Below are 281,042 nucleotides of genomic sequence, written 5' to 3' on the forward strand. Positions count from 1 at the left end.
GCCACTTTCCATTTAATGATGTGGAGTGTTTGTTTTTAATAGAGTAAAAAATAGGTAGGGAATGAGCAAATCTTCAACACATCCTAAATCCTCTGTAAACTAGTGTAGCATTTAACTATGGGATGCAAAGAAAGCAAACAATTGGAACTGAGCTGACATTCTCTGAAATAGATAACACCATTCTCATTAACCACGAGGTGCAAGGTTGGCTCTGTGTTGTGAAGAGAGTGCCAAACCTATGAGTTTCAGTGGCCAGAGAAGAATTACTGTTTCTTTCACTTAACAACTTCTGTGAATCTTTAGAAGTACAAACTCTCCCCAGTGGCCCCAAAATCTCAATCATTCTGCCAAAGACCTTGCCTTATCTCGAGATTTCATAACAATAACAATTCAAACAATTGATACTTATTAAGTGCCAAACACTATACGGTAAGTGTGTGTGTGTGTGTGTGTGTGTGTGTGTGTGTGTATGAAATAAGGAATAATCTTAGTAAGAGCTCTATTAATTCTATTAATAAATTTTAATTTATTAATAGAATTAATTCTATTTCAAAGCACGGTAATTGAAGAAAGAGATTATTACTTGCACAAGATTGCTTAGTGTTGATGGGTTAATAGTCGATAAGTAGTAGAGCAAAGATTTGAACCCAGGTCTGTGTGTTCTAAAGCCTCAAATCTTAGCCACTGCAGGACATTGAAAATTCGAATGGCCCTGTGAGGGGAAAATAATAGAAAATAGAGCTTCAGCAATCTGTACCTAGAAAGTGTCCTATTAAGCTTTTAGGTCCTTGGCTAAGTCTGATTAAACAATCAGGTGTTGATTTGGAGTCTTTAACATCAGTCCATTTTTTTTTTTTGGAATATATGTTATTCTTAGGTAAAGTTAAGCTAAGCTACACCCAGTCCCTTCCTTTTACACATAATGAGTACCTGAAAAAATACAGTGTATGAACATCGAATGACTTATACAATGTAACAAAATTAAAAAGTTTACAAACTACAAGTACACAGATTTTTAGAAGCAGTCTTTGGTGCTGTTTCCAATATTTCACACACATTCTATACTATATATGTTTTCTTAAAAATTAAACTCGTGGTCAGCCGGCTTAAGTTCACTGAGCTTCCAAATAAGGCTTAGGGTTCATTCTTTTTCAGGGCTTACTTATTTCCATCTTTCTCACAATTGTTTTTTCATATATCTATGCAGCATAAGCATATTCATTTTCTGGTTTACACTTACTTTTATGTATTAATGACAGAATTTGATAAAATAGTCATCAGGTGCTCAAACATTTGCCCAGAGTGGCAAAGCCCCCCAAAAAGAATAATTGGCTGGCAAACACCACCCCCAAGAAATTTGGTGACTTTGAGAAGTTGATGTAGATGGTGCACAGTTATAGACTGTGAATATACAAAAGTTCAGGGGAAAAGTACGGCAGACAGGTTTTTCAAGTAGAATCCAGAGGCAAACAGACCCGAATTTGAATCTTAAGTCTAGGCATGCTTTTTGTATTTTATGGTCTCCTCACCCCTACAAGAGGGGTGATATTAACACTTGTCTTAAGCAGTTTGGACTGCCCTAACAAACAGCTGTGGACTGAAAGGCTTAAAAAACAAACATTTATTTCTCACAGTTTTGGAGGCTGGAAGCTCACATCGAAGGGCCCGTGTGATGAGGTTCTGGTGAGGGCTGCTTTCTCGGTTGCAGACTGATGACTTTTCCTTGTTTCCTCACATGAGGGAGAGGGCAAGCTAGCTTCTTGGCCTTTCCACATAAGGAGACTAATGCCATTCATGAGGTCTCTACCCTCAGGACCTAATTACTTCCCAAGAGCCCCGCCTCCAAATGCCATCACAATAGGTATTATATGTCAAAATATGAATTTGGGGGAACACAAACATCCTGTCTCTTGCAATACCTATCTCATATGTTTATCTTAAGAATCAAATGACATGCCAAGTAAGGGACAATTTCTGATATACAGTAAGGGCTCAATAAATATTAGCTATTATTATTGTTATAATTTTAATAATTATAACTACTGTACTTTAGCATATAGGAATTTGACAGGATCTATAGCACTAAGGTTACTCCATACTTCCCTTTGGCATTCAGATCAAGTTTAAGATCAATTCTTCTACCTAATGGTGCACAGTAATCAGAAGTCGCCTGGTTTAGGGGCGCCTGGGTGACTCTGTTGGTTAAGCATCTGACTCTTGATTTCAGCTCAGGTCACGATCTCATGGATTCATGAGATCAAGCCCTGAGTCAGGATCCATGCTGACAGAGCAGAACCTGCTTGGGATTCTCTCTCTCCCTCTCTCTCTCTGCCCCTCCCCTGCTTGTACTCTCTCTCTCTCTCTCTCTTTCAAAATGTATAAATAAACACTAAAAAAAAAAAAGTTGCCCAGTTTAAGAATGAGAAATCTTTTATGAGTTTCAGTAAAATCTCAGAGACTCAGGTCTGCCTTCCAAACAAAAGATTGTTCCTAAGTTATATACACCTGATTCAAATGAATTGATTTGCCTCAGGTCAAAAATAAATCAACATTTACTTTAGAAAAGAGTTTCAGTCTCCTGAACCATTTATTATTTTCTATTAATTTTATTTATGACGTTAGTCAAAATTTACTATATTGAATATACTTAATGAATCAGACTTCATCACTATACAGAGTCTCACTAATAACCAAAGTAAACATTTTGAATAGAAGAATGCACTATTTTTAGCCACTTGGACATCATTTGGTATGGCCAATATTTACTGAATGGTATCAGGGGAATCTAAGTAAATAAATGTAAAACTATATTAATGTACTTACTACATTACTAAATTTATTCCAAAAAATTTAATAAATATTACCCTAAGGAGAAGAGGGTTATGCTCATTATTAATCACAATTTTCAATTAGAATGAAATAATCCAACAAAGGAGAGACACGATGTGGAGAGCTGAGTTGGATACACTTGCTAAGGAAAGCAACATGGACACTTGACTTAAGATGAGAGGAAACAATAGTTTTGATCAAAACTTTTAAGTTCTCTATGTAATTCCAATACTAAATCAGCTTTAGAAACCACTGGAACCAGAACTGAATAGCTCTAGGTGGTACATTATTGAGAATCAATATGAAAGACCTGTCTTATATCCAAAGACTTATAGAGAGAAGAACAAGGGCATTTTAAATTTTCAAATAAGAACTCTGTTAAAAATAATCAGTCAAAAGTTTAAAATAAATTGCCCCAAGCTTCATATGTCTTTAGCAAATTAGAAGAGAGCTACAATTGGAAAATTCGCTGAAATTTCTTTGGCAATCTTTCAAAGAAATGAAGAAGCATAACGTGAACATTTTGTCAGGCCTCAGGAGTCCTGGTGAATATTCTATAAACAATTCTATTTCAGTATTATCCCCAGTCACCATCATACCAGATGTTACGCTTCCAACCCTTACTCCCTGGCTTACAGAAAAAAGAAAGGGGGAAAAAATACCCTTCTATTTACGACAACAGAAGTAAAAGGTAACTATTTTATCAACTATCAATTCAAAGGTGGTAGGCTAGATAATCTTGACTTGAACAGAATCGTAATTATAACGGCAAATAATGGCAGTGTGGATTTATGATATCCTGTTTTCGCAACACTCAGCTAAACTTGAATTTTGCTCTATTCACAGTATTTCAGAGGAAAACTGAAAGAGACATAACATGAGCAATAGTTAGTGGCAACTTTCTATGAGATTGGAAATGTATTCACTGTGAAAATATTGAGTCACTAAGCCTTCAGACTGCATTCCAAAAGTCTACTAGGGACATTTCAATCAAGTGTGTGAGAATGTGACAGCCAGGTCATTTGGGCTAAAAAGCATTGTACAGAATTATGTTGGTGAATCTAGTGCCCTCCAAATGACCTCATGTGTGGCCGTGGTATTAAGTCATGGAAAAACCTATTCATAAGTTGAATTTTTTTTGTCCAAAAAAGAAGGGAGAAAAAGAAAGTCTTGAGTTCCCAGTAAGAATGCTAAATTACCCCATCTCCCAATGGGATGATTCACTTTCATTTCCAATAGCAGTAAAGCCTATTGACCCCCGTGGTGTTATCCTTCTCACTGCTCATGCAGTACTTTCTTTAATCTCTCGGATCAAAGATTGGTCAATAAAAATCATCTCTGCTTTTGTGGGGAGCAAACAAACTGCACTCAGTCCTATGATAATTGTAAGTTTTCACAAAATTCTAGAGAAAGAAATTCCCATGTGTTGTTATTAAATTGGCAAAGGAAAAAAAAAAACTTGTCTTCTATTTGGTGAGTCCATTTAAAATGCACTAGCTTTTCCAAGTAAGGTACATATTACCTCTCTTGGGGAGTTTTCGTTCTGTTTTTTTCCCATTCTTCCTAAAAATTTTAAATGAATTTTGAATCAGTGAAAGATCTCTTACCAATGACCCTGAACACTGAAGTCCAATTTTTCTGCAGAAAAAAATTACATGGAGGTGTCATTTTGAAAAAGAACATCAATATAAATGACAGCCTCAATATGAACTGCCCTTTGCAATAAAGGAAACATGCCTCAATCCCAAACGAAAAGGACAACTTCTTGGGCAAAAGAGTAGACCAGTTGTTTTCTCCATTAAAGTTTGGTCCACTTTGCTAAGTAGTAGTAAGTTTTAAGAGGAGATGGAAATAATATCTATGGGTTTTTTTAGGTGTGTGATTAGTCAATTGAAACTAGACTCAGTTCATTGACTTACCTCATAATAGATCATCTAATAGTCACTCATGGGAGATTCATGGTTCTACTGAATTATTTCAAAGTTGACAAATTGATAATTTAGTAGGGCACAGTTTGCCATTTCCAACCCCATTAAGCTTTTAAAATTTTATTTCAATTTCCTAATTGCTGGTCATAAGAATACATACTACCTTCTGAACTCTATTCTTCCATCCTTGTTTAAATAAAAAAATGATGGGAAATTAACACCTTGCAGAAGTGAACTCTGTAAGGGATATTCTGATACCTTTGCCATCAAAAGGAAATAATGATCAATTTCAGTGATATGCTGTGAAATACTAATTATGGGAGATGATTATTCTAAATATTACTAGGTATTTTATGTAATGCACCAGCAAAAAAGAAGTAACTGAAATATGAAAATCTATAAGGACTATCAAACACAAAATAGCAGAACTGATTGCCAGGGAGACAGAACAAATTCCACACTGGAGTTTACATTCCCACATATTTTGTTCTGCATTAATATGGATACTACTACTGGTATTTTTCTACATAAACATGTTTTTAATAACTTGTGTTATAAGGAAAAATATTTGCCTACTCCATGTCTAATGGGGCTATTATAAAAACAAATGATCAGAAGAATAAGATTAAATAAATTTAAAAATTATTACTATTCAGCATGAATTTGGGAAAATAATTCAATGAAACTTCGTAGTATTTGAAAACAAGTTTTTGCGATTTCTTTAAAAATAATAATTAGGAGCATTGGCTTTGGAGTTAGAGACTTGAGTTAAAATTCCAGATTCATGATTTATCTTTATAGAGTTCTTATAATTATTGAGCTTTGGTTTTTTTCTTCTATAAAATTAAAAAAATTTTAAATACACCACTGCTTTGGGGTATGAATTAAATATAAATAGTACATACAAAAAATGGTTCATGCTACTCCTGGCTTACTCTAAGTACTCTAGATAGCTAACATTTATTGAACACTTACTATTGCCAGGCCTTTTCTTATATTAACTCATTTCAACTCCAAAATTATCTATAAGGTGCACATTATGACAACCACATTGTTCAGATAAGGAACAAGAACAAAGAAATTCAGTAACTTGCCTAAGATCATAGATCTAGTGAATGGTAGAGGCAGGATTTGAACCCAGGTAGTCTGACTCAGGAACGTGAACTTTTGGACAACACACTGTCCTGCCTCTCTAGTTAACAATAACTACTAATTTATCTACTTTGTTAATGTGTATAGCAGTGTCTTGCATGGAAAATATTTGAGGTTTGCATTCTTTTAACTTGAGATAAAAGCCTGCCTTTAGGCCTCAATGGTGATGTCCACATGATCAGCCCAATTAACGGCTCTAACTCTCTTCTTCATGAGTATTATGAGAAAATGACTCTCATTGCTACAGAGATCACAAAAAATGATGGATATAAATATGTTAAATAAGCATGATATTTTAGTGGACCCTGTTGTGCCCTGGGGGGAAAAAATTCTACTTTACCCCAGTGATCCCAATACTTTGTGATTCCATGGTTTTCGGACTGTGTTTCCCACATCCAGGCCTCTAGGGATCCTCATTAAGAGTCAGACAGGAAACTGAATTCCCTCCCCCCACCCCCCCGACCCAAACAACCAAAACTTGTTTATACTTAATTTTCATGCTCCCATTAAGAATACACTGGGTAAAAAAAAGATTCTAGAGCTAAAATATTTAAAATCTCTGAATCCAGTGGTCAGAACCTTCCAAGTAAAATTAAATTATCCCATCAATGTTACCACTTATATACTAAAGAGATTTGGAAATGCTAATTAATTTAAATGTAAACTCCTTTTGGGAAGCATGGGTGGTTCAGTCAATTAAGCTTCTGACTTTGGCTCAGATCATGAACTCATGGTTTGTGAGTTCCAGCCCCACACTGGGCTCTGTCCTGATGACTCAGAGCTTGGGCCCTGCTTCGGATTCTGTGTCACCCTCTCTCTCTCTCTGTTCCTCCCCTGCTTGTGTTCTGTCTCTTTCTCTCTCTCTCAAAAATAAATAAACATTAATTTTTTTTTAAATAAATGTAAATTGCTTTTTAAGGAACTAGATGCCAAACAGTATGTTTCTAAGTTTGGGGAAAGTTTAGTTAAACCACTCATTTACAAAATGCCATAAAAAGAATATGAAAAGGGAGCTGAATACTGTACTTTCTATCACTAATCTGACTTGACTGTGTGTATACAAATGAACCACTATACTGGGGCACCTGAGTGGCTCGGTTGGTTGAGCGTCCGACTTCAGCTCAGGTCATGATCTCACAGTTCATGGGTTTGAGCTTGGTGTTGAGCTCTGTGCTGCCAACTCAGAGCCTGGAGCTTGCTTCGGATTCTGTCTCTCTCTCTGCCCCTCCCTGCTCACATTCTCTCTCTCTCTCTCTCAAAAATAAACATTAAAAAAAGTTAACCATTTTATGGATGATACTGTCTCAAAATTCATAATCCAAATACCTCACAGTTAACTCTAATTAAGGAGTAAATTCTACACTCATGCATTCATTCATTTAAAATTTACTTATTAGAGGGACACCTAGGTGGCTCAGTCTGTTAAGTGGTCGACTTCTGCTCAGGTCATGATCTGGCAGTCCATGAGTTCGGGCCCTGCGTCAGGCTCTGTGCTGACAGCTCAGAGCCTGGAGCCTGCTCTGGATTCTGTGTCTCCCTCTCTCTCTGCCTCTCCCCTGCTCGCACTCTGTCTCTTACTCTCTCAAAATTAAGTAAACATTAAAAAAAAGATTTAAAATTTACTTATTAGACATTTATTGAAACTCATGTGGCAACCGCTACAGAAAATGTATTACTTTATATAGAGCTAAAAATACAGAAAAGGATAAAAAATATTTTGCTTCCAGACTTTCAGCCATTTTACATAGCTTCATCTTACCCCCTGAACAACCTGCATGAATTGAGTTTTAAGTAGTATCATTTTCTGACTATAAAAATCGTACATACTTAGTATAGCAATATTGGGATATACAAAAAGTTAAAGTGAAGAAAAAGAGCTCATCCAGAATTCTTGTAAAAGTCATTAGCAATTGGTGTGTTTTCTTACTATAATGTCTCCTGTGCATTTTTTAAATAGTTGAAATGATTTTGTACATTCCAATTTTTAAATGTACTTAACACAGCCTTTTGGAGATCTTACCTGGAAAGGAAGTTAAGGTCGGGTGTGAATGATCCCTGCCACTGGATAGTCCCGGTCAAATTAAAGCAAACGTCATGCCCAGGTCATTTACTCTAAGTTTAAATATGCAGAAATTAATTCCTTAAGTACCCTGGAAACATAAAACACTAAAAGGCCATTTTATTGTTCTTTGCAACTCTGCTATGGATAAAGAAAAAAAAAAGACATTTTTCACTCGGTCTCCTAACTTATGCTAAAAAATTGTTAGCATAAGCTGAAACAGAATATCATCAAGTTTAATTAAAATTCTCATTCTTGCCATCTATGTTTACTTCTTTTTAAAAAAATTTTTTTTAATGTTTATTTATTTTTTGAGAGAGAGATTGACAGAGTGTGAGCAAGGGAAGAGCAGAGAGAGAGAGGAAGACACAGAATCTGAAAGAGTCTCCAGGCTCTGCGCTGTCAGCGCAGAGCCTGACGCGGGGCTCAAACCCACGAGCCGTGAGATCATGACCTGAGCCGAAGTCGGACCCTTAACCGACTGAGTCACCCAGGTGCCCCATGTGTTTACTTCTTAATGCTGCATGTTGGGAGAGGGTCTCAAAGTTTTAATCGTTGTTTCCCAAACTTTGATGAGTGCACAGGTCCCCTGCAGATCTTGTTCAAGTGCAGATTGTGACTGAGTAGGTTTGGACAGGACCTGGGATCCCTCATTTCTCACAAGCTCCCAGGGGACAGAGAGGATGCTGGTGTCTCTCCAGTTCCCACAACCCACGGACAGACGCACAGTTGAGATGCCCCCTCGTCTTCGAATGCTGTATGCAGACTCGAGGCTCCTGATGGAGTCAGGGAGCATTTTAAAGAGGAATCTGCCTACCTTCTTTTAGGTCATTGAGACTGGTCTGCTTCTTGTTTTAAAATCATTTACAAGCCACAGATTGATTTTATGTCTTGATTCTCATTATTTCTTGTGTTCGTAAGCACGGTAGTGGGAAATTAGGAGAAAAAGCATCAGAGACAACTAATCGTAAGCATTTAAATCAGAAGTTGGTTTTAGATTACCTTAAAAAAAACATTGTCTTGAAAGGAAAGAAGGAAAGAATGTAATGTCACACGAGTTGCCTCAACAGCCAGCAGTGAAGAAGTTGGCAAGGAGGAGCTGCCCAGCAAGTTGGAAGAATAATGACTCTCCCACAGGACGCAAAACTACCTTTTTATTCCTATTTCTTTCAATGCAAAGTGTTCAAATGATATTAGCAGCCTAAACCTGTGGTGCCGACAGGTGAGTGTAGACATATCCTAGGAGAGTCCATGCCTGGGGCCAGGCACAGATGGCTGTCAGTGATCCTGTTCGGCATTAAAAACCTCCTGCAGCATGAGAACCAGAGCAGAATATAATTTAGACCACATTGCAAACAAAATCAAGTGGGAGAGAATTTCACTTTTAAATGTTCCTTCCCCAAAACCAGAAATAAACAAAAACAATCTATCTGCATAACATCATGTTCCCCTGAGGCAAATGATTGCATCTATGCATCAATTGGTTTCAGAGAGAGCTCTGTGAGCCAAGATAATTAAGTACTGTCCTGCCCAGAAGCAGGGGGATGGGCAAAATGACCTCTTGAAGTCCCAATCCTGTAATTTAGGAAATGCTAACTGATTCCTTCAGTATAGCCACAGAAGTGGTGGTAAAGGGGTTAGCAGGCACCTGTAGCCAACAGGCATCATGCTTTAACCCTCCGTCAACCATGCCAGAATGTTCACAGAGAAAATGTCTTCGCTTTTGATACCTGGAAACTTCCAAATCCTGTGGCCCTCTAATCCTAGTGGAAGTCATCCTGTAATTTCCTATTGACATCAGGACATTCTCCAGGGAGTCTTTATGGGTAGCCGCACTGTTTGGTAAACAAGCACAGATTTGTTTTTAACCTGTAGTTTGATAGGAAAGGTACAGAACCAGAGGTCTTAGAGTGCCCTGAGAGATCATGTTGCCTTAATGATTCCAGACCAATCAGTACTAATTTTGCTTAATCCTCAGTTATTCAGAATGGCGTTGGCTGGGAAAGTTTTATTTTAAAAATACATGTGTTTGATTTGAGAAATTACACTCTATGTGGATGGTCAGCTTCCAAAGAATTAGAATACCTGAGCCTGAACTCTGCTGGTAACCCTACCTGGCTATCCTTGTAATGTGGAGCTTTAGTAGGAAGGAAATTTGGACAAGAGACCTGACGACTTTGCGATGCATTAACTACTAACAGCAAAACCAAACAACAAAAGCCAAATTCACCTACTGATGGGGGGGCAGAAGAATTTTCACTGTTGACGGAGGAGAGACGTCATTATGGGGCACTGCAGGTGCTGTGCTGCGTTCCTCTGTGGTTTGGACCAAGCTGCCAATGTCGAGATTAGAATCTGTGACACAGAAATGCAGCAGCAGCCAGACCTCCCTGGGATGCCCCTTCACAGGCTCCTCAACATCTCCTTCATGGGATCCAACAGTTCATTACGACTTTGTAGACTTTGCCTTTGTGGATCAGTCGATGAATCCTCCTGCCCTTCCCCAGGCTGCAATAACGTGCTGGCAGAGGCTTTTTTTGTTGCTTCCTTCTTGAATCCACGGCTCTTCTGAAGTTAGTGTCTCGCCTGTGGTAGGCCCTCGCAAAATAGTCATAGGACAAATTTTTAATAAATTTTGGATTTTTAAACATAAATTCTCCTGGAGCCAGCAGAGGTTCACTGATCCTTTGATAAAGACGTTTTTCAGGTAGAGTTCCTTTTAGTCATAGGAATAGTGTATTTAAATATTAATACTTTTCATAGGACTATTGGCTTTATCCGTGGGACTGATTTCTCATTGTCCTACTATCTTAAACTAAAGGAGGCAAGTGGTCCCTGTTATGGAGGACGAGAGAGAAGGACAAAGATTCCCGATTAGCAAAATTAATATCCCAGATAAACAGGGAATTAAAAGCCAGATATGTAATCGGGTTCTTAAAATATTCTGTTACCTGTTCAACCACGAAGTGTGACTCCCTCTGTTACTAATAGAGTTCATCCATTAGCTCAACAATTATATTAATGGAAGCTCTATTTAAATCACATGAATGCCTAATGACTTATTTTTAAATTTACATGTATTTAAAAAGTAAATATACAGTATAGAAATGCATCTGCATGCAATTAATAAACAGCACTTAAAATTTTTATTTTCTTTTTTCATGTTAGAACATATAACATTTTTCCTATAAGAAATAAAAGCAACTCATCAGAAAATATCAAGGTTTATTTGTTAAACAAAGCACTCAGATACTAAAAAACTGAATACTTCATAAAGAAAATAGGTTGCTCTCTCCTAAAATTGCCTCTAATGTTAGCTGAATATTAATAAAATCCATAAACCATTAGTACATTATAGCTGCTTTGTTCTGAATTACATAGACCTTTTATGTTTATTCCTCAGTGAAAATGCATAAAAAAATGAAATCCACTCTAATTGTACCCTCTGAAGATAGCCGGTAAAATCATTTCTAGCAGCTATAAATCAATTGTAGTATTAAAATGACCTGCCAGGTGCATCTTCTGGGTATCAGACTAATTAAGGGAATGTATTAATTGCAACTATTCATCAACACCACCAACGTTGTTAGGTAACCCTTACAATGAATCTTTTTTTACCATATTATCTAGCAATAAAACCGCAGTTTTATAAAATGTGGAGAAAAAGAGAGAGGGAGAAAGCTGGGAAAGTGGCTTGTGCTTCTGTTCCTACATTTCAAAAAGGTCTTACAGAGTTGCAAGGGGGCTAGAATAAAGTCTTTTCCTACATAAAATCTTTAACTCACTTTCCTGCTTGGTTTCAACAGTGTTTTGTTCTGTTTTGTTTTGTTTCGTTTTATTATGTTTTATTTTGTAAAACACCTCTAATATGTCCTCATAAGTCAATTCTGAATTTTAAAACCCAGTTATTTTGCTGCCTTTATTTTAGCATATTATGGATATACATGTATACATGTGTGTATGTGTATATGTATCCATTTGCACATACACATGTACGTGTATAAAACAGCATTGCATGGTTATGCGTGCATGTGTGTATGTGTGTATGTTTATTATATACATGTATATATGTATACATATATATGTATGTGTATATAATATATATACATATGTATACATATATATGTATGGGTATGTAATATATATACGTATATATACATATATACACACACACATACATATTTATATCCTTTCCCAGATGGAAGTCAATTAATCTATAATGGTAATTAGTATCAAAAGAATGTTAGAAAAACGTAGACTTTGATCTTAAGTAGTAAACTGAGTAGCCTTTTGAAATTACTTTCAAATGACTGCCATATCAGTATTACATTTTCTATTCCTCAAAGGAGAGAAGAAATGGAAAATCTAGAAGCTTGTTACAAAACAGGAAGTATTTTTTCTTTCTTAACGAGCCAAATCTTAGAAGGTGTTAAATGGCTCACTTGTTCTAAGACATACATTAATTCATTTTGTCATTATGGTAACATTTTTTGAGTTTGGCTTTCTTTAGTACTCTAAATAATACAAGTGACAAAATGACAAATTCCAAATAGAAGAGACTGCTATTTTCTGCTCTTCGGTGTAAATCACTTGGAGACTCTGAATTGACTGTGAATATCCCCGAAGAAACAGTTCTTAGAAGCTTGTTCCAAGTTTCCAAAAATTTGGTTCCTTTCAAATCAGGTCTTGCCAACCTGCTCCTTCTTTGGAGTTTCTCTGCAAGAAACACGTTCCATGTTTCGAGTACTCTGAGTCCACGGGATCCAGAGTGGAAGGAGTCCTAAGGTGACCCTGCATTACACTAGCACGTGTGATCCTGGTCTAGTTCAAACAGAGAGAGACTAAGTCACCAGAAGCAATTCTCTCAACAGCACTAAGAGGAGTGTCACTAATGTCCACTGCTCCAACACAAGTTGCTTATTAGTATTTGGCCATGACCAAGTGGCCTCAGGTAATGTTGGCATCTAAAGCTTGTGCTGAGGAAGAGGGATCCTCCTCCTGCCTGGTTGGAATTGTAAGGTGGGACTAGAAATTTGTTTAACAATCGCCCTAAGTCTAAGAAGCTTCTACTACATCCCCCAAAATGAGCACCCTGGAGATTAAAACAAAAACAAGAACAAAAACTGACAGCCGCTGTTTCCAACTTTTGCTTAGATGAGTAAACTCTTCAATCCATTCGTGGGGAGGAATCGTCACAAGCCTCATATCAGTGATTAGAGTCTAAGTTCACTCTTGCTCTCCGTTTCTCAAGGAGCTGAGATAGAAGAATGGCAGGAAAACAAAACAAAACAAAACTGAAGGCTAAGGGGGCAAAGTGCCCCCACATAAGAGCAACTCAAGCCAGAAGGCCCAACAACCATCAAAAAGCCCCAGGACAGGAAGGCAATCATTTAAGCAGCTCTGCCTTCTAGAAGCAGTACTGGGTATCTGAGTCTTCAGGACCAGCTCATAAAGAGAGAGTCATCTGGAGTCTAGAAGGGAGAGGGCAGAACACCGATGTGCATTTGCCAAAGGAAATGCTCAGACTTCTGTAGTTCTCTAGTGATGTACATGAGGAGAACTGAGGAGCAGTAAATCCCCTGCTCATGAACACCTGAGATGTTTCTTTTGGTTTGAACTCTCAAAGTTAGGTCTGGAGAAAGAAATGCAAAATTTTAATGCTAGTACCATTTTTGATGAATCACTACGTTAGGTGCCATGCTGAGCCCTTTGCAAACATAATCTATTTTACTCTCACTTCACCTCTCACCATCTTAAATGAAGGAGCTGAGAGTCAGTGAAGATGAATCACTGCCCCGAATCCCATAATTAGTTGCCAAACAGAATTTGAATCTAGTTCTGTTTGATGATAAACCCATGTTCTTAATCAGTAAGCTATACTATCCCTACTTATCTTCATGGAATTTGGAAGCATCTCAATGTACAAGTCAAAAACATGAATTTCCCCAGATTCTCTTCTCCACTCTGATTTCTGTTACTCATCTAGGCCCATCAAATACCGTCCATTTGACTTATGTCTTCCAAATTTCCTATATACTCCTGGGAATACACTTTTGATCTGAACTATTTTAAATTTTGATCTCTGTCATTAAGGCAGGACTGGCAAGACTGATGCTCCCTTATGTGAAAGTTAAAATCTATTGTGCATGCCATACTCCTTCACGGAAAAAAATAAATGTAGATTTTCAGATCTTTGTTTACTCACCTGGGTTTTCACTCTATGTTATTTCGGGAAGGTTTTTTTTTCCCCTTCCAAGTAACAGGGGATTAAAAAAAAAAAGATGTATTAATAATTATGATATGTAACACCTAGGAAAACCAGAAAATTTGCACAACACAGAAAAGCAAATGTGACATGCTTCTCTTTATTCAAAAGTCAGAATAGAACATACCAGAGAAGTGCATATCAGACCACAGCTATGAAATCTATACTGTCAGGACTATAATGACAACAACCATGACTGTGGTGACAGACTAAAGAGAAATTATTTTCCATGCAATTTAAACAACTACCCCATTTTCAAATATTCTTACTTAAAACGACAAAAAAGTGTGTTGTTTTGCAGATTTTACCTACAAAAAGAGTCAGTTCACTTTCTGATACTAATCAAGGAGAGTAGAACAGGGCATAATCCCAAAATCACTATGGGCTCTGAAAGAAGTGTATTCGGATTTTTTTTCTTTTTCTGATACAGGGATGCTGTATGAAACTCTTTTTATTTTTATCTCCCTGTTCTTGACAAGCCCAAAAAGGAGATTTATCCATTATATCTTTGTGGTTTGTGAGCACTGTACAAAATGAAATAGATCTAATTCAGAAAATGCTTATATGCTATTCAATTTTCCCAGTCAGTTCCATTGGTTGACGCCTTCTTGAAATTCTCTCCATGCTAGGATAATTAACTCCCACTCAAGCTGACATTTTGTATGGCTCTTCATCTTTCTGTGTATATATCAAAGGCACGATTATCTCTGACAACATTCAAGCCTGTAAATATAATCTCGTATTTGCCATGTCTCTTCTTTTACCTTTGACACAGAGTCCATCATCCATTAATTCTTCCAAATCCATCCATGGCCAGACCCTATCCTTTGCCTGTATAATATAAAACATCATTTTTCAGATATTTCTGCTTCCCCACTCTCTATCCTATAGGTAGAGGAATTTTTTTTCGTTTTTTTTTTTGTTTGTTTGTTTTTTTGGGGGTCAAGGATTTTGATTGTGTCAGTTCACTACTCTGGTCAGCTCCTGAGCTATACATCCTCTGAAATTCAAACTGCAGTTCGAAAAGAAAGTGTAGTTTTAAGCAGTATCCTTCAGAAAAGACTTTTACAGTCTTCTCATGAAAGTTAGCTTCTTCCTGCTCGTTGCTACCACTGTACCTTGTACACATCTCTATTTTATAACACTGTCCATGCTGAAGAAATACTGATTCATTATTTGATGCCCCATTAAACTGTGAGCTTCTTGAATGCAGAAATCATTGTTTATATAACATATAAATCCAGTATCTCGTGTTTTGACTGGCATAGAGCAGCAGTCATTAAATGTTTTCTTGAATAGATAAATAAATACATAATTGCCATCACCACCATTACCCTGCCACACATACACCACTCCCCCTCTCAAGTCTATCCATCCTGCTCACTGGGTGTTGTAGGTAAGTGATGAATCACTAAATTCTACACCGGAAACTAATATGCTGTATGTTAGCAAACTGGAATTTGAATAAAAACTTGAAGATGGGGCGCCTGGGTGACTCAGTTCATTAAGTGACCGACTCTTGATTTTAGCTTAGGTCATGATTTCATGGTTCATGACTCTGAGCCCCTCATCGGGCTCTGTACTGACTGCTCAGAACCTGCTTGGGATTCCCTATCCCATTCTCTCCCTGTTTATGTACACACTTTATCTCTCTCTCTCTCTCTCTCTCTCACTCTCTCGCAAAACAAACAAATAAAAACTGAAGACAAAAAAGGTCCTCCACAACATTAAATTAAAATATTTGCCTCCAAGTTATACCACAAATATTCCCTCTAAATTTGAATGGTTTTTTTTTCCCTTGTCTGTCAAACCTGGCCCTTTCAAAGTGCTAGTCAGTATTAACCTTAACCCTTTAAGAAGGGTAATTATCTCACCTAACTCTACAAGGCACTTTGCAGTTTGGTTGAGGAGGAGGAAGATGATGATGATGATGAAGATGATGTTGAAAAACATTAACTATCTTTAATGCATTAACTAAGAGCCTTTATTAATTTCTGCATATCAATTATCTCTTTTCTTTACAACAGTTCTGAAATGTATGTAGTAAGTGTAACATTATTCCCATTTTACCCATGAAATAACTGAGGCTGAAAGCAGCATATATACCCTGTTGGCACCAACTTTTTGTCACTGAGCAGGACACAGTCCCGTGTTAAATGATGAGCAAAGGCTTTAGAGTCTGGGAGATCTCCCTCCAAATACTACATTAACCATTGATGACCTGCAGGACTACTTAAAGAGTCTGACCTTCACCTTTGCTAATTTATGAGAAGAGGTTAAGGAGTCCAAGAATCAAGTTTCCTTTTTCTTATACCCCAGCCACATTGTATTTTACATGCAGCCGTCAATAAATGGCGTTGATGACAATGATGTTTATAATAGTCTGTGTCTTCTACTCTCTACATGCACAATAAAAGGAAAAGAAGTGAATTTTTTGTTTTCTTCATCACTCAAAAACACCTATCAAGCTCTCTTATACATAAGCACTATTTTGGACAGGCATTGTATTACTTAATATTTTTTAAAGTTGGAGTTCCTAGTTAATCATGCAGCAACTATATATATAACTATATCTGCTACTACTACTAGGGAAAAATAATAAGCTGAGAAAAATGTATCTGTACTATTGCCAGATGAGAGACTTTCTTCATAGAAAAGTGAGAAAAAAATAGTTTAGAAATCATAACATTATTTCCATTTCATTAGAGGAGGCTCCACCAGGGTAACAGCATTTAAAATAGTTTTCTAATGGAACCTTTTAGTATATACCTGGATGATCGTTTCTCATCCTTAAAATCACAAGGCGAGATTTGACAACCTCAATTTCTTAATGTAGCTGTTTGAAACACTCCTTTGTGACACTCCTATCTCTATGCTTAGTTAAAGCCCTCTGCAGCCTTAAAATGGGAACCAAATGTCTCCTGTCAAGAAAGAGCCTTAACACATAGTAATATAACCAAATGTTACAATTTATCTTTTGACTGCCCTGGAATTTTCCTGTCAGGGTGCTATTTCTAACTGGCCCAGTCACATCCCTTGGTTTTGCTTCTGACACAGTCAGAAGGGGCTCCTGGAAAGTATTGATCAGCTGTGGCCCTGCAGTGAGAGTCTGAATGCCATTTAGTCGCATTGCTGCCAAGAAAGCGATAATGCTGCAAGTTGTCGCGAAATTCCCACCATGCTGGTTTCCTTTAGGTTCATTGATGCCTCAAAAGGAAGCCTGAAAAGCAAAGACGTGACTGATGTGGATGGCGAGAGAAGGAAACACAGGTGGGATTTGAGGGTAACATCAAGAAAACATTTGTTAAAAAATATAAAACTCTCTCGGGTGCTTGTAGGCACCCTCTCTAGCACTGCCATTTCGACAACACCCGCTCTCTGCAGTCCTTTATTCTCCGGTCTTCTCAAAGGGCTACTGAGCCCGAAGCAATAACACAACAGGGAGTACTTATGTCAGCCCCCACACGCATTTCTGTGAACTGAAATATGAGGTGTGGCTAAGTAGACCTCACGATCGCCAGGGTCCACATATTTTATCTGCGCATTCACTCCCTAGAATTGCTCTCCTATTACTGCCCTGATTGTGGCTAAAAGCAATAAATGAAAATATGCTGAAAGATGACAGTCTAAAGTCATAATAGAAATTACAGGCCCATAAAGAAGCACTGAGGTGCCTGGATGGCCATTTGACTGGGAGTACAGATGTCCTGCTCATACATAGCAGAGCAGCCCCTCGCTGGGGCCACAGAAAGTACGTTCCAGGCACGCGGAAACCTTGAAACTTTGAGCGTTGGTTTTCCTGGGAGCGACCCCCTGGCACCTCTTTTACTCGAACACGTGGAGTTACTGGGACCCCGTCTGCCACATACAGAAGTCACAACAAACTAATGGCACTGCCCAAGCTCGCACGACATGAATAGCTAACCATTCCTTATGTCAAACCTGTAACGTTAAACCATACTGGGGGCACTGGGAATGTCGAACTGTCTCTGAAGAGGCTACGGGTCAGCCATTTGTGAACATGTTCATGAAGACTCGGTGAAAGAATGACGGTAATTTTCGTAGGAAGAATAGTTCTGTTCCAAAATGTAACGATTGGTACTCTGAAGAAAAGTGATTCTGCGGTCAATCCATTGGGGCGGTTCTTTAGCACATCCTGAAGATAGACAGTAACGAAGTCTTGACATGTGTTTTCCATGACGTGCCATTCCATTTAATATTCCGGGAAACATACTTTGGAAATCGTTTGAGACGAAAGAAATTGTTGGGCCATTCATTTTTATTTGAAGTTTTCTTACCTCATTGTCATTGTCTAACAGAAATGCTAAGTTCAATCAAACTCGGATGTGCCGAGTAATATTAAGAAGCATTGTGTTCAAGGATGGCACTATTGTTTCTATAGGGTGCTCCCTCTGGAGTCCATTATCTGGATACCATATAACTTAAGGGTCCGTTAGAACTTGAAAAACTAAATTCTTTTCCTGGAGAACAAGACAAATCCACCTCAAACTAGATGTTATTTTTATTATGAGACTTCTGTTGGATGGTGAAAAGAGGATATTTTTTAAAATTTTACCTGCATAGAAAAAGGAAACATGTAATTACCACTATAGCAGTATAAGCTACTATGCGAATTTATGCCCCCAAATTCTGCCCAATCTTCACCAGCAATGGTACCCCGCTTGGGCTCTTTGAAGCAAAACAAACACCCATTCAGCAAACTGCTGGTGGTACAGGAGGAGAGTTCTAGCTTATCCACTAATTTACCACATCTCTTTGATTATGTTTACTTTTTAGTGCATTGCTTTCTAGCCACCTGGATTCAAAACTTTCTTGGCGCCTTTGAACATCGATTGGTGAATTTAAAATGCCTCGAGAGTTCAGTTTCTATACTGAAGCTAAATAAGAAATTCTTCACTCTTTTCTTCTCTTATCACACTTTTTTTTAACCTTCCTTTTGTCCTCTATCTCCTACTTATCCCTTTCACCTTTCCTCCACTTGCCTCACTCTCTTGATCCATCAGACACAGCCCAGCCATCTGTTAGCTAGACTTTAAAGTAATTTTGGACAGAAGCAAAAGGCCTTGGAATCCTTAGTAATCCGCTTCAGATCCAGCTACTGAGAGCTGGTTAGGCTCCTGAACAGCCAACAGTCTTTTCAGGCAACTACCTTGGAAATTGAAAACCTGTTAGAGCACCCACAGAATAACGTCAGCCCTGAAACAAAATCATACAAATAGAAAAGAAAATGTCCCTTCGGCGTTAAGTGAAGGCACTCCCAAAACAATTGGAAGGAAGATGGACTCCAGGTGATCTCTACTGATGGGCCTCAAAGCGGCTGGTGCTTAGAAGCAGACTGGTTGTTTTGCCGGTGTTTCAGGTGTCATTAGGCCTCTGCCCAGAAGGCTGAGCCGCTTACTCTACTGCGCAAAGCTTCCTGGCTGAGAAGGAATCACAAACCTGAGATAATGCATATATGGGGGTTAATCGTGGGGTAAGCAAGCCATACATGCACAGAGCATTCTAGCCCACAACGCCTGTGTGTTGGAGGGACAGCTGCGCAAAAGGCCACAGCTGCTTCCAAGTTTACGTTCTGTCCCCAGCCTCCACTCCTCCCTGGGGAAAGACCCCCCACTAAGCTCTCCCCCAGACCCCTCCTCTGACTCCCTGTCCCCTGAATTACTTTCCTGCTGCCTCCTTCTACTCCTTTCCTCTCTTCCCCTGGTCCTGACTAAACTGCAACAAGCCAAAATGTTTCACAGTGATCTACAAATACGCCAAATACATATGTTTGTGGAGTCCAATTTAGAAGAACTCTCTCGAGGCACCTGGGTGGCTCAGTCGGTTTAAGAATCCGACTCTGGCTCCGGTCATGATCTCGCCGTTCGTGAATTTGAGCCCCGGGTCGGACTCTGTCAGGCATTCTGCTGAGGTTCAGAGCCTGGAGCCTGCTTCAGATTCTGTATCTCCCTGTCTCTCAGCCCCTCCCCTGCTCTGTCTCTCTCTCTCTCTCTCTCAGAAACAAATAAACATTAAAACACTTTTTTAAAAAAAGAAGAAGAACTTCTCTCTGCTGAGATCATCTCTGCAATGATTCCTACAATTCAACATATTCATTCCTACCTAACACAAGAGGTATTTTTAAGCAGGTCATTTTATTTTTGTTTGCCAGACTGTCACTATTAAGAGCTTCTAATGTGCCGAGCATAATGCATTTCCAAGAAATTCAAATCGCATCACCCACTGCCTCCTCTTAACATACTCTTCTCTTTCTTATCTCATCCCCTCTCCGTTCCTCACTGCACACCCTCCCAAGCCTCCCTTGTACTGCTTGTATTTTTCAAGCTCCCCTCTGAGCTGTTTTCTTCTAGTCTTCTCCAACTGAAATGGATTTCTCGCCTGGCCATTTCCGGTCATCCTGCTACCATCCCAACAATGCGTGCTGCCTTTCCTTTCCCATTTCCACCCTATTCTTCACCCTGGCTCATCCCCTGGTCCCAGGACAACCAAGTTCCCTGAGATTGGGACAAGGATCAGGGGCAGGAAATTTAACAATGGCAGAGCTGTGACAAGTTAATTCAACTCCTGCTGTTAAATTAACCAGCGTTCCAGCCGAGTTAACGCGTCACCCAGTTTCAAAAGGTTAAGCTCCAAGCTTAATCTTATTCATCATTATGAACTCTTCAAATTGGCTGAAATATTTAAAATTCAGTGAAATGAAAGGACCGCAGGAAACATTTAAGAGCCAACTGCCCGGTCTTCAAAAAATGGAGAAATAATCTACAAAGATTAGGAAAAGAAGGCTTCAGAATGGGTGAATGGAGACACTTGAGAACCAGGTTAGAGTGAATAATAAAAGGACACAGAGGACAAGGGCATCTTATCTTCCCACTATCATAAAGAGATTCAGGCGTTAGGAAGAAATTTAATGGAGCACCCTGAAAATGCTTGTCCTATCTCATCATAAGCAACAGACCAAAACTGAATGCTAATGAAAAGGGCATGTACAATCACACCTCCTGAGCTCTCTGCTTCCCTTTGGACTTTGGACACAGACGGGAGGTGGGCCACAGTGTGCCCCCCACTTATCACTGACTGAGAGAGAGATCACAGCCCCCTGAGTCCTCTCTGCTTGGGCTCCTGTGACAGCACGGAGCCCATATGAATTTTGAGAGAAGGAAATGTGCAGCAGAAAACAACACTAGAGGTGCTGAGCCTAGCACTTCTAACTTAGCAAAAGGTTTAGTATACAGTAGGGCTTAATAAAGGTTAACTCAACCATTATTATTATTACTCTTATTATACACTTTCAATTACAAACCTCTGCAGACTTTTGAACGGCACAACAACTGGGATGGAGGAAAATGATATTCCACATGCATCTCTGTCCCCTCCCCAGTGTCTCACCGCAAGCTAAAGCGCAGGGACTCATTTAAAAGGTTCTTGCACACAGGCACGACCTCCTGCTACCAAGTCTGCACCTCAGACCTCTCTATACAAATAGCCACATTTTGCCCAGGCTGGCTTCAGGGCTCAGTTTCCTCCTAAATATTTCTCAGTTCCTTCCTGCACTTTGCTCTCTACCTTTTGATGACACAGGATGGCCTGAGCAGGCCCTAGTTGGTTATTTCCCTTCTCCCAGGTCAGTTAGGCTCTGATGATGCTCTAGCAGGTTAGTCTCTAGTTAACTAGTTTCCCCTGAGGGCAGGCCTTGCTAAGAAGAGCGTGCTTCCTTGCATTTGACAATGGTTTCTTTTCCTTCCCCCTGCTGGAAGCTTCAGGGGAGGGAGTTTTCTCTGATATTTACTGTGCAAACCAGTTCCAGCTCCTGGAGGTAAATTGCACAACAATGTGCCTCTCCTCCCCTCTGAGGACTGGGTCCTCCTGTAGTGTGTAATCTCAGAATTGTCCACCCAGGGCCTCCAGCAATTCACCAATCACAGGTCAAGTGTTCCTGTGCCTGCCCTGCTTCTACAGATGCTTCCACTCAGCAGTCTGCTCTCCTGAGCGGAAGCCTTGACCCCTTGTGTTCACCTGCCTGTCTCTCCAACCTTGGGGGCAACCGTTTTTTCCTGTGTCCTCCGCTATTTTATAGATCCAAGAAGAGATGATTTTTCTTTTTTTTTTTTTTTTAATTTTTTTAAATGTTTATTTATTTTTGACAGAGAGAGAGAGAGAGACAGAGCATGAGCGGGGGTGGGGCAGAGAGAGAGGGAGACACAGAATCTGAAACAGGCTCCAGGCTCTGAGCTGTCAGCACAGAGCCTGACACGGAGCTCAAACCCACAGACCACGAGATCATGACCTGAGCCAAAGTCAGACGCTCAACCGACTGAGCCACCAAGGCGCCCCAGGAGATGATTTTTCAATCGGTGTAGTTTTTTACTTGTTGTGGGAACAGAGTAGCAACTTTCAAACTCCTAATATGCAAACAGGAAACTGCAAATCCTTTGATTTCATTTTTATTGACCTAATTATTTAATTCCTCTGATCATTGCTTCAATGGTATCCCAGAGAACCTGTTATCATTATTATTATTTTTGGAAGTTTATGCTTTACATTTGACCTAAGAGTTGTTTAATATGGAGTTTTCTAAATTTCTAGATGAGAAGGACCTTTTAAAAATGTTGTCATTAAATGCCTATTTTTACTGCATTTAAACACAGAACGTTGACCACATTGTTTTTCTTTGTGGCAGTTAGTGAATTGTTTTTCTTTCTTTCTTTCTTTTTTGATTGGTATATAATCAGAGTTGGTATATAGCGAAGATTCTTGTGCACTTGAAAAGATGGTGTTTTCTCAATTTTCAGGTTCCCAACTTTAGCGTATATTCATCAAATTAAATAACATTAATTTAAAAAGTTAATTACTATATTAATTTTGTACTTTTAGTCTTCTGTAGGTTTATGTTTCTTTTACACTTAAAGGGACTATGAGTGGCACATATAAAAACTGCTTTGTTAGTGTCTCTCTTTGCATGTTCTGCAATGGCTGTGTTATTTGGTACACATAGGTCTATAATGGTTATGTATGTATCGTGAAAGCTTCTGTTCTCTATATGTATCGTGTAGCTTCTAGTTCTATAAAAATCCGTTCATGCCTTGTTTAATACTTTCAATCTTGAGCTCAAGTTTGTCAGATACAAAGAATGGAATCCCTGTGGTGCTTCGGTTTTCTTTGAATTTGAGTAGTGGCTTAGACCAACACCATAGCCTGAGGCAAACACTCCCAAAGGGCTGGAGCAAGGGAAGAGTGAGGTGAAATAAGGAGAGAGGTAAAGCCAATAAAATCAAAATATATGCGCTTATCAAAGCGGCTGTAGTTACAGATACCTGGTTCTGAACCCTACAGAACTATCTTTGGAGCCTTGTGAAATTCATCCCATTACCATTCATCCAGGTCCAAGGCATGAAAGGCAGAATCGTTTATCCGTAGGTGCCCACTGTCCCTTATTCAAGGGTGGCTCCAAGGTGTTAATTTTTGTCACTTCTGGTTTTGTCCATGACTGCTGAGTAGTTGCCTTAAGTAGCCACTGCCATGGCATCACGTAATCCCTTCTCCCGGAAGTGAGGTAGATGGCATAGGTTCAAGGTGAGGTACTATCAGGTGCAAAGCCTACTTGGAACCAGTAGCCACAGCAGTGTCTGAAGTTAGAAGAGGACTTAATAGGCTTAGGAATGGTGCACCGAAGTGTACAATATACATGGGAAGCTTTACCAATACTATTTATTTTTAGTCTTCTGAGTCACTGTGTTTCATATACATAACTTGCACATAGCAAAGTTAGGTTTTTCTTTGCAAGCCAATTTTTAAAAGGCATCTTTTTTCAATAAGTGACTAATCCCATTTAAATATATTGATATGACTGATATATTTGCTCTCAGCTCTGTCAGATAGACTGATAAACATATGTGTACAATTAATTGCATGATAATAATTGCATTTTTCATTATGTTTTCTGTTTTCCTTGCTCTTTCTTTTTTCCACTGTTGATAGGAAGAGATGTAATTTTTTCTAGTGATTAATTTTAAACTGACAGTTTTATATATTCTCCTTAGCTTTCCTTTTCCTCACTTAAGCTTCTCTGATTTGTTTTCTCAGCTTGAAATAATATTTTTTTAGTCCACAATGATAATTCCATGACATTTCATTGGCTTTCCTATATGCTACTTTCTCCCTTTTCCCATTTTCTATTTAGTTGCATTATTTCTACTTTGCCAAGTACATATAAAAATTACATACTCTTCTTCCATACTTATAGCCATCTAAATGTTTCCACTTCTCATTATCAGCCTATTTGCCAAAAATTCCCCTAGCACCGAGAGGTTAGATAAAATTTGTTCCACAGTAGTTAAGTGGAGAAGAGCTTGAAGGTATGAGAGTTTTTGAGTTTTTACCATTTTAAACTGATTTTGCTTGAACCTAATTTTTAGAAGACAGCTTGACTGGATTTAAAGTCCTTGTCATTCTATCCTTGAGTTTCTTGAAAACATTTCTCCACTATTCATGATTTGTATGTTTGCCATCAAGAATTCCAAGGCCAAGTGAATTTCTTTTCCTTTTTAAGTGACTTGTGTCTTCTTCTTCCTTTTCTTAAATCTTAAAGCCAGAAGAATTTCTTTTTTTTTACTTTATCTTTACAGTCCAGCACTAAGGGGAGCCTGGGTGGCTCAGTAGGTTGATCGTCCAATTCTTGATTTAGATCCAGGTCATGATCTCCTGGTTGGTGAGACTGAGCCTCACCTCAGGCTCTGCATTCACACCGTGCAGAGCCTGCTTAGAATTCTCTCTCTCCCTCTCTCTCTGCCTCACCCTGCTTGCCCTCACCCTCTGTCTCTCTTGAAATGAATAACCATTAAAAAATTTTTTTAAGTCCAGTGTTTTTACTAAAATATATTTCAGAGTAAATTTTTCCAGCACATGGAGGACTTTCTTCAATATGTAAAGTCAAGCCTTCTTTTATTTCAGGGAAGTTTTCTTAGATTGTCATTTTAAAAATTAGTCCTGTTGCATTGTTTTGTTTTGTTTCGTTTTTCTTGGGCTCCAATTATATTAATCTTTTTTCTCTCTGATCTTTTCCCATATTTAGTATTTTTATCCTTGTGGCTTTTTTTCATTCTTATTTTCTGTATCTTTTACTGTTAACAAACATATCTAATTTCCCTTGGGCATCTTGTAATTAATTTACTACTTTACTACTGGTATGCCCGTCTTTTTCTTCAATTATTTTTTTAGTTCAGTCAGCTCTTATATTATTACATGATTCTGATGTTTCTATTTTGAATTTCATGGTTGCCTTTTATATTTGCAATCATTCTAATTTATACTGGAGCATTTCCTTGTTTCCATTAGCTCTTTATCTTCAAATGCTTTTTCTTCTTTTATGACCAAACCTCAAATAGATACTTTTCACATCTTCACTGCTGCCCTTCCTTTTGGACATAGTATCTTCCCAAGATTGCCACCTCCTCTGGTCTCATACACTTTCCAAGTGCCTCCCTTTAATCTCATCTACAATTTACCACACTTCTTTACCGCATTTCCCCATTGGGAGTAGGACTCTCTTTCACCCAGGTTAAAACCCACTTGTGGTGCTCAGAATTTTGTCCCCACAAAGTTCACGTCTCACTCATCTTTCTTTTCTATCTTCTTGATTTTTTCTTGAACGGTTGAGAGCCTGCTCTGCTTATTTTGAACGATTATTCACTCACTCAGTGTGAACTATAGTTTGTAGTTCTCTTTGTCTCCTGGTTAATCCTAGCCAAAGGCTACAGATAATGTTATTTATTCTCTTGTTTGTCTGCATGGTTTTGGAGGCTGTTTGGAAAGATTTCATTTCCAAATGCAGCAATTAACTTACAAGAATTATGACATACTAAGTAATATAATATGAATATTGAACTAAAATAGGTCACTTAAAAATCATTTACTGGCAGAAGAAATTATTGAATATTAATTGACTTACATTAGGACTACAAGGGGGGGGACATCTAATATTTTGAAGTATTTTGAAAAACTGTTGAGCATCAAATTAGCTTAACATGATTACTTTTTTCCATAAGTCACCAGACAAATTCATAAATAAAAAAATCGTGAAACTTGGAAGTAACAATAATGTTTTAATTTCATGAAAGCCAGTAGATTAAAACAGTGCATAGTAATAGTGCATAGCTCTCATTTAATGGATTATCCATCGTTTCTATTGACGAATTTGCTCTGAGCATATGATACTGAAGAGATATTAAAATTTCCCTGTATTCCTATAAAAAAATTCCTTTGACTTATAAATAAACAAAAACCACAGGTTTACTCAAGTCTTGGTTGTATAAACAGCAGATCTACCTAAAAAAGGTCCAGCTACTACATAGAGAATGTGATCTTCAGTAAATGTACCATTAATCCATTGAGTATAAATGATGCTTTAGAGACGGTGTCTAAATATAAAAGACATAGTATCTAAATATAAAATTATATTGAGGACAAGTTACACTATCTTTTATATCTTTTCTAAAACATTTGCCAAACAGTGATGGATTGTTGACATTTCCTAGCTAGTGTTGCTGGAGATTTGACATTCCATTTCCAGCCCATGATCTGTTTCTTTCCCCTTCTCCAACCTTTTAGTACAACATACCTTGACCACACTCTGCTCTCATTTCCCAGCCTTTGCACAAGTAATTCTTCCTTCCTTGGAATGTCATTTCATTATTGTCCCGGTAAGATCTCATTCGCATCATTTTGGTTTAGATTTTTTTCTTTGATGATGTGTTCCATGTCTAGCACCAACATTCCAAGGTTTTGTTTCTCTACAAGACTCTTGAGACTAATTGAAGTACTGTAAAATTTTGTTGAATGTAGCTGTCTACTCTCAATATACATTTTGCTGAGAAGTACCATTTAGGAAAAATGTTATATGTAAACAACATAGATTATAATTGATGTATTTATGCAAAATACATCACACATCAATGCTAAGATCTATTTATAATAACCAATACCCTTTCCTTAAGTAACACTAAGCACAAAAAAAAAAAAGAATAGAGAAAAATTGATGAGTATGTGGGTATCCATGAGACTCTTAAAAATTTCACAAGAATAAAGTATTGTTGATAGGAAGTCACAGAGATATCATCAATGGTTCATTGCAAAGATGTAGTTGAGGGCACTGTGTCCTACAGTGGTCAGCACTAATCATTAATTTATCAATTATTTTAAAATATTATCTGTACAATGGAATACAAGATAATCTTTAATGTTCTGGGACAGATTCGTATCCATTTCTTAGGCTAGGTGTTATTACCTTCTGTACCTCCCCCTCTTTCTCCCTGAGTAATTCATGAAGCAGTGTAAGGGTTGAGAGAGTTGATCCCAATTTAAAATAATCCTTTTTTTGTGTCTCAGATCTAACATGCTTTCAAACCTCCTCATTTAATATGTGTCTCATAGGCTTTTCTCTTTGTATTGTTTTGACCATCTGCTCACACTTGCTCACACTTGGTTTCTTTCTTTTTTTTTTTTTTTTTTTTTTTTTTTTTTTTGCAAAAATTCCTGACCACATCCCAACAAATTTACATCAAGTGTTATATAAATATGCAATAGACATTAATGGGACTAGAATCAATAGAGGCCAATGACAAAAGTTTTCAAAATAGAGATTAGCTACCAATAGGCTTATAGGCATAATCTTGAGTCTATCAATAAACATTTAAAATCCAAATGCTCTAAACCAAGAAGGAAATCAATAATCATGGAACCTGATATCTTAGAATAAGAATGTAGCTCAGAAAAAATTGGGATAGAGAGAGAGAGAGAGAGAGACAGAGAGACAGAGAATGTAGCTCAGGAGAATTTCCTGCTTTCAAACAGATAAATATTAGTTTCCTCATTTTCCAAATATGTCCACTAAACTTCAGACATTTAAATAAAATACCCAAAGTCCCACAGGTAATATTAGCAGTAGAGAAGAAATGGTCTTTTTACTCCTGCGTCCTTTTACAATATTGTGATCACTCTATCCAAATGGTCACCTTAGTTTTATACAGAAATATTTTTTTTTTAATTTTTTTTTTCAACGTTTATTCATTTTTGGGACAGAGAGAGACAGAGCATGAACGGGGGAGGGGCAGAGAGAGAGGGAGACACAGAATCCGAAACAGGCTCCAGGCTCTGAGCCATCAGCCCAGAGCCCGATGCGGGGCTCGAACTCACGGACCGCGAGATCCTGACCTGGCTGAAGTCGGACGCCTAACCGACTGCGCCACCCAGGCGCCCCTATACAGAAATATTTTAATAAATTTATAAAATAGTAGCATTAACTCTGCATTGTAAGTGATGCAATGAGTAAGATTAAAATTGGTCAGATAAAACTCATTTTATCAAAACATACTAAACATATATTAATGGAGAAAATGTCCATAATAATGGAGAGAATTGTAAAACAAAAACTGGTTACATAAAAAGTACAAATATTATGTATGAATATGGACAATGGAGTTCAGTCAGGGGAAAGCAAAAATAGATGGAATTCAACTGTGTGGTCAAGAAAGCAAGACTTTGATCTAAAATATATTGAAGTATATGATAACTAATAACTTTAGTTAAGATTAATGTAATTATTAACTCAATACTTGAAATGTAAAGCACATAACTCATGATGTAAATACCTAAAAAACTAAAAAGTTAGGACTTTCTTATTTTGAGGCATATTAAGAAAGTCTTCAAGGAAAACTAACAAGTTTGGAATGTGGTTAGAAGACTAGGTTAGGGCATAGTCAATCCAAATGCAGTTAAAAAATAATGTTTTTTGTCCTTAATAATTTAAAATGTGCAATAAGCACAAAGCCTTCTAAAATTGGCAATAACTAAAGTATAGTGTATAATTTCAATGAAGGAAGTATTGTTGCTGCAATAACATTTGCTTTATTGTCTCAGAACTAAACGTTAAATGGCATTACATTTAAAGAATAAAATATATTTAATTCAACTCAATAAATACTATTGTTTTGAATCAAGTTCTTAATGTCAAAGATTACCAGCTAGAATTTTTAAAGTGTTATTTTTAAAACTTTTGAAGACTTTGAATTTTAATTTTATCATCTTTGAATAGCTTACATAATAAGAAATGCAGTTATACACAAATTTACCACGGACGTAAAATAATGTGATGACAAGGAAATGCAGAAAGAGAAAGTCTGTTTTATTTCCTATAATGCAACCTCTACAAAACGAAAACAATGAACTCTGTCTTATGACTATTACGATCACTTTTAAATAAGTGATCCTCCTAATGAGAGTTACTGCTAAAGAATTTATCAAAACAAGTGACTCTCTACTGAATATAGCCATGAAACCATGCACTTTGGAGAGGGTCTTTAATTATTGCTTCCTTTTTAAAAAATGCGATGCCATACTTTAAAAAAGAGGAAAAGAGAGTGCTCATAATTCTCATTCTTAACCCAATAGTGGAAACTCACAATTCACAGCATTAAGTCTATTGTTGACACTGTGTACAGGCTGGCACTTCTCCATTTAGATTGATGTCACTTAATCCAGCACCACTGATACTTTTTAGTAATTTGCAAGAAAATATTTGAGATCTATAGCAAGACAAAAGCCTACTGTAGAAATAGAGGAAATGTGCAATAAATTAAATAACATTTCTAAGCAAAATCCAAGGGATGTTCAACTAATATGGCATTGAATTTTAAATGGCAAAGGTGGATCAAACCCTGAGAGGATAGGGTTTACGTTATGATTTTAAAATATTGTCCTGAAGCAGTTTTCTAATATCACCTAGGTATATAGTTTAGACTTCAAAATGATACCATTTCCTGAACTTCGTTAAGACTACCTCACTGGGACTCCTCCATCCATATACACACATTAACTAAGTGCTCTGGTAGACATGTTACCTGCTCTGGACTTGGACCTAACTCCATGCTTCTAACTCACCCTTTCTCTTCAATGTTCTTATTTAGTTTTGTAAGTACACATTTCTCTTTATTGCACATTTGGCCAGTTTAACCACACTTCCCATTATATTTCATTATTTTTAAACATGATGATTGCAACTCTTTTTTTTTTTTTTTTTTTTTGTGATAAGGCTCTTTGCAAATTCAAACCAAGGTTCTATCCTGGACTCATGGGATGAGAATATAAAGAGTCATGGGTTAACTCCCTAAATGACTGATTGAGTCAAAAGTGCTGCTAGAAGCAATCTGACCTTGTTCCTTAGTTCTCCCACAACTGAGTTCTAGCCAGTGTGCTATCTGTTATCTCCAGCTTCCATAAAGAAAAAAATTTCCTGTCTTTGAAGACCAGTTTTATTTTGGAGAAAATTCTATTTCAAACATTGTTCACAGTTGATCTTCCAGGTTTCTATTACCTCCAGATTACCAAGCATTAGCAAGACCAGCAACCCGTAACTAGATCTAGTGTTAGTTAGGCAAGAATTCGTAAGACATAAAGCCAAAGTATTAGACATAATATTGTGAGCTTGAAAGATGAGGATGAATATTGAAATTGTCTAAGACAAACCATTCTAAATTAGTGTATTTTAGAAAGGCTTCAATTTGTATGTGCTAAGCTAAAAGATTTTCATTATAAGTAAAAGGATAACTTTACTTACTAGGTGATCAGTTTCAAAACTATCCTAAGACTTATAATTTAAAACCATTGAGGAGCAACGATAATGAATATCAAACTGTATTAACAAGATGAAACATAGGACATAAAGGACCTGATATTACTTAGTCTGAAAAAGGTCCAACTGAAAGGACATAACAGTAGCTGTAATAGGTGGGGAAGGTTACTGTTCAAAGCTGGGTAGTAATCAGGTCTCTCCAGAATTCCCTGGGAATAGAATAAAAATAAATCTTAAAATATACCATGCCAGTTCTGCAATTAAGAAAAAGTGGCATACTTTTAGTGTTATTAAATACTGGAGGTGATTCAAACATATTTAGAAACAGTTTTATAAGTTTATAGAGGATATAAATTTCCTCTATTTCACATTTTATAATTTTGAATGCTTGGTGGTATACATTCTCTTGTTTGATCATCACAAGAACCTTGCAAAACAGAAAGACAAATAAATGGGTCCTCATTTACCCAAGGTAACCCCAGTTTGAGCTTTTTATCAAGAAGACATGGCCACAATGCTTCATTTTTAGCATTGCCTGAAGTGCCCCCAGTTTAGACAAAATTATATGGATATCATAGATATAACCTCCTCCACCTTATTTTACAATTTGGAAAATTCAAGATGCTCAGCTGGGATTTTAAAACTAATAAATGGTAGAACTGATATTTAATGGGAAGCTTCTAATTCTTCAATGTTGAAGGCATGGTCTAAACAGGACTAGATCATTATTAGGGTGTCGTTTAATTCTTGAAAACAGGGTTTTTTCCTAACAGAATGACTGATAATTGATAACCAAGTTTCAAGACTCCAAGTTTTCCAAACATTCACTACAAGAAAAATTTTCTCATACCTCAAGAGTCTCAGTTATTATAGTTCATTGAAAATAGAAATAGGATATTTAGCACATTCAAGATGACCAAAAAGTCCTTGAGACTATGCCCATAGAGAAGTGACCTATGATCACTGAACTAGAATCTGAGTGAATTCAGAGACTGCTTTGACTAATAGAATATAGTAGAAATATACCTGAGTCAGTTTCAAATCCAGGGCCTTAAAAGACACCATCTTGAACTTGTCTCTTGGAACATTCCCTCTCTTTAAGCCTTGGGCTGCTGCTGTGTAAACAATCCATCTTCCTTGAGACCTCCATGCTAAAGCAGCCAGATATAGGTGATGTGTTCAAAAATCCCAGATGAACTGAGTCATCTAGCCATCCTTGCTTAGGACCAGAAATGTGTGTGAAACCAACCAGACTCTCCAGACCATCCCATCCAGCAGCTGAATACCACCAAGTGGCATCACTGAACATTATATAAAGCAGAAAGAAGCATGAGCCAGCTGAGCCCTGTCCAAATTACCGATTCACAAAATCATGAGATATAATAAAGCATTTCGTTTTAAGCTTCTAAGTTTGGGGTAATTTATTATGAAGTAATAGATAACTGGGACAGACTTTGGTACCTGAAAGTGAGGTGCTATGTTAACAAACAAAACACACAAAATGTGTAGGATTGGCTGAAACTGGGTGGTGGGCAGGAGCTGGAAGGAACTCTTGGTGAAACAACCAAGATTGGCCTTAGGGAAACTATTAGGGCTTCAAGGACAATGAGGGAAATGTTGTTGAAGGCCAGTGAAAAGGGCAGCTGAGTTATATACAGACAGAACAGTTAGCAAACTGTTGCCTGCAGCAATATGGAAAATAGAAAAGCAACCTAATGATCTCAGAAATCTTGCTAAAGAGACTTGCAGGCACAGATTCTTCTATCTATCCACAACAAAATGAAAAATGAGAGACAAACTTAGGAAAATTTTCTTAAGTTTTCTAGCATAATATGGAGGAAATACGAAAGAACTCAGGATAGTCTTTCTAACACACACACTCACACACACACACACACACACACACACACACACACACAAACTGCTAAAAGGATAGCCTCAGGGGAAGGATCCAATTCAGTTTCCTATTTAGTAAAGTAAAGTCAAGGTAACAGAGTAAAACCTTTTTTAAGACCCCAGAGAGACTTAAGATGGCATTTCATAGATGCTTTCAGCTAGACAAAATGACTTCTAAGGACAAAAAGCCTTCTTTGGCAAGACCTATAGACCTTCTCCTTTTAAATATTGGGGTTCTCAGGGATTTGAGGGCCCAGGTAGAGAAGAGCGTATTTTGGAGATATTTATGAGTGTGGTGTTGTCTGTTGGAAAAGATTGTAGACTGATACAAGTGAAAGTCTATAAAACTTAAAAGGATTATACCACTTGAACTGAAAAAGACAATGATATTACAGAATGGAAACAAAACAAAACAAAACAAAAACATCAGGACTCCTAACTACCTACAGGCAGAAAGAAGGCTGAGAAAACTACCTAGCTACAAACATCAGCTATTTATTATAGAAAGGAAAGATAATTCCAATGTCAGACCAAAAGGTGAGAAGACATAGCCAATAGTCATAGGGAATCATTTCTATGGAGCAGCTCCGGGCTCTGATTTTTTAAAATATGGCAACATGTATGTGATTGGCTTTCAGAATTGCTATGGACTGGAGATCTCCATAACTTCTTGCTTTTCCCCTTTTTGAACAGGAGTGTCTATTGCTGTTATCCTATTCCTAGCTCACTGTTGTACCTTGGGTGTGGGAAACACATAACTCATATATTGTACACAGATGAAGATCAAGAGAAACCATACATGAAAAACTGTGCACCAGGAGCCTAATGTACACCTGGATTTGATTTAGAAAAGTGACAACTTGGACTTTGAGATAATAGTGAAATAGGATAAGAGTTTGTGGGATTTAGAGAAAGTGAGTTTATTTTCCGTTGGAAAGAAAAAGAAACAATTTGTGGTTCAGGGTAGATTGTGGTGAATTAAAAATGGCTGCATATTCTTTGAAACTCTTCCCATTGAGAGTTGGCTCATCATTCTTCTCTTTAAATTAAGTGAGCTCTACTATTTTGTTGACTGAGAATTCTGCAGAAGTCACACTCTGCCATTTCAGTTCAGTAAACCTCTTCAACTCAATAGAGACATTTACAAAAAACCTACAACTAGCATCATACTTGGTGGTGAAAGACTAGATATTTTTCTCCTAAGATGAAGAGCAAAGCAAGAATGTCCTTTCTTGCCACTCTTATTCAACGTTATGTTGAAAATTTTAACTAGTACAATAAGACAAGAAAAATAAATGAAAATAAGAAATAAACTGATAACACAATTTCTTTGTAGAAAACCCCGAAAACCTGCAAAAAAAAACAAGCCCTTGGAACTAATCAGTGAGTACAGCAAGTTCATAAGATACAAGGTCAATATATGGGCCAATTACTTTCATTTATACCAACAATGAACAGTTACAATTAGAAGTATAAAACAATATTATTTATAATGGTATGGACAAATAAAATACTTAGGCACAAATAAAAAATGATGTCCAGAGTTGGTATGTGGAAAACTCCAAACACCAATGAAAGAAATGAAATATATTCTAAAAATGATATTCCATGGTCATGTATTAAAAGCTATAAGGCTTTTCTAGATATCCTTTTCTGTTTTATTGAGGTACTGACATTGAACATATTAGTTTCAGGTATATAACATAGCAACTTGACATTTGTATGCATTGTAAAATGATCACTACAATAATTCCAGTCACCTTACAGAGTTAATACAATGTTATTGGCCATGTTCTCCATGCTGTACATCACATCCCCGTGACTTATTTATTTTATGATTGGAAGTTTGTACTTCTTAATCCCTTCACCCATTTCTCTCTCCTCAACACCCCTTCCCAACTCTGTACTTATGAGTCCGAGTTTTGTTTTGTTTGATTTTTTTAGATTCCAAATATAAGTGAAATCACATAGTATTTGTCTCTCTCTGACTTATTTCACATAGCAAAATCCACTTATGTTGTCACAAGTGGCAAAATTTTATTCTTTTTTATGGCTGAGTAGTAGTAGTAGTAATGTGTACCTATATATAATTTTCTTTTGATAGATACCCAGTAGAGAAATTGCTGGATCATGTGGAGGGTCTATCTTTACTTTTTTGAGGAAACTCTATACTGTTTTCCATAGTGGCTGTAACAATTTACATTCCCACAATAGTACCCAAAAGTTCTCTTTTCTCCACTTCCTTGTCAACACTTTATTTCCTATCATTTTGATGATAGACTTTGTGACAAGTGTAAGGTGATGTCTCATCATGGTGTTCATTTGCATTTCCCTGCTGGTTAATGATGAGAATTTTTTCATATGCCTGTTGGTTATCTGTACATTTTCTTTGGAAAAATGTCTACTTAGATCCTCTGCTTATTTTTTGACTGGGTTTCTTTTAGTTATTACGTTGTTGGAGTTCCTTATATATTGTGAATTTTGCATAGACCTTTTAACAATATTAATTCTTCCAATCCATGCACATAGAATATCTTTCCATTTGTTTGTGCCTTTTTCAATTTTTTCCATTAATATCTTATGGTTTGCATTGTATAACCTTTCACCTCTTTGGTTAAATTCATTTCTAGTTATTTTATTCTTTTTGCTGTGATTGTAAGTGGTATTGTTTTCTTGATTTTCTGATAGTTTGTTATTATTGTATAGAAACACAACAGATTTTATATATTAACTTTGTATCCTACAACTTTACTGAATTTACTGATCAGTTCTAATAGCATCTTGGTGGAGGCTTTAGGGATTTTTATATATATTATCGTGTCATCTGCAAATAGTGATAATTTGATTTTTTTTCTTTCCAGTTTGTATGCCTTTTATTTATTTTCACTGCCAAATTGCTGTGGCTAGAAGTTCCAATATTATGTTGAATAAAAAGTGGGGAGAGTGGGCATCTTTCTCTTGGTCTTGATCTTAGAGGAAAAGCTTTCAGCTATACTCACTGTTGAGTGTAGCATTAGTTGTGGGCGTGTCATATACGGCCTTTATTATATTAAGGTATACTTCCTCTATATCTACTTCATTGAGAGTTTTACCTTAAATAGAAGTTTAATTTTGCCAAATGACTTTTCTGCATCTATTCAGATGATCATATGATTTTTATCTTTCATTTTGTTAATTTGATATACCACAATTGATTTCTTAAGGCTGACCAATCCTTGTATCCCTGGAATAAATCATACTTAATTGTGCTGTATGATCATATTAATGTATTGTTGAACTTGATTTGTTAATATTTTGTTAAGGATTTTTGCATCTATGTTCAACAGGGTTACTAGCTATAACGTGTGTGTGGCAGGGAGTGTCCTTGTCTGGTTTTAGTATCAGGGTAATGCTGGCCTCATAAAATGAGATTGAAAGCTTTCCCTTCTCTTCAACTTTTTGGAAGAGTGTGGGGTAGTATGGTCCCTTTGATATTTTTTGTAAAGCCAGTTTAGCAATGATGAATTCCTTTGGTTCTTTAGTTTTTCTTGTCTGGAAAACTCTTTACCTCTGCTTCAAATATGAATGATAACCTTGCCAGGTAGGGTATTCTTAGTTAAAAGGTGGGGTTTTTTTTGTTTGTTTGTTTTTGTTGTTGTTGTTGTTGTTTTAGCAAAAATGAACTATTGGGACTTCATCAAGATAAAAAGCTTCTGCACTGCGAAGGAAACAATCAACAAAACTAAAAGGCAACTGGCGGAATGGGAAAAGATATTTGCAAATGACATATCGGATAAAGGGTTAGTGCCCAAAATCTATAAAGAACTTACCAAACTCAATGCCCCAAAAACAAATAATCCAGTGAGGAAATGGGCAAAAGACATGAATAGACACTTTTATAGAGAATACATCCAGAGGGCCAACAGACACATGAAAAGATGCTCATCACTCATCACCAGAGAAATACAAAATCAAAGCCACACTGAGATACCACTTCACACTGCTCAGAGTAGCTAAAATTAACAACTCAGGAAGCTACAGATGCTGGTGAGGATGTGGAGAAACGGGAACCCTCTTGCACTGTTGGCGGGAATGCAAACTGGTGCAGCTGCTCTGGAAAACAGTGTGAAGTTTCCTCAAAAAATTAAAAATAGAACTATCCTATGACCCAGCAATAGCACTACTAGGAATTTACCCAAGGGATACAGGAGTGCCGATGCATTGGGGCACGTGTACCCCAATGTTTATAGCAGTGCTTTCACAATAGCCAAATTATGAAAAGAGCCTAAATGTCCATCAACTGATGAATGGATAAAGAAGATGTGGTTCATATATAATATACAATAAACTATGTAAAAAAAAAGTGTTTGTTTGTTTTTTGGATTTTTTTTTCTTTTAGCACTTTGTATATATTATGCCACTCCCTTCTGGTTTACAAAGTTTCTGCAAGAAATCTGCTGATAGCCTTAGGGTTTCCCCTTTTACATGATGGCGTTGTTTTTCTCTTGCTGCTTTTAAGATTCTAATTAAGATGTTTTGACATCTTAATTTAATGTGTCTTGGTGTGGCTCTTTTCAGGTTATTTTATTTGGAGCACTCATGACTTGGATGTCTGTTTCCATCCCTAGGTTAGAGAAATTCTCAGCCATTATTGTTTCATAACTTCTTTTACCCTTTGTCTCTCTCTTCTCCTTCTGGGACACCTATGATGTAAAAATTATCCCATTTGATGTTGTTTTAGAGGTCTCTTAAGTTAGCTTCCTTTTTTGTTGTTGTTGTGCTGTTTGGGTGAGTTCCATTGCTTTATCTCCCAGCATGCTGATTCCTTCTTCCACTGCATCTATTCTGCTCTTAGACCCTCCAGTTTATTTTAGAGTTCAGTTATTATAATCTTTAGCTCTGTGACTTCTGATACCTTCTTATGTTTTCTATCTCTTTGTTGAAGTTTTCACTGTGTTCATCCATTCTTCTATTGAGTTCAGTGCATATCTTTACAACCATTACTATGAGTTCTTTATCAGGTAGATTACTTATACTTGATCTTATATCATTAAGATCTATTTTTGAGGTTTTGTCTTATTCTTTTTTTCTTTTAAATATTTCTGTTTCATCATTTTGCTTGACTCTTTGTATTTGTTTCTATATTAGGTGAAATAGTTACCTCTCTCAGGCTTGAAGGAGTAACCTTGTTTGGTGCTTTGTTCAAACTTGTCCTAGCTTTTGGTTGTCTCTCAAACCTTTGTGATTGTCTAAACTGCTTGATTTATTCTTGTTATGGCCCCATTGTTTTAGGGTTTGCTAAGACCTGTCAGTGTTCTAAGGGGAGGAACCTCATTTAGCACCTAGTTCCATGCTGATTGGAAGCCAGATCCTCAGGCAACAGCTTTTAGAGTATGCAAGTATGTTCAGTCCTTTGGGGCCAATAATCCTTGCTGTCCTCTAAACCAGGAGATCTGGAGGGGTTACCTAGTCGATAGTTCCAAAAATTGGGGTTCCAGATGAGTATATAAGCTCCTTTCTGAGAAGTGTCATCAAGCTGCAGCGAGGTGAAGCAAGTATATCTCCCTGCTTCTGTTCCCTGGGAATACTTCCTTAGTGTCTAGATGTGTGGGAAACCTGAAACCTCTTCCTTAGGCTGTACCTTTAGGCTAAGTAAATAAGCCTTTTTCACAGGAAAACTGAGGCTCTCTTTCAGTCTTCTGTTGTGCAGTGCCCTGGGGGTAGTGGTCTGACAAAAAGTCTTTTCAATTGTTCCAGTCCTGAGGAATTCTAGAATGCCAGCCCTCTTGGCCACCAGGGCTGGGCAATCAAGGGGCATATCCTGAGTGGATTGCACATGCCCCCTGGCTTTAGTAAGGTAGCAAGAAAGTGTATTGGTAGGGTATTCTCATCATCAGCTTCAATAAAAGTAGGAATAGGATGTTTTGACTGAAACCAAACAGACTACCTCAATGCAACGGGAGAGTGACTTGCCTGTGCACATTTGCCAGCTTTTGGATGGGAGGTAGAAAATGCCATGACTGCTCTCACCCACCAGCCCCAGTCAGGGGCAGGGAAATGTCATAAGCACCTGCATGTGCAGACTTTAGGTAGGAAATGGGAAAACTCTGCAACCATTGTTCTTACCTATCGCAGCCAGAGAGCGGGGGCTCCCTGCAACTACTTCCCCTCTCTAGCTCAGCAAGTGCTACAGCTGTTGCTCCACCCATCCCAGCAAGAGATAGGAGTGTGCCTCCCCTGAGTTTATGCACCTGTGTTAGAAGACTATGTGGAGAATGGAACAAAGATGTCCACCAGCACCTCCATCTCCAGGAAGTATTTCCACTGTTCCCACCCCTCCAACTGATGACCCTAGATCAGCAAATTCATCTCCCCTATCTATAATTGAGGCATTTTCCAAACTGCTGGCTTTTTGCTAAGTCTCTGAGTGAGCGAGACTGAACACAAACCCTCCAGAAGGGAAATCCCACCTATTATTATAGTATTTGAGACTCCCAGGTATCAGCCCTGCTGATTTTCCAAGCTACAGGTTGGTGGGCTTGTCTTTCCACTGCAGATCTCAGGCACCAGGGTGCCCAATGAGGCACCAAATTCTTGTTCCTGGGGAGAAGTACCTGTCTGGTGATATCCCTCCTTATAACATGTGCTACACTGGGGGCGGGATTTTTTACAAGGCCATTTCTCTGCCTCTCCCACTCATCTTTGGGTGGTCTTTTTATCCTTTGTTGTGGAGAGCAGTTTATCTACCTTTCAGATCTTTTTCATAGGGAAATAACCCATTTGGCTATACATTTGTGTTTCTATTAGAAAAGCTGACTTTCTGTTGCCATCCTAGACCCCTTCCTTATAGATATTTTTTATCAAATTGAAAAAGTTCCCCTTCTACTATAATTTACTGAAAGTTTTAAATTGTGAAAGATGTTGGATTTTTTCAAATGTTTTTTGTGCATCTATTGGCATAATAACGTAATTTTTCTTCTCTAGCCTATGGATTTGATAGATTATATTAACTTTTTTTTTAATGTTGAACCACACTTGCATACTTGGTATAAATTCTCCTTGGCCATAGTGTATAATTCTTTCTATGCATGGTTGGATTTTATTTGCTAACACTTTGTTGAGAATTTTTGCATCTATGTTCATAAGAGATGTTGGTCTATAGTTTTATTTTCTTGTAATATCTTTGTCTGATTTTACTATTAGTGTAATGCTAGCTAATAGGATGAATTAGGAAGTATTCCTTCTGCTCCTATATTCTAAAAGAGATTGAAGATAAATAGTACAACATCTTCTTAAATGTTTTGTAGAACTCACCAGTAATCCCATCTGGGTCTGGTGCTTTTTGTTTGGAAGATTATCAATCATTGATTCAATTTACTTAATTGGTATAGGCCTATCCAGATTATGCATTTCTTCTTGTGTGAGTTCTGGCAGAGTGTGTGCTTTAAGGAATTAATTCATTTCATATAGGCTATTAAATTTGTGGGCATTGAGTTGTTCATAGTATTATTTTATTATTCCTTTAATGTTCATGGCATCTGTAGTTATGTCCCCTCTTTCATTTTTGACGATAGTAATTTTTGTCTTCTCTTGTTTTTTTCTTAGTTACCCTAGCTAAAGGCTTACTGACTTCATTAATCTTTTCAAAGTACCAGCTTTAGTTCTATTGACTTTTCTCTATTGATTTTCTGTTTTCAATTTCATTGATCTGCTCTAATTTTTTTTTATATGTTGTATTCTGCTTATTTTGGCTTTACTTTACTCTTTCTGGTTTTCTAAGGTGGATGATTAGATGATTTATTTTAGATTTTCCTTCTTTTCTAATGAATATATTCATTACTATATATTTTCCTGTAAGCACTACTTTTGTTGCATCCCCCAAATTCTGATAAGTTGTGTTTCCATTTTCATTTATTTCAAAATTTTTTAAACTTCTCTTGAGATTTCTTCTCTAACCCTTGTTTTCAAAGTTCATTTTTGTGCATTTGGATACTTAATTTTTCCATTACCGTTGGTTAAAAAATTATTCTTTCAGGAGGCTCAGCTGGTTAAGCCTCCAACTTCAGCTCAGGTCATGATCTCACAGTTCGTGAATTAGAGCCTCACATCAGGCTCTGTGCTGACAGATCACAGCCTGGAGCCTGCTTTGGATTCTGTGTCTCCTTCTCTCTCTGCTCCTCCCCTGCTCACTCTCTGTCTCTCTCTCAAAAATAAATAAACATTAAAAAAAAAAACATTCTTTCTTCCTTCTCACATTTGTGGAAAATAAATCGGCCATATTAGTATGAGTAGATTTCTGGATACTCTATTTTTTTTTTCATTGCTTTATGTGTCTATCTTAATGCCAATACATACTGTGTTGGTTAATATAGCTTTATAGCCTACATTAAGTTCAATTCACACATTCCAGATTCTCAAATCTTGCTCTTATTTGAAATGAACTTTTATTTAAGGTGGGTTTACATTTACAGAATTATTAAGAAGATAGTATAGAGAGTTCCCATATATTTCATGCTCAGTGTCTTCTTTTATTAACATCTGATATTAGCATGGTATATTTGTTGTAATTAATGAAATAATATTGACACTTTAGAATTAAATAATATTTATGCTTTATTCAAATTTCTCAGTTTTCCATAATACCTTTTTTTTGTATTATAGGAACTAGCCCAGGGCATCACATTGCATTTAGTAGCCATCTCTCCTACAGCTAACATCATACTTAATGGTGACAAAATTTTAAACTTTCCCAGTAAGTTCAGGAACAAGCAAAGATTTTCCCTCTCAACACTGCTTTACAACATTTTACTAGACATCCTAGAAGATGCAATAAGACAAGATAAGGAAATGGAAGGTATATGGATTAGGAATTGGATTTTATCAAAATTCAAATTTTCTACTCTGTGAGAGACCAGATCAAGAGACCTTGAAAAGACAAGTCACAGACTGGGACAAAATGTATGGGAAAGATACATCTGATAAGGGACTGTTGTCCAAAATACACAAAGAACTTTTAAAATTCAACAATAAGAAAACAAATGACCTTAACAGACACCTCACCAAAGATATACAGATAACAAATAAGCATATGAAAAGGTGCTCCACTTCATATGTCATCATCAGGGAAATGCAAACTAAAACAAACATTACTTATCTGTTAGAATGGCCAAAATCCAGAACACTGACATCACCAAATGCTGTTAGGCATTTGAAGCAACAAGAATTCTCATTTATTACTAGTAGGAATGCAAAATCATATAGCCACTTTGGAAGACAATTTGGTAGTTTCCCACAAAACACAAAACTAAACATACTCTCACCATACGATCCAGCAGTCACACTCTTTTAGTATTTACCCAAAGGAATAGAAAACTTCTGTCCACACAAAAATCTGCACATGGATGTTTATAACAGCTTTGTTCATAATTGCCAAATCTTGGAAGCAACCAAGATGTCTTTCAGTAAGTAAATGGATAAATAAATTCTGGTATATTTAGACAATGGAATATTATTCAGTGCTAAAAAGAAATGAGCTATCAAGCTATAAACAGACATGGAGGAAACACAAATGTACATTACTAAGTGAAAGAAGTCAATCTGAAAAGGCCACATCTTCTATGATTCCAAATATATGACAGTATGGAAAAAGCTGAACTATGGAGACAGTAAAAAAAAAAAAAAAAAAAAAAAATAGTGTTTGTCAGGGGTTAGGGAGAGGTAGGGATGAAAGGCAGAGCACAGAGGATTTTTAAGGCAGTGAAACCTCTCTGTATGGTACCATAATGGTTGCTATATGTCATTATAGATTTGTCAAAATCCATAAAATAACAATACCAAGAGTAAACCCTCATGTAAACTATGATCTTTGGGTGATAATGATGTGTCAGTATAGATTTATAAGTTGTAACAGCCGTACCACTCTGGTGAGGAATATTGATAATGGAACAGGCTCTGCATATATGAGAGCATGGTGTATATGGGAAATCTTGTACCTTCCTCTCAATTTTGCGGTGAGCCTAAAAGTGCTATTAAAAAAAAATCTTAGGAAAAAACAAAAAAACTCCACCCTTACTTCGCAACTCCAACAAAGTCAACTTGAAATTGATCCTAGTCCTAAACATACAAGCTTGAACTATTAATATTCTAAGATATAATACAGACAAAATATGTGGTTTTAAGCATTATAGAAATATAGAATGATACTGATCTCTGTAGAGACACATGTAGAGAAAGACAAATAAATTTGGCAAATTGTTAACAACTGAATAATCAAAGTGAAGGGTACGTGAGTGTTCTTTTCACTATTCTTGAAACTTTCCTGTAGGCTTGAAAGTTGGGGGAGAAGATAATAACAGAGTCAACTGAAACTGAAAAATGGAAAACACTACATTATACTCTTGGACTGCTCCACATGCCGTGAAATAATTACATTTGACTCTATTAAACATCCCATCTTTAGCAACAAATGACTTTAAAATAAAACAAAAGAAAGCGGCAATCAGACAAATACACAAGAGACTAGAGTCAGATGAAGACTGAATAACAATTTGTTGAATTTAGCAACATGAAGGACATTGGTGGCTTTGCCAAAAGTAGTTTCAATTGGGTATTAGGAGTGAAAACCTAATTTAATTGGGGGGGGGTGTGTAAATATCTGTTAGAGAAATAAAAGCAGCCTTGTAATAAACCCTTTCGTAATAAACCAAAGATAGATGCAGGGAACTGCTTCTTTTTTTACAGGAGAAAAGTAGGAGGAAATGGGTTCAGAGGTAAACAGAGTTTTAGGTTGTGGTGGGAAAATGATGGATTTTACATCTATTAGTTTCTGTTTTTTCGATGAGAAATAAAGTAAGGTCTCCATCGGAAATTTAGGCTGGGGAAATTGGGAGGCTTAAAGAGTTGGAACATAAACTTCTAGAGCATCATAGTAGGGTTTTTGTGCTACAATGAATGTCCATTTAAGGATGAATTTGTGTTCACACAATATTCATAGCTACATATGAATCATTGTTAATTGGGTAGCAGCACTATTTTCTGTGCATTTATCAAAGAGAAATAAAAACTATGTTCACTCAAAAACAAACAAACAAACAAACAAAAAACGTACACAAATTGTTAGAGCAGCTTTATTCCTAATTACTAAAACTCAGAAACAACTCATATGTCCTTTAGCTGGCCACTGCATGAGATACATCCAAATAACAGAATACTCCGCCACCATAAGAGAGGAACAAAGTAATGATTGGTATATGTGGCAACGTGCATGAATCTCAAATGTATTATGCTAAGTGGAAGAAACCAGATTCAAAGGAATGTGCAATGCCTGATTCCATGTATATGATATTCTGGAAAGGCATAGTTACAGGGTACACAAAACAGACCAGTAGTTGCCTAGGGTCTGGAGTAAAGGAGGAGCAGATGACAAAGGGTATACGGGAATTTCTTGGAGTGATGAAATTGTTCTATATCGTGATTGCATTGGTAGCTACATGACTGTAGGTGGTTGTCAAATCTCATTAAACTGTACACTAAAAGGGAAGAACTTTACTGGATGTAAATTAAACCTCTTTTTTTTTTTTGGATTAGTTGATAGCAGGTGTGGAGGCTTGGACTTCTGACATTGTCTGAGGTAAACAATTAAAAAACAATGATGAAAGTGGTCTTAACAGTCTCCCAGAGTAGAAATTCCCAACTGACGTAGCAAGAATAGGTTTCAGGTATACCAGGGATGCTTGTCTCTTAGCGCTGAGGGCAGGTGAGCAGGTCCTGGGCCCCAAAGCGCCTAAACTAGACATTATAGCTAGAAGCAGCCTCAACTGTTTACCCCATTGGGCTGTATTATTATATTATTATTGTCTGTGCTTTCTATGTTGTGGAGAATTGTGGGAAGCACTGTCATGGAGGAAGATGGCCCTCCTTAGAGGGAGATGGTGTTGTAGTCTGACTACTTCACTCAGTGGTATGATAGCTTCTAAGAGAGTAGCGCCTCAGTGATTAGGGAGCGCTGCCCACTCCACACTCCTTACAGAAATCTGGTGGAGACAGAAGAAATCACCGCTACTGTTAGAGACTACACGCAAAATAACAACATGAGAAAAGCTCCATCACAAAACTTAAAGGATGCAGTCAAAGCTGTGGTTAGAATTAATGACCCTAAAATGTTCTCATTATTTAATAAGGAAGACAAAAACTCAATGAACTTAGCATTTAATTCAATGGCATGGGCTGGGAGGTTGAGGGACAAAATAAATGTAATTTCACAATAAACAAAAGAAGGTCATATAATAAAGCAGAAATGTATCCATTTGAAAAAAGAAAACTTGACATTGAAGATCTCCCACACACAAATGAGCAGGCAAATGAAAGAAAAAATACTCCCCCAAATCAGAAAATAAATTAACTACAGTTAGAGCAATAAATAAAAATATGAAATTTTCTATAAAAACAATTAAGTTCCTAAGAAAATTTTTAAAAACTACTAAAATCTAAGGACACAAACCTAAATAAACCAATAACCTCTAAAGAAATGAGATAAGGTGCCAAAAATTAAACTCAACTTTCTCAAGCTACATGAGCTTTTCAAGAACATAGAAAAATTTTATCAGGACTATCTAGTAATAAGGGGAAATTCACCTCTTCTTTTCCATATTTCCCAAATATGGTCAACATGCATTACTACTGTATTCAAAAACTAAACTCCAAATTTTATTTTTTTAAAGAAATAGTCCAGACTAACTTTCTGTTACTATTACTAATTAATTCCTTTTGGATTTGAATCTGGTAATCCTGACACTTCAATAAATTAAAATGAAAGCCCACATTTTAAAAGTTCATCCTCATTTTTCCAATTTTTTAAAATATCTTTTCAGTGGATACATGCACAATTTGTTAAGGACTATACTTGGTTGGGAGTAGAGAATGAGTTTAAGTACATTTTCAACTAATGGAACTTCCGAAAACTTGAGTGACCACATGTGGAGTTAAAGTGCAGGAATTCTCAAACAGATCCATTCAAAGACCTGCCTCCAAATTCTCCTGCCATCACTTAACCGTTGCATTAAAAAAACGTTGAGATGACTAGAAGTGTTGACTTATAAATTCTTTTGCAATCTAAGTTGTATTTTTGTAGGACTAAAAGAGTTCCCAAGTTTCTGACAACTAGTGGGAAATTTATTTTTTCTTTAAACAAAATAAAAGTATTAGGAAAAGATCCTGCTACATTTGCCCCATATATGCTGACAGACAAGCCTCTCGTTGTCATCAGTGGGGAACACAGAGACATTATATAACAGAGCAAATAATTTTGAGTCTGCATGGTGATTGTGAAGGAAGAATGAGGATGGTAAGAAGCCATTCTTTTAACAGAAGAAAAAGGAAGAAAAACACAATAGCATGAGGAAAGAGAAAAAGTTGGAATCACCTAAAAGCATCCTCGGTTTTATTTCTTTTCTTCTCTATGAGAGACTTCAAAGTTATCTAAGACAACAAATACATTCAAGGAAAAACGGACTCCAAAGATGTCTGCAGGTATTGAAGGGGAGAGATACAAACCACAGTAAAGGGAGTAAGGAAGTTACACACAGAGAATCCTCACATCTTTAGCAAATATGAATGAAGTGAGGGACACACAGGAGGGAATGAAGTTTCAGGAACATGAGAAATTTCAATGTCCAGAAACCGTTTACTGAATAAGTATACATCATATGTTCTTTACATCAATTAAATTCTTTCCTGTGATGGCAAAGTAGTGCCAGAAGAATGTCGGTTCATAGCTGTCCATTTTTCAGATAGGCCTAGAGTTTCTGACTGGAGTCAGAATTAGGGAAATCAGAAAAAAAAAAAAAAAAGTACCTATAACTTTGTTTCTGGAAGTCACAATAAGCAAACCGACATAGACTTATGGATATGGAACTTGATTTTTAGCACACACTATGTTAAAATATTTCATATATATGCTATATATATTGCTTTAAAAATATTAAAAGGAAAATATGTTAGAATCATATGGGGAAAAACAACACAAGCGTGGCCAGATATCACATATAAGAGGAGACCATTTAGAAACTTTTCAAAGTAAGTGCTATATAAGTTGAGATTTAACCATAATCTCTTTCAGGGAGATGGCAAGCAAATGTGATTCTGTAACTACTGTGAGAAATATATACGAAACCGTAAAACACAAAGATGGGTCAAAATATTGGAAACAAGGAGGTTCCTAATTTTTTTTTTTTAATTAATGTTTATTTATTTTTGAGACAGAGAGAGACAGAGCATGAACGGGGGAGGGTCAGAGAGAGAGAGGGAGACACAGAATCTGAAACAGGCTCCAGGTTCTGAGCTGTCAGCACAGAGCCCGATGCGGGGCTTGAACTCACGAACCACGAGATCATGACCTGAGCCAAAGTCGAACGCCTAACCGACTGAGCCACCCAGGTGCCCCGAGGTTCCTAATTTTTTAAGCAGGGGAGTTTATGGGTTTATTCATTCATGAAATATATATTGAGCACATAATACATATTAGTTTTTTGTTTAATTTTTTTACATTTATTTATTTTTTGAGAGACAGAGAGAGACAGAGCACAAGTTGGGGAGGGGCAGAGAGAGGAGGAGACACAGGATTGGAAGTAGGCTCCAGGCTCTGAGCTGTCAGCACAGAGCCGGATGCAGGGCTTGAACTCACACACCATGAGATCATGACCTGAGCCGAAGTCGGACACTTAACCGACTGAGCCACCCAGGCGCCCCACATATTAGTTTTTCTGATAGTGGTGGCAAATAGACAAAGACAGTAGTCTCTTTAGTAGGGGAAAATTAAGACAATCCACTAAGGTTGAAAATAAAATCCTAGACTTTTTCTTCCATATTTTTTTAGCTAGAAATGAGAAAGACACGAAGCTGTACTATGATTTAACATACAGATTGGCAAGGCCATCCTCACTAAGCTCAGTTGTGAGAACATCATATATACTGTATGGTTTATCAAGATATCCTTATGGCAAGTGGAAGTTCAATAAGACAAGTGGCCTTTGCTCATATTTGAACTATTGCAGTTTAATTGCACCAGTTAAGCAGATTTACAGATTACATTGATCAGTTTTAATGAAATTCACCCTCACAAAATGAAGTGAAACTTCACCCTCACAAAATGAACAAGAAATTCAGAAAGACTCTTACAAAGGAGCCATGGATCAAAGGCAATTCTATTAACACAAGTACACCTAAACATTTAGAAAATGGCAGTGCTAAGATCTCTCTTCCCCCTTGGGCAAATTTCTTATCAGCTATTTATGAGTTAAAAGTCAATGACCATCTCATCAGATCTAATACAATCATGCTGCCTGCTATCACTAAACTATTATAATTGACAGTATTAATATTGACTATAATTACTAAAATTAAATGAGAAAAAATTTTCACACCAAAAGAAAAAGGAAATAAATAAAGTAAGCTGCATCCAAATTCATTCTTTTTCAATTCCTATAATTGGTTAAGTTTTGTAATATAGTTATCATATTTGTATATGATTATATTTATATTTTAATATAAGAACATAATTTATGCATAATTAAGCATATATATGGGTACAGATTCATAAAAATATTTTGCTGCAAGGGGTGCACTATCAAAAACATTTGAAAGCCGTCGATCTGGAAGATACAAATTCTACAAATAATAGATCTGTGAGGCTAATATCAATGATCAGGAACATTCTAAAAGAGGTATTCTGAGCGAACATTTGAAAAGAAATGTAAATATAATGAAAAGTGTGTAGTGATCATCAGGAACCACGAATGACTTTTGTAAAAATAACTTGCACCACGGACTTGATTTGTGTTTTTAATAACGTCACTCTGACATTATGGAGTACATACTACCATCTTGATTTGAGCAAAGTACTTAGAAAAAAATCAAGATGTGAAAAAATAATATAATTTAGATGACACATGCTAGGAGGAATAGCTAATATGATAGATAACCAGAATAATCTTTTCAGCTCACTTCTGCTAGTACCACAAGTCCAAAGTCTTTTAGATTGCTCTGAGAATGAGATCTGCAATCCATCAATCCTACCACCTTCCACTGCCCCCACTCTGCCCTGATGCCCTCACTACTCTCCTTAGCCAGTTTAAATTCCATGATTCATTCATTACAACCATTCTCTTGCCTAGACTCTTAGCTCTCTTGCCTCTCCCTGGCTTCCTTGACTGAACTTCTACCCTCTACAGCAAACCCTATGCCTGAATTGAAACATGACTGCAGCTAAAGTAGTTACAGCCAGGCTATCTAATCTCACTTCAAGTTCATGAGCAAGTAGCCCTAATACCAGCCAGAATTATATTTCCCTTGTCCATTCCTACTCTGTCCCTAACAAGTGTTTTACAAAGATTTTTGTTTTCCAACATCAGTGCTGTCTCTTCCATCCTCACTATGACTTTGCTTTTAATTTCATTGAGAAAAGTGAAGCCGTTGCAGTCACCCACCTGTATCTGAGCCCATAACTTCTACCCACCCTTCTGCCAACATGGAGAATGGCCTAGGTTCCTAGCTGTAGCCTATCAAGATTTATGAAGGATGTGAGCTTTTACTCTACCTGCAAGCTTAAAAGTTAGCTTGCCACAGTTTCATGGGTGATACCAAAAGTCATGAGAGTCCTGGGTTGGATACAAAGGATGGTTCATTACTCATAGAAATCACAGTAGTAAAAGTATGGTTATTTGTCTGTAATGGTTCCTGTGATGTGATTTTCTGTGTTAACTTGGCTGGCCCATGGGTGTCCAGATGCTATGGATGAACGTTTGTGATCCCCTAAAATGCGTATGTTGAAACCCTAATTTCCAATATAATGGTATTTAGAGGTGGGGCCTTTGGGAGGTAATCAGGGTTAGATTATATTATTGGGATGGGGTCCTCACAATATAATTAATGCACTTATAAAAAGATGAGGAGACGGGCACCTGGGTGGCTCAGTCAGTTAAGTGATCCGGACTTAAGCCAGGATCATGATCTCCCAGTTTGTGAATTCAAGCCCTACATCAGGCACTCTGCTGTCAGCACAGAGCCCTCTTTGATTCTCTGTCACCCTTTCTCCCTGCCCCTTCCCTACTTGCATGCTCTTTCTCTCTCACACAAATAAATATTTGGGAAAAAAAAAAAAAAAAAAAGAGGAGATACAGGCCTCCAACCTCCACCCCTATCTCTCCAAGTACCCAGCAAGGAAGACCAGGAAGAGAGCCCTCCAAGAATTTGACTATGCTCACACCCTATGTTCACTCCAGAACTGGGTAAGAAATAAATATGTGCTGTTTAAGCCAGAAAATCTACAGCATTCTTTTATAGGAGCCTGAGCTATAACAGATATTTTGTTATGCATGATTTCTGGGTGTGTCTGTGAGGGTGTTACTGAATGAGATTAACACTTAAATCTATAGATTGACTAAAGCAAAATGACCTCTCCAAAATGGGTAGGCTTCATCCAATCACTGAGGACCTGAACAGAATAAAAAGGCTGAGTAAGAAAGAAGTTTCTTTCTCTGCCTAATTTTGAGTGTGGACATTGGGCTTCTCCTACCTGTACACTCAGACTTGGACTGGAACTTATATCATCAGCTCTTCTGGTCCTCAGGCTTTCAGACTCAGACTATAACTATACCTAGTTCTCCTGTGTCTCTAGTTCGCTAGCTGCAGATCTTGAACTTCTCAACCTCCATCAACCACGTGAGCCAATTTCTTAGAGTAAATCTTTATATATGTATATAGAAAATCTCTTCGGTTCTTTTTCTCTGGAAAACCCAAATCAATAATGTTCCCTAAGTCTTAATTCCCACAGGCAATGTTATGATGATCAAGGAACATCTGCCCCTGTAGTCAGTTGCATTACAGAAGAAGAACTCTGAGCTTAGGAAACCCAGATATTTTATAATGGGATGAGACATTATCTTCATTGTACTGGACAGAAGCAAACCCATCTTCTCTCTAAAGGAGATAGATTCTATCTCCAATTACCAAGGCTATTTGCCAAACAAACAGCCTTGAAAAGATAGTGTAGAACAAAAAGGCAATAAGTGCCTTTGCTAACAAGACACAGAAATGCAAGAGACACATGAAGGATTGTCTTTTAACACGGCCACCCCCTCTACTTCCTTGTCTATTGAAGTCTGTCCCTTCTTGCCTACTTAAAAATGTTGCTCTAGCAATTTCCCCATCTCTCTCCTGGGGATCTATTTTTCCTTTTTCTATTAGCTTTTTCCCATCTACATAAGTTTTTTCCAGCCTCAAAAAAAAAAAAAAAAAAACCCACAAAAAACTCATTTTCATTTCATTTACCATCCCCATTTTTCTCCTTTCTCTGTAGCAGATCTCAGGGGGGGAAATAACTGTTTATTTTCACTTCCCCCATGTGATCTTCTTCTATTGTCTCCAAATCTCATTCTAATTAAACTTCCCCTTCACATCACTCCCACCACCACCACCACCCCCGCTTTGTCAAGATCACTAATGACTTTTATGTTGCTCAATCTGTTTGTTGGTTATCAATTCTCATCTTGACCCATGAGAGCATTTGAAAGAATTGTGTTCTCTCTCTTTTTGAACACAGTCCTCACTAGATTTTCGGGAAACTACCCACACCACATCAGCTTTTCCACCGTTCACTGACCACTCCGTATTTTCCTTTACTGGTTTCACATCACCTCTCCAAAGTCTAAATGCTGAAATTCCCTGGCTCAGTCCTTGGATCACTTCTCTATTCTCTCTACACTCATTCTCTTGATAATTACATAGTTCATTGGTTTTACTATAGGCTATTGACTCTCAAAGTTGTATTTCTGGTCCATATCTTTTCCCAGAACTCCAGAGTTATATGTCAAACTGCCTAGTTAGCATTTTTTCTTGAATATTCACTTGGTCTCTAAGATTTTAAAGCTCCTGATATTTTCTCCTTAACTCACTCTTCTTCCCCATTTAAGTAAATGGCAACCATTCTTTTAGTTGTTCAGGCCCAAAATCCTAAAGTCACCCAAGACTTTCTTTCATATTCTGCATCCAATCCTTCAGCTAATCCTGCCTGTTCTACTTTCTTCTTCTTTTTTTAATGTTTATCTATTTATTTTTGAGATTGAGAGAGAGACAAAGAGAGAGGGAGACACTGTCAACGCAGAGCCCAACATGGGGGTTGAACCCAGGAACTGTGAGATCATGACCTGAGTCAAAATCAAGAGTCAGATGCTTAACCGACTGAGCCACCCAGGTGCCCTAGCCTGTTCTACTTTCAAAATTATCTAGAAGGAAGTGATTTTCACCGTTTCCTTTGCTACCATCCTGGTCTAAACCACCAATATCTGCAATAGCAACTTCCCTTCCCTCAAAAGAAAACAAAACAAAATAAAAACAACAACAAAACAAAAACAAAAACAAAAAACTCACCCTGTCTTTTTCCTTTTGCTTATGAGCAGCTTTGGTCTATTCTCCATGAAGCAGCCAAAATTACCCCGTTATAAGTCACTCATGTCATTCCTCTACTCAAAATCCTCCAGGGGCCTTCCAAAGTAAGATGCCAAATTTATTGCAGTGACATATAAAACTACCATTTTTTCTCTGATCTCATCCTAATGTCCCCCTTGCTAATTCCACTTGTCTTCCTCCTGTTCCTTGAACACACCAGGCATACTTTTCCCTTCAGACATCTCCTATCCCTTCTACCTGATATAATCAATCCCAAAAGGCCAAATGTTTCATTGTTTCCTTTACTTGGTGAGACTTATTTGACCACCCATCCTAAATTTGTAACACCTTTCTTCTTCCCTCAGATTTCCGATCTTCCTTTCCTTTACATGCTTTCCTTAGCATTTAAAATCATTAACAGGGCGCCTGGGTGGCGCAGTCGGTTAAGCATCCGACTTCAGCCAGGTCACGATCTCGCGGTCCGTGAGTTCGAGCCCCGCGTCGGGCTCTGGGCTGATGGCTCAGAGCCTGGAGCCTGTTTCCGATTCTGTGTCTCCCTCTCTCTCTGCCCCTCCCCCGTTCATGCTCTGTCTCTCTCTGTCCCAAAAATAAATAAACGTTGAAAAAAAAAATAAATAAATAAAATCATTAACATTCTATATATCTCATGCATTTGTCCTATTCGTTGCCTAGCCCCCCCCCCCACCTGAATGTCAGTTTCAGTAGAGCTGAGATTTGTGCCAATTTTGTTCATTCCTCTATGCTTAGCACTTACAATAGGGCTTGTAACATGGATGACACCCAATATTTATTTGAAAAATGGATTAATAAGTCATCCAAGGAGACAGAATTCAACAACCAGAGATGAGTTAGATTTACATGCAAGAAGCATAAATGAACCTAGAGCTACGGGAAAGAAGCCAATCACAAATGGACAAATACTGCATGTTTCCACTGATATGAAGTATCTAAAATAGTCAAACTCATAGAAGCAGACAGTAGAATGGTGGAAAGTCTCAGTTATACAGATGAAAAACTTCTAGAAATCAGCCAAACAACAAAGAGCCTATATTAACAATACTGTGAAATGTGCTTAAAAATTTTAGAGAGTAGATCTCATGTTTGGTGTTCTTACTACAAAAACAAAAGCAAAACAAAACCAAAAAAAAAAAAAGGGACATAAGGGCATTTTGCAGGTGATGCTGTTTATTAACTTGATTGTGGTGATGTTTTAATAGGTCTGTGCGTATATCTGGACTCATTAAATTGTAAACAGTAAATATATGCAGTTTTGGGGCACTTGGGGGGGCAGTCGTGGGATCAAGCCCCCTTGTCAGGTTCCAAGCTGTGCTGAGCGTGAAGCCTGCTTAAGATTCTCTCCCTCTCTTTCTATGCCTCCCCCGCTCGCTCATGTGTGCGCATGAACTCTCTCTCTCTTCTAAAAAAATAAATATATGCAGTGTTTTTGTATATCAAATATATCTCAATAAAGTTGTTAATAAAACCAATAATAAAAATAAATGAAGGAGGACTTTAATTTGGCCCCTCTTGCAATTTCCCACACATATTATGTTGTTTGGAGCTCAGTACCTATGCATGTCATTTTTCTTCTACCTTACATTTCTTTCCTCCTCACCGTGCATTTCAGTTATCAGTTGCTCAGTGAAGCCTCTCCTGTTACAAGACCCCTCCTTTAAACCTATTAAACCTATTTCTGTGCTGCTTCTGTAATATGTTCATACTTCTGTTGCTGCCCCGATTACATTGTGTTGTAACTCTTTGAGTCTTTCTCCTTATAGCTTATGAGCTACTAGGTGTTTGGATCCATGGGCATGATTTGCTGTATTTGACACCCCCACATCCATGTTATACGACTGATTTTCAAATGTAATTGAATGTGTTTCCAAAAAAGTCTACAATGATCTAATTTTCCAAAAGCATTAGTATGAGGCAAACTTGTCATCAGTACATATCCATTATCCCAATCACGAAAAGTGGATCTCAAATATTGTGACAAAAACACGACCACATGAGAACGTGAGCCTCCCTCACTGGGTGTGTGTCTGGGCAGAGCCTGGATCATCAGTGCTCAAGAGCCCTTGTGAAAGAGATTCTCTAATCACACTGGAAGTTAGACTAGAAGAGCCCTCAGAACCTGAGAAAATCATTCTCTGATCAAAGGAAACCATTCTCTGATTTTTCTGCATTTTTGTGTAATTTGTAGCAGTCTTCGAGGTTTTTAGCATACTGTAGGGTCCTATCTCATGCAGTACAATTTGGATATATTTTAAAGGTGAAATGCAAAATCAAATATAAATCTGTAGTGAACACATTTGTTCAAGTAATCTGAATCATTTTATAGTGAAAACATATTTTCAATTAAAGGCCTCCATCTATTTTCATATACTTTTTATATTTGTAAGCTTAGGTTTTAAGCAACACAAAAATATTTTGCAGTTCTAAAATGTTATTAGCAGTGATATTTTTACTTCGATGTTTACTCCTTATTTCCTTTTCTCTCCCCCTCCCTTTTTTAAAATCTTAATTTTAAATAGTTGTACTTCTGTGCAACTTTTTTTATGATTTTAAGGTGTTTAGAATTTAGAGCTGTTTATATTTAATACTGAATTTTATTTTTTAAAAGGTATATTTAATCATTACAGTGTTAATGTTTCAAGAGCAACAACTTAATTTCAAAATATCTTCGTGACTACCAAAAGCATAAAAAATGTGCTTCTACTGATACTTTTACTATACATACATTTCACAAAGTAGTTATTACCTTTTTTTATACTTTATCCTAAAAACAAAACCAAACCTAGAAATGGCAGATGTTATCTTCATTCTATAATGAGCATTCTAGCACAAAAAGGTTTAAATGACTTGTCCAAGATCATATAGCAAGTCATGGCAGATTTAGAAGTAGAATTTTCTCCTGATTTTAGCCTTGATCTCAAACCGACGTGTCTAACTTCCATAGATGGATACTTCTTAATTATCTTTTAAATTCTTCAAGACAGAAAGGACAACTTGCTTTTGTTTCCTAAATTAAGCAAAGAAAATATATTTCATATTTCTTGAATTTATTATTTATCCATAATTTACTATTTATCTAAAAGGGCAGAATCAATTCTTAGAATACAGTATTTAGTGGGGCGCTTGGGTGGCTCAGTTGGTTAAGCATCTGACTTCGGCTCAGGTCATGATCTCACGGTTCATGTGTTCAAGCCTCGCATCAGGCTTTCTGCTGACAGCTCAGAGCCTGGAGCCTGCTTCGGTTTCTGTGTGTGTGTGTGTGTGTGTGTGTGTGTGTGCGCGCGCGCGCGCTTGTGTCTGCCCCTCCCCCGTTGGTGCTCTTTCTCTCAAAAATAAATAAATGTTAAAAAAAAATTTTGAGAATACAGTATTTGGTACCTGAATTGCAGGTTACCCCACTAATATTTTTTTCCTGTAAGTCTCTCTTACCCTGGCCCTCATCTCCAGAATAGTGCTGTCACATATGAGTTCCCATCTGGCAGGAGACCTCTTCTGCTCTTGATTTTAAAGTATTCTGACATAATTTAAAATCATTCAAATTCCAAAAAGCACATTTGGTTTTTGGCTAAATTTTTTTTGTTCCTTGTAATGCAGAAGTTTGATGTCTTATTTCTTTTACTATAAAACGAGTTACTCTCTGTACATCCATCAGTCACTATTAGCAAGAAAGTCACAAAAATGTGCCATGACTCTAAGTTGCTAGTACAATAAGTCTTCTCTGAGGGATGACATTTGAAGTCCAGGAACCTGCAGAAACCAAGAAAATATTCCTTCAAAGTACACCTTGTGATTTCAAATTCCTTTTGCTATGCTTATGATAAATCCATAATTTTTCTACTTGTATTTGCATCACGCTAATAATAGCTTTTCTTCGTTAATCACATAGTAGAAATAAAGATAGTGACAGCAAAAAAAAAAAATGAGAATTTGAAACCTGAAATCTGTATATACTGTCATTCATTAAATTGAAATCTCATAGGGTATATACATAGTTATTTGAGGAAAATAGTATGGAAAATGTGAATTAGCCTCAGTAATTTTCAAGGACATATTGTGTGTATATATGTAATATTCTCCTTATCAATAAAAATTGTGCACTGTCTAGGACATACATATGATCTCTTTCAGGTTTTTCTTCTTTATTTTAGGTCTATATAATATCTGATAAAGGGAAACTCTCCAGAAGGCAGGGAATAGTTTACAAGAAAACAAAAATGGTAGATGATAATCCCCAACCATTTGGTAGGAATTTTAATTGTTGCCATGTTAGCCTTCAGTCTCTGAGAGATAAATGAAGACAGAGATGGAGATACATCAAAAAGTGGCCTCATTTCTGTTGGGTAAATTTCTACTAAGATTTTCAATAATTGTAATAAGCCCTCAGTCAGCTTCTTAAATGGAAATAACCATTCATGAGACAAGTCAAGTTGGAGCATATTACAGAAACTGTCAAGACGTTATCCAAATGAATCAAGCAAAGACTTCTGGTCCTGAACCTGAAGGGGACACATATCTACACCTATGTGGCTAGATCTGCTTTAATGATACAAATTACTAAACATTCTAGAGAACCATTAAAGATTACTTGAGGAAATCACGTCCTTATCCATCTAGCCCATGAAGTTATAATTTATATTCATATTAGAATTCATATTCAGAATAACGTTCAATCCATCCAATGGGCAATCCATCCAAATAGGCCCTGTACATGCAGAGAAAAGGGAAGGAAAAAGGGAGTGAGGAAGAGAGAGAAGGAAGCATGGAAAGAAGGAAATGACTGGCAAAATCTCATACTTCTGTAAGCCTGTCTAGAAAGATTATACAACTGAGCTCTAGTATATCTTTTGGTTGTTGTTGTTAAGATTATTTATTTATTTTGAAAGAGAGAGAGAGAGCATGATCATGAGCATGAGCAGGGGAGGGGCAGAGAGAGAGGGAGAGAGAGAGAGAATCCCAGGTAGGCTCCACATTGTCAGTGCAGAGCCGGTCTAAGGGTTCAAATTCACAAACCATGAGGTCATGACCCGACGGGAAATCCAGAGTCTGAGACTTAACTGACTGTGCCACCCAGGCACCCCCATAGTATTCCTAAACTGAAATGTGATTATCAACAAAATAGAAAGCACAGTCATGTAAGATCTTTGCATGGGAAACGCAACTCAATAGAGTTTTCTTCTTGTAAGCTTATGTATATGAATTCGTTATAATATCAAGTTTAGAAAAAATATACAGTTCTCTCAAAATCTTTTGAAAATTTCAGCTTGCTTCCCCATTTATAAAATAATTAACTTCAGGGTGACTGGGTGGCTCAGTCGGTTAAGTGTCCGACTTCGGCTCAGGTCATGATCTAGCAGTTGGTGAGTTCAAGCACCGCATAGGGCTCTGTGCTGATGGCTCAGAGCCTGGAGCCTGCTTTGGATTCTGTGTCTCCCTCTCTCTCTGTTCCTCCCTTGCTTGCACTCTGTCTCTCTGTCTCTCTTTCTCTCTCAAAAATAAAGATTTTTAAAAAGTTAAAAAAAAACAACAATTGAGTTCAAAATTCTTGGAGCTTAAAAGAATTCTCAAAATGTTCACTGAACATGAAATATGCATAACGTACATATGCACATATATGACGCATCCCAGATTTATAAATTATATAGAAGTAGATGTATGGCAATATCATATAATTGACAATGCAGAATATGTAGATAGTACACAGTTTTCAATTCCTCATGTAACTATATAAAAGAAATCTAGATTACCAAAGTGACATTTATATGTTGTTTGTGTTTCAAGAGTGATGGAAACTGGAAAAGAAATGATGCATTTCTTGGATGTCTAAATCACCCAAAACATACCTTTCTTGTGGTGCATTGTGGCCTGAGTGAGGATGGATATATCCTTAGCTTCGTAGATGTTTGCTAATTTCCCTAGGTTCATTCCTTTCTGTTTTTTTCTGACACTTGCTTTGCACTCTTGTTCCCTCTCCTTCTCCCTCTCCCTCGCTCTCCTTCTCCCTCTCCTCTAATTAGGCCACCTCTTTCTTCCTCTCATTCTTGCTCTAAATATACTTGCTAAGTCCATCGCTGCAATCGCCTCTTTTCCACGTTATCTTTTTTTAGGCACAATGCCAGTGCCATTTTTCTTGTGATTTGTGAAAGTCTTTCTTTCCTCTGTCCCTGCCCAGGCCTCCTACCCCCTGCCTAAGCTTTTCCTTTTTCCTTTATTATCTACTATACTCTCTGTTATATTTCTAGCCCTTAAAGTTCACAGGGCTCATGAGAAAAGAAAACTACAGCTGTGGTGAAACAACAGAGGTTTGTCCAAAACTACCCTTGGTTATTTAGATCTAGTTTACAGTGTTGCCTCCAAACAACAGCTTAATTGCAGGAATTTTGGAGGGAAAAAAAAAATCCTGCAAAAATCAAGCCAAAGCCTTGGAAAAAGCATTTGTCATCTGTTTGCTCTCAGGTCTTAGGGCCCTCTACTTCTCCCTGCCCCTGCATCTGTATGATGAAACAAGACATATCTGCATTTTCCCCTTGTTTACTCAGAACTGGACCAAACAGGTTCTTCTGTTCACCCAGCTACAATGACCTCTCAATAATAATATGGCACAGAATACACTCCATCTTAAACTGTAAGTGGTGAGTGTAAGAATATACATTAGATTTGAGTAGGAGGTTTGCAGTCTTATCCAAAACACTGAGGAAGGCAATCTAGTTCCTGATGCCCAGCTCTTAGCAACATGCTGAGAATATCCCAAGCTAAAGAAATTCCCGAAGGAAAATTGTAGACTATAATCGCCAGTTTGGCCTTCTACATTTGAATCACTCCTTTGCTTAGTTATGCAGTGATTTTAAAGTCCTTCATTTCACCAGTGTTTTTTATGCATTTTTTTCCTCTAACATCCTTTCACGTTTATTTTTATGACTAGTTTAGTTGCCAAAAATCATTGCCCTTACTCTGTAGGCACAAGATGCTAGGTGAATTTGCCCCAGTACGGATCAGCATTTTTATTTGCAATTCATGAGTAAATACTTTTTTACATGCACTGAGAAAAGAATAAATATAGGTAAAGTCTTACAGAGAAATTGATCATTACAAATGTAATTGGATCGCTTGCCTTTCTGTTTTACTTCACATGCATCTGCAATAGGTCTCCTGAGCTGCTGACCTATAGAGAAAAAAATTCTGATTGTAACTGGAAACATTAAGAAAATCCTATATTTGCAAAATTAAAATTATCAAAATGATAGTACTAGGAATACCAAATTAAGTTCCCTGTAAGCGACAGCCAGAAGTTGACAGTACAGAGGCATGTAATGGAACTGAACTTCTATACAAAATCCTTTCGCAAAACCATGCCTGAATTAGTCTTGGGGGGAAAGCAGGAGTGTAAAAAATATACAGATTCTAAATAAATGATTAGGAAATTAAAAATGAACAGGATAGAGGGAAAATGAAGAGAAGAAAAGCAAAAAGCAGGGATGCTGCTATTTAATTAACACTGATGTATAGCCATGAATACAGTGTAGATAGAAATTCATACTCTAAGAATCTTTTCAAGAGAAATACTGCTGTGATAAGAGAAAAGGAAGCATTAACACTGACCAGCTTTTGAGCAGTGATATTTTTCCCTATGAAAGTCTGTGAAAATTGCACTGTACTAGTAATATTTAATTGTAGCATAAAAATTAAACACCATTTACTTGATATAAAATAGGGATAGTATGTAAATTAAGTAAGTTTCAATTCATGTCTTCTTACTCACATCTGTTGGCAGTTTAAATAGTTTTAGTGTCATTAATTGTTATAAAAGTGCAAGATTTGCTGTATGCTTGCCACTTAGGACCAAAGGCACAAAAGTCTAATTGAACTAAGTAATTAGTAATTTGTCATTTCCTATTGTCAGCAATTACTTTCCATTAGAAATCCTCACTGAAAATTCTAATTTGAAGTGAGGTTTGCATTTTATTGCTGTCCATCCAAATTAGTTTAAAATTGACAGCTACATTTTCATTTAAAATTTTAAAGATATTAAATATGCTTGAAGAAACTGAAGCATACTCAGCTCCACACAAGCCTCTGTGCACAGGTGTGTATGTGTGCGGGTGCACACGCACACACGCACACACGCGCGTAAACACCACACACACACACACACACACACACACAAAAGGACACAGCCGACACCAAAGGAGGTGCATTTTATTTTCCCCAGAAAGGACTTGCTGTGCAAATAGCACATCATTGTTGTTTCTGTGAAATTCCGGGTTTCTGATTCTGGCCTTTGCCCGCAGACCCCTGCAGTGGGGCTCTCACCTGCCCACAGATGGACCGGGAAACGACACACTATTAGACTTCTTTCTGGGGTTCTGAGCTCCTTCTAGGATATGGCTGTTGGATGGTTTTCCATTTGTTCTGTCTTCGTGCTCCACTAGCCAATCAGCACCTTCCCTTCCTTATGTTCTGAGCACCTTATAAAGCGAAGGGGGAATCTAACCCTCAAAAATACTACTAAGGAGGTAATTTATAATTAGCATGGGTCCGCTGATGTACTTTAAACTGAGGGCAACTGGGGAGTCAAAGCTCGCCCTCGGTTTCCTTTGTAAAAGTTTGAGCACTGCATGTTATCCCAACTAGATAGTCCTCCTGTATTAAAACTTAACGAGTCTGTTTCCCTTAGAGTACAGCTGGATGTCTTTAACGAAGACACTGGTTTCCAATTGTTAAAATTAAAACTATAGAAATAAATTTCACATATTTTTCTCTCTGCCCCAGTATTAAAATCCTGAAACTGTGCAACAAATCTTTAACTAAAAGCCTCGAGTTGAAAGACCTATACGCAAGGGCCCAGGGTTTTAGGTGAGGCTACCAAAAGTTGCTTGGGGAAAAGCATGTTCACATATTCATCGTGATAAAGATGGCAATGTCCATGAAGAAGAGATTTGATTTTTGAACCTGAAGTTACAGTCGCATTAAAGGGCAAAAGACAATGAAGTTTCACAATTACATGTCCAATAATTTAATAACTAATAAGGGGGGGTATTGAATGCATCTCAGTATTAATTAACTGAAGTGTATGGTTTACTAATTTCTTTTTCCTAGGTTACATACAGGCTAAAATTGACTTGTAATACTGAAATTGGTAATGAATTTCTCTCATTTTTAAAAATGACATTCTAATCATTACTCTAAATTCATATACTTTCACAGAACAAATTTTCCACTGTTACTCCTTTGGTGACTAACTAGATATATCACACATCTGTAACACTTAAGTGAACATTAATTAGTGCTAATTTACAATCAAATTCCAATGGAGTAGCAAATTATGCTTTCTTGAACATCAAAAGTCTTTATCATGACCATTATGATGAAGAATGCCGGAACATCTTAATTATTCCTGCTTATAAATAATGTTTTCCACAAATCTTCAAAATGCACAGGAATGCTCTAGAAAGCAAAAACAAAAACAAAAAAACAAAAACAAAAACAAAAAACCCCACCACCAGTCTCATTATAATTTGTTTTAACTTTGTGCTAATTCAATTCATTTCAACATATATTTGCTCTCTTTTCTTCATCATAATAGAAGAGATTGTGTGCAAGTTCAAGAGCAGATTTTTTCCATTGGGCGTGTTGTTTGAGACCTACTGAAATAGATCTAAGACATTTTACTGTACTGCCACAAGATTTTGCTACATAAATCCAAGATTGTCTATAATATCCCAGTGTTATGTGAACCAAGAATTATTTAAACTGTGAAATATTTGCCTTCCTACATGTGTTACGTATCATATCTCAATAGATTCCCATAGTTGTAAAGCAATAGGCTTCACAGAAGAAAAATAAGCAACAGACACTAACACACTCTTAGTCGGCTCATTCTAGAATTGTGTATAATTGCCAATAAGGCACTGAAGAAAAGAGAGAATTAAATTAAAAGTTCAATAAACACTGATCAATATGCTTGTAAATACCAAGTCTATAAAATGATCTTCCTTTTAAATGTAGTTATACCACAGCTACATGTTCTGTATTTTGGAATTCAGCTGACCATTTTTAAATCTAGTTAAATTTGTTTCTAATAGAAACGTGCCATAAATCTAAGACTGCCCAGCAAGGATTTTTGTTTTTTTAAATAAAGAAAGAAAACAGTAGCCTGGTTTCTTAAACTATTGCTGTCTCTGGGTTTAACATTAGCCCACAATCAGCTGAATAAAGAAGTCATCTCTGTCTAAGATGTAAATAAATCACAAGCCTCAGTTACTTTACCACTAGCTGTTTGTCATTCAGGAAAATAATGGTTAATCAATGTCTAATCAATGAAGATGTGTAACATATTAGTTTGCAGTCCTTCATCATCCTATTTTCTTCAATTGCCTGGGGGTTTGTGTTCAGTACTTACAGAATCGATTACAATTGAGAGTGATCATTCAGCTCATGTTGAGAGCTGTCAGCTGCGCTTTCCACGAGGCAGTTTTACTCTTGTGTTTAATATGAGATGCTAATATTTAGCTGCGTCTGACAAACTAGGTTCCATGGTGGAACATTTTATGAGAAGTGCTTAAGTAACTAATTGTATCACTACATGTCACTTGATGAAACTAAACTTTTCCTGACTTCACAATAATCATAAGCATTACTGGCTTGCTGTGGAAAATTAAAGGGAAATAGCTGCCTGCTTGAGTCTGATCATGCCTGCAGGGAAGGTCTAAGGAAGGCAACTACCAATGACGCCTTTATAAATAACCACCAGGAGGGTGGGGGCAGGGGGAGGAGATGATCCTTCAATTTTCATATAAAGCAACGTTTTCTGACATAAAGATGGTGTATCCTCATGTGCAGACATCCTTGAATGGCTACAATTTTCCTCAAACACCAGGAGAAAAGTTGGACGGGCAGCCTCTTGATGCGCTTGTTTTAAGAAACAACCTTTTGTGGCTATGTACGTTTAAAGTCCAAAGAATATGTAATTGCCTGACAAGCCCGTTTTCCTTGCCATTTATACAAATGTATCACCAACCTATGCATCCTGAAGAAAGACTGGGAGAGTATTAAAAAGGGTGGGAGAGCAGAATCTTGATTTCATTTCAACAACAACAAATAATTATCAAGTTAGGGAGCTTTTCGCTTTAATTACGCTTTTGTGATTTGCCTTGCGAGTTGTACTGATGATAGTCACAGAGCCCAGTGTTAAAAACGAATAACAATATAGTAGCTCATTAGAAACATTTTGGGATCCTGATAGTATTGATTCAAGGAACAAGTTCAGGTGTCTTATTGCTACAATCAGTTACAACAGCTCCCTCTAGTGCCCAGCGTTTGGAAGAACCTTGTGGAAAGAGGAAAAACCATTCTCCTGCAGTTCAAGCTCATTGACACTTGCTTTATAGCCAATATTAAGAAACTTTAAAAAGTATATCCATCATCGCAAGTGACCTAGATGTGCTCTTAAACTTAAAAATGTTTTAATATAATTCTGTGATCAAGCATACCAGAGAAATTTAAAATGATCTAAGATTTTTTTAAGTTATAATAGTGCATTAACTTTATTAGAGTATTGCTTCTATGATACATTGTCAGGTTTTATGGATATTTCGGGATATGTTTTAATTGTTTAAATTGCTGGGATAACTGACTTAACTAATGACAACACCTTAAAGAGAAAGGTTGTTTCACACTCGATGCCATAAATGTTCAATGAAATATTGAACTTCCATTGTTTCCAGTAACAGTGGGGAGAAAAAAACTTTATATTGCTCTGAATCCAAATGTTTAATGAATCTGACTTGTTTTTAAAAATAGCTAATTTTGAGGCCGAGCAATAAAGATCCCATCAAAGATTAAATAATCATTTTGTTTTGTCTTAGTTTTAAGCCCCTTCATTTCACAAATAAATCCCATTATAGTTGTAAGTACACCGGACTGCTGGAAAAATGAAAGAATATCTGCAAAATGGAGGTTTCTATTCTGAAATAGAATTTCATGGTCATGAAGAACAGATACAGGGAAGATATGTGTATTCCATTTGAAAGAATGGATATAGCTTTCTGAGTTGATAAGCTAAATGTATAGAGAAGGAATTAGAACTCATGAATTTACACTAATATTTTATGCAGGCATAAACCTTATTCTTATAAACAAATCACTTAGCTAACCTGACCTAAACACACACACACACACACACACCACTTTTTAAGTGAGTTAAAACTGTGTGTGTGTGTGTGTGCGCGTGTGTGTGCGCGTGCACGCTTGGAAATATGATAAGGAGAGACTGAGGACACAATTGCTAGAAGCACTCAATCCCAGAAAGATTCCCAACCACAAAAATGCTAGAATTTTATCAAAATATGAATGATGGTGTTTTTCCTCTATGTCCAAATTCCTTATTAAGAAACTGTTCATACATTTACGTCCTGAGGTACTTCAGCAAACTTTACAGTATTATTTCTTACACATATTTCTAGTGATAATTAGAATATTTTAAAAGAAAAAAACTAACATTTATGCAGTGCCTAATATATATCAGTCTTCAGGCTGAGCATAAACATATGTGTTACCACATAGAATCAATCAAATTCTGTAGTAAACTTGGTCAATATTTTCCAGAATTTACTCTTTTTCCTATCATTCACATTCACTCAGAATATGAGAAACCTTGTTAGCTGGATGTCTTCTAAACTGGGCTCACATAGCTGTGCAAATATTTGTAATCTTCTTAAATTACACTTTACCATCAGCAGTTCCTAAATCGAGCACACACACCATAAAAGGCCAACCAACAAAGTATGTAAAAGATCTTCATCTATCTCTTTGCACAGCTACCAGGGGAGGTGAGCTAGCCCCACGAATGTCTGCACTTTGATACGAGAGCTGTGATAATGATGAAAAGTTAATAGATTTTTATCTATATCAACCTGATGATCATAGACCTTGTTATTTTTATTATTTTTTTTAAGAAGGGGATTGGTGCTGCATGAATATGAAGGCATATATTCACAGCATTTCTTAGATTTATAGGTACAGGGGCTACAAAGCCTTCTCTCCTTTCTGAGGTAGATAAATTGAGTTCCATGCAGTTTACTATGTAGGGGTCTTTCAAATGAGACCACAAAATCTTAAATCCTTACTCTCCTGTGTGGACATTAAAGATCCCATAATACTTTTCATAAGAGTAGGGGCTTGTCACCATGCCAGTGGGCAAATTCCTGGGACCTACCTTAAAGTCCAACAGCCAGGTTCTCTCCACAGGATATTAGAGTATTAGGTACCCTGCAAAAGTTCAGTATATTTATTCAATTTATTAGAAATGTTATCCTAATGGTTCTGAAAATCTCTCTCTCTCTCTCTCTCTCTTTTTTTTTTTTTTGTAAAAAGGAATCAAAGGTCTCCTTAGGCAGAGTTACAGTAATGTTTGTTACATGAAATCAAACTTCCTTCCAAAATATTTGATTAGTCCCTTTCGAACACAAATGCCTACAGTATTAATTTTATTTAAAAAACAAAAACAACCAATATATAATAAAAAAAATCTTATAATCCATGATCCATGCTTTCTGATACAGGTAATGTAAAATAAATGATATAATCTACAAAACAATGACAAATGAAAAACTTAGAAAAGGTTACGGTTTGACAAGGTAACATTTTTGAAATCTGGACACCAATCAAATTGATGTAACTCTCCGTGATGCAACAGTCTGTGACACTAAAGTCTTTACCACTGTCTAAAACATATAGAAGAGCCTATTGTGATTGCTTAATGTCAGCTTTTGTTCATAAGCTCTTTCATAAAACTGAAACCAGGAAAATGATTTAAAGCAGTTCAATTTGTCTATTTACCTTAATCTTTAACTATTCCCATATGTCTGGCTACATGATGTATGACTCTTCATAAACCAATTTTTCAAAGATATACACGACAGAAAAAAGTCAGGCTCCTAACCTTTTATGTGCTGAACTTTTATAGAGCTCTAGAAAACAAAATGCTTTTAGGTTTCAGAAGGGGGGGTGGGGGGAGTGTGAAAGATTATTTTCTTTCTCTCTCTTCTCAGTAAATATTTGCATTGGTGAAAGCAGAGCATGAACTAATTTCTACGTATGAGAAAAGGTTTTTTGATGGTCCCACCCAGAAGCATAATGGTAAAGGTCTGAGTTTAAGAAAAGAGCTACTTAAAAAATGATGACCCATAAACTAAGATCATTAAGCTCTTATAAATCCTGCAATTGAGGTAGGATTATTGTGCTAGGTATAATACCATTTAGCAGGGGAAGTAGAAAATAAATGAAGATCAGAGATCTCTCAGCATAAGGAGGCTGGATTAGGATCCGAATGGAACTGCTTTCGCTTCAATCTTAGGAAAAATTGTAATTGGAAAAATTAGTCAGTGTTGAAATAGAATGTTCTAGTTTTTAAAAAAATCACAAGAACATCAAATCAATTTTACTTAACTTACATGACTTTATAAAGATGGAAATGAGGAAAAATTGTACCCTTTTGCTCTGTCATGTAAACACTATTTACCGAGCACCTCCTGTATGCCTGGACCTAAACAAACAGCTATGAAAAGGCAAACTCACAGCCCTGTACTCTGGCAGCCTGTAATTTAGTTTTAAACTAGAAAACCAGGTTCTGGATTATTACTATTAGGTTGTGATTATGAGTCAGAGTAAAAGCGAAGTTTCTCTGGTACTTTTAGTTCTTAACCCTCTTGAGCTCTGTCCTTATGCAAATTTTGTTCTATAGCCTGTGTTATTTTCAAGGTACACTTTAACTTCCGAGCTGATCTGCCCAAATTAGAAAATATAGTCTTCTCTCACAAAAAGGCACAAAACATTAGAATTCTTGTGATGATTACAGAATACAGGGCAGAATTCAGAGAGTTAGCAATTGTTACACAACAACGGTGAGCCCAGCCCAATTCCAGGAACTTTGCAGATTTTTACCACAAAGATGTATTCACATCTTTCATCAACAGAAGATCAGGTAAATCCTTTTATAGAAGAGTATAGTTGTTACCTTAAAACAGAAGAAAGTGAAATAGAAAAACCCACCAATCATTACAACGAACTCCTATTTCATTGTGTGCAATAGTCAACTTATAATATTACTTCTCCATCTGTAATTAGAGAAATAGCACTTGTCTTACACAGAAGTTGTACTAATTGATAAGCCATAAGATGTAACGCAAGTTCCTAAAAAAGTAACTTTTAGACTGAAAAAAGGTAAACCTGTCAATGTGGGGGGAAAAATAACATTCGAATTATCGTCACCATCATCAAAGCACCATTGAAGTTTAACATAAAATCTGCATGACAAAAATCAATAGGATGCAACTATACAGTTTATTAAAGAATTTTATTCTCAGAAACATCACAGGATGATTCTATGATTGTCCATGCCATTTGGCCAAATAACGATAAAAGTCAAACTAAGTTTTTAGTACCAGCTTCTAGAGCACATGGAATTTATGTCTTAATTTATACATTTAATAACCCTATGTGAAATACTAAAAGCATATGTTTACGCATGTGTTATGTGCATGCAGACATTATTTATATATATGCAGTATTTACTATTATACATATATTTGCAGTTCTTAACGTGCAATTGTAGCTCTCCTTCTAACTGGAAAATGAGAAGTCTAAAACTTACAAAATACGTGCTAGGGTGTATGTGATGTGAGAATGTGTGTTCTCAATTTACTAACACTGTGAAAAGGAACTCAGAGCGTGTGTGAAAAAGACAAGAAATTTCTGCGTTCCCAAAGTAAGTGTATTCCAAAATAAGTTATTATCTTTTTTCTGCTGGTGGAGTCCTAATTCCTAATCTTCTCCTGATTTCAGAATAACAAAGGTACCATCTTGAAGCAGTTTGGAATAACTACACAAAGGAAGGCACCTAATAATTAGAGAATCAAAGTTAACATGCATTTTAATGAACATATACTGGCAATTGTCACAATGTAGGAAAAAGCAAACATATCAGTATATTTGGTGGAAGGCTCTGGTCTGTTTGCCTAGAAATCCTGTCACTGATTCTTAATCTACTGATAAACTAAGGAAAAAATGATTTAATAAAGAAATCAGACAGACATCACAAGGTGTGTGTTTACATGTGGCTGTTTGTTGTTTAACATCAGGAGATTTTAGAAGGATGGAATAGGAGAGCATTTAATACTCATGCAAATAGAAATACTAGTACATAACTTTAAAACGTTAGGTTATTTTTAAAGCCTTAAAATATTATGTTGTTATTTTAAAAATAATTTTAGACACATGTAACCTACAGTGAAAATGGTTAGATTTTCTACTTACCTCATTTAAACTAATACATTTAAAATCAACCATTCCACAAAAAAAAAAAACCCTCATTTAAAACAGTTTTTTTTTTCAATTCCAGCTTTTTTTCTAATGGTTCTTTTTAAAACTTCAAGTATGCTTGAGAAACTGACTGTGGATCATGTATACAATGTAGGGTCAATGCTGTATTGAATTTCCAGACCATTTTCAGACTACCTTCTGGCAATGGAAGCATTTTGACCACTGACACTCCCTATGGGTATATCTGACTATCCTGGTACAATGCACCATTCCCCATTATTGAATCTACAACAAACTGCTGTAGGTTATTCATTGATTGAGTGTTTAAGTATATTCTTTAGGAGCAAATAGAGAACTAATCTGTAAGCAATCACATAAAATAAAAAATCAGCAGAATTCCTGCTTCAAAGATGCTCTGAGCTTGAGTACTTAATTATGTGCATTCTTTGATTATATCGTGTCACATTCAATAAAGATGTATAGGAATTCTATTTCTTTATATCACTGTAGATTCTTCTCAGTGCTTTGTTGTACCATGCAAGGAAATTAAGAAAGCCCCTTTCGAACCAACCATACCAAGTTAAAGTGTATCCAGTCTCTTTTTACACTATTTTTTTCCCCCTGGATCAATCATAATATTCACCAGGAGGTTTAGTCAACCAATAAAGATGCTAACAGTGATGCCATAATTTTCTAATACACATTCACCTGAATATAGGGTGGACTGTTTTTGGCCTCAAGACACACATGTGTACGGGTGCACGAGTCTGTATTCATCTTAGCTGGACTGTATTTTTAAAATGAGTTTAAGGAGTCTGCAGTCTTCTTAAACAAGTCAGAACTTGAGAGTGTGCTTGGTGGCCTGTGTGAGGGAGCAGACAGCTCTGCGTCCATTCACACGGTCCCTCTGTCAGTGTGTATTTGGGACAGCTTTCTAACGTGAAATCAGCTCAGCTTCAGAGTCGATTTCAGGGGTTTTGAAAGAGACCGAGAGCAAGAATACCTCAACTCCTTGAAATTCATGTGCTATTCCTCTTCTCTGAAAACCTGAATATGTTTTCTTAGTTCTCAGAGAAGTGACGTTTTGAGGACGTTATCTGCCATATCAAACTGATTGCTTTTTGTTGGAGTTGGGCTTGGTAAGCTTGTGATATTTTAACAAACATTTAGAAAGGGTTAAGAATAAGCAAGATATTCAAAAGATACATGCTTTCAAAAAACAACATAGGAGGGGCGCCTGGGTGGCGCAGTCGGTTAAGCGTCCGACTTCAGCCAGGTCACGATCTCGCGGTCCGTGAGTTCGAGCCCCGCGTCGGGCTCTGGGCTGATGGCTCGGAGCCTGGAGCCTGTTTCCGATTCTGTGTCTCCCTCTCTCTCTGCCCCTCCCCCGTTCATACTCTGTCTCTCTCTGTCCCAAAAATAAATAAACGTTGAAAAAGAAAAAAAATTTAAAACAAAAAACCACATAGGAATAGGCATATTTTAACACCTGGCCTTAAAAAAAAAAGTGGTGAGAAAATGCATTGGGAATATTTTTTTACAGTCATATATCATGTGAAGTTTTATTTTATTCTTTTGTAAAACACACTTTGGGTTGGTTCGGTTTTATTTGCTTTGTTCTGTTCTGTTGCAAGCAAAGCTCTCATTGACGCCATCATCTGCACAACAGAGGAAAGAGAAGCTCCAGGTATTAATATCAATAAGCAAAATCACAGTCTCATCTCCATTCTTTTTCTGAAACGCAATAGCCGCACCACCTCGATGTTGATGCTTTTTTACTTAACTATTTCCACTTGAACAGCGGCATAGAACTTACCTAGGAGAAGCTATCAGGTTGCTGCCTTACTAATGAAAGAGTGCAGTGAAATCTAGAGTTTATTCCAACCAAGGAAATGCTTGGGAATTCTGAGACATTACTAAATGTGGAAACCATTTATTTTAATAAAACATTTCAATAATATTGCTTTCAAATGGGAAATAACCAGGGGATAAAAACAATTTTAAAATACAGGCAAACAACAAAAAAAGAAAATGCAATCTCTATGGTCAGTGTCACATTACTACTCACTGCTCTTCTCAAGTTTATAGAGTTCTTCAAGTGTAACAATTAATGACCCAGGTCAATCTATGCGATTGTGCTGCAGGGACCTGTATGTGTAAGGGAAGGTGGCCCATTCACAAAGGACTTTGCACTGTGGAATGAGGACATACAAATGGAAGTTGGTTGCTTATAAAGAAAATATTTTGATGATGAGGGAGGTCGAAACAGACAGATATCTCTTCCCTAGAGTTATTTCCCCTAAATAATGAACAATTTTAAAAGGCTTATTTTTTAAAAAGAGGGGAAGAAATTCAATGCAAAGATTTTTTACCATATTTTTACCGTATCATGTAAAGTTTTATTTTATTCTTTTGTAAATTATACTTTGGATTAGTGAGGTATTATAATGATAACACTTCCCAACTGGAAGTCAAGTTATTACTTTTACATATAATAGTTTTATTGTATGGAATATATCAACTACATATTTTATATTCTTAAAAATGCATATAGTTAACCAAGATATGCAAAAGGGCATTGGGGAATATTTTTGTAATTTTTAATAGAATGATTTTGATTCTTGCAGGGAAATGATTTTCTTTCTTTTTTTTTTAAGTTTGTTTGTTTATTTTTTATTTATTTTGAGAGAGAAAGAGATTGCCTGCAGGAGGAGCAGAGAGAGAGAATCCCAAGCTGGCTCCACACTGTCAGCATGGAGCCCTACATAGGGCTCAATCCCACCAACAGAACTGGGAGATCATGACTTGAGCGAGATGAAAAGTCAGATGCTTAACCAACTGAGCTATCCAGACACCCTAGAAATGCCTTGCTTCACTTTGAGAAAGACTTATGGTTCACCAATATAGAAATGAACGTATCAAACAAATAAAAAAAAAATTCACCAGTGAATCCCAATGAACAGCATCCTACTGGTATTTTTGCTAACACTCTCCTTATATACTTATATTAAATTATTACGTTTTTTGCATGTATATAGTCCTTGTAAACTCTAACGGTCTTAAAGACTTGAGCCCTAAAAAAAAAAAAAAAAAGACTCGAACCTTATTTCATTCAAAGCCAAATTCAAGTAGCAAATTTGTAATGAGTATTTGTGGGGGAAAAAAGAATAAGAAAAAAAAAGAAAGGGAAAAATATGGAAGGATGGACAGACTTGAATAAGAAAGCTAAATAGTAGGAAAACCCAAAAGAAAATGAATGGTATAAAATATGTAATAATATTTAGTTAAGCAGCCTCTGTTATCTGACATGGAACAACATTAATCTGTAATTAAGTAACACAGACATAAATATGGTTGCCAGGCTGACAATCCATTATGGAGAATTTCAACGTGGATTTTTTTTTTAGTATGTAAAGTCACCTTACTTCTATGATTCTCCAAGGACAGCTTTTGTGAAGGTGAGTTTGTTTTTGTCTCAAATAAAGAGACAACATTCCACCCATTGCTGCCTTGTTTCTGCACCACATTGTCATAACTAAGCTGCCCTCTGTGACAGCCACACAAGAACACCCAAGGGTATTCTAATGAACCATCAACAATGACCCTGTTAAAAACCACTGGACAACAGCAGCAGCCAGCCACACACCTGTGCTCAGAATCCTGCTACCTGGGAAGACTCTACTCTACAACAAGTCTCAGACCAATCTCTAGTCCGAGGGAGAGTTGCAAACATGGCCAGTTTCTGCAAACAGAGGCCATAGCACGCTCTCCAGGAACAACTTTCACACGTATGCACTACAGAGAGGATTACTCTTTGTTACTTCAGTGAATGCGGTCGTGCTCATGCATTCGTTTTTGAACTACAAAGAATGGCAGGCTCTTCCTAAAGTACTTTTGAAATTTTAAAACTGTGATTTCATTGTCCGAAATTGGAGTCCTATGCGTTGTACTTCTGTAGTGGTAAGCAATCCATTTTCTTCCCAAAGCTGACATGGATTTCAATCCTACCAACCATACTACATGCTTTATTTTATGGTCTAGAACAGCCATCTTTCATTTGGCATAGGTTCTGAATGCATTGCCTAAAACCGTATGTTGTATCTGTTTTAAGTTTTACAAGCTAATAAAAATCAATTCCAGTGTCCTATTATACAGCCAATTTATTATTATGGTAAAAAGTAAAGATACTACAAAAATAAAAAGTACGTTAAAGGCTTGAGAAAGAATTTTGGAATAATCTTAGCAACGCAGGGAAGGGAGAAAAGACATGAAACTTGCTTAATGCTATGAAACAACAGCAGAGTCGTGTTTAATTGTATGTCTGAAAAGAGAACAAGGAATATATTTAATTTCTTTTCAGTTTGCTAGTTACAGTAATTTTTAGACAGATCGGATAATTTGTAAAATGAAATAATTTATTAAATACTACGATTTATGTAGGTCAGTTATATGTGACTTAAGAACTGAGCGTATCTTGTCTTTTTCAGTATCAAGTCCTCATGTCATGCAGATGCTCTGTATCTCGTTGACTTTATTTGAGTTGAATGGGGCTTTGTGTAGCTCTCATCCAGCTCACAGATGATGGTGATGCAAGCTAAAAATAGTGAACAATATGTTGAGAATTTGTTTGTGAAGGGAGACAGAAGCTGAGAGTAAACGATTAGCCAAATAAGCTTTAAGCTTAACTGAGGGAACAGTACTAAAAGATTTCATGAAGGTTTATTCGGTATTGACATATACATGTATTTCCCCTCTCAGCTGGAATGACTCCAAAAGGGCTGTCATGGTTGGTCGAGTAAATAATACATGCTTTAAAAACAATTATAAATCTGTATTCACCTGATGGACTTTGTATTCATTCCAGTCAATTGGGCATATAATACTCATTTAAAAAATAAGTACATATAATGCATTAAAAACTGCTTAAACGCCCATTTAACCGGAGGGGCCAAAACAGCTCTAAAATGGAGCATGTGATTAACACTAATGGAAGCTATGCATATGTAATGAGAGGAGAACCCCAAACCCTTTTAAAGAGGGTATGACAAGAGAATGACAGCTGGGAAATACTAAGATCTAAGGCCGCTATTGCTTCTGAAAGCAACTCTGTCCTCAAAGCAACCAATAACTCTCAGGGTGGTGAATCTTGGGGTCCAAGGCAATAAATGCACCTGTGTTTTGGGCCAAACAATGCTAAAGGGGACAGCAGTAAAGGCCTGATGGTTAATAATGTAGTGCTATAATTGGGTTGCATCTCTGTACGCAGCTATTCACTGATGACAGCTCCTCCCACTTCAAGATCTTACCTGAGATTCCTTCTTTATAATGTCAAAGACAAGGAAAACCTAGCTAAGTTTTTAATGAGCATAATGTGGAAATCATTTCCTCATACTTTAGATTCACAATGTTTTCTTTTTTAAAAAAGAATGAAGGACATATGCAACAGTTGGCGTAAAAGCAAATGATTCTGACTTACTTCTCTTTTGGTTGGGGTTTTAAGAGAGTATTTACCAATTGGCCACATAGATGGTGAGATTTAGGAAGCAATCAAAAATCGCCTGTCAGCCAATTGCTTCCCCATTAGCCTGAAAAAAAAATAATAAAAAGGTTTGAAATTATCTTTAGAGGTGGTTTGTAGGGTGGTTAAGATGATGGAAAATCCTTCCTAAATTACAAACACAGTATCTGGAGATAATGTGCATTAATCCAGGAGTGCTCTCCAGCCCCTGAGTTAACTTCATAGGTAAACCACCCCTGGCCTAGGGAAACAGAGGGTTCTAGATGACACAGGAGGGAGCAGTCTGTTCTATGGGACACAGGAGGGAGCAGTCTGATGGGAGGAAAGGTACAAAACATTTATAGTGTACTTAGAGGTAAAAGGGAGGGCTGTGTGCAATCAATGGAGAGAATGAAAGTGTGGAGCTGCCTCAAGGAGCCCTGGAAGCAAGACCTCAGTGTCTTCATCTGTTACTTTGCTGATCATTTGCAATATAGTATCTCACTGGTAACTGCTAGAAATCTGCCCCAGTCTCAGTCTCTTTTCCATTTCCAATATTAAATTGCAATAGTTTAAATGTTGCTGGAATGTGATTGCTTTGAGGGTAGGGGCGTCTAATGTGTATAGTACCTAGGTATTATTACACATACCAAGAAAAATGCCTAAAATACAAGAGATGCTCACTATCTGTGGAACAAATTAACTGAATGAATAAACGAGTAAACACAGTGATGCTTGCAGAGGCACGGGATCAGAAATGAAGTTCGAAGTCAAATGAGCTGGTTTCCTATTTAGTCTTATCTTCCAAGATATAATGAAGATAATTTCAGCTATGAACAGGTGTTCTGAATAGATAAAAGCTTTGACAAAAGGGCATACAGAGTAGAGGATAAGTAAAACAGCTAGCAGCAAGGGGAGAAGGAAGAAGACAAGACAAAAACAAAAACAGCCCTGGGAATGTCTTGGGAGTACCATTAATAGAGGAACACAAAAGTGAAGATCCATAAAAGAAAGGTTCCTTAGAGATTCTTGAATCTAGTTCTAATCTCTGCAAAGGCTGCCATGTTATGTTTACTGTTCTTTATTCCCATGAGGTACACGCTACCTTCCTTACTGCCAGGTGTAGTCTCACAATAAATCCCCATAACCTGAGCTTGGCAGACTCAAGGTCCCAATCCTCTGAGAGTCACAAAATATTGGATCCCATGCAAGAGGGCAAGGGTCTCCTTCCAAACTCTGTGCCCACTTTATTACCTAAAGACAACACAGTCCTGAAGAATCCTGCCACTTCTGCTTCTCTCTATACAGTTCCCTAAACCCAGTCCAAGGGATGTGAGTTGGCAGGTGGATTAGAAATGTGACTCCATTTCATTTTCCATCCTCCTCCATCCTCCCTATGTCACATACGAAATCTCCCCTTTACCAGTAAGAAAATAAAGCTCCCAAATGAAAGGAAACAAATAAATACTAAGGAAGTAAACGGGAAAGGGAACTACAATAAAATAAAAATAGCCTGCCAAAAAGTGCTATTACACAAGTATTGTCAGGAAGTCCTCACCACCACCCCACGTATCTAAGATGAAGTTACCCTCACGTTTGATACATGGAAACAGAGGCTAACTTGAGAGAGTAAGTAATTTGCCCAAGAATGTATTGAATACCTGCAGTGCATTACCACTAGAAACCCAGGTATCAACCAGAAGATATGGCCCCTCTCCTTCTGGAGCTATTGTGTAGAGGGGATGAAAAAACAAATATGAAATTAAATACCATGTGGGGTGTGCAACAGAACACCTAACAAAGATCTGGGGGTTAGAGAAACTGGCGGATACATTGAAATGTAAAAGATGAATTGGACTCAGCCAAGTAAGACGACAGTGAAGACAGACCATGTAAAAAAATGATATCTACACAAGACCGGAGATAAGATGAACAAAATTGTAAGGGGTGGAAAGTTGCAAAAAAAATGATACTAAAGAAATCAATGGAGACTGGCCCATGTAGGACATTGGAAGCCATGGAAAGGAATTTGGACATTATTGTGGGGACAATGGAAAAACATTAAAGAGGGCTAACAAGTGTGATATATGATCAGATTTGTGTTTCTGAAAGATTTCTCGTACTGCAGTGGAAACCAATGAATTAGGAAAAAATAAAGGGAAATTATTTAGGTTGAAATGCATGAATTATGAATATATGAAGGTGTTGTGTTTTTTTTTTTTTTGTCTAACAAAAATGCCAATTTCCTATGGTTCAGCCTAATGGTTACGCAGATGTTATTTGCACCAAAGCAATGAGAGAGCATAGAAAAATGTAGATGCTTTCCTTACCTTCTGTAGCTATTTTTGAGAAGACGAATATAACATCTGCAGATTGATCAGATATGGCAAAAAGGGAGAAAGAGAGGCATCAAGAGTGACCCTCCCCCAAAGTTTCTAAATATAGCGACTGAATAGATAATGATGGTGCATCTGTCTATCTAGGAAAAGGGGTGAACAGAACTGGAAGAGAGAGACAAAGAAATGGATCCGTTGGAAGAAGTTACTTATTCCCAGAACGCACCGTGCAGAGAGTAGAAGGCATGGCTTAAAATAAAAATTCTAATTTTAACAAAATGAAAATGAGGAGTTAAAAAAGGATGATCTTGCGAACAGATCTACCAATACTTATATTTAAGAAATAAAACCTTAATCTAACTTCGCAATCCCTATCTTTCTGTAAAATAGATACTGCTCTCAACCCATTAAAAAAATAGGCTCTTATTTTTGCATAGATTCATAATCTGACCTTCTCCAGGTTGCCAAAGCCTAAGAAATAGCTCCAAGACTGTAGATTAACCTTTATAGGGTGTACTTGACATGAATTTTTAAGAGATATAGTGTCTTCAAATAAATGATCCCAACACAAATTCAAGATTCAATCAGCATTAATGGTGGTATTAGAAATGATAACTTCAATTATAAGCATAATGCATTTTCCTTTGGGAGATCAATTTATGTAGAGTAGGTACTTGGAGTTTGCCCTGGTACAGCCATACTTCAAACCTGCTTGTGACCAAGAAAAGACATTTGTGCTAGTTTGATTTTAGATAATAGCAAATGCTTTAAAAAATTAATGGTATGTAACACATTTTCCAGAAAGTTATTTTTTCCAATCATCTGAGAAAAGGGGTGTGGGCTGAAATTAAAACAGATAAAATATGAAATTAATAAAAGAAATCTACAGTTTTGTCCTCCTGTGAATTTTATATTCAACCTATGGTTTTAAAAGAAGTAGCTATAAAATATTGCACTACATAAAAATAAAATAAGCAATTTTATATCAGTATTATTTTTTATCATTTCACTCTTTGAATAAAAAAGGTAGCTCTTGAAGGAAATATATGACTAAACTATTAGGGAATTTAAGAATGTTGACAGCTATTTTTAAAATAAAGATTAGGAGAGTTCTCCTGAAAACGGAAACAAAAGTATGTATAACACCAAAATTACCTAAACTAGGGGTTCCTGGGTGGCTCAGTCGGTGGAGTGTCTGACTTCAGCTCAGATCGTGATCTCACAGCTTGTGGGTTCAAGCCCCACATCAGGCTCTGTGCTGACAGCTCAGAGCCTGGAATCTGCTTCAGATTCTGTGTCTCCCTCTCTCTCTGTCTCTCTGTCTCTCTGTCTCAAAAATAAACTTAAAAAAATAATAATAATAAAACAAAATTACCTAAACTGAAACTCAGAAAAATTTCTGAGGTAATTTAGAGAAAACTATGAGAAGATTTCCTGGAGATACTGACAAAGTAGAGTAGAAAGACATACATTTCTTAAAGTGGTATACCATTAAATATATGGATTGATATCCATTTGCAAATCTATAAAGTACATGAAATTCATGTAATTAGAAATTCTTTTTAAACTATACAGCCCCTTGTGGCACCTGGGTGGCTCAGTCTGTTAGCATCCGACTCTTGGTTTTGGCTCAGGTCATGACCTCACTGTTCATGAGACTGAGCCTCGGGTCAGGCTCTGCACTGACAGCGTGGAGCCTGCTTGGGATTCTCTCTCTCTCTCTCTCTCTCTCTCTCTTTCTGACCCTTGCCCCCAACTTGTCATGCTCTCTCTCTGTCTCTCTAAAAATAAATTTAAAAAACAATAAAAAATAAACCATATAGCACTAAAGTATGAATAATTATAGATAGCAATCACTGACAGCTTTTTATATGCCACATAAAATATATCAGATGTGTTAAGAACTATTAGGTAAATACAATTATTAGTCCAATTTTACAGATGAATAAACAAACTTGGAATTTAAATTACTCACCTGAGTTCTTTGGACTAAGGAATGGTGAAGCCAGACCTCGATCTACAACCTGTATGCTTCTCAAGCATGAGCTTAACTCCAGTATGCTCTATATTGCCTGATAGCAACGGGCAAGGTGACCTGACACCATTATATTTATTTTCGATCAGTGTATCTTTTCATTGGCAATATGTAACTAATGGAGGAGATGGCACTAAGAGGTGAAAACGGGGGACTGTGTGTGTGAATATCCAGTTACCCTTCTGCCTGCTCATTGAGTTTATAACAATTGAGCCATTTATCTACTCAGTTTTCCATCTGTAAAATGAGAATTAGACTAGATTAAACCAGTACATAATTCTGAACAAGTGGTATTTTTGATGTTGTTATTGGTTCATCATATAATGTTGTGATTCCTCATATACTGTTAAGTATTTAAACAAGAGACCCTCCATAAAAACTCACTTTTAAATAGTTCGGTACAGTGTTCATTAATTCATCGAACACATACTTGTTATACATTTAAAACACTTTGGTCGTTGGAGAAAAATAAAAGTCAAAGGCAGTCTGTTTTCCATGATATAACAATCTACTTGGAAAGTGTTCATTAATTCATCCAACCCATACTTGTTATACATTTAAAACACCTTGGTTGTTGGAGAAAAATAAAAGTCAAAGGCAGTCTATGCTTTCTATGATATAACAATCTACTTGAAAAGATATGAAACACATGTAACCAGCGCAAAATTGCTAAGCAATGTAAAACCAGTGCAAAATAATAGAGAAAAATCATTCACATAAGTAATGAGGAGATGTGGAATAAAGGCACGATCCGTGTGCACAGGTATAACTAGAAAGACAATTGAAAGGATGGGTTTTGACCCAGAACATCAAAGAAGTGATGAAGATGGATGTCCAGAGAGAAAATGTAGGAAAGCACGAGAATGTATATCTGAGGCTGATGAGGTTGTAGTAGAAACAAGAACCGGAAAGTTGAGGGAGGGTGTTTGACAGATGGCCTCAAAGATCATACAACACGGATTCAAATGAAAATAAAAACAACTTTGTTTTGATGTGGTTCTTCATATTGCTTTTGCAATTTGGAAAACAAAAATTCTAATGCTAATATACTCTTTGCCCAAAATGTTTGCCTAAAAGATCTGTCAAATCAGATCTTTTATTCCATAATTCCAAATTTTATTCCATAAATTACTCTATGAGTTTCACTCTAAACAAATTAAATGAGAAAACCGAACTCAAATATTTCCAATGCAAGTTGAAAGGTGGTTGTTCTTAGCCCCCAATTTTTTTTTTAATTTTTTAATGTTTATTTATTTTTGGGAGAAAGAGAGCATGAGCGGGGGAGGGGCAGAGAGAGAAGGAGACACAGAATCCAAAGCAGGTCCAGGCTCTGAGCTGTCAGCACAGAGCCTGACGTGGGGCTTGAACTCATGAACCGCAGGATCATGACCTGAGCTGAAGTTGGACGCTTAACCGACTGAGCCACCCAGGTGCCCCCCAAATTTTCTTTTAAAAAATATACATCTATATTCTTTAGATTTTCTTCCACCTCTTTTTAATGTCTTAGTGGCAGTTGTGTCTAATGCCCCTTGTGTAACTTGTAATGCTTTCTGCAAAATTCAGCAATTCAGTCTGGAGCCAAAGAAATAAAATCTTGATGACTTTTGAAGAGTTTAAGTTTAATGCATGAAAAATTACCTTGATGAGCCATGCCTATTCTTATTGGCTGACTGTTTGCTTTTGCTTGAAGAAAGTAGAGGGAGTTTGATGTGAAACCAAGACTCAATGGATCATGTTGTATGGTTTGTTTTTTAATCACTGAATTCAAGGAGAAGCTAGAATTTCATTTTGACTGATTACATTGTTGTACATGCTATCAAATAATAGCCAAACAAGAGAGGACATTAATGTGCATGATAAACAGAAATGAACATCATCCTTCTTCTTTGGATTATGTCAACAAAACAAGTGACTATTCCATGGTTCAGAAACAATATAAACACATTTTTAATAGAAACCTACATATAACTGTCATGAGTGTCTTTCCAAATAAGAATACTGTGGGCAGCTACTCAACATCAAGATGTGTATTACATTGGGAAACTTGTAATTGTTCTCTCAGAATATGCTACGAACACTGCAATGTTTAATCAATTAATCATGCAGCTACTGTTTTGCAAAGCTTCTGCCAGGTGAGCTGTGAGTGTATCTGCACAGTGTACATGAACTAAGAATGTGAACACGGGAAAAAAAATGCCTTAAAAAAAAAAAACAACAAACAAAACCCGCTTTCCCTTGTTCAAAGTAACAACAGCAAAGCCAGTTGAAACTCTGGACTAAGAATATTCACACATAGCCCGAGAGAGTAAATGGTATGCCCTAACAATGATATTATTTAATATCTAATAAAAATACTGCCCACATTTTTTTCAATGGGTAAAAATAATATCTAATATCCATTGAGCAACTGTTACATTCCAGACACCAATGCCAAGTACTTCACATAGAACTTCTTTGTTCCCACTATTACACGTTGCAGTGGTTTTCCACTGGAAATATTTTGATCCCATGGGACATTTTGCAATGTCTGGAGTCATTTTTGGTTGTCAGCACTTGAAGGGGAGGGGTTGTGATATTAGTATCTAGTGATCTAAATAGCCTTCCATGCACGGCAGCACCCACAACAAAGAATTATGCAGTCCAACGTGTCAATAGTGCCAAAGTTGAGAAACCCTGCCTACTTTCATCTCCTCTTGACAGATGAGAAAAAGGAGGCTTAAAGAGGTTAAATAAATTGCCAAATAAGCCAATAAGTGGCTGAGGTGGGACTCAAAGCCAGCACTGTTTGACACCAAAACCCACACCCTCACCACCACATCACACTCTTGCTGCACTGTAGCTCGTTGGAAAATCATTTGCCTCATTGTACACAATGTCGCAGTGCTTTGAATCAGAGGTCTGGAGGTCCTCGGTTTGGGTGTAGATAAGGCTGCTCTCTATCTCCTTGATCTTCACCAGTCATTCCAATTCTTATCCATAATCGGAGAGCCCACACCTAGAGTTTTTCTAAATGCTTCCCCTAACTTTATATGATTCTAGCCCGGAGCCTTCTAGCAAGGTGGCCTGACTGACTCTCTATCTCTCCACTGGGTGTTAGTTTAGCCTCCCTTAGGCTTTGCCTTTATCCTGTTCTCTGCTTCTCAGTAAATAGAATTCCCTGGAGTGACCCCTGCTGACATCGCCATCTTCTTTGCGGATAGAGTCCTGCCTCCACTGATGCCATGGATGACATTTTCCACCTCTACACAAGAACCCAAACACCACTGGGGAAGTAAACAGGATTTGGTATTGCCCTTTCCCTCCAACTGTCTGTGGAGCATCAGACATTCCTTAGGGAAGCCACTGAGAGTTGACTCTCTCCCACTCTGAAGCAATAAAGATTCCTAGGGGAGGGAATCTGCAGTCTGACCTCCAAACCAAATTGCTGAAGACCCAATGTATGTTGCTCACTTACCTTCATGCACCCCAGAGACCAATCTGAAACAGCCCAAACAAAGCTAGCAAGCAGCAAGAAGCTAGATTCTCCATGCCCTGGGTCACTGTATTTTCACACCCATTACAGAAGTAACACACATGCCCCCAAAATAGCAGCTTCACTAAACCACAGTATCAGGAGCTGTAATTTGTCTCTAAAAATAGATTTGAAATAAAAGAAACAATGCTTCCTATTATATGCCCTTTTGAAGGACCAGATTTGTTTCTGCAGAAAATGAGATACAGAAGAACGTGTAAGAATGGACGAAGATATCAAACAGAACTGCCCACTAAAGTGGATTTCATTCCACAGAATATACAAATGTGACTGCCAATAGGATTTCTGATTCTCAAATTCTGCCTATGTCATGCAAAGGTGAGGGGTCTTTCTGCCCCAGTTTATATACAGATCATTTCAAACAGGGCTTTTGGAACTGTGAAACCAAGAACTCTTAACTCTATGACTAAAGGTTGAAGGTCTCCATAGGATGCCATAGTCATTAAATAGTGCTGTTTTTCTGAGGAAATATAAGATGTAGCCACTCCTATAATCATAAAAGTTCATGGTAGTTCATTCATAATAACCTATGTTTGGTGATCCGGGAGAGTAAGCATGTTCCAAAGTTAAATAATATATCATCACTTTCATGCCCCATTACACATACCAATAGTGGATAGGCAGAACATGGCTGTATCACCATAGCTAGATAATTGGGGTTCACATCAGAACCTAAACATTAACAGTTTCTTATCTGTTTCTCTAAGTCACTTCTCAGATGTGCTAACAAAGACCAAAATTGTCCAATGTGGATCACATTTTCCTGTTGGAGGAGGTCATTGAGAAGACATGACCCCTGGCTGACATTTGACCTGGATCCAGGCAATAAGAGCAGAGGCTCCACCCCCTCCCCTTTCTTTGGAAGGTATGTTCCACCCACTGTTCCCACACTAGGAGCCACTACAAGGATGCAGCCTTGAGAGTAATGTGTTATTGAGACCATCTGGACTGTGTACATGACTGAATCCCATTAAGGCCTCTATAAAAATAAATTATGATTCTGCAAGGTGGGTACAAAGATCTCATTTTGCACAGCCCAAGGCAAGCATCAAATGGAAGTTCCCTTACTTCTTAAAACTGCCACCTATCAATCCAGAGAGGCCTGCCTCTGTCTTCGTCCTTGCCTTGCTCTCCACGTTCCGAATTTCAGGGGCCAGCTCTGAATTTCACCTGGGGAACTCCTGAGGTTGAGAACCAACATTCCATTATATCCACCAAGTCAGCTTCTCCCTGCTCATGGCTCTAAGGATGATTAAAGTCCAAGTAGCAGAATGAGACAGAAACAGAAACCCCACAATATCCAGAAACTTGACATTTTCAGTGAAGAAGTACAAAAGAACTGCATCTTAATTATCCATGGCATGAAATCCCCCTTATCCACCCCCCAACCTGCTTGGCTTGGCAGAATTTCTGCTTTATCCCTTCCTGGGGGAGCCTGGGACTGCTCCCTGGAAAGGCCAGCACAGTTCAGAAACACAGGGACAGTTCCCAACAGAAACACAAGCAGGACGATGAGAAGCCCACCTCCGGCCATGTGGCTCCTGGTGTTCAGGTCAGCAGGCTTCCCTGCCTTCCACACACCACATAGTGTTTGGGGGACCAGCACTATAATGCTGAGTGCACTATTTACTGGTTAGATTCTAAGTGGTCTTCCCACTAACTGAAGGATAATCAAATGCCTTAGAAATAAAGCACTGTGTCCTTCTGCTCTTTAAGCTTCAGATACTGCAGATATGGAGTCAGCTGCTTTGATGGAGACTTGGGCTGATTTGATTCTATCACTATTTTCTGGCCATCTCGTTATTGTGCTCCCACCCCTATCTAGTATCTTACCTGAGCACACGTGCGCACGCACACACTCGCGCACACACACACTCACCCCTTTTCTTTTACTCCATCTATCTCCAAGTGTTTAAGTGGGATGAAAGTGTGCTGGCTAAACCAGGCTGGGGCTGGGACAGCTCAGGCTGTCACAGAGCTATCTCCCCCTGACATATAAGTCGGCCAAATTGCCACAGCCAAGTAGCAATCATCTGTCTGTTCCCTTGTCTCCTCGAAGCAGAGGCTGATGTTCAGGGTGGTTTTAGAATATGGACAGGGGTCTCCACAGCCAGGGAAAGACATCTGACACCTTCCCCTCCCATCCCCCAACCCGTGTTCTGCAGCTGTGACTCCTCTAAGGCTTGAACGCAGGTCTCCAGAGGTGGAGGCAGCATGGATTAGCCATGCCTTGCCCACAGCGCAGTATAATATTAATTAGTCACCTTCCTTATTATTCAGTCAAAATATCCCAGACTGAAATAAATTACATTCTTAGCACATCTTTCACACCCCTGGATCAAGTCTTGCAAGGGTTTTCTTTTATTATTTATAAGATCATGTGCTGTCTTCCTGCGGAAAATGAGATGGTCTGCATGAGGAAAAAGGTAAAAGAAATGCAGAGAAATGAAACAATCAGATATTCCCTAATGATATTTAAAAATAGAAAATTTGCTACTGTTACATACAGCATGTTCCATCTTTTGAGATTTAATGGCTCTCTTGTGGTTTAATGGAGAATTACTTTCAGTAATTGATTATTAAAATTTAAAATTGCTAACCATCTTCATTATTAGATGAGCGAACATGTTATCCTTGTAATTAAAAAAGCCCGAGACTCACTTTCATCCTGTTGACAGAGCGGGCAGACCGTCTCCGCACTCAGACTTGATGGTTTCAGGCTTCTTGTTTGACAAAAATAGCCAGCCAGTCATTTGATGATGAAAATGCAGAACATCCACAGAGACTGAGCAGAAAATATAATGAACAAAAAATAAAATAATAAAAAGCCCTACAAGCTAATTAAAGTTTTCAGTCCCGACTCATTAAATGCTCTGCATCACTTATGTGAGATTTCAGTGTGCTGTGCTCAGGTAGCACGGGGCACTGTCACGTTACTGCAGCCTCCCTCGACATGCCTTCAGAAAGCCTAACAACCTTTCCTTCTCCACCTGCGACAGCGCCTGCCCTCTCGCCTCTCACCTCAACACGTTACCATTACAAGTTGTGGGTTTCGGCGACATGCCACACAGATGGGGTACTGGGAAAATGCACTGAGATTTCCTGCTCTCTCTCCAATGTGTTTGGGGTATTTCTGGACTGGCACGGAGTGCTCCGAGGATGATGCACCCTGCTGAGTCCAAACAGTGGTACCCCACCAGGTGGGACTTGACCAAGTCCTACATCCTAAGAGAGAAGGCTTTATCAGTCAGTTATCCGCACACCGGAGGATGTGTGAGGTGAGAGATTTGCCTTTTTTATGGGACTTGCATCTCTTTCCACGTTTTCATCATAGTAGAGTGCTCATTTTGAGAAGGCAGCCCTCAGTGATCACCACAAGGAAATCTTATAACTGTCAACAGAAGAGCCCATCAGAGGGGACGTTGTTCACAACTCAAGCATTAGACAGGTGTCAGTCTTCAGGAGAGGAGAATCCATCAGGCTTGAGAAGCACAAATGTGAGTGCAGCAAAGATTTTTGTACATGAAGATTTATTCTTAAAATGAAGGAAAGCCATCTGAATATCAGCATTCCTATACAGTGTCCATTGCTTAGCTCATAAAATCCACGACCAAATGTCAGGTTTTGTGGGTTTTTTTTTTTAATTGACTGATCGATGACTTGCCAATATTTTCTTAAGATTCAGACCCTCAAGGATGTCCTCTCTGCTTCAACCCAGCCAACCTTGATTATTCCTTAACACAAATTACCACCCTACCCTTTGTCCACACTCATGACTATGATGTCACTGGTCAATATTTAGACTCTGCTGTAAAACTGTTCTCATGTACTTGTCCTTGTGTTTGTCTTCCCAATTAGATTACATGAGCCTCAAGGGTAAGAGCAATTTCTTTTATTTCTTTTGCTATTTTCACTTACCTGCATAGCCTTTTACGTGACGTCCAGCTCAGCAGACATCAGGTATACCACTCATCTTATTTGCTTTCTGGGTTAGATATGAGAATTTGACCAGAAGCTGAGTTATCTAACACTAATTAACTGTAATCCTGAATTTACAATTCAGTCTTTTTCAACCACGGAACAATTTTCTCAATTCTCCCACCAACGTTACATGGCTAGGTGCATCCTAGATGCATGTGAGATAAGCAAATTAATTACATACAATGAGCATTAGAGCTTAATTCTCAAAACTTCTTGAGAAAGACTAGTCAAGATTGGTTTTCCAGATTACCCACAGTAAGCTCACAAGGTCTAATAAGACAATTCCTTTCCTCTTCCATAGTCTTTCTGGCTTTGGTGGTGTAATGACTTTCCTTTTGGAATGTAAAGAGCCAACCAATTTTTAAGGCTGTCTCATGGGAGAACACCTCATAATCGCTTTGGTATACCCAAGCACCGTGGTACCTTATTCGTGTTAATGACACATACTTTCACCCTCTATTAGGTTATATGCATTCTGGTAATATAATTCACATGTAAACATTTTTCTATCCTTCACAGCATTTTGTACCTTTTAATGTGTGAGAGATTACAGTACATATTAATTAATTAACCAAATGAATGAGTAGATGAAACCAAGAGAATGCACTACTCCTGGATTTTTTTCCATTTCCTAAAGTTCTTTCTTAAATTTATATATTTATTTATTTATTTATTTACTTATTTATTTAATGTTTATTAATTTTTGAGAGAGGGGAGGAGCAGAGACAGAGGTACAGAGTTTCCAATGTGGGCTCTGCACCGACAGCAGAGAGAGCCCGACACAGGGCTTGAACTCACAAACCGTGAGATCATAACCTGGCCAAAGTCAGACGCTTAACTGACTGAGCCACCCTGGCTCTTAAATTTAAATATGAATGAAAGTAGCTACCCAATACTAGTGTACTGATTAAAGGTCTACAGAAATTTCTTCCTCATATGGGCATCAGAGACTTAAGTCCACAAACTTCATCTCAGTTGCCAGTGATTCCTTAGTGTCAGTTTCTCAGGCATCACCTCGGAGTCATCCTGGGCTTCTCTCTTTCTCTCACACTCCTTATTTGATCCATCAACAGAATGTGTCAGCTCTTCTGTTGGAACAGATCCAGACCATCGCTCACCGTCTCCACCACTACCACCTGTTCCAAGACGCCATCACCTATGCCCTAGATTATTCTATTTGCCTCCGGCAGCTCTGTTTACCACCAGAGATATTCTGTTCAACGTCATTTGGTTCATGTTGTTTGTCTGCCCACACCCTCCAATGATTCCTGATTTCATTACAATGGTCTACCAAATCCTACAGCGTCTGCCTGCCCCTCCTCAACTTTCATCTCATCTTCCACAACCCTCCGCTCCCTGGCTGTCACCAGGCATTTTGGCATTCTTGCTCTTTCTCCAACCAGGCACTCTCCAGCCTCAAGGAATGCCCTGAAGTTACTCCTCCTTCAGCCTGAATTACTTTGCGCCAACAGAGATGGGAACGGGACCTTGCTCACTTTCTTCAGATTGCAGTCCATATGACACTGCCCTATTAAGACCTTCAGAGAGGTTTAAATCTACAACTAGTTTAACCCAGTTAATTTATCAAGGCAGTTTTAAAGTGGAGAAATTACAAAGATTGTAAACTGTTGATGGAATATCATCGTCGCAGGGGAAAATCAAACACTGGTACAGTTTGGGTGCATGCTGTGGGCACGTAATGGAGGAATGCCATGGCTTTCTGCCAGGGGACCACTGAAAATGCATTTCCCGCTGTAGTTTCTTTCTATCTCATCCCTTTATCTTCTACGGAAGGTAAGGATGCCTAAGAAGGGGTCCCACAAGGTTATTGACTACCAATTGAAATGGCTTAGACCATCCAAATTAGCTTTGAACATTGATTCTATTGAGCCTGTTTTTCTATATGGAACAGGGCTCTTGAAGGAAGAAGGAAAGGAATGCAAAAAGTAAAAGAAAGAAAGATATTCTCATTGACTACTTTGTAATCAGACAAATCAGACTGATGCCAAAAATTCAAAGATTTCACCCACACTTTTGTTTTTGTTTGTGCTCTTATCTTTTTTTTTCAATGGTTCATCTCACACATTATAATGTCCTGGCAGCAATATAGCTGATAACAGCCTGTTGGCATTAAAACAATTTCTGGAATATATTTCAGTTTTTGCCAAATTCTTACGACCTAACACGTTATGGAACCTAGACCAAAGCTAATTTTTGTGGTGGAAGGAAAGACGTTGTAACTTTCCCTGATGAGAGGTTTCATATGTTTTTGTTTTTTTTTTAAAGGGTTACCCAAGGATCCCTGAAAATTGGATCTGGATGGAATATTGGCTGAGCCACCCCTTTATTTTAAAGATAAGGGTGGAAAGACTTGGTGAGATTAAATGATTTGCCCAAGGCATAAGATTTGTTACCAGCAAGCTGGGAATAAAACTCCATCTTCTTGGCATTCGTTGTTCCTTCTGCCTTGCTGTGTTTGTACTTTTTGATGATTGTGCCATTCTGGCACTCACAAAGAAAATCAACTAACGTCAGCTGTGCCACAAAGGAAGTTGTAATCCAAAACTTGAAACCAAATAGATAACATGAAAATAAACATAGTCATAATTATGATGAAATATATTTTTTTAGTTTACAATTTATAATCTTCAAAGTATTTTCGTATCTACTGTCTCCTTTTATCCTCAAAGGAACATTGTACAAATTATATAATAGGAAACATTGCATGAATATTAATAGATAACATTTGAATACTCCCATGAGCTCCTTGCAGAATGGTCAGGAGAGAGAAGTCACTGTGGTTTCTTACATGTATGAATGAGATGGTTCTTTTGCCATACATGCTGGAAGCCACTAAATTAGTTTTGTGGATCAACTTTTATATCTTTTGTGGCTATAGATACATCTATATCTATCTATAGACATATACACACATGCATATAAGTATGTGTATATATACATATACATGTATGTATAATATATATATTTATATACGGATACATATAGATGCATATAATTTCTCTTTGCTGTTCTTACAGTCATATTTGGACTCCACTAATGCTCCTTGCTATATTCCGTGTGTCAGCACTGACGAAAGCCGTCTCGGGTCTGTGGAAATGGCAGAGAGTGAATAATTAAGATCAGGCATCAAGACATTGACATGTCATTCACTGGTAACACAGAGGGACGGGATGCCAATAGTACTTTCTAAATATGCCACCAAGGGAGGGATTTCCTAGATCCTTAATAGAATTGGCCCCCATGCATAATGGATACTACCAGCCAGTACCTGCTTTCCACTGCATAGCTTATGTCAAAATTATGAAGGGAAAAGGGAAGAAAAGGATATTGTTCATTTGCTTATGGAGAGACAACTGTCTATTTTGTGAAATTTGAATGGAGTCAGGCAGGGCCTCTGGCCAAAAGTATATTCCTCAATGCTTGTCATACTGCCTGAAATCCCACCATTATCGACTCAGTCCTTTGTGTCTTGAATCTTTTTCAGGCCTTAAGCAAACCCATTAAAATGCATATACTCTTAAAAGGGCCACAATATTCGCACAGATTAGGCCCTTAATTAATGGAGCTCAGGGTAAGCCAGGGATAAGGAGAGTGACAGTAGAGGAGTGTTTTTAAAATAATACAACACAAATGTATTTCCAGATATGGAAAACTTGCCCGGGGCCATTATACATATCAGAATGTTGAGTGGGACTTTTCTGTTTGCCTCCAAATGGGCACTCGGGTCCACAGTTCAAAATAACAGACAAAAAATGCTCAAATTGTAAAGGGAATCACCAACAATCGGGGCCAGGGAGTCTGATCCCAGCACTGCAGGAGTTTGGCACGCTTAACAAATAACTGGAACCTGGCTTTTAGAAGGGGACCCAGAGCAGATCCCTTATAAAATTTTAAGCCTGTTTACCTTACTGGTGGGGGGAAGGTCCTGGGTTTTTGAAAACTTACCTTAGGTCTGAGATATTGCATACCTACCAACAAGTTACAAAAGCTGCTTACACAATGGTGTAACCCCCCTCCCTTTTTTCCTTTTTTTTTTCTCCTCATAAAAGTCAATGTCATGATAGATTCACCACCAGGGAAGACCTAATTCTAACTGACTCAGTATCATTGATGCTCAGTTTCCTAAAGTCTACTCGGTGTAACTAACATGTAAGAGCTTAGATGATAGTTAAATAATTTTCTGTGAGATTAAGAAGGGAAGGTGGAAAAACACTATAACCCCACGAGGGGGGACCGGCAGCAACGTGCTCATGAGAGCGGCTGTGACCACCAGCCATCCCATACTGCCCCACGCACGCCAGTCCACTGTGCTTTCCAGGACAAGCCGAAAATCAGCGCCCTTTCGTTTTATGGCATCTGTTCATTTAATGACTGTTAAGTAGGGAGGAAAGGGTCACCCAGATCCTAGGAAACTGTACTTATGATTGGATAACACCTCAGCCAGGTTTGAAACACCTCATAATGTCACAGAGTAAAAGGGAGGGGGTAGAGAAAATCCAAACTACAATGGAACCTAACACATATTCTTTCTGGCAACCCCCCCCCCCCGTCAGACCGAGCTGCGATGCATCCTGAGAAGCAGCAGCTCGTTGGAAGAGATGTTCTACGACCCCGAAGGGGACAGTACTGCCACTAGGGACAGATTCTACAAACCTAGATAGACAGAGTGGGGAAAGGCTCTATTTGCTCAGTGGACTTTCCTGACACTTCCATAAATGTCAATAAACACCAGTCTGAGGAGTAGATGATGTTCCAATATATTCTGGTATAAAAGTTGTAACCAGAAGAGTCTTAAAATAAGAGTGCTGGAGGGAAGCGTGGAAGTCTGTTGAGGAAGACTAGGCCATTCTCGAAGGCAGCATGTAGCTGCAGAGGGGGCTTGAATCCCCCGGAGCCCATCAAATCATCTGTTTCATTGACACAATTATTAAATCATTGATTAGTGTGCTGAGTGGTCAGTATCGCTTGTCTTTATTACAGGTGAATTGTAGCCATTGCCAGCTGTTTCCACGGCAAGTTCTTCAGCTACAGAAAAGCTGGCATTGTGCCCAGACACAGCCTGGGAGCCCCACGGCTTCAAAGTGTTTTTTCTTTCCCCCAGCCAGTGCTTCCCCCTGTCATTACATGGCTTCCCTGTGCTCTCATCATGCCAACAATAGAATCCATAAAACCAAACACAGAAACAAAGAGGTAACTTATTGGCAACTAATGAAACACAGAGAGATTGTTCGAGCAGGGTAAATGCGAGAAGCCTTTGAACCAGTTTAAACGATCTGCTTGTGTTCCATCACCCCATGGTTAACGCAGGCGTGAAGGCAAGGGTCTCAGTCTCCTAAAAATTACCCCCATCGTTGCCTTAAAGGCCTGCTCTCTCATTGCTTCTCATCTCAAACTCTTTTTTGGAGTACTGATTTGCTTTCCGGCCACTTGTCCAAATTCTACCCATCTATCAGGGCTGGCTTGTCTCCCAGATTTCTAAGAAACTTTCCCTGAACACGCAGACTCAGCTGAGTTTTCCTTTCTTCCCACTCCTCCATTAACTTAGGTGTGTGCCAGCAGGTGCTGGGGCAAATATGGGAAATTTCGAGAACGTATGGTGCATCACAAAAAAACCAAGGCACTCCATTCCTCTGATCTGATATGTCCTGTCTCAGAAACTCTCTCCTTTTTTAAGTTTTTTTAAATGTGTATTTATTTTTGACAGAGAGACAGAGAGAGACACAGCGTGAGCGGGGGAGGGGCAGAGAGAGAGGGAGACAGAATCTGAAGAAGGCTGTAAGCTGTCAGCACAGAGCCCGACGCGGGGCTTGAACCCACAGACCGAAAGATCATGACCTGAGCTGAAGTCGGACGCTCAACCTACTGAGCCACCCAGGCGCCCCAGAAACTCTCTTAATCAACACTCCAATTAGCTCCGTCAATTCCTCAGCATCAGCAGGTGAGATGAAACCTATTTGCCATCCTTGGTGCTGAGAAAATAGGACAGACCTTGTGTCAGATGAACCAGGATGCAAACCTCTGATAGGAGCTTTACTAGATATGCAACAATGGTATCTTTTTTTTAATGCCTTGAGACATTAAGAGTTATGCCCAGTGCCTGGTACAGTATGCATCTGACATACAAATATTTCCTAATCCCATCTTCTCTGTCAAGTAGACTGTAAGTTCCTTGAGAACCAGGCTACAGAAGTTTCTCTATGCTAAGGCTAACGCAGTCTACATAAACTGTAATTTGGGGACCTTTTTCCTGAAACAGTAGGCATGTAGACTAGAAGACATTTAGGTAATTTTCTGAATGGAAAATGGGGATTAATGAGCTAACACATTCAGGTAGTTGGTTCCAGCATTCTCTGTAGATTCTATATTATGCAAAAGCTATAGAATTAAGTAAGGTCTTATCCATTTTGGGCCCAGATATATCACAACTTTATCATCCGCTTACAGATTCCTGTCTGAGAATTCTGATGCATTCTTTTAATGCCAGGAGATGAGCATCCCGGTTTGATCAGGCCCTGCTTTGACAAGTGGTAAGTGAGAACACATCTACCACAGTTAGCTGATGCCTTCTGCCAAACTGTGTTTGAGAACCATTTTGAAAGGGGATTGGAGTTAGCATAGATATCATGTTGTTCTCCTTCAGAGAAGAACGAACTTATCACGGATTTGAAATTGCACAGAGCAGCAGGATTTTTTTTTTTTTTTTTTTTTTTTACTGCTTTCCTGCCAACCCCCACATGGTGTGTCATTAAATGGGCAGGCTACTGTATATGGTCCAAAATATATTAGAGATCAATGCCTTTAGTTCAAACTCTGTCTTTTGAAATGAGACAAATAACATTTCAAAATTTCAAAGTTAAAAGTCCCCCTTGTTTCAACATATAGTAAATGCAAAACCGCCAGTCACTGAGAAACAAATAGATTAAATAATCCTAGAATCATAGAATTTTCAGGGCTGGCAGGGACCTCAGAGATCATCCAGTCCAACCCCCATCATTTTAACAGATGAGGAGACTGATGTTAGCGGAGGATTATAGCCTCAGGGTAAAACAGAGTTCATTAACTATCTTAGAAAGGACTTATTTTTGTTGTTAGGATAAATGATTCAGTGATTCCAGTTTAATATCTCCTTTATTCAGAAAGTTTACCATTCGCCTTCTCTTTTGTCCGTGTAACCATGACAATTGCTGGGAGTAATGTAGCTATCAGTGTAAAAATAGCTTCATTAGCATCAACAAGGAGCTTGCCAATCAGCTTGGACCTATGAAAAGGCTGATAACCACCTTTCCTGTCTCCCTGTTTCCAGCACACATGCTCTCCTCACTCCTTGCTTAGTCTTGGCTTTTCCCTCTTCTGAGGCTCTGTTCGTCACAGTTTGACAGCTGGGATTTACAAGTGGAATCCTACCTGAGAAAGCCCTGTTCTCAAGCTGGCTCAACTGGATCTTGCCCTGGGATTTCTGGCCTGCCTCTGCTTTCGAGAACCCCTAATGTCAGTCTAAAGTGAAAAAAAAAGAAAGCAAGAAAGAAAGAAAGAAAGAAAAAAAAAAGTGAACATTCTCCCTCTGTGTATACAACAGAGAGCAGAGAAAAGTTAGATATAATTTAGGAATGGACACAGCCGTTAACAGGAATTCTTTAGAGAGGGTTTGGTGTTTGTTTTGGGTTCTTCATTTCATTTTTCTGCTGCCACTCCTCACCCCACCATGAGCAATTTGATGATTTATACTAATTTCTATAGGTTTGTATGAAATAGAAAAGTTTGTCAACGTATTTTCATCACATACATCCCTCCCCCCCCCCAAAAAAAAATGTAAACTGGGACACAAAATTAGCAAAGGGTAGAGAGGGGCTTTAGACTCATTTTAGGTCATTGGCAAAATTCATTTTGGCTATATTTCACTAAAAGAAAACTAAACTGAGTTGTCCAGTTGAACCACATGGAAGGAGGCGACACTGATGGCATGGAGCTCAGCAAACAGCTTAGAGATTAAAAGGTTATGAAATACGCCATTGTCTTAAAAGTAGATAAGTGGATCAATGGAGCAGAATGGAGAGTCCAGAAATAAACCCGTACGTATATGATCAATTGATTTCTGGCAAAGGTGCAAAGGCAATTCAGTGCAGAAAAAAGGAGTGTTTTCAGCAGATGGTGCTGGGGCAACCAAACATTCACATCCCAAAAGACGAGCGTTGATCTCAATCTTTCACCACATAAAAATTTTGACGCAAAACAGATCGTAGACCAAAGGGTGGAACCTAAACCTATAAAATTTCTAGACAGAAACACAGGGAACAGTTTGAAAACTTGAGTTAGGCAAAGATCCACAAAAGATAAAATTGATAAACTGGACTTCATTAAAATTAAGAGCTTCCCTTTAAGACGCTATAAAGGGAATGAAAAGACAACCACAGACAGGGAAAAAATATTTACAAGTCACATTTCTGATACAGGATTTGTTTCAAAATATCTAAATCACTCTCAAGAGTCGATAACAAGAAAACAGTTCAATATAAAACGGGGAGCAAAATATTTACATCGCCACTTCATCAAAGAGATTATTAAGGATGTCAGAGAAGCACATGACAATCATTAGAGAAATTGAAATCAGAATGAGGTACCACTATATCACTCTTTAAATGGCTGAAATGAAAAAACATTGACCATACCCAGTGCTAGTAAAAATATAGAGCAACTAGAACTCTCATATACTGATAAAGATAATATGAAATGGCACAACCTCTAAGGAAACAATTTGGTAATTAGCTTAAAAGTTGAACATACCTTTACCATAAGATCTAGCCATTGTACTCCTCGATATTTCCCCCAAGAGAAATGAAAGCATATGTCCGTACAAAGACTTATATTTTTTAATGGTCATAACAAATGTCTTTGTAATAGCCCAAACTGGAAACAATCCAAGTGTTCATCGACAGGTGAATTGATTTAAAAAAACTGTGTTATATCTGTAAAAAAGAATATTACTCAGCAAGAAAAAAGAATAAATTACTGATGTATACAATAAGGTGGATGCTGTCCGGGGAGAAAAATATCTTCATTGGGGTCAAAATGCTTCTGTTGAAATAAGACTTAAAATACTCATGTTGAGTGAAAGAAACCAGATCAAAACAACACCGAAAAAGAAAGAGTACCTATTGTATGATTCCATTTATATAAGATCCTAGAAAATGCAAATTAATCTGTAGTGACAAACAGCAGATCAGTGGCTGTTGGGGATGGGGAGGAAGTTTGGTGGGGGTAGAGGGTGGGACGGTAATGGAAGGGAATACAAAAGGGCACAAGGAAACTTTTGGGGGTGATGGATATGCTTATTATTCTGATTGTGATGAAGGTTTTATGAGTGTAAACAAATCTCAAAATGAATCTAATTTTACAGTTGTTAAAAAGGAGGGGTAATAAAAATAAATCTACCATGGACAAATTTATTGATATGATTCCCTTTAATGATTATAGAATGCCACTTTTGAATACATGAGTCAAGAAGAAATGTATGAAGGAAACATGGCTAAAGAATCTTGAGTGTAAGGGTCATGTAATATCACCAGTTTAGGTATCTGAGGTCCCTTATTTCAGCCTAATTTGGGAAATGCAGCTTCTGAAGGCAGCAATCTTTCCAACTGTTCATTTCTTTTTTATTTTTAATTTTCTTTCCTTTTTTGTGTTTTATTTATTTTTGAGATACTGTAAGCAGGGGACGGGCAGAGAGAGGGGCAGAGGATCTGAAGCAGGCTCTGTGCTGACAGCAGCAAGCCTAATGTGGGTCTCGAACTCATGAACCACAAGAACATGACCTGGGCCAAAGTTGGAAGCTCAACCTACTGAGCCAGCCAGATGCCCCTCCAATTGTTTCTTTAATTTATCCTCACCACTTAAGCATTACCCTCCACTTGCATTTTACCAAGCACTTTACATGAATTTTCTCATTTAACCCTCCCAGCAAGTGTTATTGTACCCATTCCACAGATGAGGAAACTGGGGCTTGAGTAGTTAAATAACAGGCTCAGTTATACAACCAGTAAATGTTTGGCGGAACCAAGATTCAGAAGCAAGTCGATTATAAAACCCCATGGCCTAAAAAGTTGTTACTTATACAAAAGATAGGAGGGGTATGTTGGGTGTGAAAATAACATCGAGTTATTTTAACTTAATTAACCTATACCCTTGAAGGGCTACCTCGCTCAAGTTTACGATCTCTTCTTCACACAGTTCAACAAAATATATCCTACTCTAAAATCCTTAGCAGAGTTGACACTTCAGGGCATGGGTAGACTGGGGAAAAGCTTGCTTCTCCCTGATAACAGAATTTAATGATCTATGAAATAGTGAATGAAGAGAAGTAGAGATAAGTAAATACAGATCAGTAAGATAGAGAGGAGACCTAGAACCACTGAAGGATTTCATGTACAGCTGCGCAGTTTGTTCACTGTACAAAGGCATGTGGCTGAAGAGGTAAATGGGAATTTGCACCCCGACTTCATTCACCAAGCCTGGGCTTGTGTCCTCACCAGGGCTTCACTGACAGAGGAAAGGAACTTTAATAAACATTTACACAAAGCTGCAACATGAGTTAAGAGTGGCCTTGATAAACAGATTTCCTTTGTTTGTCTTTTGTTCTTTTACTCTCTTCTAAACTCATGGCATTATATTACCGCTCTGGATTTTGCATTATTCATGTCAAATAATCTGCTAAATAATATGTCCTAGAAGGCACGATCCGAGTCAAGGTAGCCCACATAAAAAAGAAAAAATAATGGCATAAATGATAAATGAAATAAAGATTTTTGAAGAAATTTTATGGTATTTAATTAATCTACCAGTTTTACTAAGTTGCTTTCAAGTGAAATGGCTCTTTACCAGCGCCTTTTGAAAAGGTTAGAAGTGAATTCCCTGAGCTACAATCATTAGCATATAGATGTCTCTAAGTGTTAATTTCTGTTTTCACTGAATGAATGTAATTTAAAATGAGGCCCTTTCAAATCAGTTAACTTCGGCCATTTGAGAAAGATAAGAAAAATGGACTCAAGCATGAACCCCCAGCAGAACCTGCTTCTTTGGGATAAGTACTACATGCCACAGCCACGCGCTACTTTGGGAAATTACAGACCTGTTCAAAAAGAGAAAGAGGGTTTGAGGTGAGCAGGTTAAAAGGACCCCAAACATTTGCTTTCGATTTAGCTAATCAAGAAGAGGAAATTGAAAATGAATGAGGAAATCAATTTTGAAAAATATGGAGTTGTGTCTCTCTGGAAAAACCCAGGAACGTTGCTGAAGGAATCCTTCAACATCACCTTTTTATTTGTGCCCAGCACCTGGCACACGGAAGCTACGCAGCACATTTTTGGTGAGTTGGGTTGTGTTATCTTACGCGGAAATGTACGTCTAATAATGATCTCGAAGATCATTTCGTCCTTTATTTTACTCATAGTCCTCTTACAACCCCTTCTTTTTCTAGCGATAACCCTTTAAAGGTATAAATCAGATCCCGTCATTCCTGCACTTAACAACACTTCAGCGATTCCCTTGCTTTTTCTTAGAATAAAATTCAAACTCTTTTGCACGGCCCATCAGACCCTCTATGATCTGTCTTTGTGGCCTGCCCTCACTCTCATCCTCACCGGGCCGGCCACACTGGTTTCCCTCAGTCTCTCACACACAGCTCTGTGCTACCTGGAGTCCTACTCTAACCCCTCTCTGAATGGAACGCTCTTCTTCCAACTCTGTGGCGGGCAACTCATCACCATTCCTCTAGACCTCAGGTCAAATGTCACATGCTTCAGGAAGCCAGCCCCAACCCCCAGTGGGTCTACATCTCATCACTCTCCTTCTATTATTATGCTTTTCCAAATCTGACATTGCAGTTCTTAGTGGCTGTCTTTCTTGCATGTATATAAGGGCTTTGTGAGAGTCGGGAGTTTGTCTCTTTTATTCAAAGCAATATCCCTAGTGCCAGCACACTAGGCACAGTGCCCAATTCTTTCTGGAGATCAAAGAACACTTCCTGACTTAATGAGTGAACAGCAGACAGGTAGATTTACCAGCCCTACTCTAGATTTTTGCAATGGCATGCAGACCTAAATATACACAAAGCCCATTGTTTATACAGAACAGGTTAAATTAGAAAGCCTAGAATCACTGCCTTCAAAGTGCTATTTTAAAAAGCCAACTAGGGGCGCTGGGTAGCTCAGTTAAGGGTGGCTCAGGTCATGATCTCGCGGTTTCTGAGTTTGAGCCCCGTGTCGGGCTCTGTGCTAACAGCTCAGAGCCTGGAGCCTGCTGCAGGTTCTGTGTCTTCTCCTGTCTCTGCCGCTCCCATGCTCATGCTCTGTCTCTCAATAATAAATAAACGTTAAAAAGTTATTTTAAGAAAAAGCCAAATACTACTCATACTCCTCTTAGCACTTAGCACACAGTAGTACAATAGCACTTAATACACAGTGCTGATCTCTCTACCACGCTTCCAACACTCAGTATTCTGACATAGCAAGGAGAAAAAAGTGAGTCTCAAATTGAGAGATGCTCATAAACATATGAAGTTATTGGTTTGGGGCTCCAATTTGTGTGACTGGGTGGTCTAATCGATCTCTAGGAGACTAGAGGAGAGCTGTTGACTCCTCCATTCACTCATTCTTCATTCAACAAGTGCTCTGGGAGACCTACCCACACACTCTCTTCTAGACAGTCAGCTGAGTGCTGCCTGTGCAGATACACAAAGTAAATTAAGGTCCCTCTTGGAATTTGATTTTAGGGAAGATGGTGGGGAAGCCCTCTCTGAGACGCTACTTAAAAGGACAACTTGAAGATGACAAGAAAGCGTTCATGCACACATCTGGAGGAAAAGTGTTCTGGGTATAGAGAACAGCATGTGCTGCAATGCTGATGGGAAACCAGGAGCACTGAAGAACTTAAAGAGGCCCCTGGGCCTGGGAACATACTAAGAAGAGGAGTGGATGACATTTTGAAGGGAAGCAGTGTCTGCATCATGGAGGACCTTGTAGGTCATAGCAATAACTCTCATAGTGCATTGGACAATGGAAAGCTATTGAAGGGGTTCAAATAGAAGCATGATGGGCTGTACTCTCATTTTAAAATATTATCCTGACCGATATGTGGGAAAAGATCGGTTGGACACCTATAAGTGTCTCTCCCTCACGTGGTAAAATTGTCTGACGAAATCTTGCCTTAACTAACAGGACCTCACTCAGTACTCTCAGAAAATTCCACTGGCTGTGTCTCACTTATCTGGGTATCGGATCTCACCATCATACTCAACATAACATGTAAGTACCCCGGGACACTGATGCTGGGAATATTGGGGAATCCTTGTGCTTTGACCCTGGAGCTGTAATGGGTTTCCTTGGGAACAACTTCATTCTGTTGAGAAGAGGTCATTCCTTTTTGGCTTGCTTGCTCGCATGTTTGTTTGTTTACATAGGTTCTAGGTATATAACTAAAGGTCATATTTTTTTAAAAATGTTTTTAACGTTTATTTATGTTTGAGACAGGGAGAGACACAGCATGAACAGGGGAGGGTCAGAGTGAGAGGGAGACACAGAATCCGAAGCAGGCTCCAGGCCCTGAGCTGTCAGCACAGAGCCCGACGCGGGGCTCGAACTCATGGACCGTGAGATCATGACCTGAGCCGAAGTCGGCCGCTTAACCGACTGAGCCACCCGGGCGACCCTCTAAAGGTCATATTTTTAAAGGCAGAAACTTCAGAACTATGACTCCTACCTCCCACTGTAGTGCTAAGCCAGCTCTCCCAAACCTTATTGACAAAGATGCTGCGTGGGCCATATCTCTGCACACGCAGACACACACACAGACCCACTAGGGGTGATGGATGAAGGGAACCAAGAGTTTTGTAGTTTTGTTTTCCTTTTTTCTAGGGCAAAAGTAGAATAATACCTTGAAGGTCATGTAGCAACTCAGTGGCTCAGATCACCACTCTACAATAGCTCCTTCCCTCTGCTTCAGGAAGCTATTTAAAGGACTCAATTCTCTCGAACTTCCTTCAGTTCAGAAAACACTGGTGCATTAAAAAACATATCTATTCTCTGTGCCCTAAATAATATCCTAGGTAGCCTGACTTGATATGTGAACGGAGATATGATGACAAATGCATTACCAAGAAGGACCCTAAACTGAAGGTATCAAAGCCCATATCCTTCAAGAAGGGTTACTTCTCTGTATTGAAGGTTAAGCTCTGGAGTTCACAAAATAAATGCGTCACTAGTTGGTAAATTCAGAATACCGTCTGGCTCATTTGTGCCCTCAAAGCCCTATTTATGCAACAAATATGCATCTACCACTATGATGGTGATAAATTTAGAAGACACAGCTAATAATTATCGTAACAGCTCATCTATTTTGAGCAACTATGTGTTTAACATATTTAATCCTCCTAATGTATCATTATGACAAAGCAACTGTTATTATACCCATTTTACAGATTAGAAAAACTGAGTTCCAGTAGGTAAATAATTTGCCAAGGTCACATTTCGAGTAAGTGACAGACCTACGATTCAAATCCTGGTCTGTCCAATTCCAGGTCTAAACTCTCAATTCTATGTAATGCTGTTTAGTGCCACTAAGAATCTCACAGTAGGAGACCCAAAACAAAATCTATTAATATTCACCTTGGAAAGTGTTGTTTGTAGTGGTGCTGTGGGTACTCAGAAAAAAAGTAGAAATAGAGTTTTAAGAGTAAATGAAGTGTACCCTGAATCTGTGTTGCCAGTATAATACAGAGATTATAATATCATTCCCTGGAGATACATTGCCTGACTTTTAATCTGCTTCTTGTGTTCTTGTTTCAGTTATTTAAGATTTCAGTGCCTCGGTTTCCCCATCTGTTACATGGGGATGATAATACCACATACTTTATCAGGTCAATAGGAGGGTTTAATGAGCAAAGTGGTTCCATGTGTTTAGAACAGCGTTGGACAAACAGTAAGCGTGCACCAAATGTTGCTAATCCTTATTTTTCTCAAAGAAAACGTAGGAGGTTATCCGTGTGGTTCAGGTGGTGGAAGAGAGAGCATTTTAAGCTGAAGGAACATGTGCAAAGACCTATAAGCAACAAAGACCTATAAGCAAAACAGTGTGACAGAGTCAAAGCATTTTGAGGCCTCTGTCGCTTAGAACTTCCATGTGTGCGGGAAGGAGGCATCATTACATGATAGGAGAGGGAGGCATGCGCCATGACATTAAAATGATCTTGCATGTAATACTTGAATGAGAGAAGAACTTGTATTCGGTTCTCTTCGGTAAAATGGAAGAATTTGACGAAATGTAACCCTTTGCAGCCATAATAATTACCAAATCTTACAATACCATTTTGAAGTTCTTGTGGAATTCATTCTTGCTTTTTTTTTTTTAAATCTAGCTAGCCACCTGACATTCTTAAAACAGAGTCCTTATCTGCTGATGTAAATTCCTGACTTACGTTTAATGCCATCAGGTTGAGTGGTGCCCATATCCCTGTAAATAGACAATCTTGAAATTTTGGTAATTTGTGTATTTTGGTCAAATTTTGGATTAATTTAAACTTCTTACCTAGATAGTATCAATCCTTTCATGGAATCTTTTTTCCTTTTTTTTTTTTTTTTTTTTTTTAATAAACAAGTCTATGAAAAAATATATAAATCTTCAGAAAGAATAACATAGAGAAACACTAGGGACACAAAATAGTAACATTCGTTAATGCCACACAGTAATATTTATCTAACAAATGTATGCAGCGTGCTTGACATTTCCTATGGTATCAGTGTTTCTTACTTAGTTATTTTTTTTTCACTTATGGTAGCATAAGTGCATTTGAGTAGTAAATATGTTTTGTGCCTAAAACGTCCACATTTCTAAAAACATATACATCTTGCTTTTTAATACCTTCTCGATACATTTTTTGGAGATGGCTCCAGAGCCTAATATCCATCCAAAGGTCTGCTATTAGGGAAATCATTTGTTTCCAGTCAGTCCAATAGCTGCATAAATAGGAATTGCCATTGTTCTGTAGATCACAGCATTATGTTATTTATAAAGTGCCGCTGTGGAATAGAGTGTTACCATCCATCAGGATCCAATCAGCAAGGAAGCTGGCAGGGGGAAGTGGGGTGCGTAAGAATGCATTGGCACAGACTATTTAAACTGGCAGATTCTGGAGGTTCAACCTGGCAGTGGTTTTTGAAACTAATTTATTTGTTATTTGCGGGAAAGGGTTACCACTTTGAAACATACTCGGAAAGTTTCCAATTTCAGGACATGGAAGAGCCAAACACTGCAACTAGCATTCTCATGTGATTTCCTCCCAATACCCCCTTCCCCCCATCCACATAACTGATAAGATGTCATTTCATTCCTTGCCATGGTTACATTTTTTTTTGCTCATTCCCTATTTCTGTTTTTAAAATTGAATCCTCTCCGAATTCTTTTCCATTTTTAAACACCACCTGCTCTTCTTTCTAAAGTACCTCCAAAACAGGTTCACATCTCTTGAGAGTCCCATTAGATTTGGAAGTGATATATACGTGCTGTTAGTGGCTCAGCATTAAAGGCTAGGGTAGGTACTAGTTCGTTATTCTCCTATATTAGTATTATGTAGACGTAGTCAAAATGCCATGGGCATCTATATTTTCAATGCAATTCCGATCAAAAGCACAATAGGATTTTTCATACACTTTGGCAAAATGATTTTTAAATTCATTTATGGGAATCAAGCTCTAAACCTAGCTAAGCATGTTTGGGGGAAAAAAGCAAAGAACAAAGAGGTCTTGTTCAACTAAAAATAAATATTTTTATATAAAGTCATGGTAATTAATATAATGAGGTCACAGGGTAGAAAAGGGCAAATTGATCAATGGAACTGAATAAGAATCCCAGAATCAGAAGTGTGCATACAGGTGAATTTGCTAAATGGTAAAATATGCATTGAAAACAATCATCAAAAACAAACTATTCCAAAAAATGATATCTGGACATTAGCTTCACTTATTAAACAATAATAAAAAAAATAAAATCAGACTCTTAACAAAAAAACATACTCAGACATAAATTCCAAGAGAATTAAAACTTACATAGAAAAAAATAGGATATAAAAAATAACATCTTGTGTCCTTAAGATGTTAAACAATCAGGAGTTATAAAAGAATAGATGAATTAGTTTTGCCAGATCAAAATTAATACCTTTGTGTACTAAAGACATCATAAACAAAGGATAAAAAGAAACCACACGCTGGGGGAAGACATTTGAAATACATATCAAAAGGCATGAGAATCCAGAAAATTAACAAAAAGAAAGAAGAAAAAAGAAAAAAAAAAAAACACCTCTCACATGTGATAAAAACACAACCAAATAGTAAAATGAGCTAAAGATGTGAACAAATAGCAAAAAAAGAAAACCTGAATTGCCAATTAACACAACCATTTGGAAAAATGTTGACACATACCAGTATTATTAAAATACTATTTCATACCAATCAGTGTGGCAAAAACAAAAATTAAGTCTGTAACACTAAGTGTTGGTGAGGATTTAGGTAACCCACTAATTGCTGCTGGGGGTATAAATCATCAGGATCAATTATGAAAGCATTGTGGCTTACAGTACCTTGTAATAAAGAAAACGTACAGCATTTAAAATCCTGCAGTTCAATTCCTGGGTATATATCTAACAACAACATAAACCACACAAACAAAACTCTCATAAGGGGACACAAATTAAAATATTTTTGCAGCATTATTTGTAATAGTGAAAACTTTGAAACAACCAAAAAAAATAGCGTGTAGAGAAATGGATACATTTTGGTATAAACTTTAAAAGCTGTAAAAGTGAAATACACATACACATAGCTCGATAAAATGATATATACCATGATGATAGATCAATAGATAGATTGACATGGATCGATCTCAAAATATAACGTGTAGGTTTTTTTTTTAAAGAAAGCTATAGAACAATATGTATAGGCTGATAGCATCATGTAATTTTTTTCAAACACACAAGCTGAAAATAGCATATCTTGTTTATGATTATATATGCAGTAAAAGTATAAAAAATACATGTACAATTTGTGAATGTAATTACCTTTGGGGACAAAAGGGAGGGACTATAATGTTTTATTTATTTAAAAAGTATGAAGCAAATATGACAAAATATTATTCATTAATTCGGGATGGGAGTGTTGTCTGCCATGGAAAAAGAAAGCTATAAGGAGGGGCTATGTAATATTTCTGCTTCCTACACACTCAAAGAGTTAATGTCATATCTCATTTCACACAAGTTTACCTTCCTGAACTTGAGTTATGGTTATTTTTCACATTAATATTGGAATAAATTTTACTTTAAACAACTTAAAATATCTACATTTAAGAAGCAACTGACTCCTGAGCTTACACAGACATAAACTGGTAGGGAAGATTTAGGTATTTGGAATCACTAACAGTTTTATTAGAACTGCAGGCAGAAATCAGGAGGGGCTCTCACTTGGAATCCTCCTTCCCCTCCCAGTCAGCCACGGAGCTCTGATATTCCACCACCCGTTATTTCCTCCTGACCACCCTCATTCTTGTCCTCTCATTGCCTTCTTTTCTACTATCAAGGGGTAGCTATACCTATTAATATTTTAATATACATGCAATTTTTAACACCTTTCTAATCTAACAGGACATCCAGCTAAGATGCAGAAAGTTTTGATAAGAAGAATGGGAATAAGAAATACCCTATGTCAGAGCATTTACTAATTAATTTGGACTAATTTTGGATTAGTGGAGAACAACTCCAAAACAACTTCAAAAGTCTCGATAGTTCTTCGCTGAACTATCTGGAAGATGTTACCTTCTCGGTACCATTTTTGGGTCAACAGCAAATAAAGGCACACAAGCTTTTCACCATCATACCATCTATTGTCCAGGAAAAGTTACAGGGTCCAGGAACCCCAGGGATTTGTTTTTCATTTGCCTGGACGGGGAGAAAATGGAATGTTGGTGACCACTTAGTAAAACCTACCAAGGCATAGGCCACCATTAAGGCTGGGGCCTAAAGAGGACAGTCAAAAAGGACAGTCAATGCAAGGTTGGAAGGAGAGGTGAGAGGTACAGAGAACTAGACTTCCCAATCCCTACCTAAAAGTATCTCTTAATAGATCCAAATAGTTGTTTGACATATAGAAATGGGGGGGGGGTAGTTTTAGCCTAATGCTTTTAATGTAGACATGAGTGTAATATGTGCAAGATGCCCTGAATCAGAAACACAAGACGGGCTCATTCAGGACTTTTCCGTGTTTAGAGACAATTCAAGCAAGGTCTCTTCTATTTTGCTGATGCCTGCAATTGACAAATAGGTGCTAGGTCTTTAATGATTTAATATGCTTGTGAGAAAACACAATAAGCAAAGAGGAGTAGTTCATTCTCATTCTTTTACTTCTGTAGATTGGATCCAACATAAGAAAATGAAAATTTGTTGATGTTCCAGAAATACTTTGAGCTGATCTTTAAAAATATTTTAAGGGCATTTTATTTTCTTCAATGAAGCTAGAGCTTTGTGCAATTACACCTAAAATTAATCTCATTAGGATGAGTGTCTTCACCAAATTTATTTATTATACTATGGCCTCTCTAATATATTTGATTCTCTTCTGGCCATTATTTAATTGTAATTATCTGTGCTGGCAGTTCTCTAAGTGAAGTTGTATACTAGATATTTTTTTATGTCCAAGGCAGTTTAATGCCAAAATGTATCCATGTTCTGTTACAAGAAATTCTAAACAAATCTTACAGAGCTTGTCTGCTTCTTTTATCTTTTGTAAAAACTATCGGTAGTTGCAAAAAATAACATAATCTTCCTCAAGCATAGTATTTAATTATTGGCTCATAATATTATTAAGTTCAATGCAGCAACTATAATGAGTTTGTGTTCAATTCTGCATTCAGAATCAAGATCTAGGGATTAAGTAATCTTCTTACATTCGTATTCATAACCAAAATCCAAAAGCACTATCTCCATTTGATAAGATGTAAAACCTCAAGGAAATTGCTATGGTCAGCCAGATCTGTAGTTCTAATTTTGATGGTAGAGATAATATGATAAACTTCTGTATGATTTTTTTTTCTTACAGTTCATTTAGACCTGCTGCATTTCTTTGCAGGCATGTCTCTGATAGCAAAGCCAGAAGTTGTTCCCCACCCCCCATCTTTCCCTTTTTTTTTGACAAAGAAAGAAAACAGAGTCAGCGAGTAATCCTTCTCTTAGAATAAGAGCAGCAGAGCCTTTTCAAGAACCTTCATTATTTTATGTAGTAAATGTTCACAGCTCTCAAATTTATTGGCATAGCTGTCAACATGTATATTCAGTTTGATAATAATGTTCCAGCTTAACGAGGACTCTTGGAATTATTATTAAATTTCATTACTTTCTGCAAATGTTCATGCTGATTAAGCCCACCCTTTCAGGCTCTACCACACTTAGACCAATCATAGTGTGACGAGAGCTAACGTGCTTTCCACAGGACCTGTCTTGTCGAATCTTTAAATATAATTTAATGAAATGTCTGTTGACGTAACTTTGGAAAGTGGAAAACTCATTTATAAAATCAACCAACCATACCCGAAGAACATTTGCACTCTCTGACATGACAAGAATTCCTTCAACATTTTGGACTGTTTTTGAATGGAAAGAATTGCCACGTGTGGCATTTGCCAAATATTCTGTCCATTGTACTCTGCTACAAATGCAGCTCATCTTTCCTGGAGAACATCACTCCCAAGGCTCAGCTCCCCATAAAAAAAATGCTTTGAAAAGTGTACAATGACATAGAAATATATTATGATATTATCTTTACAGATGTTGACAGTCAGAATAGATCTTGCCAAACTCTTGATGATTTTGAAAGGTAATAGGTAAATGCCATAGGAATATATCATATATTATCAATACTGCCATAGGAGGAAGTCTAGAGAGTAATTTTATGCACAGAATGGAGGAGGCCTGCACATGAAATATACATGTGTCCACATACACACCCCCACAAACTTATGTGATATATGTAATTTCCAACATGGAATATGAAAATGTTCAATGCAATAAGAATGAGAGGTGTGGCAACAACAGAAAGAGTGTGGACCCATTAAAATCTTCATGGGCAAGCTGTGGGCTAAGAATATTCTATTTGGAAAAGAATGACAGTCCAAATCAGGTTGAATTTGGGGTGCTCCCATAGTGCCTTTGACTTCTGTTTCTGCAGGAACCACATCTTTATACTTATTCATTACTGATTTGTCCTTCTCACTTTTCATGAGTTCTTTGGGGTCAATGACCTTGCCTTTTTTCAGGTTTCATTTCCTTAGAACCTAGAAGAGTATCTAAAACATCAGAGGTGATCAGTAAATGTTAAGGAGATGAATTAAAAATATAGAAAACAATTATGGCCAAAAAACAACTTTGGAAATTTCCTTACGTACAAATTTGTTTAAAATTATTTTCGTATTCCTAGAAATAAAGGCGGTACTGATGAAGATGGAGACAGAAATGTGTTTTCTAAAATCCTGAAAGATTATTTTATCATCTTTCTTTCTGATATGGTTTGGTTGGAAATGTATCCCTTATTCAAATCAGCAAATATTTGAATGTCTACCTTACTAGGTAGCATCAAGATGATAGAAAGTAATATATGAAATACATTCCCTACTCATGAGGACACATCGTTTGTTTCAAATGCATGCTAATTTTACAAAGCCCATTTCAACATATCCTCAGAAGTGTAAAATTTTGAGAGAACTGCGTGCTGTGAGAATCGAATGTTTTTCTCTTGGAAGAGTTCGTGGAAAAGGCGTATTTCAAGTTGCTCTTTGAAGTGCAGCAAGATGGTGAATAAGTGAAGGAGGCCTTGGGCGAAAATAAAAGTCGGCTTCTAGGGGAGTAGATATGAAAAGGAGGCCATGAGAGCCTGCCCCAAACAAACAATGATCAGCAAAAGTAGAACCCAGAAAGGTTTTGGAGACAACAGTTTCCCATTTAAGACAATTTGGAACGCAGGACATTAGGAGATTATGATAAAGAATGAAATAATCAGGAAATGGGCTTCCAGGTGATTCAAACAATAACAGTCATTTATCCTTTCAACCAGACTTTACTGAATGATTTTTATGTTCACATAGAGAAGGGGAAAGAAAAGGATTTTAGAAATAGTATTTTTTTAAATGGCACTTGTTGAGCTATTTTGTGCCAGGCCCAGTGATTTGCATATATTATCTCAAGCTTTATGGTAATTCCTTTCGCAAAAGGAAAGTGAAGTACAGAGAAGTTATCTGTCCCAAAGTCACAGAGCTATTAAGTGTACTTGAATCTTTCTGTGCCAAATACCTATGGTCTTTTCATTCCCGATCCCCTGCCCCTTACAGTCTGACATAAAAGACAGAGAGAGAGAGAGAGAGAGAGAGAGAGAGAGAGAAAGGGAAATAGGGCCATTAAATAGTAGGTGAAAAAGCAAGACACAGAGGCAATTGCAAAATGGAAGAGTTTAATCAAACTCCTGGACAAAACAAACACGCAAAAGAATGCTGGAGAAACAGGAAACAAACTATTTCACCGACAAACTTACACATCCATACCTATGTCTACAAATCCGGAATCTCAGTTTCTTAATCATTTAATCTATTTTGAATCATCTGACAACTGCTATTTTATTCACCTACAATGTTTACCCACAGATATCATTGTGTCATGCTGAGTTTGGGATGATATTAGAGCACATAACTCAGCAACAATTGGAGTTATGCGAGTAATCTTCAGAAAAATCTCTCCAACAGACGCAGGACTGATAATCACCCTCAAACAGGTGGTGTCCAGGACCTACCATAAGAAGAACTGATCAATCCCAGAGTTAAATCCAGACTCTTGACATGGTCTTCAGCCTAATGTTTGCATTCACCATGATTTTTCCATCTCTAATTTAAGGTCCAAAATCTCTTCTTCAGTTTCCTTTTATGATAATGCACCAAAATTAAACAATAAACATGAATGTTCTATGGGAATCTGACTCCATAGTCTCCAAAAAGTAAGTAACTAGATTCAATCCTATGGGGCACTGGAAGAGGCTCGGCAGGTACTTTCTGCCGAGGAACATAGTACTTTCGCATCAGTGGTGTGTGTTCACACTGCCAGTCCTTTAATCAACCCGTGGAACATATTCGATGCAATGCCTGGGCAACGCCTGGCCTTAGAAAGCATGGCGGCAGGACCATCTGCTGAAAGAGCCATGTTGAAAAAGATCTTAGGCCTCTGAATCAGATGCTCTATGATTTGAAAGCAAGTTCCAGTACTTTATTTCTCCTCCTTCTCTTCTGTGACATCAGACTAGCAGAAGTTCCCATCCGGGTTTTTTTCAATGCTTTCAACGAGGTAAACCATGAAAGAGCTTATGATTGTACCTGATACTTAGCAGAGCCCCTGCAAATAATAGTTATTCCTGATATTGTTTGATTTGCCTTGTAACATAGCTAAGAAAGCAGAAGCATGAAGAGTTTAAATGTCTTTTCTGCTATCATACAGTGAAAAGATCTGGACTGACTCCAAATTTGTGTTCATAGCTGAGAAGAATCTCTGATCTGGAGAAAAATGCATTTTAAAAACATGAATTTAGGGGTCAGAGTTGCTAGGGCAATTTCATAATTTTATAATTAACTAAAAATAGCTTTATTATATGCCAGGGGATCTCAACAGCAGTCCCAATTTGATCCAGACATCTACGCTTCACTGCTTATACTTCACAACAAACCTTCAAATTGGAAAATTCACTGAAGTAATTAAGATTTTTAATTGGAAGAAAAAGTATACAATTTGCAAAATGTATATAATTAGCCCTCAGACCACTTACTGATCCAACACATAATTTCCCAAACAATTGCACAATTCTATACATAGTCTTTGCTAAAAATGGAACCATACTATTAAAACAAAACAGCCAGAATTAACTTATAGGGTAAATGTGTCCTGATCGAATTATATTCCTACTTCTTGGCATTTAACCCAATTCCCTTTAATGTTTCACTTCTTTCTTTAATGCTTTCAAGCTTGTTTTTTTATTAATTATACAAATCATTAGTATTAAAAGACAATATAATGGTTTCAAGAAGTAGCTTCACAGACTATCTGCATATTTAATCAACTGCCTCTAAATTTTTAATCACTTGAGTCCAGGTTCTTGTCTTGAAGCTTAACTTGGTAACAAACCTACCAACTGGTAGAACTAATTGGTACAGAATCAGTCAATAATTTATAAGGAAAGGAAAAAAAAATATTGGATGTTACGAAGGTGTAAGACCACCAGCAGCAGTTATTTCTAAGAGGGGACAGCAAAAGAGCTCTTGGTTCCACAAATTCATGGCGCACTGGTGACATCCACTGGCTGTCCTTTGACATTGTCCAGATTCTTTGGATTTTTAGTCTAAGACTGGGGGTGAAAATCTGTGGGTTTTACATACTTATGCCTTTCTTTAGTGTTCACATTATTTGGATTACTATGTCCGTTACATTTAGGACATCATGGGTTCTAATTTTTAAAAGCTTGAAATTCAATAATCCATGAGAATCACTCTGTATATTTTGAGTTAGAGGACACTGATGAAGCTCCTTACCTCTGTGAGTTTGAAAGAAGACAAACTAAAACATAGTGACAGGAGAAAATATCTTCACCTGTTATATAATCAGTAAATATCAATATTGTCATTTTATACTGAAAAGAATTTGGTAAATTGCTTTGCTGTAATTTTGAAAGCAGTGAAATATTTGACAAAAATGAGCACTAGGGAGGAATGGTCAAGTGCATTAACATAGAGGCTCTGAACGGGTAATAAGCATCAGAATCTGGATTGCTTATTACAGATGTAGATTTCTGGACTCTACTGCAGAACTGCATCAGAATCTTTGAGAAGTTTCTAATGCAGTTTGTTCAAAAATGCACTTTGAAGAACACTGCACTAAGAGAGAGACTGTCTTATTCCTAATGCTCCAATTCCATACAGCACGCAGATCATGTACTATTTTGGTCATCCTATGGGGGGCAACACGGAAAAGAGGTTCAACTTTGTCAGTGGAACAAATTCTTTTTTTTTTTAATTATTTTTATTTTATAGAGAAAGAGAGAGCACGAGCAGAGTAGAGGGACAGAGGAAAAGAGAGAGAATCTTAAGCAGGCTCCACAAACAGTAGGGAGCCCAGCGCCGGGGCTTGACCCCACAACCCTGGGATCATGAACTGAGCCCAAAGCAAGAGTCAGACACTCAACCAATCACCGAGGCACCCCTGGAACAAATTCTGTAAATATTTTTTTTTTGTATTATGTTACTTTCTAAAATGTGATCATCAAACCATTAAAAAATTAGTATTTTTTAATTTCTTCAAGTTGTCAGGCAGGGCATATAAGACAGAAATCACTTATGATTATATACAAATAAAAGTCAGATGCCCAGAAAAAATGAGGTTAAATGGGTGGAGGATAACTAGTGTGAAACACTCAAAGGCAATGCATAATTTATATTCACTATACATATCAATGTGTTAGCAGTACTATATTAGTGGTGGTAAAATTATAGGTGATTTTTCTCTTTTTTTCCCCTACTGTCATCTGATTTTCCTTTAATGAAGATGTGTTATTTATGATATTTCTTTTAAGTTTAGGTAAACATCCCTTACATGTTCTGGGGAAATTATGGTTGTGCAGGAAGGAGTCAGGGGCAAATTCAGCAGTCCTATGATATTTAATCAATCGTCCTCATCACCATTATTTTCATCATCGTCCCCCTAAATCCCATGACTAAACCTTCAATCAATCAGAAGCTTTGAGGATGATTTTAAGAATTGAATTAGTGCACAAAGAGTTTGGCTATTTACTTGGAAGCTATGATTTAATAACTTTAAGTTAATAATTGTGACTTGGGGTAAAGAACAGTTTTGAGAAAGACCGAGAAGTTAAGAGATGTAAGGGCAAGAAAGGCGAAGGCTAAGCTGTTTTCTATGAAAACCCAGGAAAAGGTATTAGAGACATGGGGTTATAAAATGGTACGAGCAGGAGAGACAGCATCTCGTACTTAGTATCTAGTACTAGCAGGAGAGACAGCATCTAGTACTTAGTTAAAAGGAAGAAAACTATTATTTTCCATTTGGGGAAGAGACTGATTATTAACCAGGGAGCTTGCAATTCTGGGTAAGTTATTTCTTTTTACTGTAGTAAAATGTAACAATGTTACAATGCATAGCAACACCGAAAACAGGAATGTCCTTTCAGAAAACATGCTCAACAACCTGCAGGCTCCCAAGGCCCTGGGTAGGATTCCTGTGTGTTTGGGATAATGTTGCTGTAAGAGGACTGAGAAGTTTGATGCTAAAGCTGCTTTGGAATCTTTACTAGTCCTTCAGGATAAAAGCTGAAAGTTAGCCTAGACTTGGAAGATACAAATAGGTCTCTTTTTAAAAAAAAATTTTTTTAACGTTTATTTATTTTTGAGTGACAGAGAGAGAGAGAGGATGAGCAGAGGAAGGGCAGGGAATGGGAGACACAGAATCGGAAGCAGGCTCCAGGCTCTGAGCTGTCAGCACAGAGCCCGATGCAGGCTTTGAACCCACGAAATGTAAGATGATGACCTGAGCTGAAGTCAGACACTTAACCGACTGAGCCATCCAGGCACCCCCAAACAGGTCTCTTTTAATGAAAGTTCTCTAGTTCTTTGAGTTACAAAGACCAGAGCCTACGGAGAGAGCCCAAATACAGATTTCTCTTCTTTCCTTCAGAAATTGGCAGGCAGGCATCCCACATGTTTTGACAGAAGAGTAACATGCTCAGATTGAAACACTGGATGGACATGACACCCAATTATCCACACGTGTACCTTACTCTATAGACAAAAATGCCAGTTCACATTTAAGCAAACTGAAAAAAATAGTATAAAATGACATGCCTTTTTGACTCTAAAATTAAAAGAGATTTATCTTTCTTATTATAAAAATATACCCATGCATAAAACAATTATAAAGAAAAAAAAATAAAGCCAAATGTACAGTCACCCCAAAATCTCACCAATGTTATATTATAGGCAGAGCAGGGTCAACTACTTGCACTATCATTTTGTGAACTTCCTTCCAGCATGTGCACGTGCACGCACACACACACACACACACACACACACTTTTTTTTCTCAAAAATTGTGGAGGTTTTTTTTCCATATCAGTGAATATAGATAAATGATCACTCATTGTGATCATTATGACCAATCCCTTAGGTATTTCTTGTTTCCAGATTTTCACAATTATAAATGATGCTGCAATAAACAATTACTCTTGCCCACCTTCCAAACCATTGTCTACATACCCTTAGAATAAAACCCAAATCCTTCTCCTTGGCTTCAAAGGGCCTGGATGGTCTAAACGGTACCTGTCTCTCTATCTCCCCCGTTACACACCACATTCAATCATTGTGCTCCTCAGAATGTTGTATTATATTTTGCTTTGGGCTTTCACACATATTCTTTTCACTGCTTGGAAAGCTCTTCTCCACAGGATTTTTACATGGTTACTTTTTAAACTGTTTGTCTCTCCTTAAGTGATACTTCCCTACAGAGATCTTCTCTACCTATCTTATTAAACGTACAGTACCCATCTTCTTGTTCTTGTTAGTAGCTCCTTCCAAGTATCTTGAAAACATTTTTAAAATTTGCTTTCCTGTTTTTGTCTGTATTCTCAAAGAGAACAGAAACTCGACAAGATCAGTGGTTGTGTCTTTCATGTACATCAATTCATAATCAAGCATATAGTAGACACTAACAAAGTGTATCACATGAATGAATAAGTGAACAAATGGATTGATGAGTACATGTTGATGCTCTACTTGACAAATTTTCTCCTTAGAGTAAGTTTCTAGAAATAGAATTTCCAGATAAAGGGGAATGAACATTTTCTATTTTTTTTTATAAATATTGCAAAATATTATTCATCTATAAAAAGAGAAGGATATTTGTGACAACATGCGTGAACCTTGAGGACATTATGCTAAACAAAATAAGTCAGACAGAGAAAGACAAATACTGTATGATCTCACTTCTATGTGAAATCTAAACCACACACACACACACACACACACACACACACACACAAACTGAACTCCTAGATACAGAGAACAGATTGATGATTGCCAGAGGTGGGGGGTGAGGGATGGGTGAAATGGGTAAAGGTGATCAAAAAGGTACAAACTTTCAGTTATAAAATATATGTAAGTCCTGAGAATGTAATGTACAGCATGGTGACTATAGTAATGAGTAGATCTTTTTTTTTTTTTTTTTCAACGTTTTTATTTATTTTTGGGACAGAGAGACAGAGCATGAACGGGGGAGGGGCAGAGAGAGAGGGAGACACAGAATCGGAAACAGGCTCCAGGCTCTGAGCCATCAGCCCGGAGCCTGACGCGGGGCTCGAACTCACGGACCGCGAGATCGTGACCTGGCTGAAGTCGGACGCTTAACCGACTGCGCCACCCAGGCGCCCCAGTAATGAGTAGATCTTAAAAGTTCACATTACAAGAAAAAAATTGTAACTATGTGTGATGATGAATGTTAACTAAGGTAATCGTGATTATCATTTCACAAAATATAAATACAGCAAACCATGATGTTGTACACACGTAAAACTAATAAAATGCTCTATGTCAATTATTTCTCAATTTTTTAATCACAAAAAAATATATATATCGCCTAACTCTTCTACCAAAGTATGGAGTCCTCGAAATTCCCACCAGTAACACGATAGGAATGTTTAACTTCCCCCACATCCTTGACAACACTCGATACCAATCTGTTAGGAAAAGAAATAACCAATTAAAATTTAAATTTTAGTTGCTGAATGCTAATGAGACTGGACATCTTTTTATATGTTTACTGGCTGTCTATTTTTCATAACGACCACTTGACCATTCAATAAGAGAAGCAAAATTATTATTTTTTGATTCCAATATCCACTTCCTTCACTTCTTAACTATATTAATCTCTAACACTGTGAAACTTATTTTTCTAAATGTTGTATTTTTCCTGTCTTTTTATATTTAATTTTTCATGACATTTTATATAATTTTCAAAATTTTATTTTTATTATTTTTTAAGTTTTTATTTAAATTCTAGTTAGTTAACATACAATGTAATATTTGTTGCAGGAGTAGAATTTAGTGATTCATCACTTACATATACCACCCAGAGCTCATCACAACAAGTGCCCTCCTTAATACACATCACCATTTAGCCCATCCCTTCCTTACCTCCCTAATAACATTCATATCATAGGAGTCCCAGAAGAAGAAGGGAGGGGAAAAGGGGCAAAAGTCTTATTTGAGCAAATTACAACTGAAAACTTCCCTAATCTGGGGAAGAAAACAGACATCCAAATCCCGGAGGCACACAGAACTCCCATCAAAATCAACAAAAGCAGACCAACACCAAGACATATCACAGTAAAAATTGCAAAATACAGAAATAAGGGAAGAATCCTGAAAGCAGCAAAGGAGAAGAAATCCCTAACCTACAAAGGAAAACAAGGTTAGCGGCAGCCCAGAAACTTGGCAGGCCAGAGGGAGAGGCAGGAAACATCGAATGTGCCCAATGGGAAAAATCTGCAGCCAAGAACCTTTAGCCAGCAAGTCTGTCGTTCAGAATAGAAGAGATAAAGACTTTCCCAGTAAACAAAAACTAAAGGAGTCCGTGACCACTAAACCAGCCCTGCAAGAAATATTAAAGGGGACTCTTTGAGTGGAAAAGAAAGAGCGACAGCAACAAAGCCTAAAAAAGGAACTAGAAAAAGTCTCCAGAAACACCAACTTTACAGGTAATACAATGGCACTAAATTCTTATCTATCAATAACAACTCTGAATGTAGATGGACTAAATGCTCCAGTCAAAAGACATAGGGTACCAGGATGCCTATCTATTTGTTAACTGCCATTTCATTTCTTTGTTTTTTGTCCCATTGGAATGTATGTCTTACTTACTGATATATGACAATGGTATCAATGTTTTATCCAAATTTTCTTTTGTTACCATGCCCTACATAGAGTGGTATCCTTTTATATAGGTTTTAATTTTGTATGTGTCAATGCCTTTTTTTATTTCTGGCTTTAATATCATGATTAAATACAACCATGACTTTACAAAAATATTCCCCCATAATTTTTCTGATTTTTTATGATTTCATATTTTATGTTTAAAGGTTTTTGAACTATCTGAAATTTATTATGGCATAAAGAGAGCAGTAAGGAGCCATGAGATGCTAGTTGTCCCATTAAACCTAAAAAAGCAACTGTTCCCTCATTGATATCTGCTTCCATGCATATTCTTGATTCTTTTTCTGGTTTCTTATCAAAGAGATACAATTTGCTCAATGATACTTGAGTGCAACAGACCTCATCTTCATAGAAATTCAAGGCATGGTTCTAGGCAATGAGGGTTGTGGCTTGATCTGGTGGTTAGTGCCATTTGATCCTCTAGCTAAAAATGTTGCTGTGAAATGGATCTTCTGACATCAGAAAAAAGGCCCCTTGGTGCTCTGAGAAGTCTATTCCCAACTACAGGTTCTGCCACAAAAGCCCTCATCTCTGCTGTCAGAGGTAAAATGCTTCAGTCTAGTGTCCTAGGCATCCTCCACTCACCCACCCGTCCATGGAGCTGTAAAAGGAACACACATTTCTGCTCCTCAAGGAAAACCCCAAACAATCATCTCCTTCCTAATTTAAGCTAACCTATATTTCTCTCTTCTTTGGTTAGGCCATTTCTACTTCTTGCAACATAGAAATTCCTTTTCTCCTCTTTGGATAATCTATTTTTACTACCCTTCAATAGTCAGGATGTTAGCACCTTTTTTTTTTTTTTTTCCAGATGTGTAGGATACAATGTATAAGAGTAGCTTAGATGTTTACACTTACAAGGTTGGTCTCTGCTTCCTGAACTAATAATGGGAAAATTAGTAGCTTTCTTCTTCTCTGGTGAGGCTTCAGCAAAGACAACAAAAATAAGTGGGATTAATTAAATTATACAATGATCACATCAGTCTATTTAAAAATTATTCAATCACTGTTACTTTATGGTTTAATATCTGTTGTAGTAACTAACACCTCACCATTTTCTAAGTGTTCCTGGCTATTTCTTGTATGCTTATTCTTCCAGAGTTAAAGTAGATAGATGATAGATAGATAGATAGATAGATAGATACAGATAGATACATACAGATATAGATAGATATAGATATGTAGATATATCTATATCTATCTATATCTGTATATTTTTTTCAAAGGTCTGGAATCATTTTCTCATGATGTGTTACAGGAACTCAGGATCTAAGAGTTCCGAAACTGATCTCATATTCAATTCCTCCTCATCATTGTACTGAGTTCATTCAACAAGTCTCTACTGAGCACTTAATATCAGCCTTAGACACTTTGCTAAATTCTGAGGCTACAACCAAGAGGAACATAGTCCTTCCTTGCCAGGAACTTACACTTAATAGGAAAAAAAAATCAATGAATAATTCAACAGAGAGTGATGAGTGTTAAGATGGAAAAGTTGAAGGACTATATTGTTGGATAATTTAATCTAATCCATAGTCAAGAAAATTGTCCTGAAGAAAGTAATATTGTCACAGGAGCTCTAAAAGGGCAAAACAGTTACTTGAATTGGAGAGAAGTGTAAAAGAATGTGTTTAACATAAAGGGAATGGTACGTGCAAAAACCTGAAGTTAAAGAGAACATTTCAGAATAGAGTCTATTTCAGGGAACAGACTGGAAGATAGAATGCAAGGAAGAGTGGCTAAAGATTATGCTAGAAATACAAAAGTGAAAATATGAGAGCCTCATAGTTATGTTAGGATTCTTTATCCAAGGGCAGTAAGAAGCGATTGAAGCTTTTAAGTAGAAGAGTGCCAAGACCAGTATTTTTGAGAGATGACTGACAGTAGAGTGCAGAATGAACTTGGGGAGGGAGAGTAGGTGTGGAGAAAAATCAGAGGAAGAAACACGATTCAAGAGTCTGCTCTGGTAGTCTAGGAAAGAAAGTGGTCTAGATTTGTGTAATGGCAATGGAAGTGGAGAGAAATACACTTGGTGTTCTTTGGATGTGGAAGGTGACAGTTTCTCAATATCTTCTAGGTTATTGTTTGGGAAACTGAATGATGGCACCATGTTTACTGAGCTGTGAGGCTCTGGTAGGGACCAGGTCTTGGGGGAAGATAAAGAGATCCATGGAAATGTGGAGTTTGATGTAACTATAAGACGTGTAAAGGGAGATGTTGAATGGGTAGCTGTGTAGCAGGATTCTTGCACAGAGAGTCATGACACTGAGGCTTTTCTTTCCAGGAAGCATCTTTATTCGTGCCAGCACTGCTCGGGGGGGTTCATACCCGAACAACTGGGTTTCCGAATGCCATGTGGTGTAGTTTTTAAATATGTTTCTACTTCCTTGTCTTCCATATATGGCGACACACAAATACGTGGTCTGATTAAGTGGTCTCATGTTACAAGGTCATGAGGGATGTTGTCACGTACACGTATAGCCAGGTTGCCTTGAGGTTGTTTTTTTTCCCTTTCCTTAAGGGAAGGGGCCCTACCACAGCTGAATACATGGATCTAAAGTTCAGAAAGAAGGCACAGGTTTTAAAGCCACTTAGTATGTGAAGTCATGACATTAAAGGAAAGAGTCTTCAGGGACAGGGTAAAATAAGAAGGGAGGGGGTTAAGCCTAGGATCTAGCTAAGCATAGCAAAATTTAAGGGATGAGCAAAAAGGAAAATGAGTTGTAAAGAAGACCAAAAAGAGGTACCCAGAAGGATAGGAAGAATATAAGAATTCTGTGGACATGGAAACCAAAAGAAGGGAGTGATTCAAGGAGAGAGTGATAGCACCAATGTTGGTGAAAGAACACGTAAGAACGGCCTGAAAAGTTCCCCTTTCAGTGGTCCTGCAGTTTCAGTGAGGTAGAGAGAGGTCAGTGATTTTGAATAATAGCAAGTGAAGAAATGGTGATGTGCAAGAAGGTATATTATAAAAGACAAGGCCAGGGAGTGAGTTAGGGTTCATACTAAAGCAACCAAGGGGTGACTTAAAAAAAGATTATAAAAAGTTCAAACTATCTGTTAGCTGAGGGTAGCCTGCCTTTTCATTTTTCTATAACAAACTACCTGCCCTCAAAAGGCCACCAATGCCCAACTCAAAGTTTCTGACATTCGGTCCTATAGTTTGACTTTCCTGTTTCTGCCCCAATTTTAGTGGTGGTCCACCTTTATAAGCCACCTAAAACTTGATGTGGAGTGTAGTCATTTCTCTGGACTTTCTACAACACTCTTCCAAGTCTATTGTACGTATGGAGACTTCCCACCAGGTTCGGGAAGACAGAAGTTGTTAAATTGTAGATCCACAGAGCAAGCATCCTGGAAAATATGTACTCCGTATCCATGTTCTTAAGTTCTTTTTGCCACCTGGCCTCTGGACTTCATCAGTGACCATTTTCCTCTTCAGCTTCCAGCCTCCCACTGTCCGTTAGGTCCCTGGATTCATTCTCTTACCACCTCCTGTCTTGGCTTTCATGCCCAAATTCTTAATTTCCTGAGCAAAATGAAGTTCTTGGTATTTAACTGTTTCCTTCAGCATCAAAGCTTCAGGCCTACCTTCCTATAAAAGAAGATGTTCTAAATAAAGACAAATCCTTCTCTAAGAATTTGGATGACATCTGTTAAAATTATAACTTTTTCACCATTGTAATTGTCACCGTCTTCCTACTCTCCTCGGCCCTGAACCTACTAAGCATGTTTTGACTCCTCTCTTTACTTCTTCCCCATCCTTTTCATCCCATCACTGACATCATTGATGATTCCTCCTCCATAAAATAATGTTTTTTCATGACCATGACTCTCGAGTAGGCTTTATGATTATTGCCAAGACCATTGCAAAGGGTCATCATTCTTTGGTACCCTGCCCCATCTTAGTCATCTTAAACACAACTGCTCCTGTAATCCAGACATCATCAGGGTACTTCTATCCTCTAATTATTCATTTATTTAACAAACGTTTCTGGGAATTTCCAATACACAAGGCAAAGTAAAAGGATGAATGGAGCCCATTCCTGATTTCAACCAGGTAAAAATTTAATAGGGTGATACGTTGAGGTACCTGACTATACCTTTCTATAACTAAAATGTAAACCACTTTGCTGGGCACCGAAGCTCTCCCTAATGCTGTAACAGTTTGCCTTTCTAGTCCTATTTGCCATGACTTCCCTCTCAGTCACAATACTGTGTAGACTTCAGTTACAACGAAGCTATCATTTGCTGAAAAACTTTTAAATTCAGGGGCCCCTGGCTGGCTCAGTTGGTAGAACATGTGACCTTTGATCTCGGGTTTGTAAGTTTGAGCCCCACTTTGGGTGTAGAGATTACAGAACAATAAAATCTTAACAAAAGACAAAAAGGAAAACTCTTAAATTCAATCTCATGCTGCCTGGCACGGCCATTCCCTCTTTGATGGCACCACACACTCCTTTCTCCAAGGTTTTGTAAATGTTAACTCCTGCAGCCTCAGGACCCATCTTACTCCTCCCATCTTCCGGCAAGTATAATCAATGTTTCTCTCCCACTGTATTAACTGTATAATACTTACCCAGCCTGGCTTCCAGGACAGATGTTTGTCTATCTATACCCTACTCAGTTTTGCATCTCAAAAGTGTCTTTCACATAATAGGCACTCTGTACATACTGAAGTGAACTTGACAAGCACACGAGGTAAGAACACCGTTTTCAGCCTTTAATCAGATTGCTAACATGACAAGAGCTTCTGAGGGTAGCAGAATCCATGCGTGTACAAATAGGGACACGTCCATTCGGTGAAACTTTATTAATCTCTCAAGGATGCACCAATGACCTAGGAGTCTTTTCATCTTCCTCCACTCAGCTGTGCATTAGCCCATTTCCTGTGCTGTCCAGGCAGGACCTCTAAAGCAAGTTTTCCATCTTCTATACTTCCCATCCTACCAATCACTTTCATTTGAGAGAAGAGAGATGGAATATCACTTTATATTGTTAATCAGCCAAGTGGAAGAAAGCATGGGAAATCTGTGAGTTCTGGTGCAGGCAGAGACAGCCCACAGAGTCCCTGTGGATGGACTGGTCACCCACACCCCCAATGTACTGTAACCATGGCTACTTCCATTAACAAAGTCTCACATGAAGGACTAAAACCAGCGCAGAGGCACAATGTATAATATATGCATAATGTGCCTTCTTGGCAGGAAGGACAATCAAGTGGTAGCATAGCAAAGGCACTCAGTGGTGGAAAGGACAATACTCCAGGGAGGTAGAATACCTAAAAGTACAATCACTAATGTAATAAAAAATATATATCAATATCTTAGATAGAATCAGATAGCTATGCACTTTACATGAATGATTTTATTTAACCGCCCCAACAATTTAAGAAGTGGTGACAATAAGGGGCGCCTGGGTGGCTCAGTCAGTTGAACGTCTGACTTCGGCTCAAGTCATGATCTCGCCAGTTGACGAGTTCGAGCCCGGCGTTGGGCTCTGTGCTGACGGCTCAGAGTCTGGAGCCTGCTTCAGATTCTATGTCTCCGTCTCTGCCCCTCCCCTGCTCATGCTCTCTGCCTCAAAAAATAAATAAACATTTAAAAATTTTTTAAAAAAAAGTGGTGATTGGGGCGCCTGAGTGGCTCAGTTGGTTGAGCATCTGACTTTGGCTCAGGTCATGATCTCACAGCTCGTGAGTTTGAGCCCCGCGCTGGGCTCTGTGCTGACAGCTCAGAGCCTGGAGCCTGCTTCCGATTCTGTGTCTCCCTCTCTCTCAGCCCCTAACCCACTCGCATTCTGTCTCTGTCTCTTTCAAAAATAAATAAACATTAAAAAAATGTCTTTAAAAAGTGGTGATAATGATGATGGTGATCCCTTCTCTAGAAATGAAACTGATTTGACCAAGGCTACATAGCTACTATGAAAGGGGCTGGAATTCAAATCCAAAAAGTATGACTTCATGGCTATAATCTTAACTCTAGTTTCTAATGCCTTGTGTATTATGGGGGATTGAATTAAGAAGTGGTGATTGTTTGGGAGGAACTGAGTGGTTCAGTCAGTTAAGCATCTGACTCCTGGTTTCAGCTCAGGTCATGATCCCATGGTTGGTGGGATCTAGTCCTGTGTTCAGCTCTGTGCTGACAGCACGGAGCCTGTTTGGGATTCTCTCTTTCTCTCTCCCTCTCTCCTTCTCTCTCTGCCCCTTCCTCGCTTGCTCTCTCAAAATAAACTTAAAAAAAAAGAAGTGGTGAATTTTTTATAATTATAAAGGAAATTGATTTGGAAAGGGCTAGTCACCTAATACTCCAACTGCAGAAGCAAATACTGACGCTGGTTAGAAATTCTCTTGGATGCCCTTTCTCAAGGTGGGGGATCTCTGCCATGAACTTTGGGGTGAGTATAGTTATGTGCTTAGCCAAGAGTCTTGCTTTTCTCTGGTTCACATCTACAATTTGTGGCCTGTGGTATATGTGATTAAAGACAACACAAACAGTGTCTGGGTTCCAAGCATGCCTAATGTCACAAACAGCAAAAATCTGGGAGCAGGTCAGGCAGGAGTTGATCCATCCCACAAGAGGCAGAGGCAGGTATGACAGTTTGGCTGAATGTTCAATAAATGTTACAACAACCCTGCATCTCAAGCAAATTATTCTATGCCTCCCCGGCGGGGGGGGGGGGGGGGGCGGGAGGGGCGGGTAACACTGACTGAGAATCACCCACTGTGTTCTCTAGAGAATACGAGACAGAAAACTGGAGACCTTCCATGAGCAGAAGTCAACAAAGCCAGAAGACACAGCAGGCCATACTACAGCACTGTTTCCAACTGGGGTACATATAAAACTATAGCTATGTTTCTATAATTAGTTTGCTTTGAAATTCTATTTTATTTTATGCATGAAAAGACATTCTGGGAAGGGGGTCCATACGTTTCATCAGGCTGCTAGACAGATCCAAGGCATAGGAAATCTTAATAATGCTGGGCAACAGAGAGGACAGCTTTGTAAATAGAGGAGCCAGCTTGAACCACCAAGTTGTAACCATTACCAAGGACAAACTTTCCTTTTCAGAGAAGCCATAATCCAGGGAATAGTCTAATGTCATTATCATAATACAACTACCATGTAGAGTTGGCATTGCTGGTGATCAAAAGCCAGTGACCCCACAGGGACACTGATTAACTGATGTTGACCACCGTAATAAAGTTAACACAAAAATCTCCATCTAATATACTCAATCAGTCAGGGATTACACCATTATACATGTGAAGCGAGTAGCTTTTCTGGAAAAGACTCCTAATAATTTTTATCTTGTTTCACTGGGTTTCCTGAATGCTTCACAATGATTACTTAATTCTTCCATAAAAGAAAATAAAAACAACACAGTCTGCAGAGTTTCTTTCTAGGAGAGTGAAGCATACTCATTCCAACATATGAAAAGAAAAAAGAAGAAAATAGAGCTGATTTGTCCCAATCCTTATCCGAAATGGTGTAAGATAATAAAACTTGGCTGAATCAAATGAAAAATAATCCAAAGATAATTCACATTTCTCGTGGAAATCCATTTTAATACTGTACTAACTCTGAATGTGTCTGATATTTTTGGATTTAATCTCATATTAGATTTACACACATGTACACACAAACATACACATTTAAAACCCTATTTATCAGAAGGAATCACGAAAGATAATGTCTACCTTTCCTCAGTAATTTTTCTGGACTCATGCTTTAAGATCAAAGTAAGCAATTACATACAACATCTGGGCTCCACAATAAACTTAGATTATGAATGAAGTCAGAGACACAAATAACAAAGACAAGCATAGATTGGTCAATTTCTGAGAGTCTAGTCTTTAAAATAGGACGTTCTCTGATACTGTAAATTTTAACTGGGTGCAAAATGAGAAAATGCATTTCAATTCAAAACACAAACTATTTTTATAAATTGGAAATAAGTCAGAAATACACAGGACTCTTCTGAAAGGTTGAAAGGGCCAGGGTGTTGACCTCTCACTCTTCCACGTAGAGATCCTGTGTGTCTTCTAAGCCCCGTGGACACCACCAGATGGCTATTTTATAACATCAGATTCATGTTCTAAGTTTCAGTGCTTTAAGAATTAGGTTTGCCTGGGCTGAAAGTAAACTGAGTATTTTCTATATTCCAGCATTTTTTTCAGTAATAATTGGCTTATTACCATTTCATAAATGTCTTCAGATGCTTTTTTTGCCAAAAATATATAGCCTATATTTAAAACCAAAGTATGCATTTTTGAAATGTTTTAAAACAATCATCCTAACTTTCTTACAGTGTTGTTATAGGATCAGAGGAGATGGCACATTTTGAATGATTTTAACTTGGTGTTTTTCTTTTCTTTTCTTTTCGTGAACAATGAATAGCCATCCACAAAAAGTGGGAAGAAAAGAATCACAGAATCCCAACAAAAACTTCCCAGATGGCCTCAGAGAGGCGATAAGGGAGGTAAGTGTTTCAAGTTTCCAAAGTCTTTGGTTTCCATAATGATGTTGCCAACTGAAAAGAGAGTAGACAGAGAATAGGACGAATTTGCCTATTAGGATCTTTATAGATTTTGAATCTTTGATCTCACCAGATTTGATGACACGCCACAAAAGCAAGTGCTAATTATATAAATCCCTTCCATATCCTGATCATTTTCTTTAAAAAGATAGCTCCAGTTAGTATTTAAGTGAATGAAATAAAACACAATCAATAATGTGCCACTAATAGGTACAATACCAGTGTTAAGTATTATAGGATAGTTAATGATTTAAAAACCTAATAAAAGTCATCCTGAAAAACCAACATACTTCAAAATAATTTTAAGCCGATACTTGAAAATATGATTTGATTTTAAGGTTACAATAAACTCAGAAAATATATAATTCAAAATACTTTTTAGTTTTATTAACAAGTTGTGGGTAGTTTCTTTCAATTGATAGCTCAAGATTTTATCATTCTTCTGAAGTTACAAAAAAAAGTAGTGTAATTGAAATTCAGTCTGCAAATAATTCATTCTGAACCCTCTCAGTTTTTTCATACTTTGTGTTTAAGAATTCAAATGCTACTCTAATAAATGAGGACAGAAAGATGTTTAAAATATGCATATTTGACGAAAATACTATAGTTATGTAAAATCACACAAGAACACACCAAATCATTTTTTTCTGAGGTTTAATTTTAACTAATGAATTTTAGATGATAAATGTAATGTCAATTCAAATCTTTGCTTATCTGCAATGCACAGCTATTTTTTGTAACTTGTAGGTGAAATAGATTCTTTTCACCATGGCAATGTTTTCTCCCTTATTTATGGTCTTTCCTTGCCTTTTCTTTCTTTTTCTTTTTTCTTTCTTTCTTTCTTTCTTTCTTTCTTTCTTTCTTTCTTTTCTTTCTTTCTTTCTCTTTTATTTTTATTTTTTTGTGTCGTGAGTCCTTTTTCTTCAACAGTTTAACAGGTCACTTCTGGTTTGGCTAAAGAGCAATCCTAGCACAATAATGTTTCAACTTGCAAGGAAGAACGCCCTTATTGAGTTGATAGAACTCCACCAGCTGGATTAGGTCTGTAAATCTCGTGTGGCCATCATCCAGAGTGTGGAACAATTCACCATCGTCTTCCACCTACAGGAGGGAAAACAGCAGACTGGTAAGATGGGCAAAATACCCTCAAGGGCAATCATATTCTATTGCACACTGTGTCTTTTTATAGTAAAATAGAAAAGTGGATGAAACTAAAGGTTAATGAAAAGAATGTTATGATGCGCTGACTTTCTGTTTGTAACTTCACTTGTATTTAAAAGAAATGCCGGGGCGCCTGGGTGGCTCAGTCGGTTAAGCATCCGACTTCAGCTCAGGTCACGATCTCACGGTCCGTGAGTTCGAGCCCCGCGTCGGGCTCTGAGCTGATGATGGCCCAGAGCCTGGAGCCCGCTTCCGATTCTGTGTCTCCCTCTCTCTCTGACCCTCCCCCGTTCATGCTTTGCCTCTCTCTGTCTCAAAAATAAATAAACGTTAAAAAAAAATTAAAAAAATAAATAAATAAATAAAAAATAAAAGAAATGTCATCTGATCCTAGGATCCAGAGCGTGGCTGCTCTGCTTTCTACGCCTCAAGTTCTCCTAATGTTCTATAGTTAGAATAGTACGACTATTGTGAATCAACGGTGAGAAGTCTGCACTATTCAGTGCAAAAGTAAACACAAGATTTTAATGCTCTCATCGACAGAAATTAATTTCCATACCTGAGTGTTGTCTACCTAACAGCTTCATCTATTATCTAGAAGCAAATATTCATATAATTTCTACCAGTAAATTGATTCTGAAGCAATCAAACATTATGTGAATGGAATGACAGCTGCTTCTTCTCTTCCTCTTCCTCTTCCTCCTCCTCTGGCAGTGACATTAAACATTAAATTAAAGAGGTCTTGTGACATTAAACAATTCATACTCACCCAAGGACAGTGAAGTTGGGAAGACACTTCATATGGAATTTGGATAATTCCAAAAAGGGGCCATTCAAAAGGAAATACTAGCAACTTAGCAATCTTAGGTAAAACGTTCCTGAAAGTAGACTGAATCTCTACTCCACACTACCTGTTTCCAACATATAGATCACATGCATATACACATGCACGCAAGCACACACACACACACACACACACACACACACACACACGGCATCAACAGAAGCAACAAAAATCCCAAAGTGAAGTGTGCTACTCAGAAGCAGAATTACAGAAAAATTTTAAATGTGCTCAGAATAGTTTAAATGTTCTCCAGTTCTGCAGCACCTGTGTACCTATCCATAATGATTAAAAGCAAAACTACAAAAACAAAACAACAACAATAACAAAAAAAGCCATGTTTGAGATAAGAAAGCAGAAAGGGTTTAAAAATAATGGTTTTTAAAGAACCACTCGTACAATTCAGAAAAAATCTCTAGTGGCCTTCTAACAATAGGTGGCATGGGGTCCATGCAATATTGGTAAATCATATTTCATGGAAAAAGGGAAATTTAATTTTTACAATTCCTGTATTTCTTATATTAATTCAGGCTCATAAAACCATTTCTGCCAAACTTAAGTCTAGTCAAAGCACAAGCTCCCTGGTTATATTTAATAAAAGATCCAAAGAAAACCAAAGTTTCCAAAAGCTTATGCATTAAGGTCATCTCTAATACACAAATGTGAAATCACAAATTACTTACTGGTATAATTTGAAAATGCTTTATTTTTTGTCCATGACTCATTGACAGTACGAAAGTTTTCGGGTTACTCTGACTATCCCGTACCAAGAAAACTCTAAGGAGAGAGAAGGAATTTCAATATGTTTCTACTTTACTCATGTATATCATAAAAATAGAGCATGCAACAAATCTAGAAAATATATTTATAAATGTAGCCAGAGTTTTCCTTTACTGTGTATTCAATGATGGGATTATCCAACATGGTAAACAATCTGGTATAACATAATCTTGTACTATAAAACTGTCATCAGTGCTAATGTAATTGTAATAGGATAAATACACAGTGCATTTGTCAGATTGTTTGCTCACAATAAGCAATATAATGCTACGTTGGCATCAAAAGTTAGTACTACGTTCTTTTTCCATTGGAGGAACTGGGTATTCACACATAACACCTTTGTGCAGAGAATGGGGCATTAGCATATTATTACTTTAACTTCTGGGTTATGTTAGTCCCTGAAAAGAGAAAATTATTTAGAAGGAAATCATTTTGAACCCCTCTTCAACACAGATCCCCCTTTTTCTTTTGATTCTGGTTCCTACTGTTACATACACAACAGAAAGTGAAAATGCATATATTCTAGAAAATCTATCCTGAAATCATTTATTAAATGTTGAGCAAAATGTGTTGAGTAAAAGAAACACCCAAACAACGTATACTTCAATCATCAAGAATGCAGCAGAAAAGCCTCTATAATGTCAAGCTAGAAAAAACAAGGCACGGCCTAATGGCCTAAGAGCAAATGCTGCTAGGCGTGGATTCTTATTTACTGGTGATACTGTGCAAAACCAGCTTTGTGTTAATTGTTGGCAAACAGATTGTGCAAACAATCCCCACTGGTGAATCCAATACTAATCTCACTGTGCCTGGGCAAAGAGGCAGCCAAATTTGAGCCATCACAGATGTCTGATGAGATTATCCATTCCATTTGTACTGTGTGAGATTCCGACATTACATCACTGGGAGATGGGACAAAAGGGAGTTTCACTGGTAAATCAAGCTGTAATTCTTTCTCCATTCCCGAGCGGATCACCGCTACCATCTAGTGGACTGCCTGGCATCATCACATCTTTCCAAAGGATGTACCCCACCCCCCATGTTTCATTAAAAATTTAAAAAATAAAATACAATAAAGATAGTATCACTCTTTATGCATTTATTTCATAAAATTTATAAAAAACTAGGCTCCGAAAGTAGGGAAATTGTAATCCTTCAAAACAGTTTAATGATTCTTTGTGAATTATTTCTTTTCTTGGTCTCATCGGATTGTAATTCTGCTGATTGCTCAAATTTATATCTAAAACGACTGTGCTCCACATAGAGAAGTATATTAAAATCTTCTCTTATTTAGAGTCTAGTGAAATGCTGACTTGCTATTAATAATCTTCCATGTGAAGATGCATTTTTATCCAAATGTCAGTATTAAATCACCTTGAAATCTTGTCATCATCTTAAGCCAACCCTTGAAGATAAAAGGCCCCATCAAGCACTTGTTTAAATTGATGCTGGTTTCATTTCTAGTCCAAACCTCAATACAACCCCCTTGATTTGTACTGCATTTGAAAAGAGAATTTTGCCAGCATTACAGGAAGTATTTGAAATACTCAGCGATCGAAGAAAAAGAAAATGCTTCAGAGTGTAAATATTTCATAATACAATTTACATTTCTCCTGTATCTTCCATGGTACCCCACCCAAAAATGACATGAGAAACACTTAAGGGAAACCCTCTTCTCATAGGTTTACACTACTTTAAGCTGTTAGAACTTGGAGAAAATAGGAATGTACACGGAGAGAAGAAAAATAAAACAAGCAGTCAAAATATACAAAAAAGAGTTCATATACTCTGCGTCAAACTTAAAAACATATATAACAAATCAAAACGTTGACCCCTAAGAACAAGTTCAGTTTTAACTGAGATACTGGCGTTGGCACAAAATGGGTAATATTAGTGATCATTAGTTAACCGGCAGAGCATCCTATTCACTTATCTGTTCGTTGATGCACAGATATAAGCACGCATGACATAATAGGTTTTGTATAGATAACTGCTCAGATACAACGGTAACCACCCCTACAGAACAGAATCACTTCTGTTTTATGATATGCTGAAGTCAAAACTATGTGTATTAACTAAGTAATTACCGATTATAAGAGGGATCACAGTCACTACCATTCTAAATCAAACCTACCCATCCACAAGTCCTTGCTGAATAATCAATCGCTGTGCTTCATCTCTAGAAATTTTGTGGTGAAACCACGGCTGCGACCGGTGGATGGCTGAAGAAATACAATGGGGGGGGGGAGGGGATACAGAGCTGTGTTTGAAATCCTCACAATTTAATTACATACACTTTCCACCACAGCCACTCGGTCCCCTCACCCATGTGCACGTCCACCCAGCCATTCATTCAGTCCCAGTGAACAGGCACAGACATACCCATGTTTGTGGCAGAGCTCTGGGAAGAGGCAGTAGGGCTACCATGAGTGGCCAGGCGTAAGCATCCTTTTTTCTGCACAAGGAAAGGGAAAACAGATTTCAACTTTTCGGGTAAGACAAACTCGAATCATAAATACTTTTGAAGAATGTGAAGTTATTTGTACCCTCCAAGCGAGTCCTTCTTCAACAGCGACTGAAAGGGCTTCCGTGGGATTTTCTATAACTCTGCTTTTCTGGCCTGAGAAGTCCATTGCTACTAGAGAATTCTCTGATATACTTCTCTGGGAAAAAACACATTTTTTTTTAACATTAAATTATCTTAGAAAGTTATCTTTCAGTGCTTTGCTGGTGATATGTTTCCACTCTAGAATGTGAATCCAAAGGTGGCTGGCAAGAAATTAAAAAGTTAAAAGTACATATTTAATATAAAATGGTGCTATGAAGTATTTTCGTTAAATAAAGTACATAGTTATTTGTTAAGATCACTGAATTAAATGTTGAGTAAAGAGATTAAAAGCTTTCAAAGTTAGCATGACCTTCTCTTAAAAGAATCTTCTCTCTTCCCATTCTCTGGCAAATTCTCTGGTAAAACCCTGTTTCTGGATATTCTCTTGAGAACACCAATTTAGAAAGGAGTAACTCTTCCTGTGGCTAAAAGACCCACCACTTCAGAAATAATCTCTGTTATGATTGGAGATTCGTCATTATCATTTAAATGTCAACCCTATCTGCTGATGAAGCAGCTGTTTTATAAGATTCACAGTGGACAAAGGTATCTGAGAAAGAAATAGTACTCATTTTATTTTTTTTTTTTTTAATTTTTTTTTTCAACGTTTATTTATTTTTGGGACAGAGAAAGAGCATGAACGGGGGAGGGGCGGAGAGAGAGGGAGACACAGAATCGGAAACAGGCTCCAGGCTCTGAGCCATCAGCCCAGAGCCTGACGCGGGGCTCGAACTCACGGACGGCGAGATCGTGACCTGGCTGAAGTCGGACGCTTAACCGACTGCGCCACCCAGGCGCCCCGAAATAGTACTCATTTTATAATGGAACAAAATACAATACGTATCTTAAAAGTGTATCACATCAAGGTTCATCTTACTTAGAAAATAAAATTTAGGGGAATAATGACTCTGGTAATTCCATATTAAAATTTTTATGATTTAATATATGAACATTTTCCATCTCGTGAGGATGAACACGGAAAAATGAGACCTGAACTGACGTACAAGGAAGACATCTCCAAACAAACATGATTTAAATGAACAATGAAGTCTTCCTCTGGCCATTGCTTTTTGTTTTCATATTCTCTGAAGGTGAAAATAAACTATCCCAAACCTGGACTTTAGTTTTACTCTTTGTTTGGTGAGGGCTCTACTCTGCAACCAGCTTTTAAACAAGTGTGCCATCCCAAGTCGGTCGTCCTAACACGAGACAATGATCAAGAGTCTCCGTCAGTTTGCTAAGAATTCAAACTCTCCCCAAGGGGAAAAAACATTCAAGAACAGCATGGACAATGTTTAACACTGACTCCTCCTCGTTAACAGAGGAGAGAGATAAAAAATGGAGTTCTAATAGTAAAGGAAGAGCCGGTGCCTCTGGAGACTCGTGGCGTAAGGCCTTTTTCTAACTCCGCACATGGATCTGGCCCTTCCTAGCTTCATCTAAAAGACGGTAGTCAAATGTATGCTTGCAAGAAAACCTGGTCCACACAAAACAATGGGGGGCTCACTTATCACCGCATCATACATCTCACTTCATTAGCATTTGCTATTTCCTCTTCCAACCCTGCTGTAGTGGTCCACAATCTTATTACGGTTCATCTTTATTTCTAGAGATCCGGCATGCAATCTTTCATTTGTTCCAGGAGCCTTTGTAACTGACAGCTGCTCTTTCCAGACAGATGCCGTCTCTGTAATCTCTATCTGCTGTCACACCTTACTTTGCCCTTCTCACCCCGTGATCTTCTGTGCCGGGCTGTAGACCAGTCGGATACACTTCTGCTTTGCTGACATTAATGAAAAGCCTCCACCTGCCCAAACCACAGAGTAACTAATCTCAATCATAATGATAGCTTTATCCTTACAATATCTCTACTTCATGTGCCAAGATGGGCTGTGTAATCACAAGGTCCTGATAACATAAAAATACTGTTAGGAAAGAAAAATAAACATAACCAGTTGTTCCTGTTCTTGTGGTTTTTTTTCCCTACAATACAATAGGATGAAATGTAAAACAAGATCCCATGCTCCATAATTACTTGACATTAGTAGGGAGTCTACAATACAAATAAATATTTTCATTTGCTACAATGACTACACCAGGGAAAACACAGGAATATAGCAAATGTGTTCTACTGAATAGCAGGTGGTGGATGAAAAATTAATAGTTTACCTTTGGTGGACAAAGAAATAGAAGTGAAGCAGATTCTGACTTGAACTCAAAAGGTCATTTTCAGCTCAATTTCTTTCACGTAAGAAAGCAATGTTGATAACATTCAGAATCAGTGTATTTCTCAAATATGTGTCCCTTTTTTCTAGCTCTTTCTTCTGGTGGAATAAACAGGGAAAGCCCTGAAAAAGGGTCCATGATTTTAATGACATACCTCTTTTTGCAAGAAAGAACAGGCCTGGGTACACCCTGGATTATGCAGGCCACACTTTGAGATCGGATCCAGTCACTCCTAGTCAGCCTGAGACAGAAAATGTTTTTCAGGGAGTTTACGTAGGTGGCAACTAGTCGCCACACTCTCTGTCACCCCATTTGGAAGATGTCGATACACCTGCAGCAGAGTCCTTAGCAAGAGAGCACAGAATTCCCTGATACCATTCTCTCCTCTGCTTCATACAGACTCATAGGGCATCAGAGATGCAACCAATTCCTGAAATTATGCAATTGCCCCCCTTATTTTATACTGCAGGACACGGGTGACTCAAACAAGGTCACAAAGGCAGCTCAATGTAAATGCAGTGACAGACAGGCTCTTTCCAGGGTCATTTATGTACCACAGGGTGGAAGATAGAGGGAAGAAACTCACTTTTCAATGTCTAGCTCAGGGTCAAGAGTAAGGACTAATAAGGACTTGAGTAGACCAGTTTTCCCCATCTCATCTCTCCAATCAGGGCCATACTAACAGATCCTCCTTTAAATGAATCTTTGTGCTGAAAAGGACCAAATATATTTGGCTGCCTGAAATATCTGCTGATGATGCTCATTTCAAAGGCTGATAGGGGTGGCTATTATGTGCTATATACAGCTATGATGTTCATTACGGTAGGAGAAATTTTTTTCTTACTTCCCTTCTCAAAACGTATCCCTGGAGAAGTTAAGAAGAGTGTTCCTTTAACAATATAATTCAAGTATACTCGGTTTTCTGTGTTGCTCACTGAAGATAGCGCCTGGATGAAAACCAACAGAGGCAGGTGAGGGGCACTGACAGTCATTATAGAGGTCACTGATTCTTCCATGATAACCTAGAAAGGTGGGATTCTGTATAGACATCAAAGTAAACACAAATACCTCCCCAAACATCTCAGTTTCCTTTATGTAAGTTAAGAAGAACGGAGGTATAATTCTCAAGTGCTATTCTCTCTGATCTTGATAACTGCCATACAGGACAGATAGGTCCTCGCTACACAGGCCTCCTACAAAATCCCTGTCTCCAGCCAGATTCACTCAAGAAGTGTCTTTTCCTACACACTGTGTTGAAGAAGCAAAGTTATACTAACCAAGCTGTCGTGTAAATATGGATCAGCACCAGGCCCACTTTCAATGGACAGAGGCAAGAGTAATACCATGCTTATGATGCTAAAGACCACGATGAGACTGGAAAATGCTTTGTTTATGATAATTTTTCCCTATGATTAACAGACACTAAGCAACTGCCTCCAAATGCATGGCTGCTATTAATGTGCTCATCCTAAAAACTTTAGATACTAAAAGAAATTTAGAAGGACTTAGAAAAGGATTAAGATCATAAAATCCATTATTCTTTCTATATATGTGGATTGAAAGATGAAGGTAAGCTGACAAACTATAAAAGTACTCACCTAAAGCAACTGCTGTTATAAAAATTCATTACAGTCTTTAGTTTCTTATTTTAGGGCATAAAAGTGATCTGATACAAAGATGAAAAGTTACTCTTCCATAACGAAAAGCAACGTAACCACAGATAGGAGTTTTTTTCCATATTAGTCTATCAGACTTAGTAATCAACATTATTTCATGCCTCATTCCTAGAATTGAGCATTTCATCTGCTACATTACATGTGGGGAAATGTGCCTTCCTTGGTCACAGTTATGAGGAGGAGATTTTTAACCTATGTGGAATTGCACTATGTTAGCTGATTTGTAACACAGGCACATACACCTGAATTCCTAATATACTCAATATTAAGAAGCAAGAGCAAAAATAGAACGTAAACTTTTAAGTTCAGAAATAAATTTCGTGTGTTAAGGCACAGTAAATTAAAATTCGGCTCTAAAGAAGGGAAAAGATGTGTCTGTGTGTATCTGCAAGTAAATATTCAAGTTGCATTTAGCATAAATCTGAGAAGCAGTGTTAGACTTTATGTAATGCAAGACCTACATTTTGGTTAGCAGTTTTTGGGTTTCCTGAAGAGCAGTTTGCTTTTCAAGGACGTAGACCTTAAAAATTTTGTTGTTAGAAAGCCAGAATGGCAAAAGAGCTCACCTGTGTGTACTTTAGCATTTAAAATTCCAAACTACTGGCAGCTTTATACTAGGCTGTGACAATTCCAGAATTAATGTTAAAATAAATAAATAAACCCACAATGAAAATCAATAATTAAAGAAACATCTACAGTCTCGAGAAAATATTCTATAAATCATATCAAAATGTAATCCTCCAATGGTGTAATGACACAGAATGACTCACATAACTCTTTCAATTTTCTTTAACATATAACATTATCTATTTTAATTGAATACTTTGTGATACTGGACTGCTGGGATTTGATCGCATAGGCTGCAATCATGTGAAATCCGAGAATAAATAATTCAATATAACATTATGTTAGATGGTGTCGTTACTTTACTTAACCAAAAGGACTTACAGTGTAAGTGTAGTGCAATGTACATCTATAATGCAATATAATTGCAAGTGAACAGAATGTAAATATAAAATATATAGATTAATAAATATGGTCCTTACCATGGGTGATATACTCTGAGAACTGCAGCCACTTCTACCTTGATATGGATGCATGTAATTCTGGTACAGCTGCATGCCATACTGCAGAACAAATAAATAAAAATGCATTCCCATCACTTTTACTACATGGGCAACTGATGAAAATTCAATACTTTAATTATAAATCATCAATATAAAAAATAAAAATTATAAGCTTTCCTTACAACAAATAGTAAAGCAACCATAACTTTGAAAGGTAAGCTTCTAGTGCCCTACAATGATACATTAAAAAGACAAGTGTTTTTTACTTGAACCCACACTTAAAGTCTAGTTCAGCAGTATAAAAATCTGAAACGGACATTCTTACTCATTATTCTTAGCACCCTAGTGCCAAAAGCATTGGAGGAGTATATCACCTAATGATAAGAAAGCTCACTTGGGAAGGATGCCACTTTATAAAACAAGGACTCTGAAAACCTTACAGGCATCGTAAGCAAAACAGGGTAAAATTCACCATAACTCTTCAATGACTGATTGACAAATTATATCATCTCTCTGGCAAATCCATAAACTTGGCTCTATGTTAAAGATTCTTGACACTGTAGCATCCTCTAGTAACAAAACTCTTATCACATTGTTTCATTTCTGGCTCTAAATTCAGGGAAATCAAAATGGTGGGGAATCAGGCTGATCTCACACAAACAGTCACAAAATACAAAGTAAGTGGCAGAACCACGGCATCTTTATTTTCAGGAGGTAGCACTGTAAGACTCGGCTGCCAGGCTACACGATTAGATTAGAAAGTGGGTCTGGGCTGTAAGTAGAATACTAGTTGAAGAAACATTAAGAATGCTAGCTGCCATGACTCCTGGGTGGCTCAGTTGGTTAAGCACACAACTCTTGATTTTAGCTTGGGTCATGATCTCAGGGTTTGTGGGTGCAAGCCCCGCACTGGGCTCTGAGCTGACAGTGTGGAGCCTGCTTGGGATTCTCTGCCTCCCTCTCTCTCTGCCCCTCCCTCACTTGCACACTGTCTATCAAAAATAAATAAACTTAGGGGCGCCTGGGTGGCGCAGTCAGTTAAGCGTCCGACTTCAGCCAGGTCACGATCTCGCGGCCCGTGAGTTCGAGCCCCGCGTCAGGCTCTGGGCTGATGGCTCAGAGCCTGGAGCCTGTTTCCGATTCTGTGTCTCCCTCTCTCTCTGCCCCTCCCCCGTTCATGCTCTGTCTCTCTCTGTCCCAAAAATAAATAAACGTTGAAAAAAAAATTCAAAAATAAATAAACTTAAAAAAAAAAAGAATGCTAACTCCCATGGGGTGCCTGGATGGCTCAGTAAGTCAAGCAGCTGACTCTTGACCTCGGGGTTCTGAGTTCAAGCCCATGTTGGGCTCTGCACTGAGTGTAAAGCCTAGTTAAGAAAAAAAAAAGTATGCCAACTGCTAGAACCAAATTCATCTTGGAGCGTTCACCATCTGAAGCTAGAAGGTACTCCCCTAAGATTTACGCCACTTTCTTTTTTTTTTTTTTTTTCAACGTTTATTTATTTTTGGGACAGAGAGAGACAGAGCATGAACGGGGGAGGGGCAGAGAGAGAGGGAGACACAGAATCGGAAACAGGCTCCAGGCTCTGAGCCATCAGCCCAGAGCCCGACGCGGGGCTCGAACTCACGGACCGCGAGATCGTAACCTGGCTGAAGTCGGACGCTTAACCGACTGTGCCACCCAGGCGCCCTACGCCACTTTCTTTAAAACAAAACAAAACAAAGCAAAACTACAATGGCACAGAGAGGCCTTTTCTTTTCTTTTCTCTGGCTACCCTCGACAATTCTCTCCATTTCACAGATTTGCAATGAACTTGAAAATAGGTCCTATATAAAAGATTGAGGAGACACCATGGAATCCAATCTCACCCTTAGGATGAATTCCATTTAAACATTCCAACAGAACTGTTTCTCTACTAAAGACTATTTCCGTAACAGCAATTCCAGCAAACTGGATATATTTGGTAATTAGGCAGAAATCAGAGGGCAGCTTGGAGAGTCTCTGTTTCCAAGATTTTGCTTTTAACATGAATACAAACCCACATTCATTTAAAATTCTCTATGACTATTTCTTTATCCAATTATTTCCCAACTTACAAAAATCATTTTTTAATTTACAGTTTGATTGACATTAATGGAACCTAATGAAATTTACTTTAAATCAACTCTAAACCTACCATAACTGTAAAGAAGAAGACAGAGGAGCCTAATTCCTAGTCAAGTTCATTTTGGAGAATATACAATAACTTCTAACCAATATTTTCACAAGGTACACACATGTTGCTTGGTGGCCTTTTATTTATCTGTAGTGAAAAGCCAGCTATCTACTAATAAGACTGTTTCCTTCAAAGATGTATTATCCCTGGTACCTGAAGTGTTAGATAGTTGCTTCTGTGCTATTGGTCTTTAGTAGGCATTTAACTCTGGCCGAGGGATAGGGCATGAGTCACCTTAACATGTCCCTGTCCTACAAAGGGGCAGATAAGGGACCAAAATATGTTAGAAGCTGACAGAGTTCTAGTTGAAGGGAAGGGAAGAATATAACATGTAACTAGGAGACTGTACATGAGCAATTCTCAGATTTTCTATGAATCTGTATTTAACTGGAACTTATCCAAAGAGAATAGGAGGATCTTCCTCTGACACCACATTAACAGTTTACATGTGTATATGAAAAAAAAGAAAGGAAAATAAAATTAGGAGGCCCAATTCTTGGAGGAGGCAGTATCTAGTAAGTAGCATGTAAGGAAAATCAGGGGCCCTTTCAGTCCGATCAGCATACAGACTCATGTCTCCCTGCGTTTCCAACGAAGTCCAATGATAATCTGGAAATACAACAGACAACCAAAGGAGAAAAATCAAAAGACACCTTTAACACCAAGTGAGTGCAGGTGCACCAGCCAGGGGGATAAAACAGGTGCCCACTGACGACAAGCTGCCAGGGGAAACCAACTGACTCCCCTGTTAGAGCATTTCAAATATGTGTTCTGGCAAGCCCTGCCTTCCTGTATCTGGATACGTTAAAACAGATCTGTTGAACAGATCTGTAAAACAGATCATATCACTTTCCCATTTGAAACTGTTAGGTGGTTTATCATTGCCTCCAGGATAAAGGTTCTCAGTGATGCCTGCCTCCCTCTCTGCCTCAGCTGGAAAAGCTTTACCACAATTGAACACACACACACACACACACACACACACACACACACACACACACACATGGGATACATATATAGTAGGCAGAATAACGGCCCCGATAGATGTCCACATTGTAATTCCTGGAGCCTGTGATTAGGTCAGGTTACCTGGCAAAGAAGAATTAATGCTGCAGATAAAATTAAGGGTGCCAATCAGCTGATGCTGAAATTAGGTGAGTATCTTGGATTATCCAGGTGGATCCAATATAATCATAGGGGCCCTTATAAGTGGAAGGGGAGGCACAAAAGAGAACTGAGTCATAGCATGAAAAAGTCTTGGCTCAACATTGCTGGTTTTAATGGTAGAGAAAGGGACCATGAGCCAAGGAATCTTGGCGGCCTCTAAAGTCTGAAAAGGGCACGAGAAATGGATTCTCCCTCAGTCTCTGGAAGAGAATGTAGGCTCTCAGGTACCTTGTGTTTAGGACAATTAGACCCATTTCAGGCTTCCTGAATGACAGTGGTGTAGGATAATAAATCTGTGTTGTTTTAAGCCACTAAAGTGATCATTTGTTATAGCACCCATAGAAACTAATATAATGGAGCATCTTTAAAGTGGACATTTGTGCCTTGAAAGATGATTTAAAAAGAAATCAAATGAGAAGAAAAAGTGAAAAGGAGACAATCTTCCAGAAGCTAAGCATTCTGTATATGGAAGGATCAAAAAAAGCTTTTAATATATTTCATCAATTCTTAGACACACGTTTTTTTTTCAAATTTTAACATTCATAAATTTGCCTTAACTTAACTATGGCATCTTATATTCACTGTGGACCAAGTGACTTGCCATTGCCTGAAATGTTTGGTGAGATCAAAAAATCATTTGCATCAAACCTTGCAAGGGGGATGCCACTGGCTAGAAAGACAACCCCAGGGACCATGGCAGAGCACCTATCTAAGAAGTTATTCCTCCCTGAAGCTCCTGATGGCACAGAGCTAGAGTTTGTATGAAATATGGGTGTCCATGCGCTGAGAAAAAATGATTCAGGAAAACCAGACTTAGAATTTGAAGTTTTATAGATAGCTCACACAATTTATTTCAGGTAGATAGATAGATAGATGTGTGTGTGTACACAAAATTGATAAAGGATGAAAATCTGCATCTATGAGTCTAAATAAGTATAAAATAACTAAATGAAAATAAAAATCATAAGTGATATGAAAGCATATCATAATTTTACTGGCAGAATTCTACTTAATGCAAAAAAAAAAAGGTGTATCCTAGTAAAATCAGTTGCATGTTAGAAAGACTGCTTTAAGGAAGTGGGTTAAAAAAAAAAAAAAAAGGAAGTGGGCTTACCATCTGCTCCTGACTTGGGTGTTTGACCTTGAGATCAAATTAGAAGGGAGGAAGCCTTGACTAACAAGGTTGGAAAGCATCTCCTCTACCAGCCTACCCTGATTTCCAGAGTTCTAAGGGAAGGAAAGAGAAAACCAGAGACCTCAAGGTACTTTCTCTACTGTGACTGTGATGAGTTAAAGGATTCCAAAGAATGCCAGCCTCTTCATCTATAAAAGGAGAAGACTGGATGAAGTTACTGGTTCTTAATCAGGCATACATCTGGAATTCACTCACTAAATCGGGATCCCCAAGGACGGGGCTGGGCCCATAGGACTTGAGAGTGCTTCTCAGATGATTCCAATGCATATCCCAAGTTAACTAATTACTACTTCTTTGTCTGGTTTGCAACACTCTTTAAAGTTCTTTTCTTTTTTACATTTTATGACAATGAGAACATAGAAGCAATTACTTACCATGAGGGTTTCAAAGAATCAAGACTTCTAAGCTTTGTTGAAACCAAAATCATGGTAGTCATTTAACGGTTGACTATTGAAAAACAAGTCTCTTGTAATAAAGTAACTACAGTAGCTATCTGCCATAACAGCAAAAGGAAGCAAATTTCATAGTTAATCCAAAAGCTTCCTTTAAGCCATTTAAATGATGTTTCTTCCAATACCACTTCACATCCACTAGGATAATTATTTTTTTTAAAGGAAAATAACAAGTGTTAGTGAGGATATGAAGAAATTGGAATTTTCATATAGCGCAGGTGGTAAACGTTAGTCACTTTGGAGAACATTTTGGCAATTCTTCAAAAGGTTAAACAGAATTACCATATAACCAGCAATTCCACTTCTCGGTATATACCCTCAAAACTGAAAACAGGTATCCAAACAAATACATAAATACACATGTTCATAACAGTACTATACACGATAATCAAAAGATGCAAACACCCAAGTATCCATTAATGGATAAATGAATAAACTGTCTTAACATATATCTATACATCTGTAAACACACACACACACACACACACACACACACACACACACACACACTGGAATATTATTCAGCCATAAAAAGGGAATCAATTATGGACATGCTATAAGGTGGATGAACTACAAAACAATATGCTAAATAAAAGAAGTCAGACACAAAAGATCAGATATTATATGATTCCATTTATATGAAATGTCCAAATAGGTAAATCCTATAGAGACAGACACAGGCATGGATGGTTGCCAGGGGCTGGGAGTCACTGCTTTATGGTTATGGAGTTTCCTTTTGAGGTGATAAAAAATTTTTGGAGCTAGACAGAGGTGGTGGTTGCACAACATTCTGAATGATCGAGATGCCATTGTATTGTTCATGTTGTTAATGTGTACACAGTAATATGTTCATAATGTTAGCATAGTTAATTAAAATAGTTAATTCAGTTACTTTTATGTTATGTGAATTTCACCTCAATTACATAGAAGAATAAAAAACATATACAATTTTATTTAAAAAGATAAAAGATAAAATTTAAAAAAGAATAAAAAATAAAAGAGCAAATAAAAAAAAGAATAAAAAATAAAACTGTTTTCCAAAACTTGTAAGACAGCTAATAATTCTGATTCTGATTATTTTGCCCTTCTTCAAAAGGAAATGGTTGACAATTTTTATAATTATGAAGTTGTGTTAAATTTACTACCATACAAGTTTTGAAATTAAATATGTTTTCTATACATTCTAGAAGAAATCACTCTATGTCTCTCTTCCCCACATAACCTTTAGAACATTCTTACTCCTTTCAAAATGCTCACTAACAAGCTATGCTTATTTAGGTTACAATTTCTACTTAGCACAAAGTGGATTTTTCATAGTATATCTACAGTAAAATTTGCATAATAATTTGAAGTAAACTATAAAACAATTTATACAACACTTAAATTAAATGTAAAACCATCACACTAAACATACTTCAGTGGGCACATTTTAAGATATATGTCACGTTGGATTGTTGGCAATACATTGAAAATGCATACTGAGTCATGTATAGAAGTTTTAATCGGTTACACTAGCTATCTATGTAATACTCTTTAAAAAGTAAAATTCAGAGCAGTTGTAAAAATGGAATACTTACTCCACACACAAAAGATAAATGCATGAGGCGATTCCACTCTACTCTGCAAATGTTTATCTTTTAGATAAAAAAAATAAAATACATGCATTTGGGTACATGGACTCATAGTGAGTCTTCACATTTTGAAATACAGATGTTTTCACACTTTCATGGCACTCCCAGCATTTAATAGGAACTCACGCCTGCGACGAGATTACCTTAAGCAATCTAATCGCGGTCACCCAGCACGTCCTACTCTGCTCTTCTTCTGCACAGAGCATTTTCAGGTCTCGGGGCCCTCCCGCTTTGTTAGGCTAGAAGGCCACAGCACATTGTTTATCGTTAATGCATATCTTGAAGGTAACACCTGTTGAAATAAAAGCCACTAAAATTCTCCTATATATAAGAGAAAGCTGTCTCTTTTTAAAACAAATTAAAAGAAACTCAAGCTTACCTAAAAGGCTGAGGCTTGCTTTATTCATCTATCAAAATATTAAGCCTGTACCTTAAAGCAGAATCCATAGTTAGTCGGTGCTCCGTGTTTTTTTTTGCCGGCCAGTGACACATAAATATCACTATTGCCAAATTCGCTGAAAAACTGCAAATGCCGTGGTTCCTTTAAAAAAATATATATGTGAGTGTTGAAGTGAACACATATTTTGGCACACTCTCTTTGTGTTTCTATCATGTTGCATAATTTATACCTTGGCAAAAAATATTCCAAGTAATGTCACAGAAACAAAAGGGAAGAAAAATTAAGTTACTATATCCATAAAAGAACCAGAAGCTTGATACAATATTATTTGAGAAGTGGCCACTTGTTTGTAAGTTTAACTTCCAGTATACAGCAAAACATTTACCTTCCTATTTAAAGTTTTCTCTTTAGAGCCAAAGCATAAGAGACTCTTAAAAACTGACAGCAAGCTGAAGGCTGACGGGGGTGGGAGGGAGAGGAGAGTAGGTGATGGGTACTGAAGAGGGCATCTTTTGGGATGAGCACTGGGTGTTGTATGGAAACCAATTTGACAATAAATTTCATATATTAAAAAAAATAATAATAAAGTTTTCTCTTTAACTACCATTTCAGGAATCTCAGGGAAAGAGGCAGGAAAGGATGGCTTTTGGAAATGTTTTCCTTGTCCAGGTTTCAAATAATGGTAGTTGAACAAAGGCAAGAAGCTTGGTTTGAGCTTCCACGGCAGTCAGAGAAGGAAGAGAAAGAGACAATGATTCTTGCTTTGTTTAGAAACGATCACCCCTCCTGTTTGCGTACTGCCCAGCACATCACAGTAAACAATGAAATAGGTGGCCTGACTACTTTTATGAAAAGAAGGAAGCCTGTACAGATGAGTTCAGGGAAATTACCTGGCAGTGGAATGTGTCTGATGTTCAAGGCAAAGTGGAAGGAATCATGAACAGCTATTTCTTCTCTGGGAAATCCATGAGATTTAAAGCTGGTCATGGGAACTCACTGGGTCATGTTATTCTGTGACAGGTTAATAACTTGAAGAAGTGCTTAATTCTGGGGTTGAATGCGTAATCTAAGCTGACCAAAATGCATTTGTTCTTTAAAATCTTGCTACTAGTAGTGTGGTCCCAGACGAGCAGCATCAGCATCACCCGGGAGCTTATTAAAAATGTAAAATGTGTGGCCCCACCACAGACCTACTGAATCACAATCTGCATTTTAACAAGGCCTCAGATTATTCACATGCACTGAAATTTGAGAGGCAATGCTCAAAACAAAGCAAAACAGAGAAGACAGAAAACCCAGAACATTCAGCAGTTTGAGCAACCCATTCAGATCCAAATCCAAAATACTTCTAGTCATTTACCAGCAGGCTATTGCATCCCTGATGATTGGTAGAGCGAGAGTGTCTGTGTATGCCACTGTTCCTCTGTGTGTCACTGTTAGGCATTTTGATCTAATGAATGACTACAGTTCCCAACTCCATGGGAGAATAAGGCAGAAAAGAAAACTGTTGAAAGAGACCCAGCCTCGCGCCCTTGGAACAAGGGGAGAGGAAGGAGAGAGATACTCTTACTGGCATGGCTTTTAAAACTATTTTTTGATAGAAACAAATGCTAGTAAAAATGTCTGATTTCTACGAAGAAAAGATAAAACCATCCCCCCTCCACTGGTGCTGTAGAAGTCAACGTAGCTGAGTCATCTGGATGTAAGAAAAGGGCAGCTTGAGAAACCCTCGAAGGCTACAGAGGCATGATGGGTTTCATTTCTTGACAGATTTTTGCTCCATTACTGCAGACATATCAAGGTTTACAAATTGAGACCACAAGCCTGGGTTGGCCTGGTTAGCAAAGGCTACACGTGCATGTGTATACAAGGGGAGAGTTGAAGAGGGGCATACTTAGAGGTTTCCCTAAATAAAAGTCACAGGCACATCTCCAAGGCTTGTAGCGGTGCTGAACTAACTCCCACGCAGCCCAGATCTTCAGAAATTACAATAAATCAAGACCTTCTCACAGAAAAAGGATAGGAAATTGTATCTTTGCCAGGTAGAAATGTCGTTAGACATTAGATAACCTGCATAATTTATATTAAGGTCATAATCCTTGAGGTTACCTAATACCTTGAATTTCTTTTTTTGAGGGGAAATTTAAAATCATTTTCATGTATGGAACATGAGCTCATTAGACACAGGCCAGAGAGAAGAATATTATGTACTGATATACAGCAAAGGCGGACACTATGTTGAAAAGAGCTACAATATGGACTGGGAACAGACGTTTGATGCTTGTGATTTTGCCTGGCCAAGGGAAAGACCATCACAAGAAAAAAGGCATGGGTCCAGTAGAAGGAATCAGAGCTGTCTTTTATATAACGGTTGGGCAGGGAAAGGAGGGGAAAGCTAAAGTAAAAATATAATGGGCAGTTGACTTTAATGAGAAACCTGTTGAAGAAGTGAGAATTTAGAAATTAAAGAAACATTATCATATCTTCCAGTGAAGGTTCACTGGAAAAAGTATGATCAACATGATTACTGGATTTAGAAGCCACTTTTCTCTGATGTTAAAAGTAAAAAAATAAATAAATAAAAAAATAGGGGCACCTAGGTGGCTCAGTCGGTGTTTGACCTTGGCTCAGATCATGGTCTCACAGTTCATGGTTTCGAGCCCTGTGTCAGGCTCTATGCTAACAGTGTGGAGCCTGCTTGGGATTCTCTCTCTCCCTCTGCCCCCGCCCCCCCATTCATGCTTTCTGCCTCTCTCAAATTAAATGAATAAAGTTAAAAAAAAAAGATAACCAAGCATGTATTTGTTTAAAAAACATCTTCATATATAACTTCACACTTACAAACAAAGGATAAAAAAGCAATCCCACTAAAATTTAGACCAGAGAAAATCCAAAACCTTAATTACAGAAACAGGTAATTATTTATCCTGACATTATTTATGATAGAAAAATTTGAAAATTAGTTAAAATGTTCAAGAAAAATTAGTTTAATGCATATGTATGACAGGATGCTAGGAGTCGAATGACATACACTTAAAAATAAAATACGTTTGTAAGAGAATGTATTACTATTACTAAGTTAGTTGAGCCCCATTCCATCACTTAAACTTCAACGAAATACACACTCATGTGCATGTACTCTTGCAAACAGCAACAAAGGAAAACCATATCTGAGGGAAAGCTCGCGAAAGTATGAAAGAATCAAGTATTACTCCTTGTGGCTCCGTATCTCCCGTTAGGACCACCACTGGTATATCTGGTCTCCCCATTAACTGTATTCTGGGCATTTCCATTTGAACGCTTCACCCTCAACACAATATATCTAGAGCTCAGATCATGATCTTACTTCTAAGATAATGTGATAGCAAACCTCCTGTTCCTGTTTATTAAATCCTTGAGTGTTTCTTTATTTCCTTTTTTAAGAACGTTTAAAATGTTCCCTCTCCTTTCACATCAACAAGGTCAACAAGATCTAGCCACTTGCCATTGGATCTTGTATCCATCCCTTTCGCCACCCCCACCCCCCCCCGCCCCCACCCCAGCTCATCATAGGCCTAGGTTAGATCCCATCAGCTCCACTCTGCATTGCTGAGTGACTATCTAATTAGCATCTATATGTGCCTCTAGATAATCTCTCTTTCCCTGTGTCCCCCTCCACTCTCTGCTTCCTTTGCTCCCTCCCCTTCATTCTTTTTTTCTCTCTCTCTCCCTCTCTCTGATTAAGCTCCCTATGGCCGTAGTAATCTTACAACTTGATTATCTCACTCTCCTGCTCAAAAATTTTCACTGGCTTCCTATAGTGAGTTGAATGATAGTCATCCCCCTCCCCCACAAAAGATATGCCTGTGCCCCCATCCCAAGAAACTGTGAATATAACCTGATTTAGAAAAAGGGTCTTTACAGATGTAATTAAGTTAAGGATCTCAAGATGAGACAATCTCGGATTATCTGGGTGGGCCCTAAATGCAGTGACAAGTGTCCTTATAAGACATGGAGAAAGAAGAGAAGGCCACGTGAGGAGAGAGTGAGGCCTCCACAAGCAAACGTGTGCCTGCAGCCACAAGTAGCCAAGACAGAAAATCCTACAGAAATTTAAAGAATCACATAATGAGAGTGAGAAATAAATAATAAATGAACATTTCCAGGATAAAAGGAAAATAGAAATTTGCAGACTGAATGCATATGGTGAGAATCAAGTAAGATACATCAGAATACATGCGAATGCACCTAGAAATATGGTCGGGGAAGTTCCTGAACACCAATGATTATCACAATATTTGAAAAACAGCCAGAAAAAAAATGACAGATTACCAACAAAGAATCAACAATGTTGTTTGACAACAACAGATGCATGAGAACAGAATTAAAATAGTCGCCCATGAAAACTCTCAAAAGTAGTTTTACATGAAAGATAATCAATGCATCGCATAAAATGTCAGCACTCATAAAACAAGGCATAGTCAACACTGACTAGACTACACAGAAATACAGACAATGCAGCGCTGAGCACTGTGAAATTACATGTATGAGTGATGGTGCGTGTAGGAGCACACAAGTAGGTCTATGTGACTGCACAGGTATACACACACAAGCACACAAAGGAACACATATATCCACCCTGATGGTAATGTACCTTCCTTTAGGAATCTACAATCTAGCTAAGGAGACAAACCAACACAGACAAAGGAATTAAAGAGCAATTACAGACTCAGCTGGGTGTTACTAACTGCATCAACAACAGAAGTTCAGAAGTGGGCAAGGTCAGCAGCATAACCTGTGGTGAAAAGAAAAGATGTGCACTACATTGGACCTCAAAATCTGCAACCGAGGATAAGGAAAAAGGGGGTGAATTTGGAGTAGAGAAGAAATGAGCACAGTATGTGGTACTGAAATAAGAGCATCTAGATTTCCATCACAGGGCCTATGTTGAAACTAGTGTGAAACAAAGCTGAAGAGTCAGTTCTTAAGTGGATTATGGCAGGGGTACCAGGGTGGCTGGGTCCGTGAAGTCTCCGACTCTTGATCTCAGCTCCAGTAATCATCTCACAGTTCGTGAGATCAAGACCTGCGTCAGGCTCCACGCCGACAGCACGGAGCCTGCTTGGGATTCCCTCCTAGTCTCTCCCTGCCCGCTCCCCTGCTCATGTTGGGAGTCTCTCTCAGTAAGTAAGTAAATAAATAAATAAACATTTTTAAAGGATAGATAAATTGTAGCAAATATTTGGAATCTATAATTACCAACTCTTGATATAAGCAGTAAAAAAAGTAAAACCCACTTTAACTTACAATTCATAACATATCATTGACATTTCAATTACCTTTGATGTCCCTTTTGTAGAAAAATATAAACCAGATCTTCTTAGAAGGAAGTAAATCTTTTTCCAGGACTTCTTTCCCTGTTCTTTTGCATGTAAGAAGCCATGGATTTCAGGATATGTGCTTGAACTCAGAAACATCTGGAAGAAAGTTAGACATTCTCATAGTATTTTTGAATCAATGATAGTGTAGCCTTATAGTAATCTTGTTAAGATTTCAAATATAACCATGTAAAATCTAACAGGGTCAATACCAGTTATACAAGCCATTATAGAAATGGGAATATAAATACAACGGAAAATAAATCAGTCTTTTGACAACCCAAGGCAAGTTCCAAATAAAAATATGTGCACAAAATATACATTCTAAGTGGTCAGTACTTAGCCAAACACCAAACTGGTAAGTTATTTAAATGTCCATCTTGAAAAGCTAGATTTTGCCTAAGAGTTAAGTCCTGATACGTTTTTATGCTTTTCTATGCTCCTCCCTGAGAACATATCAACTTCATCATAGTCAAAATAAAGACTACAATCTTGACTTCAGTTATTCAGTTGTTAAGAAAGTTGGGCTGAGTTCACCTCCCTGATGAGGTAAAGCAAACAGTCTTTTCTTTGTCCACCAAGGTTCTCGATTGTGGATGGCTACGGCAGGTGTTTTCCAAAGAGAGCTGCAGCACCATCTCGCAGCCCACATGCTCTTCTGCAAAGTGATCTTGCCACTGGCACATGAAGGGCTGGAGTCTGTTTCTCTACCTCCTTGAATCTGGGCACAGCTTCTGACTGCTTTGACCAATGGAATACAGCAGAAGTGATTGTCAGCTAGTTCCAGTTCTGGTCCTTAACTAGTCCTTCACTAGTTAACTCTTGGAAGCTAGCTGTCACATAAGAAATGTATCTTAGAAGGGGATCCTCAAACCTCCAGAGAGCCCATGTGCCTCAGAGATGACCCACCCAGCTAAACTCTTTCCATATTCCTGACCCGCAAAATTGTTGGCAAAATGTGAGTGGGCACTTAAGCCATTAAGGTTTGGAACAGTTTGTTACACAGTAATAATGAACTGAGACAGTAGGCATGTGCTGGTTGGGAAAGCGAGAATGAAAAGGAAGAGCTCTGTATGAGTGGCTGTGCTCTGCATCCTTAATAAGACAGTGGAAATGCATTAGCATCTCATTAAAAGAAGAAAACAGAAATCCCTATGAATAAACAAATGCAAAATGGAAAAACTGAAAGAGAAATTACTAGCTAAAATGATGTGACATATTTTAAAAGGCTACTCTGGGAAATGCTGAGAATAGATATGTATGTTTTTAAGTAAATTATTAAATTTTTTAATTTAATGAGCCACAGTTATTAATTAATTGACATGCAAAACAGGCAAGTAGGTTTTTTAGTTTGAGTGCTTTCCAAGTTATTAAACCAAACCAATTAAATTTTAAAAAGGGAGTCACAGAGGTCATACTAGAAAAAGAAGAAACGTTTTAAAAGTGGAAACATTGCCTCTGTGGAGAGAAAAGGTCAGAGGCATATGCAGGACTATCTGATTCCAAAGCTATGATTTTTCTTGTTTTTATAATTTCACATTAAAGTAATATAACTATATTATAGGAGAATTGGGGAAAGGAGGTGGAATAAAAACTCCAGCCCGCCACCCTGTATCCTAAGCCAGTAGTGAAGCACTGAGAGGGCCTGAGAGCGGCGGGGGGGGGGGGGGGGGGGGGGGGGGGGTCCTCAGGCATAGCTGCTGGGCCGCTGCCACTCATCCTAATATCCTGATGGGGTGTCTGTGAAACCCAGTAGCATATAAGAAGCTTTCAGGAAAATCTCTTGAGACTAATCACATTTCTAAAATATTGTGAAGAGCGAAAATGAAATATAGCCTATTAAAAGCCCATAGAAAACAGATCTGTACCACCCATTACAGTTACCAGTATATTTAAATACCAATATACTTAAAGTAGTATCTATTATGGAAATATTAAAAGTTGTCTTCTTTAATGGTCAGAAAATATTGAGTGGGTCTGAGGATGCCTGAAGGCTTAGATCAAACAGTAACCATTATAAAAACATTGCTCAACATTAACCTGTTAACAATGGCAGAGCTTGTGATGTGAAATCTACTAATCTATGAAAAATAAAATAACTGAAATCATTCTTTTATTGTAATGAAAATATCTTTTAAAAATGATCTTGTAAAGCCACTTCCAGTTTGGCAGAAACGAGCCCAACAGATACAAAACTAAGGAGACTCTTAATTAAATAACTAGCATTCTTAATTCAGCTAAAACATTTCAGAATTCTGCTCAGGTATCCAACATGGTTATGACACATGTAAGCATATGATATGTATATATATACATATGTATATATATATGTATGTATATATATACATATTATATCTGTTTTTCTCCTTTCACTTAATTGCTGAATATTTTACCACAAATGGATTGAGAGCACTTATTACAAAAGTTAATACTAAATATCTGTCAGTAAAATGTCTACACTTTACTGAGGATTTTGATTTTTCAAAAAGACTAACATAATCTTTAAACACATCATAGAACAAATTACTCTGCAAGTTTCCTTTCATGATACACATTCCTTTCACAGTTGGCCAAAACTGGGAAGAAAAATGGGGTTAGGAGGCTTTCCTGATTTAGGGAATTCTTTATTCAGGTTTTGTTCTTTCCTTTCCTATTCTTTCTTTTCTGTTTAGTTTCACCTCCAGCAAAAATTAATCAGTCAAGGTATACCATTTCAAAATCTGGGCATGTATAAATATGGACCTTAAAGTTCCCCTTTATCATGCTGTTACTTAACATACTTCAATGGGAATATATTTTACCTGCAAAATCTGTGTGGGGGATATTTCACCATTGGTTTCAGTTGCAAAAGACACCATATGCTCTGGAAAAAAATACTGACAAAAAGATAGAGGTTACATTATCTCAAAAGCCATGCTAGAAAAGATTCAGTATGACCAATATAGTAAGCTAGAGCAAAAGTTCTCTAAGTCACTGTGTTGAATATTCACCTGAAGTGTTTTGTTTTGTTTTGCTTTGTTTTGTTTTGTTTCTTTTTTAATGCCAGTGCCTGGACCTCTACTTTCATGTATCTTAAGGGGAAGGTGTGGGTAGGGCCCAAAGATTAGCAAACACCCTCAGATAATGCAGATGCAGAGATCCACATACGTCAAGTTACCAAACACTGCTTTCACGATGGCAGCGTGCTTGCTCCCGTATCTCTTCCCTGAGTCCTACAGCCATTCTGGCTGGCAGGTGCTAGAGGATTCTCAACTCCATTTCACAAACTCAAGGCTCATAGAAGTAGATGGTATAACCCAGGTCACAGCCACATGTAGAGGAGCCAGGACTTACAATAGGGCCACAAGCTAAAAGTCCAGTCCTTTCAACCTACTCTTTGTCCAACCTTGTTTAATCATAAAATTCACCTAGGACAGTTGTTTAAAACTGGAATTCCCAGGCTTCATTCCTGGGGTGTCTGATTCAGTAGGTCTGGGTAGGTCTTGGGTCCTATGCTTTTAATAAGCACTCTCTCCACTCCCAGGTAATTTTTATAATCAGACAAGTTTGGGAAAATATAGACCTCTATACTTCCTGGAAGGACAGGCCTTTACAACAGTTCTATTAACATTTGGTCTAATACTGTGTTCAATATTAGTTACGGCATTCCTGGCCTCTACCCGCTAACAGCCCTCCTGTCTCTCCACCCCAGTAGTGACAGGCAAAAATGTCTCCAGACATTGTCAAAACACCCCCAGTTGAGAACCACTGCTCTAGGTCTACAAAATGAGTGTACAGACTTGTTTAAATAATAATAATAATAATAATAATAATAATAATAATAACAACAACCATAATGATATATAACCCAAAACAAGCACTAAACCATATGCCTTTAACTATACTTTTAAATTCTTGCTTTTAACAAAGATTCACAACAAGAAAAGAGTTTCCCTTCAAATTCTAATTCTATTTAATTTTTATTAGTACTCTTTTATTTTCTTTGTCAAAGATCACTCCATTATGTTTTTATTAATAGGTTCAAATAAAAGAGAACATAAGAGGTCTTTCAGGGTTTGAAAATATTCTATTATAGTATGTATCATATATTTTTCATAAAGGATCATTTCAATTCAATTATCCAAAACTTAGTGTAAAAATACGCTATAGCTGCAGAGACAAAAACAATTTAAAATAATGAGCCCAGGGGCTCTTTTGACTTCTGCAGATACCTAGTCTTCGCTAGGAATGTGACACACATTTATTTTCTTTTAAAGAGCACTATAATGAAAGAAGTATTTATTGGATAATGCTCTGGTCTTTAGCTCATTTCTACTTAGCTCAGTAATTATTGCACTGAAAAAATATTTTGGAACAGCAAGATTCATGTCAATAATTTTTGGCTGAGCTATAGCACTCCAAACAATCATCAATCTGTTTTTACTTTAGAAATTTTCTTATTTAAATTTCCTACATTCTTTGAAAAGTGTTAAACTATAATATTTTGGAGCTGCTTGAGGATATCTAATAATTGATTTCCCAAATTAAATGTATATTTGTTTTCTTAAAAAGCAGGAAGAAGAAGAAATAGCTCCCCCAAACTACCTATCTGAACTTCTATGATCATACTGACTAATCATTGATAAAGTAAGAAAAAACATAATTATGATTTTAAAGGAACAGAATTCTGACCTACAATTTACCAAATAGGAAATTACATTTTATTCATAGTTACCAAATAGGAAATTATACTTTATTCATAGTGATTCTTTTCTTCACAAAAAAATAAAATAAAATTTAACAAATCCATTTATTTTCTCTAACTACTAATGGGGATTTCACTTACCATTGGGTTTTTAAAGAATTCATATTTGGCATAATTTTTTCTAAAGTATAGTTTATTTTCTTCTTCCATTCCCCAGTTAGATAGCACTTCCATCACCAGCTCGTGGTCTTCTATTGTTCTTTCTGTAAGGAATGTTTCAGTGAGTATGTCAACAGATAGATGCATGGATGGACAGATGAATGAATAGATAGACAGACAAATAGGCAGGTAGAAAGAAATGTGTGTGGACACATGTATCCATACAAATGTATAAAATATATTATGTATCTTTACTAAATACAGCAAATTTCAACTCAATTCTAGGATAGCCAGGTTGATAATATTTTCGGCAACTTTGAATTAGTAATGTTGATTTTTATACCAAAGCAGACTGTAACCTGAGGAGAAAAAATGACAAAATATCACAATGCACTTTTTGGTAATTCTCAATTCCTTTTATTGCCATGTAAATTATAATTAAGTTTGATAACAAATCTGCATTAAGAATTTAGGAGGTATTCTTTTTCTCCAGCTCATCGTGATGCCAAAATTAAAATATTTGCCTCAAGGTTGAACAATTCACCGTATTAAGAGATGAAAAATTTTGACAGGTTCAAAAATGCATTTGAGACACATAATCTGGATAGTTGAGAAAAATTAAAATAAATGCTTTAAAAGGAAAAAAAAATTAATGCAAGCACATACAATTTCAAGAAACCTAATTTCTAGGGGCACTTTATGCTTTCAAAACTAATGTTTAGGCAACTATATTTTGTGTTAACAATGAAGATAATTAGGTAGGGAGGAAGGCACTTAGGAGGAAAGGTACTTAAATGAAATAGGCAGCGACAACTTTAAAGAGGTGAACATAACATACACAACTCATATTTTAATAAGAAACCTGATGTCTATAGCAGTGCTATTCAAAGAGCCCCAAACTGAAAACTACCCAATGACTATCAGCCTGAGAATGAACGAATGAATAACTTGTGTAAATTTACACACTGAAATACATACTACAACACACAACTGTATGGGTGAATTTCACAAACATGATATTAAATGAAAGAAGTCAGACACAAAGAATAGTACATAGTACATGACTACAGTTACATGAAATTCGATACAGGCGAAATAAATCTGTGGTGTTAGAAATCAAAATAATAGGGACAGTGGGTGAGGGAGCAGGAGTATGATGGGAACCACTGGGTATGGGAAATACTATTTCTTGTTCTGGGTGCTGGATATCCGAGTTTATGTAACATTTGAGAGTTCATTGAGTTGTCCACATATGGCTTGTTCACTTTTCTTAAGGTATGTCATACCTCAATAACAGAAATAAAGAAACAACAATAAAGAAAAGTTACTGTGAAATTACTAATGTAAAACAGGAAGTGAAGAAGAGCCAACTAAGGAATACAGAAACCCTCTGCTTTTTTTAGGTGCTTCTAGGACCTTTTTGGAAAGTATCGTGTCTCAGACATTCAACACTCAGTAGTGATCTGTGACCTACAACACCTGAACCCTTGAAAGTAAAGTCATACTTAAATGGAAGTTTATTCATCTGAAAGGAAATTCTCGTAAGAGCTCAATGAATATGGATGACTTCAAGTTAAGTGTGTATCAACACTCTGGGTTCTGTTCCTAACTCCAATGGCTCTTTTTCTGTCTCACTGACAAGCTTCCATGGTTCCTCCCTCCTAAGATGTCATCTTTGGCTCAAATTTTTTCTTTCCCTTTCTTAAACTAATTCACTCTCTTCTCTTCAGCCATCCCATCTGTCAAGTTCCTTGAGATGGAATCTCTGGCCACAGTTGCTTTCACTTGTGCTCTAGTTCTAGCTGCTAGACTTTCCACCACCTCATACATAGTTTGTCTAAATCCAGAGTCAGTATAGTGATTCACCCAAAATATTAATTCCAGCAATGCCAATTCTGAGTATATAACCAAAAGAAGCAAAAGCAGGGTGAGAACAGATATTTTTACACTAATGTTCACAGTAGCATCCTTCACAAGAGGTGGAAACACCCTACTGCCCACCAACAGATGAATGGATAAACACGTACTACAAACATACAATGGGATACTTAGCCTTAAAAAGGAATGACACATGCTACAACAGGGATGGACCTAAAAGATATTATATGTAAAATAAGAATACACAAGAACAGATACTGCATGATTCCATTTATAGAATGGTACAAATAGACAAATTCATAAAGATGGGAAGTAGAATGGTGGTGGCCAGGGACTAGGGAGCAAGGAGTTATTGTTTAATGGATTTGGAGTTTCACCATGAGAAGATAAAAATGTTCTGGAGAGGGACAGTGGCGATGGTTGCACAACAATATGAATGTACATAATGCCAATGAACTATGCTCTTAAAAATGGTAACTTTTATGTTATGTACATTTTATCAAAATAAAAAAATAAACTTGAAAACAAAGTCTTCTTCTTTTTTCTCTTTCAAACTGGTTTTTCCTAAATTCTCCTATCTCCATTGCATCTTTATATCCACTCCCATGACCTCCACTTTTGCTATCCCCAGATACCAGAGATTTTCCCTCCAAGTGTCTCTCACACAACCAACAACCCCTCACTCATTCTCATGATCACAATCCCAATTTAGACCCTCACCTTTTCTCAACTAATCTCCAAACCTCTAGTTTCTTATTTTTGTAATCCAACCTGGACACTAATACTACAGCAAGCTTCATAAAACATATGTGTCAATGTGACTCTTGCTCAAAAAGCTTATCTACTTCCTACTTTCTATGGGATAAACCCATGGAGTCTAGCAGTTATACCATTCATTCATCCATCCATTTGGCAAATATTTCTTGAAGGCCTACCACGTGTCAGACATTCATCCTGGGGCTTGGAATTTTGTAGTGAATAAAACAGTCAAAAATCCCTGCCTCATGGAGTTTTCATTCTAATGAGAAGATACAGACTATAAATAAAATGCAACTCTTAAAAGGCAGGAATAAATACTACAAAGAAAAATAGAGCAGGGCATAGGAAAAGAGGAGGTCGTAGGGGAAAGGAATTCATTTCAAGAGCTTGCCGGATAGATCTCGCTGAGAAGGTAATATTTGAACAAAGACCCAAAGGAGAAGGGGGCATGAGCCAAGCAGACACCTACAGGAAGAACAAGAACAAAGCCTTTGAGGCAAGAGCAACGTTCCGTGTTTGAAGTACAGCAAGGAGGTTAATGCGGCTGAAGCTGAGTGAGCAAAGGGGCAAGTACTAGGAGAAGAGGTTAGAGAAGCAATGGTGATGAGCTAGAAGGAGGCCTAGGAAAGACCCTGCAGTTCATAGTGAAGCTCTGGACTTTCCTTGGAGTTTGAGGAGAAGTCACTTTGAATAGAGAAATAACACGAACTGACTTATATTTTCATTGGATTGCATCGGCTGCGGAGGAGAGCTGATTTTAAAAGCTTCAAGGTGGGGACATCTACGTGGCTCAGTCGGTTGAGCCGCCTAACTCTTGATTTTGGCTCAGGTCATGTCTCACAGTTGTGAGACTGAGCCCCACATAGGGCTCTGTGCTGACAGCACAGTGTATGGATCCTGCTTAGGATTCTCTCTCTCTCTCTCTCTCTCTCTCTCTCTCTCTGCCCTTCCCCCACTCACATGTGTGCTCTCTCTCACTCTATCTCTCAAAATAAATAAAAAAACTTAAAAAAAAGACTTAAGGGTGGAAGCAGGAAGCACATTTAGTAGAATATTACAGTTAATGAGGGGAGAGATGATACGGCTTGGATTAGAGTGGCAGCGGTGGAGATGTACAAAGCAGGCAGAATCTGGACATATTCTAAAGATAGAGCCAACAGGATTGGCTGACAAATCGGATAGGAAATGGAAAAGAGAGGGTAGTTAGGGGAGACACCAAGGTCCTCCACTCAAGATCTTGGAAGGATTGTGTTGCTATCAATGAGTCTGAAAAACTATTAAGTGGGTTGGGAGAGTCAGCAGTCACTGAGATATCCCATGGGAAGTCACATCCCTAACAATCTCTCTATCCTTAATTTGGTCTCCTTCTCACACAAACCAGCTGATATTTTCAAGCTTATGAAACCCAGGTTCACATTAAAAATACTATTTGCTAAGCATGATATCCGTATTTTTTGCAACTGCACAGGAAGAAAATTTCAATGTAGTCGGCAAAATGTTTGCTTGTTTGTTTTACCAACCTGTGTTTCTTTGTACCCATTGCCTCTCTCTACCACTGAAGAAACATCATATGTTCTGACCTCAAGCTACACTATACAGAGAGGAAAAAAAAATAAAGAAACGCATTTCCTCTACTTTTGAACTTCACAACAGACCTTACCAATCTTTGACAAATATAAGTGCTTGGGGAGAATCATATCTAGCCAATCCTTGATTGCCTCATATAAGGATCCACCTTCTATCTTCTGGGAAAGGAGCTGTAGTTAAGGTGTTGGTGAAGAAAAGGACGGAGTAGAGACTGCGCTAGATAATAATAAGTGGATGGTATAGGTCCCAAGTGACCCTGTATCCTGTCCCCTTCCAGAATGAGAATGCTTTCAGGGTGATGAGTCGATGGTGATAAAACACCAGATAAGTTTAACGGTGGTATGTGGCTCAAACCAGAGGGTAGCCTTAGGAGACATCTCGTTTCCAATAGAAGCCCTACATCCAGCATGGTGGAGAAGCCATAACTGAGGGCAACATCAGGGCAGATGAGTCCATGGCATCCCACTCTGAAGAAAGAGCATGGCAGTAGCACCACATCTCCAGCAGGTATAGGGAGGAGCTAAGACAAGAGTTCAGACTTAGGGGGCTGTATGGTTCAGTCAATAAGCTTGACAGGAACAGAACATGAACAGCTGGACAAGAGTTAGGCAAACACCTGTCCTGAGACTTAATGCCTCAGCAGAAGGTTGCAGAAGTGAAAGCAGGTCTGAATTTTCAACTGAGAATATTTTAATCCCGTATGTAACTCATTTACAGAACCTGAATTTATTATTAACCCCAACAAGACTGAGAACAATCCACACAAAAAAATAAATACACAGAAGATTAAACTGTCTGCTGTGAAGAAGGCAAGAGGCTGAAAGTAAAAAAATTATTCAAATTATTGAAATAAAGGAAGTTACATTTTTGTAAGTCTCCATCTGAGACCTTTCTCCTTGCCATATTTAATTCTTTTAATATTTTCAGTTCAGTACGCTGAACAATGGCTCCAAAGACATCTGGAACCTATAAATGTTGCCTTATATGGCAAAGTCTTTGCAGATGTCATTGACTTAAAGAGACTGAGAGGAAGAGATTATCCTGAATTATTGAGGTAGGCTCTAAATCCAGTCACAAGGATCTTTATGAGACAGCGACAGAAAGAGATGTGACCCAAACAGAAGAGGAAAGGGCAATGTGACCACAGGGGCAGACTCAAGTGACACAGCCACAAGCCAAGAACGATGGTAACCACCAGAAGATGGACGAAGCAAGGGACGGATTCCCTCTAAAGCCCCAGAAAGAGCCTGGCCCTGCCATCATCTTGATTTCAGCCCAGTGACATCAATTTTGGACTTCTCACCTCCAGAACTGTTACAGATTACATGTCTGTTGTTTGAAGCGCCAGGTCTGTGGTAAAGTAATATCACAGCTTCATGAGAGTTATATTTCCATTTTTCAGAACAGTGAACATCTCAGGATTTGAAGAGCAGCCAGGTGTCTGATCCCAAGTCAATGCTTTTCCTCTGCAAGTATTGCCTCTGCCTTCACTACAGCTCCCACTTGAGGGGCAGCCCCTGCAGCCTCTGCTGGGCCTATTTATATCCTGTTCATTCTTTCCATATCAACTAATATCCTCTCTCATGTTCCTGCACCTCTCATGTTTCAGCTGCCTCAAATTCTTTTATTTTGAAATGTGTTCAATAAATATTTGCTAATTAAGTCAATAAAAAACTGCATTTTGAGTGTAAGGAGAAAGAAAATAACGGGCAATATTTCAAATCACATCAATCTTAACCTCACATGAAAGTAACATAAATCACTTGAATTTGGACTGCCCCAAAAGAGGAAATAAAACAAAAAAGGCAGAAAAGCCAAGCTGTATGTGAACAGCTATGACAAGTATGTAACGAAAAGCACTATCAAGTACTATTTGTGACCACCAACCAAGCAGTAGTCTACATGTAAACAAAGCCCAGAGTAACAATGTAGAAAGGAACAATAGAGTACAGTATTTGCAGAAAATGTCATGGAACCGTAATACCAAACGCGTAAATAATGCATTACTAGCATCAGGAAAATATTCTGGTAATCTTAAGAAGAAAAATTTCTTCAAATAAAGCTAGACTAACTAGAGTATGTGAGATAGGGCAAGACACACTTTGCATTCCCTCAAAGAGGATTTCTGGGTACTCTACTGAAAATTCAGAAAACACAAAAGAAAGCAGACAAACAAAGCCCAGAGGATCAGATGCAGCTATAGGTTCTCACCTCACACACTCCCCTGGTAATGGAGATAAAACTTGCCTAGTACACAACCTGGCTTTTCAAAATCGTATTATATTAATAAGCATTTTCAATTTATATATTTGTATCCAAATTTGGATGCGCTGTCATATACCATCCTACAACCAAACCTCATTACGTTAAAGGATTAATGTTACAATAACCCAAATAACCCTAAAAGGCATAATTATCAGTTAATCACATCTTGCACAAAATTCATGGTTTCTTTTTTTCAAGGCAGACACCTAACTAAATACAAATCTTAACAGGGAGGAGCTCAACATGAAGATACAAGATGCCTCGATGGATAACTTTGAGAGGAAAACAAAAAAGCTCATAAGAGGGGGTGAAAAGTTGCGGAAGACCAGCTTTGCTTTGCTTAGGTTAGGCCTGGGACATCATTACCAAGACCTGAGAACAGAAAAAACAAAACAAGTACTGGTCCAGAGGGCTTCTAACTAACTTTCCACTGACGCTTCCTCTTTAACCAAGTGGATTTTAACCAGAGGAATGATCCCACTGAATAACTTACAATGCACGTCTTAAATATCAAAAAGAAACAAATTAATTCTGCAACTAGAAGCTCTTTGCCGCAATACTTGAGAACAATGATATTAAGAACTGTCACCCAGAATGACAAAAAAGGGTTTTTTTTTTTTTTTTTTGGTTGTCTTGTGATAAATGACCCAGGTAACATTCTCATAAATTCATCATGACTCTTTTAAAGACCTTATTTTTAAAACTTCATAAATTCACCTAAAATACCATATTAAAATATACTATTAAATCTTTATGGATACAAGTCTGCTTAGAAAACTTTTTAAAGTATTTTTCAGTCACTGGAAAGTGAATGACAGGGACTACATACCATTTCTGTGTAGGTAGAAAAATAGAAGAGAAGCCCTCTTAAATAGCTTCAAAACAGCATCCAAAAAAGAGAAAAAAGGGGGAAAACTCTCCAAACACTAAAGAAAAGCTTTCTTGAAACTAAAACAAAAGCTTCATATCACTTTAAGTTTCACTTCTGTTTCTGATAGATCTGTGAAGTGTCACAGAAATACAATGCAACATTACCAAATAATAAGTACAGAAAATTCTGTTTCTATTTAATTTCAGAAACTTTTTCTTTAAAAACAAAAAGGAAGAAGAAGAGAGGAAAGAAGTTTCTTCTGAAACTGTTGATTTCACTTCAAAGTCTTTTAAAAAAAACCTCAATCCTCCCAGAATGGAAAGTGTTCACCTGTGACCTTCTGCCTGGATTTCTTCGCTGAATCTACTGAAAGTACAGTGTGGGGCTCAAATAGAAACCTGATTCCCTACTCTTCTCATCACTTGATAAGAGAAGAAACAAAAGTAGCTTTTACCTCTAATTCGCCCAGAAAACAATTCTTTGTATACCTTTGTTACAGGAAACTCCAGGAGACAAATGATCCTTGTACTCCTCTGGGCTAGGTAGAAACTACATACATTTTGTCAATCTTATTTTCAGATAAAAATGAACAGCCTCTGACCAAGCAAAACAAAAACTGGAGAAGCAAAGAATTAAATAAGGCTCGATTCTGAAAGGTTCCTTAACCTAAGAAAACTACTTAATACCAAAGAGATCCCCTAGAAAAATTGCTACCACCATATTCAGCTCCCCAAGTACAATTATTAGGAAAATTATGACACTTAGTTTGATGGCTATAAAGGCCCTGCAGATTATTGTTCAACAAATTGAAGTAGTCTTCATATTAACTCAGACTCACCGATCACAACTTGTATTCATAGAAATCTTACTTTTCTGCAAAGCATTTGCATATACATTACCTCAAGCTGACTGGTAAATAACTGAAGAGTTTAGAAACTGCTTCCATAAATTCTAAGTTACGAAACACATCCTTTACAGACTTACAATAAATTTCCATCTGAGCACTGCATCTGATTTCTTTGGCTTCTTTTCCAAGTCTTTTCCTTCTATGTACGTTGTAATCCATCCTTTGAACTGCTTGATATAAGTACCTTATAGTTTAGTATGTTTTAGTTCAGAAACCATTTATTTGTCTTAAACCCTGGCTTACAAAGATGTATTCAGAGATTCATCTCTCATGGAACTACTGTCTAGTTTTCATAATATGACCACTATTAAGATATTTGCAGAAGGGGCGCCTGGGTGGCTCAACCAGTTAAGCGTCCGACTTTGGCTCAGGTCATGATCTCACGGTCCGTGGGTTCAAGCCCCGTGTCGTACTCCATGCTGACAGCTCAGAGCCTGGAGCCTGCTTCAGATTCCATGTCTCACTCTCTCTCTACCCTTCTCCCACCCACACTCTGTCTCTCTTGCTCTCAAAAATAAATAAACATTAAAAAAAGTTTAAAAAAAAGATAGTTGCAGAAAATGTTACAGCAGCTCAGAAGACGGGTAGTTGGCCCAACTTGGAGCTCCAGGAAGATGTCTTAAATCTTTTAAAATTTCTTAAGTTTTTAAAACTGTGTTTCTTTTTTTTTTTTTTTTGATTCTAAAATAATACATTTCCACTATAGTAAATTTGAAAGGCATGGGCAGCTGACAATCACAATCCATTTTTAAGTTTACCAATCAGGAATTAGCACTTAACATTTCAGTATAATCCCTTGTTGTTTTTTCCCTGGGTCCATATGAATGTATGTATATGAAATTTAGGAGACACTGTGTGTGTGCGTGTGTGTGTGTGTGTATACATACATATATATATATATATATATATATATATATATATACACATCCAGTCAGTCATCATTATGATTTTATATCTGCCCATATCAGTTTTCAAAGGGAGGACTCCAAAAACATGATCAAAAAGCTGCATAACTTACATACTACGGATGTACTTTATTACATCCCTTGATTGCTATAACATTTTTCTAATTCATCGATATTGTAAATAACCCTGCTTGAACAGCCCTATACCTATTTCTTGGCCAAATTTGCTTGTTTTCCACACCCCAGTCCAGCATGTACTTGTGGGAACATCCCCTCCTGGGACACAATCCATCACGATCACTCCCAGTGTATGTTATTTTCAGGATTTGCAATTTCCTAAAGGATGTATAAGAACAGTGGTGCCAGTAAGTATCCTAATTGTCTCAAGAACAGTAAGTATCCTAATTGGAACACAGAAGAGACAGACCTGTCTCCCTACCTGCTCTCAGAGGGAAGGGGCAACTCTACTTGATAAGGCTGAGCATGGGATGCCTCCTAATGCTTTTCTTTCTCTCTCTCAAACCATGGCACTACGTTAGCTGGCTGTCAGCTTGGACAACTGAGGGTTTTCATCTTGCTTTGTTTTCATAATATTTTTAGGAAATGGCTACCAGTTATACCTTACTATCATTTTTAACTAAAATTCCAAGTAAGCCTTGGAAGAGGCATAGCCAGGTAAAGACGGGTGAGAAAGAACTTGCTGAGAATCCTAACAGCACAAGCAAGGAAACCAAGGAGTGGAAAATGTAGTATATGCGGGCGACTACAGGAACTTCTTTAATGTATAAACGTACAGGAAGAAGAGGGGGAGACACAAGGCTGGAAACAGGAGAGGTAGTCAGGTCATAGGTGTCACAAGCCCTGCAAAGGACCTTGGGCCCTAATGCATGAAGAATCAGGGCTGCATTCACAAGGATAATCTTGGTATGACCAGAGGTAAAGGGACCTGTTATAAGGCTAATATAATACCTGAGGAGAGAGATGATAAGACCTGAATGCAGGCTAGGAGAACAGCGAGAAGGAAAAATCAGCTGGACCAGGAGGCAGATTTAGTTATAACCCTTTGCTGGTTCATTTTTTCTTTTCTTCTCTTTCTTCTTTCTTTTTTTGATGTTTATTTTTGAGAGAGAGAGCACAAACAGGGGAGGAGCAGAGAGAGGGAGGGAAAAGAGGATCTGAAGGTTCCGCGCAGACAGCCTCGAGCTGGATGCAGGGCTTGAACTCACGAACTGGCAGCAAGTTGGATGCAGGGCTCAAACTCATGAACTGCGAGATCATGACCTGAGCCAAAGTCAAATGCTCAACTGACTGAGCCACTCAGGCGCCCTACTGGTTCATATTCTCTGCCTCCAGTCTTGGCGTGCCACCAGGACACCACACCTCCTCAGAGCTCAGGTCAGTTTCAGCAGAGAAGGAAGCCTAGCGCCACATATCCTAAAAGCTTCACAATTATTGGTACTGGTGATAAGAGTGGTCACAATTCTGATGGCTGGTAGGTTACAAACAACGCTGAAAGTACAACCACGTTTCAGCTCCAGACAACAGGAACAACACTTGTGCTTCTTTGGTAAAAAAGAAAAAAAAAAGAAAAAAGTAAAGGAACAGCTTCAAAGCAGGCGGCTGTGAAGCTCCTTTTTACCACTGTTGTGCACTGTTTCTGTCTTAAAGAGATCACGTGGGGACAGCTGCACACATAAAAATGGTTTCATTAAAAGCCTCCAGTCATTCATTTTGCTTATTAAAGCCACTCCACAATGATATTCACAATGGAACTCTCAGCTGTCCCCAGCAATGACACTAAAATACAATTAATTCTTCTTCCCAAGGAGTCCATAGGTATGCGCTTGAGGTATTGTGTTAATTGCCACTGCTTCATACCGTGGCTTCAATTAGGAATCAAAATGGGAGCAAGACAAACATGGATCCCATTAAGTTCCAGAGGACTTAAAACTGAAGTTTCTGCCCCCGCCCCACTCCCCCCTCAGTCCACTTAACACTGATTGTAAAAGCAAAGGGCTCCATCTGGGGAACCACAGTGACATCCAGTGGCTATGAAGTAAAACACACCAGTTACAAAACGTCAACACAGAGAGAAGGGCAAATGTTTGTAGATGTACTGATGTTTTAAATTCAATGTCTATAAAACTGTGTGCAACTGGAACCTCATCATAAGATGATCCAAAATCAGGAAAATCAGAGATTCATAACAAAATGAGGATGTTTAGCTGCCTTCAATGATTTACTCTGCCTATTAAAATTCTCAGCAACATACATTAATAATTATTGCCAGAGGATATGAACTATTGATAGTGTACTCAAAGTTCCAAAAGTCATGTTACCATTTATGTTGTATACAAATTCAAGGAGAAGTCATTTCCAACTTTCCAACTTTCCAACCTCTTGCTCGGCCAGAAGAAATAACTGGCTGTGCTATAAAGTGAACAGGATAGATCGGTTTGCTCCCAATAACTTCAATACCACTTGGTAAGAAACATTGACCGAAAAATGTTCTTGAGGGTTCAAAATTTTAACTTGTACTCACATCACACATGAAAGTGACACAGAGTGAGACAGAGACAAATCAACCACAGAATCCCTGGACCGGTTGTCTACTGGGATGAGGAGAGACAAACTCATTTCAGTGGAAAACTCAAAGACTTTAAGAACATACAAGGACCTAGACTTGAGCAACATTTGACTCTGGGCAAGGTATCTCATCACTGAATCTTTGTATTCCTATATGTAAATGGAGCTTTTAAAAAAAAACATATCTTGCAGGGTCACCATGAGGCTAAGTAATATGAACATCTATCAAGATTAATATTAAACCTCTCACTCTGTGCCTTGCACATATAAGATGCACATTAATAACAGCTATCACACACATGCATTTATATTAAAAAATACTAATAAGAAGGACGTTTCCTTTGCCACAGAAAATGCCACTCTGAAAACAGACTTTAGATTCCATATACATACTATACTTTGAATATCAAGTGCTCCTCCTTCTGACTTTAGTAATCTGTGGTGTGCTTTACTGGATCAGAAGCAACAACAATAGCACATTTATTTTAACAACATAAAATGTCTCTGAAACTTTCCTAAGCTTATCTTGGTCATTAACGTGAACTAAAGTACAGAAAACCCTTAACTCTCATGTATCCTACAAGTTACAACATTCTTGCCCATAATGCATCAGGGTCTCACCAATACTACACCTTAGACGTGGGTAGACAATACCGTGAAGATGGTACAGTGGGGCATGAGCAACCAGTAGAAATTACATATGCGCCAGGATCAATCCAGAAAGCCACAGTTCATTTGATGTAGAAGCAAAATAAAGTGGCTTAGCCTCTAGAAGGTTGAATTCTGGCCTTCTTACCAGTATACAGCTGACCCTTGAACCATGTGGACGACGGGGGTGCAGATCTCCCCTTGTAGTAAAAAATCTGTATGAAACTTGACTACCCCAAAACTTAATTACTAATAGCCTACTGCTGACTGGAAGACTTATTGGTAATATAAACAGTCCGTGAATACTTTGAGGTTATATGTATTATATACTGTACTCTTACAATTAACTAGAGAAAAACGTTATCAAGAAAATTTATAAGGAAGAGAAAATAAATTTACAGTACTGGACCGTATTTATTAGAAAAAATCCACATATAAGTAGATCCGTGGACTTCAAATCCACGTTATTCAAGGATCAACTGTACTTTCTTTTTTTTTTTTTATTTTATTTATTTACTTTTTTTTTTTAATTTTTTTTTTCAACGTTTATTCATTTTTGGGACAGAGAGAGACAGAGCATGAACAGGGGAGGGGCAGAGAGAGAGGGAGACACAGAATCGGAAACAGGCTCCAGGCTCTGAGCCATCAGCCCAGAGCCTGACGCGGGGCTCGAACTCACGGACCGCGAGATCGTGACCTGGCTGAAGCCGGACGCTTAACCGACTGCGCCACCCAGGCGCCCCGTGGATCAACTGTACTTTCAAAACTAAATCAGGATCATATTTGCTCTCTGACTCCAAGACCTCCAGTCACTTTTTCTGTCACTCAATGGAAAAGTCGAACCCCTCCGTGGCCTAAGAGACCCTACATGTGCTGGCTCTGTGGCTGCCCTACTGAAGTCCACTCCCTCACTCCCCACCTTATTCCAGAAGTGCTGGCCTCTGGCTGCTGCCTGAGCACAGTGCCACAAATATTCTCCTCCACATGATGTTATCAGGGACATCTTCCCTGATCCCTTTTTTTAAAGTGCGTCTCCTGGGGCACCTGGGTGCCTCATTCCGTTAATGACTCTTGATTTCAGCTCAGGTCATGATCTCACGGTTTGCGGGTTCGAGCCCTGCATCGGACTCTGTACTGACAGTGTGGAGCCTGCTTAGGACTCTCTGTCTCCCTCTCTTTTTGCCCCTCCCCTGCTACTGCACGCTTTCTCTCTCTCTTTCAAAGTAATAAAAATAAGAAATAAAATGCATCGCCCACTCACCCCCAGCATGCTCTTTCCTTCTTCCTGCCTTCCTTTTCTCCCAGTATAGGCTTTTCAAAAGTTCCAGCTTTTCAAAAGTTCGCATTACAACACTTTGCTTTTACAAAAGACCTACATTAGTACCTGTTTTTGCCAACCTGCAGAAATCCAAAGAGGATTTTCACTTTTACATAAAAAGGTGAAAAATGAAAATACCAATCAGCGTTTGCTTTGCAGCAAGCCCTTATAGAGGCAGTGTGCACCCTGGAGAGCAGCGACATGGCCCCGCCAAGCTCCTTCCAGGGAACTGCACTCAGCATCTCAGCTTCAAGCCACCATGGCTTTGAACTTAGTCTGTGAGCATCTGGGCTTTATCTTGATTTATTCTGTGCATCTGTTGGCAAGATGCACCCTGAGACACCAGAAAATACTAAGAGAGATTATTTGTGGGGTCTGGGAATGCTCAAATATTGTTCCATATAAATTAATGGTAAATGCTTCTTTGCTTTATACAGTTTCAGCTTATCAAAGTTTTCAGTAAGAGCACTCTACTTTTGGATATCAGGAGAAACCCATACTTATCATCATCTAAGGGGTTACAAATTTTAGTCATTTGCCTCTTATCTTTCTATTCTCTCGAAAATGCAAACTCACAAGGGCAGTGGGTTTTTTCTTTTGTTTGTTCTTTTGTTTTTTTGTCTATCATGTTCATACTGTACCCCCACGATCTAAGGCTGGGTATAAAATAGTCAATAAATATCTGCTAAATTGTTTGAGGAAGTCAACAGGAAAAGGCAGGGAGAGTTCCTAGTTTTTGTGGAATCTGTAAAGTGAAATGAAAAAAAAGAAAAAGAAAAATAAGAGGTATTTTTAAGCGCACACACACATACACCCACACACACACACAAAAAGTCTACAAAAGTAAATGCACAGTATAATTACAGATTATGTTAAAATAGAGAAATTAGACAATAAATAAATAAGTGAAGAAAATAGATATTCGTTAGCTATCATCTAATGTTTCAGTGTATCCTTACAGAAATAAAGCAGCTAATAAATAAATACAGATATGGAAGATGGTAAATCTAATATGCATCAGTATTTGGAGAGCATTATGCCTGCAGCTTTTCTACTATTTAAATATATAATCTGAGTGAAAACCAAAAGGAGGAAAAAGAACACAAGAAGGCTGTGGAACCCCATTTCTTTCTCATAATCTTTGGCCTGATGCATGGTTGACAAAGCCATGAGACAATATTCTCACATCTTTGATTTTATTTCAGCATTTCCAGAAAATAGAGTAATGGAGAAACATATTTCTATTTGATGCCTAAAATCTTAAACTTAGTATGCAACTCAAATTAATTCTCAGCGTTCCATTTGAAGTCTCAACATTAAAAGACCTGTGCGTTTTATTCCTTAATATCACTTGCTGTGGTTTCAGTGATTTACAGAATAGATTTTTATTATTGAGTTTCAAGCTATTTGTTAGGGATAAACTGTCATGACTATAACCAAAAAAAAAAAAAATGTTTTTTAAGTTGCTCCCAAAGAAAAAATTAATAGTATAGAATACTGTAATTTCATATGCTAATTAAGAGCATATGTAAACAAGGTAAGTTTAGAATATGGCAGATGTCTACTGAGAGTCAACATCATACTTTAAGGAGATTAATGGTCATGAATAGAAGTTAAATTAGTCACAAATATCAATGCAGAAAATATATGTTGAACTTTTTCTGCCCTGGGAAGGCAATGACAGCAAGTTGCCCTGGCCCATATAGCATACCTTCAGAATTCAGGTTTTCTGTGAATTTTACCTAATATGGCCAAAAAAAAAAAAAAAGAATTTTGCAGATGTGATTAAGGGACCTTAAAATGAAGAGATTATCCTGGATTATCCAGGTAAACTCTAAATGGTACCATTTTTATAAGACAGAGGCAGAGGGTGATTTGACACAGACAGAGGAGGAAAATCCAGTGTGACCACGAAAGTAGGGACTGAAGTGACATGGCCATAGCCGAGGAATGCCGGCCGCCACCAGAAGCCGGAAGAGTGCAGGAACAGCTGGTCTTCTACAGCCTCCAAGAGAAGTGCATCCCTGCCGATGCCTTAAGTTCAACCCGACGATACTGATTTTAGACTTCTGGCCTCCAGAGCCACAAGAATAAAGTTTGGTTGTTGTAAGTCACCAAGTGTATAGCAATGTGTTAGAGCAGCCGCAGGAAACAAATATGGAATTCAAAGAATCGGATGGCATGAACATAACAAACCCCTTTCTTTTTCACTACTTATTAGGGGAACATGTTCTTTAACACTAATACCTGTAAAAATAAGAAAATGTGAAATAAAATTGTCGCCAAATTCTGCCTCACTCCAACAGAAGAATGAAAATTCTTTTAACTTGTTTTAAAAAATGGAGGAGAAAGCCCTCTACATTTTACAACACAGAGCTGCATTTCCAATTTACAAAATATTTCTGAAGATTACTCTTTATGTTTATGACTTTAAAAGAGTTACTTAGTTCTTCTAGAAAAATTTAGGGTTTACACATCCATAAAGAGAAGCACCAGTGTAGAAATTTCCCGTGTCTTCACTACAACCAGTTCAAAAAGTAGTTCAGATAACAGCTTATTTTATTAACTTCTCAAAAAATGTTCCCTGTGCTACCAACGATTATTATGGCATTTATCTTTCTATCAACTTGGACTCTGTGTTTTGGCTCCCAAATTTCCCTAAATCATTATTTAAACAAAGAAGTGTGCTGAATGTGTAATATTTCTACCCTTACTTTCATTTTGTGCTACATTCTTTGTGTCCCAACCACCAACACCAAAAATAAAGAAAAAGACTATTCATAATTCTCTTCTATTTTTCTATGTCTGAAGAAACTCTTTGCCATATGATTGAAGCTATAAGGAACGGAAAAGCAAGGATATGGACTACGGTTCTGTATCCTTACCTAGACCTATGTGAGGCAGATGCTCAAAAAGGGTCCAGCTGTGGTCATCAATGTAATGATTCTTCAGGATCAACAGCTGGCAAACATCTCGGGCAGTTATGTCACTGGGTACCTCTACAGCCCTGCTGGTTTCATCTTCACTGTATACTTTAATTACCTGTGTAGGTAGAAATAAGAAAATGAGCTAAAATAGTCTATTAAAAAATATCACTCTAATAAGTCGTCAAACTTATTGGCTGAGCTAATTACAAAGTCCTTATATGGATTCTTGTACATTTAATTTTCTAAAACACTGAAAAAATGTTGCCTATCCAAAACTTGTTCATAACATGTCAAATCACTATGTCTGACAACTTCTACTCTCTTCTCTTCAGTGTCTAAAGTAGAGGATGTTCAGTGACCATTTGCTGTCATTTCTCTACCACTCTGGTCTATTAAAAAGCTATATATCCCTTAACAATACTTAAAATTTTCCATTCCATATTTAAATCCTGTAATCCAAGTAACATGGGCTATTCATTCCCAGATATATACAGGTAGTAAAAGCAGTAAGTAAATCAGCCTTTATGGAAAGATGTCTCTATTTTCAGGTTCTTGAAACTTGGGCAAAGACTGGCTAGATGTGTACCAAATCATTTTTTCCCCCTTGCAATTAGTTGTATCCATGGGATTGAGTTTTAGTCAATGGAATGTAAGCACATTCAATGTTGCACTTTCAGGCCTCATCCATAAAAATCTCCCACATATTGTCCCCCATTGTTAGGCCACCCTCCCACTGAATGGAAATGACTACAAAGACCTAGAGGGAAGAAAAGCCATAGGACAAAAAGAGCCTTTATCCCACCATGACCACACGAAAGGTGTCCAACTAAGAACGCCCATATGGAACTTTGATATGAGCAAGAAATAAACTTTTATTGTGTTCACTTACTGTGAATTTGTATTTATATATCACAGCAGCTAATGTTACTCTAAATTATACAGAATTAGAGAGAATTTCATATACAACACTCCCCTTAACATTTACCAAGTTGTGCTCTGTGTTAGAATTTCCATTATTAACTATGGTATGGTTGTATATTAATTAAATTAATTATAAGAAGATAAACACCTATGATAATAGTATAGTAAGATCAACATTTACACACACAAGTGGGAAATGGTATGAAAACTCACTATAAGAAATACACTTGTTACAAAAATAGACATTTCAACATTTTTAGTAATTCAAACAAATGTAAATAAAAATGATTTATCAATTTTGTCCTACCAATTTTTTTTAATGTTTATTTATTTATTTTGAGAGAGAGCACATGCGCACAAGCAGGGGAGGGGCAGAGAGAGGAAAGAGAGAATCCCAAGCAGGATCTGCCCTGTCAACGCAGAGCCCGATGCAGGGTTTGGTCTCACGAACTGTGAGATTATGACCTGAGCCAAAATCAAGAGTTTCATGCATAACCGACTGAGCCACTCAGGTGCCCTTGTCCTACCATTTTTTTTTAAATTACACTTAATAACAGTGTGATGAAATACCTGCTCTCTTACAGTGATAGGAGTGATATAATTGGTAAAACTATTTTGTACACCTATTGGAAAGTATTCAAAAGCATTAAAAGGTCCATTCCATTGACTCAGTAATTTCCCTTACGTAAACCATCTCAGTAAATCTGTCCTAAATGTGGAAAATGGCTTTAAGCATAGACATACCCAGCAAAGCGTTACATATAATTCTATTAATCTAAATATTCAACTATAAAAGAACAGTAAATGACAGTACTTTCATAGAATGGAATATTATATAATGTCTCAGCATGTTTTTCAAGGAAATGATATAGGAACTTTAAAAAATTCTTAGGTAAACGAAAATCATGACACCGAAGTATACTTTATGCATAGTACAGTGCAAATTTCCTTGGTAGACTGGCTACCAGGTACCTACCTGTCTTCTCTAACAATATTCTGGTTGCCTTTTAGAGCACACTCCCTCCCTCACCATCGGTCCTTGTGACCCCTGCAGCTCTCCCTCCAGCTCAGCTGTGGAGACCTAGAGCTGCAGGGACAGGCTTACCAGAGCCGGCTGTTAAATACTCAGGAGCTGCAAGTCAGGCATCCAGCTTGAAATCAGCCTTGGTAGGAGCATGTATACAAAAACATGTCTTCTTATGGCCAGTTTACCATACCGGTTCATACCACTGCCTCAGATCTGGATAGATAGTATCCAGACTGATCCACCAGCACCCAGAATCCCTCTGGCAACAGTTATTACTTCAGAGAAGGGTGTATGACCTCATCAGAGCCAGTCAGAGCCAATCTGGATATCTGTTCACATAACCGTAGAGTGGACCCTCTTTTCTATTGGGCAGACGTAGGATGAAGCTGTTATTGTTCACAAAGAGAAAGAGTGTGGGAAAATGAGGCCCACGTGGAGTAAGCCACGCTAAGAGATGAAAATAATCTTGAGAATATCTCAGAGCCCCTGGAACAAGTGAATTTGATTTCTTTGTGTTTTTATATGTGCCGTGTCTACTGGTAACACCTACCTACTTTTCTCCCTTGCTTTAGCCATGGACCCCCTCCAGGTCAATCTCCATACTGCTGGCAGAAGAAACTTGCTTATTGCCAATCCAATCAGGTCGTTCTGCTACTAAGATTCTTCAGTGGCTCCTTGTTGTCCCAACTCAAGCAGCTCATCATATTTACTAAGACCCCTTACAAGGTGCACATCTTTTGCTAAGTGTTTTAATATAAGGCTGTCTGTCACAGACAGAGACTGTTGTTCATTTCAGAGAGCTTAAAGTCTAGTAGGGAAAGCAGTATTAAAAAAATAATAATTACCAACTAGAGCATAAAAGTATGGCATATTACTAATCATAAAACGGGGCTTAGGTTAGGGTGAGAGACCTGGAAGGTATCTGTGAAAAAGTGATAATGTAAGCCAAGACCTGAGGAGTGGGCTAGAGCCAGGCAAAGAGAAGGTGAGAGCATTTCAGCTAAGGGAACAGAAGTCCCTTGGGTAAGAAGGAATTTGGCAAGTTCTAAAGACTGAGAGGAGTCAGGGATGGCAGGAGCAGCAAAGAGGAAAGAAACTGAGGTGGTAGGCAGGATGGTGGTAATAGGGATGTATGGTCCTAAGTTCAGAATTGACTTAAGAACCATCGAGCTTTTAAGTCATAAACAAACCCATGGACACGGATACGCCTGGCGAGGGAGAAAAGGAAAAACAAAAGAAAAAGAGAATCTAGGACTGAACCCTGAGAAGTACCAATACTAATGGTGACTTAGAGGCAAGAGCGTCTGAAAGATAACATGAGGTAGAAAGGGACCCAGGAAAGTGGGAACACATGGAATAAAGCCCAAACTCTAGGATGCACACAACATGTACATTCTCCAGGAAACCAGCCTATATTACAGGTCATTCTACGATCCTAGCCAAATAGGTCAGGTACTTGTAAGCTGTTCTTTTTTAGTTGCATGTGAGGTACCCTCTAACTGGGATCAACACTCCAACCACCAACAACATACCTTATTTGGCAAATTCCTACTTACTGTTTGGCCCCAGTTTCCATGGCACTTTCTCCAGAACGTCTTCCCTGACTGCCCAAGCCTTTGTAATTTATATTACTCTTTTACATACTCTTATTTTATAATTTTCTATTTGCAGGCCCTTCTCCTCAATTGTACTAATAAATTTCTTCAAGGAAAATCCCTGTTTATCTACCATTTGACATCATATTTCAGGTACCTGGCCCAAGGCAGCGTATGTATGGCTTAATAAAGATCTTCGGAACAAATGAACTTTGTACCCCTGTAGAGCCAAAGCGTTTTGACATAGTAAGTACTCAATACCTATTTATAAACTTTAATTTAAAAATATTTTGTCACAAAGTGTATGATTATTAAATCGTAATGCTCAGTAAATTCAAATTCTTCTCAATGATCCACAGATACACATGTTTTCTTACAAACAGTCCTAGGTAAGAATTGACTCAATATCGCTGTTTGTGGGCAGTTCTGAGTTTCGCAGTCATTGAGGTTGCTACATAAGGTCATATGAGAAAGGTCGTGAAAATACATCGCCAAGATCAGATGCAACTGTTTGACCTTTCACATCAATTCACTCGCTTTCTGGTTAACACATGTGGTTCACAAAGATCCCAAGATCTGCCTGTAATCTCCGTGTTTCCCCTGACTGCAAGCAGGGAGGCTAGTGTTCTTAAGGGCGTGTCCTGAGGACCTGTATCTGTGACAGACAACCGGTGGGATTCTAAGGGATGCTGTCCACTGCACCTCCATGTCCTCTGGCTGACGCTGACTGGGTCAGGCCCTGCTGCATGCTCCTGACAAAGACGACCACTCTTGAGAGGAAAAGAGGATCCAACCCTGTGACTGCTCCTTCATGTGCCACGATGATGAGCCACTGTCTCAGTTCCCTCAGAGGCCAGCTGGCAGATCTCACGTCAGGAGATGGGGGGCAAATGGGAATGACATGGAGGTCGCTGGGAAGGCTTCCCGACTACCCATGTTTTCTTACAGAAAACTCCCATCACCTGGGCTAACAGAAGTATGCCTCTTACTTTTCATGCTCTATTTTTTCTTATCTACTATATTTTTATATTAAAGGAAATAAATTAAAAAAAAAAAACAAAACTAGAGACATTCTGAAGCCTAAGCCAAATTCAAGTAGTGGGCAAGAACTGAATAAGAGGCAAAGGAAAAGGCATCTAACCAATTAGGAAATGCCATTATTTTCTTCAGACTATATTACTGCAAATTTGAAAGAAACAGGTTGCCAAGAATCAAGACCCATAAATTTAGAAGGGCTAGGCCAACTCAAATTTTTAGAATAGGTGCATGTACTCATTTTAAAATAAATAACACCCACTGGAAAAAAAGTTTGGTACTTTTGTTCGAGTTCCATTTTAAATTTGTATTTTTTACCTCTTATTTAATTGACATTTATCCAAAGTACATATTTACCTAAGAATGATAAAATTATATTTTAATTGATATTCCACAGGAATAAATTCCTGTCATCTCTCAAATCTACTCAATAATTGTGAAAAATTCTTTATACCACAAAGGGATGTCTTGGTTAAAAGTCTCACTTTATGAGTATTTATTTCTCCTTAAAATATACGAAGAAGGAAATGCTAACCTAATAAGCCTTAACTCTCTACTAGAGTTGAATATGCCTCTTGCCAAAAGTATTACTGCACAAAACTGTCCTATGTAAGGAAAAAAGTCAAATCATCTGAAAACCTACATGACTAGTATGGATTAAAACTAAGTTAAAAACTTTTGTGATTAGGTAAAAACAAGTAGCAGGGCTATTCTTAAGAATTATTAGAGCAACATAATGGCATCCTGTTTCCTCTATACACTGAGTGGTAACAAAGAAGTTTTAAAATCATATAATTACGCTACTTAATAAAGGGATATTATAATTTCAAGTTCCGTGATCTAAATTCCCAGCTTGCTTTATAAAGTGAAAAACGGGGAGAAAAATATTATTCATACTAATTGATCATTTGAAATTATATAGCAGCAGGAAGAAATCCTGCCTGACACTAAAAAAGTATAAGAACTTTCTTTGTTGCATCAATGACCAGATAGATACTTGACTAGCAAGAGAGACATGCACTGATAAGGCCTGTCTATAACATCCCAGCAGCATAAACAGAGCGAGTGCCCAAGGACAGCCAACAGGGTACACACAGGCTGTGTTTAGGAAGCCTTGCCCGGTCACTGTAATCCTGACAGTCAGAGCAACCTTGGCCTTTGGAGTGGTTTACAGTTTGAAAAACTTCTCTGGGAGCATATGGCAACTAGTGAAATAGTACCACACAGGAAAAGTAGCCCCCACAGGGGATATGCTGAAATGTGGCTGAAGCAGATCTCTGTTTTGGCTGACATCCTCCTTATCAAGACAGTTCATACACTTTATACTTCAACTCCCCTGACTGCCCTCCATAAAAGTAAGTGGAGGCAAAAGATTAAAAAATTAACATAACCCATTTTCAAAGCGGTAGACACAACAACATTCAAATATACAGGGGTGGCAAGAAATGGTTAACTTTTTAGAAGAAAGCTTGAGGCCCCTAAAGCCTCAAGACTAAAAGATATAAAATATTTAAAAATCAAACAACGGCCATTTCTGAAAAAATAAAGGGATCAAATTTGAAAGTCAATCCGATATGTATCACCTTGCCTCCAAAGCACACATGGTAATCATCTGCTACAATCACTGGAAATTCTGATTCTCAGAGCAGATTATTCATAAAGCCTTAGGAAAGCACTAGGCAAGGCCCCAACGGGCAGCCGTTCTGCTCCTCCCTGCAGACCCCAGGAATGTGACGGTATGGTATAGACAGTCCTTTCTCAGCTCGGATTCATCCTGGAATATTTGAGACAAACTCAGGACTGCCATCTGGTCATGCGGCAATGTTACAGAGCAGAAGGGAGCACCAGTGAGGAATTAATACAGGGTAGCTTTCCCCCATGTATCCTTGGTTTTTTTTCAGAGGAGGGGGATGGAAGGTGGGATAATCACTCAGCAGGTAAAAAATAAGCATGGATTATGCATAAATACATGACCAAGAATCCACAGAATGAAGTGAGAAAAAAATTTTTAAATAAAGAAAGAAAAGAAGAAGAAAGAGCAAAAGAGGAAGAAAAAAAAAGATCATTGGGGCACGGTTATCTCTTGTGCCAAAGTTTTTATTTTGGGAAAATTTAAATTTAACTTTTAAATTAACTACATTTAAATACTACATTTAATATTTAATTAGACACTGACTCTTATTAATTACTATTTAATTTACAATAACTTAAACATCACATTTAAATACTAAGACCTTACCATAAAGAAAGTATATAACTTCTAAAAAGAAACATTAATTTATCCATTTATCCATTAATTATCTATTTTGTTTACATATGGTTAATAGAAAGTAAGAAACAAGGCCCTTAGAGGTGTGACCTCAACTAGGTCCCAAGGAAAGTTTATTTTCTATAGCTCTTTAAAAGTTTATCATCCAAGTGCAATAGGATTATAAAGCTATCTTTTAATGTTTCCATTTTTTACTCTATTATTTTTAACAGATAGGCAATGTACCTAAATCATGAGAAATATTTTTATAGCAAGGTCAGAGTGGCCCTGGATTTTTACATTCTTCTACATAAGGAATGCAGTGTCCTAAGATAAGAGAAGACAGTCTCAGATATTTTGAATTAAGTAACTCACTGTGTTCCCTTGAAGGAAATGGAAAAGAATATATTCATTATTACTTATTCCAAATCTCTAACAAAATGGCATACTTTAAAAAACAAAAACTGTTCAAAAGGCCCTAACAGCTCAAAGAAAGCTACTGCTTCTTTATGGCCACTGTTTTATTTTTCTAATTGTCAAATATTTATTAAGAGCAAAAGAGTACATGGTTTAGAGAAGTCAGGTAGTAGGATGTCTTCCATTCTCTCCATTAAAAAAGATATTCAATAACACATTTTACTTGAGCATGAGCAGCACATGTTCAATTAGTTATAAGATATTAACTCAAAATACGTATTGTCACCAATATCAGAATTACAGAAACTGACTGGCACAAACTTGTCTATTCCATACCCTGGCGGCTCCTTTCAGATCTACGCCCTATAATCCTTTCCTTCTTCTCTAACTCCAAACATATTATTTTGTTTTTCTCAGTTTCTTGAAACAGCCGTGCTCCTTCCCGACACGGGGCCTTTGCATATGCTACTAGAGCTGCTTTGTACACTATCTCCCCACCTTCTACTTTCCATCTCTCACATGAGCCATTATTTCTGTGGGGAAGTTTCAATGACCCTCTCAGTTTAGGTCCAGGCCCTTCGTGCCATGTATGCATGTGCACAACCACGTGATTACTATCCATCAACCTCCACTGCTCAGAATGCTGCATGACAGCAGGGATGATGTCACTGTTTTCTTCCCCTTGTGTCTCTAGCAATTAGTACAGTACCTGGCACACAGCTGATAATCAAAACTATTCTTATAGTGAAAAATGAAGCCATCATGCATAGCCCTGCAGGAGACAACATTAGGCATTCCAAAACAGTAGCTTTGAAACCTCATAGGGTTTGAAAACCTCCAGGGGAGAAAAAATACCCGGAGACCAAAGAGAAAACACAAGCAAAGCTTTCATGAAATCTGTGAACTGAATAAAGGTGGAGAAGGTGACTTCTCTGGCCCATTTCAATTCTGGTATTCTATGAGAATTCAAAAAAAAAAAAAAAAAAAAGGTCAGAGGACCTCTGGGCAGGACAAATATTAAATATTAGGAGTAAAGACACCAAGGACTGAAGAAGCAAAAAACACGCATGCAACAAGAGACAGTCCGCTTTGCCAAGAGCAGAGGCACGAAGTTATGAGGAGCGGGTGAGGAAGCTCAAGTGTCAGGAGGCATGTTCGAGAAGGCTCTTCACCCAGCACTGCGGACCACAGGTTTCCATCGGTGCAAACCAGCAGGGAGCCCACCACGGAAGGGAGCAGTTTTCAGATCCACAAATGACAGAATGCCTTTTCCCAATGGTTGGAAATACAGAATTAAGTTTTCAATGAAAGTTCACAAGAACATGTGTACAAATTGGTAAGAGAATAATGGCAAACAACCACACGGCCACCTAACCATTTAGGAACCAGTTCAGCGACGAGTAACAGAACATCTACCCTACGAGGGTTTATTAACCAAACTGAGGCAGAAGGTTCCGAGTTCCGTGAGGCAGATCCATCAAGTCACCAGCGACTGAGCCAGGCTCCTTCCCTGAGTTCACAGTCCTCTAGGTCACAAGCTGGATCACCCCCACACCATCTCTGTAAAAACTCTGAACTTGTCTACATTTGTATGCGATTTCATCTCAGTGGGGAAATCACAGGGCCTGATTGGATAAACACATAAACGAATTCAGAGTTAAAGGACCTGTGTTGCTGGGGTGCCTGTGTGGCTCAGTCGGTTAAGTGTGCCAACTCTTGATTTTGGCTCAGGTCACGATCTCACGATTCCTGAGATCAAGATCTGAGTCAGGCTGTGCACTGACAGCATGGAGCCTGCTTGGGATTCTCTCTCTCCTCCTCTGTCTGCCCCTCACCTGCTTGTGCACACACACTCTCTCATTCTCAAAATAAATAAACTTTTTTAAAAAATGGCCTGTGTTACTGGAGACACATGTAGAACTTCCAGAAGTTCTGGATATAAATTCAAAATATACGGCTGGAGATGTATGAATCTGTTTCCCATCCAGCATCAAGCCAAAGGGGCCCGGCGTGGAAATGCCCCAAAGTTGACATTGCAGGGGACTGAGCACTGCCACACCTGACAGGTTAGAACAGTAACACTGTCACATCATGGCCTGGCCAGTCTCCCATCCAGGAGAAGAGATCCAGGGTGCAGGCCAAGGGGCACGCAGAAAGTCTCCCTGATACCCCTCTACCCTCTCTGAGACTCCAACTCTGTTCTTGACCCTTTCTGCCCTTCTTCTCAGGCCAAGAGCCCTACAGGCTGCTCCTTCTCTTCTCCCTCATGGGTAGCCAGAAAGACTCAAGTGGGGGTTCAGTTTTGCGATTAAAAAACTGGAAGCCCTTTCAGTGTGCTCTGTTATGTGGCAGGGGGAAAAGGCAAAAGAAACAGCTCCAATTTCATTATAAAAGAAGGCAAACACTAAAAATAAAGTCTAAAGATGTCCTAAACCACGCACACACACATCTACATATGCATATATGCGTGTTATTTTAGGACCTAAATCCAATATGAATAAAGAGGGTCAAATCCCAAATCCCACACTAATGTTTCCAGTGACTTCATCAAAAGAGTGTTCTCTGAAGCCTCAGTGTTTTTAAAACTCATGTAATTCCTGTGAAGATGCCAGTGCTGACTAATTCGTCTTTGAAGTAAAAGAAAAACCTTCACAAGTGCTAATGCTTATTCATATTTAAAGCAGAAAACCACTGGTCATGCTTATGTTGGACACAATGTTATTCCAGTATCTCGTTTCAGGGTTTAAGCAATCATTTATTCCCAGAATACCCATAAGACATGTCTAGGCAAAAAAGTGAAAAAACAGTTTCACACAGTGAGAAGGACAAGTTGGGGAGGGGTGGAAAAAAGTGTTAAGAAAAGAGAGGGGGAAACATGAAGAGTAGAAAGAGAATGTTTATTAGTGCCCAGAACACTGGACTTTTTATTGCAATTCTTGGGTTGTCTGGCATCAGTTGAAGCACTTTCAGGAACTGCCTTATTTTACTAATTTTTAAAAGCACATCTCCTCACATTTAACTTGTCTGAAACTTGGATGTAACTTACCATCAGTGGTCTGTCATAGTTTAATTGGAAACATAGAACATAATGATGCTTCTTGTAACTTAAGGTGCCGTAGGATCAATGAAATATGCCATGCTGTCTTTCTGGGACATTTGGGAGATATTATTGTATAAACTTATAATACCACACAAAATATCACTTTCTAGACTTAACACTCCCATGCTGTGTCAGCACTAGGAGCAAGTGATTTATAACCATTTTTTAAATTTTACCTTTCCTTAACTTTGCTAAATATTTATTTTATATCAGTGTAAAACATGTATAAAGCACATTTGTGTACAAGAAATACAGCCAGTGCTGCTTGAATCATAAAATATGAAAGGTCAAGAGGACTCTTGGACAACATGCACTGACATCCTCTTATTTTACAAACAAAGAAGCCGAGACTGAAGAGGGTCTGACTTGCTTGGGATGCTAGCTGTTCCCCAGCACAGCCAGCCAGAGTCCCTTCTCTGGGCTCCGACCTGCCTCGGTTCTTGCCACTCTGCTCCTCCAACTTCCATGTGGCTGTAAGCCGCTGCTTCTACACGCCATCTCAGATAAAGTGTTAGATAACTAAAAACCATAATACAAAAATGCACGTATGTGCCAAAGCACCTTGCTTTTGGAATATCAAGACAGGTTGTTCCTTGTTTCACTTTTCTCCATATTAACTTGCCGGAAATCTGCATGTCCTGAAACAGCCAGCAGAGGGAGTCTTTACTTCTCAGCGTGTACAAATAGAGAAAATAACGATGTTTTGAAAATTACAACTTTAACATTCTTAACCCTGTGCAGGTACTATCATTATTACAAGCTTTTAAAATGTTTAAAGCTATTTTTAAATATTCTTAACAATTGGAATTTTTCAGATCAATCATGTACATCCTAACTTCAATAAGGATTTTTTGGAATATATGTATACACACACACACACACACACACACACACACACACACTGTATATCAAGTCACCTCAGCAAGAATCCTTCCTGAAACTCAAGCTGGAGTTAGTCCGGTACTTAGAATGGTAATTTCAAAACATTTCTTTGAATCTTGATAGAACTACCCAAACTAATTTATCTTCTGAAACTATAAAATCCCTGAAATTTTCGCTAATATAACTGAATGTATACGTCTAACCGTACATGGCCGACTAGGAAGCGTTTATAATCACTTTCTAACAATGGTGTTTTTGCCAAAGACGATTTTTGAATTCCTCTTCTTTAGGAGCAGTCTGAAGAGCAACTGTTTTTGATATCTTACAGGGGTAGAAAATCTTGACCCTACCCTCTCAGAGGGTTTAATATCTGAAATTACCAAAAGCCTTGCTTCTTTCTTCTGCCAAAAAGAGATTCTTATTTCCTAGACTTGGCTTCCGGTGCTGGGGAATAGTCAGGAGAGCCAGCCCTGAGACTGCCCCCAGGCAAGGGTCTGAGACTATTAATGAGCCTATTTTTAATCTGCCTTCCTTGCCAAATGTGGACCAGGCACTGTGGTTCACAGAACAATGTGGGTCATGACCCTCATTCATAAGGAGGTTCAGTCCAGGTGTTCATGGTGATGGTGGACTTTGCAGTCCGCTCTGTGATCAGATCCTCAACCACCAGGTTACGAGTTAGATTCCTCATACTAAAAATTGGCAAACTGCTGGGAAACTGATAGGGCTCAATTAATATAAGTGATTTTTATTGTAAATTGTAAAGCAAATAAGGCATTCAGTAAGTCTCAGAGTCTTCTCCAGTACTATTGAGCGCTGAGAAACTCTGACATAGGGTTTAGTCGCTACACCTTTAGGGCAAGATTGAGTACACAACCAGATAAAATGACAAGAGGAAGAAGAGAGACAGGCAGAAAGGTGAGACTGGTCCAACCAAAGGACTGAAAGAGAGGGCAGAGAGCTCTTAGCGGCAGATGGAAAAGGCCCCGCCGCAAGTGTGCCCACGCGGCTGGGAGAGGTGGCCTCCTGCATGCACGGAGCTGGCCCGGAACTCAGTCCTGCCTGGTCACGGACCAGACGTGTGCTGTGGGCAGCACTTAACTCCTCCAAGCCTCACGCTCCTCGTCCCAAACTGGAATTGTCCACCAATCCTGTAGGGTTCTTATGAGGACTAAAGAGAATGTGTAATCAGTGCTGGACACGTTAGAGCTGTTTTCATTTTATGGGTGTGTGTCAAGGGCAGTGAGTACACAGAGTTGCCCACACAGCAAGCTGGAGCTGGATAAAGGTAATGACGATGCAGGGTGGACTCTGAGTGGCTTTTCACAAGGTATGAAACCAGGGGAAAAGGAAGTGAATGCAACAGGGTCGCGAGTGTAGAGAAGGAAATGCCAATAACAGGTGAGTATTCAAACAGTCCAATTCTATTTTTTCAAACACTGTGTTTATTCAACTAACAGTAATTATATACCAATGTTGTACCTTCCCCATGTTGGGCACTTGAGTCCAGTGATGATCAAAAGTGACACTGCCTCTGCCATCATGTAGCTAACATTCCAGCAACATCACTTTTATCTACTGAGACAAATGTCCCTATATTAGGCACAATTTTACCGCTTTCAAATACATAACCCAGAAGTTCCTGCCTAATATTCCCCAGGACAGTGAAAAGAGAAATAATCGAACCTATCTAATTATATTTAAATCTATGGTCCCAGCTTAAAAGTAAAAATTGTCAGCATATAATAGTTGGATTATTATTTTTTTAATTCAGTTACAGCCCACCTAAAGTTACAGTAAAAGAGCTGAGGGAACCAGCATGTGAAACACACATTGCCTTCCTCTCCCTGGCTGTAATATATCAAGGACAACTACTTTTTGTTTGATTCATTTACTACAAGGATAACTACCTTAATAGGACAGGGCACAAAACAATTTATGCTCATTGTAATAGCGAGATTTTAAACTGTTTATGAAACTAGTAAAACATGCCATTTCACAGATGGGGGTGGGGAAGAAACTCACATTTTTTCGAGCTTCTACTACGTGTCAAGTATTTCTAAATATTTATCCAACTGCTCTGTGAGGAAACATCCTCATCCCCAGGACAGAGAAAATGATCCTCAGAAAAGTTTCAAGGAAGGCACCCAAAGTCGCACCACTGGTCAGTGACAGAGCTGAGCTCGAACTCAGAGCTGCCTGGCTCTAAAACACACCAGCATTCTCTACTGTAGCTCACTTCCTAAAAACTCACTTCTCAGGAAAGGAAACATTTTGTGAAAACACAAAATCCATTTGTCTCTGTGGTACCCTTCCTAGGTGGATATGCAACAAAGGTACCCTGTATACAACAAAAAGGGCAGAAGAAAGGGTGAGGTTTAGCAAGAATGAGAACTCCGTGTAGACAGAGATAATACTGTACTGGTTACCACTTCACAACCTTACCTTCCAACCAAGGAAGCCAGCCGTCTGTGGGTCTCCATTACCCTCCCCTGCTCAGGAAATCTACTCTCTCCCCCACTTACTATACCTTCTACTACCCCCATACAAGTAACAGAATACATTTGTTCAAAAAGCATAACCATAGAGACAGGCGCCTGGCTGGCTCAGTGGAGCATGAGACTCTTGATCTCGGGGTTGTAAGTTTGAGCCCCATGTAGGGTGTAGGGATTATTAAAAATAAAATCTTTAAAACAAACAAACAAAAAAGCAAAGCCATATTTTGTACCTGACAACACAATAAGAAAAATCCAAGGGAGAAATATTTATTGAATGTCTAATATGTTGGAGGCACTTGTGGTGGGGATGGCTAGCTGCCCACCAAGAATCACTGTTCCCCTCTCCCTTCCTGAAGAGTCCTGATTCTAACGAGAAGAACAGTGTGTGGAGCTCAAGGCCTCCATTTCTTGGCTCCCCCTGTATCCAGGACTGACCACATGACAGAATCTTGGCCAGTAAGATGAAGCAGAAGCTCCTGGTTACCTCAGGGTGGCAGTTAACATCTGACAGAGGAGGCCAGCACGCCCTTGGTGCTTCCCATTCTGTATGCCAGGAATGTGAGCAGGATGACTGGAGATTTGCATTCCTCTTTCCATAAAAGGAAAAGAGACCCACACTAAGGAAGATACAACAGAAAGCAAGAAGAAGTTTGGTTGCCTGAGGACATTGTGGGGCTGCTACATTAGTTTTAGACTGAGTCTTCTGGTAAAGTGAAAGAAAAATAAATCTCCTCCCCGTTTAATGCACAGTCATTTCAGTTTTCTGGGTATGTGAAATAGAAATTCAGCTCGTAACTGACAAAGCACTTTATTTAAGGAGTCTCTTAAATTTTTAAAATCTAGTGGTAAGACAAAAATAAAAACAACAACAACAAATTTTGAAAACCAGATAGTATAAGACCTATACATTAACACACACACACACACACACACACACACACACACACACACACACACACATGGTAACACAGAGAACACTAAAAGTCAACTCTGAATAGCCAGAAAGCAGAAGATACATAACTGGATGGCTAATGAGACTTCAGTATCATAAAAGATGATACTAAAATTGATGTCACATGGCAATACATACTGGATTGGGAAGTAAGCAACAAAGGCATGTCCACTGATCCTGAATCAAGACACCACCAAGATAGATGTGCTGAGAAAGTCTTAAAAGCTTGAGCTGGGACACAGACAACAAACAGCCTTTGGGAAAGCAAACAGAATCCTGGAGTTGTCTATAGGCCACGGAGCACAAAACTGGGGGCAGAAGTACAGAAGGACAAACATCAAACACTGTTTGGAGCACAAGGAAGAAAGCCATGTACTGAGTGGAGGCTTCACAGGAAGCTGGGGAAGAAGCCACGGGGCACACAAGCCCTGAAGCTCAGTGAATGCTACACATATTTGGACTGATTCTGTATATATTTAAAAGTTTCTGGGCAAAATAGTGATATGATAATCTGTATTCTTTCACTTTTTACAAAACTATTTTTAGAAAGTCATAGCAATGATTCTAACTGTATGAGGAAGGAAATGAATATAACATAAACTATTCTCTTGTATAGACAGAGAATTGAATCTTCGGATAAATGGCGCTGCTCCATATTATACTCATGAATTTCAGATTTTCAAAAGGATTTGAATCTTAAGGAAAATATATTCAAGAAATTATCCCTTCTTTCTCTGAGACTTCAGAAGATGCTTTAGGATCTTGTGTGCTTACGAACATCTCATAATTGTGGTATGGATAAATAATGGAGAAATGCTTGTAAACATAATTCACAAAACTCTATAAATCTGATAGAGGCTTAGAACATGCCTACCCATAAAATCAGAAAATGGACATCTGGCCTTCTGATCTTGAAGGCTCTCTATAAAAAGAATAGGAATTTTATATTACACTTAATATATATTTTACAATGCTTGAGTCTTTTGTTAATTCTCTAGGACCTTAAAATAGTTTCTTGATGTACTGTACCAATCTAGAGCTCTGGGTATAAATGCTCATTCTCTCTCTCTCTCTCTCTCTCAGACACACACACACACACACACACACACACACACACTCTTTGCTGCTGACAATTGCTTTCTGAATAAAATGTTTTCTACACTAGAACATATGGGAGTTGGTGGAGGTGCAGAGGGAGATGAAAGGATTTGCCTAAGCTAATTCCAGACTAGAAGTTGAATGGCAATTATACACCCCATAAGGCAATTTCATTAACATATTAATTTCAGGAGGTAACACATATCTAGGAGAAACACACTGAAGTCACAAGACCTAGATTCTATTTCTAGCTTTGCCATTGACCTTCTGAGTGACCTTGCATAAGTCACTCAACACCCAAGAGACTCAGACTTCTCTCATCAGAAAAAAAAAAAAAAAAAGATATAACCTAGTAGTTCCCTGAGAAAAATGCTATGAGGTAAAATATTCATTCAGAGCATTTGGTGAGGATGTAACCATTTCTGAGAGATATGATGAACCCTTCTTCACTAGAACCTTGGTGAACCAGAATCAAGGAAATAAGACCCTAATAGAATTGGAGGACACAAAAAATATCTTTCCTAAAAATTCACTTGATAGAGAATCTACCAAAAATCCCTGTCCCTCAAAGATCAAAGTGTATTTGATCTTCTACAAAAAAAAAAAAAAAAAAAAAAAAAAAGACCCATACCGTGTTACGGGCCATGTTTAAAGTTCAAGTTCCCAGCCACTCTCAGGAGAATCTTAAGGCCATTTAGATCACATACACAGACTGATAACAAAATTATTCCCTAGTGCTATTAAGCATTTTCAGAAATGCCCTCAGCCTTTCAAATGATTAGGATTCCAACTGGCAAATTATTTTTCAAGAGCCACTCATTCAGGATGAGCAAACTTTATGGCAAATTTACACAAAAGGCACTTGCTGCCTTGTTAGGAAAACAAGAAGCTGCCCCCAAAACACTCTGAGAAATGCTGGTACCAATTTGTAAGATCACCTTAAATTATGGTGCATATAGAAAATGACAAGTTAATTACAAGTATGGAATAATTTTCAATCTTGGGGAAAAAAAAGTCATGGTGTAACCAGAGCAGATGGATGTTTTCTAGTTATAAAAATGCCCAATTCCTAAAGTAAGAGATGTTAAGATTTTCGGGATAGTCTTCTAGATAAGGGGCCTTCTAGGGGTTAAAATGCCAGGACAAAGAAATAGCGTAAGTACCTTCAGCAAATGGTGATGTCCTAAATTACGTGGAAATTTAATATGTGTACTCGCTGGAAAGGAATAACATGGACTTGGGCACAATTACTTATGTAATTATTATAATAAAAACCTGACAAGCAGCTTCTTATAAGAGACCAAGAGAAATCACAATGATGTGACCATCGGCAGCTCAGACTTAACACCAATTATAATCGCAGCTTTCCAGAATATTCTTGTTCTGCTATTTACCAGTCAGTACTGGATTTTCTAGCCGAGTTTTATTCATACGAAGTGCCCTGGATTAAGTGCTCAAAGTCCTTGAAAATGACAGCATCTTTTTCTAATGTTTTAATACTCTAAAAAAAAAATAAATGGTTTAAATATTTTAACTATGAAAATACAAAATATATTATTTGATTCACAGAATTACAGACACAGGTAAGACTGCATAAAGCTTTTAATGAAAATCCCTCAACTATTATGTTACAGGTAAAGAAGTAATGACCGCGAGCTTAAGTGACTTGCCCAAGGTCACGCAGCTAGTAAACAGACAGCTCAGGTAGTATGCTTCCTACCACACCAGCATGTCATCCAAAAGAACATGATGGAAGCTTCTTGGTATATCAATTGGATCAAGAACTCAGACATAAGAACACACATTTGATACATATTAGTATACTTTTCACATTCCAGTGAGTCAGGGAATCTATATATACAGTCACTATTAATGCTAAGTCTAAATCAAAATAAAGATTCAAGCTCAAAGCAAAGTATTTTCAATTAAATTTGCTTAACATGAGAGAAAAAGACATGAAGAAAGATAAAGAAAAAATGTTGGCAAAATTACCATATACAATTCCAATGCCAAATAAAATGTCCCTAGTGAATAAATGGTTGACTGTGTAAGAAAATAAACTGAAAACCTAAAAATTAAAAACAATAAAAAAGATACTTTTCTTTTTAAAAAAAACACCTTAATTGTTACATTTGTCATATTTAAACAAATTAAACCATGACCTTTGACTTACGGAATACACTAATAGCTAACTAACAGTTAACTATTAAAAGTCAGGTACGGAAATAAACATTAGTTTCTAGCGTCACCAAAACCATTCAGAAAGCATATCGCCAAAAATGTGGGTTGGAGCTTTTGTTTTCTATACTGGAGATTTGATTCTTTAAGGATTTAAATGCATTGTTCTTATTTGGTGTATTTACCAGAAAAGTTTAGTATTATAAATACTACATCGCATGTTATACTTATCATTACCTTATAAAATACGATGCTGCAAGTAAGACATGGAAATAAACTTTACAAAAAACCAAAAGATACAATATTTTCATACACAGGATTGATTGCATTAATAATTAACAGAAACCTCTTTCACAAGGGAATATAATGGAAAGTTTTTGTTAAGCAAATAGGCAGCAACTCAATAGAAATTGGTAGAAACCAGAGGCTATTAAACCGGTGCCATATGGTTAAACAGTAAAACAATTATATAGTCCATTCAACAATGAAGATGGATGTATTATGAATTATAGGGAAACAAAGAAACTGCTTCTCAGGACACAAATATAAAACATAATAGCTAGCAGATTTTCTACTGAACTAAAGGCAAAGAGGCCTGAAGTTACAGAAGGAAAAAAAAAAAAGCAAAAGCTTTAAATACTCTCTAAATCACAATGCCCTGAAATCGAGACCAAACTGCTTTTCCATGGAGTTTTTTTTTTTTTTTTGTTTTTTGTTTTTTTTACCACAGAGACATTCTAACACAGCATTTTCCCCCTTTTGTCTAATTTCAATAATATACCCTTTAATTACCTCTAGCCTCAATGAATGACAATCTCTCTCAGGATATGTAACTAAAGTTTCCAACATATTAATAAACACACGGTAGCAGAAAGAAAGAAAAACAGCAAAACGAAAAAAAAAAGGCAAAAGAAGTCACATACCCTTTTCTGTAGGACTATTGGCGTTATTGCAGGCAGAGTGACTCTTCTCGCACTCAGACTCATGCCTGCTCTTCGTAGAATGATCCCCTCTTGTAGATCATGGACGAAATGAAAGAAATCTCTTACAGTTACTACTTGGGAATCTCAGGGCTCAGTGCAAAGAAACTAGGAAAGTAATAAATGTCACTCTGCTTATGTGATTCCAATCTACCCAAAGCCAATTAAGGATGGCCGTGGGACAGGACAAGGCAGCAACCAATCAAAGCCGGGAAAACTCCGCCTTTGTCCTTGGAAACACATTCTGATACTTTTGTTTATGATATTTAAAGAACCAGATTAACAGGCATCTAGTTCACTTAACTTTTTTTTCCAAAACAGTGCAATTTAATGCCATCTTTGTTGACTAAGCAGTTATGTCTTTAGTTTACTAAAACATTTCAACATATGGCAGATAAGAAACTGTTTACATTGGTCTATTTAAAGAACTTAAATATGCAGATGAACTTAATTTACTTGTGCAACTCATAAATTTGATAAATGGGTCGATTGCTACATATTATATAAGGCACAAAAAATCCTGAGGTTAGAATTGGTCCCAAAGTATTAATTTACGTGTTATATAAAAGGTTATTAATATTCATTGATGCATTTCATTTCTTTAACAGCTAAAATTTTTGTATTATGGGCTTTTCAACTATCCTTGAGGTTACACACTTAAGTATTTCTGTTAAATATTACCGTAACAATCAACCTAAAAATAATGTTAAATTTAAAAAGGGCATTAAACCACAATATATGAATTGCAAATGCTTATCAGTTTTTAAAAAGCACAGACCTGTGTAACCTAGCATATTTCATTCAATTAAAAGTACTTAAACAATAATCATTGCTCAATGCAAATTCAAAATTTTAACAGGCATTTTGCCTTTTTTCTTAAAATAATTGAAAAGTAGAACATCTGGGGGGATTGGAGGAGCGTCATAGTACAATCATTGGTGGCTAACAAGAACGTTTTCAATGAAGTCTAAATGAAGATTAAAAGAAACACTCAAAATGATAAAAAGTATCACAGTATTGAAACTAATCAGAGCTACTGTAATTATAAGATCCCTGCTGTACTGATGACTTAACAAGCATCTACTCTGTGTTCTTCAACTGTGACACATGGAATAACCCACTGTATTCAGTACAAGGGAAACTCCTTGTAATTGCTAGATTACAAGGTGGCTGTTGTATAGTAACAAGACAAAATGGAAGATTCTAGGCATCTCAGACACAAACTTTCCATTTCATTATCTGGACTGCTACTAAGCAGGGTTCACTTTACTGCTTTATTTTGGGTGTGTTTTATATGCACAGTGATCTCCTGTTCCTGAAAAGAAAAAGAGACACTACAAACTCTAGGGTTCCCTACTTTGAATTTCAAAACCTACATAGATCCCTCACAATGGTAGCTAGGGAGGGAAATCCACTTAATATAAAAAGTCACAGGTGGATCTAATTTGGGGCATTCATTTGATCCTTATCCAATTAGGTTTATTGTGGCCTTTTAAAATAAAAAATATCATTAAAAATCTAGTAATACTAGGATGGGAGTTACCATTTGTAAAGTGAAAGATTCTGGTTTAACCTTGAGTCACTTTTTTGGCAGGCCAGCAATAACAGAGCCCACAGTAACTACGTAATGTCAAGATTATTATCTATAGTATTTGGCTTTTTCTTTCTCCTATTCTCAATTTAGTCTTTGAATATTACAAAGATGTGTTATCTCTGGTCTCAAAAAAGGAGTTCCACCATCATCAAAGCAGTTCATGTCCCTATATAATGAGGCAAAGTACCCACTATATGTTAGGCCGAGTGTTAGGTGGTAGGACCATATTGTTGAATAAGACATGGTCACTATCTCAAAGTGCGATAGAGATCATACATTTTTAAATTAAAAAAAAAATCATACCCAGTACTGGGTTAGGTGAGTCTAATGGTGATTAGACGTCAAGTATCAAGGATGCACCAAGGTAGAAGAAACTATATACATCATAGGTGAGATTACCACTTCAAGGAAGAAATGACATTTTCTTTGAAAAGTGATTAGGAGAAAAGAATACGTAGAACTTGATAGCTGATAGGGATACAAAGTGAGGTTCTCAAAGCAGAGTCTGCATTTTGAGGTCTAGGTGAGTGGGAAGTCAAAGATGCTGTTTCACTTGACACTATAGAGCTTTTTAAACACTAAAAAAATCCTTCAAGTCAAAATGATGCCCAGGATCTATATTTATTGCAGTGCAATATACCTGTCCTATAAGGGCTTAAAAAAACACTTGACAGACAACTCGTGTGATAGGTCATCTCTTTGGAACACTCGAAAATTGAAGTTTAAAAAATTCCAGTGAAAACCATGAAGAGCAAAGTGTGGCATTTTGTGACTCTATGTTGCCAAAAAGGTCATTGTCTTTGAAAAATGAAACTTACATACACTTTTTCCTCGTCAATAGGCAAAAAGACTAATGAGATGACATTCACACTTAAGACAGGCAGAGTCTCCTTTTTCAGTGATCCTTTCCAAGTGTTCATATTGACTGTGTTTTATTTTACTTCTTACTTATTATAGACACTGACTCAAAATTTAACTTTAGCCTATGCCTTTTTTACCATTATTATAAATGACTTTCACACTCACTAACCTTGTCACCTGACCCTTAGTTTTTTTCAGCTTCTGCAAAATGAGGATAAAAACCCATGGCCAACAATTTTAGAACTGCTGTGAGGGTCAAGGAAACCAAGCTTGTGTGGGCCTGGAAGAGACCGAGGCAGCTGCTGAAAATGCTTTGCTGTCACAGAGAAAGGGGCCTAAGATGCCCCTTTTCCTTAGACTGTGGCTCTGGTCCTTATTTCCAAAACTGAAATTTGATAAAACAGGATTTTGAGCTTAATACAGCAGGATCCACAATGAAATATATAGGACAGCGCTGCACATTACTTTGGTTCTTGCTCAGTATTTTGATAGCAATAGAGTACATTTTGCCCCTCAAAAGATGCATATCAAGGTTTCAATGTAGATTAAGAATACCAAAAAATAACTATTATTATGATTATTAATACAATATATGTGAGCACCTAATATGAACCAGGCACTGAGCTAGTTTTCATTGAATCCTTTTAACAACTCTATGAGGTAGGCACTAGCTAGTCAATAGATGAGGAAACAAAGGCCAGAAGAACAGATAGCTAAGAAATGGTTTCAGATATAAGTACATATTGCAAAAGAACCCGCCCAGGTTCACAAAGTGCGTAAGTCAGTGAGCCATGGTGAAACCCAGATCTGGCCTTCTCCAGGACACCCCACTATTCCACGCTACAATATTCTTTCCCACATTGTACTATATAATTTGATATAATATTAGCATAAAATATCACCATACAGTCCTTGTTTCTGATGTAGCTAAGCATGTGTTATCTTTACTAAGTCAATAAATATGTGTGAAGGGCCTTACTAGGCGTAAAATACTATGCTATTTGCTGTGGGGAATTCAAAGTTGATAGCTCCTGATTCCTGCTTACCAAAGGAGCTGACCCATGACAACATGTAAACCATCAGTCAGAGTAGTGTACAAGGTAGGATCGGAGCAGAAGAGGATTCTATACAGGTACCAGCCAACCTCTAGGTTCCCAGCCTTTCCAACTTCTCCCACTCAACATAAACAAAGCTTCCTGTAGCTCCCAAAAGCACATTCTGTATGTCTACCTCTTTGTTCCTAACGTTTGCTCACTAAACCCCCCCAATCTTTCAAGGCCCATGATGAGACATACCTCTTCAGAAAGTGTCACTGATCCTGTTCTTTCGAACATCTCTCTCTCTTTTTTTTTTCCCCACTAGTTTACCTTAGAATTGACCGGTGGAGCGGCGCCTGGGTGGCGCAGTCGGTTAAGCGTCCGACTTCAGCCAGGTCACGATCTCGCGGTCCGTGAGTTCGAGCCCCGCGTCGGGCTCTGTGCTGGCAGCTCAGAGCCTGGAGCCTGCTTCCGATTCTGTGTCTCCCTCTCTCTGACCCTCCCCCGTTCATGCTCTCTCTCTGTCCCAAAAATAAATAAACGTTGAAAAAAAAAATTTTTTAAAAAAAAAAGAATTGACCGGTGGAGAAGAAGGGAGACACAATACACGCACATAAGTTACCTATTAAGGATTAGGAACTTTACATATGTTATTTTATTTTATTGTGACAACCCGGTAAAGCAAGTATTATTTCATCCTGTTTTACAGATTCCAACCATATCCATCTTTTCCATCCTCTCTCTTTACCTTTTGTCATACACTAATTGAGTCAAGCTACTATTTCTTATGTGTGTGCACTTTCTATCATTTAGAATGTGGGCTCCTGGGAGGTAAGAACAGGTCTAATTTACCATCATGTTGACTTACCCAGTGGTTTTATACCAAAAAAATCAAATGCTATAAGCCAGAAGAATGGCTCTTGATTAGTAAGTGCTACAAATACTTCTTTGGCCAAGAAATCAACCAATCACCTGCTTTACACAAAACATAACTTGCTCTGCCCCTTCGTCTTCCCCCTCTACATTGTGCTATCGTGCCTCCCATTCTGGGGCAGCTCATTGCCTCTCCAGGTTCATCATCTCCCACAAAATCTCAGATCAATACTCACCCCTCCAAGAAGTCATTCCCCCATCTAAATTATACTACTCCTTATTTTGTACATTAAAAAAAACTTTTTTTAGTCTTTATTTCTGAGAGAGAGAGAGAGAGACAGACGTTTATTCATTTTTGACACAGAGAGGGACAGAAAGACAGAGCATGAGTGGGGGAGGGGCAAAGAGAGAGAGAGAGAGACACAGAATCCGAAGCAAGCTCCAGGCTCTGAGCTGTCAGCACAGAGCCCAATGCCGGGGCTCCAACTCACGAACCACGAGATCATGACCTGAGCCGAAGTGGGATGCTTAACCAACTGAGCTACCCAGGCACCCCTGCACATTTTTAAAAATTAAACTTTTCTATTTCTCATGTCTTACTCTGCACAGACTAATCCATTGTTTTAATAGCTAATAAATCCTTCCATAGGCCGTGGTTTTCTGCTTAATGAAAATACAGTCCTTAAGGGTGGGGCCCAGTCTCTTATTTCTTCTGCTGCTCCCAGAATACCTAGCAGAGTGCGTTCTGTACACAGTAGGCATTATGTTCAGTCACAATCAATGTGGAAAGACTAGTCGCTCCGGTTACATAGTGGACAAGCCTCCTTTCTCGTCTTAACAATTGCTAGCCTTATGATTTATTCTGAACAAAAGCACACAGTCTTCTTCGCAGGAACATTTGGATATTCTTTTGCTACCTGACATAGTTCTACTAGTGGTCAGTAACGTAAACACTACATTTAACTGCTGTCCTAAGAACACCAATTTCAGATAAATCTTAAAATGTTTTATGATAGCAATTAATGGTCTAGATATTTAGACATAAACTCAGTACCTCAAGTTCTACCAGCTTATCTTACTCTACTAAAGGGCTTTGCTTCCCTGTGTATGTGACATGGCATCGGGCTTCTCACTTGATGAGGCTGATCTGATCTACCTCTATCCTATTTCTCCCTCTACTCTGACAGCTATTTCCTTCTATCAGGAATGGCTAGGATTTCTCACTGATTTAAAATCTGATAGAAAATTTCTTCTTTAAAAGAAATTACTGGATGAGTTATAAGCCCTAGTGATTATAAATATTACCAAACCAAGTTTCATTCAAAGCATTTTAAAAGTGCCTATGTATTCTATAACTGACATAGTTTTTAGAAGCACTATGCCCGCCTACTAAGGGACTACAGTCTACAGGAGGGCAGATGGACACTTAAAAATAATTTCAATAAAGTGTTAAGTTCTGTAAATGACTATAAATAAAGTGGTGGAACTATAAAAGTAAAAGAGCTTAACTTCACCATGAGACAGCAGACATGTTAACACTGAGTGAGACAAAGATTCCAGAATGAAGGTAATTCCAGGTAAACAAAACATACACAAAGATGAATCTGGAGAAACATGGAGGGAAGAGCCAGACAAGAATGGTCATTCTATGTCACGTGGAAGAATCTGACTCTCATCCGCAAAGGTAGCAATATTTGTTAAGATGTGAATTTACCTCAGAGTAGAAGATGAAGTGTGCTATTTCTGAGAATCCTAACTAGAAGTTAGGAAAACAGTGAGACGGACCTAAGTGAGTTCAAGAGAGAAATGGAAATTACCAAATTAGAAAGGAGTCAAGATTTCAAAGATGACAAGGAGGTAAAAACAGCAGGATCAAGTGGCCAAATACATACAAAAGTCATTAATTGTTTCTTATATACGAGCTTACAATATAAGTTTTAATTAACAAAAGTATAGGCTATAAAAAAGATAAACATCCTGTCTATGCCCTTCGTATTTCATATATTTTAAGGTTTTCTGAAGAAAAATAGTCTTTGAAATTTTGGAGAGATAAGATCAAGAAACTGAAACAGAAAACCAGCACCTACCTCTCTTCATGCTCCCAAAACCTTAAATTGACAAGAAGGAAGAGGAGCAAGAAAAAAAGAAGTATTTCCTCGGTAAGAAAAAAGAAATCCTATTTTTTTAAACGATTCTGGGATATAAGAAAGGTACTTCAATTGGCCGTGCATTAAAAGAATTTCTAGAAGCAGGGTGCCTGGGTGGCTCAGTCGGGTAAGCATCCGACTTCAGCTCAGGTCATGATCTCACAGTTTGTGAGTTCGAGCCCCGCATCGGGCTCTGTGCTGACAGCTCAGAGCCTGGAGCCTGCTTCAGATTCTGTCTCTCTCTCTCTCTCTCTCTCTCTGTCTCAAAAATAAATATAATTTAAAAAAATTAAAAGAAAAAGAATTTCTAGAAGCTAGAAGGTCACTGGGATGAGAGTGATAAGAACACATGCAATTACAGCAGGAATTTATGTATCAGAGAAATGATGGTGAAGAAATTAAGTTTAGAGTATATATATATATTTTTTTTTAAATAGAAGTTTATTATAAATACTACGTAAATACTGAAGAGTAAAGGAATGAAGAATCTGAGGCAACCAAAACTTCCCCAAAAAGAAAAAAAAAAGGGAAACATCTAAATGAGTAATTCCACATTAATAAACAGACAACCAAGGATTACTAAACATTTGAAGAAAATAGACAACAGGGAAAAAGATAAAAATATGAACAAAAAAAAAAACCCTTCCCAAAATATCAGCAACAATTGAGAAGAAAATTAGAATTTTAAGTCTAATCGGACTCCTTAGATCAGGTGAAGATTCAAGGTGCTACAGTGCTGATAAAATAGAATGCTGTGTTAACAGGAGAGATCAAAGAACCGCAGACCATTCCTAGATATTATAAATAGTATGGAAATACAGTAACATATTAATATAATAAAACTAAAAACTATTAAGTGGTATGGAAGATAAAGTTGAGAGAGAGTCTCCTATAATGTAAAGTAAAGGTCAAAGAAAAGAAGAAAAAGCAAACAACAAAACAAAACATCGAGGAACAACCCAGAAAGATAAACACAAATAAAATATGAGTCACAGAAAGAGTAAAAAAAAAGTGTAAGAAATAAGAAAAAGGCAGAAGTTCCCCGAGCTAATGAAAATTATAAACAATTAAACTAAAAAGACCCACAGAAGGCTAAGTAATTTCAATGAAAAAGAAGTCACGTTAGATAAATAGTGGGAAATGGAACAATTCCAAAGAGAAAAGATAAAATTCCTAATGCTTCCTGAGAGAAGAATTCATATTTACCTGCAGTTGTGAATATCAGACTGGTATCAGAACATAATCCTATTTCTCATCAATATCCTCCATGAACATAAGCACAAAAATCCTCAAAAAAATAATAAAAACCAGGGCACCTATAATCAGTCAAGTGTGTGACTCCTGATCTTGGGGTTGTGAGTTCGAGCCCCATGGTGTGTGCAGAGATTAACTTAAAAAACAAATAAAGACTTTTTTTTTTTAAAGGCAGAGAAAAATAATAAAAACCAAAGGAAGTCAGAAATCCATCTCTGCAGGGAACATCATGCCTCTGTAGCAGTGGAAATGATGATATTAAGAAAATTTCAGGGGCACCTGCGTGGCTCAGTCAGTTAAGTGTCTGACTCTTGGTTTCAGCTCAGGTCATGATCTCCCAGTTCGTGAGTTTGAGTCTCATATTGGGCTCTGTGCTAACAATGCAGAGCCTGCTTGGGATTTTCTCCCTCCCTCTCTCTCTGCCCCTCCCCCCACTTGTGCATGTTCCCTCTCTCTTGCTCTCTCTCTCTCTTGCTCTCTCAAATTAAATAAACTTTAAAAAAATTATACTTTCCCATTTCCATTAACATAGAAGAATTAAAGACTGAAAAAAAAATCAAACACAGAAATGAAAAAGGTTCTTAGTTTAGTACTTGGACCTTGACTTTCCTTCTCATAAATATGTTCCAAGAACCACCCATTCCTTGAAGATGAACAATATAATGGAACCACTGCTGAATCCATACAAGCATCCTAATAATGGACAGAAAGGAGAAAAGGTACAGGAAAAATAAATGGCAGAAGACTGCTTGCAAGAAAAGTTCTGCCAAATTTCAGATAAAACTTGAGAGCATAAATTTAAACCAAGAGTAAAAAGGAATGAAGCAAAATCATGTATGTTCACCCACAAACCAGAAAATTAAAAGCAACAGGGAATAAATACCACAACAATAAGAGGAGATGAAACATTGGCTGGCAGAGCTCAAGAGATTTAACTGCTATATACTGAAATCTACAGTGAGATCAGAGGTAAGGTAAACAGATGACAGATACAAGAAGAGCAGCCAAAGAGAGAAGAGAACTGTTTTAAATTTAAGAAGCATTAGGGTGCCTGGGTGGCGCAGTCGGTTAAGCATCCCACTTCAGCCAGGTCACGATCTCGCGGTCCGTGAGTTCGAGCCCCGCGTCAGGCTCTGGGCTGATGGCTCAGAGCCTGGAGCCTGTTTCCGATTCTGTGTCTCCCTCTCTCTCTGCCCCTCCCCCGTTCATGCTCTGTCTCTCTCTGTCCCAAAAATAAATAAACGTTGAAAAAAAAATTAAAAAAAAATAAATTTAAGAAGCATTAGAAACAGAGATCTAAAGACAAGTTAAGGAGATCTCCACACCTATAACTAGAATCTCCATAGAAGAAAATCAAAATCATCGAAAAGAATACATTCATGAAAATAAAATATAAGAAATGTTTTTTTAATAAAACACCTATTGAAAGGGCGTACTTCCCCCAAGAAACACCTTTTAACAGTAAACAGTAAGATACCTTATCAAAGTTACTGGACTTCAAATGTAAAGAATCCTTGGACATCAAGACAAAAAAAGCTCTAGTAGCTGCAAGGGGGGGATCCACCAGGTGAGTACTTATCCACAACAGTCAACAACACGCTTAGGTGGACCCCACTGCCTCTGGTCACACCACTGGATAGAGTAATGCCTGTGAAATCCTTGAGCAGAGAAATACAAATGAGATTTTAAAATCTAGCCAAACTCATTCATTATAAAGGCAACAGCGAATGTTCAAAAGTTTTGAACATATGCAAACACATAAAATCGTGTTCCCATGGGATTTTGTTGAGGAATTTACTAGAAGATAAACTGTAGTCATCCAAGAGATGGCTGGAAAAATCAGAGTAAAAGGACTATAATAAATACCAAAACTACTTATGGGACTAAATCACTATGTCATTATGTTGCTATAATAAAATACAAGCAGTATAAGCCTTAACAATGCAGAAACCATAAAACAAACAAAAAAAAAGATGAAAGTCGAAGGAGGAAAAACATGGAATGTTACTCAGATCAAAAGATATTATTTAAAACTGATAAATCACAAAAGAATTTAAGTAAATTATTTTATAATGCTAAAATCAGCTGGTAGAAAAGGGAAGAGGAAGAGGAAAAATATTATGTTTATTATCGCTCCTTACAGAGGATTAATAAATAAATCCTTAAATAAATAAGAGGATTAAGGTTTTTTATGTTGTTGCAGTCATGACAACAGAAACATAAACCTTTCTAATTAAAAGAACACAATGCTAAAAAGGCAGAACACATTGTGAATTCTTTTCCAAAAGCTGTTTAAGTTTTAAAATATAATATAAAATAAAATAACAGTATTCATACTAAACTTTTATGTTATCTCAGTATTTAATACAGCCAAACTTACTCACTGAAAGGAAAAAAAAACACTTTGCATTTGAATTATTAAGCAGATTCCACTCTATTCTGTGGGAGAAAGATCCGTATAACTAACTGAGTTTGAAAACAAAAGAATGGGTGGAGAGAAAGGGGAAAAAAGGAGAGAAGAAGGGGTGGAGATAGAACACAGAGAGGCAGATAGGGAGGGAAGGAAAGAAAGAACACAGTGGTCGATATCATGCAAGACTGAACCCAGGACAGCACTAAAAAAGCAATGAAGATGACTTCATAATGCTGAATGATGTGAATCACAATAAAATATGTTGATTATATCTAACTGTCATATAATACACACTTGTAAAGCATACAGTAAAGGAACTATAAGGAAAATCAGATAGAAACATTATTAACCAACCCTCTCAAACCATGAAGAACAAGCAGAATTTTTTTTTTTTTTTTTTTAAGTAGGCTCCATGCCCAACGTGGGGCTTGAACAGTCACATGCTCTACCGACTGAGCCAGCCAGGTGCCCCAAAGAACAAGCAGATTAAAAAGTAGCTATAAATATAAAAAATAGAAATAGGCTAATATAATTAATAATATAGATTTGACTGTCACATATTGAATTCTCAGATTAAATCAGAGATTGTAACTTCTCTTTAAGAAAGTGATTTTAAAAATAAAAATTTGGTCACATTTTAGGTCACAGATAAACCCCCCAAAATTTTAACACTGGAAAGAGTGCAGACAACAATTTCTGATCACAATACAGCAACATGAAAATTACTACTAAATCTGGGATTAGGAAGCATCTAAAAATTTTAAGACTCTTCACATAACTAAGAAAAAACAGACATGGCAGAATATCTGTATAGTAGTAATGAGGAATACAATGGAAACACTATAAATCACATCTTATACTGCTAAAACGGTTCCCATATTGTAATTCACAGCCTTAAACAACATTTCTATTAATAAACAAGAATGAAAACAAATTCATTAGCATCCAAAAATTAGAATATATCATTAAATTAAACCTGAGCAAAGCAGAAGGAATAAACTAATAAAGACAAAGGTAGAAAGTAAACTGGTAGAAGTAATAAACAAGATCTGTTCTTTGGGGACAAAAATAAAATAGACAGGGAAACAAATCTGGGAGATAAAATAAAGTACCAACATATAAAAGAAGAAATAATACCAGAGAAATAAAGAATTAAAAGAATATTGAGAAACTACTTTTTCCATTTTATGAAATGATTAATTCTCTAGGGCAGTATAATCTACATATATTGAATCCAAAAAAAACAGACAATTTGAAGACATCAGTTACCATAGAAGAAAGCTGTCAAAGAGCCACCATCCCAAAGGGTGGGCCAGTCCCAGACAGTTTTTTTCACAGATAAATTCCATGTAACCTTTAACAAAAAGATAATTTCCTATGCTAGTCAAACTGTTTCAGAGTAAAGAAAATGTGCAATTATAACCAAGGAAGTTAGAAGAACAAGATCAGTGAGGAGTGTCTTTTCATACCTGATATACCCAATATAATATAAAGCTGCAGTCATCCATTTCTTAAAAAGGCACTGACACATCCATGTGTATATGCAACAGCTGGTATTGAAAATCAATGGAGAAAGGGTAAGACATTCAAAAAAGATGGTGCGCATTTGAGTAAACTAAGGGTACAGGTTTCTTTACCTAACCTGATATACTAAAATGGACTCCAAAATTAGAACACTAAGAGAAATTTCTAAAAATTAACTAATTCATAAACATGATGGAAGAAATAACCAAAAAAATGGTTTAATAATCTTGTGGTGGGAAAAGCCTTACTAAGTAAGACCTACAAGTCCTAAAAAAGGTTAACACATTTAACTCACAAATATTTGTAATGTTTATGGCATAAAAGACATACATAAAACTCAAGTGCAAGGCATAGACTCAGGGTATGTATGTGCAACATACTTAAGAGAGGACAAATATCCAGAATACACAAAGAGTTCCTAAAAATTAACTGAAAAACAAAGAAACAAACCCCCAAATGAACTATGGGCAGAAATGGACACACAATTTAAACACACATAAACATATTATACCACTGAATATAAAAACTTGAAAAGATATTTCTACTAATAAGAGATATGTGTGTTAAAATAAGGCATTTTCAGTACTGGACAAAAATTTAAGATGGATAATGTCAAATAATACTGACACCAGTGTTAGGAAAAGAGTGGTACTCTGAAACACTAATGAAAGAATAAATGACAACAAACTTTTAAGGAAGGAAATTTGACAGCATCTATAAAAATCCTAAGAAGCCACAACCTTTGATATAAGTACTCTTTTTCTTGTTCTCCACCAACAAAGTAGCCTAAATATTCATAAAGGGATGTTTATAAATATATAAATGAAGGATGTTCACTCATCACTGTTTAGTAGAAAAAATAGAAACAATTTATATATTGAAAATGGTTACATATTAATGAAATACATTGCATTCAGACTATGGAATTCTAGATAGCAACTGATAGTAGTAAGGTATGGATTAACAAAAAAGATTGTAAAATCATACTGTTGAATTTTTTTAATTACACAACAATAATTTAGTATGACCCTATTTGTGTAAAAACAAAGAAAATACCTAAAGTTTTATATACACCCACTAAGTATAAGAACGTAGAAAAAAAAACTTAGAAGAATCCATGCCAAATTTTTAACAATGTGATCTCAAGGGAGGAAACTGAAATTAAGGAGAGATAGGATCATGAGTGGTTATTTTTAATGCATTTATTTTTATAATTTTATAATTATTTACTATTCCTGCAAAATTAAAATACAAAAAGCTATAAGGGGCGCCTGGATGGCTCAGTCGGTTGAGCGTCTGACTTTGGTTCAGGTCATGATCTCACAGTTTGTGGGTTCGAGCCCCGCATCAGAATCTGTGCTGACAGCTCAGAGCCTGGAGCCTGCTTGAGATTCTGTGTCTCCCTCTCTCTCTGCCCCTCCCCCGCTCATGCTGTGTCTTTCTCTGTCAAAAATAAATAAACATTAAAAAAAAAAAAGCTATAAGATTCCTCAAGTTAAAGGTCAAGTATTTAATAAAAGTAGAGTGCCATGAGCTCTGAACTGCTCAGATACTGCCAATAGCTCCTTAAGAATCTTTACGGTATTCTTTACTTTGGCAAGAATTTCTGGTATTGACACTTAATACATTCTATGGATATAATACCCATTTCTTTAAAATACATTTATTTAAGGGGTGCCTGGCTGGCTCCGTCAGAAGAACATTCGACTCTTGACCTCAGTGTCATGAGTTTGAGACCCACTTTGAGTAGAGAGATTATTTAAATAAATATTTAAAATTTTTAAAAAATAGGGACGCCTGGGTGGCTCAGTCAGTTAAGCGGCCAACTTTGGCTCAGGTCTTGATCTCACAGCTTATGAGTTCGAGCTCAGCTTCAGGCTCTCTGCTGTCAGTGCAAAGCCTGCTTCAGATCCTCTGTCACCCCCTCTCTCTGACCCTCCCCAGCTCATGCTTGCCCTCTCTCAAAAGTAAACATTAAAAAAAAATTTATTTAAAAAAATTAAAAATAAATTAAAAATAAAATAAATAAAATAAAACATATTGTATTTAAGAAATACATATTATTTATACAATCAGCAAATATTAGAATTGCCTATGAGATCATCTTGTATAACTTAGTTCCCAGGAATCCTTTCTAAACTCCTCTGGTAAAATGATCATTCAGCACACCGTGAAAACCTCCAACTACAGAAAGATAATAACCACTGTGTGTTGAAATCTTTGTATCCCTGTACCCACTGGGTTCCCAGCAGGTTATTAGCTATTAGCTAAATGAAGGAGTGCTCTAGTTTTTTGGGTGGTACTTTCTTCTGGTACAGATCTTCAGGTACAGATCTCCTGTCTCTGTTTCTGCCTTGGAGCAAGTGAAACAAACTTGATTTTAAAGAGCAAACAGTGAACATCAGCCACAAAATATATTTCCACTACAGACACAGAACTACCTATATCTTGCACCTTCTAGCTACCTTCTAGCTTTCTCATTAAATTAGAAACTGGTCCCTTCTACCTTCTAAAGACTATCTCTTTGTCTCCTGTGACAGGCTGAATAATGCTCCTCACAGCCGAAACAGTCCATAATCTAATCCCTGGAAGCTGTGTATGTTATCTTACATGGTAAAAAGCATTTTGCAGAGGTGATTAAATTAACAAACTTGATAAGGGAAGATTATCCTGAATTATCCAGGTGGCCCCAAGGTATTCACAAGGGTCCTTATAAGAGGGAGGCAGGAGGGTCAGAGCTAGGGAAGGCTATGCGTCAGCAGAAGCAGAGAGAAAGTGAATCAGATGTAAAAGCAGAAGCAGGGGTCAGAATGATGCAGGATCAAGAGCCCAGGAATGCAGGTGGCCTCTAGATGCTAGAAAAGGCCAGGAAATGGGGTCTCCAAAAAGAAAAAGGCCCTGCTGACACCCTGGCTTCATATTTCTGAAATCGTGTGCTGCTTGAAGCTACTAAATTTGTTGTAATTTGTTACAGCAAAGTAGGAAACTAATACATCCCTCTTTCCCTGCCAGCTTCTTAGGAGCCTTACTTGATATTCTCTTCTCTCTTTTAGTATTTAAGCTTTTCTCACCCAAATCCCTCTCATTGGCTTTTAAACATATTGAAGCTCTCAGATTTAAAGACAAAGGATGCTAAAGTTTCCCTCCAGCTAAAGCAGCTACCTTTTCTTTCTTTTACCAACAAAGTTCTCCAAATCTAATCTAAGGGCTCTACTCTGAAGGTCCTAACCCACCCTGTCACCAATGATCCCCTTGAAGCTAAGGAAAACGGACTTTTTTCATCCTCCATTCTATTTACCCTTCAGTAACATGTGGACAGTCTTGGCAAGCTTCTCCCTGTTGTCTCTCCTTCGGCCAGCTCATTCGAACCAAAACCTTCAATTACCACATTATAGGAAGATACTCACTAACTTCCATCTCTTGCTCAGATATCTCTGTGAAGCAGTATACCCATATATTTAATTGGCTGTGTAATATCCCCATTTGAATGACTCAAATGCACCTTGAACTCAGAAAATCCAAATCAAACTCATGATGTCACTGTCTACCACCCAAAGCTGATTCTCTTCTAGTATTTCCAGCTCAGTCAATGACATCACCATCAGCCATCGAGGTTCATAAGTCAGGAATTTGGTAGCAATTCTGACATGCCCCACTATTCACGTCCTATATCCATTTTTTTTTCACCAAGTCCTGCTAATTTTGCTTCCTAAGTATCTTCAAAATCAATCTATTTATTTTTATCTCTGATAACACACTCTAGGAATGAAGTGGAAGCTTCTGATCTCCATGACCACATACCTCTCCTTCCAAATGGTCACTGGAATAGTTAATGGGAGAACAGAATTCTGAGTGCTTATAAAAAGATTCTCCTTCCTTAACAATTTCACCATGATTATCTGTCTGAGCCCCTCAACATTAATATCTTTATGCCCTTTTCCCTGTTCATGTCAGTCACTCAAACCAGAACTCCTAGGTCATCCATTCTTGGGCCCCATATTCTCTACTTAGGATATGTACATCACCTCCTCTCATCTCATCACCCACATTTCCCCAATTACTAAAATCCTTTACCATTCCTCTGGATCTCACAGTTAATCAGGAATAAAATCCAACCACGTCTCTCAATTTCTCCTTCTTCTAACTGCAACTGATTATCAGTGAAGATCACTGTTCCATACTTCCCAATGGCCCTGTTTCCATAAGTTCTTCTTGTTCCTCATTGCTCTTTTTTAGACACATCTCCCTTCCTCTTTTCTAAATTTGCCTAGCTTTAAATCTTTTATCATTAAACTATACCACCCACTGCTCCTCCTTATAGCAGTTATCTTTGGCCATCTGAGCTACTCTCACTAATGTATTGAGGTTATTCATCTGATCAGAGAATAGAGTGAATATTCTCAGGGAGAATGTGACTTCATCTAGAACTTGTTCAATTTTTCATACACAATGTCCAACATTTGATAAGAAGCCCACTGGCATCCAAAGTGACAGGGACAGGGTGGAACAGGAGGGAAACAGACCATGGAAAAAGATCTAGACATTGAAGTGACAAGATATGGACTTCAAAATAATTGCAACTAATGTTTTTAAGAAAATAGAAGACAAAAAATGGAGAATATATAAGAGAACTCAAATCTGCAAAACTGAATGAAATAAATATTGTGAAAAATTCTAAACATTTGTTTTAAAACACGGATATTTAAAAAATATTATTGAAAAGGACAATAATGGAATTAAAAACTCAAAATGGCCTTAAGAGCAGGTTGGATATAGCCAAAAAGATCAGTGAACTAGAATATCTCAGTAAAAATACTGACTGATACAGGAAGAGCAAAGTAGGAGGAAAAAAGAGCTTTAGGTATGTATGAGGCAAGGAAAAAAGCTCATAATGGCTTCTAACAAAGAACTAGAAAAACAATATTTAAAGAACTTTCTTTACATGGTCAAAATACTCCAAAACTGGAGGGCATGGGTGGCTCAGTCAGTTAAGCATCTTGACTTCAGCTCAGGTCATGATCTCTCAGTTCATGAGTTCAAGTCCCATGTCAGGCTCTGTGCTGACAGCTCAGAGCCTGGAGCCTCCTTCAGATTCTGTGTCTCCCTCTCTCTCTGCTCCTTCCCCACTCATGCTCTGTCCCTCTCTGTCTCTCCAAAATAAATAAATGTTAAAAAAAATTTTTTTAAGTAATTGCAGAATGCAAGGAAGAACAATGGAAAAGTAAACATATTGGTAATTCAAAATGAATTCTGAATGAACATATCAATAAATTTAAAACACGTGCAGAATTAAAATATATGACAATATTAGCACAAAGGGTGCAAGGACAATATAGAGTTATGTGATCTGGGGCACCTGGCTGGCTCAGTCGAAAGGGCATGCAACTCATGATGTCAGTATCATGAACTCAAGTCCCAGCGTTAGGTGTAGAGATTACTTAAAAAAATAAAACTTACAAAAACAGACACATAGACCAATGGAATAGAATAGAAACCCCAGAACTAGACCCACAAACGTATGGCCAACTCATCTTTGACAAAGCAGGAAAGAACATCCAATGGAATAAAGACAGTCTCTTTAACAAATGGTGCTGGGAGAACTGGACAGCAACATGCAGAAGGTTGAAACTAGACCACTTTCTCACACCATTCACAAAAATAAACTCAAAATGGATAAAGGACCTGAATGTGAGACAGGAAACCATCAAAACCTTAGAGGAGAAAGCAGGAAAAGACCTCTCTGACCTCAGCCGTAGCAATCTCTTACTCGACACATCCCCAAAGGCAGGGAATTAAAAGCAAAAGTGAATTTCTGGGACCTTATGAAGATAAAAAGCTTCTGCACAGCAAAGGAAACAACCAACAAAACTAAAGGGCAACCAACAGAATGGGAAAAGATATTTGCAAATGACATATCGGACAAAGGGCTAGTATCCAAAATCTATAAAGAGCTCACCAAACTCCATACCCGAAAAACAAATAACCCAGTGAAGAAATGGGCAGAAAACATGAATAGACACTTCTCTAAAGAAGACATCTGGATGGCCAACAGGCACATGAAAAGATGTTCAGCGTCGCTCCTTATCAGGGAAATACAAATCAAAACCACACTCAGATATCACCTCACGCCAGTCAGAGTGGCCAAAATGAACAAATCAGGAGACTATAGATGCTGGAGAGGATGTGGAGAAACGGGAACCCTCTTGCACTGTTGGTGGGAATGCAAATTGGTGCAGCCGCTCTGGAAAGCAGTGTGGAGGTTCCTCAGAAAATTAAAAATAGACCTACCCTATGACCCAGCAATAGCACTGCTAGGAATTTATCCAAGGGATACAGGAGTACTGATGCATAGGGGCACTTGTACCCCAATGTTTATAGCAGCACTCTCAACAATAGCCAAATTATGGAAAGAGCCTAAATGTCCATCAACTGATGAATGGATAAAGAAATTGTGGTTTATATACACAATGGAGTACTACGTGGCAATGAGAAAAAATGAAATATGGCCTTTTGTAGCAACGTGGATGGAACTGGAGAGTGTGATGCTAAGCAAAATAAGCCATACAGAGAAAGACAGATACCATATGGTTTCACTCTTATGTGGATCCTGAGAAACTTAACAGAAGACCATGGGGGACGGGAAGGAGAAAAAAAAAAAAGATGTTAGAGTGGGAGAGAGCCAAAGCATAAGAGACTGTTAAAAACTGAGAACAAACTGAGGGTTGATGGGGGGTGGGAGGGAGGGGAGGGTGGGTGATGGGTATTGAGGAGGGCACCTTTTGGGATGAGCACTGGGTGTTGTATGGAAACCAATTTGACAATAAATTTCATATAAAAAAAAATAAATAAAACTTAAAAAAAAAATAGAGCTAAGTGGTCCAAGTAGCGGTGCCAGTACCATTTGTAAACCAAGGATGCATGTTATAAAGTCAAGGGCAGTCACCAAAGGACCTGCAAAATAGTATAAAACTACAAAATAATAGAGTGAAATGTGAAATCGTTAAATAATGCAAAAACATTGATTAGTCCAAAAGAAGGCAGAAAAGGAAAACTAAAAAACATAAAATATGCGGAAAAAATGGTGAAAGGGTATACAAAAACCATTTGAAGCAGTAAAACATTGTACTCATTTTTACATTAAAGTTGAGATAATTTCTTCATCTAGTTTTCTAATTAGAAAAACATTCTAGGTAAGTTGAATGAAGTAGAATTTTTCTTAGTTGAGAGTGTCTCCTTTACTAGTGCTGAAAACATACTCCTTTTATCTTCCTATAAATCTAACACAATTAGTTAATCTCCTATGCACTTAGCCATCAAATCTAATTCTGTGTTAACATCCGGAGTTTAGAATGGATTACATTGGATTCAATTTATAAACTACAAAAGGTTTAACCCAATTTCAATTTCCATCATATTTTCATTATAAATAGGAAATTTTTATTTGGCCCAATAATCCAAGAGTTTTATTCTACCTTTCTGATTGTGACAGAGATTCTCTGCAATGTGATAAAATAACATTTAGGAGACTGGCACTAATACTAATGTTGTGATGTCAGATTTAAAGTTAATCCTTAATTTCTTAGGGAATTTGTATCTACTCTAAAGCTTTGTTTAAAGAGTGAAACCACAGGGAGCTTCCCTCCTCTTGCTAGATCTGATGCTGCCTGATTCATGAGTTATTTAATAAAGCCAATTTGATCTTCAATCAATTAATCAATAATGAAAGGTGAAACCACAGAGTACTACATCTCTGGGTTATATTGAGATAACCTGTATTTGAACCCTCTTAATGATGGTATGATGTCAAGTAAGGTACTTAACTTCCCATGCTCAGTCTCCTTCTAGTGATAGTACACGGAAATATATGCATTATACATATTAGCTGCTAGTATCGTTGTATGTTGTTGTTAGCATTATGTTGGAAGACTTGAGTTTTTGTCCCCCGTCCTCTTTGTCCCTCGTCCTCTACCACTCTCAGAGCATCTATCCTTACCTGCAAAAGACATTTTTACAAAGTGGGCATTAAGTATTTTTTTCACTTATAAGGGGGAAAAAACATCAATGCAAACTTGAAAACACTCATTTCCTGAAAGAAACTAAAATATTTGTCCACTTGTCAAAGAAGTAAATCCTTTTTACTAGGAGTAAATCCCTACAATTTAAAAGTCTTTTTCAGGAGACTTAAGTATTGTTCTCTTAAGTATCATCATTATCGCAAAAATACGCAGGAATACATTGACTTGCCACAATTCAACGTCACCCTGATGACTGAAGACACAAAAATAAAGCTTCTTCTCCCAAATATAAATCACACCACAAACTGCCATATAATGTCTTGCCCTATTCCTCTTCTTCATATCCATCAAGAAATTTCTAGTGCCTTTATAAAAGCTACACCTTTCTTACAGGGAAAGTCACAACTTCAAGACCAAGATATTTCATGATCTTCAATTTCATCACTGGAAAAGAAGCAAAAGAAGGAATGAATGCATTTAAAAAATTTTTTTAATGTTTATTTATTTCTGAAAGACAGAGAGAGGGGCGCCTGGGTGGCGCAGTCGGTTAGGCGTCCGACTTCAGCCAGGTCACGATCTTGCAGTCTGTGAGTTCGAGCCCCGCGTCAGGCTCTGGGCTGATGGCTCAGAGCCTGGAGCCTGTTTCCGATTCTGTGTCTCCCTCTCTCTCTGCCCCTCCCCCGTTCATGCTCTGTCTCTCTCTGTCCCAAAAATAAATAAACGTTGAAAAAAAAATTTATAAAAAAAAAGAAAGACAGAGAGAGACAGAGCACAAGCAGGGGTGGGGCAGAGAGAGAGGGGATACAGAATCCTAAGCAGGCTCCAGGCTCTGAGCTGTCAGCACAGATCCTGATGCGGGGCTCGACTCATGAACCGCGAGATCATGACCTGAGCCGAAGTCAGATGCTCAACAGACTAAGCCACCCAGGCGCCCTAGGAATGAATGCATTTTACAAGAGACCCTTAACTCTAAGATTTATTACCATGGATCCCAAGTAACAAGTCAGTTTATTTTCAAACTATTTCTGCAGGCAAAACAGGTTAGATGGTATAAGAAATTTCATTAAAACGTGTAAAGTTTTCAGTCACAGCTGTATTATATTTGATTTTCATTTTTCTTCATTTAAACTCTTAAATGTATAGGACTAAAAGCTAAGTATTTCTCAAATACCTGACAGTATTCTTGTGTCATTAGCAAAGTGCTTATAGCTATTCATAAAAATCAAAATGCAGTCGCAGAGACAACATAAAAGCTTCTAATCAAAATAGTCAACAAAGCACAATGTTGGTCCCTAGTCAGCTCCACTAAAATAAACAAAACGCTCCAAATTTACTTTGCTCCATGTAAAACGTTACAACGTAACACGACTGCAACGCATCCATTCACTTACTCATTCAACCCTATTTACTGGGCACAAATTACAAATGAAGCACTGTTAGACCTTAGCAGATCACACAGGAGTGTGACATAGTTCCTACCTAAAATCACTTCAATGCAGTATGTTAGATGCTATAAAGGATGCACAAGTCACGTGCTTTAGGCCACACAGAGAAGAACATGAGGTACAGAAACTGGAGGGAGCTTTGTCAAGGAAGAGGCTGTAGGCCTGGACCTTAAAAGAGGACTTCCCTGGGATAAACGGGTGGCAGGGAGAATTCACACTCAATAGGACAGCATGGGATAGATCTGGGAAACAGAGTGATATATTTTGATTAAACTAAAGGAATATGTACAGAATAGGAGGATGTAAGATTGGAAAGATTCCCTGGAGCCAATCTTTTGGACAACTTGAATATTAAGTGTTAAAAGTCTGATGTTAATTTCATAGGCAATAGAATCCAATGAAGATTTTTAAGGCGTGTGACATGACCAAAGCTGTTCTTCTGGGAAGACTAATCTGGCAGCCATTCATCAGACGAACTCATATGGAAATACCATAGGTCACCTATTTTCTTTTATAGACTTTTACCTTCTAACAGACTCTTGGTGTCGCCTTCTATTTAACATTCTAGCTCCATTTCCATATGTACTTTGACTCTTCTCTTTGTGCTGACCTCTGTATTTGCCATATAACACAGGCTACAGTATTCAAAGAAACCTTCAGAAATTAGCGAGTGCTACCTTGAGGAAGACCAGAGTCATGTCCAATAACCTTCATGCTAAAAACAGCCCAGACATCACTTAAGAGCCAGAAGTCTATATTTAGATTCAAATGCCTTGATCAAAATGATAAGCTTAGAGGAGCAAGCCATCTGAAGGAGAAAGAATAATTACCATATTGGGTACAGGCCTCCTGGGGATTATGATTTCCACTTTATAATAATGCAATTGATGATCAAAGATGTTAGAGGTTAACTCACTCAAAACCACAAGGCTGACATAATGCTTGGCAAAATTTGGACCCAGAAGGGGAAAACAGAAGAGAGAAAATAATGAAACACATAATGTTCTCTTAGTTGAATAAAAGACTGTAGGCTTGGGATTAAATGAGCCTACCAAGTATAGAGCAAAACAGTGTTTTCTGAAGATAATTTTAACATATTTTAATGAAATATCATAATCCCAACAATAAGAAACTGCAAAGCTTCCAGAGAGAAGATTAAAAAACCAATAAACAAATCAAAGCAAACAATCTTACTTACAAATAAACAGGAATCAGATTGGCAACAAGCTTTTTATCTTAAAAACTAGATGCTGAATGACAGTGGATTAATGCCCTCCAAGTTCTGAGAGTAAAATTATTTTGAACCTAGAAAGTTATAACTAGCCAAATTATTAACATTGAGGGTTAAGAGAAGACATCCTCAATAATGGAGCCCCTTTCTCCAGTAATTATAGATAAACACCCTTTTTGTTCATTATCTCAGGTGCACTACTCTGTTCAAGACAGTTTTTACCCATAAAAAAAAGGGGGGGGGGGTTAGTGTTTAAAAAAGTTAGTTTACTGGAACACTGTATTCCCCGAACATGCTACTCCAATATTTTTATAGATGAGATATTTTTAATACTGGAACTGACATAATAATGTAATATGTTTATATTACCAACTCTCATGTCACAAACTAACAAAAAACTTTACTGACAATAAAAAAAAGGAAGGGGAACCTCTGGGTGGCTTAGTTGGTTAAACATCCAACTCCTGGTTTCAGCTCTGGTCACAACTTCACCGTTCATAGGTTCGAGCCCAGCTTGGACAGTCAATGAATTGAAACTCCAATAAATACTTTGAGGCAAAGATCTTTACTCATTTTTATTTTCCCTAGTTCAAAGTCTGCTAACCTTACAAATCAGAAACTGACAATTGGAATTATCTTCCAAAGCAAATTTTCATTCTAGATATCAGAACCGTTATGAAGAATACTGCCCCTGACATGAACGTTTTCTCACAGAAGTAAACATACTGCATCAGCTAGGGAGTGATGTGGGATCACTGGAGACAACATCGGAAGGAAGTGAGCACTCCACGGGTCTTTTCAAATACAGTGTCACGGCAACTTCTGCTATTAACCTCCAGTTCCAAAGACAGTCCCAGCATTTGTTTACAACTTCACCCCTACTCATTCCGATCCTTCCACATTAGAACCTCAGTGACAATCAAAATATTTCTTAAGCCAAAGGAGATGGTCAACTTTCTCATCAATTGTTCACACAGAAATAAATCTATGTTTCCGGTCTTCACATATTCTCTAAAGGTAAGAAGATTTAAACCTAGAGCCACTTTTAAAAAATATTATGCCACAAGGAGAACTGCTTTTATTATTTAAATGATCCACTTAACGGTTTTATAAAGATAAGAAAACTACTGACAATGCCCAGACAAGGGTGGGCAGGAAATGCAGAAATGTTGCCAACGTACCTCATCTTAACAGCAGCATCCTTATGTGCTCTCATTAGACTCTCCTGAGCAGATTGAGTAGAACTACTGAATTAAATAAAGGCCAAAGAATTTTTCTACTCAAATCAACAGACCATCTGGTCTGCTATGCTGTTTCTGCCAGTGGTCACAGCAGAAACTTTGAGAAAGCAAATGTGGACATCATTACAGAGTTGTATGTAGGCGGAAAGAGAAAAGCATTCTTCACTGTGATTGTGGGAGAATATGCATTTTGTGACTGCAAGTTCAAATATTTATGAGGAGTGACTATGTGATGATGATACTGATTTAGCAAATATACCAGAATATATAGACACAGCAAATGGGTGAGAGCCTTCAAAAGTGACAGTCCCAGAAGTTATTCAGGTAAACCTCACCATGTGGAGCTTCATTCCAAATTGTTTAAAATAAACCTTTTTTTTTTTTTAATTTCCAGCCACCTTTATCCATTGGACAGTTTATTAACAGACAAGAGACCATGATTTTCTGGCCTAAATGGGAGGAGTTGCAAGCTATTTTAAGGAACATGGTTCTAAAAGTCAAAGCAGGAGTTTTGAAAATTCAGCTTGCTGCAGGGAAAGCTATTTTGAGAAAAAGACGGTTTGCTTAAACTTCTCATTAGACACCTTTATTAAAATTCCCAACTCAGATAAATCATTCCAAAAATTTCTTTTGGAGAGCATCCATTTAAAGGCACATGTTAGCGGCATGACAAAATTGATGAGGCAGAAGTGTGTGTGGAATGAACACAGCACAGTATATAGAAATCTTTCCTGGAATCAATGCATACACTTACAGACATTTTACAGGAGCTGGAATAGAAGACTGTACTCAAATGCTATTCATAACGATTTGTGGTTATTGTTGCTTTTGCTTTCACAATACTACCCTAGTAGGACGTATTTAGTTCAAATTATCGCTGTAATGATACCTTGCCCTTGGAAAAAATACTATCCTAGTTAAAATACTCTACTTGCAGTTCCACAGAAAATGTGACAGAAAAAAGTTTTCAGACATCCTACATCCTTATTCGAACAATGCTCCTGTCCACAAGCAATTTTTATATTCTTCCTAGGAAATACCAAAATGTTCGGGTCCAGCAAGAAACTCAGAGCCTCATGAACTTCATATATTTGCTAGTGTGGGTGCTAGCATTGGCTTTAACAACTTTCTCAAAATCAGATAGTCACAAGATGAAGATCAGTCACCAACGGGAATGCTTAAAAGATGGTTATCAATTTCCAAGAACAAGCTAGTTGTTCCAAAACTACCCAGCAGTAACACTACCACTAGAATCAATGTTGCCTCCCAGTGAACTGAATGAGACCCCACTCTTTCAGATGTATCAATTCTGGAATAAAATAAATGAACTGCATGACCTTAAACCACGCCAAATGAAGCTAAATCCAATAGTTTGGGCGGGGGGGGGGGGGCATGGAACTATTATTGCATTAACTATTATTGGATTATGATCTAGTGTAAATTGAAATTTAATTTATGCTCTACATCCAGCACATGGCACCTTGACACTAGATGAATCCTACAAGACTAAACATGTGTCTTTTACAGCAGTTTCATGTGAACACACATACTTGGTTACGAAACTCCTTTGATTATGCTTTGTAGAAGTAATTTTGCTTTCTAAATGTTTCGCAATTTCTGGGGCGCCTGGGTGGCGCAGTCGGTTGAGTGTCCGACTTCAGCCAGGTCACGATCTCGCGGTCCGTGAGTTCGAGCCCCACGTCGGGCTCTGGGCTGATGGCTCAGAGCCTGGAGCCTGTTTCCGATTCTGTGTCTCCCTCTCTCTCTGCCCCTCCCCCGTTCATGCTCTGTCTCTCTCTGTACCAAAAATAAATAAAAACGTTGAAAAAAAAAATTAAAAGTTTCTCAATTTCACAATCACATTCTTCACTATGTGAAAAGAAAGTATTAACTCCATTATTTGCTATTGAAAGTGCTCTAAAAACACAACTACACTGGTTCTATTCTAATCCACATTTGCAAAATGGCCTCTTGATTTATTCTGTGAACAGCTACATCATATATGTAATAAAATGGCAATGCTTGGCTGTAATCCTATATTAATTATGTAGTTTGTTAACCTAGTAAAATTATTTGGCCTAATGAATTTCTATCAGCGCTAAGAAATTGCTTTCAGCTCTAATATTAGGCTGATTAGAGATAATACACAGAAATGTCTGTGTATGTAATTGAGAGTTCCTCTCAAACTCAGCAGTTAATGAGATAAATTGGCACTTAAAAATACTCTTCCACATCCGTCTTCTGTGCAGAATACAGACTTTCTAAGACCGGGGATGGAAGAAAAGTGCACAGGGAAATTACACTAGCATTGGCATCTCACTGAGGTGACTTCCACTTCAGGAAGTAAGGGGTTTTGAGTAAGGTATTGCACTGAAAGTATCTACAGAGCGACAACAGTCTTGGAATGTTTCAAGACTTAAGTAAATAAATAAGTAAAATAATTTCCCCTTCCCATCAACCCTGACATCAATAATAACCACAAGGGAGCCTTGGGCCCAGGCTGGTATCTTAACAGTACTAATATTCCTCAATAAAAGAAGGAATGAGAAAAGACTATCCTGCCCAGGTCCAACTGGGTCCTATACCGCCCACCCTGTCATTTTGCTAATTTTCGGAGCATTAGGATATATGAAGGCCTAGTGTCCTCCAGTCCTCTGGGCTATTGGTCTGAAGGCCAGAGGTTCCCAAAGGCCTCAGGTCAGTTTAATTCCCTGTCATTCCTCACTAATCCTCAGAAACTACTTCCTGATCCCACTGCCTTCTCCAAAGCAGTATCCATTATTCTGGGCAACTGAGCGGACATGCTTGATAAGCTTGGCCCAGAGCCTCTGTTTCATAGGCTACTGATCTCAGTGAGGCCTTTGGGACCCAATGCTCAACAAGCCAGCTCTGACTTGGAGGTCCTGCCTCTTGGACACCGCCAACCTGGAATCCAAGCAGGTGGCTGGCACCAGCCCCTAGACACACTGTGTTCATGCAGCCCTCATCTTCACAGTCTGGCATTTGTGTGCATAGCAACCTGCTAACAATCTGAGAAATTAAAGGAAGACTGGCACCTGCATTCAGGGACTCTGTGGAAAGATCAGAAAACATGAGTTCTATTCTCGCCTCTATTCCACTTGATAAATGATTATGGCCAAGTACTGGCAAGTAATTTAATTCACTTCGGTCTCAGTCTCTCTATTTTTTAACGTTTATTTATTTTTGAGCGACGGAGAGACAGAGTGTGAGCGGGGCAGAGGCAGAGAAAGAGGGAGACACAGAATCTGAGGGAGGCTCCAGGCTCTGAGCTGTCAGCACCAAGCCCGATGCAGGGCTCGAACTCATGGACCTCCAGATCATGACCTGAGCCGAAGTCAGACGCTTAACCAACTGAGCGACCCAGGCGCCCCTCAGTCTCTACATTTGTAAAACAAGAAAACAAATCATTAATAGGGACCCACTACTGCTAAAAGCTTATGATTTTAGATCAAGCAATACACAGTATTTGATCAAAACATTTTAAATTATGTTTAGATGTATTAAACAGTTAGAAAAAGATGAGGTACTCAAGATGTCAGCAAGAGCTATTTCTAAGCAATGGGATTGTGCTTTTAGTTTTTGGTCAGTGGTTTTAACTCTATCTTTGGTACATAGTTTCTAGTTTTCCATAATATTCAATAGTTTGTTTAAATGTAAACACTTATTTAGAATTTAAAATATAAAATAAAATTGCATTATTTTCCAACTAAAAATTGATATGTATGATCAGTCAGGTAGGATTCTTCTAAATCACTAAACTTTTTTGTATTGTTTTATGCTGTTTTAGCAAAGTTTTCTCATTTATATATACACAAAGCCTGATGGAACTATTTATTGGCATCTAAATTAACTGAATTCGAAACAGAATAGTCTTTGAGTAAATGTTTTTGTAGAACATAGTTATAGATGCTTGGAAAATAATTTCCTTGTAGGCAGCATCCTCATTTTGAATCACCGAATGCATATCCATTGCTGAATATACAGGAATAAACCAAAAGTCATAGAAACCTTTTAATAGTCTCAAGACTATCAAAAATTTCAAGATGTGTACAGATATGTAAACTCTTTTAGAAGTGGCAAAATTTTCTGATGCAAACTTTACTATTCACTACAGATATTTTGGGAGGTGTATGGTAAGACTAACTCTCTTCTCTTTGCTTACTTTGCAAGTGCTTTGTATGTAGTTGAGCACTATACTCTATGAACTGTTTCTTCTATATGTGGAAATATTCCTTGGTTTATGAAAGGCAGCTTAAATACCCACCTCTATTTTTCTTATTTCCTTTCAGCACTGTGCTGCCTCTCTCTCACTGCATATCAACTCTGCCTCCATACTCCTCCTTGATCTGTTATTCTCCAATCTTTTGTATTTCCTGGTGATAAGCCTTGAGTTTCATAAAAATATCTTTGCAACTGTGTAAGAACCAATCCTAAATCATAAATTAATACAAATCCCTTTATGTTATATAGTTTGTACCTTTAATGTACTTTCATGTAAAGATATCCAGAGAAACAGTTAAGCCAAAAACCAAATAGGGTAAGTGTGTATGTGTATATACATATATATAACTATACAACTATATATAATGATTAATATTTACATAAATGAGTACAGAGGAATGTACAAAACACATTGATAAAAGTGGATCTCTGTAGGGACTGGGGGAGACATCATGAGCCAATGAATCCAAGAATGGGAGCAAGATTTCTCAATGAGTAATGTTAACATAATGTGGAGTATATGTTATACTGAATAAATGAAAGAACAAATGTGTTTTCAATGTACTTAAAGTTTCAAGACTGTAGAACAATGCATTATCTCCTACTTGGCAAGCCTTCCCAAACAAGAACAATGAACACAAACACTATGGCCATTGACAAAGAGACTAGGAAGCAAATCTAATCATGAACTTTAATATATGAAAACATAAAATGTCTGAAAAAGTGGCAGATGACTTAGGAGAATGGAAGGAGGTCAAACCTGAGGGCAAAAGCAAAGATAAGCAATCAAAAATGTCCTGCAAACTCTGAAATATTCAGCATTAGAAATATAAGCCATGTACATAGGACATGTTATTATTAGATATTTAAAAAAAAAAAAAAAAAAGGTCATGGCCAAGTCTGTATAAAGGGTCTTTACACTCCTAAGTCCTCCCTCCAAGAGATGGAGTGGGAAGAGACAGTAGGCAGGGGCAACGTTGTCAGAGAACAGATCATAGAAGACCTTGTAAGCAATAGAAAAGAGCTCAGGCTCTATTTTATAGGCAGTGGACAGTCATTCAAGAATTAACGTAGAAGAGTGTCAAGTCCAGATTTAGGATTTTAGAAAGAGTGCTCTAGCACCAACAAAAAGAAAACAAGGATATGATCTTGAAGACCAGTTGATGGCATTTAGAGACTACTGAAATAGTGCAGAATAAGATCAGGAGTCTAGGAGCACCTGGGTGGCTTAGTCAGTTAAACGTCTAACTCTTGATTTCTGCTCAGGTCATGATCTCACAGTTCATGGGATTGAGCCCTGAGTTGGGCTCCGTGCTGGTAGTGCAGAGCTGTTTGGTATTCTCTCTCTTTCTCTCCCCCCCCACTCTCTCTCTCTCAAAATAAATTATTGTTGGGGCGCCTGGGTGGCTCAGTTGGTTGAGCATCCGACTTCGGCTCAGGTCATGATCTCGTGGTCCGTGAGTTCGAGCCCCGCGTTGGGCTCTGGGCTGATGGCTCAGAGCCTGGAGCCTGTTTCCGATTCTGTGTCTCCTTCTCTCTCTGCCCCTTCCCTGCTCATGCTCTGTCTCTCTCTGTCTCAAAAATAAATAAAAACATTTTAAAAAATTATTTTTTAAAAAAAAATCATGAGTCTAATTAGAATAAGCTTAGTAGAAAATATAAACAAAAGCTGCATTCTCTGTTTGATACACCCACATAATAAACTGCCAACTTGGAGTACACAGTAGGTACTCCACTCTATGCACAATTGCAGATAAATTTTTGCAAACATGAGTGATAAAGCTGTGATAGAAAGACACAGCAACACTCTTAATAAAATCCATAACATTAATAAGTCAAGTTTTAGGAAAACAAATTGAGTTACGTTTCATCTTTTGAAATACTGAATTTCCAACGAATTTGTACCCCAACAAAAGTCTGAAGAATCCTGCACCTTATCATAAAGAACATAATTAACACCTCTCAAATGATTAAAATGTCAGCTTTCTTTAAGGGAAAAAAAAGACTAAGAATTAATGAAGATCCTTCATAAAAAGTTTCCTCATGTATTAAGCTAAGTTTCTCTTAAAATTACCATTAGGGATTCTCTCAGTGCTGTGTTTTCCTTCTTGATTATTTAAGGAATTATTTAAAGTACATTTAGTCTAAGAAGATAAAAATAGCAAACAGTTTAGAATGGCTAGAGCAAAAAACTGATAAATACACAAAGATAACATTTGGTGGAATAATATGTTCTTCAAGTTGGGACTTTTGGCATCTCCCTTTTACACTTCAAGTCAGGTTCAAGGAAACATAAAATACAAAAATTATCTTGAACTTTTCAACACAATTTTTGTCTTATCCTGAGGAAAGGTGGAACTGTCACAGTACAAATTATTCTGCTTGAGTAAAGAACTAGGGTTCACTTGTCATCAAAAACACAGCTGAAAAAAAAAATGTTTCCTAGCTCTCGTCTTTAATCCTTCAAATAAACTACAAATCTTGATTTACTTAATCTTACTCTAAGGAATAGAAGTAATGTCAGATAGTCCCCTTATTATTAGTGAATTAACTACACCACGTTAATGGCTTTACATAGCTCCACTGTTTGATGGCATCGAAACAAAAGAGCCAAACAGAACATCAGTGAAAGTAAAAAATACTGGTGAAAGAGAAAAACAAAGGCAAAATTTGACTTTAAAATAGCATATATACTGGGGCACCTGGGTGGCTCAGTCAGTTGAGCATCGACTTCGGCTCAGGTCATGATCTCACGGTTCAGTTCGTGAGTTTGAGCCCCACGTCGGGCTCTGTGCTGGCAGCTCAGAGTCTGGAACCTGCTTCGGATTCTGTGTCTCCCTCTCTCTCTCTGCCCCTACCCCGCTCATGCTCTGTCTCTCTGTCTCTCAAAAATAAATAAAACATTTAAAATATCATATATACTTTCATTAAACACACGGGCTAGAAATGTGGATAACATGCATACACCCACAGGATTTAAAATAATCTTCATCAGTGCCTTTCACCCTCTTCTATAGCACAGGTATATATAATCATAGAGAGAGATAATAACTATGATTGTGATCTTTAATTTTTATTCATTTACACAATAAATATTGCTAAGAATATCAAAATTATGTGAAAAGGGATTGTAGAGAAAAATTAGCTATAGTCCCTCTTACCAAGGGCTTATAATCTAGGAGCAATACCCATAACTTGTCTTAATTATATAAGCTGTAAAGGTGTTACTTACTTTCCCTAAATCTATAAATAAACTAAAGGATTTAATTTAACTATACTAACAATTCTCAAGGCATAAAAGAAATTAGGTTGACTTTTAAGAGAAATAAGACAATGGGTGGAGAGGAAGGATGGAAGGGTGGATGAGTAGATGGATGGAAGAAAGAAAGGACAGAAGGAGGAAAGAAGGAAGGAAGGAAAGAAGGGGAAAAGAGAAGGAGGAAGGTAGAGAGAGAGGAACGGGTAAGAGGAGGGTGGGGAGAGAGGGGAAAGAGGTAAAGGAAAATGACAAGAGAAGAGAAAGCAAAAGAACAGAAAATTAAAGAAAATAGGAAAGTATAAAAAAATAGAGAGACTTTATTCTGTTGTCTATTGAGTTGAAGAATTGACACCTTGAAAGGAGGAAGTTACTGGGAAGGATGGAAATGAAAGCAAGTACATACCAGTCTCTAGGGTACTTGGAAGAAAGAGGGGAGGGAAATCACAGAAGTGTACCTGAATTAAAAAATTTAACCAGCATCCTGAATCATGTTCCCTTTCTACTCCTCATCACCAAGTATAGCACACTCTCCAGCTGCAAGCAGTCCCCAGACCATTCTCTCCTTTATTGTTAGTCATAAGAAGACATCTGCCATGAGCCGGTGCTAAGAGTAAGGTAAAGTACTCACTCCCACTGCTCATAGAAAGAGTAGACCCAGTTCCTCTGCCAAAGATAAATAAAGGGGGAGACTGGACTGAGATTCACAGATAGCAAGCTGGAATTTGCAAACACTGTCCCACAGAAAAATGATAAATAAGGTGATTATTTAAAAATTAGGCACATGATATATCAAAGTGAATTTTTTAAATCATTGCTTCTATGGAAAAATACATTCAGAAGAATGAAACTGGACCACTTTCTTGCACCATACACAAAAATAAATTTAAATGGATAAAATACCTAAATGTAAGACAGGAAACCACCAAAATCCTACAGGAGAAAACATGTAGCAACCTCTCTGACCTTGGCCACAGCAACTTCTTGCTAGCATGTCTCCAGAGGCAAGGGAAACAAATGCAAAAATGCACCCCATCAAGATAAAACACTTCTGGGGCGCCTGGGTGGCGCAGTCGGTTAAGCGTCCGACTTCAGCCAGGTCACGATCTTGCGGTCCATGAGTTCGAGCCCCGCGTCGGGCTCTGGGCTGATGGCTCAGAGCCTGGAGCCTGTTTCTGATTCTGTGTCTCCCTCTCTCTCTCTGCCCCTCCCCCGTTCATGCTCTGTCTCTCTCTGTCCCGAAAATAAATAAACGTTGAAAAAAAAAAAATTAAAAAAAAAAAAAAAAGATAAAACACTTCTGTACTGCAAAGGAAACAATCAACCAAACCAAAAAGCAGCTGACAGAATGGGAAAAGATATTTGCAAATGACATATCAAATAAAGGGTTAGTATCCAAAATCTCTAAAGAACTTATCAAACTCAACACCAAAAATAATAATAATAATAATAATAATAATAATAATAATCCAGTAAAGAAATGGGCAGAGGACACGAATAGACTCTTTTCCAAAGAAGACATCCAGATGGCTCAACATCACTCATGGAAAGATGCTCAACATCACTCATCATCAGGGAAATACAAATTAAAACCACACTGAGATACCACTTCTCACCTGTCAGAATGTCTAACATGAACAACTCAGGCAACAACAGATGTTGGTAAGGATGCAGAGAAAGTGAAACCCTCTTACACTGTTGGTGGGAATGCAAATTGGTATAGCCACTCTGGAAAACAGTATTGAGGTTCCTTAAAAAGTTAAAAATAGAAGTACCCTAGTACCCAGCAGTTGCACTACTAGGTATTTATCCAAAGGATACAAAAATTCTGATTAGAAGGGGCACATGCACCCCAATGTTTATAGCAGTACTATCGACAATAGCCAAAGTATGGAAAAAGCCCAAATGTCCATTGACTGATGAATAAAGAAGATGTGGTATATATATATATATATATATATATATATATATATATATATATATATATATATAAAATACACACACACACACACACACACACACACACACACACACACATGAAAATGTCACTTCATCTCTCTGGAATGCAGCTTTTCCCTACCAAGGGGAATGGTTAAATAAGATATCCTCCAAGGTTCCTTCCAGTTGCCACCATCTGTTCTCTCCGGTGCTCTGCCTTGTTCTGGCTATCCTATGGCTGCATAACAAATTGCCCCAAACACAGTGACTTTATATTTTTATTTTATTTTTTTTTTTTAATTTTTTTTTCAACGTTTATTTATTTTTGGGACAGAGAGAGACAGAGCATGAACGGGGGAGGGGCAGAGAGAGAGGGAGACACAGAATCGGAAACAGGCTCCAGGCTCTGAGCCATCAGCCCAGAGCCCGACGCGGGGCTCGAACTCCCGGACCGCGAGATCGTGACCTGGCTGAAGTCGGACGCTTAACCGACTGCGCCACCCAGGCGCCCCATAAACACAGTGACTTTAAACAATAGCCCTTTGTAATAGCTCATGCTTTTGTGAATCAGGAAGGCAGGGCTTAGCTAAGCAATTCTTCAGTTCTACACTGTGTCAAAGTATTCAGCTGGGGCTAGTCTGGAGGATCCAAGGTTACCTCACTCTCATGTGTAGCATCTTAGCAAGGATGGTTGTATAGATGGGCTTAATTGAGACTACTGATCAGAGAGGCTACACATAGCTTCTCCAGCATGGTGGTCCCAATAAAGTCATACAAGGCTCATATAAGAAAGATCAGGTTTCCCAAAGAGAGTATTCTAAGAAACAGGTAATGGAAGCTGCCAGTCTCTTAAAACCTTGGACCAGAAACTGTCACAGTGTCACCTCCATTATATTATAAGTCAAATACTCAGACCCCTCCAAGATTCTAGAGGATGAGACAAGAATGTGAAGTGTAGCAAAGAACATATAGCCATCTTTAATCCATCATAGTCCGTATCTACGAGTTGACACCAGCGGTGACACTCATTACTCTGTCCAAAGTTTCACAGTAGAAACTGAAGATAAAAAAAAGAATAGTCTCTGCCTGCAAAAAAGATTATAATTTGACAAAAATAACGGCAAAGAAGACATTCCATTTCTGTTTAACATAATTCGAGTTGATTTATTCTATTGTTGCTAATAGAGCATTAATTGGTAAAAGAATGTATGGGGAAATGCCATATAAAACAGAATATCAAATTATAAACAAAAGTATCTATATATGCACTAAGTCTAGAAGGAAAGAGAAAAAGAATTTTAGGATATGGGACTCATTTCCAATTTTTAATCATATAATATGGACGGAATGACATATATCTTCCATTCTTAGGCAAAATATTACAGAATTCTATTCAACAAACAATCTGTAGGAGACATCTGTCAATTCTAGTTTTATAATCAACTAACCCTTCAGCATATCAGACTCTTAATTCTTACAACTAAAAATAAAAACCCAACCTATAAAAGATGGTAGCTAGAGCCACTGTTCAAATCATAATGTGAAAATGTGAGAAGAAACCAGAATTGTTTAAATACATAATTAAAATATTTTTCTTCATGTAATTAACTTATAAAAACTACCAATCACATGGCCCCTTCTAAAACAGATCATTTGTTTCAACAAATGATACTTCTCTAATAGTCTAAATGAAATAAATTTACGATGCAGAATAGAAAATGTGCAGAACAGAAAAATTCATATTAAAACAATCGGTCACAGGTTCTTTGGGTCATCTAAAGCATGCCCCCTCTGCTGTCTGTATTTAGAACTAACTACAGACAAGAATCTATTTCAACAGCGCCCCCGAGTGTGGTCTACTTGAACAACCACTTTTACAGTCATGGAGCCCTGACAATTCCCATTGCCATAGAGGTTCTTTATTAAACAACAAACACATCTTTTTTAAAACATTTTTAAAAATTTTTTTGTATAGTCGACATACAATGTTGCATTAGTTTCAGGTGTATAATACAGTGATTCAACATCTCTATCCATTCTGCTATGCATGCCACACCCCTTCCCTCTGGCAATCATCGATTTGTTCCGTGTTTATAGGTCTGATTCTGCTTTTTGTTTGTTTATTCATTTATTTTGTGGGTTTTTTAAGATTCTACTTTTGAGTAAAATCATATGGTATTTGTCTTTCTCAATCTGACTTATTTCACTTAGCATAATACCCTCTAGGTCCATCCATGTTGTCATAAATGGCGAGATCACATTTTCTTTTTATGGCTGCGTAATATTCTACTATATATGATATATACACCACATCTTCTGTGTCTATTCATCTATTGATGGGCATTTAGGTTACTTCCGAATCTTGGCTATTGTAAATAATGCTGCAACAGACATAAGGGTGCTTATATCTTTTCAAAATAGAAATACTCTATTTTTAAAGGTAATACGAGTTAAAATTCAAGCAAAAACTAAATCTAAACCCAATCTAGATCGACAGAAATAGACTCCCCAGGGGTGAGGCCCAGGAATCTGTACTTATATCAAATCATCTAGGTATGTGTCATTCCTGCTGAGGTTTGAGAATTGCCACCCTAAAGCATTTTATATAAAAAAAAAACTTTTCTAAGGTTAAAGGGTAATCATATTGCTAAGTGAAGGATTGCTAACTTCTTTTTATTAAAAGGAATTTAATTCAATCTCAAAATATCTGAATCATTTTTTAATCTGTTCTTCAAACACCATAATCTGTGCACCGATGTTTACAGCCCTGCATTTATTGTAATGATGGGCGTCTGACTTGCTGATGGTGACATATCTGGCAGGACAGTTTCACTTCCAAATCTCCGCAGGTGACCTGGCTTCTGTCCAAGGGGAAAAAAAGGTTGAGAAAATACTTTCCTCTCCACTTCATCTACTTTGTCCAATTGTTCGCTAGGCCATAAGGCAGGTTTTTTACTAACCTAAATCTCAATTAAATCCCAGGCAAGTGTCTGTCAATGAAAATTAATTTAACACCCCAGAGTACAGCTAAGCTCTTTCAGTCAGAATATATCCTGATTTTCAAATGATCCAATTTCCCTGGTAGTTTCTAAAAATCATTCAAAATCCTACAAATTAAAAAATAATAATAGGGATTTCTGACATTTCCTGAAACAATAATAAAAAGGATTTTTGGTATTTCCTGAAAGCAATATACCAATACCACAAGAAAAACGCTGGAGGTAAAGGAAGATCAGAATATATTATGGTTGAGACTCATGTGCAGTTTAAAACTTTTTTTTTAATTTTTTTATTGCTTATTATTTTTGAGAGAGAGAGAGACAGAAAGCAAGCAGGGAAGGGGCAGAGAGAGAGGGAGACACAGAATCGGAAGCAGGCTCCAGGCTCTGAGCACCCAGGACAGAGCCTGACGTGGGGCTCAAACCCACAGACCGTGAGATCATGACCTGGGCTATAGTCAGACGCCCAACCGACTGAGCCACCCAGGCGCCCCTCAAGTGCAGTTTAAAACACTCTTTATTACTGTCACAACTCATGTTTCACTGTATAAAAATCTGTGGTACACAAAGGGGGTATTTTATATATACAGTTTTTACATAGAATTCTACCTATCAATTTTGTGTTAGGTACTCAGGGCTAGAACTGAAATCTGAAAATTTGGGTTCAAGGGGCACCTGAGTCGCTCAGTCGGTTGAGCACTGGACTTCGGCTCAGGTCATGATCTCATGGTTCATGGGTTCGAGCCCTGCATCGGGCTCTGTGCTATATCTCAGAGCCTGGAGCCTGCTTCAGATTCTGTGTCTCCCTCTCTCTCTGTTCCTCCCCTACTTGTGCTGTTTTTCTGTGTCTCTCTAAAATAAGTAAATAAATGTTTAAAAAATTTTTTTGAAACTGTGGGTTCAAGTCCTGTCTCTGTCATGCACCACAGTATGATTTAACTCTTGATCTCTGACCCTATCTCTTTCCATCTTTAGAACTAAATAAAACTCACTCATATACTTACAACAGCCATTTACAAAAGGATAAAAATTATAACATGTTTGAACGTACCTTGCGAACTGTATCATCACTGAAATAAAGGAAGTTTATATGCACCCTTAGAAACCAGTATAAGAGAAAAGAAGTTGGACTGCCTTACAACTGCATGGGCTTCCACAATCCAGGATACAGTCTTCACAGTTTTGATGAATTGTTTTTCTCAAAGAAGGAAAAAGCATTCCTATATTTAAAGTTTGCGTGATTACCACAATTTTATATTCCTGGAAATAAGCTAATCAAGTCCGAGCTAATGCTGAGTAAAGGAACCTTTGGAACGACGTAGAATTAGTTAGGTTCCATCAAGCACATTGGTGATGCCATATAGGAGTTAGGTCTCCGCAATGCCTACCTCTAGAACTGTACCCTTTAATATTATTCACAGTATGGGCCTGGTCTATTAAAAAACATTCTTTTGTTTTGTTTTGTTTTCGAATGTTTTTTAAAGTTAAAAAAAAAAAAAAAGAAAGAAGGAAGGAAGGAAGGAAGGAAGGAAAAAAGGGTTTCCAGGATTCTGTATATCTCACCATCATAGGGCAGTCTGAGTTTAGATCCTGCCTCTGTCACTTCCCAGCTATGTAATTTTGATCAAATATTATCATATTTCTTAAACCTAAATGTCCTCCACTTTAAGGTGGATATGATGATAGTGTCTACCTCACTGATATATTGGGAAAAGGGGATGTTATAAAACTTACTATCTTCTTAGCACAGCACCTGGTACGTAGCAAGAGCTGAATAAATATTACTGATAATACTAATAATCACTAAGTTCTTACTACTCAAGTAAGCCTCTATACTGATAGGGCAAAGGAATTTCTAGAACTGAAGATATCTTGATGTCTAAAGAATAACTGAGAAATGCCTCATGATGCCCTGACAGACAAGATGGAGTAAGGCCGGAATGATAACATAAATTATACAGTTGAGGGGCGCCTGAGTGGCTCAGTCAGTTATGCATCCAACTTCGGCTCAGGTCATGATCTCACGGCTTGTGAGTTTGAGCCCCGTGTCAGTCTCTGTACCAACAGCTCAGAGCCTGGAGCCTGCTTCAGAATCTGTGTCTCCCTCTCTCTCTCTGCCCCTCCCCTGCTCATGCTCTGTGTCTCTCTGTCTCTCAATAATAAACATTAAAAAAACACTTTTTTTTAATTATACAGTTGACCCTTGAATGATGCAGGCATTAAGGACACCAACCCTCCACACAGTCAAAAATCCATGTGCAACTTTTGACTCCCCTAAAACTTAACTACTGCTAGCCTACTGTTAACCAGAAGATTTATCTGTAACATAAACAGTTGATGAACACATATTTTATAGATGTATTATGTGCTATGAAGCTCACAATATAGTAAGTTAGAGAAAAGAAAATGTTTTTAAGAAAATCATAAGTAAAAGAAAATATATTTGGGGCGCCTGGGTGGCTCAGTCGGTTAAGCGTCCGACTTCAGCTCAGGTCACGATCTCGCGGTCCGTGAGTTCGAGCCCCGCATCGGGCTCTGGGCTGATGGCTCAGAGCCGGAAGCCTGCTTCCGATTCTGTGTCTCCCTCTCTCTCTGTCCCTCCCCCGTTCATGCTCTGTCTCTCTCTGTCTCAAAAATAAATAAATGTTAAAAAAAATTTTTTTTTAAAAAAAGAAAATACATTTGTAGTATTGTATTATATTTATCAAAAAAAAAAAAAAAAAAAAAAGCCTGGGTGGCTCAGTCAGTTAAGCATCTGTCTTCAGCTCAGGTCATTCATGATCTCACAGTCTGTGAGTTTGAACCCCATGTCGGGCTCTGTGTTGACAGCTCAGGGCCTGGAGCCTGCTTCAGATTCTGTGTCTCCCTCTCTCTCTGCCTCTCCCCTGCTCGTGCTCTGTCTCTCTCTCTCTCTCAAAAATAAAAATAAACATTCGGGGCGCCTGGGTGGCGCAGTCGGTTAAGCGTCCGACTTCAGCCAGGTCACGATCTCGCGGTCCGGGAGTTCGAGCCCCGCGTCGGGCTCTGGGCTGATGGCTCAGAGCCTGGAGCCTGTTTCCGATTCTGTGTCTCCCTCTCTCTCTGCCCCTCCCCCGTTCATGCTCTGTCTCTCTCTGTCCCAAAAATAAATAAACGTTGAAAAAAAAAAAAAATTAAAAAAAAAAAAATAAAAATAAACATTAAAAAAAAAATCCTTGGGGAAGTTGGACCCACATTGTTCAAACCCATGTTGTTCAAGAGTAGACTATATATATACCAAACACAACGACTAGTACAAAGAAGACACTCAATAAATATTGGTTGAATGGTTTAGCAACATGTTAAGAAAACTCAAAGTATTGACTAATCCACTAGTATCCTTGAGGGCAGGTTAACGTGGCAAGTTTCATTGCTCATTCTCGAATGAAGATATTAATGTCATCTATTCCGATGTGATATGAAGCAAAGCTGAGAGGGACAATTACTGTAATAAAAGAACACAATTCAATAATATCTTCACATGTTGGGATAATGGATCAAAATTAAGAATTAAATAGGGAAAGGTAAAATCCTACAAAAAATAAAACAATTAAATTTTATTCTAAAAATTATATACAACTTTGGTTTACATGCAGTTCATAAGAGGGCATTTGTATAGGGATTTTACTGCTCACCAGCAAAATAAACTTATCATCATTAAAAATGCTCAAGGAGACTATATGAATGATCATCTACCAGATATTTTAGAAATGAATCCTACTTTGGGTAAAAGTGCCATCTGAACCATATATTCATTCAAGTATTTACAGGGACCTATGATGCTAAGGTCTGGAAATGCGCTGATGTCCAAGGCAGACTTGGCTCTTGCTGCCACTAGAGAAGCTTCCTGGAGAGCAGAACACTGATAAGTAAACAGACTGATAATGCAACAGAACTGACCTGGGAGATTTTCTCAAAGCAGGGCACCTAACACAGAATAAAGTCAAGAGTTGTTTTTCCAAGAGGACTTTGTAACCAAACAGATGAGGAGAGGAATAGTGAGGGGACTAAGAACTAAGATTTTTGACTTCTAGTATGAGTAGACTATGCCACTCCCAATGAAGGAAGACACAGAAGGAACATGTTGAAGAGGAAAAGTATTAATTCAGTTGGAATATGCAAAGTTTGAGATGTCGATAGACTGTATAACTGAAGATATCCAGCAGACAGTCCAGGATAAATTGTCTGGATTTATATGTATATATTGCAGTTGAGGCCATGGGAGGAGATGAGATTACCCAAGCAATAAAATGAAACTAAAAACAAAACAAAAAGTTCTAGGTTAAAACCTGAAGGAAAACAACACTGAGATCCTACGACAGAGGCCTATAAAAGGTAGAAGTCAAGAAAATTTACAAGAAGTGAAGAGTAGTTAAAAATGCCCCAAACTGCTGGGATATCAAAATAAGCACTAAAGAAGGTCTTCAGAATAGGGTGGTCTTCAGAGACTTCAGTGAGAGCCACTTCCTGCCAAGCTGCCGGAAAGTACAATAGAAAACACACTCAAATGTTTAACAACCCAATCTCCTCAATATTCATGATACAGGTACCAATGAAATCAGAGAAGCTTTAGGGAGAAAGCAGTTTGGTTAGAGAAGTGCTGGGAAGGAAAAGACAGTTGATAACCAAACCTCCTGAGGATTACAAAAAGTCACTTCCCACAACAACTGAAAACAACATTAGTGTTTTTCAAATTTTTCCACCAGAACCACTGAAGGTGCAAAAGAAAGCAACTTACACAGCCCTTGCAATCTCTGGGTAGGCAATGACGCTGAGGTATTAACTTTGTTCTTAAAAATTCACGTAAATTGTGCATTCTGCTCATAAAAACAGGAGGGTTGATTTTAATATAAGAATATTTCCCCCTATTTTCAATTAAAATGATCGTTCCAAAAAGGTGTTCCATGTTTATCATGCAACTTCCCATATGGCCCTCCCACAGTCCTCACACACCCCATATGCATACACGCATCATATACTCCCACTTTGAGAAATATGGAGGAGGTGCTTCATTCCACAAGAGTGACATCCTATGGAAATCTCTGCAGAAAGCATCTGCCAGAGACCAAGTCCCATGAACTGCTACAAGACCTGTAAACACTTATTCCTTTCATTTTTCTTAAAAATACCCTCTTCAACCTTCAAAGTATGTTTCAGACATCCTGGAATTCGATGGCTACAACAATGTTGAAGGGACTTGAATAATACATCCTCTTCATCTTCCTTAACTAATGAGTCATTTATCAAGTACCCTGTACATGGAGGTTGACCCAATGCCTTCAAATATTTAGTCACTTTTCTCTAAACCTTTCCCATATATTTCCCAAGGTGCAGACATGGTTTTGTAAAGAGGCCCTTATGCTTTTGGGACAAAGACAGGTTCAGCCTAAATGAGGTCATTAAAACAAAACATCAAGTTCCCAGTGCCCTGAGATTCCAAGCCAATGACCTACAGAGTGTTCCAGCTGATCTTAATTTCCCTGGCACAGCACAGTAAGAGTACTGTAATATAATGCAAAATGTCTCTAAAGAGAAACTAGATACTGGCTCAAGTCTTGCCAATACACAGTTAAATAATACCAAAGTGCTCCTTTCATCTGAATACTGGGCTTCACACACATATGTCACCCTTCCCAAGAATGAAAGTAATCTTCCACTATGAATGTGGGTTGATTGAAAAGCTTTTACTGGACTCAGCCCCATAAAGTATACGTGCTTTTTAACTGGCGCACATGGGCTGGTTGAGACTGAAAACGCTCACAAGGGGACCAAACAGACAAAGAACAGAACTTATTCTGAGCACGGGTAATCCAAATTTAGAATGTGCTAAGAGTGGTAAATCAATACTCAAACGTTTATCCTGATTCAGACCTTGTTAACATCTAACAATATCGGACCCCTCCCAGTTACAAAAGTTCACTTTTCTAAGTTTCCTTGCAAATTCTTTATCCATTATATTGAAGTATTAGTACATTCCCAAATATTCCCTCACTCCTTCACTTAATAATAACCACCTCTTCTGTGTCTTCCCCATTCATTAATTCATGAATTTATTCTTTGACCCAGCAAAATTTATTGAAGGCCTATTAAGTGCCAGGCATTGTTCTATCTGCTGGAGATGGAATACATAAAATGAACTCTCTTACAGGGACTTGTTCTAGTGGGAAAAGACAGAGAATAAACACATATATGTGTGAACATATAAAATCCCAGATGCTAAGTTCCAGAGAGAAAAAGTAAGTTGGGTAAGGGAGAAAAGACAGTGCAGATGTGGTAGAAAGCAATGTCAATCTTTGAATTTCATCTGAGCTAAAAATTCATTCTTTTTTAATGTTTATTTTATTTTTGAGAGACAGACAGAGTGTGAGCGGGGGAGGGGCAGAGAGAGAGGGACACAGAATCCGAAACAGGCTCCACGTTCTTAGGTGTCAGCACAGAGCCCGACACGGGACTCAAACCCATGAACAGTGAGATCATGACCTGAGCCAAAGTCAGATGTTCAACCAACTGAGCCACCCTGGGGCCCCTAAAATTCATTTTTAATGATACATCATCCAATAAATCAATTAGGGCTTTTATAATGTAACTGAAAACAATGAATTGAAAACTATCAGACTTGAAAAAGATTCATTATTAATCAGACTCATTCCCTTTCTCAATTTCTAAATAGTTTATCAATCAATGAGATTACCCAAGATTAATGATATGTTACTTTCTCACTTAAATTGTTAAAACTAATATACTCAGAAAAATTTGGGGGGAAAGTGCTAATTTTATTACACCTTGGCCAATCAAACATAACAGTGAGGCTTTTGCATGACTTCTTTCCAGTTTTTTAAATAAAAATGCCATTATCTTATAATGTGCTTTAAATACATTTTCATCAAAAGTTTAGGGCTGTAAATTTAGTTTATTCAATTTAAGGAAAATGTCAACCATATAATTGGAAAAGATAGTCGTCACTCTCAAATCAGTCAGCCAAATCAGACTTATATTCTATCAGATAAAATCCAACTTTATTTTTCAACTCAAATAAAGGTATCAATATGCATTCTGAGAAAAAAAATATTAAAAAAACACTGAAAATTAATTATAGATTATATCTTATAAAAGAAATAGCTGAATACAGTCAAAATTAAAATATAGAACTAAGAGCTCTAAATGTATGATAAAGTGCTAAGAACATGGAATTCTCTGGTAATTGTGTTAAGTGTACATTCTACCTTTTTAGCTTTGGGATGTAATTAAATAAAAACAGGTATAACATTAGCAATAGCTCCATTAATTGCAATATTCATCATGATAAATATTTCTTATGATTTTAATGAAAACAAATGATGTATATACACTAAAAAATTAGTCTAACAGCCAGTATATTTGTTATTAAAAGAAAGTGGAAAATATTCAAGTATTTTATGATAGAGGCACCTGTGTGGCTCAGTTGGGTGAGGGACCAACTCTTGGTTTTGGTTCGTGATCTCTCACCATGTGTAGGATCAAGCACAAAGCCTGCTTGGGATTCTCTCTTTCTCTCTCTCTCTCTCTCTCTCTCTCTCAAAATAAATAAACTTTTTAAAAAAAATCCTTAAAAATAAAAAAGTGAAAATTGTTATCAGTCTCATCACACAATCATATATCTGAATTCAGAACATTTCACCACTACCCCAATTCCTCATTTCCCACCATGTCTCTCCTTAACAGAAATTGATTTAAGACACAAAAAGACAGGAGCTCTTTCTGATTTGTGGTGCTTTGATTAATCATTAAAGGAAGCTTTCCCTATGTGTGATGCCCTGGAGGTTTACATGCCCCAGGGTAATACACCAGGTGAAAATGTTATTATGAACACAGGTGGGTTCTCAGAAAGGTAAGTTTTAAGAAGTACATATGGAAGATGAGGATCCAGTAACTAATTCTCTTAACTGTATGAGTTTGCACATCCCTTGGTAAATTTTATACATTCAAGGGGTACATGTTTCTGCATTTCTACATCATGAGCACTGGCCCAAGTCATCCACCAGTGATATAAATGTTAATAATTAAAACATCTGCTAATACCTACTACCCCTTGTTCTGACAGACTCATATTATAAGCCAAATTGGTATTTCCACTTAATTTTTTCTAACGTGGGCATTTTAACACACAGTAAGCTGGAAGAAAGTATACTGCAATCCACCAAATAGTTTTTACTTACAATCTCATTAAATAAGAATAATGTACCAAATCAGAAATATATCCATAAATTTTGTTACATATGACCAAAATTTCCTATGTGTAACTATTAATAGAATTAGAAAATTTTTTAAATTTGATGAAGAGGAGGAAGATAATCGATCACCACTAGAACAAATACGTCAAATACAATTTGTTAAAATTTATTTGAACTATTTGTCTTTAATAATCCATTTACTCATTCGTTCTTTTAATGAAAGAACCCAAGAACTAGGAATGTAAGATATTCCATCTGGAAGGAAAAACAATAAATAATTAGACCAAATAGATAAATGCAACAATTCATATTATGTCAAGTAAAACCAATGAAATGCACTGGAAAATGTGGTGGGGTGGTGGGGGAAAATAAAATAAAAAAACAAGTGTGAAGGAACACTTTAGATAGTCCAGTCAAAAAGGCCTCCTTGATAAGTCATTTTATATTGAGACCTACCTAAAGAATAAAGAGGAGTCAGCTATGTAAAGAGCCAGGAAGAGAGGTTCCAAGCAGAAAAAAACAGTAAGGCCAAAGACTCTGAGGTAGAATAAAAGATGCCATATTCACAAACAGGTAGGAAGGCCCCTGTGCCATGGCCACAATATAATCAACGAAATGTAGAATGCAGATGAGATTTAAGAGGTAGACAGAAGTCAAATCATGTAGAATCCTGTAGGCCAAGGTACAAAATTGAATTTCATGCTAATCTATCACAAAGTTTTCAATCAGGCAGTGACATGATGTGATCCACATTTTTTTTTGAGAGAGAGAGAAAGACAGCGTGCAGGGGAGGGGCAGAAGGGGTGGAGGAGTAGGAGAGGGAGAGGGAGAGGGAGAGGCAGAGGGAGAGGGAGAGAGAGACCTAAGCAAACTCCATACTCAGCGTGGAGCCTGACACGGGACTCAATTCTACAACCCTGGGATCATGTCCTGAACCAAAATCAAGAGTCAGACGTTAACCAACTGAGCCACCCAGGTGCCCCAGTGTGATCCGCATTTCTAAGAGATCACTTCTAACAAATGTATGAAGAATGTACCCAGATAGACTAAAATAGAAGCACAAAGTCCATTTATGAGCCTCCAGTATGTAAGAAGACAGTGGCTGAAGCTGGGATGGCAACAGTGAAGATGGAAAGAAGTTCATGGATTCAAGTATATTTTGGGAAATATGTAGCAGTACTTGACAAAAGACCAGAAAGGTTTCCTTGATTTTGGCTTGAGCAACCAAATGGATTACTTGAGGGAGGAGCAAGAGGAACCTGGAGAAGGACTTAAAGGTTATGACCACCTCAACCCTTCAAGCCAAGCAGAACCAGGTACATTGGACCTATGCCACCCTCAAATGTTTCGCATCTCATTTCATATCCTTATTTCTAAGTTTCAATATAACTTCACCACCTAACTTGGCGCCTCTCAGATATGGCCCCTTCTGACTCTGTTTCTACCATTTGGACCTTGACTTTGACGTGCAATTTCCAGTTTAGCTAGCCCCTCCTGCCCCTATCATTTCTATAAAGGTGGCTCCTGTGCTCCTGGTCCCATGACACCCAATGTGCTCTATATCACAGGAGGTGTGGTGACCATGTGGGAAGATATGAACAAAGGCTGACGGGAAACTTCTGGGGCCAGTGGGACCAAAGGAACCTCCTAAGACTCCTGTATCTACTACAAGGAGTCATCCTGTACTTTAAGAGCCACCAGAATCATTTGCTCTAGGAATAGAATAAAAGGATAGCACTCACAAAGCCCAGAAAGTATGGGCAATAGGCTTATATCACATCACTGAGCAGCAGCAGGATATTATTAAAAACTAGGTTTGCAGGTTTCTGGTCCAATATTTTTAATCATGTCATACTGTCTCCTATCTTTCCACAGAAACAATATTAAAAATGGCACCAAGGATGCTGTACATGTACCATATTTTGGAACTATTATAGGTTAAAAATTGTTACTGACTCCCTAACAACCTCACCACCACATGTAACATTACATCTACAGACAAATATATGTGAATAAACAGCCCACTTATAAATGAGCTTTTGGAATAGGTACATGCATTGGTAAACTAGTTAAGAATATTAATCCTCCCAGGGCACCTGGCTGCTCAGTTGGTAGAGCATGCAACTCGTGATCTTGGGGTTTAAGTTTGAGCCCCACATTGGGTGTAGCGATTACTTCAAAATAAAATCTTTAAAAAAAAAGAATACGAATATTCCTATTTATGTTTATTTTCTCTGTGGCTTTGAAAAAATGCTAAATGAGTGGAGCCAAAGGGAAGGAAAAGAAGTAAAAGATGCTCTCCCTATATCAGTTCTCCTACTTCTCTCCTAAATTGATTCTGAAAGGCTCCCTTGCCTTGGTAAAGACTTGTGGCCATTTCCGGGTTCTCCACTGAGCTATCCCTTAAACGGAGTGCCAAAAGGACAATGCCCAAGTCTGCCTATCCCTGCTCAAATACACATCAGTGTATTCTTACACAATGGAATTTCTCACTTTTCTATATAAGCTGACATGTTTAAAAGCAACATCCACAAGACTGCAGAAAGCTTTTTTATATTAATTAAGATCCACATTTATATTGAACCATGAATGGCTCCAATTTTCCTTCTGTTGACAGAACATAATATATGCCCCTAGGGAAAAATAAACCAGAAGCTGAGCTTTCAGAGAAGTGAAAAATAAGACCCATATTGCAGATAAAGGTTGGATTGCAAATGTACCCTGCAATTTCACCAAAAATTAGAGGCAACCTTCAAACTGGAAATAAAACCTTGACAAGCAGATCTGCTAGGAGATTTAAGTTTTAAAATAGGAAGAGACAGCTGTCTTCTGTTATAAATGAAAGTAACTAGCATGAAGTAGGGAGAATCCTGTGTCGGTAGCTCCTGTCATCAGAGGCTAAAATGCAAGCACAAGACAATGGCCAAGCAAGATAAGCATAACTCAAGGGTGGCATGAACTGAAACCACGGTCAAGTAAATATGCTTCAACTGAATTAAGTGAACTGAAGGAAAGAAGTAGATGCTGTAAATTGTCTAGGTCAGTTAGCCAAATGAACTGGTAAATCACCATATATCATAAGGATACAGTAAGAATTTGATTTTGTGTCCACTGTTTTTTTGTTCGAGGTCCTGTTTTCCCTGGGGCACTAGCTGTCCACTGTTTTTCTCCCACCTTCATATGCCATACCCATTGAAGCTGGACTTCTTGCCCACAAAACTGTTCCCACAAACTGCTGAGCAGTGGTCCACGTTCTTGTGTCCCTTTGGCCACAGCTGACTGAATAAAGAGCTGGGCACACTGGGCTAACAGCTTTCTCCAGATGTAGACTCCAGTCACTTGCCAAGTGCTAAACCACAAATGGGAGGAAAGATTTATTCCAAAGAGATGGCCATTTGGGGCCATGTGCACTGATGTGCCATCAAGACAAGCAAGATTGCAGAGAAATGTGAGAGGAAATGGACATAGAAGAAGCAGAGGTTACGTGCTGTATTTGTGGAAGAACAGAAGAGAGAGAATGGAGAAAGTGTCTGCCTTGATTTTTGCTGACTTTCTACTCCCCGATTCTGACCTCTCATGAGATCAGTGAACTTTTGGCCTGCAGATACTATAACATAACCTTTCAGGCTAGTTCATGTGAGGCTGTTTCCTCCAAACAATCAATACCTGGATAAAATAACAACTAAAGTCCATTTGTAATATTCCTACTTTTTCTCAACTAAATGAAATTGTCCACAATTTTGAAAGGTCAGATTGCCCGACAGTCTAAAAGTGACAGGGAATAAGAATACCCGTGATTTTCCAAATATATGTCAAAGAGAAGAAAAAAAAAAGTCAAATCCTTATGTCCTTCACCAGGACATTATTATTCAGTGGGTTTTATAAAAGGCCTGAGTATCAACATTTTTAACAAGCATCCCTGCTGATTCTGAGGAAGGTGGTCCAGTGACTACCCTTTGAGAAGCACTGCTCTAAAGCCTGCTTCAGATTTGCTACAAAGATCTGTGTACTTTCAAATTCCTCCCAAGAAAAATGATATTCATCAAGTGCCAACATTCAGAAGTAGCAAATTGCTGTTGGAAAGACATATTTGCTTGAAACCCTAATAGCAGCAAGTATTGTTTCTATTATTTGTTTCTGCATATAGAAGATATTTGCATTTCATTTCACATTAAATGGGATTTTGTAAAATGGCCTGGGGGTACCTAAATACGACTTATGATGCTGTTTCCATCTGAAAATGAATTTAAATTTCCAAAGAGCTAATTTAAGGACTTTTGAAATATAACCAGTTTATAATTTGGAGATTTCATGTGTCATTCCAACTGAGACAATTAGATTATGAATGGTTTTAAATGATACCAAGGAATTATTGTTATTTTTGTTAGCGAATAATGGCATTTTGATTATATAGAAAATGTACTTTTCAGAGATGCATACAAAACTAGGTGGGGATTCAATGAGAGGATGTTCAGGATTTATAACAAAGACGATAAAAAATTCAAAAAGAAATAGATGAAGTAAATGAAGCAAAATCTTTATAATTACTGAATGTGGAAAATGGGAAGATGAGAGTATAACTTATTGTTCTCTACTTCCGTGAATATTGGAGAAATGAGTATAGAAGAGTGTGGTTAATGTAGCAGCCACACCAGGATTCCTACAGAACTATGCAAATTGGGTTAATTACTCGCATCACAAAGGAGTGACATCAGAGACCCTATAATTTGGGGAGAGATGAACTTGTCTTTTGATAGTCCCTGATATGAGAGAGAAAAAAGAAATCAAAGGCAGAACACATGGAAAAGTAATTTCTTAATTATTTGAAAGATATTTTTTGTTTTTCTCAGATGTACAAAAAGGCTTAACTCAATACAGAATAGATCAGAAACAGTTTGGTAAGGTGCAAAAACATTCACAACCAATATTCTTTTTGATCTCCCTTTATTTCAACTGTGGGAGCATGGGCAAATCATTTCTGGTTTTTGCACTTTTTAAAAAATCATAAAATGTGGATATCAGACCACTTCTTGGCACTCTTCTGTGGACTGTAAACTACATACAAAAGCTGGTTATTAGTAATACCAATAAATCCTAGTCGGTGATAAGCCAATTATTTGATCATATCAAGTAAGACGAAGAAGAAAGCTAGAGGATAAAAACACAAAGAAATAGTTATAGTTGAAGAAGGAAAAAACAAAAATCTAGGTCCTTAAATGAGTATTAACCAATGGTACCGTCACCCCTGCTCTGGTATTATGAGCGATTATAACCAACAACACTGGCATGTTTATTCCTTGTGCTACTCTTATGGTCCTCGACTTCTGTGGAAATTGTGCCTTCCTAAAAAAAGACCCTTTAAGGCCTCAAGAAATGCAATTGTTGGTCCTTGCTGTGTACTGTGAGCCACACAGCATTTCTTAGCCTCAGTTTACTAATCTGTCCACTAGATGATCTCAAAGTTCTCTTCCAGCTCAAACATTCCATAACACAGTTTTTCATAGGTGTCTTTTTATCTTTAAAAGCTTCAGATACTTTATGTTGAATAAGTTATGCCACAAAGTCCTGGGAAGCAATTAACCAGGCCTGCTACACAAGCTGAGTTTGAGCAGAAAAATTACCTGACAGTAGACAAACTCAAGACAAGAACTAATTTTTCTGTAAGGGCTAATGATCTCTTATTATTTCCCTTTCTACAAACAGTAAGTGCTAAGGGATGATTTCCTGGTAAATTTCAATCAGAAATAGAAGAGGGCGCCTGGGTGGCTCAGTCAGTTAAGCCTCTGACACTTGATTTAGGCCAAGGTCATGATCTCACGGTTCAGGGGATCCAGCTCCACATCAGGCTCTGTACTGACAGCATGGAACTTGTTTGGGATTCTCACTCCCTCTCTCTCTGCCCCTCCCCCACTCATGTACACATGTGTGTGCGTGCATGCTCTCTCTCTCTCAAAAGAAATAAATACACAGGGGCGCCTGGGTGGCTCAGTCAGTTGAGCGTCTGACTTCGGATCAGGTCATGATCTAATAGCTCATGAGTTCAAGCCCCGCATCGGGCTCTGTGCTGACAGCTCAGAGCCTGGAGCCTGATTCAGATTCTGTGTCTGCCTCTCTCTCTCTGCCTCTCCCCCGCTCATGCTCACTCTCTCTCTCTCTCTCCCAAAAATAAATAAATGTTTAAAAAAATTAATAAATAAATAAGTATACATTAAAAAAAGAAATAGAAGAAAAAGAGAAATTTAAACCATAAGTTAAGTCACTTTTAATATAAAGTTTAAATTACAAGTAATTTTTCTGGACTATGTATATAAAGGAATCTGCTTTATTGATAAACACAAGGAAATATGCCCAGGCAATATATCTGAACAGCATTATAAAAAGGAGAGAGAATAAAGAATCCATATTCTATCTCATTCCAGCTCTTATTTTACAATAAAAATACTGAAAGCCTATAGTATTGTATACTTTGAGACATTTTATTATCAAACAGAGATAAAGCATATCCTATTTGGGCTTCAATACACTTTACCACTTATGCATTATGTAGGTGTCTCAAATTGTTAAAAAAAAAGTATATATATATATACACACACATATATATATATATACACATACACACACACACACACACACACACATATATATATGTGTGTATATATAGTGTGTAAAATGATTTTTGACTCTGGTTTTGAAAGACCACATGAAATTTAACATTTCTAGTCTAGATTCTTTCAAACTTTCTGGTCAATTATTCGTAAGTAACAAGCGCAATCCTTCACTTTTTCTACAGGGAGAAAAGAATTGCTAAAATGACTGGCAAGGGTAAGCCAAACAAATGAAAGAGAAAATATTAAGAGAAGAGACCCAGGGCTCCTGCAATGTGTCAACCGTAAATAACAGTCAATGGAAACCTACCACATCCAGTCATTTACATCATCTCAAGTGAAGGTCAGAGATAATCGGGCCAGAAATACCATCTAGTAAAAGGGTAATCTGTGTCACAAAGATATTGAGCTTGGGGAATTACTGACATAGAGTCATCTGTTCCCAAAGCAACACTCAGTCCAAAGAACTGAGCATATACAAAGGAATAAAAACAAAGGATCCGTTCTAAATGCAAAGCGTAGGTGGAAAACATAAAAGAATGTAAAAAGAAACCTTCCTCTTCCCCAACTTTGGGACATCCTTCTCTTCAGAGAGATCCCAACCCTTGAGCAAAGGAAGAGATCAGCATGCTGGGCCCTTCTCAGGTGGGAACACCTCTCTGGGACTGGTCTCCAGGAGTCGGGCCAGAACGCTCTGTTCATGAAACAGCACAGCTGTCTGTGTGGGTGCAGTGCTCTCTCAGAAGGTCACTGTGGAAACAGGACACAAGGCCAGAGCAGGAAACCAGCCGGAGTCATTAGTAACATAGCACCCTTTTCCCATTTTGCAATTTGCTAAACCTGATCCAAAAAATGTTGTCATTCACCAAGACAAGATGTCTTACCCTACGATGATAACTGCATACACTTAGGGCACACCCTGACCTGACCCTAACACCTGTACCCATGCTCTCTTTTTTTTCTCCCTCTATTAATATATTTCCTCTTTATTCAAAACAAACCTTGCCCCATCAACATCTCTCAGACACAGGCATTCACCCAGCATTAATTCTCAAAATTAAAGTGAGAGTAAGCCCAGACCTCTCCCTCTCTATTCCCTTTCTTCTGTTCAACTCCAAAGTCATAACCCAACCTCAAATCCAAGCCCCATCATGGTAAACACCCTTTGCATGACATTTTTGCTTAGTTCAGTCCCCCAGGGCCTAGATTGGTGCAAGAAACACAGAGGGCCCTCTATTAATAGGGAAATAACCTATCAAATTCCCTAGCTGACTATTATGTCACCATCGGGCGTTTCCTTTTCCCATTCTGGATCCCACAGGCAATCCAGAATCAATTTTTCCACCATCATGACACACGGTCAAATCTATCACCCATCTTCCCATCTTATATCCTGACCTGAAAGCCAAGCTCTTAAAAGGCCCAGATATTTCAGGGGGGGGGGGGGCTGTTTTTCTCTTGGGCTCTGACTTTAAAACTCATCCTGATAATAAAGCTCTCGAGAATCTCCTCCTTGTTCATCTCCTCATCCAAAGTCACAGTCCCGCCCACTTAAGGACTTGCCTCCCCCATCAAAGTCTCTAATTGAGAACATACCTCTGCTCTGGGAATATTTACTCCCACTTTCTCCAGTCCTTTTCCAAAAAGCACATGCACCAATTAAACTTCAAACCGCCCCCATCAAAAAAAAAATTTATATATATATATATATATATATATATATATATATATATATATATGCCTTGTTATACCAGACTTCCATCAAAACCCAACAGTCCATGGAATGCTTCCCTACTGTCTCTATTATCGCTTTATGCTATCAAGAACTCATCTATTTCCTAGGGTATTTCCTTCACTCCTAAAACTGTAAACATACATTACTGAACCCATCACAGGAAGTAAAAGTGCAGAAAAAAAGGAAAGAGAACAATACATGCAGGGAAATGGTCAACTGTCTTTTCTCCACTTACTATCCGTCTCCTCACTGCAAACATCTGACTGTTTAAATTTATTGCTTCTATCCCCGCAAGAACAAGGTACATTTTGCCTAGTGAAGCCTCTCTTTGTTTTGCTAATTCAAAATTGGGAGGGAGTATATTAAGAAGAGACGGGATTATTCTAGGAAACATTGATTTTTTTTTTTACAAATGTATAGTCATTAAGGATCTCTCTCCATAGTTGTTTGGTCCTGGAAATCTAATTTGCCTAAGTCAGTCTCAAACTAGAAACTGAAAAGGAAAGCAAAATCATATAAAATAAAGTCCATCTTCTGGGGCGCCTGGGTGGTTCAATCGGTTAAGCGTCCGACTAAGGTCCAGTGTCGTTCTTGGGTTTGAGCCCTGCGTAGGGCTCTGTGCTGACAGCTCAGAGCCTAGAGCCTGCTTTGGATTCTGCATCTCCTTCTCTCTCTGCCCCTCCCCTGCTCGTGCTCTGTGTGTGTCTCTCTCTCTCAAAAATAAACAAACATTAAAATAAATAAGTAAATTAAAAAAAAAAGTCCATCTTCTAATTATCACTAAGAAGTCATCATCTGCCTTCTGCACCCAGAAGCCTCCAAACTGAGGAATTCACTGGTTCACTGAGGAGCCCACAGATTCACTATCCCACTCTCCTTTAGTAAGTGAGGTTGCTTGGGTTGCAAATTGGAAGATTATGGAAGGCATTAAAGAAATCAACCAATCTGTTTCTTACCCCAATACCATTGCCTTCCTCCAATTTCTGACTAAAAATTGATAATCTATTATCATATATAACTCTCCCCAGCTACCCTGTAAATAATAACAGCTCCCAGACTCTGTACTTTATATATATTCTCTCATTTAACCCATCCTAAAAGCTCAGTAGGTAACTTTTAACATGCCCATTATATAGCTGTGAAAACTAAGGCCTTAAAGGAAAATGATGCCAAAAACTTTGTCAGCCAATAGTCATTTAAAATAGACCATACTAATCCTTTGTTAATATTACAAATTACTGAATACCTTAAAAGCTGTATGGATTTAGAGCTCCTAAGATTTTTGAATTAAAAATTTTTAAATGCATACCTGTTTTTTCCTTGAATTTGCTTTGGGAAACAGGCCTGCTGACAACACAGATGTAAATGGAGAACAGCATAACTCAGGAAAAGGGTTTGGAATAGATGGCATTTCCAGAACATCAAGATCTTTCTTTTTTCTCCTACACCAAGAGAACATAGGATGTAATTTACATAAAGCGGAATGAATGTAAAATTTAATTGCTGACAGGATTAAGAAGTTAAGGCCAACATGTACCACTCTGTGATAACACTAATATTATATAAAATGTACAGCAAAGATCTGTGATGTACTTTCTGTGGGTCAAAATAAAATATGTTAATTGATATAAATGAATTTTCTATAGTATTCCTATCGTTGTTTTTTTTTTTTTTGCCTTAAAAAAAAATTACCAGGCATAGAAAGCCTATTTCCAGCACTTTTGATAATTTTCCTGAGGCTGAAATACTATATAATTATTGATGCAAAAACCATCCTGAGAAGTTAGACATTTTTATGCATCCATTAAATTGACCAAGTCTACAAACATTTAGTGAATTCATCCCTATGCTATTTCACTAATCACTTTTGGAAGTTATGGTTTATTAATTATAGCTGTGGTTCATCTCACTTCAAATTTCATTCACAATGTTGCCCACACACAGTCTGTTGATTTTTCAAGTGCTTATAGATACTAAACCGCAAGGCAGTGTTTTTGAAGAGGTAAGTGAATAGAACTTGCTAGTATAAATGTACTCTAGTCCACTGCGGAGTAATTTTAACTTCAGTGAAGTTGAAGCACTTTGAAAATCTGGGGGGAGAAGTACCATTTAAATGTATGAATATAAAGGACTACAGATTTTTGTATTGTTGCAGTCTTTTTCTTTCCTGAAGTATGTGCAAAACTGTGAACTCTAAAGGCACTTAGTGCTGAATGCTATGGAGATTGGGAAACCTTTTAAAGCCTCTATTCTTTCCTGCTGAACAGCAAGACTGCTCAAATGTCAATCCGTGCTTTGCCTCTCCAGGGTCGCTGTAAGATTCTATGTGGGAGGTGAATTCATTTATGCTCCGATTTTTTAAACATATAAAATAAAAAGGATTAGGGGTTTGTTTGTTTGTTTTGTTTTGTTTTGTTTTCAGTGCAGGGCCACGAAGAAAGGAAGTGGGGTGGCCAGCCTGGCCTCCTAGTTCACACCGATGGGCAGAGGTGAGAGAGACCAGGAGCTCTCAATGAAACGGTGATGCTATTTATAAGGCGCTGGGAGATCGCAATGTCCTGCCGAGCCGGTAGAAGCCAGCTTAAAGGGAATTGTCTTCAGAGACTTTCACAAACTTGGCCCAGCTCTGGGCACATGGCTCACCCCCTAGGACCGCCTCCTCAGCCCCTCGCCGGCTGCCAACCCAGGACACTCCCCCGCGCCCTCGGAGGGCTGCCTACCTGTCTGCAGCACAGCCGCGGGTCCCGTCCGGAGGGGGCAGGAGCGCCCGCGCTTGCAACCAGGGGGCAGGCGCCAGGTCGCGGGCGTCGCCCCTCCCCTGGGCAGCGCCGCACACCTGGGCGGTCAGCGGCGAGTCCCGGGCAGCCGCCCTACCCGCGGCGCTCTGCCCATCTTGCAGGGAAGTGGTCATTGTCGTCGGCCGGGGGTCTCGGGTGTCACAGGAGACCCGGCGCTGGGGGAGAGGGAGGCCGGGCGGCGGGAGGCGAGGCGGCTGCTTGGCAGCCCGAGCGCGCTGCAGGTGCGGTGGCCTCGCCGCCTGCGCTCCGGGCCCGGGCGGCTCAGACGCGCGGCCGAGCAGTCGGCGAGGCGGCGGGGGAGGGGAGGGGGCGGAGGAGGAGGGTGGGGAGAGGGGAGGAGCGGCCGATGGGTGGGGGCCGCGGGCGGCGGGGCGAGGCGCGGAGGGGGCGGGGAGGGCGCCGGGCGCCGGGCGGGCCCCGCACCCGGTCCGGGACGCTCCGGGGCGCTGGCGGAGGTCCCGCGGCCCGCACTCGGCCCTCGGCTGCCCGCGCGCGAGGCCGGGCCGCCACCTCCCCAGGTGGGCGCCCGAGCGCGAGGCTGAGCCCAGGGTCAGGGCGGGCCCGCGCCGCTGGAGGCGGGGACCCATGTGAGCCGGCGCTCCCGCGGGGCTTGCCCGGCGGAGCGCAGGCGGGGCCGGGGTCTGGGAGGCGCTGACCCCCAGACCCTTCCTTTCTTCCTGCTCTGAGATCACCTAAGCTGTAGCTGGGCCGCCATGACAGGCCCCACCGTGCCAGGAGGCCAGGGGCCATGGGGCTAGGTTTGCCCCAGTCCTTCCGCACGTGCCTGTCTTCCACTCCTGCAGCCCTAGACGGGGCGGGGGGAGAGGGGTGACTGAGGGAGCAGAGAGTACAGTCGGCGCAGCAAAGGAAACTACTGAGGTGTTTGAGAATTCTTAGTAAGGTATGGATAATCTTGAGGGTGTCTTGGGAATTAGAAAAAATGTTAATTTTCTTTTAATAAGAGCAGCCCTCGGTTTCTGAGTCTCCCCTCTGCCTTGTCCTAGTCCACCTTCGCGACAGCTTCACGAATTCGATGTTTACCCCCATTTTACAGGTAAGGAAAGTGGGGCTCAATAGCTTGTGCAACATAACGCTAAAAATCGGTGCAGTTAAGCTTCCAACTCAGAAGATCCCTTCTCAAAAACCCAGACTATGCGAAATGGTACAGTAGTGCCCCCTTCTGTGATTTAGCTTTCCTTCCTTTCAGTTACCTGTGGCCAACCTCCCTCTAGAATAGATGACCATCCTTTTGTGATAGAGTCAGAAAGTAGCTTCCTCTCAACGCTCATTCACCTCGCTTCATCTCGTCAGGTAGGCATTTTAACATCTCACATCATCACAGGAAGAAGGGTGAATACAGTACAATAAGATATTTTGAGAGAGGCTACATTTACATAACCTTTATTATAGTATATTGTTATAATCGTTCTATTTTATTATTAGTTATGATTGCTATTCTCTTACTGTGCCTAATTTATAAATTAAAATTTGTCATCAGTATGTATGTGTAGGAAAAAACATAGCATATACAGGGTATAATATATGCATATAATATGTATTATATAACATACATATATGTATATAATGTATAATACATAATATATATATTTATATTATAAATATAATACATTATATTACATACCTAATTAGTATAGGTGATTCATGGTGGTATTACCCATGGTTTCAGGTATCCACTGGAAGTCTTGAAACATATTTCTGACATTAAGGGTGGACTATTGTAATTACATTAGGCTCACCCTCTGAAATTCAGCAATCCTATTCTGAAATTCTGGGTGCTGCTCTATTTCTGTTCTTCCCGTAAATTCCACCATCCCAGTGCACTGTTGAGGATTTCCAAATGTTTTACACACTCTTTGTTCTTTGACCAAATTAGGTAACATCTGTCCCTGGCATTTGTTTCACCAGGTTTTCTTAACCTCCACAACCCCTGCCCAGGGAAAGGCAAACACTGCCTCCTGAAGAAGTGGGCAAAACCCTCTCCTCCATACACACACACACACACACACACACACACACACACACACCATAACACCAACCACTGCTAACAGCCAGGGATCACTAACTCCCAGCTTGTGAGGAAACCCGGAGTACTCTGTGGAGGCAGGAAATCTTTGAGTCGAAGAGCGTATGGAATCCAAGTTCTTCATTTTTCTGATGTCAAAATTAAGACCCAATAAAGAGCAGTATTGATATTAGTCACAGAAGTGAGTGTGGTCTCCAGGATATTATATACAATGCAATAGCCATGCAAGAACAAAATGTTAGTCTCCTGGGGGATAAAATTAATAATACTAATCATGACGAAAGCTAATACGTATTGATGCTATGTGCCAGGTAAAGCCCTAACTCACATCCAGTTCCCTCCTGAATATGGTCTGGATTCTATGTGTGGGTTTTAAAAGAGTTTCGTGTAAAAGAAACAGATATATTGAGGACATTCCAGCAAAATAAAAAAGAGGTTATGGGGGCACCTGGGTGGCTCAGTGGGTTAAGCATCCGACTTCAGCTCTGGTCATGATCTCACCGTTTGTGAGTTCAGATCAGGCTCTCATCTGCCAGCACAGAGCCCACTTTGGATCCTCTGTCTCCCTCTCTCTGCTCCTGTCTCACTCAGGCAGGTGCACGTGCTCTTTCTCAAAAATAAACCTGAAAAAAAATTTTTTTTAAAGAGGTTATGTATTTGAAGATAACTTGAACTAAATACATTTAGAAGGAGTACCTGGGTGGCTCAGTCAGTTAAGCGTTGGACTTTGGCTTGGGTCATGATCTCATGGTTAGTGGGCTCAAGCCCTGAGTTGGGCTCTGTGCTGACAGCTCAGAGTCTGGAACCTGCTTCAGATGCTGTGTCTCCTGGTCTCTCTCTGCCCCTCCCCCCACCCCGCACGCGCGCGCGCGCGCGCGCGCGCGCGCGTGTGTGCGCGCGTGCACGCGCTCGCTCTCTCAAAAATAAACTTTTTTTAAAAAAATTTTAATGTTTATTTATTTTTTAGAGAGATAAAGCACGCGGGCATGAGTGGGGGAGGGGCAGAGATCGAAGGAGACACAGAAGCTGAAGCAGGCTCCAGGCTCCAAGCTGTCAGCACAGAGCCGGACCAGGGGCTCAAACTCACAAACCGGGAAGTCGGACGCTCAACCGACTGAACCACCCAGGCGCCTCTAAATAAAGTTTTTAAAAACCCATAATTTTTTTTTCTTTTTTTTCTCCTTCTCCTCTGTCTCCTCCTCATTCACCTCCTCTTCCTTCTTCATCATCTTCATTATATTCATCCAAAACTCTTACAGGCAGCCATTTCTCCTCTAAAATGTAGTATACTTTGAGCATGTAACGGGAGGGTGAATCAGTGGTTGGAGTTTATTCCTGGAGTTTATTCCTGCCCTACTTCCAACAACTCTCTCTTTCTTTCTCTCTCTCTCTCTCTCTCTCTCTCTCTCACTCACACACACACACACACACACACACACACAAGCAAGCTGTCTTTTTTGTGAGAGAAAAGGTTAGGTGGAAACTTTATACCTTTGGAATCACTAGAAATACTATTTCCCAATAGTGTATCCTGCTCTACTTCCCAGTATGAATGTTTAACCTTAAGGAAGAGCGTTCATTTGTTGGAATGAGATCTCAATTGTGTCTCCCCTCTCTGGGCATTTTCTCATTTAGTGAAAATCTAGGGAGTATCCATTTGCAGGTTTTATGTGCCTTCTCTAATCCCCATGGCAAAAATTATAATACCTGCAGTCATTAGGGGCAAGAACAAAAAGAACAAGTCTCTGAGGAATGCGAACCTAAATAGTTGTGTCTCATAGGTTGGTATAAAATATTGAATTTACTCCTAGATACCTTGAGGCTCTGTACCAAGAAGTATTAGAATTAGCTCATTCACATTTTTGAAGCAAGCCAACAAAAGAACAAGTTTTTCTATCAAAGAGGTTTACAAAAAAAAATGATTCTAAATAAAGAACTGTGCAATATAAAAGCAGAAAACTATCAGACCTAGTACAGCCTGAGAGAATACAGAGGCATTTTTTTTAATCAAAAGGGAAGTTTAAAGAGGAGATTTTGCTTCCCATAACTGACAAATATTTCTGAAACAAGAGGCAGATATGTTGGTACCAAGATTTCTGAAACAGCAAAGCAGATACCTTGGTACCAAAAAGCAAACCCTCCCCTGAGTGGCTGCTGTCCTTTTTGACTTGAGCCTGTAAAATTGCAAAGGAAGCAGTTTGTCTCCTGGGCCCCTCCCTGACTGCGAGTCTTGTCTGTCCCTTTGCACCTCCCTTTCCTGTCTCTCCCTAAGGATCCTAGCCTTTCTACCCTTCAAGGAAAATGTGTCATCCTCGCTTTATTCTCTGCCTTATTCATCAAATCAAATTTCTGAGGCCTTTATGGTGGGAAAGATAACATACATACAGAAAAGAAGCTCAAAGACAAAATTGTATGATGACTGATCACAAGGCAAACACTAATGTCAGGTCATGAATTGCCTTGTCAGTTCTCTAAAAGCCCCTCCCTGCTATCAGATTTTCATGGTAATCAACTCCTAGTTTAACCGTAAGTATCCACCCCTAAGCACAATAAAGTAGGTTGTCTGTTTTTGACCTTTATATAAATGGAATCATATTGTATGACCCTTTCATGCTTGACTTGGTTCTCTTAAGGTATTATTCACAATGTTCTTTTTCAAGTAGCTGTGGCTCCTTCATTCTCCTGTGAAATTCTTCTATTTACATTCTTGCATGTAAATACCACAATTTATCCATTCCATACCTGATTCCATACTGATTAGCTTTGGACTATTTCCAGCTTTTGACTATTATTAATGCCGCTGCAATGGATCTTTTGTATCCATCTCTTGATGCACGTGTATGCATTTCAGGATGGTATATATGCTGGAGTGTCATTGTGAGGTCATGGTATGTGTATGTTCAGCTTTAGTAGATACTGACGGTTTCTTACATTAATTGTGCCAACTTCACCACCAGCAGCAATGCATAAATTTCCCCAGTTCTTCACATCCTTGAGGATTGGAATATGATTAGAATTTTCACAGTAGACATTCTAGTTGAGTATATAGCTGTAGGTCATGGTGGAATTTGACCTTTCTTGATGAATGATGAGGTTGAGTACTTTTTTCAGGTGATTATTTGCCATTTGGACATCCTCTGTTGATAAGTACCAATTCAAGTCTCCTGCCCATTTTTTTTAAGTTTTATTTATTTTATTTTATTTTTTTTATTTTGAGATAGAGAGAGAGAGAGAGAGTACACACACCAGGAAGGGGCAGAGAGAGAGGGAGGAGAGAATTTCAAGCAGCCTCCACACTGTCAGCACAGAGCCCAACTCGAGGCTCAATCTCATGAATCGTGAGATCATGACCTGAGCTGAAATCAAGAGTCAGATGTTTAACTGACCGAGCCAGCCATCCAGTGCCCCGCTCCTGCCCATTTTTATGTTGTTGTCTGTTTCTTATTCTTTTACAAAAGCTCTTCATATATTCTAGTTACCAGCTCTTTGTTACGTTTTGTAAGTGTATTCCTCCATTCTGTGTCTTATATCTTATACCTCTTAATGGTATCTTTTGACAAATTGAAGTTCTTAAGTATAATATAGCCAATTTTTATGATTATATGTTTATATCCTGTTAGAATTTTTCTGAGTATATTCCAGAAATTTATTGCTTTGCCTTTCACATTTAAATCTGTGATCCACCGAGACAGCTATTTTTATCCTAGGGTATGAAAGTGTGAAGGTGTAAAGATTGTTTTATTTTTTTCTGTATAAACAGGTAATTTTTACAGCTTCATTCATTGAAAGGATTATCCGGTCCTCACAAATTTCCAATGCCTCTTGTGTCATAATTTAATTGTCCACTTATCCATGGATCTTTTCTGGGCCCTCTCTTCTACTCCACTGATTTATTTGTCAATATTTATGCCAAAATCTCATTGCCTTAATTACTACAATTTACAAAACCTCTTAATTTTCAGGAAAGCAAGGAATTTTATTTTGCTTCTCAATTTATTAACTTTAGAATTATCTTTACAAGTTTTACAAAGAGCTACAGGGATTTTGATTGGATTGCAATAAATCTGTAAATTGGTTTAGAGAGAAATACTATTTTTATGAGACTAACATTCTCAAGCCATGAAATTTGTGTCTTTCCATTTGGTTATACCTTTAATTTGTTTCAATGATGTTTTGTTTTTCTGCATAGATACTTTGCACATACTGTTAGACATGTTCTTAGATATTTGATATTTTTACTAATTTGGATGCCTTTTTTAAATTTAATTTTCTATGATTTGTTGTGATGAGAAAAACAACTGATTTCTGTGTATTGATCTTTTTATCCATATAATTACTTTCATGCATTAGTTTTAAAAATTTAATTGAAAACAGTTTTAGGTTTTCAATATACATGACCATATATTATTTAATTATAATGACAATTTTATTTATGTCTTTCTAATTTTCATATCTTTTATGTCTTTTTCTAGCCTTACCACGTTGCTTAGGAATTTGAGTACAATGTTGAATATGAGTGGTGATAGCATAGATTTTAGTTTTACTCTTGATCTCAAAGGAGTAGATATTACATAAAATATTGTCATACTTTTGTCATAGATATCCTTTATCAGATAAAGGAGGAAGGCTCCTTCATATTTGTTTTTGCTAAAAAAATTTTTTGTCAAGAGTGGATATTGAATATTATGAAACAGCTTTTCTGCATCTACTGTATTGATGGTTTTCCTCCTTGGAATAGAACCTCCTTGGTTCTATTAATTATGTTGATTTTTTGGGGCGCCTGGGTGGCGCAGTCGGTTAAGCCTCCGACTTCAGCCAGGTCACGATCTCGCGGTCTGTGAGTTCGAGCCCCGCGTCGGGCTCTGGGCTGATGGCTCAGAGCCTGGAGCCTGTTTCCGATTCTGTGTCTCCCTCTCTCTCTGCCCCTCCCCCGTTCATGCTCTGTCTCTCTCTGTCCCAAAAATAAATAAACGTTGAAAAAAAAAATAAAAAAAAATTATGTTGATTTTTTAAATTATAAACTAAATTTACATTCATAGAATAAACCCTATTCATTCTTGCTTACATATTTTTGATGTTTGCTGATATTTTGTTTATGGTTTTTGCAACTATGTTCGTGAGTCAGGTTGGCCTGTACTTTTCTTTTCTCATGTTCTTATGAGGTGCTGGTATAGGGTTGTGATGACCTCAGAGATAGGAAATGCTTTTTGTTTTTCTTTCTTTATAAAGAGTGAATATAACATTGGTGTTATTTGTTCATTTATTATTGATATAATTTACTTGAAAGCCATGTGACCCTGTGGTTTCCTTTGTGGGAAAATTTTTAATAAATGACTCAACATCTTTAATATTTACAAGGCTATTCTGAATTCGTTTTACTTCTAGTGTTGATTTTGACAAGTAGTGTTTTCTATGAATCTATCTTGTTCATCTAAATTTTCAAATATTATAGCAGAAAATTGTTCATATTTTCCTTTTAACTTTCTAATACTTAAAAGATTTATTGTTTGGCCCTATTCCTTATTCCTAACATTGAATATTTGTGCCTTCTCTTTGTTTTTTCCTTGATTATATAGACTAGAATTTATCAATTTCAAAGCTTTTCAGGAATAATCTTATTGTTTGTGTTCTATAAAAAAACAATGTAGAATAAAAATAAGCAATATAAGCAATACAATTGTTTATTTCTATTTTTATCTTTCCTATGTTTGTCCTACTTTCTTTGGTTTTATTGGCTGTTCTTGTTTTTTTCTCTAAATTTTTGACATTGATGTGTATAGCTCATTGATGTTTAGCTTTTCATATTTTTTATATTCACATTTAAAGACATATTTCCTTCTAGGTATGCCATAGTTGTATCTCTGAAACTTTACTCAGCTATATTTTCATTATTATTCAGTTCAAAATGTTTATATTTCCATTGTGGTAGAGATTTTTCTAGATATCTTTTTATTTTGTTTTTTTTTTTTTCTAATATAGTTTAATTACCTTGTCACAGAATATACTCTATACAATTTCAATCCTTTGAAATTTGTTGAAACTTGCTTTATGGCCCAGCATATGGTCAATATTTTGTGTATGATTGAGAAGGTGTTTTCTGCAGTTCTTGGATTTGTGTGTGTGTGTGTGTGTGTGTGTGTGTGTGTGTGTGTGTATACGTTATATATATGTGTTATATATATATAACATATATATGTGTGTTATATATATGTATATATATACACATGTATATATACATATATATCACATATATATGTATATATATGTGTGTTATATATAACACATATATATAACATGTCAGCTCAAACATGTCAGCCATGTTGTTTAGATTCTCTGTTTTTGTACTGATTTTTTATTTGTTTGTTCTGTCCTTTTCTGAGAGATATTATACTACAATTTCCCAATTCTGATTGTGAATTTTTAAATTTATTTTTACTCTGTACGTACTATTGTTGCTATGTTTTAAGTCTGTATTTTTAGAAGTTAGTTTTCATATGTTATTTTGCAAATTTAGAATGATTAGACCTTCTTGGTAAATCAAAGCAATTAATATTTTGAGATGGCCTCCTTCACCTCTAGTAACTTTTCTGCCTTCAAGTCTTCATCTGATGTTAATACAGTTTGGCTGATGCTTTATGGTACACCGTTTTCCCATACTTTGTGTCAACATTTTTTTAACTTCCATGTTTTAAAAGTGTCTTTTGTAAATAACGTATGATTAGGACTTTTTGTTCATTTGGTTTTTATCCAATCACATGGTCATTGCTCTTAATTGAAACATTTAAACATTTTGAGTTAAATCCCTATCCCATTGAGTGCTAGCTCCTTATCTAACCATTTCTGTGCCCCTTTACCCCTGTTAACTTATCTTGTTTTAGACTATTGCATATTAGTTCATCTTTTCCCCTCTGTTTCTCCATCCCATCAGATCCACTTCCATCCATTTCCACCTGCCCTGGGCTGTAGGAAGGTCAGTTTTATGGAAGACTTAAAGGTGCTTCCTTTCTTTCTGACTTCTGGTTGGTTTTGTTCAATGGAAGGCACCAGCAGGAGATTTGTTCTCTTTTTTCCTTATCTACCAAGTTGCACAGTTGCTCTCCTGCATGCAGTCTACTGCTTTTGAAGGTGTTACCTGACCCTCTTCACAGGATCATATGGAAATTTCAGTCTGGGAGAACTGTGCAAATGCTGATACTCTGGCTACTGCTACTGTTGTGAGTAACAAACTGTCCTTTGTCTCTGACCCAGGAATTTTGTGCCTTCAGCCAACATCCTTGAAACTACAGTAGAATAATTTTTCAGCTTGCAAGTTGGTCAAGTAAAGTCTCAGACTCTTCACAGTTCTTGACACAATGGGGTTCTGTGCTATCTCCTTTTGTTGTATTTTGTTTTGTTTAAACTTGTTCACATCTTTATAAGGTGCTCCTTCTATTAAACTCGCTTCAAATTACCCAGCTTGAGTATACTGTTTCCTGCTTTATTAAGTTGGAAGTAATGTACATTTTTGATATTCTTTTAGTGATTGTATCAGAGGTTACAACATATATCCTTCATTTACCAAAATATATTTATTTCATTTTGTAATCTTTCCAGACAATGTAAGGATCTTAGAACAATTTATCTCTATTTACCCTCCTCTCAACTTTTATGCCACTGTTTTGTATACAAATCTCTGCCTGTATTCATCTGCTTTGTGTCTCCATAGGGCATCATTAACATTATTTGACACAGTCAATACTCATATGTTTTTACTCATATATTTACCTTATTGTTGGGTCTGCATTCTATCTGAAATCATCAAACTATAACCTACAATTTCTTCTACTGATGAGTCCGTTGATGATTATCTGTTTTGTTTGTCTGAAAATGTTTTTACTTCACCTTCACTTTTCTACATATAACAACTATGTTGGAATACAGTTCATATACCATATAATTTACCACTTCAAAGTACAATTCAATGCCTTTTAATATATACAAAGATCTGTGCAACCAACATTACAGTCAAGTTGAGAACGTTTTTATCAACCCCAAAAAGAAACCCATACCCATTAGCAGTCACTCTGCATTTTACCCATGCATCCCAGGGAATCACTATTCTACTTTTTGTCTCTATAGATTTTTTACTCTGAACATTTCATATAAAAGGAATCATACCATATGTGGTCTTTTATGACTGGCTTCATTCACTTAGCATAAGTTTTCAGGGTTCATACATGTGGGAACAAGTATCAGTACTCCATTCCTTTTTAATTGAGGAATAATGTTCTATCATATGTAGGTACATTTTATTTATCCATTAATCAGTTGATTGATATTTGGATTTTTTCACTTTTTGACTATTGTGAATAGTGCCACAATGAATATTTGTGTACAAGTTTTTGTGTGGATGAATGTTTTCATTTCTCTTTGTAACTGCAGAGCCATATGATAACTCCATGTGTAGTCACTTGAGGAACTGCCAGAATATTTTCCAAACTGTCTGTACCACTTTACTTTCATACCAAGAATGTACAAGGGTTCCATTTTTTTTCCCCCATTCTAACACTTGTTAATCATCAGTCTTTTCAGTATAGCCATTCCAATGGGCACCACATAAAGCTCATTATGGTTTGGGATTTGCATTTCCCAGAGGGCTAACAATGTTGAACATCCTTTCATGTGCCTACTACCTATTTGTATATCTTCATTGGTGATATGCCTATTCAGATCCTTTCCCCACTTTTGAATTGAATTATTCGTCTTTTTATTATCCAGTTATAAACAAATTTTACATATTCTGCATACAAGTTTGTTATATTTATGATTTGCAAGTATTTTCTTCCATTTTGTGACTTTTCACTTTTTTGATGATGTCTTTGAATCACGAAGTTTTTAATTTTGTTCATTTTTTTCTTGTGATACATGTGCTTTTGGTGTCATATCTAAGGAGACCAAGGTCACAAAGATGTATTCTTACATTTTCTTCTAAGAGTTATAGAGTTCTTGCCTTTATATTTAAGTCTATAATACATGTTACATATGACATGAGAAAGGAGTCCAACTTTATGATTTTACATTAGTATATCCAGTTGTTTCCAGCATTATTTATTGAAAAGACTATTTTTTTTCCTTGAACTGTCTTGGGATTTCTGTCAAAAATTAATTGATCATGAATATGAGGGCTTATTTCTGGACTTTTAGTTCTATTTCATTGTTCTACAAGTTTTTCTTATGCCACTACTACACGGTTTTCATTATTGTAGATTTGTAGTAAGTTTTGAAATTGAGAATTGTAAGTCCTCCAAACTTGTTCTTTTTCTTAAAGATTTTTTAAGCTATTCTGTGTCCCTTGAATTTCCTCTTGAATTTTAAAATCAGCTTGTCAGTTTCTACAAAGGAGACAGCTGAGGTCTTCATAGGGATTGCACTGAATCTCTGGTTCAATTTGGGGAGTATTATCTTCATAAAAAATAATATTAAGTCTTTCAGTCCATGAACGTGAGCTATCTTTCCATTTGTTTAGGTCTTCTTTGGTTTCTTACAACCATGTTTTATAGTTTTCCAATTATAAATGCTATATGACTTTTCTTGAATTTATTACTCAGCACTTTGTCTTTTTGTTGCTAAATGTAAATGGAATTATTTTCTTCATTTCATTTTTGGATTTTTCATTCCTAGTTTTTATAAATTAATTTATATAAATTAATTTTTGTATATTGATCTGGTATCCTGCAACCTCGTGAAACTCATTTATTAGTTCTAATAGTTTTGGGGTGTTTTCGTTGTTGTTCTTAGTGGGTTCCTTAGGATTTTCTGTATATAAGTTCATGTCATTTGCAAATACAGATAGCTTTAGTTCTTCATTTCCAATCTGAGTACCTTTTATTTTGTCTTTCTTCCTCTTGCCTCTCTTTTCTTTTCTTTCATTTTTTCTTCCTCTTCCTCTTCCTTTCCTTTTCATTCCTCTTCTTCTTCCTCTTCTTCTTCTTCTGTTTTTTCTTTTATTTAATTGTCCTGACTAGAACTTCTAGTATAATGTTGAATAGAAGTAGTGAGGACAAATATACTTGTCTTATCATCTTAAGTGGGAAATGTTCAGTCTTTTAGCCTTAAGTATGATGTTAGCTGTCGGTTGTCATAAGTGCCTTTTATCACTTGAAAAAGTTCACTTCCAGTCCTAGTCTTTGAGTGTTTTTATTATGAAGAAGCATAGGATTTGTTTAATATTCTTTTCTGCTCACCTTCCTATTTAAAGTATGTCATGTTGGCTATAGAATTCTTGGTTGGCCTACTTTCTTACAGCACTTTGAATGTATCCTTCCATTGCTCCAGCTTAATTATTTATATTGAGAAATCAACTCAGTTGAATTGTCAGTTATTTTAAAAGTAATGTGACTTCTATCCACCCTCCCCATTACTCTTAAGATTTTCTTTTATTCTTGGTTTTCAGCAATTTCACTGTGATGTACTTAGACAAGGATTTTTTTTTTTATTTATTTCTCTTGCAATTTGTAAGTGGTCTTGAATTTGTGACATAATATTTTTTGTCAATTTGGAAATGTTTCCAGACATTCTCTCTTTAAAAAGTGCTTCTTCCCCTTTCTTGCTTTTCTCCCTTTCTGGTATTATAATTGTACATATCTTAGACCTTATCATTGTGCTGTCTTGATCTTTTATGTATTACCAACATTTTTATTTCCCTGTACTTTATTCTAAGTATTTTTTTTCCTGACAGCTGAGTCCAAGATATTAATGAACTCACCCATTCATACATAATTTTGGTTATTCTATTTTTAGTGTCTAAATACCCAATGAAATTCTCAATCTTGTCTTTTATCTCCTTGAAAATAATAGGTGTTATTTCGAATATGTGTTTGATAATGCCAATATTTGAAGCCCCTGTGTTTCCCTATTGTGCGCTGTTTCTGTTATATTTTATTCATGCCTTATTGTCTCTTTGTGCACCTGGTTATTTACTTGTATTGCTTTCCTGACATTGATTTGCACAAGAACTTGTAGAAATAATTGAAGGCCTGGAATGATGCTAGTAGCTTCCTTTAGAAAGAATTATATTTGCTTCTTCCTGGATGCTGAAAGAACTAGCATTCTGGAGTTACCTCATCTGGAGATGACTCAAAGCTGAGCTCTAGGTCTCCTAAAGACTTACCTACTGTGATTCTCTATCACTGCTATAGTACATCTTCTTGGTGACTCATCCCATATCAAAGGGTGTTAACCAAGACTCCTTTCTCCACTTCTATAGTGCCCTATTGTCTTAGCCCTCGAGAGAGCATAAAAAGTTGCTCAGCCTTTCCCCTATCCTCTACAATTGCTTCATTTGATGAAGCATCTTTATCAGTTCTTAGCCTATTAAAATAGGACTTTTGTAGCCACACACACATCCCCACTTAATGCTAGCTATACTAGCAAAGCAGTTCATAAATTGTGGGAAAGTCTTCATTATCTATCTGAGTTAAAAGCCACACAGTTTTTCAGTTTTTCTTTTAGAAAAGAAAGTCTACCCCTGGGTGTAAGTTCTTTTAAGATAGAGGGTGCTACTATGGCCAGCTAGTGCTGGACTTATTTCATAGGAAGACAATCTGTTGGAGACCCCATCATCTTCTGGTAAGTGGCCTTCTGCCACAAGTGGCTATTTTAAATAATCTTTGTACCTAATTAAAAATGAAGTTTCTAAGAACAATAACTGAGTTGACATGGAAAGCTACCTGTACTTCTTATGAACTTATTCATTCATCTCCTACCACAGCCTTCAGATGTTCAACCTGATTTATGTAAAAATTTTGGCATGCTTATAAGTGCCTATAATGTCCCAATTAAGTCCCATTACTAAAAATGTTTCAGCAAATTTGTGATATGCCTGCCTGTGTTGCTCTTGCTTTGCGGGAAGAAATTTGGAGCTCCAAAACTATCAGTCTGACACTTTTATGAGCCACATTCAGTATAATATCATTTTTTTTTTTTTCAAAATGGAAAAGAAAACCACAACAGTTCTCCAGGGAGCATACTTTATTCTCCAGGGTTGGAAGCATGACTTTTAGTGAATGCCTATCAGCACACCTGTGCATGTCTGTCTTTATTAAATCAAAAATGTGTACTCTCTAAGACTTCTGAGCTCCAGATGGCTCACAGAGATTCTGCCACCAATTTTTTAAATGCAAGTGTAAAGTGCAGCTATTTTATATTTCAATGTTTATTACTTTCAGTGGCTGGGTATAGTTCCTTTCTCATTGTTATTATTTTTTAAATGTAAACAAATTAGATGTCTCTAGTTTAAACATCAGTGTCAGTAAAGGCAAAGACTAGCCTTTGAAGGAATGTCTTAAATGAGCATCAGGATTAGATGAAAGAAAGAAAGAAAGAAAGAAAGGGAAAGAAAAGAAGGAATGGAGAAAAAGGAGAAAGGGAGGAGGGAAAGAAGAAAGGGAGGGGCAACATAAAATATAAATGAAAATTGGGGCCCCTGGGTGGCTCAGTCGGTTGAGCATCCGACTTCGGCTCAGGTCATGATCTCGCAGTTCGTGAGTTCAAGCCCCGCAACAGGCTCTGCGCTGACAGCTCAGAGCCTGGAGCCTGCTTCAGATTCTGTGTCCCCCTCTCTCTCCGTCCCACCCCTGCTTGTGCTCTGTCTCTCTCTGTCTTTCAAAAATGAATAAACATTTTAAAAATTAAAAAATATATATGTATATATGTATACACATATATGTATATACATATGTATATAACATATGTATGTATGTATATACATACACACACACACACACACATATATATATATATATATATATATATATATATATATATGAAAATTTACTTAAGGAACATTCTTCAGGAGTTGAAATCTCAGGTAATGATTTTTAAAGCAGCAAGACACTATAGATTTTGGCCTAACGAAATCTGATTGTAAGGAAATGCTGATATATCCTTAATTTCCTAAAGATTCTCTTTTTGCTCACGGTCCTAAGGAACTTGGATTTTCCAAGAAAATTTGAATATACCTGCAAAATTCAAATGCTTGTGTAAGAAAGCTCAGTATCCTATTATATATAGTCCATTTACAATATTCTGCATTCTGTGTGCAAATTCTTCCTTTGGTTTTAGTTTACATTCCTTTCCTTATTCTCAGCATTGGCTTTGACTTCTTTTTGTATATTTTGGTTGTTTCTGTTATTTTTCATGTTATCTTTCTGTGTGTGTGCAGGCCACATCAGATGTTTTTGGAATGAACCTAGTGATGGAGAGATGAATGTATAATAATAACAGTTAACAGCTTATAATGATTACTATGTACTGTATACTTTTGTGAAGGGCTAAATGACCTGCAAACTGGGTATGGACAAAGCCAGGGAAACATTATTTTATTAAGGCCATTTTGATTCTTGTGCCTAGCCACTATGTCATAGGGATCTCTCTTTTCTTGGGCACTCAAATACCAAAGGAAAGGAGGAAGCTAGAGATAAGATTTCAACCTCTCTTCCAATGCTAACCTAGTACCACGTAGGTCTCATGCCATCTAAGGCCTGCTTCACATTTTCTCTTCTAATGCCCAGATGTTTCTCTCATAAGAGGGTTTACCCAATGTGTAGATGATGCCTGGATAGTACGCCCTTTCTTTAAGGATAAGATGGGTCATTTGTTCCTTTCTTAAGCATTGATGTAGAATGTATTGTCTAATGGGGATGGCTTTCTAATAGTATGCCAAACCAGGTCTTGTCTAAGCCTGCCAAGAAATTTAGGTAATAGATTAGCAAGCACATGGTTTTACAGGAGTACAACTGACAACTTAGAAAGAGGTGTGAGAATAGTGACATTTCTTTTGGTTTGATACTGAAATCTAGTTTTTGTCTGTGAGCTGCCACCTAATGACAGATACTCAGTTGAGTTCATTCTTTCTTATCTACTGATTTATCTTTGACACATGAGGATTCATAAGTCTTGCTCAAAATTTAGGTCATTATTCTATCCTTTTCTCTCATCATTACCCCCAGCCTCACAATGCCTTGTGCAGAGATCTGTAGCAAGCATTTCCATCCCTACCTTTAAGATCCATAAGAATATTTCAGAACCTTGTCTGCAAATTCTTTAGGAAGCTGAGGAAAATGGGAGAGAAGTATCATTCTGGGGTCTCTCTTGGACTTGATATCCCAAGTGCCATCTCTCCAGACACATGTATGAAGAAAGAAAGTCTGTCTTCCTGTTTGAGAGGTTGTCCCATCTGGCTATCAGAGCCCAAGACCATCAAATATTTGAGTCTTTTCCCCTTCTCATTCTGATTCCATGCAGCTACCTGGTTAGACCATGTCAAGTAGTCAGTTTGTTTGGCAGTTTCATTTTCAGTATAAATAAGAAATTGTTATACTGATTTTATATGTCAGTGTTAAGGTTATTTTTAGCAAGAGTCATATTTACTAATCCGATCAATTTCAAGTCATTTCTCCAAAGTAGAAGACTAGACTCTGGACTGAGGTGAAGACTCTAGGACTGTTAGCTCCATGAAGGCAGGGACTGTATTTATCTTGTCCATCACCCTCTATTTTAAAGTGCCTGGCCCTTAGTTGGCATTTAATATATCTGAATGAGCGAAGTCTACCTTCTTAGGCTACTGAGAAGTAACTACCCAATTGGCTTCGCTCTTGGTGGCATCAATCATATCACACAAGATTTCTTTTGAACTGCTTAGTAAGCTGTAGTACTGTTATTTTATAGAAGTTAAAACCAAGAATTAAAGTAGTTAAATAAGTTTCCTATTATCACAAAGCTCAAGAATGACTTTGGAACCTTGATGTAGAGAGGTTCAAAGCCCATACCCTTTCTATTACATCATGGAGCTCATAGGAATAAATCAAGCTAAATAAATCAGAGATCACAGCTAAGCTGGAGCTATTGGGTAAAGCTTCTTGGAAAAGATTTAATTTGAACCAGGATTTAAAGGTTATTCAGTACTCCAGCCTAGAGACAGGATACATAATACCAGCAAAGGTAAAGGAGCAAGGTATTGCATGTTATACTCAAGAAAAATTAATAAAATTCAACTTTAGTGTATAAGCTATAAGTTATAAGATGATGGGCAATTGATCTGTAAAAGTGTGACACATCATTAAATTCTGAAATATCAGATGAAGGAATTTGAACATCCTGAAAGTAGTCAGAAGCAAACAAAGGTTTGTTTGTTTTAATTTATTTATTCATTCATTCATTCATTCATTCATTCATAATTTTTGAAAGAGAGAGAGACAGAATGTGAGCAGGGGAGGGGGAGAAGCAGAGTGAGAGAGGGAGGTACAGAATCCAAGGTAGGCTTCAGGCTCTGGGCTGTAGGCCCAGAGCCCGATGCGGGGCTCGAACTCACAAGCTGTGAGATCATGACCTGAGACGAAGTTGGTCACCCAACAGACTGAGCCACCCAGGAGCCCCACAAACAAAGGTTTTTAAAGAAGATATGGAACATGATTAAAGCCATGCTTTAGAATGATGGATGATTCAAGTTGACATATTCCTCAACTGGAAGTGAGGAGACTAGTTAAGATGTTATTAAAAGTAATGCATGCAATGATAGTGGGGGATGGGACAGTAAGAGGGGAGACAGGATTCAAAAAGCTGAGTCTCAAGACAACATAGGTAGGGAAATTGAGTGAACATTAACAGAAACAGAGGAGTTAAACTGACGATGTAGAAAGACCGTGTGTTTGGTTTTGGAGATACTACGTTTGCATAGCTTGTAGTATATCCAGATATAAGTGCACAGCAGAAAGCTGGAATGTGAGCCTGCTTGGAAAGTCTCGGCCAGGGTCAACTATTTGGGATTCTTCCACAGAGAGGCAATAATTGAAATCATAGGGTAGATGAGATTATCAGAGGCAAGGTTATGAAAAGTAAAGAGTAAAGACTTGAACTAACCTCAGTCAGGAACATTTCGGGTGCAGAAGGAGGAAGAAGAAGCCTCAAAGTAGACAGAGAAGGCGCGGTCAAAGAGGTAAGTAGTTATTACTTCCCTCAGGGGGTTATTTCTGCTGGTTTCAAGACTGAGAACTACTGTCTTAGTTTAATGATAGAAAATGATGAAAATAGCTAGGAGGAAGTAAGCTGGTAAATATGGATTAGGCCAAGGCAAATTTGATGAGCTGAATAGAATTTTTTTGTGGCCATTTACTGAAAAAAATTCTTTTACAATGCTACTTAAAACTGCCTTATTTTCCCAAATTTTCTCCCACTATTTTGAATGAAAGTAATAGGCAATACTAATGGATAATGGATTCATAGTAAATTCTTAAAACATTCAGGAATATTCTTCTAAGCCAAGTTTTGATTCAAATGTGAGATGAATTACTAGCAATTGATGTTATAGCAGACTTTGAAATGAAAATAGTCAATTAAATGACTTTATCTCAGCTATTAATGTACTCTTTTTCTAATATTTGTCTCTGAAATGCTAATCCCTCTTTGCCCTCTGGTTTCCTATCTACAGTAAGTTAGATAATGTCATTTTCCTTTTTAAAATTTCCAGTTTGACATAAGTAACATTTGTTTCTTTGTCCTTTCATAATGCTAAAGCCACAGAAATGCTATTCTATCTTCAGATATTTTTGGCTGCTAAACACACAACATATTTCTACCGTTTCAGTATGCAATACTCTTATAGAAGCAAACAAAAAAGTAAAAAAAAAATAACTTTATTGTTCAAGATCAAAACGTGTTTGCTCAGTCTTAAGAATGTGCATATTTCATAGCTTTCTGAATGTATTTTGCTAATTTAGCCTTGTTCTTTTTGAATAATAAAAGCTTTGGCAAATTGCTTTTTAATTGCAGAAAGAATTTTTATTCTTTTTAATTAATCTCTATTAGTAATTTCAACTGATATGAGAAACCCTGAGAAGAATCTGTATAAATGCATAGACTATTTAGAAGTTGTAATCTCTGTGTTTGTTTGTTGTTATTTCTAAAGAGCATTTTGATTGGCAGAAAATAAGAAATCTATGTCATGATAAATATGTTAGGAGAAGACAACTAGAATAAAATTTAAAAAAAAAGAAAAGAAAAGAAAAAGAAATACCCAATGGCAATTTAACAGAGTGGTCTCCAGAGTCTAATAATCCATATTGCAAGGTGAAAACATCAAGCCTCCTATTTGTAATTATTTCTCACCTAACAAATAGAAAAGAGGTTAAGCTGTACTAATCTTTCATATAGATATTTACACAGGGATGCATGGATCATACACTTTGTGGAAGGTATACCAAGAGTACATTGTATCAGTTAAAGCTCTTTGGGAATTCCTCCATCACTGTTGGAGTCCCTGTCAGTATTTTGCTATGTATTGCAATTTCCTTATTCCATTAAGTGAACTTTAAAATTTATTATTTTAAAGATTATAACCTTTAAATGCTTAATGAGGAAGATAATGAGCACGAAATCGTTTTGTCATACAAAGAAGTTCACTGGTTGTCTTGTTGAGGCACTCGAAATGGTTGTTGAATTAAAAGGTGGATTACATGTTTTTTCATTTACAAATTAGATGAGTGCTCCAAATTTGCTAAACTTTACTGCAGTGATAGGTGGGCCTCAACAGAATGCTACCTTGTAGATACTGTTTGAAAAAAGGAATGTTTTAATTCATCCCATCAAGATAAAGTCGATGTTTTAATAATGAGTGATTCACTGTGTCTCATTAATATAGCAAAAGCATTTTAAAAATAAATCTTCAGAGATGTTTCCATTGTGATTTTGCCACATTTTAACAGCAGATGTAAATATGGCTTCTATAAATACTCTCAAAACTGCTTCTTAATTAAAAAAAAAAAATAACATTTTATAATCTGTTAAAAAAAAAATCTCCTAAATGATGATTTCAGTGTATCTTGAACACATTGCTAAAAAAAAGTATGACAATGCAACAACTTCTGATGAGGTTTCGAAAACAAATCATTGGTACCCAAGAAAGTACCCAGTTGCCAAATTTCAACAGAATGTTTGCATAATTGGCAGATGAGACTGAAAAACAAGGATCAGAGTTTCCTAAGTGTTTCCCTTGATGTACTCATTCCATTGGAATATACAGATTTTTTTGTGGTATCTTTTTCACCTATGTTAGTCCTTAAAACCAGGTTTAAAAAAGCTGAAACTTGGGGCACCTGGGTGGCTCAGTCCGTTGAGAATCCACATCTTGATTTCAGCTCAGGGCATGATCCCAGGGTCATGGGATAGAGCCTTGTGTCAGAGTCCTTGCTGAGCCTGGAGCCTGCTTAGGATTCTCTCTCCTTCTGCCCCTCTCTGTTACTAGTGTTCTCTCTCTCTCTCTAAAATAAAATAAAATTAATTAATTAATTAATTTAAAAGCTGAAGTTTTGACTCTCAGATCACTAAATGTAAAAATAAGAATTTCACAGAAATTAAGCATAGTCCCTTATATTGTTTTCACTAAAAACAATTATCAATAACTTTAAGAACAAACATTAAAAAAAACATATATCATCAATAACTTTAAAAATTATTTGATCATGATTTCATCTCCAGTCCAGCCCTTAATCTATCCATTTATATAACTATGTATATGTTGCATTTCATACAATAGTACATTAGTAGATACATACATATTTTATAAATTAATATATATCTATGGGATACACAAGATCTTTTCACTATTAGGGGTTTACTATTCAAATAGTTTAGAGTTCACTAAATCAATAAGCTAGAATGAACAAAATAAAATGTTTTTCCATCAGAGTAATAATTATATTGAAGATTAAAGAGTACCTTAGTATCTATTACCATGTAAGTTATCAGTGAGAGCCATGTTATTACCTTCATGAGCCCTACACACGTTGTCTTCATGGGCCTCTTCTTCCATAAAAAATACTTAAAATTTTATCACTGTGTTGGTATAAAGATGAATATATTATCATTATGTATTTTCTCTAACCTAAAAGTTTATTTTTTTCTTTTGATTTTAAGATAAACTAACACATTTTTATGAGCCCCTAAAAGTATGAATGGCCCTAGGTACTGTGCCACATTGATAAGTTGGCTCCGGCACCAACTCCGTAAGAGAGGAAATAGAGCTTCTCATATTTAAATTTTAGTTTCATACCTCGTACGCTCTTAGTTGCAAAATAGCCTTTTTGAGGAAGGGCTAATGTGCCACGTGGTATGTATTTCCTCCAAATAATCCCTCGAAGACTTCAAGTCTCCCTGCGTGACGATGGTGGATTCCTCAGAATGGCAGTTGGAATGAGAGAAAGGACAGAACGTGGGCCTGAAGCTGTAACCTAGGGGCAGGCTGACGATGGAGGCAGAATATGTGCAGAACCGCCAGAACTGGTACGGCAGGAAGGGAGGGGGCCAGTGTTCAGCCAGATTCAACTCTGAACCCCTTCCCTTGACCTACAGGTCTGATCCACCCAATCTTTCCTGTCTCATCATATCCCACGTTGCTTCTTTGTCATGCTTCCATCATGCTGGCCTTCCTGCCGTCCTCAAACACAAACATACTAGCTCACTCCAGCCTCGGGGTTTCTCCTGGAACATTCTTTCCTACGTTAGGGTAAAGCTACTCCCTTGTGTCATTTAGGCCTCTGCTGCATATCATCACCCCAGACAATCTTTTCTGACCACCCCTTTCCCTACTACTCTGTTACATCATTCTACTGTTTTTTTTTTTTTTTTCATTGTACTTACCACTGTCTGAATCTGTCTTGATCATTTATTCATTTGTTTATTGTCGACTACCCCAAATGAAATAAAAGAGGACAAGTCTGTCTGGATCACCTGTAGCCCATCAGTGCCTAAAACAATGCCTAGCCTTCAAGAAATACATATGGAGTGAATAAGCTGAGCTCAATGTAACAGCTATCTCAATCCCTCCCTCTACTTCCATTCAAGCAGCTCAGTTCATGGCACTGCCTACGGTGTGACCTTTCCTTTTTAGGAATGCCACCGTTTTAGAAATGCAACACTTAGTTTAACATAATGTATCTGAAAATTACAATCATAACAGTTACAGGATAGCATAGTGCACAACGAGGCAGCTGAAAAAAGCCTCCTCAAACACCTTAAATACTTGTATTTACTGGTGCTAATGTAATTCACATGAGTAGGTTATCACACAATTATTAGCTGCCTGAAACTCCCTGTTGTTACATAAAATATCTTGTACTGTGTCTATCACTTAGGTGACAGTTTGGGTGAAATGGATAATACAGACAGTGTACCCAGTGATCATGGGTGCCTCTACTTCTCACAGTGGAGGCAATAGCAGAGAATGCAATGCCTCATGTTTAAGTGAACAGCATCATCTTTGAGCATCTTTCTCCAGCCATCTAGAGTTATTCCCAAGTAGGGAAGTTTTTAAGGGTTTCATTCTGCATGGGACAGTTGAGGTAAGCCTACTGCCAAATGGTCACTAACTGGTAATCCTCATTTTTAAAATTAAACTACAGAAGATGATTTTTGAGTCCCCCACCTCCCTTCCCCAAATACCAATTTTTACTTCAGTCATGAGTCCTCCTTCTGGAATCTCTTCAATTTTCTGTTCTTCCTTATCAGACTGCATTACCCATCTATCCCCACACACACTCACAAACCAGTCAACCAGGCGGTATTTATTTACTGCTGATGGTGTGCTCAGTACTGTGTCAGAGCTATAGACATATGGTAGTGAAGTGTAAAAAAGTCATTGCTGCCCTTGGACAACTTATATGGTCCAGATAAGAGACAAAATTACTAGGCATAAAAAAGCATCGATGGATGTTAGCTAGACTTATTGTGGTGATCATTTCACAATACATACATATATTGGATCATTATGTAGTACACCTGAAACTAATATAATGTTACATGTCAGTTATCTCTCTCTCTCTACATATATATATGTGTGTGTGTGTGTGTGTGTATAATTTTTATATATGTGTATGTGTATATATATAATGGTAAAATAAAATAGAAACAAAATAAACAAACAGCATCAAAAAGCATTGAATCTTAGAGGACAAAATACAACTATAGGAAGTGGACCTAGAGCTCATTCTTCAAGCAAAGAGAGAAGGGCATTTGAGGCAAATGGATAAAAGGCATAAATAAAGGATGAGTATGGCTTGTTTGTGGATTTTGAGGAGACTGATCAAAATGGACTCTATGTTAGGGGGAAAAAGTGGGAAATGCGGTTAGTTAGCAAATGAGAACATATCATCAAGACGTTGAATGCTAGACACAAGCATTTAGATTTGTTTGAGTGGAAAACTTGGAATTATATTTACTCTCATCTTTCTCCTCATGTCCCAAATTTGTAGAGAAAATAAAAGACTTCTTTTTGTTGAATTATTCCTTCCTGGAAGTCTTCTATTTGTAGTAATGACAGTCAAAACCCTCTGAAGGTATGTTAAGAATAGTGGCTGAAGCCTCGAGCTGGGATTTTTAGCATTTATATGTTTTTTTCATAAGGTACTTTTGCTATTTTTAAACCTAAATAATTTGGTTTGGAGGAATGAGAGAAATGGTCTTTAATGAGAGGTGACTTTTTTGTGACAGCAAACGGATTTTTCATTTCAGCTGGTCTTACCATACACTTTCTTAAGTATCATAAGCTGTTTTTGGTTTGTCTCGGAATCTGTAATAAGAACATATTAAATTCAGCTAGGTAATACATGCCCTCAATTTTAATATTTTTAATATAAGCCTTATTTCTGTCACCCTGTGACCTAAATTATTGTTAAAGGAAAGAAGAAAATTTGTGGAGCATGTATTATGAACCCAGTACTCACTACTTCGGTCCGGATGGACTAAGATAAATTTCTGTAAAAAATTCAAGGCCCAGGGGCGCCTGGGTGGCGCAGTCGGTTAAGCGTCCGACTTCAGCCAGGTCACGATCTTGCGGTCCGGGAGTTCGAGCCCCGCGTCGGGCTCTGGGCTGATGGCTCGGAGCCTGGAGCCTGTTTCCGATTCTGTGTCTCCCTCTCTCTCTGCCCCTCCCCCGTTCATGCTCTGTCTCTCTCTGTCCCAAAAATAAATAAACGTTGAAAAAAAAAAAATTAAAAAAAAAAAAAAATTCAAGGCCCAGTAGTTGAACCAAACAAAGATTTATTTCCATCATGGGTTGGCAGAGGTCCTGTTCTGATAGTTGCTCAGAGACCCAAGCTGACAGAAACTTCATCATTCGCAGCTCCACCATCTGGAACACATGGTCTCCCTGCTCCTAGCATCAGGGGAAAAGAGCATGGAAGATGGCAGACTGCCTCTTATGTGCTGTGACCCACTGGCCAGAACTAGTCACATGACTGCACCTAAGTGCAGGGAGTCTGGGAAGCATAGTCTCCCAAGCATCCAGGACAGGTAGGAGAACCAGAATTTGGTGGACACTAGTCAGTTCTGCTGTGGCCAGGCAGCGGGCCCATGCATTTCATATGTCTTATTTAATCTTCGCCATAGCTTGAAGGAGTAGTGTGATCTTCATTTTTGCAGATGAAGAAAACCAAAGCAGTGTTGTGAGGTAAAAAGAGATTTGGGTCAGAGGTCCTGGGTTGGGATCTCAGCTCTGTTATGCATGGAGTTTTAAGACAAATCAGCTTATGTCTCACTCCTGCACAATTAAATTGTGCATAGCACAAGTGGATGGTTTTCCTGACCTGTTGCTGCCTTCCTGTAGGAATCTGCACCACTCTGTCATCACAGTTATAGTGGTACATTTCTTCAAGGAAAGGGCGGTTCTTACAGTTTTATGCCTTGTACGGTGTCCAGTAGCAGGCACCTGATGACTCCCTAGTATTTTCTGAGGGAATAAATTTAAACACTTAATTTTTGGTCATCCGTTGGGGTAAGATGTCAATGAAAATGGAGATGTTGATAATGACATGAAGGAACTTGCCGTGCTCCAGAAAAGCATAGCCAAAAAGAAGTATTTTTTACAAATTTCTTGTATGTTGTTTTTTGTTGTCGTTGTCGTTGAAGTAGGCTTCATGCCCAGCACAGAGCCCAACACGGGGCTTCAACTCATGACCCTGAGATCAGGACCTGAGCTGAGGTCAAGTGTCAGATGCTTAACTGACTGAGCCACCCAGGCACCCCTACAAATTCCATGATTTTTTAAAATCTGTAACAATATTACTTAATATTACATAGCAGTAGACTACATATAAAGCTCACAGACATATTTTTTTCTACTTTATTGATTTCTGAGGGTTTCTGTAACAAAGTGCCACAAATCACGTGGCTGAAAAACAACAGAAATTAACTGCCTTAGGATTCTGGAGGCTAGAAGTCAACAAGATTAAGGGAGCATCTGAGGACGGCCAGGGAGACTCTGACCCATGCCTCTCTTCCTGGCTTCTGGTGATGGCTGCCAATCCTTGCTGTCCCTTTGTTTATAGATGCATCGTTACAATCTCTGCCTCCTTCTTCACATGACCTTTTCCCTGTGCGCTTGTCTCCTCTCTTCTTACAAGGGCACCAGTCATACCGTATTAGGGCCCACCCTGATGATCTGCTCTTAACTTGATTACATCTTCAGAGACCCTATTTTGAAATAAGGTCATGTCCAAGGTACTGGGGATTAGGGCTTCAACATATCCTTTTAGGGGAACATAGTTCAACCCATAACAACTACGAGTAGTATTTTTTAAATATTTGAGCCGACATCGATAAGATCAGTAGGCTTCAAATAACATCTGGATTTCTACTTCTCTTGAAAAATCCAAAGACCTTGAAAGAGAACATCTAACTTCCCCTATGGATCATCTTTCCCTTCATGCAGGGCCTGCGCTCTCCAGTTTTTCCGCACTCCCCACTGATGACTAATGTCTCCCTGGCCAAGTTTCATTTTCAGTGCTGAACATGAATTATGACAGAATTCTTATACTCAGCCCCCTTTATCTACTTCATTGCCTCTCTGGCCCTGATGATTTATGATTTTGTAACTTCTGTTATGAAAAAAAATTCAGCTCTACAGACAGACACAAAAGTTTGCTAAATTCATTTTATTCTATAGTTCTTTCTTTTAAGACGCACAATATTATTTATTACCCAAAATAATTTATTCATGGAAAATTGTTTCAGAATGACTTATTTAAAGAGTCTGGAATATAATAAGATATAACCCATGAGAAATGAGAAGATAGTGTCAAAGGAGAAAATAAGGTCAACAATCACTTTTCAACAAAAGCAGCTGAAACGGTGCTGGCAATAATTAAAAGAAAGAGACATAAAAAATGAATTGTATTATATGACCCACCCGTGGGCAAGATAAAAAGATGCTGTGTTCAGAAAAAAAAAAAAGATTTTCATACGATTAAAAGTCGTAACAGTCAACTTTTAAGAAATACACAAAGAGAATTTATAAGCAAGCAGAGAAAATCCCTGAGGGGACTCATGAAATGAGCATAAAATGTTCATTCTTTCTCAAAATTGTTGTTTTATTTATTACTAAATGGAAAGTAGCAACTCTATGCAGTATTCAAGGACAATGGACTTAACAAAAGGGAGCAACAGTAGATCTTTAGACCTAAATAGATGTGAGTCTCTGTCTCTCAATCATTAAATTCTATGTGTTTAAAACTCATTTCGTCTTCATTTTTCACTTCCTCCACCAAATTCAAACCTGCTTCTCCTTTTGGATTCCCCGTGTTAAAAAACAGCCCTTTTTTCGGTCACCTAAGCCAAAAACATCCCTGGACGCCTCATCCTGGACCCCCAACTGCATGCCATCAGGGATGGAATGTCATTTTTTACCTCGTAAATATATTGGGAAAAATCTCTTTCGTTTTTTCCATCCTCGCTGCCCCGGCCTTCGTGAGGCTGTCTCTACACATACCTTTTACAAAACTGAGCTATGAATAACCAGGCGGGCACATTAAAGTAACGTGGGTCCTCGTCAACCTCCTCCATGTGGACTATTGCACTTCCTGGAAATCGGTCTCCTGCCACGTGCCTCCCCCAATTTGCTGTCTTTTTTTCTGCACCTACACCATGGCCATTCACACTTCTGTGTCCTACAGACAAACCCCCTTTGCTCAAATGCATTTAATACCTCCCTTTTCGCCTTCTGTTACTCATCCCTCAACTCCATCTCACTTGCTTTGTGGGGTCTGCCTGGTTGAGTTAGTTTCCTTTCTTCTGTGCTTTTCTGGTGCCTCTCTGTTTACATCTCAATGTACATGCTCCTCAAACCCAGCTGCTGGGTCAGCAGTCTCCACAGCCTGGGAGCTTGTGAGAAATGCAGCATCTGGGGCTCCACATAACCTGCATTTTAAGGAGATCCCCAGGTGATTCTTATGCACATGGAGGTTTGAACTGTGGGGCTAGTGATATTATCAGAGGTTTGGAGTTCTGTCTTTTATATTGAATTCTTAGCTCCTCGAGGTGACAGCCACACCTTGTGTCTTTTGTATCCCCTAACAAAGTGACAGTGTATGCTGAGCACTTCCAGTACACAAATGAGTGAAGGAGAAAATGGAAACAGATGGTTCAGAGGCCATTGGAGTGGTCGTGGCAAAACCGGGACACCCTGGCACTTCTGTTAAATCAGATCCTTTCTACCAGCCATGCTGTGCCACTTAAAAAGTCTTCTCTATTCTAAGCCTAAAAGATGTTGAAGGACACCCTTACAGTCACAAGGCTATTGTAAGTGGCAAAGAGGACTCCAGGACACAAGTTTTTCTCTTGACACTTGGTTAAAGATCTTTACTCTGTGTCATTTGGTCTCTATCTGTCAGAACAAATGCGAAACACATTCATTGAACTTCTGTTCTCACAATTCAAGTTTCAAAGAGCATCTGCCATAATGAATAAAAATATATTTGCATCTCCCCCAGTGTGCTTTGAGTCAGTCGGTCCTGGGTTAGAGTCCAGTAAGTCAAACTCACTGAACGTCATGTTTATCTCAAAGTTAAGAGAGAGGCCCTACCTAGCTACAAAACAAAACAAAACAAAAAGGTAAGAAACAATTGTAAGTAGAAATATGATTAGTCGATTATCAATTTGATTTCTTTTTCTACCTGGTGCAACAATATGTAGCTTGTAACATTAAGCATATCTTTACAAAATGCATAATGGGGCGCCTGAATGGCTCAGTCGGTTAAGCATCCAACTTCGGCTCAGGTCATGATCTTGCGGTTCATGAGTTCGAGCCCTGCGTCAGACTCTGTGCTGATGCTTGAGAGCCTGGAGCCTGCTTCGGATTCTGTGTCTCCCTCTCTCTCTCTCTGCCCCTTCCCTGCTCGTTCTCTCTCTCTCTCTCTCTGTCTTTCAAAAATAAATAAACATTAAAAATTTTTTTAAATTAAAATGAACGAGGGGCGCCTGGGTGGCTCAGTCGGTTAAGCGGCCGACTTCAGCCCAGGTCATGATCTCGCGGTCCGTGAGTTCGAGCCCTGTGTCGGGCTCTGTGCTGACAGCTCAGAGCCTGGAGCCTGTTTCAGATTCTGTGTCTCCCTCTCTCTGACCCTCCCCCGTTCATGCTTTGTCTCTCTCTGTCTCAAAAATAAATAAACATTAAAAAAAATAATAATAAAATAAAATGAACGATATATAGTCCTTTCAAGCTTCCATTTTGAAGGAGACATATTTATACTCCAAATGCCACATTTACTTACGTATTTCCAGAGAGTCTGAATATTTTGGGAAGGAAACAAATAGGATGATTATATAATTGCCACCAATATGTTTTGCTTTGCTTTGTTTTCAAATAACAACCGTATTACACCATAAGTGGCCCATTTAGTGACAAAGGCGACAAATATCTGTTGCATGTGCTGCATGTGCCGGGCACTGTCACAGGCTCTCCCCTCAGAAATTCTGCCTCCACAAATCTTGTGGACTCAGGAGGGGAGATAGCTAAAGAAGCAAGTGGTCACCATGGGCTTTAATGAAGGCAGAAGCAAACACAGTAACTACAGGGAATCTGGGCAGAAAGAGCACGTGGTCCAGGCTCGGGAGACTAGGAAAGCCTTCACAAAGAGGATGACTGTGAAGCCAAGTCCCAAAGAAGAATGGAATTTAACCAGGCAAATTATGTGGGGCGAGACTCGCCAGACAGAAGGACAGCTGCATGTGCAAAGGCCCACATCCAAGAGAACGAATGGAAGGTTGGATATAGCTGCAAGTAGTTCGGTATGGCTAGAGCTGGGTGTTATTGGTGCCAGGGACGGCATGATTTGTGGAGTGATGAGGGTTAGTGCCAGACAGGAAAGCAAGGGCAAAATCATGAGGGGTGCTGAATATCGTACAAAGGAATTCGAATGTCACTTGAAATAAGAGTAAATATGTAACGCTTTTCTAGTGCTTATATGGGTGCCACATTGCTCTAAACTTATGTCATTTCTTCACAACTGGTGTATGCCCTAGATGCCCTCCTGGTTTTATAGGTAATAAACCTGAGGCACTGAGACTAAAAGTACTTTCCCAAAGTTGCACAGCTAGGCAGTAATGGGGCTGGGCTCCTAAAGGCAATGGGAAGGGGCATGATGTAATTTTTGTTTTGTAAAGATCATTCTAGCTTGAGGGTGAAGAAAGAATTTAAGAGGACAGTTGAGTAGTCCAACTTAGCTGAAAACCTGAGCTAAGTTGAGGCAATGGGGAAGGAAGGAAGTGGATAAGTAGAGAGATGCTCAGGGGCTAGGGTAGGACTCAGTGATGGGTCACTAAGATGTGAGACCAAGTATGTGAGCAAATAGGCTTCTCCACAGAGGATATGAGTACCAGATTTTAGGACATGTACAATCAAATACACATTTCCCATGACCATATTTGTAATTAAAATTACTAAAATAAACATAAACTAATCTCTAACTGATGACACATAAATTAATTTGAATAGTGGCATCATTTAAATGAAGAAATTGGAAGACCTGGGTCTCACTTTATAAAAAAATACTACATCATCTAACTACAGTGTTACTTCATTCTTCTCTCTCTCTCTCTCTCTTTTTTCCCTGCCAATTCTGATTCCCCAGCAGAAAAGCCTCGTCTGTGACTGTGTTCTTCCAATGTTAACAGGAACTCAAAATTCAGGTAATTTTGCTGCAGGTTTCAGTCCATCCTTGATAACTCCGATGTCAGGTTGTGAGTGCCTTTTTTGATCCATTTATCTGATTTTCCTGCTTCATACACCAACATCTACACTTGGGCTTTGCTCCCTACAATGCCTGCCATTCACGTGTCTTTGAACACTGGCCTCTCCAGCTCAGGAGCCCTATTACCAGCTGCCAAACCAATCTATTAGCTCATTAAAGTGTTGATGCTTAGTGGTCTCCTCTTCTGGAAAAAATTTTTTTGGTAATATTAGCAATTTTATGGTAAAACTAACATCTTTCAGGGGCATCTGGGTGGCTCAGTCAGTTAAGTGTTAACTTCGGCTCAGGTCATAATCTCGCAGTTCGTGGGCTCGACCCCCACATTGGGCTCTGTGCTGACAGCTCAGAGCCTGAAGCCTGCTTCGCATTCTGTTTCTCTCTCTCTCTCTCTCTCTCTCTCTCTGCCTCTCCCCCGCTCACTCTCTGTCTCTCTGTCTCTCTGTCTCTCTCTTTCAAAAATAAACATTAAAAATTAAAAAAAAACTAACATCTTTCAAATACTTTGTTGCTTATGAATCTTACAATCTGTATTAAAATGTCAACTAATTCATATTCTTTAGCTGTGTCCAACAGTCTAGTTCATCTTTTAAAAGGCATTTTTGAACTTTTAGAACTTCTGTCATTTATTTTCATGATATGCCTGTCCTTTTCCCTTGGCTGTATAACCATTCTTTGAACTATCTTTCGGTATCATACCTCCAGCTCCTTACCTTTAAAACAATTATCCTTGTGTGTTCATATTTCAGGTTTTTCTCCCAACTTATAGTCCTGCCTGTGCTTTCAGTTCCAATCTTCCCAATTCTGTCCAGTTCCACTGGGGCCAGTGTTCAGGGCCAATGTTATAAATAGCCATTAATCCCCATTTTAGATTAAATTATTATTAGAACAGCCAAAATTATGAGAGTGTATAGACGTATTGTAAAGATAGGGGCGCCTGGGTGGCGCAGTCGGTTAAGCGTCCGACTTCAGCCAGGTCACGATCTCGCGGTCCGTGAGTTCGAGCCCCGCGTCAGGCTCTGGGCTGATGGCGCAGAGCCTGGAGCCTGTTTCCGATTCTGTGTCTCCCTCTCTCTCTGCCCCTCCCCCGTTCATGCTCTGTCTCTCTCTGTCCCAAAATAAATAAATAAACGTTGAAAAAAAAAAATTAAAGATAATCCATGAGTAAAAAGAGAGGGAAGAAAATTTGGTATTAACGAAAGGACAGAGGAACCGAAGTTGCATTTATAAAAACCTTAAACACAGAAACATAGAAGATGATGCCTTTCATCGGGGCAAGAATAAAAAAGAAGCTAACATATTCTTTGCTTTCATTTATCTCCCTGGTATAAATAATATCTGTTATCATTTATTTCTGTGATATAAATAACAAGAAAATAGCAAATCAAAGCAAAGTTTGAATGATACAGGATCAGGGACAAAATAGCTGCTTGACAATTAACAAAGGATACTGGATTTTGAATGCATTATAAGTACAGAAGGAGGAAAAAAAGAAAAGAAAGATAAACATTTTCAGGAGAGATAAAAAGTAAAAGTAAATTAGAATGATTGCAATGCCACTATCTTTGGATCTTTACCATCCACATTTTAGAAATCATTCCATTGGTGGATTTTTGTTGTTTAACCTGCATCTGATTTCACAGTTTGCTGCGGGGTCAGCAAACTACAGCCGGCAGGCCCACAAGCTGAAAATGCTTTTCGTATTAAATGGTTGAACAGAATCATAAGAATAACATTTCATGACACATAAAATTAGGTGGAATTTAAAATTCAGTGACCATAAAATCTTATTGGAAAATAGCTACACTATTTTTTTATGTGTTGTCTGTGGCTGCTTTTGTGCTCTGATGGCAAAGTTGAGTAGTTGCCACAGAGACTGGCCGAAAAGTACTGAAATACTTAATATCTGGCCACGTCCCTGATCTCACGACTCAAGTAAGTTTCATTTCATTTGATGAAGACTTTTTAACCAACATATTTTATAAGTACTCATTCCCCAAAGTAGTGGATGTCTATATAATTACATAATTTGGAAGTGAATGAACCAACCCATTTTCTTTACAGATTATCATGTAACTTAATTACTAGTCTTATAAAGACTGTTATTTTTATGGCAATGGAAGAGTTGAACAATCTAGGAAACTTATCTAAAATGTTTTATTGCTTGTTTATTGACTCCTGTGTATTTTGCTGGAAAGTTCTTTTTGAGGGAAACAGGGAGGTTGATTTGAACATACAATGAGAAATAAAAATCCTTAGAAATCCTGAAAAAGAACAGAGAATAGTGACAAAGGGAACTACGCACAATGTCATTTTTATAGCACAAAAGAATATCCCTTCAGCAATAAATGGGACCCCTAAAAATGACATGTATTTTTGGAACAAGTTTATGATGCTAGATTGAACTTGACCCTGATATGTAAAGGCCACAGAAACAATTCCCTTAGTAAATCTATTGTATTTACCTAGGTCATTAATGCCCTCAATAGCTTCATTTAACCTTTTAAAAAATACAAGAGCTTTTAAAACAAATAAGTAAATAAGCAAGAACTTTTGTTTTTGTTTACATATTCATAGAGTTGGGAATTAAGACAACTGCATAGTATATGTATCGCAGGTAAATACGTGTATAAAAAATTATCACAAAACAGGTCATGTCTATATTAACCAACAGATTTTATTAAAGTTTAGGAGGAAGATCTTTTACTAAACTGAATCTTAGTAATAAATTAATAAAATTATATAGGAATGAAGGAGAGGTTTAAAAACTAATATTCCAAGAAGAAGTTATGTATTCTATTATTTATGTGTTTAATGTATTTATTTTTGAAGAATATATATTTGTTCAGCCTACATCCATCACAGTGTGGTGTGGCTTAGTGGTATGGCTAAGTACATGGCCTATGGTAGGGAAAGAACCCCATCTCTAACTGGCCAGGTATACTTACACAGTGTAACTCCCTTGGTTTTTGCCCTCAGTTTCTCTCCCTAGAAAGTAAATGAAATAATATGTTTATGTCATAAAGTTAACTAATATAAATGTTAGTTCATTATTTCATTTTATGCAAGGCCCCATGTGAAGACTTTTACATAATACAAGCATGAACATTTACTATCTTCCTGATTTTTCCTTTCATCAGCTTAGTAAGCAGATAATTTTTCCTGGTCTCTTTCGCTGTGATTTTTTTTTTTTTAATAATCTTGGTGCATTATGAGAAAACTAAAATGTTTCAGGAAACTCTGTGTCACTTAGGAAATATACCCATCATCTGTCCATGTTAAATCTTTAACCATCCACTAATCTTTAGCTGTATCTCTGTGATAAATGATAAAATAAAACCACCATTGGCTGCCATAATAAGGGGATTTATGGTCGCTGGTCAAAAAAGCAACTTCTGAATGCGTATTCCTGCTTTATGAACTTCCCTGTAACCATGGAGCCAGTCCCACAGCAAGATTGTGGGAGCCAGTCCTACTGTTAGCTTCACTGAATGAGGTCCTGTTTTGGTCTGGTGTTGGCTTGAAGATATCGGAGCACACCCAGTGGTCACATCCAGGACCTCACTGGGAATTTCCCTTTAACACAGGCATGACTCAGGTCGAGTAAATAAAACCAAACATTCCTAAGTATGGGAGTTTTATGTTGTGGGGATGAACAGCCATTTCTGAATGCCTATTTCAATCGTCTGATTTCTCTGTAAAACCATTGTTTGGAATCTGGATCCATCCTATGGTAAATCATATAGCAAATTATGCAAAATTTTGGCAAATTATCTTTTTTGTTCAAAAGGCATACATGTTTCTCTAAATTTATAAGACCTTGATCTAGTTTGAATGTGCCATGCCATTTGTGAGCAGGAGGACTGTAGGAGCCACTGCAAGTGAAATCTTTTCTGAAGATTTGGTCTTGGGTTGATTTGATTTGGGCTGCCAAAAGATGCATCCAAAAGATGCTGCCACTTATGCATCTCATAAGTTTGAGAAACTCCTTAATAGATACACAGGGAAAGGGGAAGCCAGACAACTCTGGAACGCCATCACTTTTTCTTCCAAAGAATACTTGTGATCTTTCCCAAAAGGGAGAGAAAGGATTCTGTATTGTCTTAAAAAGGTCAGATCATCCTCAGAGGTGACACTGAGGCCACCGAAGGAGTGACTCAGATGAGGTGAATTAAATGGAAAATCCCCAAATTTCCTCATAGAGAACCTCGGAACCAAATCTTTCATGAACAGATTTCTGTACCAAGAACCCACACCCTCTTGGGAAGGGTGTTTCCGGAGTTTGCCATTCTCCAGGCTATAGGCTATCTCCAGACAATCAAGCTGTGTTGGAGTTCAGAAAACAAAATGAGACTATGTCAAAAAATCCCCAAATTTCTGTGTACATAGTGGAAAACTGGAGGCATAACCATAACCAACTTTGGTCAGTAATCTTTCATTATTTGTTCATATACACATAAAAAAAATCAGTCCATTGTCACTTCGAAAGTTAGCCAGTTTGGTTCACTAAGAGTTTCTTTACTATTAGAAAACTAGTGCAATGGGTACTCTGCCAAGTCCTAGGCATATGGCTCCACCATGTGGATGAGCCTCTGCAAATAGCACTGACAATAATTTTTAAAAAGGAGAATTTAGTTGTAATGACAATTAGAGATCATAGGTCAAACCCTCTGGGTGGCTCTGTCGGTTGAGCGTCTGACTGTGGCTCAGGTCATGATCTCACAGTTCGTGGGTTTGAGCCCCACATCCGGTTCTCTGCTGTCAGCGCAGAGCCTGCTCTGGATCCTCTACCCCTCCTTTCGCTGCCCCTACCCCACTCACAGTCTCTGTCTCGCAAAAATAAATAAAAACATTAAAAATAAAATAAAAAATAAGTCGTTACCAGTAATGAGTTGCAATAAAGAACCTTGGCAAAATTGGCAAAACCCAGCACTTTTATCTGGCCTGGTTGAGGATGAAGGAATTTAAAATCCTAGTCATTATAGGAATGGAATTTCAATCTGCCTGATCCTAGTATGCAAAAGTGAAACATCTAATTACATTATATTCTGTGGTAACTGGGAAAGAAATCTTACTACCCAGTGGCCATCATGCTGTGCGGTTGCCAAGAAAGGCCACATATAAGTGCTCCAGTCCCCACTCCTACTCCCTGAGTCAGCCCAGTCTAGGTACCAAATGTGGGTTCCAACCCATAGCCCTTGAGTCATCCCCAGGCTTTAAGTCTCCTAGCTGAGGCAGCAGACATCACAGAGCAGGGAAAAGCCGTCTCCAGTGGCCCACCTGAATTCCTTACCTACAGAATTCATGATTGTAGTAAAATAACTGTTCTAAGCTGCTATGTTGGGTTTTCCGATGCAGCAAAGATAACCAGAACAGGAATCTACAACCATTCAGTGGCTAATGGACTAGTTGGATGGCAAGGCTCTTGGGAAAGCAGGATCAGAGGGTTGTGGAGGGAGTTTGGGGAAAGGTTATGTTCGACCTCTCAGAATGACTCCAAAATGTGAGTATATTTCTCAGAAAATTATAGGTTCACTGCAAGGCCTCTAGTGTGGATTAGATGACTCACTCAGTAAATACAGGTCAACCTCCTTTCTCAGCAATGCCATTGGATTCACAAACCTGGTGTCCACCATAGAGAGGATGAAGATTATGTACAGTTTCAGCAACATGCAGTTCTCATCAATGGCCATCTGGCTATGGCTTTGACGAATGCTCCATTTTCTATTACCAGTAACTGATCGTGAGCTCCTGAAAAGCATGGTACCCAGTGGAACCAAAGGGCTATTTTGTGTTAGTTTGTGTGGGGTACCATTCTCTTATCTTTTGGGGTATGCAGAGGGGGGACTAGCAATTTTTCTTCATTGCAGTAGGTTATTCAGTGTGGACTTGTTGTTGCCTTTCCCGGTCATTTTTCTTTGTCATTACACAATCCATACACTAATTGGTTGCTTTATACAAGGTCATGGTATCCCAACCAAAATAGCTTCAGTTTAAAAGAATGAGTTTTTTAAAGAAACAAGGCAAAGGGCTAATGTTCAAGGAATTCACTGGTATTATTGTATGCCCCGTTACTGAGAAGGAACTAATCGTTGAAGATTCAGATGAGCTTGATCCAAGAGTCAACAACTTGGGAGTCTGATGTGCTGTCCTGCAGGATATGGTTCATGTTCTGCACAAATAACCGTCACACGGTGTTCTTTCTCCCCTTCGCCAGAATATGCAAGTCTGGAATCCTAGGATTCAAAATTGTGATGGAGGCTCTTAGGATTATACTTACTGACTCATTTGCCAATCGTTTGTTTTCTAACCTTTTGATTTTGGATTCTAACAGCATCATGAGGATAGGGGTTCCATTGAATTGGAAGCTAAGGCTGCACCTAATTAATTTGGTTCTTCACACCCTGTGTAAGCCGGCAAAAACAAAAACCGAAGGAGAAAAAATGGTTACCGTTGTTTCTGTGTTACTATGTTTGTTGCCCTTAAGGGAAAGTAGAGTTACTGCTATTCTTGTGGGTAGGAAGAAGATGTCAGTGTACCGTAACCTTATTTAAGAGAAGCCATCAGGGGCTCATATCCCTCACCATATTGAGTCAAGAATCATGACCCACTGAAATTCAAGTTGAAGGCAAAGGAAAGTGTAATGGAGAAGGGGAATCATAAAATTCAGTTAATTCCTCGGCTACAATACAGAACAAGCCCACTTAGTACCCATATTCCCTTTGTGCTGAACCATGTTCTTTGTTTTTGCTCCTGTTTATTTGCAACCAAGAATTCTGACTAGACACAGTCTCCCAATTTGTTGTTGGCTCATTTTCTGGAAAATGATACAAAAAGCCGTGGTTCAGTGTAAGTTTATAACTATTGGAATCATATACATTTGTATCTATTTTAATTAAATTATATTACTTAAGGGAATTAACACTCTAAGAAATATCATATTTCAAGTAAATGGGCATATAAAAAATTTCAAAACTGAGTTTCTTTGATTTAAACATTTCATCAGGTAATTATTTAAGTCCCAGAGAGTTTCTTGTTCATGGATTTTATAGTTGTGGAAATTGTACTTGGGCGGTTATTGATTTTTGGATAATAATTAAAAAAAATTTTAACCTTTATTTATTTTTGAGAGACAGAGAGAGAGAGAGAGAGCATGAGCGGGGGGAGGAGAGAGGGAGACACAGAATCTGAAACAGACTCCAGGCTCCAAGCTGTCAGCACAAAGCCCAACGGCAGGCTCGAACTCACAGACCACGAGATCATGACCTGAGCCGAAGTCAGATGCTTAACCCACTGAGCCACCCAGGTGCCACTTAGATAATGATTTTATGGATAAAAATATTTATTTCTCAACTTCACATAACATTTTTCCTGTACTAATCATAAGAGTGACATTTCAACTAGTCTCTACCATGAAATTAAAGTGCTTTCTTTAATATTCTTGATAATAAAGTAATTGAGTCTAGAAATAGAGCATCACTACTTTAGTATATTAAATCAAGTAGCTTATTATTAGGAAAGAGAGTGTCAAATTTTAACTAAACATTTTTCATATTGGAGAGACTATAGCTCATCATGATTTTTATTTTTTTTTCCTTTTTTTTTTTTTTTCAACGTTTATTTATTTTTGGGACAGAGAGAGACAGAACATGAACGGGGGAGGGGCAGAGAGAGAGGGAGACACAGAATCGGAAACAGGCTCCAGGCTCTGAGCCATCAGCCCATAGCCT

The 281,042-nt window shown here is 37.9% G+C and overlaps 1 protein-coding gene and 1 non-coding gene across 4 annotated transcripts; one reads left to right on the forward strand and one right to left on the reverse strand.

Annotated features, from left to right (window-relative positions):
- Nucleotides 1–82,289: 82,289 nt before the first annotated feature.
- On the forward strand, nt 82,290–82,416 carry LOC123600244. Its single transcript, XR_006713603.1, has one exon. It is a non-coding gene; the product is annotated as a small nucleolar RNA SNORA25 (small nucleolar RNA).
- Nucleotides 82,417–124,941: 42,525 nt separating this feature from the next.
- GRB14 (growth factor receptor bound protein 14) lies at nt 124,942–243,528 on the reverse strand. 3 transcript variants are annotated; one of them, XM_045480032.1, is made up of 14 exons: nt 243,142–243,528; nt 241,731–241,863; nt 168,811–168,967; nt 152,184–152,305; nt 150,160–150,234; nt 147,320–147,457; nt 142,032–142,142; nt 141,745–141,840; nt 134,920–135,000; nt 129,910–130,026; nt 129,746–129,818; nt 129,498–129,585; nt 127,267–127,360; nt 124,942–125,682 (listed from the first exon to the last, which is right to left on the reverse strand). In XM_045480032.1, exons 1-14 carry the CDS (start codon nt 243,330–243,332, stop codon nt 125,536–125,538), a joined length of 1,623 nt encoding a protein of 540 aa, XP_045335988.1. In that variant the 5' UTR covers nt 243,333–243,528; the 3' UTR covers nt 124,942–125,535. The 3 variants fall into 3 exon arrangements, with proteins under 3 accessions (XP_045335988.1, XP_045335989.1, XP_045335990.1); XM_045480033.1 differs by lacking the exon at nt 141,745–141,840; XM_045480034.1 differs by lacking the exons at nt 241,731–241,863; nt 243,142–243,528 and adding an exon at nt 187,727–187,945.
- Nucleotides 243,529–281,042: the final 37,514 nt, after the last annotated feature.

This window comes from Leopardus geoffroyi, chromosome C1, assembly GCF_018350155.1.
Source record: "Leopardus geoffroyi isolate Oge1 chromosome C1, O.geoffroyi_Oge1_pat1.0, whole genome shotgun sequence".
NCBI lineage: Eukaryota > Metazoa > Chordata > Mammalia > Carnivora > Felidae > Leopardus > Leopardus geoffroyi.

Coding starts and splice junctions, on each gene's coding strand:
- GRB14 (XM_045480032.1), bottom strand. CDS start 243,332: ATGACCACTTCCCTGCAAGATGGGCAGAGCGCCGCGGGTAGGGCGGCT. Junction 147,458..150,159: donor CCCCCACACAGATTTTGCAG/GTAAAATATATT, acceptor ACTTTCTTCCAG/ATGTTTCTGAGTTCAAGCAC. Junction 129,586..129,745: donor GAGCTCTGCCACAAACATGG/GTATGTCTGTGC, acceptor GTATTTCTTCAG/CCATCCACCGGTCGCAGCCG.